This window comes from Tasmannia lanceolata, unplaced genomic scaffold, assembly GCF_043159265.1.
Source record: "Tasmannia lanceolata isolate RefF3 unplaced genomic scaffold, GAP_Taslan_0.1 ptg000006l, whole genome shotgun sequence".
NCBI classification, from domain to species: domain Eukaryota; kingdom Viridiplantae; phylum Streptophyta; class Magnoliopsida; order Canellales; family Winteraceae; genus Tasmannia; species Tasmannia lanceolata.
In genome coordinates this window covers 49,814,829-50,103,186 of record NW_027518683.1, presented here as the reverse complement: position 1 = coordinate 50,103,186, position 288,358 = coordinate 49,814,829, and the positions used below count along the sequence as shown (strand labels likewise).

At 39.0% G+C, this 288,358-nt stretch overlaps 10 protein-coding genes across 19 annotated transcripts in view; 5 read left to right on the top strand and 5 right to left on the bottom strand.

Moving 5' to 3' along the window:
* LOC143880471 (WRKY transcription factor 44-like) overlaps positions 1–2,896 on the bottom strand; it is an 8,487-nt gene extending 5,591 nt beyond the window's left edge. For 2 of the 4 annotated variants that reach the window (XM_077383508.1, XM_077383509.1), the window contains exon 1: positions 2,729–2,896. The gene's annotated coding sequence lies outside the window, so the exon portion shown is untranslated. Of the gene's footprint in view, positions 1–2,517; positions 2,659–2,728 lie in introns of those variants that run through there. The other 2 variants (XM_077383510.1, XM_077383511.1) reach the window with 1 other exon arrangement.
* Positions 2,897–7,744: 4,848 nt separating this feature from the next.
* LOC143880469 (elongator complex protein 6-like) lies at positions 7,745–16,657 on the top strand. The gene is made up of 5 exons (XM_077383507.1): positions 7,745–8,017; positions 10,553–10,625; positions 11,649–11,860; positions 11,981–12,127; positions 16,415–16,657. Exons 1-5 carry the CDS (start codon positions 7,796–7,798, stop codon positions 16,535–16,537), a joined length of 777 nt encoding a protein of 258 aa, XP_077239622.1. The 5' UTR covers positions 7,745–7,795; the 3' UTR covers positions 16,538–16,657.
* Positions 16,658–18,001: 1,344 nt separating this feature from the next.
* LOC143880468 (two-component response regulator-like PRR37) lies at positions 18,002–36,515 on the bottom strand. The gene is made up of 9 exons (XM_077383506.1): positions 36,345–36,515; positions 35,413–36,057; positions 31,797–31,958; positions 31,541–31,674; positions 31,102–31,263; positions 20,280–20,463; positions 19,754–20,210; positions 18,847–19,657; positions 18,002–18,370 (listed from the first exon to the last, which is right to left on the bottom strand). Exons 2-9 carry the CDS (start codon positions 35,759–35,761, stop codon positions 18,305–18,307), a joined length of 2,325 nt encoding a protein of 774 aa, XP_077239621.1. The 5' UTR covers positions 35,762–36,057; positions 36,345–36,515; the 3' UTR covers positions 18,002–18,304.
* Positions 36,516–46,053: 9,538 nt separating this feature from the next.
* LOC143878684 (protein TONNEAU 1b-like) lies at positions 46,054–69,662 on the bottom strand. The gene is made up of 8 exons (XM_077380941.1): positions 69,419–69,662; positions 66,250–66,382; positions 62,954–63,042; positions 62,700–62,822; positions 48,018–48,151; positions 47,876–47,901; positions 47,454–47,610; positions 46,054–46,243 (listed from the first exon to the last, which is right to left on the bottom strand). Exons 1-8 carry the CDS (start codon positions 69,503–69,505, stop codon positions 46,192–46,194), a joined length of 801 nt encoding a protein of 266 aa, XP_077237056.1. The 5' UTR covers positions 69,506–69,662; the 3' UTR covers positions 46,054–46,191.
* Positions 69,663–75,856: 6,194 nt separating this feature from the next.
* Positions 75,857–76,348, top strand: LOC143879125 (disease resistance protein RPM1-like). Its single transcript, XM_077381310.1, has one exon. It carries the CDS (start codon positions 75,857–75,859, stop codon positions 76,346–76,348), a length of 492 nt encoding a protein of 163 aa, XP_077237425.1.
* Positions 76,349–78,041: 1,693 nt separating this feature from the next.
* Positions 78,042–103,840, bottom strand: LOC143878683 (deaminated glutathione amidase, chloroplastic/cytosolic-like). Of its 2 annotated transcripts, none has more exons than XM_077380939.1 (9): positions 103,636–103,840; positions 100,384–100,520; positions 96,035–96,166; positions 83,927–83,985; positions 82,619–82,731; positions 82,081–82,173; positions 79,322–79,424; positions 78,301–78,383; positions 78,042–78,177 (listed from the first exon to the last, which is right to left on the bottom strand). In XM_077380939.1, exons 1-9 carry the CDS (start codon positions 103,816–103,818, stop codon positions 78,136–78,138), a joined length of 945 nt encoding a protein of 314 aa, XP_077237054.1. In that variant the 5' UTR covers positions 103,819–103,840; the 3' UTR covers positions 78,042–78,135. The 2 variants fall into 2 exon arrangements, with proteins under 2 accessions (XP_077237054.1, XP_077237055.1); XM_077380940.1 differs by having other exon boundaries at positions 96,035–96,163; positions 103,636–103,839.
* Positions 103,841–117,790: 13,950 nt separating this feature from the next.
* On the top strand, positions 117,791–231,943 carry LOC143880465 (DNA-directed RNA polymerase III subunit 1-like). Of its 3 annotated transcripts, XR_013251707.1 has the most exons (29): positions 117,822–117,984; positions 118,901–119,003; positions 119,141–119,270; positions 123,553–123,702; positions 123,948–124,104; positions 133,517–133,701; positions 133,849–133,961; positions 134,596–134,695; positions 135,856–136,071; positions 136,160–136,308; positions 136,391–136,532; positions 137,344–137,484; positions 150,099–150,287; positions 158,747–158,942; positions 162,639–162,732; positions 167,409–167,643; positions 170,804–170,995; positions 176,474–176,572; positions 181,139–181,342; positions 181,448–181,726; positions 197,842–197,989; positions 208,707–208,858; positions 226,529–226,684; positions 226,773–226,889; positions 227,040–227,107; positions 228,450–228,654; positions 228,764–228,966; positions 231,379–231,547; positions 231,653–231,943. XR_013251707.1 is itself a non-coding variant. In XM_077383500.1 (28 exons), exons 2-28 carry the CDS (start codon positions 118,927–118,929, stop codon positions 231,428–231,430), a joined length of 4,149 nt encoding a protein of 1,382 aa, XP_077239615.1. In that variant the 5' UTR covers positions 117,822–117,984; positions 118,901–118,926; the 3' UTR covers positions 231,431–231,943. The 3 variants fall into 3 exon arrangements, 2 of the variants coding, with proteins under 2 accessions (XP_077239616.1, XP_077239615.1); XM_077383500.1 differs by having other exon boundaries at positions 231,379–231,943; XM_077383501.1 differs by lacking the exons at positions 226,773–226,889; positions 227,040–227,107; positions 228,450–228,654; ... (1 more) ...; positions 231,379–231,547; positions 231,653–231,943 and adding an exon at positions 220,595–220,664 and having other exon boundaries at positions 117,791–117,984; positions 226,529–226,662.
* Positions 231,944–233,024: 1,081 nt separating this feature from the next.
* LOC143880467 (enoyl-[acyl-carrier-protein] reductase, mitochondrial-like) lies at positions 233,025–250,019 on the top strand. Of its 3 annotated transcripts, XM_077383504.1 has the most exons (11): positions 233,025–233,247; positions 236,714–236,811; positions 238,635–238,766; positions 238,944–239,087; positions 239,199–239,301; positions 243,256–243,355; positions 243,562–243,638; positions 243,735–243,813; positions 249,100–249,218; positions 249,452–249,546; positions 249,931–250,019. In XM_077383504.1, exons 1-10 carry the CDS (start codon positions 233,081–233,083, stop codon positions 249,543–249,545), a joined length of 1,113 nt encoding a protein of 370 aa, XP_077239619.1. In that variant the 5' UTR covers positions 233,025–233,080; the 3' UTR covers position 249,546; positions 249,931–250,019. The 3 variants fall into 3 exon arrangements, with proteins under 3 accessions (XP_077239619.1, XP_077239618.1, XP_077239620.1); XM_077383503.1 differs by lacking the exon at positions 249,931–250,019 and having other exon boundaries at positions 249,452–249,626; XM_077383505.1 differs by lacking the exons at positions 243,562–243,638; positions 243,735–243,813; positions 249,931–250,019 and having other exon boundaries at positions 249,452–249,626.
* A 1,739-nt stretch (positions 250,020–251,758) lies between these two features.
* On the bottom strand, positions 251,759–266,463 carry LOC143880466 (mitochondrial hydrolase YKR070W-like). Its single transcript, XM_077383502.1, has 12 exons — positions 266,305–266,463; positions 266,107–266,216; positions 264,899–264,934; positions 261,486–261,559; positions 258,026–258,066; positions 257,832–257,903; positions 257,449–257,650; positions 253,563–253,658; positions 253,327–253,394; positions 252,570–252,777; positions 252,348–252,431; positions 251,759–251,965 (listed from the first exon to the last, which is right to left on the bottom strand). Exons 1-12 carry the CDS (start codon positions 266,412–266,414, stop codon positions 251,909–251,911), a joined length of 1,158 nt encoding a protein of 385 aa, XP_077239617.1. The 5' UTR covers positions 266,415–266,463; the 3' UTR covers positions 251,759–251,908.
* A 12,569-nt stretch (positions 266,464–279,032) lies between these two features.
* LOC143880464 (thioredoxin-like protein AAED1, chloroplastic) overlaps positions 279,033–288,358 on the top strand; it is a 21,279-nt gene continuing 11,953 nt past the window's right edge. For both annotated transcript variants that reach the window (XM_077383498.1, XM_077383497.1), the window contains exons 1-5: positions 279,033–279,290; positions 280,254–280,395; positions 280,501–280,546; positions 282,933–282,992; positions 285,744–285,780. In XM_077383498.1, the coding sequence (XP_077239613.1) occupies positions 279,080–279,290; positions 280,254–280,395; positions 280,501–280,546; positions 282,933–282,992; positions 285,744–285,780 (496 nt within the window). In that variant the 5' untranslated portion in view covers positions 279,033–279,079. The remainder of the gene's footprint in view (positions 279,291–280,253; positions 280,396–280,500; positions 280,547–282,932; positions 282,993–285,743; positions 285,781–288,358) is intronic.

Genomic DNA, 288,358 nt, shown 5'->3' with positions numbered 1-288,358 from the left:
TTTAGCCGTCCCCGTTTCTAAATTTCGGGAGTTTGCCGTGTCCGACACTCCGTGTCCCTCTCGACAAATCATAGCTAGCCTCTAATAGACAATGTGCAAACAACCCATGCTTCTATTTTATGTATACCTTCATTGAGATTGCGTTAGGAACACAAATGATTTCATTTCCTCAGATTTGATTTGATGTAACAATCAATCATATACATTGTGCCTATGTGAGGGTTTCTACAGATAATACGATGTAGGACAATTAATAGTAAGACAAATCAATCCAGCAACTAAAGCTTATATGAGGCATGTCTTTGATCAAATCTACTACCATGTCTTTAAACAACCGATGATTTTTTTCTGTTTGGAAGTCACATGGTTCGCTTCGTAACATATTAATGCTTTTAGGTGTTGATTGAGAGGATTTTTTTTTCGTTTGATCATCTTCCTCCCCGAGGAGTTTTTCTCAGTTCTTTCCTTGTTTCTCTATATTTCTAGTTTTCTTCCTTTTCGTAGGCTGCATGTTTGTTTCTTTATATATTGCTTTCTCGCTTGAGACTTCCTCGCTCTTGTTGTTCTTCGAGTTTTTTCTTGATGATATTTCATCATTCAAAAAAGAGCATGTGAAGAATGAATTTCCTCTTGCTCAATCTTATTCTGTTTTTTGAACTGTCCACTTATGTAGCCAATAAATACTTTAGGTTGCCAAGTCTTTGAGTTCAGAACTATTCACCAATAAGTTTAAGTGGCAATATCATGATTATGTCAATCCATTCCATGATCAAGTCATTTACAATACCAATGACTTTCTACTCCACTAACTTTTATTTCCTTTGAAAGTTAGGAAACAGAGTTCATGGACCTCATTTCAAACCATATAGTGCTTTCCTAGACAAAATTATTTATTTACCACTGCATCTTCACCTAATGAACCGCTGACGTCAATAAGGTAATCAAGCTTGCTTGTGCTACTGTGCTACTAGGATAGCACCCCTGAGGTTGTCCTCTCAGTCCTTTAACAAAATTATGCTTCCCTTCTCAGCTAGCTCTCCTTGTTGTGAGCTCTTACAGGCATCAACTTGGCACCAACATAATTTCTTGCATATTGCGACGGCATTTCCACACATATTTTTATCTTTAAGTAATACAGTGAGATAGGGTCCAGCTTCATGTCCAACACACATTTTCTGTTTGGGTTATTAAGCTGGGTTGAATTTGTAACCCACTTGTTATCTCAACTTTGAAGTCCTCTTCCTGATATACCTCGGACACTGAATGGTATGAAGCTAACATCTCAACACTTGATGGGTGTTTAGAAATATCCAGGATTTTGTATCCTCGGTAATCAAAATCACCACCATGATACCAACCTTATATTTAGCCACAACATATGCCCCAGATTCTTAGCCTTAAGCATTATGGTGGGATAGATACACTTTCAAGCCTTTGTCGCCCAACCTCATGTTGATTCCAAACCTACCTTTGGACCCACCCATGTCTAGAATGTGCTAGAAGGACATCTTTTACAGAATGAAAAGCTATCACCATTAGTATTTTCTGCCCCATCTTTTAGCACTTGCCAAAGCATCCATATGACCCTTTTTTCCCCTCTAAACAACTCTATGTAGACTAGAAATATAATATTGTGTAATTTTTGTTCATATTCATATGCTGATTCTTCATGAGCATCAAAGTTTCCCAATCAGAGACAATTGATATTGACCATTTCTGAATATTGAATAATAATTTTTTTCTTCAACAGCTTTCTACATTCGGACTTCTATAAAAGCAAAAGGCCCAAAAAGTAAAGGAAATAAAAACAAAGGATAGATGATAACAAGGGCGCCGAAACCATTTGTTTGAGTTCTAAACCACAGAAACTTCTCAAACAAAGACTGTATAAGCACTCCTGAAAGATTATAAATGGTTGTGGAAACTCATAACCTTCCCCTTCAACTGTGAACAGCAAATTAGCTCAGGCATACAAGAATGGATAAAAACAATCAGTCCAAAATGGGCCCTGCAAATAGTAAGAGAACATACCCATATCCATGTAGATCACAAATTTATATTAGAGTTATAAATGGGTTGGAATCTGTAGCCAATTATCAAACACAGAGGATTTAATCGCCATCCTGTTTGCATACTAATCAATTGATAGAAAGATGTACATACAATTACAAGCAACCCTACTGCCAATGACCAGGTAAAACGGAAACGAAAAACACTTGTGAGAATTAAGGGATTAGGCAATTAAAATAAAACATAAATAGAACCTACCAAAAGAAATTAAGCATCCAACCAGAAAATATCGAATTCTCGAATGAAAAAACTGCAAGAAAACAAAGAAGAAAATCTACATATCCACCATCCAAAAGTCAATACTTCCTAAACTACAATCAAAATTCAAAAGCATCACAAATTTTGACCATCTAGCAAAACAAAACCATCATAAGAAACCCAACTTTTATTCAAAAAAGAAAAACTGTCAACAAAAAAAGAAAATTATAGAGTTCGACTTCAACCCACAAGATTGTTCCCAAGCCAGACGATCCACCTATGTCAATCTTTTATCAAACAACAACTCTTTGAGGCATTTTTCTCAAACACTTTCCCCAGAAAACTACATGGGTCTAGTAGCTAAAATTATACATACTAGGAATAGGATACATGATAAAGAGACCAAGCAATTGGATAAAAAGAAATGCTAATGTGTGCAAATGGGGTTAACAGCACTAACCTACGCATACTCATCCAAGCAGTCTCTGGTGTGTGATCATAGATGAGCAACAACAGAGACAAAAGAACTTATACACCCAAAAAAGACAAATTCATATGGATATTTCTGCAACTTTCATAGGAACAAGTGAATAAAGAAAAAGTCTCTGCAGCTGATGAGGCAGTTGGAAAGGCAAGGAGTAAAATTCAAATGTTGGAATATTTAATTCTATAGAATATCTTTCTTCTACCAATATAAAACAAAACAAAATCACTCTTACAAAAGCCAAATTTATCTAAGTAATAAAAAAGGAGGGACAAAAAAAAACCAACTCTATGGACTGTACTGTCTTTGTCTAGAAATATAATCTGGGTCCTTAGATTTGGGTTTTTCTAACTTTCACATGCTTTAAGAGGACTATTTTACCCTTGGATTTTTAAGGGGTGGTAAGAAGAAGTGTTGTAAAATCTACCATTTGTTGCCAAGGTGAATGTTAATGAGAACAAGCTTTTTGAGGTTTTTCAATTTTAGATTTGGGTATTTCTAACTTTCACATGCTTTAAGATGACTATTTTACCCTTGGATTTTAAGGGGTGGTAAGAAGATGTGAGGGTAAAATATATCATATTTTTTTGCCCAAGGTGAATATTAATAGAGATACCCTTTTCAGTTTTTTCCCTTATTTTCAAGATCAAGAGCCTTTTGAGTAAAATTTCAAGATATTGCCAATCCATGAAAAAATAATACTTCTCGAATTAGTTAGGGAGATGATATTTTCACCCCCCTTCATTACGTGCGCACCCCCTTATAACTTGATTTGAAGTGAAAAGTGGGCAAACTTTATGTCAGATCACGTTATAAGGGGGTTGTGCAAGTACTGCAGGGGTGAAAATATCATCACCCATTAGTTATTCTCCAATTTTATGTTAAAGATATTAATTTTTAAAGTTAGCTTCTAATTTCTTCTGTCAAAATTTAAAAAAAGTTATGAATTATCTATGAATAAAAGCAAGTTTTTAGATTGCGTCTTCATATACGTGCAAAATGCCACACATTATTCAATGATCTTAACCATCCATTTGTTGGGCCCGACTTAAATAGGAGTCTCGAAAATTATCTCCATTGATGATCCTAACCCTTCGATCTATAGAAATACAGCACATTATACAAACCTCTTATCAAAACAAGATTTTAATTACCTAAATTTTTCAATTTATATTTCAAACATCCATTCAAGGGCTACAATAGGAAGGATAGGGTCTTCTTATCATTAAACACTAGAGAATCGCCATTGCGATTTTTAAAAATTACATTGTAATTATGATAATTTCATTTACTATTTATATTTTTATGATAAAAAGTAAAATGCATTAAAAGGAAGGGATAAAAACATAAAGAAAAATTAAATATTTTTTTTAAATTCCTCCTTTTGTGTGCTTTTGATTATTAGGTGAGCGGAGAAAGTTTGGTAGAGGCGAAACTAACTGATGGCAACTAGAAACCGACTTTCAAAGCCTTGGACTGGTAGCTGGATAATACCACGATATACACCAGAGTTGGGTGTATGTCCTCTTTCTCTCTCTCTAAATAAACAGACAATATTTAGATGGGGTTGTGCTCCTTTCAATTATTTTCTCTTTTTTTTTATGTCTTCTCTATTTTCCTTCTTTTATCATCCCTCTAAAATGAAAATAAATAAGGTGGGGTGGGGTGGGGCTCCTTTGAATTATTTTTCTTTTTTATTTTCTCTCTACTTTCCTACATTTTCTCATCCCTCAAAAATAAAAATAAATAGACAATATTTAGATTGGGTGGGGCTCGTTTGAACTCTCCCTCTCTCTCTCTTTCTACTTTTCTCATCCCACAAAATAAATACACAATATTTAGGGGGGGGGGGGGGGCTAGGGCCGGCAACGGGTCGGGTCGGGGCCGGATGTTGGGGTCCCCTACCCCTTCCCCTTTGCGGGGAATTTCCCCCTTCCCCTCTGCGGGGATGGTGGGGAATCCCCTTCCCCTCCCCACATCCTTCGGGGACAAATCCCCGCCCCGTCCCGCCCCACTCCAACATCACCCCCTCTTTAGTCATTGATACACCGATGATGGGTGTCCCTAATCAACTTGATGCAATTTCAATATATAAAAATGTTATAAACTAACATACTTGTAGACGAAGGAGATATATTTCTTACTCTTCAGAAGATAGCAAAATCCCTTGAAGTACTGACTTGACTCTTGAGTGCCCTCGCAGCAGTCGCACCAACAGGCGTTATAAACCCAAATAGATGCCTGAGCAATGTTCAAAGGCTTGGGAATCACCAAAATGCAAAAAGTGAACTGTGTCCCTAACCTGAGCAATGTTTCTTTCGTGGGAAGAAATTAAGGAAACCCTAAGTCCCTAACCAAAATAAAAATGCAATTTATTATTTTATTATTATATTTTCGCCACCGATGTTGGCACTACGATTTTTTGATAATGGCATACACTCAGCTTGTCTTTATTATTTCAACATCTGTCAAAAGGTTATTATAGTTTCTAAAATGCTCTCAGAAGCTAATTAAAAGGAAAAGACAAGCTAAGTTTATATTTGGAGAAATCTTGTAGCCGATCCATAGAGTTTCTAGTAGTTTTTCTAAAAAAAAAACACGTAAAAATATACAAAAAAATGGCATTGATTAACGGGGCGAGCGGGGAGGGGACAACTACATCCCCTTCCCCTTCCCCTTCCCCTCCCCGCACCGGGGAATTTTTAAATTCCCCTTCCCCTATCAAATCGGGGAATCCCCGCCCCAACGGGGCGGGGCAGGGCGTATCCCCTCTTTTTCGGGTGAAATTACTAGCCCTAGGGGGGGCTCGATTATATTCTTTTTCTCTTTTTCTTTTTCCCCTCTTTTCCTCCCTTTTTTTTAATTTTCACATTCCTCGAAATAGACAATATTTAGGATGGGTACGGGTACGGGTACGGGGATTGAAAAATTCCCCGAAGTGGGGATGAGGCGGGGATGGGGATTGCTTTGGCTCCGCCCCGCAATCCCTGCACAAAATTGAATTTTTCGTATTTAAATTTAATTTATCTCTTTTAATTTGGGTAGCCGTACTTATCATAGCACAAATTTCGTTTAGTATTCCTAAATTTTACCTAATATTATTCTCAAATACATTTTTTGTGGAATTTTCTAATAAAAAAAGCCATCAAACACATTTCCCCGCAGTGTGCGATGCGGGGACGGGGATTAAATTTTCCCCGCGGGGTGGGGATGAGGAATGCAACATACGGCCCCACCCCGCCCCGTTGCCTCGTGCAAGTGGGTAATAACAAGTACTGCGATGTCATGGAAGTCGGGACACTCCGTACTTAGCTGACCGGCGTCACTACTCTCCTTCCCACTAATGTTTTGTATGGGCCTACTATCAGGCATAATTTACTTTCAGTTGCTGGCCTTGATGAGCATAGATTTAATATTCATTTTCTATCTGGCAGAGTTTCCATTGGAAAACGTGGTCGTGTTATGTTTATCGGACATCAAGTAGATGGGCTGTATCGGCTTGGGGCAAACAATTCTGCTCATAGAGCTAGTGCTTCTTCTGTGTCGTTTCGTGTGGTTGATCCTTATATTTGGCATGTGAGATTATGTCATATAAATAAAGATAAAATGGAAAGAATACCGGTAAATGAAAAGAATTTCTGTTGGCATTCTTGAAGGATCTTCAAAAACATCTAGGTACCCCGAGTGTTTGCAAGTACCTAGGCATTCTTGAAGGATCCTCAAAAACAACCACCGACGAATGAACAAGGTTCTAAATTTCAACCGAAATCCGAGATTTCGGGTTTCGGTCGATAGCGAAATAGGAATCGGGTAACCTCGAAATGTTACTTTATTACAACTGAAATTTCAAAAATTTGGCGTTTTCCTGAAATTTCGGTTTGAAATTTTAGGAAGATCCCGTTAACATGTATATTTATTCATTATTTGATATTTCCCTTAAATTTTGGTAATTGCAACCAAAATTTCAGCCAGGATAAAATATTGCTTTTAATTTTGTCGAATTTCGAACGAAATTTCAAAATTTTGGCAAAAATTTCATTTTCAATGAGGAGCGAAATGCATTCCGAAACCGAAATTTAAAACCTTGCAAATGAATGGTTTAGGTCATAGGTAAAACACACTGGTTTCTCAAAAGGGAAATGATAAATGCGCCCCTTTCCATCACTTGGGACACCCAGCTGCATTGTACACGGCAATCAGGTCACTTCATTGAGTTCACTCCTTCAAATGTGAAGTACATCAGCCCCTATGTATTTATCATTTCCTAAAGCCATTATTAAAATAGAGATTTCATATGTTGTGTGCAAGTGAAGTACAATATTTTTTCAAAAGGTATCTTGGGTCCATTTCATAGGATGATTGAAACAGTTCATTTGTTGGGCCACAACATAACGCATAATTCATCTCTATAGGATCATCCTAGCCCTCCAATTTATAAAGGTTTATATGATGTGTAGTCCCTCTACATATCGGAGTGTTAGGATCATCTTATGGAGATAATTTACAAGATACATTTCCAGATCAGAGGGTTAGGATCATCTTATGGAGATGATTTACTTGATACCATGTATTTACACTATGGTCTAAACAAATGAACCTCTATAAATTGAAGGATTAGGATTGTCCTATTGAGATGATTTATGAGTAAAGCCTATTTACATTGTGTCCCAACAAATAAACCTCTATAAATTAGAGGGTTAGGATCATCCTATCAAGATGATTTACAGCTTATTTACATTGTGGCCCCACAAATGAACAGTTTGGATCATCCAATTAAGTGACCACACTTGAAGAATACTAGACTTCACGTGCATACAACATAGGATGATTCAAACCATTCATTTCTTGGGACCCAGCTCCATAGATAGTTGGATTAGGTCCTAGGACCATCCTATGAAGTGGGCCCCGCACTACTATTTTGAAAAATACTGGACTTCACGCGCACACATGATATAAAATCTCATCAAAATAAGGCAGGGAGGATCTCACTCCCCTGCTATTTTTTGAACCCTAGAAAAGCCCTCAAACCCTCAGAACCCTAGAATGAGCGTGTCGAGAAACCTTCTAGACGAGGCCTTAGGGTTAGAAAATGGAGTCTGGTCTCGTGGTCATGTGGTTCTGGTGGAGGATTGTGTTGAGACAAACGGAGCTTTCGTGCTCCATCATCTTCTAAAACGCGCCCTCGTTCCCGAACGCACCTCCGTCGTCATATTCGTCTCTCTCGCTTACCCTTTCTTCCATTACGATCGCATCTTGAGAAAACTCGTAAGCTTCATAAATTTTCATTTCTCTGTTTCTCTAGTTTTTTGTTTAACAAACCCTAGAAAAACCCTCAAGTAAAGTTCATGAACATGCCCATTAGGGGTGGACATGGTTCGGTTCGGTTGGGTTCTGGGGCATACCCAGAACCGAACCATATATAATCGGTTCCCTAAAATTGGAACCAGAACCGAACCATATAAGTTTGGAACCGACCCGAACCAGAACCATATATAATCGGTTCGGTTCTGGGTTTACTCAACCGAACTACAAACAGCCAAACACGTATATATGGACTACAAACAGCCCTGTCAAATTATATGTGAACAGGTATATATGGACTACAAACAAGTATATATACCTGCATATCAAAGTTTTGGGCAATTCCTAATATACATTATCCAATGCATATCAAAGTTGGGATAACATTTATATATGGACTACAAACAGGCCCTATCAAATTATATATGAAGTTATGAACTACAAATTTGGGCAATTCCTAATATCCATTATCAAATTTGGGATAACATTTATATATGGACTACAAACAGGCCCTGATATCCATTATCCAATGCAAAAATCAAATTAAACCAATTCCTCATGTAAGTAAGGTCGGTTCTCAGTTCGGTTCTCGGTTCCGGGATCCCAAACCCAGAACTGAACCGAATATCCACCGGTTCCAAATTTTCCGAATCGGAACCGAACCATATATAGCTGGAACCAAACCGAACCGAACCAAATATACCGGTTCGGTTCAGTTCCCCGGTTCGAACCGGAACCATGTCCACCCCTAATGCCCATATAATTAGGAAAGAATATTTGGAAGAAGAGCATGTTTAGTGAAGACCCAAAAGTATAGAAATGATAGATTGGTTGTTATGACTTATGAGCGAGGTTTTAAATTTCGGTTTCGGTACCGATTTCGGACCCCACCGAAATCCGAAATTTCGGCGAAATCTCGTAATAATTAAAAAAGATTATTTAATTAATTTCGAAATTTTGGACTGAAATTTTGTAACATTTCTTGTTTTAAAAAAAAAAAAAATTTCTCGAAATTTCAGCCGAAATTTGGGATTTCGCGAAATTCCAGATTTCGGCAAATTTCGGTTTCGGTCTCCACCGAAATCTGATTTCGGCCGAAACTTCAAACCATGGTTATGAGTCTTATGACTAACGATGATACTTGGTGATTTTTATTTAGTTTTTGGTTTGGGCTAGTTGTGTTGGGCCATAACAAAGAGAATATGGACAATGCTTAGTGATCTTTAGTTGATTTTTGGTTTAGGGTTGATTTGGTAACATGGGATTAGAATTTAGGATACTTTAAGAAGCTAATTTAGAGAGATGTTGATGGTTCTTGAAAATCTCCAATTAGAGAAAGGGTAGTGGGTTATGTCTTTGGGCAGGATCATTTAATTTACCTGTTATATTGTTTTGGGTTTGCTTTAAAATAGAACTAGGATTTGTTGATATTGATCTAAGGGTTGAAATTGATCATAAACGACTGTTTAGGATTAAGTAGTGTTTAAAAACCTTGATTTGGACGAGAACTAGGCCAATGTGAAAAGGATCCTACTCAGGTGTGTCAATGGTTGACATGTCCAACTTCTCAATTAATTTGCACGGGTCGAAGGAGTTTTCTTAATGGTTATTCAAAGGACTTTTTGATTGACCTGGTTGGGCAAAACTTTTACTTGGATGAGAACTCGACCAAGGGAAAACCAAGTCGGAATCGAACAAGTTGATGATTGACAGGGAGTTTTTAAATAATGGGATTAAGCTATAAGAGGTTTTGGGCTCACGTATATGCTCTCTTTTATAGAACTCATGATGATTTAATAAAGAGTTAAAGAGTTTTGCTTTTGATCTTAAGGTTCAAATTTATCCAAAACCATTGTTTCTCTCTCTCTCTCTCTCTCTCTCTCTCTCTCTCTCTCTCCAGCTTTGTTTGTGAACTGAAGACTGATCAGTTGCTTGCTTGATTGTTCAATTCTCCAGCGAGTTTCTACGTTTTATAGATTCCGAGTAGATTATTTACATCATGTTCTTTTTAATTGATAATAATTAAGTTGCTTATTACTCTTGACTAAAATTTTTCTCAAAGAAGTATGGTATGATAAAGTTAGGGAAATGACACCCGCACTCCCTTGTTTGATAATGGCACTCTACACTTAATTAACCACTTTTTTGATGGGCTGTCGATTGCAGCGAGGAAATTGCAACAACCTTTAAGAGCTAATTAGAAATGTGTAAAGAGTGCAGTTCCATTATCAAAACAAGGGAGTGGGGATATTACTTCCCTCAATTTATCATGAAGGCGCAATTAATGATATGGATATTTGAGGAATACATGGTATTTACTTTTGTCTGGTTCAATATTTTCCATGAAAGTTATTATTTTTGTGACAATTTGTTGTCTGTTTTAAGATCTTTAATTCTGTGTAATGGCTCTTGCTGTGTGGGTTTCCCTACTTTTGTGGGTGCTATCCAAAAATTTGTAGTTCTCAATCAATGATTTTGTGTTGAAATTTTGTAAAACAGGGTTGCAATTTAATGGCACAGAAGGACAACAATAGATTTGTTTTTCTTGACATGCTTAAGCTGGAATGTCCAGGTGAGATGGCCAGGTAAAGAGGTTCTTGTACCATCTACCTCAGTTTTTTGTATTGCAAGTGAAATTTACTGGTGGTTTACTTTTCTTTTAGAAGTGAAAAATGAATGGTTTGGACAAATATGTTCATTGTGATTTAGAGAAAATTTTATTAGAGCTTTCTGAGTGAAAAGAAAGAAATGCTGCTTCATGGTTGGTGCTTTTGCCATATGCAAGCTGAAAACACATAACGTCCAGGCGGGTTCTGCTTTTTTTTTAATTGCTGAAATTTCATTCAGAGAAAAGGACCGAGATGGTCAAATACAAACAGGAAAGAAAAAAGCAAGAAAAATACAGGAAAAGATTAAAATACAGGGAACTAAAGAACCAAAGAAAACTCAAGGCAGTAAAAAATCGAACTGCTCAAGGGACACCAGACGGACCCCCTCTTTGGCTAGCCTATCTGCCACCAAGGTTTTAAATTTCGGTTTTGGTGTCGGTTTCGGTCACCACCGAAACGTTTCGGTTTCGGGCTGAAATTTCGGCCGAAATCATGTAAAATTATGATGATGATTTCGTTTTTTTTTTAATTTCGACCGAAATGTCTAAAATTTCGGCGATTCCAATGGAAATTTTGGCTATTTCAGTGAATATTTCATAAATTTCAGTGGGAATTATAACATTTCGGTGGACTTTTCTAAAATTTCGGAGGAAATTTTGTAAAAAAGGCTAAAAACGACATTTCAACCGAAATTTCGGAATTTTGGTGAAATTTCGCCGAAATCTTGTAAAGTAACGACTTCATGTCAATTTCGTTTCGGTCGCGGCCGAAACCGAAATAAGTCGGCTTTCGTTTCGGCCGAAATTCAAAACCATGTCTGCCACCCCATTAGCAGATCTTCTTATATGGCGAAAGGAGATACTCGAGCTCCCCATTGTGGTGTTTTTTTTTTCTTATTTTGTACTCAGATATGACTTTGATAAGTATCTGTTCTCATTATATTAATCACATGACAATAGATCATTTTTGACATGTTCCAATATCAGGGGAGGATGGAAATAACATCACTGAAGGTGGACTGATTGGATTGTATGGGAAAATTCAAAGAGCTGTAGAAGTTAATTCTTTGCCTGAATGCAATCGGGGCTTCATAACCATTATGATAGACGATGTGTCTCTTTTGGATGTGGCTGCTCATGGTTCTGTAGATTATGTCTTAGACTTCCTGCATTACTGTCGCACTTTAACTTCTGAACTGGTGAGGAAACAGATATTTAGAACTATGCTTCTTTGCCTTGTTGCCTGTTCTGAATTTCAATTGCCACGTTTTTTTTGGCCATCAGATTTTTGCAATTATTGTTATTCCTTTTTATGTTAGGATTGCTCGCTATTTATGCTGAATCATGAAGATATATATTCAAGCATGGCGGGCCCTAGACTCATTTCACAACTGGAATACCTCGCGGACATCATCATAAAAGCAGAACCTTTGGCAACAGGTTTGGCTACTGATGTGCATGGACAGGTAAGCTTGCAATGATGGGCTATATTCAATTTGTCGGTATATGAGTATTGAATATGTGAAACTGTCTTCCCATCCCAGACTTTAAACAAAATTACTAAGGATTGTGAATTTTGATACATAAGTTACATAAATATCTTCTATGTTGGGATTAATAAAGAACACTTCCATTTTTAATTTTCTTTGATTAATAAAATGCCACTAACAAATGCAAACAATTTTCTGTAGTTGTTTTAACGAAGAAAAACGAGAAAAAAACAGTTTCTTTGTAAACTTGTGGTGGCCCACACCATGCTCCAAATTCGAGGTTATACTGAAAAATGTGGTATCTTGGAAAATTTGGGGTGATTTCAATGCTGCATAATTGTAATCCCTACTGTTGAAATTTAAACTAAATGAGCGTGGAAGCCACTGGTGAAAATGTTTGGGTGGAGGACAGGACTAGGTTATCTGTGGTTGTGTTGGAGCATAGGACAATCCTCGTGAGGATGGATTCCTCAAAATTGATTTTATGACATATCATGATGCAAAAATTTTTGATGAGTGAATTCAAAACGTGGGAACTTATAGATGGAGTATGGTCCTCATTTGTGAGGGAAAAGCATTTTTGCAAAACAACGGTGCTATTTTTGATCTTTCTCGAGTGGGAGGTGAAAATTCTTACAAAAGGCAGTGATTTCTTACATATAAAGGTTATTGAGGAGTTATGATCGCATTAAAGGAGCTTTCCTTGATGTTAGAAGAAGTGGAGAGCCTTCCATCATTGGAAGCAAGTATAGAATTTGGGGTCACAGAGGGCTCTACAAGAACTTGTTATGGTATTGCTGGAGCTGCTTAGCCACCTGCTGAAGAGAAGATCAAGGAAATTCCAACAACTGTAGTGGAGGGGCAGGCATTAGTTTGTGCAACCAGTACGACTACATTCTATTCCTATTTGCTTGTCTTCCGTTCCCGAGCAATTTCTGAATATGGATAGAAACAAAGCATTAAGCTTTTAAAATTAAGTATGATGTTTAGCACTTTAGGATCCTGTAATGGTGCATGGGACAAAATCAAGCTGGTTGTTCTTGTTCCTAAATCCTGTTCCACACCTTTATCCTAAAATGGTGGAATTAGATGGGTCCTTGTATGGATTGGTGATGGAACCCTTTATCTCCTATAGAGAGAGACTCAATTTTGCTAGAGGAAGTATTTATTACGATTATGAGGGAGGGGGCATCCTATTCATCAGTGGGAGTGTTTGTCAAGGGATAAGCTCTAGAGGTGGGTTAGGGGCAAGGTTTTAAATTTCGGTTTCGGGGGGTGATTTCAGTCCTCATCGAAACTGAAATTTTAGGCCGAAATTTCGAAATTTCGGGCGAAATCCACAAAATGAAATAAAACAATATTTTATTCCATAGAAAATTTCGACCGATATTACCGAAATTTCAGAAGAGTATTATTTAACGGAAACAAATCTACTTTTTTTGGGTGAAATCCGAAATTTATGGGGAAACGAAATTTCGATCTGATTTGTATGATCCTCTAAAAGAAAAAGAAGTGCATGCACGTATTTTGGAACCACCTAGGAGTGAGTTTCTTCTTGTCCTATTAGTGTCAAAGATTCTATTGAAGCGAAATGATGGTGGCTCTAATGAAGTTGTTAGAGTCTAAAAGATTAAATAACGCCTTCTCCAACAGCTTAAGCTTTTGGAGTAACTGGTAGTTTCACAGAAGTGATGGTGCTTCTTTTGCAGAAGTAACTCCATAGGACCTCCGAGAATTAGGGTCGAAGACGACCCCCCTCCTCTCTCCTTCCTGGTCAGGGACCCCAAACCGGGACTTGACGGTGGGGGAGAGGTTAACACTAAATTGAATCCATATAGAAATAGTATCATGGACCGCGACACCGGGGCTTGACGGTGGGGGAGAGCTTAACACTAAATTGAATTCATATAGAAATAGTATCATGGAGCGTGACACCGACAAACCATTTAGCTTTAGAAGCCCACTTAGAAACTTCATCATATTTCAGTTTATAAATTTTCTGATTGGGTTAGTTTTATTATTAAATATCCAATCATTTATATCTTCCACATTTTCTATATTATTGAAGGAAACAAGGACTTGAATGATGATAACACAGACATCTGGACGCACATTTAAAAGACTAAAAATGAAACTCCATGTCTGAATCCCTCTAGGGCAGTGACTAAACAAATTGGTGGGGCACTCCATTGGGAAGCCACAATGCACACAATCTTGGGCAAGCTTTTAGGTTTAAGTTTCAATGTGTTTTGATTGTGATGCAAGAAGTGCTGTGGGAAGCAAAGGTTCTAAAAAAGAGAAAATGCTGGAAGTGGAAAATAGTAACGAAGCAATGGGTTGGTTTATCATGATTGTCGCTTTGCTGCCGTTCCTTTGGGATTAGGTGCAAAGGGGTCGGTTTTTGTGGAGGAATGTATTGCAATCATATTTTACCATTCAAAGAAAATGTAAGGAAGCAATGGGAATAGTAAAGAGGGAATGCGTGGGAAGCATCATGAAAAGTGAACATGAAGCATATGATGTAACCATCCTCGTTGGGAGGAGAAGTGTGATCAGAAGTGAACCTGAAGCATGTAACCATCTTTGTTGGGAGGAAACGAGAAGCATATGGAAAGAGATAGGGCTAGTGTAGGTTAGGGGGAAGGGTTATTGTACGTTAAGATTATTATGAGTTAAAGAATTAGATTATAGCTACAAGTTGTTGATATTTATATTTTACAATCTTGATGTTTTTCAAGCAATGAGAATAGTTTTCCATAAAAAAATTGTTTTAAGTTCTATTTGAAACCTACAATGAGTTATTTATGCTCTAATCACACTCCTTTGGCATTGCCAAAAGGAGAAAGTACTCTTTTAGGAAAAAAAACAATCACCTAAATTGGGAGCATACTCTTAGGGGCCATTTGGATACGCGGATTTTAGAATCTTGGATTTCCTCAAAATCCTGGATGGGAGATAGGAGAAAAAGGCGACTGTCCCTTTCGCTTCTCTTTAGAATCATGACGGCAACTCTATTCAAAATCCAGGGAGGGCTGGATTGGAGGTCTTATTCAGAACGAAGACGGGTGAACAGTGATGTCTCTTATTCAGAGCTGATTGGAATATATGATGCGAGCGAGTCAGAAGTGAGGGCGCTATTATTCGGCATCAAGTGGTATTCATCATATTCCTCTAAACCTCTAATTGTAGAGGGGGATTCGGCTAATGTGATCGCCTGGGCTACAGAAAAATCAAAGAGACTTGGCGGCTTAGGAACTACATTGCGGAAGTAAAGGACTTAATCCATTCAATCCGGCCAATTATCAAACACAGGAGACACTCGGCTAACGACTTGGCTAAACAGGGTGTCTCCCTGGATTCAATGAGCATTATACTTCCGGGGAATGTAATGGGGGCTGGGGATGGGTAGTTGTTTATTGTTGATGTTCTATCTCTGTTGTAATGGTCACGGGATGATTGGCCCGGGCTCCGGCTGGGACATCTTGCCCCCTGATCGGTTTTTTCTTCATTAATAAAAGTCATCTTTCGAAAAAAAAAAGAATCTTGGATTTGAAGTAAGAAATCCAGGTTTTAGAAATCTCTCCCCCATCCTGAGATTTCTAAAACCTGGAAACATGGGATGATCTCCTACTCTCTTGCTGATGGAAAGAAGGGCGAGAAATCAGAAAATAATGGCTGATCTCCTTCTCTGTCTCCCACCTACGATTTTGAGGAAATCCAAGATTCTAAAATCCATGTATCCTAACGGCCCCTTAGTTTAGAGGAAGTGTTCTCGGAGATTCACAGATGCTATCTAGGATATTCTTGTTGTGATCAAGGGCCACACCATGGGGATTTAGCTTGTTTGTTAACATTCCAATAGTGATGGTGATCAACTTACTCATTTGGGTGTTGACAGTGATGCGATTTTAATGTTCGATCATTTCTCTCCCCAAGGATTTTCATCTTGTGTATTTCATCTTGTTCATGCTAGTTTTCCTTCTTCTCTAGACCTCTCCATTCTTGTTATCTTTTGACTTTGATTAATCTTATTACCATTAAAAAACTAGAGGAAGTGTGCGAAAAGCGATCTTCCAACCCCATGCAAGCTGCTTGTAACTATGGTCTAAACTAATGTGTTAATCCTATATGAGGCTGTCCCATTTTTTGTACCGGTTCTGTGGCATCATTTCATGATATGAGTCTTTCGAAGCAGATTCTTTCTCCATTTCTTCTTGTTTCCATTGATTTTTATTTTTCTTTCTTTTTTCATATTCGCTGCAGTTGACGGTTGTGAACAGGGGAATTCTCAATGAAGATGGACATTCTAGCAACAAGATCCGTAATTTCCACTTCAAAATCAAGGAGAATACTGTTGAATACTTTTATCCTGGGACCAGGACTTAGAAGAGGCCTGAAACCAGACTCGAGAAAGCATGTATAAATTCATTCACATGTCAACTTATGGTTTATTTCTTACATATTTTAATCTGTACTTAACAAAAAATTTCTCAAGCCTTGCCAACATGTATGCACAAGGCTAGTCAATAATGAAAAAGAGCATCCATCAAGTGGGAATTTGATTTCTCGCAAAATTGGGAAAGATCTCAACTCAACTAAGCCTCTGTCCCAAACTAGTTGGGGTCGGCTGTTGAATCCCTTAGAAAAATTTCATGAAGAAGGTGAAAGGATCTACCGAGCTCAAATTGAGTAAGTCTAATCCGGACATTAGTTGGGTTCATCTACATGGATCATTTTCTTCCATTCTCTCCTAAAATTGGGATATTGAAAAAAGTGTCGTTTTATTATGTCATGATTCTTGAATAATTAAAAAATGCTCACAATTTTCTACGTGCATGCCCAATTGCACACATTTCATAAACAATTCCTCAATTTCTTATAAAGTCTTGTGAGATAATCAAAATTGCATTGACATTGAGATCACATCTGGATCTACCAAACACCTGGAGTTAATCGTCTTCCTGTCTTTTATTTAGTAAAATTATACTTACATCATAAATATACATGTAAATAGAAAAATATGTTTCATTCCCAATTTTCCTCAAATTTTCGAAATCTTCTGAAAATATTTCTTGCCGTATTATTTTATTTTCTGATCAGGACGGTGTTACTTTGTACTGTATCATGTAAGTAGCTGAAGTTTTCCCTTTTGAACCCGAAGCATCTATGGTTCATTCAAAGTGACTATTTCCAGCCATAACAAGTTCCGGGCTTTGGTAGGACAGGAGGACCAGAGGAAATCAGCTGGTTCTTTGGAATCTTAACATATCAGATCCAATCAGATCAAAGAATCTGAATGGATCAGATCCAATCAGATCTAGCTTGAAAAGCAAGAAAGCGAGTGACTAAGCAACATATTTTGACAATGAGATGCAAACCAATAGCTGTTATGGTCCTAAGTGATGGTACTAGGTAGTATGGGACAGGTTTAAAGTGCCTAGCCTAATGCATTTCATCAGCACATGAAGCTTTTGGTATATTAGTTATGTGCCCAAACATCGTTTGATACTGGAGCAGCCACCATTTCTTGTGTTCGAGTCACAAAAGGGGCGACCTATGAAGAGCACTACCTGTAAAGGGCTACTAGGTAAAAAGCCAGTGAAGTTGCCACGGAGTGGGCCACCACGGAAGGGGTGACCTGTGGAAAGGTCTACTTGGAAAAAAGGCTAGAGTGAAAGCGTCACATAGTGAGCCGCTGCCTGCCCTCAGCGGATGTGGAAGCATGGTGGAATGTTATGCTCGAGTGGGGCCTGCCTTTGTATGGGACAAGGTGGGACCTAGCCTGATAGCAGACAGGTTTAAAGGGTTAACCTATGTGTTCCATCAGCTCTGGAGCTTTTGGCATACTGGTTAGGTACCTAATAGCAGCAGCAGCAATTACAACTTTATTATAACTGAGGAAGGTTACCCGTTTCAAGGGTGACCACGTCCCTGTAGAAGTCATCGAGTCCCAACAGAAACAGAGTTACAGAGTTGAAAAGAGTCCTTAGGTTCTCCCAACATGGATTGTTCTTTCTATTCTACACAGTAATTCCCTCTCACCCATAAATTATAAATACCTACGGCAAACCTCATGTACATAAACAACACACCTGCACACCACCACAGAGGTTAGCTATCTGTGTCCCGACTCGAGTGCTCGTGCTGCATCTGTCACACAAATTGCCCACACACCCGCGGCCGCTGCTCCGCAAGCCTCTTCCTGCTTTGGTAACGCACCTGCAATCAAAAGCACAGAAAAAGCCTAATTCCATTGAATTCTTCTATAAACTGAAGAACATGGAAAGAACTAAAATAGCAATAAAAAAAGGCCCACGACGAAAACCACATAATATTCATAAGAGGAACACTAATTTTATTCGCTTATGGGTGTTGGAAATGGTCCTGCGAACAGAAGGGAGGCAAGGGATGTGGGACAAACTGGTTTCTGATACAATTGTGGTAAATGTAATTCAGTGCAGGGAGGGTTCGTCGTTCTTTGCTTTTGAAAATTGGGGGTTTATAGTAGTTGTTCCAAAGTTTAAATTCCCTGATATCTGTTTTTTTTTAAATGAAACAGAATTGATTCAGGTATCTATTCTGGGCAATTGTATCTTGAACCTTTTGGTGGGCAATTCTTGTTTAGTTTTGCTAAGTTCTCTAAACTATGGAGTGCTCCTATGAAAAAAGGAAATACACAACCGAAAGCTCTTTACCTTCTTTTCAAAGCATCTCTCCTTCCTCTTCTGCCGGAATTTGGTCAAGGCAGCCTCTCTCTGTACAAATCGGTTTTGATCCACGCCACTCCCACTCCCACTACCGCTCCCACTTCCACCACCAGGTCCAATTTTCCCAGCTGCCCCGTTATCGGTCTTCTCCATGTTCATCCCTCCAGCGTTCATGTTTTGTCCATTGCTCCCATGGTTACTGCCTGAGACACTCCCATTCAGGCTATAGTTCCCAGCATTAACTTCCATCTGCACACCAAACACAGTGGATGATCCACATGTTGGGGCAACTTCTGCCATATTCTTCAGTGATGAGTCATCTAGGTAGGGTGGTGGCACCTCCTGCTTTTGCATGCTGTGGACATGGTAGCGATGGTGGCAGTAATGGTAATGGTGGTGCTCGACTTGGACCTGATGTTGGGCCGCTGTTGGCCACCCCCCTTCAGTGTTCATGGGCACATCATCAGCCTTTTCTGGTAGTCCTTGCTGAGGTGGAAAAGCACGACCATTCTGCACGGGCTGGAAAGCAGAGGAAGGGTGCAAATAATTGGCTGTCGACGTAGATGCTGGCTTGTCCTTGAGAGCTGCTGGGTTGGTGAAGGCATTTTTAGTAGTGGACCCCATGTCATTGTTGTTGCTAGCACTGTTGGAACCTTGGTTGAGTGGAACAACATTTGAATCGGATGGAAAATTGTACACAGAATCAATTTTCAATGCTGTGGAGCTATTATCAGGTGGAACAGAACAGCTTCCGGCAAATCGTGTGGGAGCCTGTGTGGCCGCAGAAACAGTATTGTACCTGCACGGTAATGAAATTATAAGAATGAATTATTTTCCTACTTTTCAACAACATGGTGAAGGATACAGTGACAAAAGTATGGTTTCTTCTTCACACTTTGAGAAGGCTGATAGATCTGAACGCTTCAAAATGTTCCAGTCATCATGTACGGCAGTTCCACCATCTCCAACAGATCTCGGCCTCTTTAAGCAGAGATCAAGGGATGGTAATTCTTTAGAACCGTCAAAGGGCTGATCTTTGATTTCTGAGATCTTGGAGAGGTAAATTGGAGCTTCAGTGACTCCAGTTTCCATGTGAGCAATGGCACTGCCATTGGAAATTGCACCAATCAGATCAGCAGCTTGGATCCCCACTTTGTCGAATGGATTGTTGCTGTTGAGTTCCAGAACCTCATTTGACTCCTCATTATCTCTCTTGGGGTCTTGTCCATGCATTTTATCCTGCTTTGTGCCTGTTAGTTTGAAAGAAAACTTCTCTCTTGGATAAGGTTCAAGCTTCAAATCTGGATTTATAGGCATTCCAATCTCCAAGTCTTTACCCATTTCAACATTGTCTGCAAAAAAGATTTACAAACGTCAGATAGATGCTACAACGAAGAGATACCGAATTGTTATATGTATACCAATAAGCTCCTTCTGTTCTTGGCACTCCCATGTTGTAGTCTTGGGCCTCCATTCATTGCTGAATGTTTCGGGCTTTGGATGGGTAACCAAGGCACAAGTTCTATCATCAGGATTGGCTATTTGATCTGAAGGCGAAATTGTATGGGGACTGTCAACTTCAACAGCCCATTTTGTCCAGGAACTCTGCAAATGAAAACAGAAAGGCTATCAGTACCTGCAAGTAATGAGAAATGATTTTGTTCAAGGCTTTTACTTGTCAGCCCTTACACGTGCAATACAAGTTGATAGGCTTTAGATTTATAAATGTTAAAGATTTAAGAATGATAATGACTGTAAACTATTTGCATGTGCTTTGCAAGTTTAAATCTTGTGTAATTCTCCAATTTATATCTACGATATGCTGATATGGCATGGATATGGCACGGTTATAGCCCATGGATTTTATAGAGAAGTAGAAATCTTTTAGGTGAAATATGCCAAAATGATATCATATAAAAATTTTGAAACCAAAATTATTTATTTTCACAACTGCACATGATCATTGCATGGGAATATGCACCTGACACAGATGAAACCATAAGTAACACCTTTTCCATAGGTGTAGAAATATGAGTGTGTGAAGTACAACCCATTTGTGCCTACTAGTGCACATGCACAAGTCAATGGGTGTAGAAATATGAGTATATATGTAATTATGTAAAGCCATGTGGCATGTGTAAATGCATGTGCATGCATGTAGTTAAAATGGAGATGCAAAAATAGGAAAAAGGCAGTTTTACGGAAAAGAGCATGAGAGTTATTTCATTCTCATCTCCTTAATCTCTTGATAACCCTCTCATGGAACATCATACATTCACAAGATGTATAGCTGAAACCACTCTTTTCTGGGAACATAGTTTTTACTTAAATAATCTCATGTTTACATGTGGCACGACTCCGTATTCAGCTTCAACAGCTTCATTTTAAAATGGATGATTACATTTATTTTTCCTATTAATGACTCCAACAGGAGCGCAGTAACCATATGTGGACCTTCTGTTAATTAGTGGGGATTCACCTGGTCGACATCATAATATGCTTCAACATTCATGTGTGCATCCATAGCATATAAGCTGCCATGCCCAGGAGCAGAAATAAGGTACCTTAAATTTCTTCTATGTTTGTAGCTCGGGGTGCCCGCATAAACCAACTTATAGGACTTAATGCATGGGAAATGTTTAGACAAGCAGTTATAAGTTATAACATATATTACCTTGCCCAAAGCCACAGTTCTAGAAATCAGATATCCAACTAACACACAGTTCATTGCTTTAAGATCCAATCTATTTCTATTCAATCATCCATTCATCCATAACGTCATTCCATCATTTCAATGTCACAAAGGCTTACAAATTACAATATATATAAGAAAAAGAAAAAAATAGAATGTTTTAAAATCCTAAACATAGAAACCTAACCCTTTAGACTAAAATACCCTCTAATAACTTAAAGACTTGCTCCACACTTAAAATTTTCATAATACATGTATGGGGCCTATTTAAAACACCCTTAGACGTAAGTGACTTAAGTTATTTGGGGTACAAAAGACCCTACTACCCCTTATGACTTGAAGACTCATAAAGACTTTTTTTTTAAATGTTTGAATAAAAATTAATAGGGGAGTTGCGAGAATTGAACTCACGGCCTCTTGTAACTCATAAAAGACTTATTTAAAATCCTATAACTAAAAGAAAAACCCTAAAGAACTTCTAATTGACTCCACATTATATTTAGCCCTCCTTTTCTATCTTCATGAAGGATCCTTTCTATATTTTCCTATTGAAAATTTATGGTGTTTTACGGTCATACCTTCCCTTTAATGCATTTACTTTTACTAACCCGCTAGCTGCCATCTTCAAATGTCAATACCTTCCCAAAGACATACACCCAAAATCCAAAGAGACGTCTAAAGTGCCAGCTAACTACAACTAAATACTAATGACCTTAAAGAAGAAACATTACTAAGGGTGTGTTCCAGAGAGGATAAAAAGGGGATAAAACATTCGTTTACTCTTAGCGCAAAAGTGGTGGTTGTTCTAGTTCTCATAAGTTATAGAAATCAAATTACCCTCTAAAAGGTCATAATTAGCTTCCGCATCGCCCTTCGTTTACCCTAAAAGAGGGGAAGTTGCATACCCGGCTAGAGAGAGTAATTAGATAAAGACATAATTTGCGGTTCGCGGGGTAGAGGCATCGAAAAAATATGAAAAGTTGACAACGAGACTCACACCTTTGTCATTTCTCTCCCGACCCTTCTCTCCAGAAATCATAGATCGCGAGAAAACATAATTTCCGAGTTCCATGGTGGAAGGTTTGAATGACATTCTGGCCATGACAAGATGCTGGCACTGATCAAGAAATACTATTGGCCATCCATGCATAGAGATGTTGCACATTACAATGACCAATTTGCACTTTCCAGGTGTCTAAAGGCCACTCCAAGAATATCAGTGTGTACATTATACTATCAGTCCACCTCCCTCCATTCGGACGAAACTGACGCCAAAAGGAAGCCACCTCCCACAGGTTGGGTCAAACTGAACTTCGACGGGAGCTCCATAGGTAACCCAAGTAAGGCTAGAATTGGGGGTCTAATAAGGGATGAAAAGGAATCAACCATCATGTCCTACTCAGGACCGGTAGGAGAATGCGATGCAAATGAGGCAAAAGTAAGAGCCCTTCTTTTCGGTCTACGATGGGCTTTTGAACATGATTTGAGGCAAATGATTGTGGAAGGGGACTCAGCTAATGCAATTAGTTGGGCTTCGAATGCTTCAAGAGATCCTTGGCGGATTCAAGGGCTCATTGCTGAGATCTTGGACCTTATACGAATTTTGGACATAGAAGAAGATCGGCTAATGAGGCTGCGGACATCTTAGCAAAGGAAGGAGTATTTAGGGAGACCATGTTGGTCACTGTTCCTTAAATTCAACTAATGTGGCAGACTCTGTAATTGCTTTAATTTCTACATTTGTACTTGGCGTGGGACATCTTGTCCCTACCCTGATTATTAATGAAACTTGTCAATTTTCCAAAAAAAAAAAAAAAACATTATACTATCAGTCCAATGTAAGAGAAGACTAAGCATGGACTTTGTAACGGGCGAGGTGAGGATTCCAGATCCATGATTATAGATCGATTCTCCTAGATGGGACATTTCTTGCCATACCGAAATAGCCAAGATGCTTTGCATGCCCCCTCATATCTTCTTCAAGGAAGTTGTGTGCATCTATACAATGTTCTGTAGATGATCATACCTAATCAAGTTACCAAGTCCATGAATCATTTCTGGTTTACATTAAAGAAGCAACTTGATACAAAATCATAGCAAGGGGTATTGCAAGAGGTCATCTTTCTTTATGGGCTGTTGCTTAACCCCAACTTGAATTTGCATACAACAACATGATATATTATTGCATGAGGCCTTCTCTTTTTTCTTTTTCTTTTTTTTTTGAATGGTTGAACAGTAAGGTTACTCCATTGTCACTTGGTGGTCACGGGTTCGAGTCATGGAAACAGCCTGATGTAGGATCGGGAAGAGAAATAGAAGAAAGAGGAGGAAGAAGAAGAAGAATAAAAGAAGAATTTAGGGCATGTTTGGATCGCTGGAATCGGCAAATAGAATCGGTATTTGATTCCAAGTCCGATGATTCCAGCATTTGGCTGGCCTTAATCGGTGTAATGGGTATGACTCGGCAGAATTTTGGGTGGAATATCGGCCGGATTATGTTACCGCCCGATGTAGGTGGTATGCTGATTACCACGGCTAAAATACTTTATTTGGAAGAGAAAATTTCGCGTTATTTGAGAGAGAGAATCTCTCTCTCTCTAAAATACCTAGTGGGAGACTCCTGCCATCATCATCTTCCCCAACCAAGCCCTCATAGAAACCCTAGATCGTGGCCGTCTCTTCAAAACCCTAGAACTTGGAAAGAATTCTAACCACCATCAAGCCCTCAATTCTTGCTTCTTGATATTACATCGGCAAAGAGATGAAATGGGCAAATGGTTCTGTAGGGTTTCTCTTTTGCTTCTTTTCACTTGGTTGGATTCAGAAATGGGTCATTGCATGTATGGGTTTCTTAATATTTTTTTGGCAACGGTGATTTACTACTCTGAAGTTGATGAAAAAAAATCCTAGGTGAGCTCGGCAGCCATGGCGGGTGCTGATGTCGATTTAGGGCTTTCTTCTCAGCCCATTTTCTATAAAGAAATATGACGGAAAGGCGGGGGATTCGAACTAGAGGAAGTAACAGCATTAAGAATTAGCTGCAAGGCTGCCTTTCGCCGGAGTGTTGACGAATCTAACTTCTCATTCCATACCCACAACTGTTGATGAACCCAAACATGAGCCTTGGAATTGGGATTCCGTTAACAGATTGAATCGGTATTGGAATGGCTTATGATGCCAATTTCGATTCTTGATTCCAGCAATCCGGGAGCAGTAGAAGAAGAATAGGAGAAGAGGAAAAGAGAAGGAGAAGAATACACGAAGAATAGGGGAAGAAGAGAAGAGGAATTAGGGAGAAGAGAAGAGGGAAGAAGAGAACTAGAAAGAAGAAAATATTAGAGGGGAGAAATATCAATCAATTTAATAATCATCAAAGTTAAAATTCCTAATACAATGAGGCTAATATATAGGCAATGCGATGGAAATAAAATTTCATGAAAAATAAAATCGTAGAAACTAATAACATGGAAATAAAAATCCTAGAAACTAAATAATATGAAAATAAATCCTAATATCTGCATCATTCTCCCCCGCTTGAAAAGAACTTGACCTCGAGTTCTAATCCACCTGGATCAAATATGTAGAAAAGCAACTCGAGCAATAGCAGTACGAACACATCAAACTCTGTCATGTATAATGCGCGTGATAACTGTGAGAAGCGTCTGAAATGCCGATGGAATGAGAGTGAAGAAATCGCCCATGTAGAATCATAAATACGCGAACCTCTCCTGACAAGTAATGAAGCTGAAAAAATGGCAACGTACTCCTGGATCGGTGGGATCGGCATAACAGCTATGGACAGTACCAATCCATGACCAGCCTCAATAAAGATATCACCTGCTGGTATCAAATCCGGCTCAAAGGAATCAGCAACAAGATCATCTGCTAGAATCGTATCTAACATAGTGATATCAAGCGGGCAATCCTCCTGATCAATATGCGCGACAAGCACCTCTGTCTCAGCACAAATCTCAACGATCTGCTCAACCGGCTCAACGATAGGACAATCCTCATCAATATGCTCTCGATCATCCGTCTCAGGTAATGGCTCAATAGTCAGGTCACTCGCCTCTGACTCATGACGGTGCTCGGTCGACTCTGTCAAAGAATCAGCCTCACATGGCTCTACCACAATATCAACCTCGGAAGTGTGAAGCTGTCTCTCGGGATGCTCGACAATTGGTGTTAGGAGAATCTATGAATCGTCATGTTCGTCGACGTCAGCCTCATCAATCACTGGATTCTCGGGCTCTATATCGAAAATCTCTGACTCAGTATATGCCATCATGGACTCAATATCTGACATAATCATGGGCTCAACCTCTATAATAATCTCATCCACAATATCATATGTCAGACAAATAGCATCATCTGTGTCTGGCTTGTCAATAGTGTTAGCAAATTCCTTCGCTGCTTCAATTTCGACCTCTCGTGCACGACGGGCTGCGGCTACACGTTCGCGTACCAATTTCCTCTCATCCAAGTCACGCACTATCCTTTCCAAGATTGCCTGAAATTCAGCTTCTTGTGCAAGTAGAGCAGCTTCTTCTCGTTGAACGGCTTCTTCACGCATCAATCTTTGTTTATACACTGCTCGCTCACGTTTCAATCTCTGTAGATAATGATATCCAGAAATGTTCATAAATTCATAACGAACTTCTTCCCATAGACGGAATCGTGGCTTGCCTAAGTCACTGCGCTATAGCACAAATAATTGTCATTTTGACTTGGCGTCTCTGCAAACTGAATCCTTGACACAACGAATGGTTATTTCATAATTATAACCATAGTACTTATGATATGCATCAAGTGCCTCGATCCATTCTAGAAACGCGTCATCGACATCTCTATAGGGATAGTGGTGTTCATCATAACCATAGAAATATGGAACAAATGGTGGAGCCATAAGGATCGGTGTCAAAACTGAAATCAACCGTCTGATTTGTCCGTCATGTCGAAAGGAGCACAATAGTTTTTGCGGATCTGAAATCGGACTCCTAGATTGTTCGGATCAATGGTCGGATCAAAACAAACGAACGACCAAGTTGATCGAAGTAGTGATTCCGCTACCTGGTGACTGGTGAGAGTGGGTTCGATATACTCTAAAAGTTGTCACGAACAACTTTCGTGTTGATGGCGAAACCCAAATTTGAGCGGAAATGGCTCGATTGAGGAGAGAGAAAATGAAATGGAAAGATGAGAGAAAAAGTGGGACTAGAGAGGAAAGAAATTTTTTTCTTTTTCTCTGTTTTTTCTTCTTTTTTTTCTTTTTTTCTGATATTTTTGTGGGGTGTCTAAAAGCAAAAGAGGCGTTGGTAAATAGGTATTTGCTAATGGAAGGGGGTGTGCAAGGGAGAATGGGGGTGTTAATATAATCTTCTTTATATTTGAGAAAAAAAGGAATTGTAGTCTCTAAGTTATCCAACCTCCTTTACCAAAAGTAATAATTACTTTTGACTGTGGCCTACCATTATAGGTTACCAAAAGTAGTCAGGCAAGTACCTTTTCACTAAAGTAAATTCCCCTTTTTTTTGTCTTTTTGTGGAAACTTATGGTGCAAGCAAAAACTTACACAAAAGGAACCTTACGTTGTGACGGTAGGCTTTCCTTTATCATATGTTCCTTTTGAATGACGTATACAGACAATTATGCCTTACCTTCTATTTCTCCACTTGTGCTTATATGTCACTTGCCCCTTTTTTTTCCTTACCTTCCTCTTCTCACACGCAACATGCACATAATAGAAACCTTTCGGAACAGGGAGTCGTCTGCTACCTTACGATTTCCGTGTTGCAAATTTGGGCTAAAACTTAGGGATTGCACAACCTCTTCTTTCTTTCTTTTTCCAGAAATTTACGTGAATCAGAGAATGATATTGTGCGACAAGAATTAGGAGAGGAAAGGGGCGACAAAATCTGGGCGATGATGAGATGGCCCAATGATGGTTTAGGGTTTATGATAGGGATAAAATAATGGGATCAGGGGGCTGGTTTGGGTGACTGAGAATAGAGGAAAGGGATAGCTAAAATAGTAGGGTACATGGAGTTTTTGGTGGACTACAAGTTTATAGAGAAGAGGCCTCAAAAACTGGGGAAAGAACTTGAGGTTGCAGAGGCTGAGTTATTGATGCTACCTTCCGGAAATTGAAGGAACCGACTGTGGGTTGTTGTTATAGCTGGGCTGATGGTAGGAGAGGAAAGGGGCGACAAAATCTGGGCGATGATGAGATGGCCCAATGATGGTTTAGGGTTTATGATAGGGATAAAATAATGGGAACAGGGGGCTGGTTTGGGTGATTGAGAATAGAGGAAAGGGATAGCTAAAATAGTAGGGTACATGGAGTTTTTGGTGGACTACAAGTTTATTGAGAAGAGGCCTCAAAAACTAGGGAAAGAACTTGAGGTTGCAGAGGCTGAGTTATTGATGCTACCTTCCGGAAATTGAAGGAACCGACTGTGGGTTGTTGTTATAGCTGGGCTGATGGTAGGAGAGGGTTAAAGGACTGTTTTAATTTAAGTATAGAAGAATTTTGGGTGCTAAAAGTTATGGGTACAGGTTTAGGTAGAATCAGTTGAAGAAGGACTGTTCTAATTTAACTTTGATGATTATTGAATTGATTGATATTTCTCCCCTCTAATATTCTCTTCATTCTAGTTCTCTTCTTCCCTCTCCTCTTCTCCCTAATTCCTCATCTTCTTCCCTATTCTTCGTCTATTCTTCTCCTGCCCTTTTCCTCCTCTCCTATTCTTCTTCAACTTCTCCGTAAATTCTTCTCTTCTACTTCTAATCTTCTCTTATTCTTCTTCTTCTTCCTCCTCTTTCTTCTATTTCTCTTCCCTATCCTACATCAAATTGGTATCAGAGCTAAAAGATCCAAGACTCAAAGATTGCAGCCAAACAAGAATTTTGTGCAATTTCCGATTCCCCCCAGCCAAACCCCAAACCAGTTATCATCCGTACCCGAGGCTTTTAGCACAGCCACTCTACCGACCCCTGAGCTTTCCAGCCCACTTTTAAAACCCCAAGTTGCAGCCCCTTGAATCTCAGCCGCATCTTCAGTTCAAACCCAAAACCCTTTTCAGATTCGATCCACCCAACAGACCCTTCTCGATCCCATCTCCCACTCACCTCATACACCACACCCCAAACATCCTTGCTGCCCTCCTCTTGAAACCCAAATATAAACTCTATTTTCCCTCAAACCCTTGAGAAACCCTTCATAAATCCCATTAAAAGCCCAAAAAAAAAAAAAACCCTACAAACTAATAACATGGAAATAAAAATCCTAGAAACTAAATAATAAGGAAATAAATCCTAATATCTGCATCACAGCCTCTCTGCAAAGCAGGGTAAGGCTGCGTACATCTAGCCCTCCCTAGACCCCGCAATGGCGAGAGCCTCATGCACTGGGCCGCCCTTTTGAATGGTTGCAAAATTCATTCAAATAGAAGGAAGACTGAGATGGTTCGCCAAAAGGCACAATAGAGAAATAAACAGAACAAAATAAAAGAACATAAACAATGTTAGGGCTGAATGAAATCAAACCACTCTAATCTCAATTTTCTGAATTTCCCCACCCCATCCCTAGCAAACCTATCCGCTTCACTATTAGCAGATCTTCTGATATGACTGAAGAAGTCAGAAACTCAAGATCTTCCACTGGCAGCTTGCCATCATTGGTCAGCTCCACCATTTCCCGAAGACTCCCAGGGGCAAACGCCAATTCGGGGGTCTAAGGGGGGGCAAGTATGGACGAATCACATATAAGATAACGAATCTCATCAAAGAAAGGGGCAAATCTCCATGGAGGAACCGGCAATCCACGAAGCCACCTCACCACATTTTTTGAATCACCCTCCACAATCACCTTATCAAGAAGATCTTTGTCCAACCGTTTGATACCCAGATACGCTGCCCTAACCTCCGCCTCTCTAGCATCACAACTCCCAATAGGACCAGAATAGGCCCAAATAACGAAACAGAGGAGTCTCGACATAGGTCGCCAACACCAGTGGGGTCCAGATTCCCCGAGCTAGAGCCATCAAAATTAATCTTTAAAATACCACTAGGGGTCTCCCGAACCAAGGTTTTAAATTTCGATTTCGGCCACCACTGAAACCGAAATGTTTCGGTGTCGGGCCGAAATTTCGGCCGAAATTATGTAAAAATATGATCATGATTTTGTTTATTTTTAATTTTGACTGAAATGTCTAAAATTTCGGTGTCAATTTCGGCGATTTCGGTTGAAATTTTGGCTATTTCAGTGGAAATATTATAAATTTCGGTGTGCATTTTTAAAATTTGGGTGGAAATTATGTAAAAAAGTCCAAAATTGAAATTTCAACCGAAATTTCGGCCACATTTTGGTAAAAATTCCTCGAAATCTTGTAAAGAAACGACTTCATGTGAATTTCGTTTCGGTTTGTGCTAAAACCGAAATATTTCAGCCGAAACAAAACATTTCGGCCGAAATTTAAAACCATGTCCCGAACTTGGACGATCTGTAGTCGCCTTTCCACACTAACGCAAACCTCCTGCCAGCCCTCCCAAAGATCGTAGCCCGACACAAAGCGAAATAAAGGAAGGCTTTTCGACCAGGTTATAGTTAGTGCAATCACTTTAAGATAAAAACAAATTTGCCTACAACTCAAATTTGCCATCTTTCTTTCATAGGATCTTGCTTAACCCCAACTCAAATTTGCCTTCAACAACATGGTATATTGGACTACAAGAAAGCTTCCATTTAAAGTTGTTTTAGAGAAAGCTTCTAATGATAGAAATCTTTCCAAAAAAAAAAAAAAACACTTCTAATGATGGATAATCAATCATTGCCTATAGTTAGAAGTCAATAAATGAGTTTGGGACAAGACTTAGAGGCAATGGAAGCTTCAAACCTTGATAGCATGTGCTGAAAAAAGGAAATAATAACAACTGATAGAAGAACTCAAATCTACACATGATCATATGACAATATAGACGCATTAAGTTACAAGGTACCAAGTAATGACCAAAACACCCCCAAGTAATATTTTGTAATTAAGGAAAAGCCAACACAAAATGTAAGGAAAAGACGTACAAAATAGTAGAATTACACTATATGACCATGTACACGACATAATTTGGAACATAAGATTTACAATAGAAAAATTGGAGAAATAACTAAGTTAACTTTTTTATCAAGGACAAAAGCTTTATTTATAAGGAGAAAGTTCAAGATATGATATTTGGACAAATAAGAACAAGATACTTCAGAACACACGAAAATTGCCTTTCTAGAATGTTTATCAATTGTTTTAGTTTAATCATGAACTATATCTACACACTAGCAGATTAAAAATTACTTCACAAAGTCACAGTGAACGAGTTAATGAATTAAAAAACTCTACTAAATTTGGATCAAACTCATCCCTCGAACCAATGGAAGAAGTTTCCATAGGCATATACTAAACATGATTAAATAACAAAGTACAAGTGGGAATCTTAAATGACGCACCTTAGTGCCTAAACATGATTAAATAACAAAGTACAAGTGGGAATCTTAAATGACGCACCTGAGTGCCACTTCCATCATCACTTCCATCCCCGATGTTCAACCCTGTAGTCTTATTATCATCCTCACCATTGCTTCCAATATTATTGTCAGACTCATCAACATTCCTTGAGTTTATAGACTTCTGAGATTGTACGCCACTTTCACTCCCGCTACCACTAGACTGAATGAGGATGAGAAATTATGCCAAAGTAGAAGAACGAAGAAATAATGAAATGAACGAGAGAAGGTATGAGAGAAGGTATGAAAGAAGTTAAATCCGTTAGGCATGTTTCATGAAATGAACTTTGATACGTGGAAATCTATAGTGATTACAAATGCAAACCAATGTTAAGTATGTTGAAAAAGAGGCTAATTCAGAGATGCATTCCATTCAAATCAATATGTATGCAACAATAATGATTCAAGCCTAGCTAGTGGAAAACGCATATCAAACTCACACTGTGGCATCTCCTCCAAACATGCTGCCAAAGGTTTTTAAGCTCATTCTTTCGAATAGGCTTCACTAAAAAGTCAACTGCACCCTTTGACAAACATTTAAATACTATACCCATAGAATCATGAGATGACATCACTGCAACCAAAGCTTCATCAGGCGTAGTAAAAAAGTAACAATTGATAGAATGACATCATGCTAAAGAACCTGGTCATTTACATAATTATCAGAAAGTAGAGGGATATAAGAAAAATACTCACTGATCACTGGAATATTCTTGCAGGTTTTGTGGCTCATAATCTTGTATAGAAGGCCAATGCCATTTAGATAAGGCATGGCGACCTCAGTCAAAACGAGATCAACATGATTGGTCAGATCTTCTAAGATTTTCCATGCCTGTAGTCCATTCGCAGCAGCAGTAACTGCCAATGCACAATTAAAAATTAGAATTGCATAAACCATATGTGTGGTGCACGCATGTTTCCCTAAAAAAGTACGTTCCATAAACAAAGATTGTTTGCCAATATAAGCATAGATAAGGACTAAGAACACAAACATGATCCAGATTTTTCTCCTTAAAAAAACAACTTTGGGTAGACCGTAACATATCATGCATAAAAGACCATATAACTTGCATAATCTTACCATTAAAAAAAATTAAAAAAAAAACTTGCATAATCTTATCCATCATAATTCATCTATTGTTATAAATTGTTTAATGTTATTACCATGATGAACTCTTATGTTTATTTGAACTATGATGCAATTTATGCCTAAGAAGTTATTGAACTTTGCTGCCACTGATTTATTTAACATGTCTTGCTCCTTGTCTTTAAATTACTTATCTTTCTTTGAAGAATAGAATTATGGTGATTTAAATTTCCTGATTTATTATCTTGCACTGGTGGGGATTGCTGTATGACCCTACTAGTTCCACGTTATGAAACTCATGCCTATAAACATTCCAGGTTATGCAGAGTTTGATGATGCGGGAGCTAATGGGGAAGCATAGGGTCCGAGTGCGGAGTGCTAGGAGTGGCCATGTGGCCTTGACAAATGCCCCGTCTTGATTTATTTTTATTTATTAATTGTGTCAGTTACTTGGTAGAACTCTTTGGATTTTTAATGATGGTTAACTAATGATAATCCTCGATGGGAGGAATAACTTCATTAATGTGGATGTTAATTTAGTTTTGCTATTAATGGACTTTGGTTTTCGGGTTGCCTTATCTAAAAAAAATTTATCATCTCTTGTTAACGGTCTGGATTTAGGGCTTTCCGAAAATCCAGATCGTTACATATTACCAAACAATTTTAGCACGTAATACCTAATTTTGTTGGCTAGCCTGCGGTGAATGGAAATATGATCGATCGATTCCCCTGATTGGAGGCAAAAAGCATAATGATCCACTATTAGAGTCTTACGGATCCACAAATGATCAACCGTCAAGATCTTGTTGAGAATAGTTGTCCAGCTGAAAGCGCACACTGAGAGGGAAGGGATCTTCCAAATTGTCGTTATCAGCACTGAGGGAAAAAACTGACCAAAGATGAAGGTAGAAAGAACGAACCAAGAATTCTCCGTCCCTCGCCTGCATCCAGATCCTTTTATCCTTTCTATACCGGCTGATGTATATTGAACTAGAGTTTCCAAGAGAGACGTCACCCTCAATCTCTCTATCAAAAAATGTTTCTTCGGAACTCAGTCTTCCGGTCCACCCTTCCATAAGACCTCATGAAAGAATAGTTGACACTAATACCACTTTTGGAGGCAACTGCAAATAAATCACAGAACAATCCTTTTAAAGGAGCTTGTTGCACCAAGGATCATGACAAAACTGCACCCGATCTCCTTTGGAAACCCTAAAACAGATTGCCTACTAAACTATTTCTTTTAATTTTATTATATCTCTCCAAACTGTAACCCCTTTGTACTTGAAATGATCCAAGGAACATCAACCACAGAAGCTCACCGATAATGCAAACGTATACCCCCCAGAATTCTTAGGCTTGCAAAAATCTTCCCACTTTCTCAAATGAAATCTCCTCCTCTCCTCCAAGTTGGCAAAGTTAAGTTGCATATGTTCAATATGGTCACAATAATAGAAATAATAGAAGAGCCATCAACCCAAATAAATAAATAAATAGATAAAAAAAATTTTGAAAGTTTTCTTTTTTCAAATTCAAATTAATCAGTCTCTGCAAGAGAAACCGATCATTTGAACTATGCAACTGTTCATCAGATGACTAAATAAATAGATAGATAAAACTAAAAGTATGCATGTTGATGCCACAAGCAAAAAAAAACCCGGGGGGGGGGGGGGGGGGGGGTTGGGGGTGTGTGTTGGTTAGACTAGGATAATTACTCTCAAAAGAAAATCAATCAAATAACTTGATCAGACTTTTATTCATCAAATGAAGTCTTCAGTTTTTTTTTTTTTTTCAAATTGAATGCTAAAAAATGAAGAACCACATTCTCCAATACCAATACCACAAAAAGACTAAGAGGAAAATGGAAATTTTGAGGTTCAAGCTGCATTCTTAAATAGTTTTTTATCACAACCCTTATTTGACATGCATCTCTGAACAGAGTACACCTCAATACGTATAGATTGATATGATGGAAGAAAACCCAGCTCAAGTGATAAAATAGGTGTTTCTTTCAAAACTACCAATACAAATAAACTTTTGTGTCTTAGGCTATGGAGCACGGATAAGGGTACGGGGTGCAGGTATGACACGATACGGGTACGTGGATACGTGATTTTTTGTTTTTTTAAAAGGATACGGGTACGTTGGGGGTACACTAAATATAATATATTTTTATATTTTATTATATACTTATAAAAACTAAAATATTAAATAGTGAAATTTAATTGTCGTCTCCCAACTACCCAAGATTTTAAAATCCGCGTATCCAAACAGCCCCTAAATGATCTTATCTCCATGTTGAAGATGATTAACAGCGAGGATTTATAAAAATAGGATATGGGACTTTGGGCCTCCAGAGAGTGCGGGTGAGCCCAGGTGCGCCCTCATCCTCCTCCCGATGATGTTTGGGTGCGTACCCGGGCACACCCGCTCCCAATACGCACCCGACATGGGTGCGTGGGCCTCCGGAGAGTACCCATGCTTCATAGGTCTTAGGTTAATCCTCACCTGAAATCAACAATTTTACATCTATTGAACCTGCACTTCAACAGCACCATGCTCTCAAGTGAGCATATGGAACCTCCTAGTTTAAATGTATCCACTTCAACACCAAGAAAATTGTGTTCATGTAGATACCAAACAACCATTAATAATTATAAAAATAATTAGAAACAAGAAAGGAGAAGAAATGAAAACATGTACGCCTCATCATTAGGAGAACCTGTTGAAAAAGAAGCGACTTCTTCCCTATCATGTGAAATGTCTATTAAGATGGACCAAAACATTACATATTCATCTTAAAGGAAAGATGGAAACGAAAACGGCAAAAAGAAAATGAAATAAGATCCAACCAACCACTCAGCGAGTTTAATGGAATGGATGAAATTCAAACTACTGCTCAAAGATTAAGGAGTGGCAAATTAGGCTGGTACACATGTGATGTTACCAAAGTTAAGGTGTGGCAAATGAGTCTGTCTACATTGGATAAGGGACATAAGAACATGAAAAGGAGCATGCAACATTTAACAAAAGAAATCCACTTCTCATCTAAGGATATTATAAGAGTTTATGTGGCGAATAGATGGAAATATATACCAAAAAAGGCAGGAACCCTAAGCAGCCACCCACTAGATGATCATGAAGCCACCCACTAGATGATCATGAAGTAACAAAATTGCAAATAAAATGCATCTACCTCCTTATCATTTAGAACCAATTACTCACCTTCATAACTGCAATTACGAAGCAGGGCGCGGACAACGTGGCGAGTTGAATCATCGTTTTCCACAAGCAAAACTTTTAGAGATCTGAAGGGAAGAAACCTCTCCCATCGAACAAGCTGCCCTTGAGGCTGTTGCTGCAAACCCGGCTGGGTGGCCACGACGAACCCTTCACTTCCACCATTCACATCTCCGCCAATACCATTAACCCTCGACTCATCTTCCTCTGAAAGTTCACTACCTTCCCCAACAATGCTACCCCTGACTTCCTTGGGCTCATTCCGCACGTGCTGATTCAATTCTGCTGATCCTTTCTTCAGCACAATTTTAGTGCTCATTCGAACACTCCCCATTAAGCAGATTCAAAAAGACAGACGATGAGAAAGGCACTGGATCGAACGGGTAAGAACTCGCACATTCCGTTGCCTACCCAAATCCCTAAACCAACTCCTACCAATTTTCAAGTCCCAAAGTCACAGAATTCACGAGATAAAAATGTAGGTCATAGCCATACCAATACCAGATCCTCATCCGAAAAAAGAAAAAAGTAATGATCTTGGCTCACACATAGGCAATCTCAACCCATAGACAAAGAACTCAAACCCCTGCTACTCGGTCCACAGATAGACATCAGAAAACCTTCCAAACCCTACAAACAAACAATAAAAAAACAGCTTTGCAAATCCAACAACCAACAACACGGGAAGATAAATCTACAAAATCGGACAAACTGAAACATCTAGAAAGAAACAATTAAAAATAATAATTTCAGGATTTTCAATATTGAAACCCTGGAATTCAGACATAGAACGATCCAAGCATGAACATAAATTAATCATCAATAACCTTTCCAAAAACTATAAAAAAATGCAGATCATGATAGATAAATCCTTAAAAAAAATTCACAAAGAAAGAGATGAGAGTTGAAGAAATTACCTCTCCAGAAATCGCGAAAAAAAAAAAAAAAAACATGGTGATTTCTACTATTGAGAAAAGGAAAGAACAGGGGAAAGAACAGAGGACGAAAAACCGAAAGCTGTGGCCTTTTCAGATCGAGAAATTAGGGTTAGGTTTTCTCTTCTTCTTCGACTGGTCGGAAGACTGAGAAAGTGAGGTGAGATAAAAGAGTTTGCACAGTTGGGATGACGTGGAGGAAAGGGCGGTGAAGGAAGCACGGAGATGCCACGTAGGTAAGAAAATCGTCCGACGTGGACGAGATTTTAGAAGCATAAAGATCTGACGTGGACGAGATGTACAGTTTAGGAGCGAAGAGAGCGTTCCGAATGATACACCCAGATCGGGCCTCCGCCACGTGGAACTTGTTTAATGATACCCTCAACTTGTGTTTTCTCACGTGGGCCCACCTACTCTTTTAAATAAAGAAAGCTTGACACGGCGAAAGACATAAATATCCCTCCTAACGGCGATTTTAACGGAGTATGACTTTTTAAAATGACGGAAATGCCATTGGGACAGAAATAACGTGCTGACTAAGTGATATAACACTTGGCAAGCAAACATTGGTAGAAAGTAATGTATACGAAATTGACGGTGAAATATAAAAAGAGAAAAATACTATTAGTTTCGAGAAATTACGGATTTCACGTGCTTTTTAAAACAATCATCAAAAGCAGGTGATTCTTCAAGATCGGATGAGAAAAAGTCCCTAATACCCTTCTGACATTATCAGAACCAAGATGGAGTCCCCGTATGTTGGTCCTTCATGATTCACCTTTTCATTAATTTAGTATTTTCTTTGTAGAGAAAATCCCCCTGTATTTAATGCATCTCACGTCATTTATGTTGGCGCACTGTACGAGGCTTCTTTTGGCTCATCTGAATGTGTATTTGAACTTACAGAACCTTGGGTTCGTTTAAATCTTGCCCGTCGCCAATAAGCATAGACGGTTGGATCCACGACACGTGGACATCAATATGGAACGGTGGCATCTTCTAACAATATCGTCATTTCTCTGTATGGGATTCCGCCGGCGTACCCATTATTTCCGTTGGCGTACCCTTGAATTCTGCCACCGTAGACCATATTTCCGCAGGCATACCCCTTGATATTTCGGCAGCGTACTCTAGAATCTGACAGCGTACTTGATATATTTGAACGATCGGTGTTTTTTGAATCAGCGGCGTTCTCATCCAAAAGAGACATGAGAAATAATAAAATATTCAATAATGTCGCCGTTCTAAGCCAAAAGATATGTGAGAAAATAATAAAATATTCAATAACGCCGCCGTTCTAAGCCAAAAGAGATGTGAGAAACAATCAAAAGAGACGTGAGAAATAATAAAATATTCAATAACGTCGTCGTTCTCAACCAGAAAAAAATGTGTGAATAATAAAATATTCAATAACTTAGCCGTTCCCGGCCAAAAAAGAAGTGATAAATAATAAAATATTACTTTAAAAATAATGATTGAGGTTAGGTTGTGAATTTGTTAAGAAGGGCAACACACGAGGACTCTGATAATGTCGGAAGGGTATTGGGGTATTTTTTTCCACCCAATTTTGAAGAATCACCCGTGTTTGATGATTATTTTAAAAAGTAACCAAATTCTGTAATTTCTCGAAACTATTATGCCCATTCCGTACTTTTCTCATATAAAAACCTCGCACAGATTGAAGGGTCAGGATCATCCGGTAAAAAAGATCTTTTGGAGTATTTGATCTGGACGATTTTAACCCTCCAATATGCATAGCTCATCCAGTATTTTTCACAGCCTATTTTTGGTGGGGGCCAACAAATGAAAGATCTGAGTAATCCAATAATATGGGCCCCACTGATTTTTATTTTTTTCTTTTTTTTTATGCCTCGCATGTACATCCAAACACAATAAAAGCTCTTGTGGAAATTTTTTAAGCTGGTGCGCGTGAAGTCCAGTATTTTTCAAAAAGTACAGTGAGACCCACTTCATAAGATGATCTAAATTGTTCATTTGTTGGGCTGCAATGTAAGTAGGCCGTACCCCTGTAAATCATCTCCATAAGGAACCTCTAAAGATCGTGGGGTCAGGATCAGCTATGGAGATGATTTACGGGGTACGGCCTAGTTGCATTGCAGTCCAAAAAATACTGGACTTCGCATGTAAATCCCATACGTGTAGAAGAAGATAAGAGAGTATTGTCATATATGTGCTCAAGAAGACAAGAAAGAGCATTGCATCCTTCGGGGCAAAAATTGATGTTTTGACAAAATGATCAAAATAGACCTTCATTGCAGTACATTTTCAACACAATATCATTGATCTCGTGTGACCAAATGCATGATTTTGACTGAAGACTCCCTGCCAAACGAATATAGAATAAAAGATGTTCACGCATAGATAGGCTATTTTTTTATTTTTTTGGATGAGGTAGGATGTCCCCACCCCCTTCGGGAGTAGGACTAGTCCCTACGGATACACGCAACGACCCACTCACCACGGGTATCAGGTAAGTCGGGAGCTGGATTCGAACACTCATCAATAGGGAGCAAACCCATGACTTTATGCCAAAGAGCCAACACCTCGGTGGGTTATAGATAGGCTATTGAAATCCGAGAGATAATGTTTTGATAATGGCACTAACTTACCTTGCTTTATAATTTTTATTCTGTTGCTGAGAAGGAAGTATAAGGTCACATTGGACTTTAGACAACTCTGGGTGACTTGAGAAGAAACATCTTCATCAAACCAGACTTATGGCTTCCACTTCGAAAATCTGAGTTAGTCGGGAGGTCCGGGATTTAGCCTAGAGACTCCCCCCTCAAATCAACCTTATCTCAATGATAATTATTAAAATACTCATATGTCATAAAATAATCAAAATGCCTTTATCTCATGAAAATGACCAAACCAACCTTATCTCAAGGAAAATTAGAAAAAAAATATATAAAAATCCTAAAATGCCCTTATATAATGAAAAATAACCAAATGCCCTTTTCGGATTAAAATAATAAAAATATACTTATCCCATGAAAATGGGAAAATTTCTTCCGTTTGGTTGCCGAAAGTTTTTTGGTTCTTGGGATTTTTGTGGAACAAAAAACTTCCTGGGAGATTGGTGGGGAAAAAAACTCCCTGGAAGTATCCCGGTAAAATAAAAATCCCATGTTTGGTTGACCGGACTATGGTGGGAAAAAATCCCATGTTTGGTTGCTTGAATTGTTGGGAAGAAAAAAAAAATTCTTCTACAAGCTTATTTTTGGTTCCTAGGAGTTTTTTTTTTTTTTTTTCCTTCCTGGGGTTTCGTGTGGGGCTATTTTGGTTCCTGGGATTATTTTGGGCCCACCAACCAAACGTGGTTTCCTGCGGAAATTCCACAAAAGTCTCATGAATAAAAAGAATTCCGGCAACCAAACGTAACCGGATGTCCTAATCTCATAGAAAATGGCCGAAATGCTCTTATATTATAAAAATCATCACCTAGCTTATGAAAAATGGCCAAAATAGTCAGGCATAATGGGCCCACCTATATGCATGATCTAAACCATTCATCTCTTGGTCCCCTCCATAGGTAGGTCCGCGATATTTGCTTATTTGGACCACAATTGAGGCGCACAAACTTCTTAGGGTAACGGTCAAAATTTAGAAGGTAAAGCATTTTAGCACTTTAAAGTCTTCCATTTCTTCATGACTGACGCAACACTTTAATGACCCAGTGACCAGGACCAGATCACCGTACAATGGCTATGGGTTCAAGCCTCTTATAGATCACAAAAAACAAAAATCATAAAAAAATTATGAGGAATGATAGATACAAGGACGCCTTGCATAAGGAGCAAGAGAAGGGCCCTTGATTGGATCCACATCATTAAGTGCAATGGAATATACTTTTTTAACCGATTTTACAAAGGTAACTAAAGATGACGTGGATCCAATCAAGGGCCCTTCTCCGGCTCTTTATACAAGGGCACCCTTGCATCTATCATTCCTCGAAATTTAAAGAAATATTAATGTATTTCGTTTCCAACAATACGTGCCAAAATGTGGGAAAAGTCATGACTGTGATGTGGCCTTGCACTAAGAGAATCTCTTCTTTGTTATATGTAGGGAAATAATATCTGAACTCTTTGTTTCTATACCGGCACTCCTCACTTTATTAAACGCTTATTTTTTTGTTAAAATAAGGATCTGTGTTTATAAGTAGACCTCGGCCCTAATGACCTTTGCCTGTGCATTAATTTGATGGTGCGCTCCGTACTTCTAAATTCTTGAGTGTGAACCATGTTAGATCTGCCCTTGTTTTAGACCATCAAAATTATCTTTCGCATGTCTATCTTATATATTATTGCTGTCCTCTATAGTAGCAAATAAGTTTCTTCTCCTCTATTTTCACAAAAGCCATGACCAAATTTACATGCAAGCTTCAGGCAAGAGCACTGTAAGTTTCTACATTTCAGTTTTATATGTGCTACTGTCATAAAAAAGAAGAAGGATGAGACGCTGGTCTGAGGGGTAATTTCAAGATCGAAAATGTCTATAGGCTCTAGAGGAAATGGAGTGGGGATGGATGTGGCAATTCAAGTGGAGCATGGCCTGTGCTATTGTTCCTAGCTAATGGCATAGATATTTACCTTTTAATATCTATGGAAAACCCTTCAAATCCTGTTTTAACTGGCAATCTCTTTAAATCTTATTTTCCGAGTAAATGTCACAAATAAAGTCATTTTATTCTTTTATAGCAGAAATCCTCACTGTAAGTCTGGTCTGATGCATATTACTCGTGATGATTTGATGTCAAGGAGGGTCAAAACACCTCTTTGTATTCGAGTCATTTGGGCCTCGAATGTAACTGTGACTTACTCTCTAAGTATTGATCATCATTATTATAAGCATTCAGGCCCATTCCAATGCCACCCGAGTAGCTCCTGCATGCAAGGACATTTTGGCTATACATCAATAACACTACTGTATTTGTGACATTCATTCTAATTCAACAAATGCGCTTACAAGTTGGTCGCTAAGAAAACCATCTTTACCAAGGGGACTTCTTCTTCTTCCGGATTTGTATATGTCTGAAATGGCATTGTAAGCATTCGAGTCGTAATCATCATGTTCTCATGCCCATGTTTTAACTCAAGAAAGAAGTTTCATTCTTTAGTATTTTGTTGGTGATCTAAGCTTGCATCGTTTCTCAGGTTTTGTGAATTTAGCGTTTTGGTACAGTTACCCAGTTAGTAGATTTTGGGATTCATAAATGCGTTTCTTCTTGGTTCTGCATATATATATATATATATATATATATATATATATATATATATATATGAGGAAACTATTGGTGAGCTTAAGCTCACCAAACTTATGGTGAGTTAGCTTGCCCAATCACATGGGTCCCACATTTTGGGGAGTGATCCAAACCATTCATTTGCAAGGCCTTATCATAGATAGGGAGTGTACCAAAAATCAGCTCCATAGGATCATCCTAACCCCTCCATTTGTGGAGGACAAAAATGGGGCAGATTTGTGTCTGTCCATTTTTGTCCTCCACAAATGGAGGGGTTAGGATGATCCTATGGACCTGATTTTTGATACACCCCCCATCTATGTAAGGGACTTTCAAATGAATGCTTTGGATCATCCTAACAAAGTGGGCCCCCATGTGATTGGGCAAGCTAGCTCACCAACAGTTTCCTCTCTCTCTCTCTCTCTCTCTCTCTCTCTCTCTCTCTATATATATATATATATATAGTGTTGATTTGTTAGATTGGGGGTTTGTGGTTAAATCCTGCTAGACACAAGTGAAGCTTGAGCATAAAGATTGTCTAGTCCTCTGTTAGTCCCCTATCTAAAAAAAAAAAAGAAACTCATCTAAAATCTAGCACATTTGCAAATTAGAGAGGAGGAGACAAATTTTGACCTCAAAACACAGTTGCCATTGCCATTGCCATTATCTCAAATGATGTGCCTTGGTCTCTATACTGAATTTTTATTAGGTTTCCAACTTACCATTATCTCAAATGATGTGCCTTGGTCTCTATACTGAATTTTTATTAGGTTTCCAACTTATATGTCAGGAAAAGAGAGATAGACGGTGGTAAGGAGGTTTCTTAAAGCTTCTCTCTGTTATCTTCCCTCCTTTTACTTCTTTAATTCCCCAGCTATGTTTAAGCTTCATCTCATACCTTCCTTTGAGCTTACTCTTTTTCTTGAAGTCTTTCACTAGGATTCAAGTTTGTGCTTAGTCTTCGATCTCGTTATTAGTTTCATACCTCATCTCGGGTCTTGGCGATGACGGAACGTTTCTTGAGCCAACTTCTTTGCCTTTCATGTCTCTTTTCTTATCTCGTCACTTCTCGTGGGGCTTAGGAGTTTCCTCTTCTTTGTGAGCATTATTTCGGACGAGGTTCGGAGTTTCTTCTTCTTCGGGTTCACTCCTCATTTTCCTTGGGATCCTCTTCGCATTTCGGGATCCCCATCGATTTTGGGAACACTTCGTCGGGTTTAGGCGATGACAGACGGCAACCTCTTGAGCCAAAACCCCCTTTCAATCAAAAGGGATAAAAATACATAAAAATCAAATAATAAAAATCCAAAAAACATCAAAAAATACTCAAAGCGTATTTCGAAAAGCTGTTTCGAACTACGTTGGCTTGATCCCATTCCACAGGGTACGTAGGCAGCTTGGGATTCTCATCCCAAGTTCAGTCAAACTTTTCAATAAAATCATTTAAACCCTTCAAAAAAAAATCATTTCAGCATCCAAAAATATCTTTCAAGCTTTTCTCAAAAATACAAAAACCAAAATGGGCAATGATGGTGATTGCTAGGTCACTCAGAGCCTTCTTTTTATTTCATTCCCGATTTTGATCGTGGTTTGCCGGTTTTATCGGTTTTCCGACGTTTTATGTATTTCGTTAAAACAGCCTCATTTGCTCTTTTTTGTCATGATCTCATATGCTCTTTTTTGTCATCTAGGCTCTGTTCACTTTCGTTCCCGAGAAAGCAAATCCCTGAAAAGCAACATCTTTTTTCCTTGACAAGACAGCTTTCCTGAGAAAGTAAAAGCCTAGGTGGAAAATGTCAAATAATGACATGGAAATTACCAAAAATGATGTGAAAATGTCTTTTTTCTCACAAGTGTGGGAAACCAAATCCCACTATTTTGATCAGATTTGCTTTCCCGGGAAAACTAGTAGAAAAAGGTGGGCAACCAGTTTCTCGGTAAACCTTTTCCTGCGCACGTGAACAGGCGCGGAAAACCTTTTCCTACACAGTTTCCCTGGATTTCTTTTCCTAATGCCACGTCAAATTCCCGGAAAACCTTTTATTTTCCTTTCCCGTGAAAACAAGTGAACAGAGCTAGGGAAAAAAGCGACTTCTCCCAACACACCAACAAAAATGTTAGGGTGGGTCACTTCCAAGTAATAAAATTTGTGTGTTAAGTAGCAAGAAATGGCTCTTACGTGGCCCAGAAGGCTCGGCACAATCTCAATGAGTACCAAATAGGCATAGTGGGTCCTATCTCAAGTTGATCTGAAACTCCATTTGAAATGACTTGTTTTGGATAACTTATGGCCTAAAAATAATGTCAATCATGCAATGCTAATTAGGAAAGTAGCATATTTTCTACGCCAGTGACCCCATTTAGTGTATGTTTGACTAATCCCCCTTTTTTCAATGGTATGTATGTATGACTGATAGAGGGCGAGCCTTGGCGCAACGGTAAGGTTGCTCCATTGTGACCCGGTGGTCACAGGTTTGAGTCGCGGTAACAGCCTCTCTGCAATGCAGGGGTAAGGCTGCGTACATCTAGCCCTCCCCAGATCCCACAATGGCGGGAGCCTCATGCACTGGCCACCCTTTTATGTATGTATGATTGATCTTTTTACACTAGGGGGGGGGGGGGGGGGGGGGTAACCTGGGAAGAAAAAGGGTGAATATATCATTTTAGGGGCAGCTGCCGAACTTATGGCCAACCATATCATTATCAACACGCAGATTGTTTTGTTAGGTCCGGAAATCAGATACTGAGAAAGAGAAAGAAAAAAAATCTCTGACTAATATGCTCCTATCCTCTTATCTCATTTTCGGTTTCCGACTTTGGTCTTTGCTATCCCATCTCCAATTTCCTCCTTTGCTGTCTTTCAAAATAGTGATTTTAGGATTTTCTCTCCGTGTAAGGATGAAGGAAAATAAGTTACAAAAGCTACAATTACAGGCAACATGGCAAATAATCTTAAAACAATCTTATAAGAATCTTATTTTCAAATAAAAGGGAAATAAAACAAATTTTACACCCAATTATAAGTGAAAATGGTAAAAGACGCAAAATAAATTTTACACCCACTGAAAATGGTAAAAGGAGAGACTCACACACACACACATTTGCAAATAAGATTAGCGTACAAAAAAGGGCATGAAACAGATGTTACGCCCATATATTATATGGAAAATGGTAAACAGAGCTTTTTTTTTGGTATGTGCAGAGAAACAGGAAATAAAATTAACTTAAAAACAATCTTCTTTACAAATAAGGGATTTGCTAGGATCCATAAAATTAACTTAAAAACAATCTTATTTACAAATAAGGGATTTGCTAGGATCCATCGCAAAAGGAGCATGGCATGTCAGACCAGCCACCTCGTGAACGAAGACAACCACAGACTAGCCACCTCGTGAACCGACTAATGAAGACATGCTGTGTTCATTCGCGAGGTGGCTGGTCTGACATGCCACAGACCGGCCACGAAATGCCTTTTGCGATGGACAACGCTAGCAATTCCCTTTTAGATCTGTTGCTTTTAACGTAAATTATGGCATAAAACAATTTTTACACCCGTTTTTAAGTGGAAATGGTAAGAAATAGAGGAGATTTTACATGTGTGAGTGAAAGTCCAGTATTTTTCACAAAGTCTTGTAAGGCTCAATCCATATGATTATCCAAAGCGTTCATTTGTTGGAGCACAACTCTCTAGGATGATCTTAACCCTCCAATCTATAGAGAGACTGCACAGTAAAAAAACATCTATACATACGGAGGTTTAGGATCATCCTATGGATATGATTTACAGGATCCAGCCTACCTACATTGTGGCTTAACAAATGAACAGTTTGGATCATCCAACGAAGTGGGCCCTGCATGAGTTTTTTAAAAGGAGAATCTAGGGACCATCGCAGAAGGCGTTTCACGGACGAGCTGTTGCATGACAGAGCAGCCACATAGGCACAGATTTTGTCCTATTTATTTAATTCATCTGAGGTGGCTGCTTTCTCATGCAACAGCCAGTCCAAGAAATGCCTTCTGAGATGGTCCCTAGCAAATCCCTTTAAAACATAATGTACTTCAAAAGCACACATAAAGGCATATAAAATCTCAAAAGAGAGTAACATAGCTCTCTAACGTAAACTAGGCGTTCCCTCTTCACACAAATTTTATATACTTTCTCCACACTAACAAAACGTCTCTCAACTTCTACAATATCCCTGTCCTTATTAAACTATTCTTTTTCTTATTCCTTTAGATAATAGGCCCACAAATGAACAGCAATTAACAGTGATCAATGGCCAAAACCATATGTCCTTGTTCACCCAAACATTTCCACAGTAGAAAGGAGGAGGTCAAGATTTCACCATTACTAAATGAACATTTAGTTTTATGTTTGAGGTAATGCTTGTAGTGATAATTGGAAACTAAGATGCAAAGCTTGTAAACTAAGGGAAAAAACCAGAAAATTTTATCAAATCACAGAACACAATCATACATACTTGGTTTTCTCATTTTGACGATCATGAGCCGTTAAAATGGACAGAAAAAGAACAGTAAAATACAAGTACAGGTGTACAAATGTCACTAGCGACGCTCCGCCTTGCCTTCTTCCTCTGCTATTCCGTCGCCAGCATGCCTGCACTCAAAAATACCAGCACGACTTCGGTAAAATAAGATACCTATACTATATATACATCATACATATGGTGAGAGATACAGGGAGGGAGAGATACAAAATTAGTAAGGTATACAAAAAATGGAAATTCAAAGGAATTTTGATGACATATAATGAAGATTGATATCTGCAATGTTTTAATGATGGTACTCCTCTCTTTTATCTGTACTTGTATAATTAGGGGTTAGAGGTCATAATTCCTAAAAAGCTATAAACAGCAAATAAAAAAATAAGCGTTTAATAAAGTGAGGAGTGCCAGTATAGAAACAAAGAGTTCAGATATTATTTCCCTACATATAACAAAGAAGAGATTCTCTTAGTGCAACTAGCACTGAGAAAACTCAAGCCTGAACACACTCCATGGCAATCTTCTAATGGACTACCTAAGCTTTGCCAGACATCACATGAGAAAAGGTTTAAAATGGAAACTGGAGTTTTTAGTTGCTCCAAAATGTGTTTAAGGGTCATAGTTGTAGTCATGTGTGGTCAAATTGCTGAAAAGAAGAACAAGAAGCTGAGCATGATCAATGCCTGAAAAAATGGAAGAACAAGAAGCTGAGCATGATCAATGCCTGAAAAAATGGAAGAAATTTCCTTCATTTCTCAACATATTTCTGCTTGCCCAAAATCGGCAAATTTCTAGTCAGAAGTATTTTGATTGCTTAGCATCAATCAATGAAGCCAAGAGGCTTCTTATTCTAAAGAATCCAAACCCTTAAAAAAAGCATTTCGCCAAGTTCTAAGGAATATAGTAAGATCATGGCTCAGAGTTTCTGGTTGGAAGAACATAAAATACCATGCAGAAACCAGAGAGAGACAGAGAGAGAAAGAGAGGGTGCCGGGGCAGCAACCCAGAGTAGAAACCATTGAAGGGGTGCGAATGAGAGGGAACATAACACTTTCGGAATAGGTTATTGAGATAGAAAATTCTCATAATGGTGACAAAACCTCCCGCAGAAAATACTCTGGCTCCTTTTTTTAACAAATAAATCGCATTTACTAGTTCAAAAAAAAGGACAAGAAGGATGTGAACAGCTAGAGGATGCCCAAGATTCTGGGCTCAAATTTAGTGCTGGCAGAGTATTTCATCTCTCTTCTTGGTGCAGCATGATATGTTTCATTTTTAGAAATACACTAGTCAGTGATTGAAAAAGATAACACCCAAACATACCGCCAAGATGTGGTTAGATTTCGTGCTTTTCTATCCAACTGGATGTTTTCCAAAGCAGTTGAAGCTCGAACTACATCCTCTGAAAGATCATCACCATCATATCTCCAACTAGAGTCATCCTTCCTATAACCAGGCATGGACGAGCCGACTCTCCTCTCTGAAATTGTGGAAGCTTTTCAGAGAAGAAAAATAACATGAAACCAGATAAATAATGGGAGATGATAAATTCGCAACCCCTGGAGGATAATTCGCACCCCTTTACCCCTGAATTGACATCAAAAAGCATTAAAAAAAGCGTATGTGGCAGACTTTAACGCTGTTTGACGCCATTTGACTTTAAAGGGGTGCGAATTATCCTACAGGGGGTGCAAATTTATCATTGCCCAATAAATAAATGCACTAAGATCCAATTTGTCACTTACCAGATGCCTGGGAAACAGGAACAGACCTAGATATCCACAGAAAAAACATTTATATTAAGAACAAAAGAGAGGCAAAAGAACAACAGCAATAACATCAAGTCTGCAAATGATATTCATTATGCTATGAATGCTCCTCAGCTACCTTCCTAATGGAGGTAAGCCTCCGGCAACAGATGATGATGAAGGCCTACGGATGTTTCTGGACTCCGCAATGGATAAAGATTCTGCATCAGGGGTGATTATTCTCCTTCCAAGCCCTCTTGTTTGAGACAAGCTCTGTGAAAGAGGTTTCACGGTTAAGCACAACATATAAATCATGTGTAGTTACCATTCAAAAAATAATAATAGTAATAAATCATGGGAAGTGATATATCCGCCCCTTTTGATCACCAGGAACACCCCCTGTCAGTGTTTGTGGCAATCAAGGGACATTGAATTCTTCCGACATAAGTACAACAGCCCCTCTTTAGTCGTTGATACACTGACAGGGGGTGTTCCTGGTGATCAAAAGGGGCGGATATATCATTTCCCTAAATCATGTGTAGTAGTAGTAATTTAAATGCTCCAATAATTCAAACTAAATTCTGCAATTTGAGTCCAGAACATTGGTGCTACACAAGTAAGGAGATGAAGCTCATGTTTTGTATCTTTTGTGTTGTTTATTATTTTCCTTTCCTACACTTTACAAGTAATCAATGATGTAAACAATACATAAGCACACACACAAACACACACACGCGGCGTAGATATTGATATAGATATATGTGTGTGTAAAGCAGCCTCTCATGACTATAATTTGTGAGGCGATCTATGGAGAAGTTGCTTCTCTATGACTGAGAGAATTTACATTCCACCTCCTTCAAAATGTCAAGGATCTCTCTGAATAAGGATCCAAAAGCCTGAATAGTCCTAACGTAGCAGCAATCAACTGTAGATGATAGGAAGTAAAAACGTGTTCATTCTGCGCGAGAAAAGGCTGAGAATGTGGAGTTGATCGCCGGAGACCAGAGTGGGCTCAGTTGTCACCGGCCGTTGAGGTGGTTTCGTCGTCCGACGATGTCGCTAAGTAGAACATAGGTTCTGGAATTCCTGCGTCGCTGTTCGGACTCATCATCGGAGGAGGAGATGGGTTTTGCAAGGTTCTCAGAAAAGCTTCAAAGGAGGGATTGTCAGGAGTTGGGCTTCGCCTCCGGCGGGCCCTAACTGTCTCTTCTTCTTTGGGGGTTTCAATTTCCGTAGTCTCTCTGCCTTCTCCTTCCTCTCCTTCTTCCTCTTCTTCTTCTTCATCTCCTCCTTCGTATATTTCGGAGGCAGCACTTTCTGATTCAGAGGTTGATTCTCCTACCGTGTATACTTCTGGTTCATCATACTCCGTTTCGGTATCTGTCGCGTTTCCCATTTCGAACTCTTCTTATCCTTCCGTTTCCTCCGCGGACGTAGGAGGAGGGATGGGTCTGCACATTGTGTCTTAGGTCAGGTTGAGATATTTCAGCTGGTCGAATGGAGGAGTTCACGAAGAATATGCGCTCTAGTGGTTTGGAGTCGAACAGATTTCTCTCCCAATCTGATCTTGGAAATCGCAACTCTGACGGCCGGGGGTCCTCAGTTGTCCGGTGGCAGATTAAAAAAAGCCGCCGAGAGGAGAGACTGCAAAGGGTTATAGAGAGAAGAAAAGCAAGTAATCTGGGGGACTGGCGATGCTCCAAGTGCAGATTCCTAAACTTCGGACGACGTCCCGAATGTTACCGATGTAGGAAGGTGTGGTTGGGTTTTGACCGTACTATCCCAGTTGGTTTCCAACGTCAACTCCCGTCTACCTCAACCAGAACTGTAAAGAAGCTGCCTACCACGATTTTCCTGCAGAACCGTTTGGAGGGGATGCAATCTAGGGGACAGATAGAGCCCGAAGGGAGTCAGCAGGAGACGGAGGTTGTTGCGGTAGGCCCGGAGGTGATGGACAATCTGTCTCAGTGCCCGGAGGAAATATGGGCTGAATCCATTGAGTTGGGATCTAGATTCGACCTTCAACGAACTTTTTGGGGTAAAACTAGAACAGGATCAATGAAAGATTTTACGAAGTTAAAATGTTGGTTAGAAGAAGCTTCGGGAATTTCAGCCAAGTTCGAGATTTTTCCGATAGCCCAAGAGGACGTTGCTATAACGTCTTCCCCTGATGCCTCGTACGTTGACTGCAGACTTCGGTGGGCTAATGCCAAGGATTATCCTTTCGAAGAGCTACGTGAATGGAAGGATAAATTTTCCGGGAATTTCACGTCTTCATGGTGGTCGATTGTAGGGCTTCCTCCACATGCATGGGTGGTGGAAAATTTCAGGAAAATAGGTTGTCGTATTGGAAGGGTGCTAGCTACAGATGGATCATGTGATGAAGGTGATGGTTATGAGAAAGCGTTAATTCTTCTGATGACATCTTCAACCACCCTAGATTCTCTGAAATTACCAGTTTGCATCGACGAAACAGTGTACTGGGTGATGGCGTCAAGAAATGATAAACGTCCGGACGTACACAAAGTTCGACACTCAGACGAATTCAAGCGAACTTGGTCGGAAATTCTCTGTAACTCCGGTAATGGGCGGTCGGAGAAGACAATGGCGCAAGATAGTAATTCTGCGGTGGTAGGTCTAACGAGCGCACCTCCCTATATTCTATTACCCTCCTACGTGTCCTATGATGTGAGTGATAGCGTATGCAGAAATGGGAAGGGGACGGGTGTCAGGCATGTTGCGTCTGGTCTCCTCTGCCAGGATGACGTGGCGATTGGAGCGAGCTCTTCCAGACGGCGGGAAACAACCTTTACAAGTTCAACTTCCCAGGTTCTCCTATCTCCATTGATTCAACTTGAGTCTCCCTATCCGTCGGATCAGCATATAAAAAAGATGTGGGCCCCTCTATCTCAGCCTAAAGTGTTGGGCCTGTCTGAAAAATATAATATAGGGCTTTCTCCTTTTTCATCTTTTAATCGGGTTATAGCCCATATTGACGGTTCTACCGCAAAGGACAAAAGCCCATCTTCACCTCTTATCCAATTATCGGCTTTTGTTGACCACTCGCAGCTTTCGGAATCCCGTATTCTGCTTCTTGGTGAAAAGGTAGCGGCTGGAAATTCTCGTCTAGTAGTCAATTTATCTGAGGCATTTACTGGAGTGTCCTATGATGAGCTTAATATTGAAGATACTCAAGAGGGTCACGGTATACAACAGGGGGGATGTTTGGATCATTACGATTCGGAATACTCAGATCTAGATACTCTATCTTGTGCGACCACTGCTTTGATTCCAAATGCTGGTGCGGCACTTGGGGGTTCGGTCTCCGGTAAAGAAATTTGCCATAGCCAAGTTCCGGTGGACTCTCCGGAGCGAGGCCTAATCGATTTCTGCTCTAGCCGAATGACGAACGATTTTTCTCTCGCCGGTAGGAGGGAGTGTACGGTTGAGGCAGAGTATAGTGGAGGTGGTCTGGTTTCCCGAGAAGATACCGTGAAAGAAAGCCTAGCGTTAGTATTATGTGTGGAGGAAAATATTAGCCCTCTTTCCTGGGTCGATCCCAAATCCGAAATTCTGGAGATTTTTGTAAATCATATAATTTCCACCAGCAGAGTTTTGGGATTGACCTACTCTGGGCCGGAAGATCAATTGCGTTCCATGTTCAGAGTTGCGGAGCTTCGAGAAATGGATCATAGGACTTTTGAAGATCCTTCCAGTGTTGAATGTGTCAGGAAGATGTTACGGGAGCTAACCAAACTGAAATCAGATGTAAATTATGAAAAATCTCCCGCTAGTAAGAAAGTGGTTCGTAATTCGCGAATGAACAGTAGAAATTGCCCCAGGGGAAGTGCACAGCGGTCGTCCGGTTGTAAATGAAGATTTTATCTTGGAATGTAAATGGGTTGGGGTCTTTGGAAAAAAAGGCACAGGTCAAAGACATAGTAAAAAGTACTAAGCCGGTTATAGTTTGTATTCAAGAAACAAAAATAGGGGTAGCAAACAGAGCTCTGATCATGAGTTTAGGTGGCAATTCCAATTGGGATTGGCTCTCGCTGGCATCTGAAGGGGCTGCAGGAGGTATTTTAGTTATGTGGGATCAATCTAAATGGGAGATCCAAGATTCTTGGGTAGGTCAGTTTTCCGTCTCAATAGTTCTCAGTCAGGTGGGAAACAAAGATGTGGTTACTTTTTCAGGCATTTATGGCCCTACAGATAGGTCGGCGAAGCGCCAGATGTGGGAGGAACTTACCATGATTAGGAGCAAATGGGGAAATCCGTGGCGCTTAGGGGGAGATTTCAATGAAATCAGAAGGGTCGAAGAAAGATTGGGGTGTAGCAGAACTTCCCAGAATATGATTGAGTTTTCAGATTTCATTGCTGAAAATGAACGAATTGATATTCCGCTGATGGGGGCTAAATTTTCTTGGTCCAGAAACTCAAGGAAAAGTCGGTTAGATCGCTTTTTGTTCTGCCCTGGTTGGAATTCTATGTTCCCATAAGTGTGTCAGAAGGCGATTGTGCATTCCGTTTCTGATCATTGCCCGCTGTTGTTGGATCCAAGATTGGATTCATGGGGCCCCTCACCTTTCAGATTCGAGATAGCGTGGTTAGAAATTCCTAACATGGTTGAGAGGCTGGGGGGGTGGTGGGAATCATATACACTGGATGGTGCAGCTGACTAGATCATAGGGGCGAAACTCCGTTTTGTTAAAAAAAAGCTCAAAGAGTGGAATTCTCTCAGATTAGAGGCTCTCCATGAGCGTCAATTATGGCTAAAAAATCGAATTCGGGACATATCTTTGGCCGATGAGGAAAGGTTAGCTTCAGAGGATGATTTGAATGAACTGGAAAAAATAAAGGAGGAACATAGAGGCAGCCTCCTGCAGGCAGAAATCTCATGGAGGCAGAAGTCCCTAGTTAGTTGGTTAAAGGAAGGAGATAAAAATACTGCTTACTTTCATAACATGGCCAGTGCAAGGCGTCGGAATAATAGAATCGAGGTATTGGAAGTGCAGGGATCCTTATCTTGTAGCAAAGAGGCGATTACCATGGAAATTCTTGACTACTATCGGAAGTTATATTCAGCGGAAGGTATTGTTCGGCCCAGGCTGGATGAGGTGATCTTTAAATCTCTCGATGGTATTAGCATCTCGGGACTGGAAAGCCCTTTTTTGGAAGAGGAGGTGGAGAAAGGGGTATTCTCGATGAATCGTGATAAAGCTCCGGGGCCGGACGGTTTCTGCCTTGCTTTCTTTCAGGCTTGTTGGGCGTATGTAAAGGGAGATATTATGGCCTTTTTTCGAGCATTTCACGATGGGTTGGAGTTGGATCGAGGAACAGGAGCCACTTTTATTGCTCTCATTCCAAAAGATATAGGAGCAGTGAAAGTATCTGACTTTCGGCCTATTAGCTTGGTAGGTTGTCTATATAAGATCTTGTCCAAAGTTTTGGCGGACCGGCTAAAGAGGGTGCTTCCAACTATCATTTCTGAGAATCAGAGTGCTTTTGTTGGCCAGAGACAAATCTTGGATTGCTCGCTGGTGGCTAATGAAATGGTGGATTGGATGGCAAAATCAGGTGAGCAAGGTGTTATTTGTAAGCTGGACATGGAAAAAACGTATGACAGAGTGGATTGGCAATGTTTGGACTACTTTCTACAAAGAATGGGTTTCGGTGGGAAGTGGCGAGGGTGGATCAGAAGTTGCTTATCTTCAGCCTATTTTTCCATTCTTATTAATGGCTCTGCAAAAGGTTTCTTTAAATTGTCTCGAGGCTTGCGTCAAGGGGATCCTCTATCTCCCTTTTTATTTGTTATTGTTGCGGAAGCCCTCAGCATGCTGTTGATGAAAGGCCGATTGGAGAGTCTGATTTCAGGGGTTAAATGTAGCGAATCTGGGATTGAAGTCTCGCACTTGCAATTTGCGGATGACACCCTTCTCTTTTCCTCTCCCCAGGCCTCAAAGATCTTCAATCTTAAGGCAATTCTCAGGTGTTATGAATTAGTAACAGGGCTTCGATCAAATTTGTCAAAATCCAGACTTTACGCTGTTAATATAGACGAGGAAGGAGCTTCTAGTCTAGCCAATATTATGAGGTGTTCGCTGGAGAGTCTGTCTGCATCTTATTTGGGATTGCCCTTGGGAAGAGGGCGACCCCATAAAACTGCATGGGATCCCATTGTGGAACGAATCGAACGACGACTTGATACATGGAAGAGGAACTTGGTATCTAAAGGAGGCAGATTAACCTTGATTAAGGCCGTATTGGCCAATATACCGATGTACCAGTTATCATTATTTAAATGCCCTGTGTCTGTTGTCCAGCGTATTGAACAGATTCAGGGGGGATCTGAGCAGAAGCGGGTTATGGCCTTAGTAAATTGGGAATTGGTTTGCAAGCCAATTCAAGGAGGAGGCCTCGGAATTCGAAGAATCAAGCAGGTAAATCAAGCACTGATGGGAAAATGGCTGTGGAGGTTTGGTGAAGAAAAATCAAGACTATGGACTAAAGTAATATCAGGGAAGTATGGTGCTGCTCAAGGTGATTGGGTTACTATGAATAGCTTTAGCAAACCTGGGGTGACAATATAGAGGGATATCCTGTGCCTAACTCCTCTATTTGATCGAGGTGTTAGGTATAGAGTGTATTTCGGCGACAGGGTCTCTTTCTGGTCCATGAGGTGGTGTTCGAGTTCCCCTTTAAAAGTTTTATTCCCTGACCTCTTTTTAGTTGCCGCTGATAAGTCAGTTTTAGAGAAAGATTGCTATGAGCGACTCGCTGGTAAAGTTATCTGGAATCCTCTCTTTCGTCGGAATTTTTTTGATCGAGAATTGCCCTCGGTGACAAATCTATTTCAAACTCTTGATCAGATATATATAAGTTCTTCAGGGGAAGACAGAAGGTTGTGGGTATTAAACTCTTCTGGATGTTTTTCGGTCAAGTCTTTCTATAATAGTCTGTTGCCTTATGAGGAAAATGCTCTGGTAGCAAGGGTATGGAAAATAAAGGCTCCTCCTAGAGTATGTTTCTTTGGATGGTCAGCGTTAAGAAATAGAATCCCAACGGTGGACTTTCTGAGAAAGAGAAATATGCTGATTATTGATCACTGTGCTATGTGTATTTAATCAGGGGAGTCGGTAGACCATATTTTCATCCACTGTAGAGTAGCTCGGGAGGTCTGGGCGAGGATTTTAGAAAGGTTTGGTATTAATCGGGTGTTTCCATCCTCTCTTCCAGACTTGTTCGCAGGCTGGTCATGTATACCATGGGGCAAAAAAGGTAAGCGATTGTGGTGGCTTTCTCTAATGGCCTTCTTATGGGTTATATGGATCGAAAGGAACTCTCGAGTCTTTGAAGGGAAAGCTAAATCTCCTTACTTTCTATTTATTAAGGTCATTGCTTTTACTATTTCTTGGGCTCGAGCTCTACCGTTATTCCGATTCGTTTCGGCCTTCGAATTGTGGGAAGGGTGGGGAGTTGTTTGCAATAGCCAGGAGAATATTAATGTTTCCATCCAGCACTGGTGCCCTCCTCCTGAAAGGGATAGTCAAATTAAATTTCGATGGCTCAAGCTTGGGTAACCCTGGCCCAGCAGGGATTGGTGGAGTATTAAGAGACAGTGATGGTGGGGTCTTTAAGGCTTTTTCTGGTTCAATCGGCATAGCAGATTCGAACGAGGCGGAGGTAAGAGCAGCGCATCAAGGTATCCTGTATTTGGCAAGGGGCCGCTTAGAAAGTTGTATTGTGGAGGGTGATTCGCTGAATGTTATCAGATGGCTTAGGGGCCCTAGGTGTTCTCCGTGGCGTTTTCTTCATTTCTTTGACGAAATTAAAGATATCTTACAAGGGCTTCAGGTATCTTTCCAGCATGTGAGAAGATCTGCTAATGATGTGGCCGATAAGTTGGCGAAAGATGGAGTTTCGAAGCAGGATTTCGATCTTTATGATTTTCTTCCTCCCTAAATGTATCTCCCGGGATAGTTTTAGTTCCTTGGGTGTTGTTTGTTTTCTTGTATTGTTTGGGGGACTTCCTCAGTCTTCTTTTAATATATTCTGCTACCATTCCAAAAAAAAGCAGCCTCTCATATCATTGTTTTACCAGCAGTGCTTATGGTAAGAAGGTCGAGGGCGTAAGGCATGCGGCGCAGTACTATTTGGACCTACCTTTTAGTCGCGTGTCGCCTTTTGCATTAAGACTATAGTGTTATTAGTTAGTATCCTCAGATAGGCGAACCAAGATGAGATGCATGCTATGGGATTTATCAGTGAGCTGATGGATTCAACTAAGGAAAAGATTATACTTAACTATCGGAGCGACAAAAGAAACATATGAGGTGAATTCAAGGGTGACAAAAGAAACATATGAGGTGAATTCAAGGGAGAAGCGCGTTATGAGATTTATCCATGAGCTGATGGATTCAGCTAAGCAAAAGATTGTGTTTCACTATGGGGAAAACGAAGGAAATTATTTTCTTATTTGGATGAATATAGATGAGAGATGGAACACATAGTTACATCATCCTCTACATGAAACGGACTATTACTCAAATCCGCAGCCCGAATACGAAGATAACTTCTCCAATTTCAATGAGGCAAAAGGTCTATGCCTGTGATACATGGATTCTTTGCCCCTTATGCTGAATCCGTGTTGACACATTTCGACATGCGAATCTGATTCGCGTGGGACACAGCAGGATTCTTGTTGTAGTTGTGTCCCATACGAAACCTGTTTTTTTGGGCAAATCTGATATATCTTTTAAAATGTGAATCTTGTATATTTTCCCTTCAAACACGTTTCCTTCTTAACTTATTTTTTATAAATGCAGAACACATCCTCTCTTAATAAAAACCTAACGCCTCGACTTTCCACTCTTATATATATATATATATATATATATCTATATATATATATATATATATATATATATATATATATATATATATATAGAGAGAGAGAGAGAGAGAGAATAGTGTTCCCGCACAGCTGCTCAGATAGCTTATCTGAGCAGCTGCTTCAAAAACTCATGTGGCCCACATTTTTGGGGTGATCCAAAGCATTCATTTGAAAGGCCCTTCCATGGATAGGGTGTGTACCAAAAATCAGCCCTATAGGATCATCCTAACCCAATCAAAGGTGGAGGGGGAAATGGACACACTGTTTCTGACCATTTTTTCCCTCCACAAATGGCAGGGTTAGGATGATCCTAAAGGGCTCATTTTTAGTACACACCCTATCCATGCAAGGGCCTTCCAAATGAATGCTTTGGATCACCCCCAAAATGTGGGCACACATGAGTTTTTGAAGCAGCTGCTCAGATAAGCTATCTGAGCAGGAAAACTTTTCTCATATATATATATATGAGGAATGTGTTGGTGCGCTTGAGCGCTGGAATCAAATGGTGCGCTTGAGTGCAACAATCACATGGGTGCCACAATTTCTGTGAGGATCCAAACCATTCATTTGCAAGGCCCTATCATAGATAGGGTGTGTACCAAAAATCAGCTCCATTGAATCATCCTAACCCCTCCAAAAGTGGAGGGCAAAAATGGGAAGATTTGTGGTCTGTCCATTTTGACCTCCACAAATGGATGGGTTAGGATGATCCTATGGAGCTGATTTTTTGTACACACCCTATCGATGTAAGGACCTTTCAAATGAATGCTTTGGATCATCCTAATAATGTGGGCCACATGGGTTTGAGAGCTCAAGCGCACCATAAGGTTTGAGAGCTCAAGCTCACAATCCTTTTCCTCTATATATATATGAGGAAAGTGTTGGTGAGCTTAAGCTCACCAAACTTATGGTGAGCTTAAGCTCCCCAATCACATGGATCCCACATTTTCTGTGGTGATCCAAACCATTCATTTGCAAGGCCCTATCATAGATAGGGTGTGTACCAAAAATCAGCTCTATAGGATCATCCTAACCCCTCCATTTGTGGAGGACAAAAATGGGCAGATTTGTGGACAAATAATGTCTGTCCATTTTGACCTCCACAAATGGATGGGTTAGGATGATCCTATGGAGCTGATTTTTGGTACACACCCCATCTATGTAAGGGCCTTTCAAGTGAATGCTTTGGATCATCCTAACAAAGTAGGCCCCAATGTGATTGGGCACTTAAGCTCACCATAAGTTTGGTGAGCTTAAGCTCACCAACACTCTCTCTCTCTCTCTCTCTCTCTCTCTCTCTCTCTCTCTCTCTCTCTCTATAATATATATATATATATATAGTTTTTAATATTTATTTAATTTAATAAAAATTATCGAATCCACAAAGCCTACTTTTTGGGGTTTGTCGAATCTGATACCTCAAATAAGTATCAGATCCCGACACGCGAATCCAAATCCATGAAACACAAGTATCTACCAACGTATGGATGTGCTATTATACAAGGACATTGAAGAGCATATTAAAGCAGAGTAATATGACAAGGCCAAGGGAGAGATTGGCACCTGCGTGGCTATTGAAACAAGGAAGGAGTGCTCTCCAGGTATTCTTTTAGTTTTTACTACTTTAGTTGTCAATTAATTCAATGTCTTGTCTTGATTGCTTTCCCCATTATTTATTATTAAATAAAATGCCAACCAATTACCGTAACTGACTGATGGATCCGCGTTGGATCAAAGATATAGAGTCGGCAACCTTTGCTGTGCAGGTCCTAAGCCTCACATGCAATGCTTCAGGCAGTGAGAGGAGTACATTGATACGGTAATTTATTATGTTTATGTTTCTAGCTGTCAACTTGTTATTCTTGTGAACTTTTGATTTGTGACCAAAAGTTATTATTTTAAAATGGTTTTGACTATAGGTTCAAGCAAAAAAAAAGGAATACACTAGCACAAGAGAAGGAACATGTTCTGGTTTATGTTATCTACAATACAAAGCTGTGTGACAGAAGCATGAGCAAGCGGCCATTAATCTGATTTGGTAGATCAAACAGATTCTGATGACGAATGGATTGTTGAGAAAGAAGACCTAGTTCTTCCTGCTAATCCTAGTTGGTTGGATGACAGTGACATAATGCTTGATTTCACTGCTATTCAAATTATTTCACACCGGTTCAGCTGATGTGCGACTTCTACCACCATCACAATCGGTTGGAAGTAGTCTTGGATCGGTATCTCAGACTCGGGTGTCTAAGAGGAGAATGAGAGATCCTCAAAATGAGTATAGTTTTTAGGTATCGAGAGACCAAACTTCGACGGAAGCAACAGCATATGATGACATTGATCACCCTCCGTTAACCCCCTCTCTCTTCCATTGTAGGGAGTGAATCCCAGTATAGAGATAATAATCCTCCGCTTTGGCAGTGCAGTCATGTGGATTTGTCCAGACACCTAGGTTCATGGAGCAAGCTCTACCATGTATGGTTTAGAAACATGCCATTGTGGACCCTTGGCAATCACAGTGTTTAGGAAATCATCACAACTCAGGCTAAAAATTAGTGCTGTCAACTGACACAATTCGAAATGGATACATCAATCTTTGTGGCTAACTATTGTTGGTCCTGCTTAGTTGGATCTGCGGATACTGCGTTGCATGTCTGTATCAGGGACCCATTAATAATCAGAGCATCTGTCGGAGTGTCTTAGGTACTACTATTGTTTTATAAATATATTTTTCAATGTGTTTTCCACGACAATTCAGTGAACACAATCACATGACGACAAAGGAAGACGAAGGAGCACATCTACCAGCGGCTGGGTTTAAGGGGTCAACGAAAGTTAAAGGAGGTATAAACTTCATTCGTTCAATTCAATTCGAGTCATTCGATGACATTTTTTTAGTTTTGTTATGCAAGATGCTATATACCAAAAATATCATTCATGTTTAGCATGTAAGTAGAAAAGCATGAAGGGTACATGAAGGGTATTTTGCACTCTAGAAAAACATATTCAGATATGGGACAGTCCCAAGGAATCTTTTGATAGTGTCTAGGTCTCATGGGAATCAATAAGGGTTGTGTCTACGTCTCACATCGGACACTGACGGACCAACATCATCTACATCCCACACTGAGGCTGCTTTCGTAATAATGCCGGATGACAGAGGGGGCAAGATGGTCTTGGAGTATGTCCAATGGTGGCATCAACTGGCGTTTTCTTACTTCTTGCAAGGAATCAACAAGCTGTTGACATTCAAAGAGCAGCAACTCCCTGATCAAGAAAGAGTTGGGAGTCGAAGTCCTCCTCCTGAACCCACATATGGACCCATTCCCAAGCAGGGGCACCCAGATCATTGCAACATCGGAGAGGTCACCAGCCCGGGCAGAAGCAACTCCCTGATCAAGAAAGAGTTGGGAGTCGAAGTCCTCCTCCTCCTGAACCCACATATGGACCCATTCCCAAGCAGGGGCACCCAGATCATCGCTACATCGGAAAGGTCACCAGCCCGGGCAGAAGCAAACCCGGAGCCTAATCCATTCGTTGGGAAGTTGAATCATCGAAGAACTAAGATACATCCTTGACTACTTCATTACAGGCTTAAAGTGAGATGCCAAACTCCTCCTCCCATACTGTCGAATCATTCAGAGTCAGCTCCAAAAGATCTGTCGGACCGTTTAGTTCTGTTGACAGCCCTAGTAAAAATACTTAGGGCATTCATTCACATCCAATGTAAACCATTAAACACACTTTCTTTGCAAAGTTGTAAGAGCCGATCAAATTGAAATCTGGTCAATTCTGTTTCAAAATTTGAATTTTTACCGAAGTCAAAGTCAACTTTCCCTTTGAACATTTTGCTTTCCACTAGAGCTATCATGGTAGGTTGCTTTGAACTTGTTTGGACCGAAGACACGGGATTTGGACAAAAGAGACAATAACAACTAAAGATATAAGAAGCATCCAAATAGCATCTCATCCCTAAGCAGAGAATAAATATTGATGCAGAAAAAACTAAAAAAAAAGAAGAAAATGAAGAGAGTAGAAATTACAAAGAAAAAAATGGCAAAAAAAGAATGACAGAGGAATTTTGGAACAAATTATTGAGATGCTTATAAAATTGCACAGGAGAAGGACAATGACAAGAGCAATAACAACAGCAAAGATGAACAAGTAGTGGGTGGCACTCATTGCTCTAAACGTCATAAATTGTTCCATTCATGGAAGAAATACAAAGGCGAAAAATAATAGTGCAAAGGCATCATTCAAAAGAGAGAGAGAAGGGGGGGGGGCAAACGGTATACTGGTGGCCTGATTACAAAGGGAAAGAGGAAGTTGCAACAATGCCTACAAATTTTAGCAAAAAAAAGTTCAGTTTTTCTCTCGTGTTTATGTAATATTTCATACGGGTTGTATATACAAAATAAAACCAGGAAAATTTTTACACTACTCCAAATGTGCGAGGGGTTATAAAGTCCAGGCTTGTAGGGGAGGGACACTGTAGTGTAAGCGCTTCTTGTTTACTGGGTGGTGGCAAGTGATTCCTGTGTGTGTGCGCGTGCGCGCGCGCGCACGTGTTGTGGTTGTGGTGGGGTGGGGGTGGGGGGGGGGGGGGGGGGGGAGTGATTCATCTCAACCTACTGGCTTTAGAGGTATGACGCTTATATTGTACTTGGACAAAGCTGTATGCCATACTGAATTTACTTCTTTATGGAAGAAGGAACATTCAATAATCCTCAATAAAACAAAAATATCTCTAAATAAGGATAAACATCTCAAGGGAGATGGGGGGTCCCTATTAAGCCATCTAATCGTGTTGGGGGAATCACCCTCAAGCCACAGATTCTCAGGGGAGACGGAGTTACAGTGCACAGTAACACATTTTGAATTTTGCATTCAATCATCACCAATAGCCTAACAATAGAAATACAACAGCTCATTCAAACTGTCCATTTGACTCCAAATGGCATACAGCTTTGTCCAAGTCCAGTAAAAGTATCAATATCATACTTCTAAAGCCAATAGGTTGAGTTGAATCACTCACCTCTTTCATCACAACACACTCATCCCCTATGAATTACCTGCCACCACAAAGGAAACAAGAAGCGCTTACACTAAAGCGCCCCTCCTCTACAAGCCCGGACGTTATAAGTTATAACCCCACACTCCTGGACTTCAAGATGGTGACATTTTCCATCCAGAAAGACACAGATTTCCTACGACGTTGGGGTTAAGCCTCTAGCTCAATTGGTAAAGACAAGGTTCTTCAACCATAGGGTAAGAGGTTCAATTCCAGCTTAACTACCAAAAAAATAAAAAGGATGTGATACGACATGCAGTAGAAGGGAGCATAAAGGAATTGGTGTGGAACACTCCAGTGATAAAAGGGGAGCCTCCTTATGGCTTATGTGATCCAATGAAAATAATGGATAAGAATGCATGAACGTACCCATTGAATTTTTCTTCTTCTAATAGGTATGCAGTTTTTTTTTTCTTTTTTGGAATGGCGATAGGCATGCAAAAATACAAGTCCCAACCTCACATTATACATGAGAAAGTTGTCGATATCCATAATCCCTAGGGAAACACGAAATATCAATAAGATACCATATGGACCCTACTGAAAATCTAAACAAGGTAAAGTGTCGTGTTATTATATAAGAAGTTAGCTTACTTATTTTTAATCAAAATCATATGCTAATTTGTTCCACCTATACGCCAGCATACCAGCATCAGAAGATGCAGAATCAAACAAGAACAGAGAATAGGCCCCAATTTGAGATGCATTCAGAAATCACCAACATAGTTGTAAGTTTCCTAAGTTTTGCAAGTGCATGAGATAAACTACACATACCATCTCTACAAAATTCTTCTTCATGGTGTTGAAACCCAATAATGACAGAGGACATATCTAATGATAGGGAGTTAGTAACAAACCTCAAATTTTAAATATCCTTCAAGAACATCCAGAAGCAAAGGACCACTTTCCCCATTCCTGTTCAAATCATACCCATTTTTGCTACTAAAATCTCTCAGTTCAGCTTTCCAGAAGTCCTTTTGCTGCACATGGAAACCAAAATCTCAAATAAAGAAAACGAAGTGCAAAATCTCAGAATAGTTTAAATCACAAAGTTAGGTTCTCCTGAATCCAATAGCAATACGTGAAATTAGTAGAAAAATTATGTGATTACCAAATTACACTCTGGCAAATAAACTTTTTGGGTGTGACCTAGCTGGGCCCAGTCCAAGTATTCACATATTAATGCTGTTAATAACCTTCCTGCATGCAACACATGGGAATATAACCAAAGAAATATATGTTAGGAAAAGCAATCAAATACTGTCTCAGTCACATAGCTTGTATTTATTTTCAGCAACAAAATGCACAAAAGAAGTTTCCAAACATTGAAAGACTATATTTATTTTCAACAACAAAATGCACGTATGTATGCATACATTGAAAAGGAGTTTCCAAACATTGAAAGTCTATTTAACAAACATATGTAGAAAGCATTCACCTAGAAAAAAACTAATTACTGTAGACATTGTTAGTATCAGTCAAAGCTTGTGTTGAAGTATTTTCCTCGTCTCCTATAACAAACTAATTACCGGAGACATTCTTAGAAGTGGGATTGCTAGCGTCCATCGCAAAAGGCACGTCGCAGCTGGTCTGTCGCACGTCAGACCAGCCACCTCGTGGATGGAGACAAAAGCTGTTGTCTCATTCATGAGGGGGCTGTTCTGACATGCAACAGACCAGCAGTGAAATGCCCTTTGCGATGAGAAAATGGTTTCTACACACAAGTGTAGATAAGTTATCTACACATTAGTTTAAAATACAGTGGAGGCCCACATTGTTTGGGTGATCCAAACCATTCATTTGATTAGCCCTCACATAGATAGGGTGTCCACAAAAAATCAGCTCCATAGGATCATCCTAACCCTTCAAACCGTGGAGACAAAAAATGGAAAGATTTGTGAAGGTTTATACACGTCCATTTTACCTCCACAAATCGTAGGGTTGGGATGATCCTGTGGAGCTGATTTTTTGTGGACACCCTATCTATATGAGGGCCAACATGCCCTCCACTGTATTTTAAGCTAGTAAGTAGATAACTTATCTACACTTGTGTGTAGAAACCGTTCTCTCTCTCTCTCTCTCTCTCTCTCTCTCTCTCTCTCTCTCTCTCTCTCTCTCTCTCTCTCTCTCTCTCTCTATATATATATATATATATATATATATATATATATATATATGAGGATTGCCAGCATCAAGCGGCAAGTTTGCCCCTTGAAGCAACCTGGATTCTCATTGACCGCAAATGTCTACTGTAACAAACTTTCCAGTCTTGTCAACAAACCAGAAACCGCCTCCATACACAGTAAACAGAAGCTTCTAGGTGGTTATTGAATTCATCGTTTTATGTGGAGTAGGACGTGAAAAGGAGTTTTATGGGGGCCCGCGATACTTTTTGGGGCTTCAAGAGCAGGAGCCGTGTAAAAGCTTGCTATTATTCACCGATCTCTGCTGTCTATTGCGCACCATGTTGATTGTAATTTGGAATTGGTCAATCCTGTGGGCATCATAAAATCATGTGATCCTAACCGTCCAATTAGAGGAAGCCAGAAATTACAAGCTTCTCTGGCATTAAATGTAATTGTCTCTTTCCCTCCCTCCCTCCCTCTCTCTCTCTATCCATAGCAGCACGAAACTTCTCAGAGTAGGAAATCTCTGCAAAACGGTAGGTTTCTTCTATGAGAAAACGAACTTTCTAGGTTTCTTTCCAGCTCCATTCATAGGAAGGAGGAGACACACCAGCCATGTACCAGAAGTTTGGAGCGAGGATAAGCCAACAGATCAACTGACGGGTCTAAAAGGAATGCAAGTGAAATATTTGGAACAGTGGTTTACCTGTCTTGTGGTTATTATGGTAGCAAATGTGAGAGCCCCAAAATTTCAGATTTGTATCATGCAACAGTTATTTGGATAGGACACAGAGGTTCGTTTTGATCATGCCAAAGGATTTTTAACAATACATGCTGTAAATGTTGGTTCTGTATGTCTTACCTTGTTTCATGAGAAATGTGAGGAGAAGTTTTTCCTCAAAATCCTTCTCCTTTTTACTCAAAGTCTTGTGTGCTTAATCTATTACTTGACTGAACCCATGGTGAAATAATGGAAAAAGCAATTAGACACAATGCCTCTTCCCCACCATACACCGTGATTTGTGAATGTTGAATGCTCTATCGTGGGATATTAATCTGTTGGTTTTTATAAGCTGTGCATTGTAGTTTATGACTAAAATTTTATGTAAATAAGAGTTATGACTATTCTTTTTACACTCCAAGAACTCTGAACTGAAGGGAATGGCTCCATGAGAGGACTTCCTATGAGAAGCACATGACAAGGGTTTGAGAAGATCTAAAACTATTGATGTATCTACCTAGCCATGCTCAATTAGTGTTCCTCCCAACCTATTACATCTAAAGAGTAAAAAAGAACAATGCAAGCTCTTTTCTATACCTAAATTGCCTATTAATAATTCAATAATCAGACTACAATTGTTTTGATGATCAAGAAGTTTTTTCCATCTTACCATTCAAGAAAAAAAAGAAGTTTTTTCGATCTATAAACTTAGCCATCATATCGACCATATAGATGATCCATCAATTTATAACATGATAAGCACCGGCATACTCAGTTTTAAAGACTAATATTTGCTGTCAGTTATATGAAAGTTTTTTGTTAATGGTAAATGAAAATTTAAGTCATATGAAAGGTAGCAGATCTCAACAGTGTTCTTGTCTATGGGCAGAAGCAGATCTCAAAAAGTGATCAGCAATCATAATTCTAAGTGATACAAAAGAAAATCTAGCAAAGGCCTAAACAGGGATTTGGATAGATGGCCTGTCCAGGAAGAGATGCATTCATATAAGAAAGTTAGGCTAAATAAATTCTGGCAACTGAATAACAGAGAGACCACATTGCAGACAGACAAAGAACAACGTAACAACCCAACAGGATGGAATTTCCTGCTCCACCCAAACCTCAGACATCTTAGAATATGGTATCTCTTCAATATCATACAGTGTGGATTACAATAGCATTATGGTAGTGATCCCTCCCATAAATGATGCTTTGTAAGACGATGCCTAATATTTGGACATATTCAGTTACAGCCAAGTACAGATATTCATTTAATCAAGATGTGTGAAAAGAAGCTAGGCATGCCCTGCCAGACTAAATATCAGAAAAGTTTTGGTGGGGATTTGCTAGAGACCATCGCAGAAGGCACTTCGCAGATGAGCTGTTGCATTTTAGAGCAGCCACCTCAGATGAATTAAATGAATAAGACAAAATCTGCTGAAAAGTTAGCCTCTGTGGCAGCTCTCACATGCAACAGCCCATTCGCAAAATGCCTTCTGCGATGGTCCCTAGCAAATCCCAAAAAGTAATGCCTTAAGAGCAAAGAACATTAGGAGAAACCTGATGGAGAGGCATGCAGTTGCCTAGCACGATCGTTGCAGCTACCAAGTAAAGCAGGAGGCACACCATCCTCATTTTCAATTGCTCGATCCTCATCCTCTATAGCCTCAAACACACTTGCTCTAAGCTCGGCCTAAAAAGAAAGCATGGAACAGCATAAAAGTGTGTGCGAACATAATTCATCAACAAAGTTGCACATATATAAATAAAAAGAAAAGGAAACATACGAAACCAGGTTACCGATTCAAGAAAATTTTATTAGGAAAGTGTCAATCCGATGAAAAGGCAACACCAAGACAGTGAAGGAAAGCAAGTATAAAACTTGGACATGATGAACACCTCAGTGCATGAAATAGAGATGCTTACAGCAAAAGATTTTTATTAGTATAATCCACAATAGTCAATAAATACAAAAACAAATTGATATAGAGTGATACTTTGCAACCAGCATCAACTAGCTTAATCTCTTAATGAAATACCTCAGTACAGACAGCCGAATTCAAGGACTTCTGCACACACCATGCAGGGGGAACAGAAGGACGGATAGTTTATAGTAAAAAATCAACTCCAATAGTGAGTACTGGAATACAGTATGCAGAGATTATTGTTGAGGATTGGTGGTTAATCTCCTCCAAAAACCCAGATAGAACCTATAATAGCAAATGCTTAGAACAAGAACAAAATAAGACGTCACGCACTAAAGATATTGCAGAATGTCTGCAATCAAAACCAATGAAACTTAAAGTTTCAAAATAAAATTCGCTCCATGTCATCCATGTGTTTGGTGCAGAGGATAAAAATGCTGAATCCATTTTCAGAAAAGCACTAATTCTAACAACCATGATAATGGACCACACAAGAACGAACAAGAAAAATAATAATAAGAATATGTTTATTCCCTTTATAAAAGCTTGAAAGTTGATGGCCAAAACTACATAAAACCACATAATATGCATAAATATGCCTGTGAAGCTTCCGGCATAGAGAACAAGATTCTTTAGAGAGATGCAACAAAAAGTAGATTCAAGCTAGGCATTTGAGGACAAGTTCAGAAAGAGCTACAATGGACTCCATAAGTAACTATTATAGAGTATCACATCTTAACAGATCTTATTACTATTGAGTTCTCACTACTTACAACCTCTGAACTAGTACATCCAAGGCTGCACCCATATTCTTCTCCTTCAACAGCCTCTTCCTATAATACTCCAACTCCAACCAGCAGATATATACATCTTCATGAGGAACATGATATAAATACTAAAGTAACCTGGTAAACCCAACGTAAAATCCCTCAACTGTACTATAGAAAGATTGCGAAGAAAATGTACTCAGAATGATATGGTACTAGATAGCATAAATCCCAAAAAGGTTTCCCCATTTCGGAAACGACAAACAAAAAATGAAAAATAGCTACCAGCTGAAACCTTTTCAAGGTAGTGTTGTGCAAATGTCTTTCATCCCAGGATTTCGGTAATTTTCTCTATGTAGTGGAATTGATATATATATATATAGGGAAAGGTGTGCGTACTCGGTCGAGTAGATAAGCTTATCTACTCGGTCGGGTTAAAAACAGTGGGGGCCCACATTTTTGGGGTGATCCAAACCATTCATTTGAAAGGCCCTTACCTAGATAGGGTGTCCACAAAAAATCAGCCCCATAGGATCATCCTAACCCATCCAACAGTGGAGGGAAAAATGGGCAGATTTGTGGACAAGCTGTGTTTGTCCATTTTTCCCCATTTTTCCCTCCACTGTTGCATGGGTTAGGATGATCCTATGGGGCTGATTTTTTGTGGACACCCTATCTAGGTAAGGGCCTTTCAAATGAATGGTTTGGATCACCCCAAAAATGTGGGCCCCCACTGTTTTTAACCCGACCAAGTAGATAAGCTTATCTACTCGACCGAGTATGCACACCTTTCCCATATATATATATATATATATATATATATATATATATATATATATATATATATATATATATATATATATATATATGCGTATAAGGGTTACGAGTGGCAAGGTCGCTTAGTGAAGAAGAAGAGTTTGTAACAATAAAACCAAAATAGTGAAAACTCTTCTTCTGTGGACATAAGGACACAACCGAACAACATAAATCTCGTGTTTTCTTGTGTGATTGTGTTTCTTTATATTGTGTGCGACACACACGCAAGTCGAGCTGCGCGGTCAGCTCACTGAGGGTGCAGGGGCAGCGTGCACCACCGGAGTTTCTGGGGCAGCTCCCCGAAAGGAAAATTTAATTTTGGGTTTTACGCCAAAGGGTATTTCGGTAATTTTCTCTATGTAGTGGCATTGATATATAAGCTACGTATTAGGGTTACGAGTGGCAAGGTCGCTCGGTAAAGAAGAAGAGTTTGTAACCCTAAACCAAAATAGTGAAAACTCTTCTTCTGTGGACATGAGGACACAACCGAACAACGTAAATCTTGTGTTGTGATTGTGTTTCTTTGGGCCCCGCGCATTTATTAGCGGCCCAAGCAATGACATTTGAGGAATCCCCTTCCACAATCAAAGGACCGATACTGTGAGATCGGAACCATTTCAGTCCAAATAGTATGGCTCTAGCCACAACCCCAAGATTGAACTGCTTCAACTTGTTTGAAACATTGGGAATGATGCAGCTATATCCTTAAAGGCTTAAACCACATACATCGATGGCAAATGACTGAATTAGACATCACATGGTTTAGCTTTTGATGTTCTTAAGGCAACATTTGTGTGCCAAGCATTCCTCACCATTAGTGTTTATTTCACTTTTTCCCCCTTTTCTTATTTAGGGCACTCTCTACCCTTATGTTTTTGTTGCCCTTTTTTTCTAAATAAGGATATTTTTCATAACAGAGGAATTGCAACTCCCTCATTTTGCAGTAAATTACTGATAGATCTTAAAGCTCTGAAGAAAAAAAGCAAAAGGAATCCAAAATCACGCCCATATACAAACAAAAAAAAATCTCAAAATTCCCATAGACCACCCAAACGCAGACACTCGCAGAGAAATAAGCAAACAAACAATTAAACAAAAACTAATTTTCATCAGATCAACAGGTATTACTCTTAAAGATTAGTTAAGGTAGAAATGACCAAATGGGTTTTCAAAAAAGAAATGAAAATAGGGTTTCAAAAGAAAAAACAAATCTCAGCATACCCTGATCTTGGCTAAGACGCCCTTTTTCTCGAGGGTTCGAGTGACGAGAGTCTTGAGGTCCATCATCTCCCTCGTGTAATCGTCCATCTCTTTCCGATCTTCTCCACTCCAAAAACCCTAACCTAACCCTCCTCCTCTCTAATCTCTACCACTGAAAGAGGGTTTGTTCTTTTGTCTTTCCTTTTCTCTCTAACTTTTGCCAGCCAGAAAGGGTCTTAAAAATCGATTCCTTGTCGTGGATCTAATTTTAAGAGAGTGAAGTGACAAGTGCTAATATCACTGTCTCATGTGCCCCACTCTACATTTGGCAATGTCAAACCTTAAAACAATGGATTGCACAAGCTTACACCATATAAAAACTCTAATGTGGGACCAAGATCATGTCGATTCAATCTAGGCCATTTTTAATTCGACGTCCAATATCATATGCCTGAGATATGGGACCCGGGCCCAGCCACCTTATCACTTCGACTCATGATATGAGCGGTCGAGATCGCAACAACATTTTTGTAACGTTAAGGCCATGTATGACACTTAGAAACCTTTTTTCATGATAAATTAGTGTCTCCAAATGATGAGAGGGAGTGACTCAAGGTGGAAGAGGAAACAGAGACTTGCGAGGGCACAAAATGAGCTGAGGTCCTGTTCACTTGCGTTCCCTGGAAAGCAAATCCCTCGAAAACAGCCTTTTTTTTCCTTGACAAGACAGAATTATGGTGTTCACTTGCCTTCCAGTGAAAATAGAATTACACATGTGGAATTTCTGCAATAAGTCAAAAAATGACATGAAAAAGCTCATTTTCCCCCCATTTAAGGATTTTATTTCCGACCAAAAACACACGGATTTCGTTTCCATAGAAAACTAGTGCAAAAAGAAGGGGAAGCAGTTTTCCTGGAAACCTTTTCCTGTGCAAGTGAACAGTCCAGGGAAACTTTTTCCTGCACAAATTTTCGGGAAACATTTTCTTTCCCTTTCCCGAGAAAACAAGTGAACAGATCCGAGGGTGAGAAGTGGCTAAAGAATCAGGAAAAAACCAATTAAGTCATGAGAGGAGTTTTTTCTTTCCTAGGTTTTTAAGGCTTTTCTTAGCCCTCTCCTCACTCAATCCCTCTCCTATCTATCCCTCACCATTGGATAAGCTAATTTTCCTGGAAAAAAAAATCATGGTAGCCAAACGGAAGGAGAAGAAATATGGATTTGCGCCAGTGATAGTAGCATTTCTCAAGGTTCAAAAAGTAGTGTTATAACATTCATGCTCGAAAAATGACTGGTTTACCCTTTGTCTTTTAGTTTGGTAAGAGCATCTTGTGCCGGCTTGGAGGTGGGCCGGTGGAATTTCCTTAACGACTCATCAACCCGGATCTCTAATCTACATCCGCGCGTACTTGCGTGTATTACAAAAATATATATATAGTGGGGTCTACCTTGATCAAAGATCCAAACCATTCATTTTTATCACCCCTATATTGGGCCCCAAAAATCATATCCCAATTATAATCCTAGCCCTCTAATCTGTAGAAGGGAGACACATTGTAGAAACACTACAGATCTAAGAATTAAGAATATGCTTTGGAGATGATTTATGGGTCCAACCTATTTATGTTCGGGCCATCGAAATGAGATGTTTGGATCTTATAACCAGAATCTTGGTCAATCGGAATAGAATGCCGATTCCAGCTCCTAATTCCAGCAATCCCATGTTTGGATTACAAGATTTTTCTAAAAATACCACCTGTGTTCCCCTAGTAGCTTTGTGTCGCAATATACCGTGTAAAATGCATCTTCCTATACTCATTTTTTTGAACTTATATTGATGATAGTTATTTAGAAGTCCATTATCAAACTCTCAGCAGAAAGCAAGGTATAAAGTTGACTACACTATTAGTGTCACATCAGACAAAGAGCCCAGCAGGTCCCTCCCAACACTACATCAACCTAATCCCACTGAGTTTGTGAAACAACCAATTACTCCAAAAGCTTATGCTCATGGGACTAATAGCATCACATCGGACAAAGGACCGAGCAGGTACATCAGAACACTACATCAACCTAATCCCACCGAGATTCTGATACAACCAATTACTCTAAAAGCTTAAGCCATTGGAGATGGCATTATTTAATATTTTATACTTTAACGCTCCTCCTCAAGTGTGTCCCCTCTTTTTAGGGTTAGCCTACACGTGGCACATGAGGGCCTTCTTTTGCGTTGGCCTTTTAATATCAATGAGTTTTGATCCAAGGACCTTTGCTCTGATACCGTGTGAAACAACCAATTACTCCAAAAGCTTAAGCCACTGGAGATGACTCTATTTTATCTTTTATACTTTTAATGGAGATTGAAGTACCTCCCAAAGCCAAGAAAGCCGGCCTCATCCACTAAGTCGTAGCACTTGAACACGACACCAAACCAGAATAGCCGAGTTCAGGCCAGGCATAACGGCACAACTGGGGTGATAATAGCAGAGTTCTGAAACATGATTTTATTTGATTGACCAACTCATGTTTGGGTCTATTAGAACCTAGAATTTGACAACTCTAAAACCCAGAACATCATTTTATTTGATTGACCAACTCATTTTTTGGGTCTTTTAGAACCTAGAATTTGACAACTCTAAAACCCAGTCAGAGCATCAAGACGCCAGCCACTCTTTGGCAAAAAAACCTTGAAAACTGATGAAACAATGTGCCAATGAGTTCCTTGGGATAGCCATTACCTTTTGGTTAAATCGCTTTACATGGATCAGCCAACTGCACTGAAAGAAAGAAAAGAGGCAGCGAACTAAGGAATTACAGAGGTATGTTCATATGGGAAAGGAGGAAATGGGATTCTGATAACATATTTTATTTTTTAACTTATATTATCTTTTTACAAGATGGCTTATTTGGGATGTTGGTTTGTTTGAGTGAGTTAGGTGTCGTAGGAGATAAGCATTAGCAGGTTAGTCAAGGAGTCTAGGGATGTTGAGTGAGTTAGGTGTCGTAGGAGATAGGTATTAGCAGGTTAGTCAAGGAATCTAGGGATATTGAGTGAGTTAGGTGTCGTAGGAGATAAGTATTAGCAGGTTAGTCAAGAGTTTAGGGATAAGTGTTAGTTGGTTATATGTGTTTGAGTTAGAGTCCATGTTGGAAGTGAGTCTTATCTGTTAGGAGTCCATGTTAGATGGGTTTATTAAGAGTCTGATCATATGTTATTTTCTTCTTCTTTTAAAAGCTTGTAACTAGACATTTTAGAGAATAATGAGAAAAAGTTATTTGCAGTTGTCTTTCTTAGAAGACTAGGAGGCCGGTTCCTCCTCGAAGTGGACCATTGATCTATCTTTTGATTGTTAATGCTTGTTTTGAGTTTAGAACGTAACAGATTCGAACCCAAGCATTAAGCCACTCAGCCATACCAATGCCTTAAGCCACTCAGCCATGCCTCCAAGTTGTTGATTGGAATTGACTGAACGTCATGCACGTCCTTTCTGAGAGCGTGGCCAACATCATATCTTGAAAAACAAACCATCTAAAATTTGTGGTTGAATTTTGATAGGACTAGCCATAATATCAAGTTAACCTTTGGGCGCTGATATTCCACGCCCCCCCCCCCCCCCCCCGGCGGACGGCTGGCTAACGTTAAACGCAGGAAATGTCACTTTCCCACCATTTGACCTCTCTCTCTCTCTCTCTCTCTCTCCACACACAATAGGAACAGTTGGTGGGCCCAACAGAAACCGTTGGTGGATGGTGGGCCCATCTTTAAACAACGTAGGCCACGCCCATACCACCGTAGGATAATCCAAACCGTCCATTTAATGGGCCATAAACGTAAATAGGTTGCGTCCCAAAATATCATTTCCATAGGCTGATCCTAGCCCTCCGATCTAAATAGAAACTACATCTTATGCAACCTCTATAGATTGTAGGGTTGTGATCATCCTATGGAAATGATTTTTGGGGCACAACCTATTTACATTGTGGCCCATCAAATGAATGGTTTGGATTATCCTATGGTGTGGTATGGGCGGGGCCTACGTTGTTCAAAGATGGGCCCACCATTCCACCAATGGTTTCTGTTCCTGTTGTGTGTGTGTGTGGAGAGAGAGAGAGAGAGAGAGAGAGAGAGAGAGAGAGAGAGAGACGGGTCAAATGGTGGGAATACATCAGCGCCCTAACCTTTTTGTTGGGACAACAACCTTGGCAACAGTTTGACCTTTTTTCAGAGAACAAGAAAATGGATTTTGATATATTTGATATATTAGTTTAAAACTAAAATAAAACTTTATTTAAAATTATTCTTTGCTATGCTCCACACACAGTATCATACCATTCAACAAACTCCCACTAATAATGATATTGAATTCTATGAGAAAGAATTGAAAATTTTCTATGATGAGAAAGGAGTTATTCATCAATACACTTGCCTAGGCAACTCACAAGTCACAACAAAATGAGACAGCCAAAAGCAAGCATTGTCACTTGCTTGAGGTGGCCCATGCTTTTCCATTTTCATGCCAATTACCTTCCTTTGACTATTTGGGCTGAGTATATTCTCACTGCAACATAAACCTAAATACAAACATTTGCAGGTTTTTGGCTGCCTCGATCAGTAGATTATTTAGAACTTCGGAAGATGGTCAAGGTAGCTTGCTTCCAAGCCACTGCACTAGATGCGCATGTAGTCGTAGGCTATTATGCATACAACACAGAATACAACGGTCATAAGTTTGCTCCTCAGGCACGCTCTGATATTTTCATTGGTGCTGCTTTGGGGTGCAACTCGGGTCGGGTTGGGTCGGGTTAAGGCCAACTCAAACCAGATCTGAGGAACTATTTACTCAACCTGAACCTGACTACGCGACCCGTGTTCCAACCCAATGAGTTTCAATCCGACCCAACCCCGAGGAACTTTTTTTCCCAGTACCCGAGTTTTTAAGCTTTCAATATACAAATTAAAAACAAAAACAAAGAGAGATAAACAAATGTCGGTTATCACTCGGGTCGGGTTGCCCGAGCCCTCAACCCGACCCAACCAGGGTTACAAAAGCTCAACCCGAACCCGACCCCAAAGATACCCAACCCGACTTTTTTTCAGGTTGAACCCGACCCAAGTTACACCCCTAGTGCTGCTATGATAATTTCATTTGATATCCCTTTGGTCAACATGTTTATTACAAGCCTAAGAACAAGTACATGAGAAGCCTAATATGGACCCACCCACATAGCATTAGTGCGATCTAGACCCTTGTTTTAGTAGGCTCTGTGGAGAAGCCTGACTAAAGAGTCACATTTATCACAGAATGAAGGATTTAGATCCCATGTCAAAGTTTCTCACAGATCCCTTGAGTTATTGCCATTTTCAAAAGGCCACCCATGTGTATCTAATTAAAGCAATGTTTGTTTTGGATTTTGATAACCGGTTGCGAGTCCAAAACTGATTATTGTACTCGAAATTAAATCTGTTTGTTTGGACTTTGAGAACCGATTGTTGGTCCAAAACTGATTACTTGAATTACGTTTCATTTTTAACCGAATAATCATTTTTGGACTCACAAGTCACAACTCAAAATCCCAAACAAACAGGGCCTAAGGGCCCGTTTGGATGCAGAGAAGATTTTGATTTTGATTTCTCACATTTGCAGCCCTTTTTGCATTGTAATTTGGATCCGATCAAATTGTTGGATTTCCAATTCAGCATCTGACAGTGAAAAAAATCAGATTTCCAAATAAGCTGTGCAAATAAGAAATTGGAAATCCACAGATCTGACAGTTTCCTTCACCCTCTTTGCTCCTCAACCTCTCCCCTCCAATAGGAAGTACCCCTTCCCTCCCTCTCTCTCCCTTAACATGAGCTGCCGTATTCAAAACTCAATTCCAAATCCAAATCCAAATACAATATATGAGGTATCCAAACGGGCCCTAGATGCTTATTTTAGAGGAAGGAGATTCAACACCCCTATGGGTTGTCAATATCAAAACAGAAAGAAGGAATTATCATCTCCCCAGAATTTAATAAACCAGGCTTCCTGATTAAAGAGTCAATACCCTTGAAAAATTAACAACTAAGAAAAGAATAATAAAAATAGAGTATTAATATGAAGAGGCTGTCAGCAAAACAGGAATGCATTCTATTTTTTTTTTTAAAGAATTTCTGATATTAATATGAAGAGGCTTAGAGCAAAACACAAGAAAGAACAATCAGTCCATCCGGGTCAAATATGGCGTCTGGTGAAATGTTCGAAATACCCATATTCTCGAAAAAAAATTAACCTTAGATGAAGGGTACTTTTGTAATTTAGTAGAATATTAGTGGATCACATCCATGAATGGGCATTGTATGAATTGTAAAGAATTGTCGTATTACAGGCAAGACTATTAGAGTTTGGTAAATGGAGAGGAAACTATCAAGTGCAGAAAATTTCAAGGTTAAAGGTTGAGGCAGTGAAGAAGAGAAGATGATGGCTAATGCAATTACAGGGAATGTATTGGGGGCAGCCATGAGCTTTTTGCTTCAAAAATTAGCCAAGGAAGCATCAGGTGTTCATGGGGAAATGGATGAAGTCAAATGCGAGCTAGAGAGCATGCAATCCTTCATCAAGGATGCTGAAAGAAAGAAACAGTTGAAAAAAGGAGCTAAAAATTGGACAATGGAAGTGAGAGATGCGACATATAAAGTGGAGGATATCATCGATGAGTTCATGTATTGCATGGAGAAGAAACAGAGATGTCACCAATTTAGAATGGCTTTTCTCCTCAAAGCAATTCACCTCCCCGAGACCATTTTTGTAAGGCATCAATTTGTCACCCAACTACAAGCAGTCAAAAAAGAGATTATTGAAATTTCGGAGAGGAGAAAGCGATATGGTCTCGAAAAGATCGATGAAGGATCAATCTCAAATGATGATCGCGAAAGTTGTCGCTTTTTGACAAGGAAGATGATATTGCTGTAATGGAGAAAAATAAAGATTTGCTAGTCCTATGGTTGATAGCAGAAGAACCATCACTCATGTTATTTGCAATGGTAGGAATGCGTGGTTCGGGAAAGACTACCCTTGTCACTCAGGCATACAAGAGCCAAGCCGTGAAGAAACATTTTCATTGTCATGCTTGGATCTCTGTTTCTCAATCTTATCAAATCGAAGATCTTCTCAAAGCTTGATCAAAGAATTGTTCAAGGAGAACATGGAGGCTACTCCGAATGAAATTGACAAGATGGATTACAGGCTTCTAGTTGACACAAACATCAGCTATTTGCGGAGAAAACGGTATGTGGTTATACTAGATGATGTTTGGACTATGGATGCTAGGTCTCAAATAAATGTTGCATTTCCAGATGATAAATGTGGAAGTAGGATCATGCTTACAACTAGACAAGAAGATGTAGCTTTTTCTTCTTCATCCTCTTTAAGAGGAATTGGAAGCCATGTTTTCCACCTCGAGCCTCTGCGTGATGATGAGACTTTGACTTTGTTTTATAAGAAAGCCTTCTGGAACATCCAGGAAAGAAGATGTCCGAGAGAGTTGGAGCCATTAGCTCGACGCAAAGTGTTGTAGGTAGCCTCATGGCACTAAGAGAGAAGACCATGCTGGAATGGAAGAGAGTTGAAAATAGCCTCGTTCGGAACTAAGTAACAATCCAGTGTTTGAAATGGTGAAAAGCATCTTGTTGCTTAGCTTCAACGATTTGCCATACTACCTTAAACATTGTTTCCTGTATTGTACCATTTTTCCAGAGGGTCATCTAATTATTAGGAAAAGGTTAATCAGATTATGGGTTGCAAAAGGGTTTGTAGAAGAAAGGAGAGGCTTAAGATGGAAGAGATAGCAGAAGACTACCTTAAGCAACTCATTTTTCGAAGCATGTTACAAGTTGCACAGACAAATGAATATGGCCTTAGAGTTGGCCCACAAGTGCCAATGGGTTGGCGATCAAGCTTAGCTAAATCGTACGCATCTAGAGACTTTGTTTTCTGGGGAAAATCTGCCCATTAATGTGATGTAATTTTTTCCTACTAATCTGCTCATGAATTTCATAAAAAAAAGAGTATAATAGATTTATAAATGATAATTTGATATAGTTATTGTTCTCCAAAGGCCTTAATGTCCCATTTGCAAAGTTGAAGTGATATTATCTGCAAATAAGAATAAATTTCAGTGGCATTCAAAGAGGCCCTAAGCCTGTTATCGTGGAGAAATGATACTGCTTGAGTAATATTCTGATGCATGAGATAAGGGATATATATCAGTCTGTACTGATAATAAGTTTGAGACATTGTGGGAAAAATGAAGGGAAATGATATAAGCACTCCCTTATTATAATCCCCGCTATATAACACTTCTCCAGTTACCTATTAGGGGCTATTATAATCCACAAAAAGCTATCAACAGCCAATCATAAAAGTCTTTAATAAAGTGAGGAGTGCCATTATCAAAATGAGGGTGCATATCATTTCTCGAAAACCAAACCAATTTGTTAATGAAACCCCGCAGAGATAAATGAAACTCCAAAGACAAAACCATCCTGAATATTGTACTAAGAAAGAAAAATAATTCTTGAATGCCAAAGATATATCGATCCTCATAATACATCACACACACAATATATATATATATATATATATATATATATATATATATATATATATATATATATATATATATATAATTTTTGTCAGTTCACAAGCATGGAACAACTTTTATGTATCGTTCAGGCGAAAATGGTTACACTTCACAAATATCACAAAGAAGCAGATTTGAAGTAACCGTGGGACTTCCGATGCTGAAAGGGAAAAAATGCATCAGGCCCACTAAAGAAATAAAACTGTACTGAATGTAAAGCTATATAAGAGATGAAATTATATAAAAAATCTGGCAAGGATAGATTGGTATCTACAGAAGTTACCTCAGATATTGGCATCTTAGTCCGAACTGAATCGATCATTGAGAGATCAATATCTGCTACAGCAATGCCTGTTGAAAGTCGATCTGAAAGGGCAGAAGAGTCAATATATAAGGGTATTATTGTTTGTAGAATCCTAATAACTCAGGCCCTGTTTGTTTTGGATTTTGAGAACCGAATGCAAGACCAAAACTGATTATTGGAATCAAAATTAAGTTTAGGCCCTGTTCGTTTTAGATTTCGACAATCAATCGTGAGTCAAAAACCGATTTTGACAACACGATTTTGAGTCAAATAATAGGTTTTGGATTCACCCACATGGGCTCACTTTTCAGCAGATTTTTTCTTATTCAACAGCCAGCTGCGAAATGCCTCTGCGAAAGTCCCTAGCAATTCCCATAGATAGATATATGCATTAAATTTTATTTAATAAAACCCCCAAATAAAAAAATTATTTGGGGGTTTGCCGAATCTGACACTGCCGAAGAGATTTTCATATGCAAAAATGAATATGGATTTTATGCCCCTCTTCTATACATGTATTCTCCTCTCAAGGCCACATTGCCTTCTTATAGGACTTCATCCTCTGTTTATCTTCATCGGAGAGAAACATGCATAACAAGTTTTCAAAACTGAAACTGGAATGTTCTCTTCTTTTCAAAAATTAACAAGAAAAGACGCAACACCAGCAGCTGCAAAAGTAAGTAAATGTACATGTTTGCAAGGAATCACCATAAAAGAGAAATGCCTGCTGATAATGAAATAAGCGTGAAGTGAAGAGATCTAATCATCATAAAGGTAGTCTTCCCTACTTTTAATGTTGGACATGGTATAGAAGAGATAGTTTCCAGTAAATGCATCAAAACAAACATTCCATTATCTTGCAAAGGAGTTCTAGTGCATGGAAAGTCACTTCTTTTATTCCAAGGTTATTCCTTCTGTGTGTGTGTGTGTGTGTCTTGGCGGTGGTGGTGTGGGTGCTGGAGAGGATGCCGGGGGAGGGGGGGTGGAATTGGACTATCACCTGGAAGCCGAGCTACAACTGTGCCCCATGGGTCAATGACTAATGAATCACCATAGCTTTCTCTTTTCTCATTGTGTCTTCCAGTTTGGGCAGCAGCAATGACCTAATAACATAAAAATGAAATAAGTGTCAAAGCATCAGAGACATTCATCAAAACAACTTCTAGAATACCTTAAAATACAAGATAATACTAAAATCTACACTCACATATGCTATATATATATATATATATAAAGAGAGAGAGAGAGAGTACACATACATTTTTTTGAAAAGTGACATATTTCATTAATATTCAGATAGCATTCGGGACCAGCAGTCCCAGCCTGTAATACAAAATATTAAGGTGAATTGGCACGGGCATACCCGAGACCAATTCAAAATGTAACCAAAAATTACAGTAGAAACCAAGCATTCCTTTCCTCTATTCTGCAGAATGCATTCTTTACATCTTCTATAGCCATATTTTAAAACTATCCCCAGTGTCTTTTCAAGACTGCGAATAGTTAAAGTACTCCTAAACAAAACCTCTTGAAACTCCAAGCTGATCGGATCAACTGAAAACTACCAAAACTCCAGGATCTCTAGAAATCCAGATGGAAAGAGAAACTTCCAGGAAGATATAGCAAAGATAAAATATCCAGATAGGAAAGCCTAAGCGAGAGATACACATGCATACCATTTTCTTTTTCTTTTTTAATTGAAAAGATAGCAAAAACTTCATTAAACGAAAAACAAATCTACATTAGTGGCAGAGATTGCCCCCACATAAAGTGAGACTATGAAAACAATCTTTGGCTAAAACCTTCTAAATGACTAGCATCTCTGAGGACATGCAAAAAGGAAAAATCCTGGCCCCTACAAAAGTCTTATCATTTTAATTCGATGCATCATCCAAGCAATGACATTTGATGAGTGCCACTCGACCAATAAGCACCCATCAAGATCCACAAGAAAAAATTGTAAACGTGAGAAGAGTGTGAACCTCCACTGTAAGTCCTTAATGCCAATTGGGCACGAGATCGCCTTGAAAATCACCCAAGCAAGCACTCATCAAGATCCACAACAAAAAATTGCAAATCAGTGAGAAGAGCAAGATCCTCCACTTTGTTGAAGTCCTTAATGCCAATTGGGGCTGAGATTGCCCCGAGTCCTTAACAATCCACCCTCTATCATTCTAGAAAATGCCACAAGCCTTCACTACCCCTAGGGTCCCCAATGAAGATACATCAAAGTTCATGACATGAGGTGGCGGAGGTTTCCACTTAAAGACTTCCCACCCTACTGCACTTCTACCGTTATAATATTTTTCCAATTTCTAGACATGACACTGAACATTCTTCCCATTTGACCAATTAGAGATGATATTCTCAAACTATTTTTGCAAAAAAAGATGCTTTGTCCAAAAAAAAAAAAAAACATTTGGCTCCTTCAATCCAAATAATCCATGAAATTGCAAATGGAGTCATGCATTAAAGATATCAGCATATCTCACTCAGGCGCCGTCCCTCCAAGGAATATTCCTAGAAATATCGCATTTCATGCATGGGAGGGGGGGAAAGCTCCCTAAAAGGCATTTCTTCAATCTATTCAGCATCAGACAGACGGCGTCAATAGGGACAACTGATTTCTCAGAGGCATCCTTGTCCACCTCGAATTGCGGTTCTGAGATAGAATTCAGTGGCAAAAATTTTGGGTCATTGACTGCTTCCATGGAGAATTCGATGGGAGAGGGTTGGACTCAAAGAGCTCTCCCAATGGGGGTTTTAGATTCCCAAGATATTGTACTACCATTTTTTTGGATTTTGCAGGCAAGGTGAAAACCCCATCGAGGGGTTTTTCGAACTCCCAAGATAACATCCCCTTTGATGACATCTTCATGAAACCCTTCACAGTGAGTGCTCTCTCTCTCTCTCTCTCTCTCTCTCTCTCTCTCTCTCTCACACACACACACACACACAGATATTGAGGATTACAAATATTCTCGCATAGGCTTCTCTGCTCAAGCTATTCTGGAGGACATTCACCATAGATCCAAGTTATTGTCCCAATCTGACTAATCGATAGAGGAGACGTGCTGAATTATAGCCTCTTCAAGACCTTTTTTGCTTTTAAGTTTTCTCCCTTGACCATTAAACTTCAGATAAGTTTCATCCTACCTCAGCCAACCATGTAGCCCTTGATCTTTCGCACCAAAATATCTCCTCTTGGTCATTAAATTGTTTCTATTTGTTTTTAGGTTAATTAGGTTGGCCCTCTCATAAACTGAAGGGTAATTCCTCCATTTTTCTGTCCAACACATCAATTTCCTTTTTTATTAAGTATATTTTTATTGAAAGGATTCCAAAATGTTCTTTGTTCCATTATTTTTAACTGATCTTTAAAGATTTGACCTTATGGAACAAACTAGTCCCAAGGATTCCTTTGAACTCGTTGGCTTTCCATTAGTTACATATAAAAGGTTTCAAGGAGCCCATAACATGTCAATATTTTTCTATGCAGGAAAAACCAGACTTTCTCCTCTATGCAGGCAGAGGCCTCCATAGTTGGCATTCCAATGGAAGAAAACCCTAACTAGGAAAGTTGACACAAATGAGACATTACGCAATATCATCAGAATTTTATGCATCAAGTGATCAGTGCCTGTGAAAGAATACACAAGTAGCTAGATCAATTGAAAGAGAACGGAAAATAAAAGTACAGCAAGAAAATGAAACTGCAAAAAAAAATAAAAAATAATAGTTTGGTTTACGTTGTTATACATAGCATTGAGTCTCGATTGCACGAGCACGTAGAAGAATCTCCCAGTGTGCCTCCCCAGTTACCTTTGTAAACGCTGCAGGTACTAACAATACCTGCTCATGGTTTTCAAAAAGCAAATGTGAGCTGCAGAATTATAGAAACCAAGGCCATGTCTGGCACCCAGGAATTTTTTATTTTCACAATAAATCAGTGTCTCCAAGTGGTGTGAGAGGGGTAGGGTAGGTGGGAGAAGGAGAGATTTGAGCGGGAAGGAATGAGTTGAGGGCGAGTAAGTAGCTAAAAAATCAGGAAAAAGTTTATCACATTTGGAGTGGAGTTTTTTTGTTTCCTGATTTTTCAGGCTTTTATTGCCCTTTCCTCACTGAGTCTCTCTCGTATTCCGGAAAACAAATCCCTCTCCCAGCCTCCCTCAGCACATGAGAAAGCTAATTTATCAAGAAAATAAATTTATGGTAGCCAAATGTGCCCTAAACAAGAGGGGAAAAAATGTGTAAGTACCTAACAAGCATATTGAAAGGCTAAACAATTCCATCTTACCTGGGCTTGGTGTTGAAACCGCAGCTGCTGATAAAGCTCCGGAAATCTCAAATCATAGCAAACTGTTACGCCGAGACGTCCAACAGGGCTATCCATTACAGCAAGTTCATTCCCTGAAAACTGTACCAGCTTCAAAAGTTTGGAATTGAAAAGATAAAGTATCACACCCACTTAAGCCATAGAGCAATTTTACCCGGTCCAAGTAGAATTGAGGAACTTCAGTTTCTAAATATAATATTATCATGTAAAGAAATAAATTTGAATAAGAAAAAAGTGGATAGCCCTTGGGGAAAGAGGATCCAATAAATCCCTGATTACAATTTTCTATAAATACTAATGACTTTAAGCTAAAAAACAGAAGGACAACGTCTACTAAATTGAACAGAATACATACTAAGAACAAGAATCCCTAATTTGATGCCACAGTTTTATCGTATACATCAGCAGGCTTAAAAAATAGATGCCCCGAGTAAGCAAACAAGGTTACAATGACAAACATGTTCTAAACTTAAGCGTTACTAGCATTTCATGTATACTATGCGATGGAAGGCATGTGTATCTAACAATTTGCAAGGCAGCCCAAATCAATTAAAATAGAGTTCTAATTATCTGGAAGATATTACAACTAAATGTCTGATTTGGACCTATGGAAACAGCTTGAAAAAATATTTAGAAAACTAGAAGATCTGTACACAAGTTATAATCTGCACGTGGTCAACTTTGCCAACAATGTAAATTCACAATAAAATGTAAATAAATGGTTCCTCGTTGATGAAAAGAAAAGCCCAAGGACTCACATAATGGTCAAATGATCCAGAGACAAAAGAAATAAGTATCTAACTACAACTGCAAATCATAAAATACAACCCTCCCCACAATATCTTTATCACACCTAAAATAAATTGGGAATTTTAACAGCGCAAACATGGATAAGAAACAGTGACGGAAACTATGTAACAAAACGACATCGAACTACAATATCATAATAAATAAAAAATTGGGGAGTGATAAATCGACTCCCCATATTGATAAATCGACTCCCCATGTGTCTTTCTCTTTCCTCTTGGTTAGAGAGAGAAAGAGGAGATAGACACATGGGGAGTCGATTTATCCAATTGGGGAGTCGATTTATCACTGCCCTAAAAAAATATCATAATAATATCATACTCATAATAAATAAAAGCCAATTTCAGAGTTGAACAGAAAGGGAAGTGACTGCTCTACAATACCACACAGCATATATGTTTAAATAGATCAAATGTTATTGCAAAAGTAAATCATCAGATAATTATGAAAAAGACTACATACCTGCTGTTGTAAAATTACTCTCCTTGTATACCATGCCACCAGGAACATCCACATCAAACCTTCAAATGGTAGAAAGGGAAATGCTATTCAGAATTTATTCTACGTGAATCTGAATTAATGAATGCACAACAATACAGCATTTAGTAATATAAGTGTAACAGCACTGTAGCCTAAGGATAATTTCATAATTGCATAAAATTACACATATCTGGGACAGGAAAATTATTGGCACCAAACTCGTAAGATATACATAATCTCAAATTTCTAAATGGATCAAATAAATTTGAGCGTCAGCTTGCAAAATTTCATGGTAACGGAAGATACAAATGTTTAAGACTTGATGTAAAATCCGTCTTTTGTACCTGCCACTGATGAACCTGCCTAGGTTTCACAAACTAGAAGGCACCAAAGCTACTATTACATGTCGTTTAAGGGGAGTGTAAAACAACCATTTACTCCAAAAGCTTAAGCTGTTGGAGGAGGCATTATTTGATCTTTTATACTTTAACAGAAAGAAACAAAAAAAAAAAGATCTTGCAGATTGTTCAACTCTACAAAGAGTAGAGATTGTTGAATCTTTGCTTTTTATCGTTACAAACAAGTCAATGCTAGATCTTTTTTTTGGTTTGAAAGATGACATTTTCCATAAATATTGAAATAGCATTCGGGACCAATAGTCCCAGCCTGCTTTTACAAATATTAATTGGATACAAGGCATACCCGGGCTATTATAAGAAGAAAGAGGAACATTTGTCCTTCCAAAAAACAGATAGTAAACTACCCTTCCCTGAGGATCAAGACTAATTACAAATATGATACTACTTCGAAATCCTCCCTGTTCGCTCCCGCCTTAGCTAGAGTGTCAGCCACCTCATTCGCCGATCGCCTTCGGTATTCAAGTCTCGGGTTATCTACCCGCATCAAATCCAGTATTTCCGCAACAAGGTCTTGCAATCTCCAATGACCCTTTGATGTTTCAGAAGCCCAGACTACGACGTTTGAGGAATCACCTTCCACTATGAGGGGACGTTGATCGTGTTCAAAGGCCCACCGCAATCCAAAAGGTAAAGCTTTGACTTCCGTCTCATTAGAGTCACATATACCTCATGGTCCTAAATACATCATAATAAACGTCCAAGAGGAATTTCTAATGACTCCTCCAACCCCGGCCTTTCCAGGATTACCCAGGGAACAACCATCAAAGTTTAGTTTCAACCACCCCGTTGGGGGGGTCATCCATTTAGGTTTGGGCTTGGACCTGATGGTTCTGTCCCATATCACAGACCACCAGTTCCTTATCAGGTCCCCCGTCCCGTAAGGGGTTTGTTTCTTTGATTTTATCCAGGAGACTAGTTCTACTTTGATATCAGAGGCGACACAGGCAGCAGTTCTACTCTTTTCCTGAAAGATTCGTCTAGTGCGCTCCTTCCAGATGTTCCATACTATGGCGTAGGGGGTTGTTGCCCAGAGGTATCTACCCATTTCGCCGAAAGGCCCTGACCGCCAACCAAGAAGAACAGAGCTAATAGATTCAGGGCAAGCCCAATAAATCCCAAAGCTCCAAATGCTCTTATCCATAAAAAGTATGCAAATGGGCAATGCAGCATGAGATGATCCAAAGTCTCCTCATCTCGATGGCAGAGGACGCACATGCTCGCTAGGCTGAAGTGTCTTTTCTTTAAGCGGTCGCAGGTTTTGATTTTCCGGTGTATCAAAGTTCATCCAAAGGCCACCACCCTCGGTGGGGCGAGGGATTTCCAAACACGCCTCACAAAAGATTGTTGACCTGCGTTTAACAGCTTAAAGAAAGATTTGGCGGTGAAATCCCCAATAGATGTCGAGGTCCAAATTCGTTCATCCTCCTTATTTTGCGAGCAATTTGTCGATTCTATGACCAATAGGAGTCGCTGAAAATCTTGAATTTCCTCATCCTTAAGGTTCCGACGCAAACGAATGTCCCAAAATCCTCTGCCACCCTGACCCTCTCTAACTAGATAATCTGCAATTGTGGCTTCAGGGGACAAGGCAATTCTGAACAATATTGGGAACTCCACGCATAGTAGTGATTGACCACACCATAGGTCCAGCCAAAATCTTACATTAGTTCATTTTCCAACTTTGAAGCGAATTGCTTGTTCGAAGTCTTCTTTAACAGAGCAGATGGATTTCCAAGCTCCTAATCCCTTTCCTCCCAATGGCTTTTTGATGTTCCAATCCCCCCATTCGGATCCATATTTCAATCCTGTAACCCGATGCCATAGAGCCGATTTCTCAATACCATACCTCCAAAGCCATTTTCCAATTAATGATTTGTTCCGCAGTCTGATCTTACCAATACCCAGACCCCCATTCACCTTAGACTGTGTGACTTTATCCCAATTGATTAGGTGCCTCACCTTCTTTGAATTGCCATCTCCGTCCCATAAGAAGTTCCTTTGCAAGCTTTCAATTGTTAAAGCAACCTTGACATGAATTTTGAACAAAGACATGAAATATACCGGCATATTAGATAATGCCGCTTTTATTAATGTTATTCTCCCCCCCAAAAGAGATGTATTTCTTCTTCCAAGTCGCTAGTTTCCTTTCAATTCTTTCTACTACCGGGTCCCATTGGGCTGCAGATGGAACACCGAAGCCTAAGGGTAAACCCAGATAGGAAACAGGGAAAATCCCAGCAGAACACCCAATTGACGTTGCCAAGCTTTGTACCTCTGTCTGATCCAAATTGATTCCCAGAAGCATGCTTTTACTGAAGTTAATTTTGAGGCCCGAAGTAACCTCAAACCACTTGAAGATTTCCGTAACATTAGGAATGGCTTGAGGTGTGTTTTGGAGGAAGACTAGTGTATCGTCTGCAAATTGAAGATGGGTTATCTCTTCAGCTGAAGGTCCAGCTTGCAACTCCCAATCAAACCCAGTTTGTTTGCTTCTGTCAACATCAGACTAAAGGCCTCAACCACCATGATGAACAAGTACGGGGCCAATGGGTCCCCCTGACGGATACCCCTTGACGCTTTAAAGAATCCTTTCGCTAAGCCATTGATAATAATTGTGAAAGAGTTCGATGTTATAAGCGCTCTTACCCACTTCCTCCATTTTGGACCGAATCCCATCTTTTCTTGTATAAAGTCTAGCACGTCCCAGTTTACATAGTCATAGGCTTTTTCTATGTCAATCTTCAATACAAGACCCCGAGCGTCCACATCTTTTCACCGAGTCGATGAGTTTGTTAGCCATTAGGACACCATCCAAGATTTGTCTTGATTCAACAAATGCCCCCTGGAACTGTGATATGATCCCAAATATAATTTTTCACTCTTCTTGCAAGTAGCTTAGCTACAATTTTGGGGATACTATGCATAAGGCTGATTGGGCAGAAGTCCTTAATCCCAATGACCCCTTCCTTTTTGGGGATTAGAGCGATGAAAGTTGCCTTTGCCGCTTCACTAATGATACCCCTCTGCTGAAACTCCTGGAAAAATAATGTCCCCTTTCAGAGTGAGGTCCAGAAATGCTGGAAAAAAGCCATTGGGAAGCCATCCGGCCCCGGAGCCTTGTCCCCAGCCATTGAAAATATGGCATGTTCAACTTCTTCTTCTGTGAAGTTACGATCCAAATTGGCACGTTGGCCGAGTGAAATTCGTTTGAATTGAATGCCCTCCACTTTCAGACGCCACTCCACAGATCTGGAGTAGAGCCCCGAGTAAAACTCCACAATTATGGTTTTAATAAGGTTTGGGTCTTCGATTATTGCATCCCCATAATTCAAGCAGTTGATTGAGTTAACCCTCCTTCGAGAGTTGGTTGTACGGTGGAAGAACTTTGAGTTCATGTCCCCTGCCTTAAGCCACAGAGCACGTGATTTTTGTCTCCATCGAATTTCGTCCCTTCGCAGGATCGTGTCGTTTTCATCCAATAGTTTCAGGCAATCCAGTTGATCCTCCTCTGATAGAGGGCCTTCCGCCTCCCTGCTTTCGAGAGAGGCCAAACTGTTTGAAATCACCTCTCTTCTCCATGAGGTTTCTTCGTCAATAACCTTTTGCCATTCTTTGATTTTGGATTTTAGCCCCTTCAATTTTTGACACAGAGTATATCCTCTCCAGCCTCTGATCTCGATTTCTTCCCACCATAACTTGACCTTTTCCTCAAACCCTGGTACCTTCAGTAGGTCTAAGTCAAATCTGAAAGGTCGTGCCCCCTCCCCTGAGAAATTTGAGATTTCCAATATGATAGGGTTATGGTCAGATTCGTTGGAAGCGCCTTCTAAGAAATAAGAGGGAAGTGTTCCTCCCATTCTCGGGAAAGAAGAACACAATCAATTCTTGACATTACAAGACGATCCTGGTTATTAGACCAGGTATACCGCGCGCCGTTTAGTTAGATATCTAGCAATTCATGGTCCTGAATGAAGCTCGAGAAATTTCTATGCTGGTTGTAATCCTTGTAAATGTATTATTTTTTATGGAAATCGGATCGTATTGAAATCGCCACCAAGTATCCACGCGCCCTGCCATGAGTCTCGAATGTTGTTCAAGTCCTGCCAGAGTTATCTTCTCTCAGGGGCTCTAACTGGTCCATAGACAATTGTAAGCAACCACTTGTCGTTCTAGTTACAAGAGGAGAAAATTATTGAAATCGAAAATCTCCCCACCCTGACCTCCTCCCTGCGAAATCTACCTTCTCTCCAAATTACTATAATCCCCCATGTTGTACCTACCACATCCTTTGCAACTTATTCTCGCTGGTTCCTGCCCCATGTCTTATTAATGGTAACATCAGTTACCCCCATTAATTTGGACTCGATGACCGCCACCAAATCTAACCGACTCCGGGCTATGAAGTTCTTCATCGCACGGTATTTTCTATCTTCCCTTAATCCCCTAATGTTCCAGAAGCCTAACTTCATTGGGAGTGGGTATGAGTACTCCCAAGGCTTCAAAATTTCTTCAGGCAAGGAACCCTCGCCGGCCTTGGATCCGTGATGGACCCGCCTTTCCAAAGCGAGGAGGATTCCGCAAAGGTTCCTGTGCGATATGAGGATTGTTTTCAGAGAAAGGATGTTGAGGCTGATTATTGTGGCTTTCAGAGACACCGTGAGGACATTCCTCACCGAGGACGTGAGGGAGATTTTTCGTTGTCCTGTGCGAGCCCCACCTATTTTTTTCCCTTTAAAACCCTTCCTGAATGATCAGATTGCTTCAATCCTTGCGTTAGGATTCCCAGGGCTCGGCTTACTTCTTTTTTTAATCTTTGTGGAACAGAGGGCAAAGAGGTCTTTTTTCATTGAGTAGCTGTATCTCTGGAACCAGTACACATTTCCGCAATGATGTCCGGTCTTGTCACTTTCTCAACTGGGTCTGGCAAAAGCCTTTTAAATTTGAATTTTGATACCTCATTCTGAATCTCTGAGTGATGATTGAGGTCAAGATCACCTGAATCCGGACACGTGGCTGCCAAGTGGGAGCCGATACAACGGTCATCTTTCTAGCATTTGCTGGACCACCAGAATAATCAAACCAGGCATCGGCGCTTTCCCCTGCTGCAATCCGGCAAAGGCTTGCATCGGAGAGGATTCCTCCCCACTCCGTTCCAAAGTTTAATCCGTCTCCAAAGAATGAACAGGGTTGATGGTCTCTTGCCCTAGGGTCCGAACGTCCGCACTATCCTCTTTGAAGGGTTCGACCCCTATTTTAAAACAACTATCCCTGACCCAAAGATCCACAAGCATTTTTGGGATTTTTCATACTGGAGCAACGATTTTTGCCGATGCAAAACTCATACAATCCTCATGGTAGCCCTTCATATATGTTTCGAACTGTACCAAATAACATCCCCAAAGCTTTCACAGTTGAGGTGGCCCACACATGGAGTGGGATTCCCATAAATCTAACCCAAATGACTTTAGCTCCTTTCTGGTAGCCTGGAGTCCAATCTCTAAGAGAAGTTAGGTAATGGCCATAAGCTTTTTCCCCCCTTTCTTTAGATTAGCCACCATATACTCCTCTTCGAACATAAATAGGACTTCGTGAGGTGATAGAATGGATGGTTTTGGTAAATTGGGAAGATCCCAGAAACATTTAGCCCATTTCCATATGTCTTCCAAGCACCCCCCAGATTGTTTCAGTCTTCCGATCAGGCATGATTTTAAGATCTATTGTCTCTTATCGATCTCTTTCTCAGAAATCAGGACTGCCGGGATTCCATTAATCACAGTCATAGAAGTCTCCAGAATCTGGCCAGATCTTCTCCTCCTTTGACCTTTGGTGTCGAGAAACTTTAATCTGAGATTGAGGTGGTACACCTATTCGACCACTTTTTCCACCGTTACACCTTCTACAGACTATACGCCATTTAAAGTTCTGATAGTTACATACCATGCAACCCCAGTCCCTTCTGTAGAGTTGATCTAAATATCGTCCAGTGCCGCCTTGATGAGATATTCCCTTACTTCCAGCGGGAACCACCATTTCCTTCCTCCCATAAGCCATTCTGTAGAGTATCTTTTTGTCAGTGCTAGATCTTTGATTTCCCTCATTCTCCCATTTTAATTTTATTTGCCACAAGCCCTATGTGTCAAAGCACAGATCAACGGCACACCCCTAAACCAACAACTTAGATTTACCCTAATCCGTGGATTGCACTAAATAATCTAAAATCATCGGCTTCTAAACCAACAACTTAGATTTACCCTAATCCATGGATTGCACTAAATAATCTAAAAGCATCGGCTTCTAAACCAACAACTTAGATTTACCCTAGCCCAAGGATCGTGCTAAATAATATTAACTTATTAATCAAGTTTGAATATTCAACATGCAAGATTTTCCAACATCTGCAAATGTCGGGTATTCTGGCAGTGATTCAGTACCTTGACAAACTAAACTGAAATAAGGAGAGTTTGTAACCCTAAACCAAAATAATGAAAATCTTCTCCCATGGATGTAGGCACATTGTCGAACCACGTAAATCTTGTGTTCTTGAATTGTGCGATTGTGTTCCTTAAATCTTTTCTGCATATTGTGTTTTGATCCTCGTTTGAAAAGGTATTTCTCGATTTTCTACAAAATATATTTTTTGAACCAATAAAGAAAACTTTATTAAAACAGAAAGACAAACTTTCCAACAAAAGCGTAATGGGTCTAGATGTCGAGTGGGTTGGGAAGAAGTTGGCTCATTGGAAGGAATCCTACTTATCCAAATATCCTTTGAAAGAAGAACTGCATTGATCAAGGCAACACTATCCAATCTTCCAACGTATTTAATGTCCCTTTCTAGGATCCCAAATGTGGTTACTAATAAGATTGAGAAGCTTTAAAGGGAATTTTTGTGGGAAGAGAAAGATGAAGGGAAGAAGGTTAAACACCAAGCAAAGTAGGAGAATGTTTGTAAGCCAAAGGTGGAAGCAGGGCTTGAGATTGGCAATATTAGATGGAGGAATGTGGCACTTCCATGTAAATGACTTCGGCGGCTGGGAGAAGAGAGGAATGCTATTTGGAGAGCCAACATCATGGGCAAATATCGAGAGGGATGGGGGTTGGAAGGGTAGAGGCTCAGATGCATTGTGGTTGGTTTATGGCATCGATGATGTATTTGGATCCTTCATTAGGTATAGGGAGGGAAAGGGGAATGGGATCAAATTTTGGGAAGACTTGTGGGTGGGGCGTAATATGGTGTGCCATGCGTCCCCTAGAATCTATAGGTTAGTAATGAGAGAGGTGTCCGTACTATTGATTGTTGTAAGAGGTTGGAGGCGTAGGTAGTTTGGAGTTTGGTCTTTAGGAGGAACTTTAAAGGGGAAGAGATCACTGACATCATGGGTTCCTCAATGACATATTTGTATCTCGTCGTAATATGGATAGGAGGATTTGGGCCCTAGATACCAAGAGTATGTTTTTTATTAAATCTTTCTTTTATTTTTTGGTAAAAGGGGATCCCCTTCTTTTATATGGAAGCTGATTTGGAGAACGTGTCTGCTGCCCAAAGTACAAGTTTTTTGTTGACGGTTCGCACCAAAAGAACAAAACTCTTGACATTCTCAAGAGGAAAAGTGATGAAGCACCGTGAACAAAAATTGAGGAAAGGGGAGAGAAATAGACGAAAGGGGATAGAATTAGAAGAATATGGGAAGGAGAGACGAAAATAACTTGATTTGGAGAACGTGTCTGCTGCACAAAGTACAAGTTTTTTGTTGGACGGTTCGCACCAAAAGATCAAAACTCTTGACATTCTCAAGAGGAAAAATGATGCAGCACCGTGAACAAAAATTGAGGAAAGGGGAGAGAAATAGACGAAAGGGGATAGAATTAGAAGAATAGGGGAAGAAGAGACGAAAATAACCAAAAGAATAGACGAAGTTAGGGAGAGAAGAAAAGAAATCAAAAGAAAGAAGAAGAAAACTAGAATTAGAGGGAGAAGAATCTTTATTCAATATCAATAATCATCAAAAGTTCACAATAAAGCTGTAAAGAACAACCTAAAAGATAGAAACCTACTAAAATAAGAATTCCTAAAAAACTAAACTTCATAATTCTAAATAACATGGAAAATAAAAGCCTAAAAACTAAATAACATGGAAAATAAATTCCTAGAGATCCTAATAGGCAAATATGCCACTTATTTGGCCTATTATCTGCATCAAAAAGCTTCAGTTTAGCAGCTAGGTATGGTCTTTGTAGGGGAAACTGAGGAGTCATTTATATCACCTCATCCTACATTGCAAGCTTGCCTGGAGAGTGTGGTGTTATCTCCTTTATAACTTCGGCATCCAATGGGTATTTCTGGCAACATTCAAGGAGCTTGAGAGTGGTGGTGGCGTCATATTGGAGAGAAGCATGCTCTCCTCATTTGTTGTGGCTTGGGTTTTATGGAAGGAAAGGAATGGAAGAACATTTGACAATAAACAATCCACTCGGGCAAGACTGATCGGGGAAGTGAAAGGGGTCCTCTTTTCATGTGTGATACATGAAAAGAGTTCTCAAACTATTCTATTCAAGACCTCTACCAGAAATAGGATGAGGTAGTCAGAATGAGGTAAGGGAAGGAGAAGAGGAAGAGAAATAGCCCCCTCCAATCAGCACTAAACAATTCAGCTTTGATGGTGCATCTGTTGGTAACCTGGGCCCGGCGAGGTTGAAACAGCTTTTAGAAATCATGTAGGGGACATCTTATTTGCTTTCTCTGGACGTATTGGTAGAACGGATTCGAACGAAATAAAGGCAAGGGCCCTACATTTTGGCTTACGATTGTTTGGTGATACATTGGAGGGGGAGCTGCTAGTGTAGGGGAACTCGTGGAATGTCCCTTGGGCAAAGAACCATTCTCCAGAAACTTGGAGACTTTCTGTAATTATAATCAAATAAAGGACAGCTGCAATTCTTTAACTCTCCAGATAACGGTAATTCATTAACTCTCCTTTGCTCACATCACCCGAAGTGCAAATGAGAGAGCTAATCACGTTCACAAAGTGGAATGAGAAGGGACTCCATGCATGTTATACTTGTTTCATAAAACCCTCTAGAAAAGGTACTTTGATTCAGCAATAATGTAGTTGGATTTTCTAAAGCTCTTCTGTAGTAGAGACTAAATAAAAGAAACCGGGTATTTCACCCATTACAATATGTATGATGTTGTACAAGAATGCGTAGTCGATTTAGTCTCTCCAACTCACTCATTTTCATGAGTTTTCACTTGTGTGTGCTTCCTTTCCTCTCTTCATCCAGAACCTTTGCAAGGTTTGTCACAACATCAGAGCAAGGAAGATCAAGACATTAAAATTTTTGAAAGATCTAAAATCATATCCAAGCAAGACCTCCCTATTTCTCTCTTTTCCACCTCCTTTCTTTTTGCTACTTGCTTTCAGCCATACTCGTGTGGCTGTCTGCCATACACAATGCTTTCATCTACCTCGTGTGGCTGTCTGCAATAATGGAGTTGGATCTTCTTGGATCGATTATTCACTTTTTTTCTTCTTCGATACTTTCCATTAGAAAACAAGTGATCAACAGAAGAATTAGTGAGTTATTCCATTTCTCTAAAGAGTTTTGAGAACAACACAGCATTGTAAGAAACTTTCTTTAACCAATTGATTAGTAGGGAGAAATTTCCTCTTATCCATGCATTGCACGTAGTGAGTTTCCCAAGAGTCATTCCATTTCAAGTCTCTTTGACTCTTTATCAATGGCTTGAATCACCAATAGGACCCGCAAAAATGACTACACAGAATCAGAGAATTAGAAGTTACTCCAGCAAAACCAACTCTTGGGCATCACAAATAACTTCTCTGTTACCATCAAAATTCAACTTTGACAATCCAATGGGGGGTTTGAGCCACTCATCATACTTCCTACGAACCATCAAAACCTGAAAGAACCAATCCAGTCAGAAATAACGCTATAGAATGCAACTAATTAAACAATCCATCTATAAGGTGCTTCCTGATAGTTATAAATCAAGGTAATCCCTTTTAGGCACTTAAGAGGATCCATTAAAAAATCTAGAATTCCTTTATTCTGTAACAAGTATAAAGAAAAGAAGGATAAGAGGTGGCAAAGAATTCGTTAGGGTTCAATATAAACCCCACAACCTTTTTAGTAAGGGTAACACTTACCGAGCGAGAACATTAAAAAAACACTTATCAAGCAAAGAGCCTCCACACCATTTGTCTAGCCAAACATAGGTTTCAGATATATCATCTATATCTCAAGCTTTTATTTCTTTTCTTTTTTTCGAACCATTATCTGATATCTCAATCCTTCAGTAAATTTGTTGAACTCAAGCTTTCAAGGGTTCCATAAAGATGAATCCAGAGAATTCAAGCCACCATAGCGAAGCTCCTAATCCCTTTTTTTTTGGTTATTTAGAGTTAAATTGTTTGAGCATAAAGAATCCCGGGTCTGAAGCATAATCTTGACCACATTTTTTTTAAAATGAAATAAATTCTGATACCTAATATTTCTCATCCAAAACCTCCCTCCGTTCGTAGGTCTACAATTTGAGGCAAATTGTCTACGCCTCAAGTAGTGACGATGACATTGGCCATCCCAAAGCTGACACATGGAATAATAAGATACAAAAAGGAAAAATCACAGAAAAATTAGGGGACCGTCAATTGAATCTTTTTAAAATCACAAAAAAAAGGGGGACCGTCAACTGAATCTTCCCTTGAAAATCCTTTCCCAAATCCTTACAATTATAGCCTAAAAATGATAAGTCTAGCTTCGAATTATGAGGAAGCTTTGACACTGTGTTCTTGGGATGTAGAGGAGAAAAGATTATGTCACCACATCATCACACCTCACGAATGATTTGCTCTTTTATTAGTCAACAATTACAAAGGATCACATAGATGGACCTTTATAATAATATATAAAAGGCTAAAGGCCCTACAACAATATTCTACAAAAGCACTCAATAAATTGCATTGTCTTTAGTTTTTAACAAAAACATCTTCAAACAAAAAAAAAAAATCAAAAACATGTTTCTAAGTTTTACGCAAAGAGGTTCGACTCATATTTCTCCAATATGAAAATTAGTTATAAGATGAATTGTTATATCATGCTGACTTTATTTTAATCACCTTATCCCTTTACATTTATTACCTAGCGGGGATGAACATTGTTGCCTAGGGAGACAGAGCCCCACGGCCCAAAATGAAGGTTTTGTGTCTGATTCCCAACTTCATGCATGAAAAATAGTGAAAATGGAAACTTGATGTAAAAGACTTGGACTCACCGCAAATATAAGTAAAATTGAAAAAAATAAAATAAAGGACATCTGTGCGTCAATGGTCAAGGAAGAAAATGTTTCCTCATATAGGATTCATTAGAGATTGTAGCCATATATTTTCCAATTTTTTGTCCAGGATGTATGCTTCATTACGACACTAGAGTTTGCCATGGTTATTTTGAGAAAGTCCTAAAGTTTAGTAGATACAGGAAAACCAAGCACATTGTGCAGTCTAAGATCATAATATGAACCTACCAAAAACGGAACAAATATGATATCGTATTAACAGGATAGGATGACAATGAAATGAAAAAATCATCCAAGTGTTAACATGGACATGCATGGTAAGATGTCTAATTAAAAGATCAATGATGAATTTCTTACAAGTGTATCTTCCTGTATATGCTTTTGATGTTTCCAGAATCATCAACTATAACATGTGTGTTATGTAAGTGCGCATCATCTGGTCCTTTCTCTTGGAAGCCTCCAAGTGACAGCCAAATATTGGATTCTCTGCTGAATAATACTGCTACAAATCAGTAAACAGACTAATAGAAAGCCATTTCGAAACATTGAAACCTCACGTACTAAGAAAACTAGAACAGTGTTAAATGAGGTGCTACGTTAATAAAATATCAAAAAGGAGAAGGGAATGTTGCAAACCAATAAACAATAAATTATGGGAAATTATGTCCACACTCCCATATTTTCATAATGGCACTTCTCACTTTGTTAAACACTTTAATGTCCCCAGGAGCCAACGACTCCCAATAGGATCACTCTGAAGATGGAGAAACATACCTTCAAACTTGAAAGCATGCTGCCCGACGCAATAATTGCTCTAGCAATAATATTGGAAGTTTTAGAAGTAACTTCCATACGCCACTTACATCTCTCCTTCCAAATTTCTCAGCTAATAAAGGATATAATAGCCTTCAATAACAAGTCAAACATCGAGTATTTCCTCCTTTTTAAAGCCCTTCCTCCTTTTTATAGCCCAAACCATTTAAGGAGCCTTGCAGTGATTGGTTGATTTTGAATAAGAGGAACATTTAACATATTAGCAAAATGACTCGATATATCTCTTGCTAAATCACTCTCAACAAACAAATGAACAAAGCCTCTTTCGTTTGCCTCCTCACAGCGGCTACATTTTTTTTTTTGAATGGTAACAGGTTTCATTAAAAAGGGGGACACTAAGAAGGTCCACCCAGCAAATACAAAGAGAACAGAAACAAAATAATAGCATAAGTACAAACAACCAAAAGCCCCATATAAAGGGGGAAAGAAATCAAACAATTCAAGATCATGCTTTTGTACACCCTCTCTGGCCAGCTTGTTGGCAACCCCATTTGCAGATCTTCTAACATGCAAGAAAGTAAGGGATGAGCCTTGAGATCTATCTTTAATCTCATCAAAAAAACAAGCAAATCGCCAAGGGGCAACCAAAGATCCCTTGAGCCACCTTATAACGTTGAGAGAGTCTCCTTCCACTATCGTTCGCTCTAACCTATCTCTTTCCAAATAGATTGTTCCTTGGTGGACCGCCCTAGCCTCAGCTTCTCTAGAATCTGCCACCCCTATAGGCCCTAAGAAGGCCCAGATTAACTCCCCCGTGGAATCCCTTAAAACACCCCTGATACCTGCTGGCCCAGGATTACCAAAACTAGAACCATCAAAGTTTAACTTTAGCATCCCGATGTGGGGAGGCAGCAATTGTTTCACAACCGCAGGGCGGCAACCGCACTATTACACATCACTCTCCATCCCTCCCATAACTCAAAAGCCGATACAAAAATTTGTACGTAATAGGAATAAACATATCCTTAATCCTAGTATCCACAGGAATTGTTACTACAAGATTCTCCAGAGTAAGCAACTTACCTTCGTTGGCAAGTCCTTCCATATAAACTTTGGCCAAATTTTTAGCAAAAGCTTACTATGAACAACATTTCAATTAAATCTATTTGAGAAATGGCCTGACGTATTAGGAATCCAAACCAGATTTTCACTCTTGGAAGATATCTTCAATATTGTGGTTTTCATACTATCAATAAGCTCTCAAGGGAGATTATCACCCTGAATTTCAGATCTAAGCCAAAGACGTTAGAGAAAAGGTATATAAGAGGGAAACCGCCGAACCACTTATCAGTCCATAAGTAGATGTTTCCTTTCCCAAAATCAGTCTGTTGTCATCCAACCATCCCTCTTTCAACTAGAGCATGTCTCTCCATTGTTTTTAGTCACTCATTTTTGGAACCGTCAAATTAAAGTTCTCACCTTTCAAGTATCTCACCTTTAAGAATACACCACCTAATGATGTCTCTTGCCAAACTTTGTAGTTTGGCAAGAAGCTTTTGGGGGAAGTGTTGAATGTGTGCATTTGTTTTTTGGTGGTTTTTTTATCGTGGGAGATTGAAAAAGACATTGTCAGAGTGTTTTCTTCTAATTTTTTCTGCGAGTTTAATGAAGATTTCCACAAGTGTAATCAGCTTGGTTGTATCTTTGGTGATTTTCAGCAAACTAATTGTATTCCTCGACAATGTTATATCCGAAATTCATGACAATTTTACTGAATCCATAAACAGGTTAATAATCTTTTGAATTTTTGAGATTGAAGTAGTCCAAACAAGAACACGAATTTTTCCAACAAACAAATCCTTGGAAGGAAGACCATTGGCTTTCATGCCATCACAAACAAATTTAATGAACTCTAAGAAAATTGATATTTTTCTTTCCATTAGGTTAGGTGGACAAGGTCACACCTTGCCGATCTAAAGAGATATTTAATCGCTCTCTTATGATATGGGATGCCCGGCCCTCTTAACATTCTAGGATAAAATCTTCATGATGATTTAGATGATGAAAAAGATCCAAACTGATTACATTTGGGAGAATACTTAACCCTAGGGTTCTTGTCGTAGTTGCCATAGACAATAATTAGCTAATTTCTCGGAGGGTCGCAAGTTTCTAGATTTCTTAATAGAAACATCAACAGCATTAGGATATGCTGAAAGACTGCTTTGACAGCAGAGAAAATAAGGTGGTGTGGTTGCATATCTTCCGCACAAACTTTTTTGATAGAGAGCTCAATTCGATGGCGACGTTGCTAGAGACGTTGGAGGGGTGCTACATTAAGCAGTCTGGAGTCGATAAAAGGTTCTGGATCTAAAATTCTTATGATGTGTTCTCTGTCAAATCTTTTTACCATCATCTTGTGTCTTGCCTTGTGCCCTCTAGAGTAGTTAGAATTTGGACTTTCCAAGCTCCGCCCAGGGTATGTGCCTTTCGTTGGGCCTCTTTCCAAGATAGAATTCAGATGGTGGATTTTCTTCGAAAGCGGGATATGCTGATCATTGACCAATATGTGCTTTGCATAGAGGCCACGGAATCAGTCGATGGTATGTTTGTGCACTGCAAAATGACCCAAGAGGTGTGTAGTGGTATTTTGGGTAGATTTGGATTGTCCTGGGTGTTTCCAACCACCCTTATAGATCTGCTAGATTGCTGGGCGTCAGTTCCATGAAGAAAGAAAGGAAGGATTCTTTGGAATGTATCTCTTCTAACAACAATTTGGATTCTTTGGAAATAGAGAGAAATGCTCGAGTTTTCAAAGGACATGTCAACAGCGCATCTTTCCTCTACTTCAAGGTGATAGCCCCAATGATTTCTTGGGTAAAAATCCTTCCAAGCTTCAAGTTTGTGTCGGCTTATGACCTATGGAACGGATGGAAGGAGGTGTCTTTCAGTTCAGAGCAAGGTCTTGTGGTAGTGCAGGAATGGGAACCTCCTGCACCTGGCCTCTTGAAGCTCAACTTCGACGGATCTAGCATGGGGAACCAAGGACCAACAGGAATTGGGGGAGTCCTGAGGGATGAGATGTGGTCAGTGAGATAGGCGTTCACAGGCCCCATTGGAATCACTAATTCCAGTGAGGCAGAAATGTATGCAGTGCATCATGGTATTAAATTATTGGAGAAGGAAGCCATAGATAAAGTGGTGGTGGAAGCCTGGAAGGGGATTCTCTCAATGTAATTCGATGGCTTAGAGGATCACATATATGAGTTTTTATATAGTGCCCGACTTTAAGAGGCTGTTGTTGGATCAAATATCAAGGGCGGTAGTTTTGACGTACCGCCCACACGGGACTTGATGGTTGGGTACCATATAATTTCTCCACATATATACCCTTGGAGATTTGCTAGTTTCTTTGATGAGATTCAAGATTGGGTGGGAGCACTCAGGAGGTCCGCTAACGGTACAGACGATAAATTAGCCAGGGTTGGGGTTTCGAAGGAGGGTTTGGAATTATTTGAACTCCTCCCTCCTTGACTCTTTTCCCTTTTCTTCTATTCAGTTAGTAGTGGAAAGTTGGTTTTATTTTACTGGTATTTATGATTTGTCCTTTCTATCGACCATCTCACTCTTTCTTCTCTATTTTAATGAAATCTATCTACCATATAAAAAAAATCATCAACAGCATTAGGACTAGACTTTAGCTATTGACACCTTTTAGAAAATTAAAGTTAATCAAGAGATGATATCTCCTTAATATTAAGAAACGTGATAGTGTATTGCGCCTTTGAAAAGCAAGATCTCAGCACAGTTATCCTCCCCAAGAAGATCTTCAGATTCCAAATTAAAAATTGCTTTTTGAAGTGTCTCTCAAGAAAAAATATTTGTCATTGTAGCAATGAAGCATAAGAGATAAATCAAAAAATAAACAATGTTACCTCGCAAGAGAGCAATATCCTTGCATAATAGGTCCATCTAAAGCTTCTGCTATTGTAAGAGTCTCCCCATCCCTAGCCCCCAAAAAGGAGAAGTTCTCGGGCAAACATAGCAATTTCACTCCGGCAGCAGCAGCCTCCTTCACAAATCCAATTTGCATATTTCAAACAATGATATAAGAGAATTGTGAAGGAAAAAAACTAATATGAGATTTGAATCACATAGGTCTCAAGAAGTTCATCAATGACAAGTAAAGGAATTAATGCTACATTTCAGTCTTAAAAAAAAAAAAAAAAAAAAACTCACAAAAGTTGCAAAAAGTGAAATTTAAAAGAAACAACTAAATTTACAAAAGCATAAATCAACAAGTTCTTCACGTAAAAAGTAATATTAAATAGAAAACCCTTACAAAATTATCATTGCAAGACTATCTAAACTGTGAGAAAACATGTGTAGAATGCAAGGAAAAAATATCACGAAAAAATACGCCCACGAGAAAAATAAAATCATTCTAGCATAATGCATGCCATTAAAATGAGTTGCAAATTTAGATCATGACAACTTCACATGGATGGTAGTATTTGTAAATTCAAGTGTAATGGTTGCATAAAAAGATGAGTTGAAAAATATTAACAAATTTCTTAAGCTTTGAAATGATAATCAACCATTTCAAAGCAACTTGCTTATTAACTTCAAAAATGCATGCGCTTTTTTATGTGAGATAGAAAAGATCACCAAGCTTGGTATCTGATTAAAAAGTGTAGCATAATAATTTTGTTCCAAAGAATTCAGGATTTGAGCAATCCCAAGCAATATTTAAAAACATGAAACTCAGAATAAATTGCCCAAAGGAATTTTGAGTCAACTCTATCGAGTCAATTGTTGATTTGACATATGAAATTAGTGGACAAAAAACCCCAAGTGACGACCATATGAAGTGTGTTTTTTTTTTTAAAAAAAAAAACCTACCACCATATGAAGTTAAAAACTGAAGACGTATTTATTATAGTTAAAAGCATAGGTACCGGAACGAAAACTTACTAGTTTGATGGAAAGCTCGCTTCCCCAGAAACTCACTTCAAAAGCTAAATTCCTCTTGCTTCCCAAATTTAGGGGGATCGCGCTTCCCATACGCTTCCTACGAGCTTCCTTTTAATTAAGGGTATGCTTCCTATTTAGGTGATTATGTCTTCCTAAAAGAATATTTTCTCCCTTTGATAATGTTGAAGGACCGTATTTTTAAAAAAAAAAGAGTGTGTTCAACATGAACGGTCAAAAACTGTATCTCTGCAAACATTCAAATTCAATAACAAAAAATACACATAGTTGGAAATTAGGATTGAATAATTAGCATGATTTTGGGGCTACAAGAGTTCCTAAGAAAGGCCTCTTAAATGGACGGCTCAGATAATTCAAAGGTGGGACCCACTATGTTGAAGTGGGTGTACCTCATTACAATAAGGTTGTGCCCTATCAAAGCAATCCTCTTAATAAAGGAATGAGAGATAGTATCACAAAAAGGGAGTGCAGATATAATTTCCAACAAAAAAAAATAAAAAATGCAAGCGAAATTCAGACATGAGGTAATCTTGGGCGCATCACAATCGACAAAGATGAGTTCAACACCCGTAACTATAATACAGGAGGTTGTATAGTCTAATGATCATTCAGGCCCATCTATCGAGGTCCCAGTTGTAGAGGGGCAACAGTACAAAAATACAACCTACCTGAAAGCCTGAATCATTAAGGCCACTTCTTTTTTTTTTTGAATCATTAAGGCCACGTTTGGATACCCACAAGATTTAGATTTGGATTTCTCACATTTGCAGTTGAGATTTGGAACTGGAACAGATCTTTAGATTTCCAAATCAGCTACAACAGTGAAAAAAAATCCGATTTTCAAATCTGTTCTGCAAGATGTTATTTGGAAATCCATATTTGTGGCAATTACCTTCACCCTCGCTGCTCCTCGACCTTGTGGCAGCAGAAGCAGCGAGCCCTCCCTCGCTCCCTCTCTCTTACACATGAGCATGAGGATGATTGATGTATTTTGTATACAAAACTCAAATCCAAATCCAAATACAGAAACATGAGGTACCCAAACGTGGCCTAATAGACTTCAAAAATGACGGCCGAAAAATTGTTAAACCGTCCACATTCAACAGGAGAAAGTCCATTGACTAGATATTTAGGATCACCAAATGAGTGTGCTTTTGTACAATGGCCCAACTACAGAAGGCCAATGTTAGAGTCCTGAGTGGGGGCCTGCCTAGGTATGGGATTAGGTGGGACCCAGCCTAGTATCGGACAGGTTAAAAGGACTTAATCTAACGCGATCCATCATCTATAGGGCTCTTGGCATATTGGCTAGTTACCTAACATTTGGTATCAGAGCAGCAACCAAGTCAAGTGTTAAAGTCGCGGAAGGGGCGACATGTGGAGAGGACAACTGGAAATAGCTACTTGGTAAAGAGTGAAAGTTATCACAGAGTGGGCTGCCGCGGAAGGGAAGACCTGCGGAAAGGTCTACCTAGAATAAAGGCCAAAGTGAAAACGGCAGATGCAGAAGTGTAGTGTAATGCAGAATGCTATGGTCCTAAGGTAGGTCTCCTATGTATGGGACTAGGTGGGACCCAACCTAGTATGTGACGGGTTTAAGGGTTTAATCTAATGTGATCCATAAGCTCTGGGGATTTTCGCCTATTGGATAGGCACCTAACAGCCTACCATTTGGATAACCCATATCATAGAACAGTACCAACCACAATCACAATGGTGAAGGGCAACGAACCCAACTCAGTTAATCTCCATGTACCAGTACCAAGCTCTTCAGACACTTCTTTTATACTTTCACACTCCCTTTCATGTACTAGCAATTAGCATATCATCTCCCATTCACCGTATTTCATCTCTTCTGTTTCTATTACCATACTCCCCAAAAGCCAAAAGCCTTTTACGTTATCCAAAACCACAAGTTTTTCACTGCCATCTTTGGATATACACCAAAATTGTAACGCGGGTGCGATTCGGGCCTTTTTATTACAATCCAAGAAGACCCAGATTACAATTTGGGTGTAGCACCAAACACACCCTGAATCCTACCAAAAGTTTCAAAATCCGCGAACAGTGATCAAAGACTATAAACTTGAGATTGCCATTCAATAAAAAAAGAACTAAGAACTTGAGAAATTACAGAGGTACATGGAATGTTTGATGTGAAATTGGAAATGGGGGAGGTGAGGAAAATAACTCGCCTTGATAAGACGAGAGCAGGTGTTGAAATTCGCGGTAAGATCGTTGGTAGAAGTCATCTGAGCCGCTGCTACTCTCAGCTTTTCTCCTGCCATTGAGCAATTACAGGCGAAGGAGATGACTCTAGACCGGAGGGAATGCAAACGCGAAATGGAAGGAAACGTTGGGGAGAGACTAAATGCCATATACGTCTCCTTCTAAGAAGATTAAAGGATTTTAAATAGAGATTCTAAACACTCAAGACAAAAGGGAAATGATAGCAGCACAACCATTTTTTTAATAACTGCACGAACCAAGCTTGTTTTTTTTTTTTTTTAATTGACTTGTGATTTGTGAAAGCTTTTGAGGACTAAAATACCTTTGACAGCTCTTTTAGTAATAAAAGAGATGAGTTAGTCCTATATCTAAGGGAATTGCTAGCGTCAATCGCAGAAGGCATTTCGCGGCTGGTCTGTCGCATGTCATACCACCCACCTCATGAGTGGAGACAGAAGCTGTAGTCTTCATTCACTAGGTGACCGGTCTGACATGCAATAGACCAGCTGTGAAATGCCTTTTGCGATGGACCCTAGAAATATGGTTATGTTGATATCAACAAAGCTGTTCAGTTGATTTGATCCACAAAAAATCAAATATTAAAAATTTTTCATTAATTTAATCTAACTAGGATGATCTAACTGTAGTGGCTGATTCCTACAGCTAGAAGTATAGTGGGTTCATATAACTGGATGATCTAAGCCATTCATTTGTGGGTCTCCAGTGTGGATGGGCCATGCCCAAAATTCTTCTCAATAAGATGATCCAAACCCTCTGATTTGTGGAGGTCCATACTAACGGACGACTAGGATCCAATCAGTGAAATTTCCCAAGTGACGGACACACTGAATTTGGGAATCCGAGGAGGGACACCGCCATTTTAACTGTAGTTAACGAAAAAATGGTACCAGCGCATGGCCATTGGATTACTCTCGTAAGTTTTACCACGGAAGCACTAGTTGAGGAGGGACACTTCCCACTATCGTAAGTTTTGCCAAAGAAGCCTCCCTAAGGCCTCTTTGGAAAGCCATTAACTGTGTCATTCATAAAACTAATCCTTTAAACAACAAAAACTTATAAATCAAGAAAATGGTCTAGAAATAGCAAACTTAATTTAATTCTTACATACCAAATTGTCTAGAAATAATATAAGAATTGAAGAAGGGAAATCATAGAAACTTTAACATATTAAAATTGGGAAGGTATAAATGTAGAAAAAATAGCACTAGAATCTCACAAATAATTACAAATAATTATAGACATAAAGTAATAAAAAATATAAAAATAGAATGAAAAAAATACCATACAGCCCCTTGCTCCCACCATTTGAATGATCCAGTGAAGTGTTCGGACTGAAATGACATGGGTGGTTCGTCGCGTGTGATGTTACGAGAAGTCCATGTCGTATTGCATATCACTGGCGCGGTTCGTCGCGTGTGATGTTACGAGAAGCCCATGTCGTATTGCATATCAAGTGCGACAAACCGCCCATGTGACATCATAGGTATACCTTACCTATGATGTTTTTTTTTTAGATTTTGTTTTTTATATTGCAATGACATGTGTGGTTCGTTGCCGGTCACTACTTCAATCCTTTTTAGGGTTTAATATTTTTTTCATTCTTTTGTAAAACCCTAAAAAGGATTGAAGTACAAAACAACATTATAGGTAATGGATCTACCATTGAATAAAAATTTGTTTGTATCATTTATTTATGTTCCATTCTTCGAACAAAATTGCTACTATCCAATTGTTGAGATTTTAGTAGGGGCAACTCTAGTTGGGTTGGATCGGATTGAGGCCAACCCTAACCCATCATGAGATAGCATTCTGTCAATCCCAACCCGAGCCTTGGATTTATGACGGTCAACCCTAACTAAACCCGACTCCGAATCGGGTTGGGTTGGGTTGGGTCAGGTTAGGTTCAGATTCATCTAGGGCCAAAGACGGGTTTGATTGGGGTTCATCTGAAGCTAAACAGAAAAGGCAAGAAAAAAACATAACCTTGAGAAAATCATGATAAAAGTAGAGGACAGACGTCGGGTTCGGGTTGCCAAGGCCTTAATCCTAACCCAACTTGAAATTAAATTGTGTTGCCTTTTCCCAACTCCACCCGATAAAATACCAACCCAGCCCAAGCCAAAATCGGGTTGAACCTGCCCGGTTCGGGTTGAGCCCTTAGGGCTACCATTAGAAAATAGGAAGTAGTCCTTAGGGGACTACTATTGATTAGGATGGAAAAGAAAGGCTTGCATACGCACTCTCTGAGCCACCCACATGAAGTATTTTCAAACCAATATTTTGCATGAATGATATCAAATTTTCTCCATTGACACTGTTTGATGCAGATGCATTTGACGAGAATGACATGCCAAAATTTCATATGAAATTGCAGAGTAGAATAATTAAGGATGAAAGTCCAACAACTTACGAAACGTGTAACGTATTTTGAAATCCTGATAGGCTATGAAAATAGTCTTGTATCGAAAGATTTCACCCTTTTGATCATCATGCTCCGTGGGGTGAGTCGGGTGAAAGGGAAGTTCAAGTTCGGGCGGTTGTCCTAATCAACCCAGTGAGGAATTTGATGAGTTGGTCCAATCTAAGGTTTTAGACGAACAACCACATCTAGATCCGGTCGAAGAGTTTGACGAGTTGGTCGAATCAACGGTCCTAAATAAACAACCGTGTTTTGACGATTACAATGATGACGATGGTGTCATGATCACTTGGAATGAACGTGGCGAGGCGTTGAATACTCGGCATACTACGAATATTCTTATCATCGATAGTGGGAGTTGTGAGGATGTGGTGACATAAGAGATATCTATTGTGTGTTATAAAACCACAAACGAAGAAGCAAATGAAATTGGATCTGTCAGCATGAAGATCGAAGTGGGGGGTGAATGGCGAAATATTAATTTGATTTCTTCATCAATTTTTGTCGATCCATTTTTATTATATCATACATTGAAGTCTACAATCAGTGTTTATGAATTCAAGCTCGTTCATGATCTGGAAAGTTTATCTTTTCCTCTTAAAGATCACGCGGAAGAGTTTGATGCTCTAGAGTTTCAAATGTTTAGAAATTTTCAACACTTCAAAACTCGAGGGCGGGTTTTTCTGAATCAAGGGACGGAAATTAGTCAGAACTTGCGCTCGAAGATTCAAATCCGAGGACGGATTTTCTCCAACCCGGGGAGTCTGATGCATATGCATTTGACGAGAATGATATGCCAAAATTTCAGCCTATGGTGAAATTTCATACGAAATTACAGAGTAGAATACTGACTTACCTATATGAAGTTGTTTCCTTATTTTTATCCTTATATTTAGATAATCTGGATGAGAAGTCTAGAATTATAGGATTTCGTAAGTATTGTTTTTAATAGGTGGGTTAGTATTTGCTTTTTATAGGAGTCTTTATTAAAGGATGTCTAGTCATTGTATATATTATCTGATTGAGAGGAATGAAGGGACTTTTTTTTGTTTTACGGAAAATACAGTATGTTATGTTAACAGAAGCTTGACTTCTTCTTTAACCAGTCTCTTTGTAACGGGTTTTGGCAAAAATCTTAATTTTGCGATTGGGTTTCCTTCTTCGTGGGTTCCATTACTGTTGAATGATTTCGGTTGATTGACCGTAGCTAGCAAAATGTGATTATGCAAAAAAGGGGGACGGTAAAAATCGAGTTCAATACAATATTGGTTTAAAAAGAAAACGTAGACAAAAAATGGAAACACAAAAAAATATGGGAAATGATATCCCCACCCCCCCCCACCCCCCTTAAATGGATCAAATCCCCCACTTTGACCGTTTAGGTGAGAATGGTTCACTGCTTGAGGATAAATTCACCCCCTCTAACGTTTTTCTTTCATTTAAAACTTAACGAAAAACATTAGGGGGGGGTATTTTATCCGTCAGAGGGGGGATATCATTCCCCAAAAATATGTTAATTTTGTCATTTACAAAATAAAGTGGGGGAAAAGTTGGAAAGATGGCCAAAAAAACATTAAATACATCTAAAACTTGTTTTTAAACGTGTTTAAAACGTTTTCCACGAAAAAGGACTTTTTTTCACTGGAAAAGTTTTAAGGAAAAACTGCAAGAACCCCTAGATCAAAACATATCTACAAGAACCCCCAAATTATGTCATAATTACCAACGGTACAAGTTTGTGCCTTAAATAGCTTTTAATTTTCTCCTTCCCCCATTTTACCCTTCATTACATTACCTTTATAAATCCCTAAAAGCTCTCCTTCACCAAAGGCAACATTAAATCCTTTGAAAATCTCCTTCTCCCTAAAAAAGGCCACATCTATCTCTAATTGACGGGGTATGAAAAACAGCAGCTAATTAGCTGTTGACACGTGGCCCCAGGATGGCCCACCGCAAATCCAGCGTCGGCCCAGAGGTAATCCGGTAATTACCGAAGAGTAGGTAAACCTAAACCCACACGGGGGCCGACACCTGTCCTGGGGTAGGTAATCCAACCACCCCAGGCCTCTCTCTTTAAAAGGCCTCTTAAGGCTCGGAGTAATGGTAATAACTTCTCAACTAACACTCTTAAAAACTCGCTCTGCACTCCTGCTCGTACTGACTTGAGTGTCGAAGGGCCTGTCCGGAGTAACGACTCCGGGTTGGTCTTCTGACCTCTTTCGCTCTTGTGCAGGGCTCAGCTCCTTCACTTCGGCTCCTCGGGTCCTCCAGCTCAGCTCTTACGTCACTGTCGTATCTGTTACCGATTTTAGGCCTAACAGATTGGTGCCATCCGTGGGACCACGAACTAAAAGCTGTATGAATCCCCTATACAAAATGGCAGGGCGGAAGAGCGCTCGGATATCAACTACACGAACTACCCGAGCCGTACTACCTCGCAGGACCCAGAGCGAGCGAATCGCCTCGCAGGTGGTGGCTCTCTTTGCTACAGCAGGGCAGAGCCCAGCACATTCGGAACATCTCAATCACACGCCCACTCCGGATCAAGTTCAAGCTCTCTTTCTATAGATGATGGCTCTTGTCGGTTAATACCAACAATTGATCCAAGCGCCTCCCCAACATCCTCCGGAAGCTCCACGACCTGTACAGGAAAGGTCGAATGCCCACAGGGGAGAGCCAGCGCACCCCAACAGAGACCGGACCCACCAGTCCACGAGGCAAGTCCATCACTCCAGAACCAGGCATGCCCATACAGAGCCTCACCACCACCGGAGGTCATGGTCCCGCTCCGCGCGAAAGCACCGAGCTCAGGAAGACCACGCACCGCAAGAGAAATCCCGGCCTCATCGAAGGAGTCCGGAAAGTCAGTCCGGCTCTGCGGCGAGCCCATCGATGAAGAAAAACAAGTCGTCGGGCCGAGCAGACCGAAGAGCTGATCCGGTGCTACGGAGAATAGAAGAAATAGACCACCGTATAGAAGAGCTAGCAAAGGATCAAGGCCGGCCTGCTGCGAGGGCGTTCTCACGCAGAACGCCGTTCACCGACGATGTTATGAACGCGCCGGCGCCCAAGGGGTTTAAAATGCCGACCGTCCCGCAATATGACGGGACGACTGACCCTGTGGACCATTTGGAAACGTTCAGAACAATGATGCTCCTCCACGACGCATCAGATGGCTTCCTCTGTAGAGCCTTCCCGACCACACTAACTGGTGCGGCCCGGGACTGGTACACAAGGATCAAGCTAAACTCCATCGGCAACTTTGAATCCGCCATTTCATGAGCAGCCGGAGCCCAATGAAAACAACAGCATCCCTGATGGCCTTGCGACAGGAGGATAACGAACCTCTGAAAACATTCGTCAGTCGCTTCAACAGAGAGACTCTCCAAGTGCCGAATTTGGATCTATTAGCAGCCATGAATGCGCTCCTCGCAGGCGCCAAATCCAACGATTTCCGCCGATCAATTGCTCGCCAGAACCCGCACTCACTGGCAGATCTTATGGCAGGGGCCGAGGAATATATATCCGTGGAGGAGACTCTAGCGGCCTTAGACTCAAACCGGAGGAGAACCTCCGAAGAAAAGAACCCTACCAAGCAGCATAGGGATGATAAGGCCCCCAGAAGAGAGAGGTCCCCCTAGAGGAGGGAAGAAAACTTTACCCCTCTCAACACCTCCTGGAGACACATACTGGCCACAATCAGAGGAGAAGAATTCGTAAGGTGGCCGACCATAATGATCTCAAAGGGAAATAAGAGAGACAAGTCGACGTATTGTCGGTTCCACAGGGACCACGGGCACGACACAGACGAGTGCTGGCAACTCAAGGAAGAAATCGAGCTGCTGATTGGTCGGGGATACTTGAAAAAGTCTGTCAAAGATGACGGCCACAGAAGAGAGCGCAGGAAGAAGAGTCTCTAGGGCCAGAGCCCTCGACAGTCACAGCCGCCCCCTGCGCGGGATCAATCTCCCCCGCCATCCAGTCCACGACCAGAGGCACGCCGTTCCCAGCCAAAGGGGGTCATCAACACGATTATCGGCGGACCGGCCGCTGGGGGCACATTATCCGCCGCTCGAAAAGCCTACGCACGCCGAGTCAATGCCGTTCACACGTGCGGCAAAAAGATGAAGACGGAGAATGAAATCGCCTTTTCAGATGCAGATCTCGACAACTTGAGACTACCTCACGACGACGCACTGGTCATAACCATGCTCGTCACAAACTGGGAGCTGAAGAAAATCCTTGTCGACAACGGAAGTTCAGCCGATATCCTATACTATCATGCTTTTAAGCAAATGATGTTAGGAGACGACCGGCTGAGGCCAGCAAACTCTGACCTGTTCGGTTTCTCGGGAGAGGTCGTGAAAGTGGAAGGACAGATTGAACTCCCAGTCCTTGTCGGAGAGCCGCCCTGTCAAGCTTTCACAATGGTCAACTTCCTGGTAGTGAGGGCCACTTCTGTCTATAAAGCTATCCTGGGACGACCCGACCAGAACCTCATCCGCGTCGTAGCCTCAGCATATCACCAGAAGATGAAGTTTATAACACCAAACGGCGTGGGTGAGGTCAGAGGAGATCAACCACAGTCCAGGGAGTGCTATGCCATGGCACTCAAAAGGCAAAGATGCATCGGAATCGTTGCCGATTGAGCTACTTGATCTGAGAGACGAAGCTCAGGTGACTAAACCTGCCAAAGACCTCAGAAAATACTATCAATAGCGTGCCGCCCGACACAAAAGCGGATGCCATTGTAGTTACGCTTGTGTGGATAATGAAAATAGACTACCGCTTCTTTGCAAAGTTCCGAGTTCCTCAGATCATGCCGCTGCTTGGTTCGCCCCAGCTCGTCTCCACAAAGACCGGAAGAGCACTCCTGGTCGGGAACGGGCCCGCGCAAAAAAACCAAACCGTCTCATAAACCCAGTTCGCTAAAACTTGGGTACTCGCTGCTTGGTTCGCCCCGGCTCGTCTCCACAAAGACCAGGAGCGCACTCCTGGTCGGGAACGGGCCCGCGCAGAAAAACCAAACCGTCTTAGAAACCCAGTTCACTAAAACTTGGGTACTCGCTGCTTGGTTCGCCCCGGCTCGTCTCCACAAAGACCGGGAGCGCACTCCTGGTCGGGAATGGGCCCGCGCAGAAAAACCAAACCATCTTAGAAACCCAGTTCACTAAAACTTGGGTACTCGCTGCTTGGTTCGCCCCGGCTCGTCTCCACAAAGACCGGAAGCGCACTCCTGGTCCGGAACGGGCCCGCGCAGAAAAACCAAACCTTCTCAGAAACCCAGTTCACTAAAACTTGAGTACTCGCTGCTTGGTTCGTCCCAGCCCGTCTCCACGAAGGCCGGGAGCGCACTCCTGGTCAGGAACGGGCCCGGACAGAAAAACCAAATCTACTTGGAAACCCAGTTCACTAAAACTTGAGTACTCACTGCTTGGTTCGTCCCAGCCCGTCTCCACGAAGGCCAGGAGCGCACTCCTGGATAGGAACGGGCCCGGATAGAAAAACCAAATCTACTTGGAAACCCAGTTCACTAAAACTTGGGTACCCGTTGCTTGGTTCGTCCCAGCCCGCCTCCACGAAGGCCGGGAGCGCACTCCCGGTCAGGAACGTGCCCGAACAGGAAGACCAAACCTACCCGGAAATCCAGCTCCCTAAGACTTGGGTAATAGCTGTCTAGTTCACCTCAGTTCACAAAGACCCGGGTCAATTGAAGCTCAAATGTCTGCCCGGAGTATTTTTGGCCCATAGTGTTAAAACCACGCAGTATTAGACAGAGGCAGACATAAGCGGACAATGGACAGCAAGATGTAATTTCTATTCATGAAGAAGTAGGGCCTCGAAGGGCCATTACAAACTCAAAGGGCTATTACAAAAAGTAGGGCCTCCAGGGTCCATTATAAAAAGAATCAGGAAGCCATGCCCAAGAGAGGAAAGAGGGGGAGCTCAAGACACCCTGTGACTGCCACCTCGTGATGAAGGTGCCCCCGGGACCTCTGCGGCAACGGTAGTGCCCTGCTCGTCGTCGCCAGTCGCCAGCGGATCGGGGAGGACAAGGCCCGTCAAGATAACAGCCGGGTTGGATTCCTTGACCTGCTCAAGACAATCAAAGAATCCAATCTTGTAGGATTCGCTAGACAAACTAATAAGTTCGTCCTCTTTCTTCTGCACGGCCTTCTCGACGGCCGCTATCTGCCTCTCCCGAGCTCTTTCCCTCTGTGCGTTGAGGGATTCGGCGGCCTTCTGCTTCTGGGTGGCCATATCATCTTTGAGCCGCTGTATCTCCGCGTCCTTCTCCCCGATGGACCTTTGGAGTTCGGCCGCCTCTTGCATCAGTTGGCCGCTCTCCTCCTCGGACTTGGTGATTGCCTCAGAGAACTTCTGGCTCTTCTCACGAAAGTCATTATAATACAGTTCGATCTGATAGAGTGAAGAAAAGATGGCCTCGTCGGCCGCAGCTGGAGGTTCGTTTAGAACCTGGAGCTTGTCCCTATTCAGGAGACCCTTGGTGACAATCTCCATGGCTACCCGGCTCTCACCCAGGCCGGTGTCGCTCCTCTGAACGGCCCAGTTGGGCCGAAAAACATTATCCCCAGACTTTGCCGGGGGTGACGGGCTCCGGTGGATGCTCCCCCCGACTTAGAAGACCCTGCTCCTCGGCCGTAAGCGCCGACCAGCTTCACTGAGGGCTTGCCCTTGGGGGGGCGTGTCTTGGGTTGGAGCAGGACTCGAGATCTCTGTGGCCTTCCTTTTCTGGCCTTGCTGGGCCCTTCCAAAGGCTCCTTGCCTCACCTTCTCCAACTTGGACTGTTTCTGCATCTCTGAAAGTCAACATGGATGAACCAAACCAGTCAGTACAAAAAAAGAGGAAAGAAAAAATAAAGCAAGACTAGCCACATACGTGCCGGGGTCGTAGTACTAATGCCCAGCCCGACTAGAACCACTTCCCCAGAGAATTCCGCACAATGAATCAGGCCCTCCCGGTGCAACTCCTCACAGACTAGGGCGAACGTTCCCATATCCTCGCCCTCGATGAGCGGCTTGCGGCTCAGTGCAAGCGTGTCTGGGGTGTCCCATTTTAGAGGAACCGACCACGGCTCAATAGGCTCCCTATCCTCGACATAGAAGAACCTGTTCTTCCATAGATGTATGGAGGATGGAATGCCAGTGATCATTTTCACCTCTGGGCGCTGGCTAATGTAAATCCAACCCCCGTCGTTATGCCTCTTCAGGTGTGCACACATACGGAACAAAGGCACAGACAAACTTCTTTGAAGCCGGCCCTGGACAAGGTATACAAACCCAATCAGCGTCCTCCATGAGTTCAGCGCGACCTGAGCCGGAGCCAACCCGTAATATTGAAGGACCGGGGCGAAGAATGGGTGCAGAGGGAACCTGAGCCCGGCCCTTAACGACTCGTCGTATATACAGACGTCGGAACTGTCGCTGCAAGCCCTATCTCCCTTTATCGCGGCCCTAAGCCCAAACCTTTGGGGAATACAATACCTATCCCTAACGTCCCCCAGCCTGGACTCATTAAGGATATTCTCCTCATAAAGAGTCTGGACGTTGTACTGGGGATTGGCGTCCATCCGGGCCCTAGCTACGACCTCAACGGCCCGGCCCGGGAGGAATGTTGTGAACGCCTCGGCGCGTCGCTACCAACGCTTGCCTCTGCTTGGAAGTAACTATCCGTTGGGGGCGGAGTATTATTCAGGTCCAAAATCACCTCGTCCCCACTATCTATGACCTCTACGCTAACATCAGGACTCGCCATATAGGGGCCGGGAACCCTGGTCGGAATAGGTAGAGTCCTCTCCGACGAGCTAGATGTTGAACTACTGGAGGACCCAGACTCCCCCGAATCAGACCCTGAACCGGACTCGAGACTTGAGGCACTACTGGACATAAAGAACGCGGAAATAAACGAATAAAAGACGCGGTCAAGAAGATTACCGGTCCGAACAGAGAGCTCCTAATGCGCGGACGGTCACGACCACGAGCTACCCGAGCCGAACAGGCAGAGCAAAAAGCAGAAAGGCGAGAGTAAAAAGTAAAAAGTAAGAAATGAAGGGTAAAAACCTCTTCTTATAGCCTCTAGGCTTGAGGCGGTTCGCATTCGCGAACCGGATAATGCCACGTGTCTTTCATTAATGACGGACACACACTTCGAGGCAAAGGGCGTGAGTAAATACGCGCGTATCTCCAAGGGGCTAAGGGACATCCGTAAGGTGCTCATGTACGTGATGACTTTTAAAACGATTGTGCCCGTCAAGAAAATCTGCCCGAATATGGCGCATTCGCTAAACAACAAAAATCTGCCCGGCCCAAGCCGGACAGAATATGGCGCATTCGCTAAATGACAAAATCTGCCCGGCCCAAGCCGGATAGAATATGACGCATTCACTACGCGACAAAAATCTGCCCGGCCCAAGCCGGCCAGAATATGGCACATCCGCTAAACGACAAAAATCTGCCCGGCCCAAGTCGGACAAAATATGGCGCATTCACTACGCGACAAAAATCTGCCAGGCTTGGCGCATTCGCTCAACGACAAAAATTTGCCTGGCCCAAGCCAGACAGAATATGACGCGTCCGCTAGATAACAAAAATCAGTCCGGAAATGCCGGACAGGATTTGGCCGGATAGATTTTTCGGACAGATTCCGCAGGCCGAACAGAAGGCTTAGCCGGACAGATTTTCCGGATAGATTTCGCAGGACGGACAGATTTTCCTGACAGACTCCCAGGCCGGACGGACGGCTTAGCCGGACAGATTTTTCGGACAGACTCCCAGGCCGGACGGACGGCTTGGCCGGACAGACGGCTTAGCCAGACAGATTTTCCGGACAGACTCCCAGGCCGGACAGATGGCATAGCCGGACAGACTCCCAGGCCGGACAGACGGCTTAGCCGGACAGAATTTTCCGGACAGATTTCCCAGGCCGGACAGATGGCTTAGCCGGACAGACTTTCCATCAAGCCATCCCGAACACCGGCTCATCCTACTGTTTAAGAATACAACTCCTCACACTTCCCCAAATCACCACAATGACTTGGAGAACTGGGGGGGGCAACTGATGGGGTATGAAAAACAACAGCTAATTAGCTGTCGACACGTGGCCCAGGATGGCCCACCGCAAATCCAGCGTCGGCCCAGGGGTAATCCGGTAATTACCGAAGAGTAGGTAAACCTAAACCCACACGGGGGCCGACACCTGTCCTGGGGTAGGTAATCCACCCACCCCAGGCCTCTCTCTATAAAAGGCCTCTTAAGGCTCGGAGTAATGGTAATAACTTCTCAACTAACACTCTTAAAAACTCGCTCTGCACTCCTGCTTGTACTGACTTAAGTGTCGAAGGGCCTGTTCGGAGTAACGACTCCGGGTTGGTCTTCTGACCTCGTTCGCTCTTGTGCAGGGCTCAGCTCCTTCACTTCGGCTCCTCGGGTCCTCCAGCTCAGCTCTTACGTCACCGCCGTATCTGTTACCGATTTTAGGCCTAACACTAATAATATTTTGTATGGTGTGAGTCGGTATGGCTATTTTTCTAAAAGTATTGTACATGCATTTGATGGTCACACCGTAGGATGATCCATATCACCCATTTGATGGGCACACCCTTGGATGATCCAAGCTGTCGATTTGATCTGCCACAACTTAAATTGACTGTGGCTCAAAAATCATTTTCATAGGTTGATCCCAACCCTCTAATCTATATAGGTTTCCATAACACGCAGTTCCTCTATAGATCAGAGAGTTGGGGATGATCCCATGGAAATGATTTTTGGGCCACAACCTATTTATGTTACGTCCCATCAAATCCACGGTTTGGATCATCCAACGGTGTGCTCATTAAATGGGCTGTTTGGATCATCCTTGTGCCCATCAAATGGTTACTTTTTGAAAAATAACCAACCCGGATTGCACCATATAAAATCTAGATGTTGCCTTTATAAGAGAGATATATTTAGAAGATTTAACGTTGCCTGTGTTGTTGAAGTGAGAGATTTTAGGGATTTCTAACTTATCTTCAACTGAGGGTAAAAATTATGAAAATTTTGGGGGATTCCAGTAGATACGTATTTATCTAGGGGGATTTCTAGTAAGGCTCTCATATGCCAATTAAAACGTAAAAGACCATTGGAGTTCATGCAATTATGAAAAAGGGATAATTACATTTACACCCCCTCTAGTTTCTGACATATCCACTTCCACCCTATAGTTTAAAACGTGACAAATACACCCCTGTAGTTTCAATTTGTTTAAGGTTTGCCCCCTCAGCTGAAGGTTCATCCATAGATAGAAGGGTTAGGATGATCCAATGGAGCTGATTTTTTGGGCACACCATATCTATGTCAGGACCCATCAAATGAACGCTTTGGATCGTCCAAATAATGTGGGCCCATACCCGAATCCAAATACTACCAAAAAATCATCCAAATAATGTGGGCCCACATTGTTTGGATGATCCAAAGCGTTCATTTGATGGGTCCTGACATAGATAGGGTGTGCCCAAAAAATCAGCTCCATGGGATCATCCTAACCCTTCAATCTATGGACGAACCTTCAGCTGAGGAGGCCTACCTTAAACAAATTGAAACTACATGGGTGTATTTGTCACGTTTTAAACTATAGGGGTGGAAGTGGATGTGTCAGAAACTAGAGGGGGTGTAAATGTAATTTTCCCTATGAAAATTAGTAGTGCCTGTATTTTAGGGTCTCATCTAATGTTTACCCACTAGGAAAACCCGGGTAGAAAGACTAGGGTTGCAACTTGGGTCGGGTTACCAGCCCGCATCAGCCCTGCCGGAAAAAAGCATGGGTCGGGTTCAAAGTGGGCGGGTAAGTTGTTGGGCCGGGTTTACTTTTCCAAAGCCCGAGTGATTCTCGGGTTGGGCCGGTTGTAAAGGTGGAAAACCCGGCCCGCCCGAAAACCCGCATTTATTCATTTTTTAATATTATAAGTTATAAATAATAACATTGATATGGGTAATTTAGTAATTCTCATTTCTCATCTTACCAGGATAGTAAGAGTGTAAGACACGAACGAAAGAAGGTCTATTTATCGCATTTATGCCTCAATTGCCTATTGCTCTGATGGCCATTGAAGTCATAAGAAGGTTTATTTCTTGTATAAAATAATCTCTGTAGTTCTTTAATTTGTTTACAGTGGCATCTTTACTCATATTTGATTGTCCATCTTATTCATGCTTTCCATTCATGTACATCAGTACATGTTTAAAGGATACGTATCAGTATATCACCACCACAAAAATAATTTTATGTCATTCTCTATAGGCAAACAGGGGCCATGACTGCATTCTTTTTTTATCGAACCTTAGAACCTGTGTTCTGCATAAATATTTAGTGAGTAGTGTTTAAAAGCTTACAGATCAGTCTGGCCACTAACGAGTTCATTGAGAATTAGAAAATGTTTAAATCATACTTTGTCTAATTATATAACTTATCAGCATGTTTCAATCAACATGTTAAAATTAGGTTTAAAGTGGGTTTATAGTAAATTAGGACAATTTGGAATAAAAAGAAGGGCATTGCATGAAGTTGGAGGCGGCAATGCGGAAAAACCCGACCCGACCTGAGAAATTATCTCGGGTAGGGCCGGGTTTAAGAATCACGAGTTTTCCCCAAAAAAAAAAAAAAAAAACCGGCCCGACCCGACCCGAGGTTGTTTCTTGGGTAGGGTAGGGTTCTAGAAAACCCCACCCGCCCGACCCGAGTTGCAACCCTAAGAAAAACTCCCGCCCTTCACAATTCCGTTTTAAAGAGGCAGAATTAGGGTCTCTCTCGCTTCGTACTCATCTCTCATTCATCGATTTCAGGGAAGCTCCAATCCTTAGCCGCAAATCTGAACAGGTATATCGTTTTTTGTAATCTTCTGTAAACCGTAAGTCTAATATGTGTATTTTTAGTGTTTTTTACGGAATTAGGGTTTCAATATCTGTAAACTCTGTTAGTTTAGGGTTTATTAAAGTAGATGTTCGAAAACTTCATCCAAACCCTAACCTAAACCATGGCATGATCCCTCTGTTGAATTGAGGACAAATCAAGTGACGTTCTTGAGATTTTCTATACTAAGAATTTTGTATTCCTCGTGACTAATTTACTCATAAATTCTTACAACTTTGTATGTGTGTCCTTTTGACTCCATCTTACTCTGTTCTCACTCTGATTACTGATTTTATTCGTTTTGGAGTTCATGCCATTTAACATCGTTTTTTTTTTTGTTATCACTGCATAGTGCTATTTAGGCAGTCTATAGAACAAACATAACAGGTATCTGTAGAAAATAATGAACAGTTCATGTTTGGTAGCTACTGTGGAATTGGGACCTTTATGTTCTCATCTCTAAGATTACTTTATGTTGTGTAGACCGTCACACTTCTGTTGCTTGTTTAGATTTTACATCTCATAATAACGCCTACCTTAGCCTTACATCATCGACACTATCATCATGTCATTCTTTTCTCCTACAAGGTAACATATTTTATGTCCTTTGGACAGTGTCATCTACAACCATATCCTTTATCTAATGTCTTTCTCCAAAGAAAAAAATAAAATAAAAATCTAACCTTTGCACATGTCACCAGTACTTGTTATATTAACCAGTACATGTTTAATGGCCTGTAAGCTCCATCTCAGAAACTCACTTGCCTATAGAAACTCATTTGGATTGGGTTCTCAATTTCACGATCTCCTGATTTTATCTCCAGCCAAGAGTTTTGATTATTCTAACCAATTCATCTAATCCCTCTTTGTTTTTATCCTTTAGGGTTTTTTCTGCAATCTATTTCAGAGATGGAAGCCACTGCCGATGGTGATAAAATTAGATTCACTAAGCAACCTTTCGTCGAGGACGTCGGACCTCAGAAAATGTGAGAAGTCGTGTTTCAAATTTTAAGTTAATCTGTTCCTAGATATCTGGAACTCGCTTCATTTGTATTTTTTTTCTGTACATACTTGAATTACGATTATTCTCTTTTGAGGTATACATTTTTTTGTTTTCTTGCAGAAAAAGCATTCAGTTTTCAATGTCGTCTGGAACGGAAATTCGCAATTCTGCAGAGCTACAAGTGTATCATAGCCGGTTATATGACCCGAATCGAAAACCAATTGAAAATGGTCTACTGGATCCTCGACTGGTACACTGTTTCCCTTTGTTTTGTATTGTATTGTATTGTCTAAGATGGTCTACTGTGTCTAGGTGTTTACGTTACGAAATACTTTGTGCTTGTCAGAGAAATCGAATCAGTATTGTTTACTAATTACTCTATTATCTCAATTTTTTGTTGTGATGGACATATTGAGATTTTTATTGTTATTTAATCTCATTCTCTTTCATTTTTACTTTTGCGTACATCACATGTGCTCATAGAACTGTCTAAAACCCTCCCAGCCAATTTGGACACGTATTTTTATGGTAAGGTTTCATGAATGCATACTTACCATATTAGTTCAAAAAAATCCACAAAGTATACTGTGCAATGATGATATGACTTTGGTATTTGGCAATGGAATATTTAGTTCAAATCGTGGTACTTGGACAGTTGTACTAGAGTCTGTATGGACTTCTGAAAATTGTTCTTTATGTGATTGAGGAAACACATGGATTTTTGTCTGGGTACATACCAGTATACCACGCGTCTCATGCTAGGCCACACATTCATAGTATGTTCACATATGCATATAGTGTATACACATGCAAGGGATCTTAAACCAATTCGAAGCTAGCTGGTTTGATCAGTCAGCCCTAATGAAGTTTTAATCAAAATACATTATGTACTTATGAGCACGCTGATATACATCTTAGTTTCATATACACAATATACTCAAGTATAGGTGCTGTTATGAACTCTTTTTTTGTTGTTGCATTGATGAACTTTTTGTTGCCGTGGAACACGAGGCACTAAACGGGCATAATGGCAATGCACTTGGGGCTCATGACAGTATTATTTATTAAGTTGTGGATATAATTGCATTTTTTCATTTGCTTTCATGTATAATGATATTAAATTTCATTGTGTTTAGGGTGACAAGTGAATTTGTTATAACTAATTATAATTATATTTGCAATTACTTTTGTAGTACTTGATGATTAAGCATACCAAAAGCTCTATTGGTGATTTTCCATGTGGGGTTGCCTTTTTGTATTGGCTTCAATTGATTTTTGCATTATATATAGGGATTTGCTAGCGACTTTTGCAGAAAGGTATTTCGCGGCTGGCTGTTGCATGTGAGAGCAGCCACACAGGCTCACTTTTCAGCAGATTTTGTCGTATTCATTTTAATTCATCCGAGGTGGCCATAGTTTTAAAACCCCTCTGCGTCCAAATCGACACCCCCGCCTTTCAAAACACACACACACACTCGACTACCTTGGCCGCGTTGCACTGCATCCGCATTTTGCCCTACAGAGGCAATAAAAGCTCCTTTGACTCTCCTGAGTTATGACCGCGTCATCCGAGTACTTGACCACGTCATGCCAAGTCGACTAGGTTTTTCTCTGGCCGCATGATGTGCCACATCTGCATTTTTAAACACTCAGGTGGCTGCTCTCACATGCAATAACCAACTGCGAAATGCCATTCTGCAAAAGTCATTGGCAAATCTCTTATTTATGATACGCTCATGTTTGAAAAGAAAGAAGCTACCGAAAGATCCATAGAGGATTTGAAGGCTTGCTGAAAAGTTAAATTCTTCTCTCTTTTCAAGGTTTAAGTGCTTCTTCTTAATTAAGAGTATGCTTCCAAATTAGCTGATAAATTTTTTTTTTTCTAAATTAGTGCTTGTTTGATTTTGATAATGCTGAAGAAAGAAGCATAGTTACAAAAAGCTCAGTAGGTGATTTTGCATGTGGCATCGTGTCTCTGCAGTCTGCTCCCCTTTTTTTATTGGTTTTGGTTGGTTTTTGCATTATTTATAATACTGACATGTTAAAAAAAAGGAAGCTATCTAAAGCTCCCTAGAAGGGTTGAAAGTTAAATTCTTCTCTCTGCCAAGGTTTAGATGCTTCCAAATTATCTCATTATTTTTTTCTCAATTATTGTTTGTTTTATTTTCAAAACTCCCAGGCAGTTCATTTTTTTTCTTAAAGTAATGCCAAAGTAGTTCATTTTTTTGAGTGGCATCAAAGTAGTTGTTTAAAACTAGAAATACTCCTATATACACTTTAAAGGAGTGCATTTAAAAATTTAATAATATCCTCGAAAGGTGTGCATTTAAAACTTAAAGAATTCACTCTAAAGGAGTGTGTTTAAAACTTAAAGAACTCATTTTTAAGTTTGGAATAAATCATATATAATTTTCTTCAAAAAGTTATCTAATTCGTAAGGGTAATTTTGGAACAGAGTTTAACAGTAAAACCCAAATGCCTAAATAGTCATACTTGCAATACTAAAACAAAACCTAAATCCTAAAACTTTAAGCCCTTCAGTGCGGGGAGAGCAGTTTGGTAGCTTGCAAGGCTCATCACTTTGAGGTCACGGGGCAAATATGAAATCCATGGAAAATTGCAATCCCCACTACTTAATAGTGCACCTATACAACTTCATCGACGCTATTTTTCGACGTTAATAATTCCAATCCATTCTAGTCAGTATTTTCAAAATTTTTCGTTCCAAAATGAAAACAGAACAAAATCTTAAGTGAGATTTCGGGCTGAATTGCAAAAATTTCGGTCCATTAGGATTTATTCTTCACTCTCGCGTCACTTCTTCTATCATATTCTACACTGAAGGGCAGCCTCTCTGCCTTCCATAAAAGTGGTGATTCGAAAGACTTACCGTATTAAGGTTTAGTTGTCTTATTTACGGCATCTATCTTATTTTGGGACTTTCTTTCATTTGAAAAGAATTTTCACCTGCCGTGGTGTCTTTTTCAAACGCCAATAAGGAACATCTATGGTCTGTAAGTTATTACTTGTAGGATTTAAAAGGATCTCATTGCTGAGATCAAGCTGAGATTTGGCCACCAGTATAGAGAAGGCAACTAAGTAGCGGATTCTCTTGCTAATTTCACGTGTGTTATGAAATGTGATCAAGGCTTTAAGGAAAGATCGACCTTCCATGCAAAGCGCACAACCTCCTCCTATGTACTTATTACTTGTTACTTAAACCAAGGACTATGGCCTAAAGGACTTGTTCTATAACCCAATCCTCTGTCTGCTCTTTTGGCTAAGTCTGTTGGTTTTCGAATTCTGAACCTTGAATCTTATTTAATACTCAACTCAACTCAACTAAGCCTTTGTCCCAAACTAGTTGGGGTCGGCTAATGAATCCTTTAGAAAATTTTCATGAAGAAGGTGAAAGGATCTACCCGGCTCAAATTGACTAAGTGTACTCCTGACACTAGTTGCGTTCGTCTACATGGATCATTTTCTTCCATTCTATCCTATCCAAGGTCATGTTCTCTGTTATGTTCCTAGCCCACAAGTCTTTCCTCATTGTTTCTACCCAAGTTGTTTTTGGTTTGCCCCTACCTATTTTTACTCCTACCTATTTTTACTCCATCAACTTGGCACGAGTCACTTGTTCTCACTGGAGCATCCAAAGGCCTACGTTGGATATGCCCAAACCATCTTAAGTGGTGCTCTCTCATCTTTTCCTCATTTGGTGCTACCCCCACCTTTTTACGGATGTCTTCATTTTTAATTCGATCTAACCTTGCGTGGCCGCACATCCATCCTAAGCATTTGCATCTCTGCCACACTCATCTTATGCACATGCTGCTTCTTGGTGGCTCAACATTCCGAGCCATACAACATGGTTGGCCTCACATCTGTCTTATAAAACTTTCCCTTCAACTTGGTAGGTATTTTACGATTGCACAAAATTCCTGAAGCATGCTTCCACTTAAACCAAACTGCTCTTATTCTGTGGTTAAATCCTCTTCAATCTCTTATTTAATGAAAGTTAAAATCTTAATAAAATATATACAGCAAAAGGCGGCTCAGTTTTAGATCATTCTGTGATGCCACTTTCCTTTCTCTTTGCGGTCTGCATATATGTTTGAGGGGACTTAAGTCCTTACATTTTCTGTAGTGTTATTTGTTTGTAGTTTAAGTGCATATCCAGTCTCCTATGAGATGTGATATATGGTATCATAAAATTAACTCTAAAAATTTGCTTGTAGTCATTTAAAAAAAAAATAAAAAAAATTGCTCGTAGTTTTAGTGAATATCCTTCGGCCATTCTATGATATGTGATGTATGGTAAGAAGATTTCTATTCGAGAAATGGTTTAAATTTTTTGAGGTTCAATCCCAGCTTTACCTACCAAGAAAAAATTGCTTTTAAAAGCTACATTGCTTTTGATATATACTCATGATTATGTCAGATTTTCTGGTGTATCTTTGAATCTGTGGTTGTGTTTTACTTTTATCAATCTCTATAATTTTGTTAAGACAATGCCCACGTTTTGCTTTCAGGGACCAGCGAGCAAGCATGGTTTTTGTGCTACATGCCATGGGAGTTTCAATGACTGTCCCGGGCACTTTGGATATCTGAAGCTTGCATTGCCAGTATTTAATGTTGGGTACTTTAGTACCATTTTAAACATTTTGAAGTGCATTTGCAAGGTATTGGAATTATGTTCTTTCCTTTTTTGAATGACATGAATCATGTACTTGAATATTCTCTTTTGGCGACTTTTCATGCAGTTTCTGCAAGTTCAAGTTAATTTGGGGATAAATCTGTTTTAGCATTGTTGGATAGTTTTTGAGTGGTTATGGAAATTGTTGCACTGAGCTAAATTTATAACTTGTGACTGGTTCCTCTATATTGTCTATTTTAGTAATGACCCTATTTGATTAATGTCTTATAGTCTTGTGCTCGGGTACTTCTTTTGGAGGAAGAACGGGTGGAATTTTTAAAGAAGATGAGAAATCCCAAAGCAGAGATGTTGCAGAAGAATGCTTTAGTGAAGAAAATAATAGCAAGGTGTAAAGCAGACAAGTGCTCCCGGTGTGGATGCATAAATGGTTTGAGTTCCAAAAACCTACCGCTTTTAAGTTTCAATGGATATATTGAATGTATAGTCCCTTTTTTTGAATGGTATTGAATGTCTAGTCCTTAATTAATTATATCATGAAATTGTATACTTTGTTGCTTTATACACACATATATCTTTGTGTGTGTATAGAATTTGTGTGCTTTGTATGTGGAGTGAAATCTGCATGAAGAAAATCAATAACGACATGATGTATTTTGTCATTTTTTGAAAACTCACCGAATGTGGTGGTAAATAGTAGCCATAACTTTTTTTCTATCTTTTAAGATATTAAAAAAAAGAAGAACGAAACAATGTTGGTTCCGGTCGGCCCACGACAACAATGCAACCACAGCCAGCGTACCCCTAAGTTCTCCCTTTCCTGTTAAAATGCATATCTCCCTTGACGTCAAACACCCTTCTCTCTTTAGTACCCAACACATCATCAAAATCATGCACATGGCTGATATTGACCTATCCCACCAATACCTACACACGAAGCCCATCAAGAAATTGCCCACCAAAGGCCAGTACCTCTGTACCAACAAGGGCCAGCAATTGGAACTATCGAGGGCTTTCCCACTCAACGTAATCTTATGTTCTCCTCTAGCTTCTTACACAGCTTCCCATTCCCTTTTCGACCCAAGGCACAAATGTAAGTGATCCAAGGTGCTATTACAAGGTCATAACTTCAAGTCTAAATGGGCAATCTTTGAACCACTCCCTATTGTGATCATCATCGACATTGTCAGCATCCGTAATACCACATTTTTTTTTGACTGGAACCCGACTATCCGTATTACCACATTGAACCCTAGATTTTTTTCCTTCAATAAACGTCAACCAACTTTACGAAATCAGAAGGGACATTATTGGTTTTTTCTTTCATGCTCTTCGTCACTTGCGAGCCTTCTTCAATGAGTTTCTCGTTATAGAAAATAAGAGGGAGGGAATCAGCATGTAACTTGGTGAAACTCCCTTGGAATTAGATGTGGTTTGGGGCTTTTCCCCTAAAGTGGAAGTCCATGTTACATGGCATTGATCTTCCCACAAGTTTTCTTCTTGTGTAACATCATGAAGGTCGGAACATGAGCAGGTTTCAGCAGCCGGTGTCGGACTGTCGGCTCGAGCTGGGCTCTCAGTTCAGATTAGCCAAGTATTCGTTTGTCATCTAAAATGTTTTGATACTACCAATGACTGGAGGCTGTCGAAGGCTTTTATACATGAAGAAAGTATGGTTCAGAGTAACAATCTGTAATACTTGGCCCCCACCAAGAGTCGTGAAAGTTAATAATTTTGATTAAATCTTGGCCATGAATCCTTCGATCAAAGATCAACGGTCTAGATATGTGATTTGGAGCCTTTCAGATCATTGGATCGATTACCGGATCCCTCAGACCGTTGATTAAGCTCGGATGGATGACATATTGTGCCACTTGAGCATCTAAATCCTATGATCTTCACGAGATCAAGAGATTTGGGGAAATCGATGGCTCTTAGTGTATTTTCGTCACTTTTTTTATAACCCCGCCTTTTTTGTTAAGTGCAGTGCATGTTGGCTATTTTATCCCTTTCCATCATTATTTAATTGGTTTATGATATCTTTTGATATCCCTAAATTAATTACTATTTATTATAAGAGTTAGCAAATCTTATCTGAATTACCTACTTAATGCAAGTGGACCCACAAGAATTAAAATATAATAAAAGACTAACATTGACTTAGCCTAATAGGACAAATCCCGTCATAAGGCCCTATCTTAATGGAAAAAGACCCATAATTTCGCCCAATTGAGTGATCTTGGGCCTGTTGTGTAGATAATAGAAAAACCCATCTAACGAAGCCTACATCATGTCGAACGAACAAGATTTGATGTCCTAAAAGTGAGTTATAAATAAAGTGACGAAAATACACTAAGAGCCATCATTTCCCCAAATCTCTTGATCTCTTGAAGATCAATAGGACAAATCCCGTCATAAGGCCCCATCTTAATGGAAAAAGACCCATAACTTCGCCAAATCGCGTGATCTTGGGTCCGTTGGGTAGATAATCGAAAAACCCATCTAACGAAGCCTAAATCACGTCGAGCGAACAAGATTTGCTGTCCCAAAAGTGAGTTATAAATAAAGTGACGAAAATACACTAAGAGCCGTCAATTTTCACAAATCTCTTGAAGATCGAAGGATTTAGATACTCAAGTGGCATGATATGTCATCCATCCGAGCTTGATCGACAGTCTGAGGGATCCGGTAATCGACGCAACGATTCGATAGGCTTCAAATCACAGATCTAGACCATTGATCTTTGATTGAAGGATCTATGGCCAAGATTTAATCAAATTTAATACTGCCCCGTCATATGTTAACTTACGGGAATTTGGAGAGTCGAATTTCGGGGACGAAATTCCTTTCAACGCTATTGTTGTTACTTTTATTTTGCGAGCAGCTAGAGGATCTTGCTCGCACCCTGTTTCCCCTACAGATTTTGTAGGAGAGAAAGAATGAGCGTTCGCAAATGAAGAGATTTAGAATAAAAAAGGGTGTGCAAGAGCGAGGTAGAGTAGTTGGTGTGGCCGTGTGGCCTTGGCGGGCCTTAATTTTATTTTATTTCAGTTGTTGGTCAAATTATTTGATGTCCTTAAAAATTTGTTAGAGTTTTAATTTCAAAGGAATGGACTTGATTCTAAATCAATTTTATTTGAGTTTTTCAATATATGTTAGTTACTTTTTGTTTTTTATCTTGTGGTAGCGATTCAGACTTTTGGATATAAAAAAAATTGAGTCCAAAAATCCGGGTCGTTACACAATGTGTAAACATGTTCGATGTTAATGAATTTTCCATATGGATGAGGAGTTGCTACCGTGGATGTGATCGTTTTGACAAAGGAATTGGAGTAGGTGATGGTGGTGGCATTTTCTTGCGGATGGTCTCTACTACCTTGACGGTGATTTTGCACCTACTGTACTGAGTATTTCGGTTGATTCATTCATGTGGCATTGCCGTCTTGGTCACCCTCCAGCTGATCGTCTACAGTGTTCTTCAGTTGTGTCTGGTCCGGGTAGTCAGTTTCAGTGTGAGTCTTGTCAGTTTGGAAAACATCATCGTGTTTCCTACAAGTCCCTTTCATTTAGTCGTGTCCTACGTCCGTTTGAGCTCGTTCATTCTGACGGGGGTCCATGTAGGACTCCTTTATTTGGGTATCGGTATTTTCTTATATTTGTGGATGATTAATCAAGGATGACTTGGTTATATGTAATAAAAGATCGTTATGAAGTTTTCAATATATTTCGCTCTTTTTATGCTGAAATCTCTAATCAGTACTCCTGTTCTATTAAATGTTTGCGCACAGATAATGCACATGAATATTTTTCTGTTTCTAATGGTTTTAAGGACTTTTTATCTTCTCGTGGTATTATTCACCAGTCATCTTTTGCCTATACCTCTCAGCAAAATGGTGTTGCAGAGAGGAAAATTCGATATCTTGTGGACATAGCTAAGACTCTTCTTTATCGGATGCGTGTTCCCAAATCATATTGGGCCAAAGCCGTTCTCACATCCTGTTTTCTGGCGAACCTTCTTCCATCATCCTTTCTCGAGAATCGGTCGCCTTTCTTTGTCTTACATCCCTCTGGGAATCCATTTCCCTTACTTCCTCAAGTGTTTGGGTGTACGTGCTTTGTTCATGATCTTACTCACTGACTAGATAAATTGGAACCTCGAGCGATCAAATATTTTTTCTGGGCTATTCTCGCACTCAAAAGGGCTATCGGTGTTATAGTCTTAGCTTCATCGTACTTATGTGTCTGCTAATGTTTCTTTTTTTTTGAGGATAAACCTTATTATACTAGAACTATTTCTACCGAGGTTCCAGACCCTGAGGTTCCATTACTTATCCCAGTCCCTATCTCAGTACTGATTTCATCACCTGCCGTTCACCCCAAACATCTGCAGGTTTATTCTCGTCATAATCAGCAACCTGCCGGTCAAGATGCCAATTCATGTCCTCCGCCCCCCTCACAGCTCGCTGGACCTCATGCTGCTTCTGAGGCAAGTGATTCTTCTGTTGAAGCTCCGATTGCATCTCGTACCACTCTTCATCTCATCTATGAAGTGGTTTCTTATGCTCATGTGTCGCCTTCTTACAGTTCCTTTTTGTCATCTCTATCTTCCGTTTCTATTTCTCACCATGTTGTCGAAGCTTTGGCTAATCCAAGTTGGCGAGCAACTATGGAGGCAGAGATGGGTGTTATGGAGGAGAATCACACATGACAGTTGGTCCCTCTTCCACCAGGAGCTCAGGTGGTTGGCTGTAAGTAGGTATTCACAGTGAAATATCTACCAGATGGGACTGTAGAAAGACTAAAGGCTTGATTGGTTGCAAAGGGATATACATAGGCATATGGCATCGATTACACAGACACATTCTCTCGTGTGGCAAAGATTCCTTCTATCAGAGTTTTGATATCTCTTGCAGTCAACAGCTCGTGGCCTCTTTATCAGTTAGATGTCAAGAATGCCTTCTTGCATAGTGATCTGCAGGAAGAGGTATATATGGAGCAACTTCCTGGAATATGTTGCTCAGGGGAAAATGAAGAATTCTGTTTGCAAGTTACAAAAGGCGATATGTGGTCTTAAGCAATCTCCTCGTGCTTGGTTTGGCAGATTTAATGAGGCAGTGATACTTTTTGGAATGAAACAGTGTGCTGTAGATCATTCAGTGTTCAGCTCTAGGGCAAAGATGGCAGGATCTTTCTGATTGTTTATGTCGATGATATTATCAGTATAGGGAGTGACATTGTAGGGATACAAAGGCTGAAGGACTTTCTTCAGAAGGAATTCAGCACCAAAGATCTTGGTCGTCTGAGATACTTTTTGTGGACTGAGGTAGCATATTCTCGTGGAGGGCTAGTCAGTATATGAGTGCACCACGGGCATCTCATTGGTCGGAAGTTATTCAGATAGTGAAATATCTGAAGAAAGCTCCTGGTAAAGGACTCCTCTTCAAAAACCATAATCACACGAGGATTGAGGGATATTCAGATGCCCTGCAGACAGAGGTCTACAAATGGCTGTTGTACGTTTGTTGGAGGTAACTTAGTGTCTTGGAAAAGCAAGAAGTAGGAAATTGTATGAAGGTCAAGTGCAAAAGCTGAGTACAGATCTATGGCCTATACAGGTTGCGAGTTGATCTGGTTGAGGTCATTCATGTCAGAGATTGGGCTACCCTACTCGTCACTTGCGTCGCTCCACTGTGACAACAAGTCCGCGATTCATATAGTCATAAATCCGGTCTTCCACGAGCGGACAAAACACATAGAGGTGGATTGCCACTTTATTCGTCATCGGATTCAAGAAAGGGAGATTTGCACAGTATTTACAAGATCAAATGATCAACTAGCTGACATGTTTACAAAACCATTAAGTAGAGCTAGATTGAGTGATTTATGCAACAAGCTGGGAATGTATGATATACATACTCCAGCTTGAGGGGGAGTGTTGAATATATGTGCGCACCCCTGTTTAGGGGTATTTGTGTCTCGCCATATGTATCCACGCATATATTAATATATGATGTGAGTGTGAGACATCATGGTTCTCTCATTTACTTCTTCTCTCTAAACTCTTTTCTCTACTCTCATCTTCATCTTCAATGTAGCGTATAACACACACACACACACACACACACACACACACACACACACACACACACATATATATATATATATATATAGTCAAGTGCTTTTCGTGATTGACTTGTCATGCACTATCGTCAAAACAGGGCTGTATTATATTTAGAGACAGCGTTTGCTTTGTAATGAAAACTGTCTTGTGCTCAGAATGACTTCTGGAGAAGTGGTCTTTTTAGCATATTATTTATGTTTGACCATTAACCTTTTCTGCACTTGCCTTGCCAAGTAATACACACATGTAGAAATCTATCTATCTATCTATCTATCCATCCTCCCTCCCTCCCTCCCTCCCTTCCTTCCTGGAGCTACACTATATTTAGAGAGCTTTTTGTCGAAAATTGTATTGATTCAAATCCATTAGTAGGTCTTTTTGGCTTATTATTTATTTAGCATTCTGTTGCAAGAATACCTTCCTTCCTCCCTCCCTCGAGAGCTTTTTGTCGAAAATTGTATTGATTCAAATCCAATAGTAGGTCTTTTTGGCTTATTATTTATTCAGCGTTCTGTTGCAAGAATACCTCCCTCCCTCCCCTTCCTAGAGCTACACTATATTTAGAGAGTATTTGCTTTTTGTCGAAAATTGTATTGATTCAAATCCAATAGTAGGTCTTTTTGGCTTATTATTTATTTAGCATTATGTTGCAAGAATACCTTCCTTCCTTCCTTGCTTTCTTTCTTTCTTTCTTTCTTAAGAGTTTGTTCTGTATTGACTTCTCATGCACTATCAAAGCAGAGCTAGACTATATTTAGAGAGTATTTGCTTTTTGTCGAAAATTGTATTGATTCAAATCCAATAGTAGGTCTTTTTGGCTTATTATTTATTCAGCATTCTGTTGCAAGAATATGCTTTTGTGACTTTGTACCTCTTCTGCAGTTGCCTTACCAAGTAATTAAACTTTCCAAAAACAGAGTTTTTCTCTGCTAGCTACTACCTGTCCTCATGCCATGTGGACCTTAGTGTCAATGTCTGCGGCTCCCTCTTCTTGTGACCCAGGGGGTTCCACAACGTATTTAGGATTCTGATGGCCCTTATGGTTAATAACTTAATATTACATACATCACAGTTTTTAACATGAGGGTCGAGGGGAAGGTTTATTATTGTGGAATTAGTTGTCATTTACTACATGCACATATTAGATTTTTGTTGAATATCCTGCTTACTTGTTGTTAACCTTGCTCGTGTAATCAATCCTTATGCTTTATTCCATATACTTGCTGGTTGACATGAAATGAATAGCTTATGATTTGCCATGTGAACAAATTATGTGAAATTATAAAACAATCTAAAATTATTGAAACCTTCCAAAAAATGTCCAATCGTTAATATTAAATGATGGGGTCCAATTTTGATTAAGAATCAGACATTGAATCAGCGGCGAGGTGGCGACGTGGCGACGAAGAGCAGGAAATAAACTATTTTATTGGCTGAAGCTTCCATGCACCGCAACTTTTTGAATTAGGAGTCAGAGAGTAGAAAATTAAATTATATTAGGAACTCATCTTGACGGTCCACTTCTTGCCCCTGATTTATGTAATTCAGGTACTACTCCAACCTATCAATTTTCATCTCTGCATCTCTTGTTTCTGAGTCTTTTTTTTTCCACCGCTGATCTTGATCTTCATATTGCCTTGAAGTAGAGAAGTCAAGTTCACAATCCTTCTATTCCTCTTGTCAATTTGTTTCCAATGGAGAATTCATCTTCTTTATGTCAATGTTTCTCATTGCCTTTTTCACGTAAAGTTTCTATGAGTGTCATTGAAGCTCTTTCTTTGCGTGGGTGGAGGAAAGCTATGGAGGATTTGCAAGCTCTTGGATTGCTGTTATTAACGATTATCAGATATTATTAATTATTGGGTTGCTGCCATTAAAAAAATAAATAAAATTAATTATTGGGTTGCTGTATGCAAGGGTTATGCTTGCCTCCATAGTCCCCTGATGTTTGTCCTGCCCGTCCTATTGGTTGGATCAAACTTCATTTTGATGGTTGCAGAAAAGTCATTATTGTGAACCATGCTGACTGCTGGGTCCTGCTAATCTGTATTTACCACAAAGGAAATAGCAATGCTGATTTTTGAGTGTCCTTCTTTTAGATACTGGTGTTAAGCTAGGCATGCCATCTATCTACGGGAGTGTTGTAATGTATTGTATTCTGTCTGTGTATATTAATTGTATGTAAATATATTTAAATAGCGTATTTCCTTTTACTTCTTTGTTTCACTCCACTAAGGTATTTAAGTTGTTTTTAATGAGCTTCTCTTTATATATAGCAAAGGAGCTCATTACTCCTTAAGCTTTCACCATAAACTCTCTATTTTCCTTCCTCTCTTTTCTCTCTTCTACTTCTTTATTTGCTTGATTGCCTTGATTCCATCTAGCATCACTTTGGGACTTGATTTTTAGGAGTATCTCTAAAGAAAGTAAGTTTGATTTTCACCTTCTACTTGTTAGGTATTAAATTTTTTTATGCTACCCTTCTAGACCCAATAAAATGTTTTGGACCTTTAAGGCTTTAACAATCCAGTTAATTTCTCAGTGAGGTTTTTATTATATTCTTTTCTATACATTGATGTATTGGGATCTTTGTCTAGTTGTGTATGGGGTGCTGGATACCCTGCAACACCGGTGAAATGCTCAAGAAATAAGAAATTTATCTTGCACGTAGATGCATCTTAAGAGAAGGAGATTTTGGATCATCAATTCCACTATCGCAAATTTGCCCACATGATTTGGGCTCACATACTGTTTTTTTGCAATAATTTAGGTGCTCTTGAATTTGATTATGGGGTTATTTTTGTGATGGTCAAAAGGCCCATGTCGTGAAAATGGGCTGATCCTTTGACAAAATAACTGCATAAACTATCCTATGGTGTCTTTGGAATGCGTGAAACAAAACCACACTAGGTATTGCGTCTAATTCAACTGGTTCACTGATTTTGCATATCGGCCATCCATCCCCAAGTGGACACTACAAAAGGAAAGAATTTGGGGCTATTTGATTGGGGATTTTTATGGAATTTGAGATTGACCACATTAGTCATAATTGATTGCAGAGGATCATTCCAGATGAATAATATCAACCGCATCAGATTTAACTTTGATGGAAGTTCTTAATGAAATTGAAGGCCAACTTGTTGTGGTGGGTCACGGTGTTGAGTTATCTAGGGAGATCCAATTGGTGCAGAAGATTCTAATGTGGTGGGGATCGGCACTTCTCACTCGCCTATGTATCTTTAAAAGAGAACCTAGCAAGAAACTTGGTGGTGTAGTAATGAAGGCGACTCATTTAATGTGGTTGCATTGGCGAAGGGGAACATGGAAGGTAGCTAATGCTTCAAAATATTATTCTGCTTAGTTGTAAATTTATTCCCTGCATTATATGCACTCCCAGAAGTACAAATGATATAACTTATAAATTGGCGAGGGAAGAATTGGCCTGTTGGAACTTCATATGGGGGATTCTTTTCCACTGCTGTAGTAAGTTGTGCTTTGTTGTATGTGTTTTAATTTTTACATTGTGAGCACCTCTTTTATAGTGCATAGTCATGTTTGTAGCTACATTGGCATGGAGCCATCTTGACACTGGGCCCGTATTATACCCATCAATATGCTCTTGAGAATTTTTTGAATTGGAGGCTCACTTGTATGTATTGGCCGTCATTCCCTTCCCACCTTTTAAGCATTCATATACTGACATAAGTAAATTTCATTGTAGGTTTTGTTAAAAAGGCGGCAATTATTTTGGCTATTGTTCACGATTCTTCAAAAGTTCTTGATGGAAGTTGGGATGAATGCACTTCTGCAATGTCTCACACAAAAGAGTCAAAGGCAAACCTCCATATGGATAATGTTCTTAACCCTGTCAGAGTTCTTGCCCTTTTCGAAAGAATGCTGGATGAGGTAGTTGCTTGTAAATGATTGAAATTCATGGAACTTATGACTGCAATAAGTTCTATTTCTTGATTTTGAAAAAATTGTTATGTATTCTTTAGAGCTTCCCGTGTCTCTTGCCTTGTTCTTTGATTTTCTTTTTTCTTTGTAGTACAGGATTGTGAATTGCTTCATCTTTATGATCGGCCTGAAAAACTCATCCACACAGACATTCCAGTACCGCCTGTGGCAATTCGTCCTTCTGTTTTTATGGATTCTGGATCAATGAGGTTGCCACGGACTTAATGAATGCATTTTATAATTATAATGCCTTATATTTTGTTTATATGATCTCACTATTCATAGCAACATGGATTTTACCTCAGTAATGTCAATGCTAGCTGTAACAATGGTTTTAAATTTCGACCGAAATCTGAAATTTCGGATTTCGGTGGAGACCGACACCAAAATCACACTTACCCGAAATGGTATTTTATTTCGGCCGAAATTTCGTTTCCCCCGAAATTTCACCCAAAAAACCTGTTTTCTTTTTTTTTTTAATTTTTTTAATACTTTACCGAAATTTTATATCAAATAAAATACTGTTTTTCTTGTTTCGCCAGATTTCGGCTGAAGGTCCGAAACCCGCATCAAAACCGATATTTAAAACCTTGGCTGTAACCATTGTTTTAAATTTCGGTCGATTTCCAAGATAGGACCGAAATATGAAAATTTCGGATTTCGGTTTGGATTTTGGCTGAAATTTGGTCATTTTGACCAAAATTGTAAAAATTTCCGTCGAAATGACCGAAATTTGAAAAAAAAATTCGGTTTCGGTAGGGACTGAAACTGAAACCAACATCGAATTTTAAATCCATGGCTGTAACAATGCGTGACGATATTTCCATTTCCTTCTATTTGCAGTAACGAGGATGACATTACTTCTAGATTAGCTAAAATAGTTCACGCAAACTCACGTGTTCGAGAGGATTTGCAAGGCGGTATCTCCCCATCCAAGTGCTTGGTAAGATCATGGTTTTGTCATGAATTTTTCAGTGTTTGCCTTCTGCTTGGAACTTTGTTTTGTTGTTTTGATTGTAGTTTATAACTCTTTAAAACATTATGATATGTTGATGTCTCTTGATTCTGATGACTATTTCCAAAATTATTTTTCTGTTATTTTTTTGGTAGATAAATTTCTTTAGCAGACCAAAACCTCTTATCTAACAGGACTTGATCCCATGGACTCCCTCACTAGCGGTTTGCTCCTTACCAGTTGGCTACAGAGGGGATTGGTTAATATCCAATTATCCATCACTTTCTAGTATGCATGGCGGATGGGATTTTATTTTGTCCTTGTGTAATGTGAAGGACCATTTCTCATTTCCTTATTGTTCTATTGATGGAATAAGCTCATCAGTATATAACAGGATGCAACCATCTAGAGCTGTACAAAATATAGTGGGCTTCAAACTTGTGTGCTCGGTTGACTGCTTGACAAGTACAAGCTGCACCATATCGCCCAAAGAATTGTGTGAACCATTTGTTTGTCTGACATGGATCGGGGATATGAAGTCTAATGAATAATTAGAAGGTCCTCCATTGGGATGGGGTACATAGTAAGTCTTATTATTGATTGCCTTTGAGGTACTTATAACTAATAAATGATGGTTGAAAGACAAACAGGAAAATATATCACAAATGTTCCAAATGGATCTTTCCCTATTCGGAGTCATTGGGGCATCCCAAAAATCCTGTTGGAGTTGCTATGCTTTTGTCGTTAAGATTCAGTCCAGCCTATAACACAAGGAGAAGTCTCAGCCTAGAAAAGGAGAAATAAAACGGTCAAACTTGACTCTTATTGTGATGTTGTGATGTCAATGATACAAGACTTTGCTATTATCAGGAGGGAAGAAAGAAGAAAGGGAAGGGGACACCTGCTTACCTTGTGATTGCCGGGAAAGCTCCATATACAAATCGTCCCAAATTACTATAGGACTTCCTCCTTAGGGAAAACTGTTGCATCTTCATCTTTGTGACTTTGATGTGTTTCTAGATGGGAAATGTTTTTTGCATTGGGCTACAGTTGTTTAAAATGTATGCCAGTTCTGATATCCATTTAAGCTTTAGGTTGTCTTCTCTCAGTGTTGTGACTTTTGGCATTTTCTCGCTGTTTTTTTTCAGGAAGATTGGCATTTGCTTCAATACGAAGTATATCTGTATATAAATAGTGAGGTTCGCGGTGTTCCATCGAGTATGCAGCAGGCAAAGCCATTGCGTGGGTTTGTTCAACGCCTCAAAGGGAAGCAAGGACGCTTTCGTGGGAATTTATCTGGCAAACGTGTTGAATTTACTGGAAGAACTGTTATTTCTCCTGATCCCAATCTGAAAATTACAGAGGTTAACCTGTTTGATGGCTTCAAAACAACCTTTCTTTTGTTAATCCTATATTTATTTTCTTTGATATCAAGGTTTTTGCATTTTCTAGGTTGCGATTCCCATATTAATGGCTCGGATCTTAACGTATCCTGAACGAGTCTCACGTTACAATATAGAGAAACTGAGGCAGTGTGTCCGCAATGGCGCTGGAAAGTACCCTGGCGCTAATTTTCTCTTACTCCCTGATGGCAGTAGAGTGTAATTCCTACCGTACTGTCATTCCTTGCTGTCAATTTTACCTTTTATATTATAGTACTGACTTGCCTGATTTTTCCTGTAGTAATTTGAAGCATCAGAGCAGATACCGTCATGCCGATGAACTGAAATCTGATTATATTGTAGAACGACATTTAGAAGATGGAGACATTGTTCTTTTTAACAGACAGCCGAGTTTACACCGAATGTCTATCATGTCTCATAGGGTAATTCGAATCGATTTTTTTAAAATGTTAGTGGATGCTTTTAGTTTATTTTTTTGGGAAAAATACAGATACACCCCCCTCAACTATGGCCAAATTCCACTTCTAACCCCGTCGTATCGAAGGTGCCAAAGACACCGCCTCAACTTTCTGACATTTTTAAGTAGACCCCCTCTGTTGACAGTCCGTTAGCTTAATCTGATGGAATGACTAAAACTAACCATGGTTAATATTTTGAGGACAGAAATACCCTCGTCATTGGTTTTAAGCCATTTGCAGAGGGATTAGGGTTACACTATTTCCCACTGCCGCCGTCGCCACCTCGGCCACCGTCGCTGTCGCCATCTTCGGCCACCGCCGTCACCTTCACCACAGACAATGAAATCCCACTCCATGGCTACATCAAACCCCATATTTCAAGAAAAAAACACTGATAAAAACAAAATAAAAAAGATCTAAGATAATAGGGTTTCTGTGCAAAGCATGATAATGATGTGAATGAAGACAAATAAAACCCCTACATCGAGGGTTTGTGCTGATAAATAAACAAGGGTTTGAATCAAACCCTAAGCTTCAGTTTTCAGCTATGAAAACCCTAATTTTTAGTTGGGGAAGACGAGGTCATTATGTCATTTCCTCCTCGCCGTCCACTCCGTCATGTTAAAAAAACCCACGGATAGTTTAGGGGGTGTCTTTGGTAACTTCGAAACCACGGGGTTAGAAGTGGAATTTGGCCATAGTTGAGGGGCTGTGTCTGTATTTTTCCCTATTATTTTCCTTAACTGGTTGTATTTTTTCATTTTCCTGTATGTAGGCGAGGATAATGCCTTGGAAAACGCTGAGATTCAATGAGTCTGTTTGCAATCCATATAATGCCGATTTTGATGGGGATGAGATGAATTTACATGTTCCTCAAACAGAAGAAGCCCGCACAGAAGCTCTGATGCTGATGGGGGTAGACATAACTCCCCTTTTCAGTTTCGTTCCTATTGTTTAATTATAGACTGGATTTAATCAACTTCTATCTCCTAGTCTACTTAAAATTTCATTTCTTTTTAATCATTGTTTAGTTCCTTGTTGAGGTACTCTGAAGTCACTTGATGTTGTCTAGAACTTGGCAGCGAGTTCCACGTTTAGATTCTTCTCATTCATTGTTCTTTCTTTATGCAGTTTGTTGGTAATGTCTGGCCATTATGGCTCTTGAGTTGATTGAAGCTTTGGTCGGTTACTATCCATAATTAATTTTGGATCCGGCATAGAGTTCTTTGGTCTATGATATTGTGGGTGCACATGGTATAATTCATTGATGCTCGCATTTATTGGCTTGTAGATAGACCAACAATTAAAATATTATTACATTATAAGGAGTAATTTGTGGTATTTCCTGCTGTGGTTTGGCATAGAAGCTATAGAGTTTCTACTCGATTCACACTTACTGCTCCCTATTTATCAAATCCGCAGTTTGCTGGATGGAGCATGCTGACTTGTGTACGAGTTTACGAACTGGACCAACACATATAATGTTTAATATTTAGTTAGGGACTTTATATATATATATATATATATATATATATATATATATATATATATATATATATATATATATGAGTTAAGTGAAGCTACACATACGTGTAGCTAACTTAGCTACACCGACGGCTTAAAATACAGTGGGCCCACATTGTTTGGGTGATCCAAACCATTCATTTGATAAGCCCTCACATTGATAGGTTGTGCCCAAAAAATCAGCTCCATTGGATGATCCCAACCCTTCAAACTGTGGAGGCAAAAATGGACAGATTTGTGAAGGTTTTTACACGTCCATTTTTGCCTCCACAAATCATAGGGTTGGGATTATCCTATGGAGCTGATTTTTTGGGCACACCCTATCTATGTGAAGGCCCATCAAATGAATGGTTTGCATCACCCAAACAATGTGGGGCCCACTGTATTTTAAGCCGTCGGTGTAGCTAAGTTAGCTACACGTATGTGTAGCTACACTTCTCTCTCTCTCTCTCTCTCTATATATATATATATATATATATATATATATATATATATATATGAGAAAAGGGTTGCTGCTCTCGAGCGCAGCTAGGCTTAGCTGCGCTAGCACAGAAACAGGGGGGTGGGGCCATTGGGGGGGGTGATCCTAAGCATTCATTTGGAAGGCCCCATCATGGATGGGGGGCCTACCAAAACTCAGCTCCATTGAATCACCAATGGGTGTCCATTTGTGGGGCCAAAAATGGACAGATGCTGTTTGTCCACAAATCTGTCCATTTTTGGCCCCACAAATGGACCCCCTAAGGTGATCCAATAGAGCTAATTTTTGGTGGACACCCTACCCATGAAAGGGCCCATCAAATGAATGCTTTGGATCCCACCCAAAATGTGGCCCCACCCTGTTTCTGTGCTCAAGCGCAGCTAAGCTTAGAGCGCAGCAAATGCATGCTCTCTCTCTCTCTCTATATATATATATCTCTCTCTCTCTCTCTATATATATATATATATATATATATATAGAGAGAGAGAGAGAGAGAGAGAGAGAGAGAGAGAGAGAGAGAGAGAGAGAGAGAAGGGTTGCTGCGCTCGAGCACAGAAACAGGGGCGTGGGGCCATTGGAGGGGTGATCCTAACCATTCATTTGGAAGGCCCCATCATGGATGGCGGGCCTACCAAAAATCAGCTCCATTGGATCACCAATGGGTGTCCATTTGTGGGGCAAAAAATGGACAGATACTGTTTGTCGGTTTGTCCACAAATCTGTCCATTTTGGCCCCACAAATGGACACCCTAAGGCGATCCAATGGAGCTGATTTTTGGTGGACACCCTACCCATGAAAGGGCCCATCAAATGAATGCTTTGGATCCCACCCAAAATGTCGCCCCACCCTGTTTCTGTGCTCGAGCGCAGCAACTCTATCCTCATATATATATATATATATAATATGTATGGGGAAAGTGACTATGAGCGACCGCTCATTTAAGGTTATATGCGCAGTAGCGCTTTAAGATTATACACCGTCGATTGGTTTTGATCCTGGCCATTCACCGATTTTAAACATTTGATGGGTCGAATGTAACGAATGAAACAACTCAACAGAACTTCTCGACAGAAACCCTAGAATCGCCCAAAACCTCTTCTCCCCTTCTCTGTCGACAGTGAAAATCCACCATCTCTGCGCGGATTTCCATTGACGGCCACTCTCCTCTCGACAGAAACCCTCATCTCTCGCCGACGAAAACCCTAACAAGCCCTCTCTCTCTCGCCGACGGTGAAAATCCGCCATCTCCGGTCGGATTTTTCCCCTCCACAGAACCGGACGTCGTTCTCCCCTCCCCTCTCTTCCTTCGACGGTTTTTCCTCCCCAGGTAAGTTCTAGGTTTCATTTTTTTTGTTATATGCACATGATATCAGCACAACCATGCTTTGTGGTTATATGCATGGTCGTAGCTTGTTTTTTCCTTTTTAATTGGCTTGTAAGAGTTTTTTGGGAATTGTAATAACTTTTTGACAGCTCTTGAAATACTAGAAGGCAAGCTAGGACCGTGTATATAACAAAACATGGTTGTGTTGTTATCATGTCCTCATATATATAAAATATGATACGATACAATATGACATAATATAATATTGTTAGAGATCTACATGATGATGGTTGAGAGAAAGAGGGGAGAAGAAGTATGAGAGAGAGAGAGAGAGAGAGAGAGAGAGAGAGAGAGAGAGAGAGAGAAATTATGGAGGGAGAAAAAAGAGACGTCAATGAGAGGGAAAGAATACGTTCTAAAAAGCTCTCTCTCCCCAATACACATATTATATTAATATGTATATGGAAAAGACCAAGATGCCCTTGCTTGGGCGTCAGTACATTTAACACTCCCCCTCAAGCTGGAATGTATATATCATACATTCCAAACTTGTTACAAAAATCTTTCAATTTGGCACATCCCAATGGTTTGGTAAACATATATGCAAGTTGATCTGCGGATCGGGTAAACGTTGTGCAAATCTCATCACTCTAAATTCGATGACGAATGAAGTGACAATCAACTTCAATATGCTTGGTTCGTTCATGAAACACTGGATTCGTTGCAATATGAATTGCCGATCTATTGTCACAATACAACTTCGCTGGAGATGTCAATGTGAACCCAATCTCTGATAAGAATGAGCGAAGCCATATTAGCTCTCCACTGGTATATGACATAGCTCTATACTCAGCTTCTGCACTTGACTTGGATACAACATCTTGCTTTTTACATCTCCACGACACCAGATTACCTCCGAAAAATGTGCAATATCCTGTCATTGATCTCCTGTCAGCAGGAGATCCTGCCCAATCTGCATCATTGAATCCTTCTACCTTTTCATGTCCATATTTTCTAAAGCACAGATCCTTGCTTGGCGTACCCTTTAAATATTTGATGATCTGAATGACAGCGGCCCAGTGGGAGGTACGTGGAGCACTCATAAAGCGTCTAACCATACCAACTGCAAATGATATGTCTGGACGGGTGACGGTCAAATAGATTAGTTTCCCAGCCAATCTTCTATATCGACCAGGATCATTCAACAACTCTCCTTGATCAGGAAGAAGTTTAACATTTGGATCCATAGGGATAGCCGCAGGTTTCACCCCCATTGAGCCTGTCTCCTCTAAAATGTCCAATACATATTTTCTTTGTGACAATGAGAGACCACGACGAGAGTGAGCAACCTCAATACCAAGAAAATATCTGAGCTGACCCAAATCTTTAGTAGAAATTCACCCTGGCGGAAGGACTTCAGATTGTGTATGCCAGATTTGTCATCTCCTGTAATTACAATGTCATCAACATAGACTATTAGGAGGACATATCCAGAACTAGATTTGTAATTGAACACAGAATGATCAACAGCACACTGCTTCAACCCAAAACGCAAAACCGCAGCACTAAATCATCCAAACCAAGCCCTGGGCGACTGCTTAAGTCCATAAATCGCCTTCTGAAGACGGCATACCGATGAGAACATCTCCCCCTGAGCAACATACCCAGGAGGTTGCTCCATATAAACTTCTTCAGATAGATCGCTGTGAAGAAATGCATTTTTTACATCAAGTTGATACAGAGGCTAACCACGATTTACTGCTAGAGAGATCAATACACGAACTGATGGAATCTTAGCCGCTGGGGAAAACGTCTCGTGATAATCGACACCGAACGTTTGAGTGTATCCTTTAGTGACAAGGCGGGCTTTGAGACGCTCAATAGACCCATCTGGAAGGTACTTAATGGCAAATACCCAGTGACACCCAACAATCTGTGCACCAGGAGGAAGGGGAACTAGCCGCCACGTTTTATTTGAGTGAAGGGCACCCATCTCAGCATCCATAGTAGCCCTCCATCCCGGATGATTCAAGGCATCTGTGACAGACTTAGGCAAACTAATCGAAGACATGTTAGAAACAAAGGACTGAAAGGAATGTGAGAGATGAGCATAAGAAACAAAATTAGATATAGGATGAGCAACACTACGAGATCTAGTACGGGATGCAATTGGTGAATCAGATGGTGGAGAACAAGTACCTGAAGGCTGACAATCCGACTGCGGAAGAGGATCAGTAGGCGGAGATGGCGCTTCTTCAATCATAGAATGAACAACCTGGCGAGGTCCCCGAGTATAAGTTTGCAGTTCAGAACCCTTAGAAGCCACAGAAGGTCCTGTTGGCATATCAGGAACAGCCACAGGGGCTGGTATGGGAGGGCCCATCAGAATAGGAATATGCAGGTTAGTGTTGTCAGCAGGTAATGGAGAGCCTGTGGAAGACAAATAAGGCTGCTCCTCAAAGAATGTGATATCCGCAGAGACATATGTATTCCTAAGGCGAGGATTATAACATTTATAGCTTTTTTGCGTACGAGAGTAACTTAAGAAGAGGCACTTTTCAGCTCTAGGTTCCAACTTGTCAAGTCCTGGAGACAGATTATGAACAAAGCATGTACATCCAAAGACACGGGGCACTAATGGAAATGGGTCACCGAGAGGATACAAGACTGAAAAAGGCGTGTTCCCAGATAAAGTTGAAGAAGGAAGACGATTACCTAGGAAGCATGCCGTGAGGACTGTATCACCCCAATGAATTTTAGGGACTTTCATCTGAAACATAAGTGTACGAGTCATATCCAGTAAAAAACGAAGTTTTTTTTCAGCCACACCATTTTGTTGTGATGTGTGAGCACATGATGACTGATGAATAATACCACGGGAGGAAAGAAAATCATGAAAGCCATTAGATACAGAGAAACATTCCTTAGCATTATCAGTACGTAAACAATTAATAGAACATTTAAACTGGTTGATTACTTCAAAATAAAAGTGACGAAATGCATTAAACACTTGAGATCTATCTTTAAGTAAAAACAACCACGTGGCTCTCGAATAATCATCAACAAAGATAATAAAATATTTGTGTTCATTTAATGACTTAGTTCTAGCTGGACCCCAAACATCAGAATGAATAAGTTCAAATGGACGAGACACTCTACTACTAAGACGAGAAGGGAAGGACACACGATGGTGTTTCCCTAACTCACACGACTCTCAATGAAAAGATGGAACAGGCTCCGAAACAAAAGAAGATTTCCTAAGCGTATCTACAGGAGGATGTCCCCGACGACAATGCCATTGATAGGCATCCACAGAGGAACGAAGAGCTACACTAGCACCGGCTTGATCAAGGTAGTAAAAACCGTCAATCTCACGGCCCACCCCAATCCTCGTCCCAGTCTTCATGTCCTGAAAAACGCAATAAGAAGAAAAAAAAGAAACAGTACAATTCAGTGATTTTGTTAATTGGCGAACAGATAACAAATTAACAGGAAAGGACGGAACATAAAGAACGGAAGACAATTGAAGACTTGTCGAGATGGAGACTGCACCCATCCCAGAAACAAGGGATGTAGTCCCATCTGCCAATGTAACAGTACGAGGACCCATAGAAGGGAGAGGTTGGAGAGAAGAAAGAATTGTAGGAGTACCAGTCATATGGTGGGATGCTCCTGAATCAATGAGCCATGTCCTAGAAGAAGAACCAGGTAGAAAACAGGAGGGACTACCTTTATGGGCAAACTGACTACTGGCTCTTTTCCTTTTTCCCGAAGACGAAGAAGCTCCTCATATTCCGTACAAGGGATCACAAGGGACTCAGATGTAGATAGAGCCACAGAAGAAGAAATACCATCAAAAGCAGCAGCAGAGGCATTCGCAGGCCTGTATGGACGACGCTCAGGATGTAAATTGTAGCAATAATCAACAGTATGGCCATCCAACCGACAGTGAGTGCAATGACGACCCCCACGACCACGGCTGCCACCATCTCTGCCTTCCCCTGACCCACGACCACCACCACGGTTACGGCCACGGCCACGACCACGCCAACCACCATCACGCCCGCGTCCAAAGCGACCACCACCATGGCCACGATCACCCCCACCATATGAAACATGAGCAGATCCATCCACTAGAGGTTCACCTGACTGAGGTACCTGCATACGCTGGACACGGGAGAAGGCCTCTGCGAGTGTGGGAAGCGAACCAGAACTAACAAGCTGCTGACGGATCTGGAGATAGTCAGGGCCCAAAGAATCAAGAAATCGAACTACCCGCATCTCTTCCTGACGCTTTTTCAGAACCTCAGGATCAATAGTAAAGGGCAACAATAAGTCAAGCTCCTGACAGAGTGCTAGGTAATCACTGTAGTGGTATCCTACAGGTTTGTCTCCTCGCTCAAGTCTAAACCAATCTGAAAAATGCTCACAGATACGAGTCAGATTATCCACTCCTAAATACATTGTAGCCACATGCTCCCAGATTTCCTTTGAAGACTGCAGATACATCATAGACGAAGCAATATGGGGTTCCATACAACCCCATAAAAAAGAGCGAACCATGGCATCATCCTCACACCACTGATCATATGTCGAGTCAGTACGAATCGGAGGAGAGCGCTCCAAAAAACTGATTTTTCTACGGCCAGTAGATAAGTGTAGACTGCCATCTTCCGCGGGGGGTAATTTGTCCCATACAGTTTTATTGAAGTCATCTGAAGGAGAGGCTCAACATGGGAATAGCTAGACGGAGCAGTATACGACGAAGAACGACCCTCAGCAACCTTGAGAGTCGTAAGTTGCTGAGCGGAGGGTTCCATAGGATCCATAACAGCAGCTGACAAACAGAACAACCAACAAGGATACTCCAATCACCACCGAAAAATAAATTAATCGAAAACCTCCACAAGGCACTCAACAACCTATTGCAATGCCACAATAGCCCCAACAACAGACACAACGAGGCAACAATACTTCAGCCAACAAACACAAGAAGACGATCACCAACAATAACCACCACAGCACCCCCACGACGAAACGACCAAAGAGAGGCTACAACACACGTGGCCAACCCATCCACAAATAAATCACCACAATTGTGCCAACACAACCACCGACAATACAAGCAACATATGAACCATCTAACCTCATCAAACCACTACTAACAACAACTATGGTGCTGATTTAGATCATGGATAACGGAGCGAGCCACAAATACCACAAACCACAAGTTTCATAATAAAGAGATAAGATATGATTTAGATCATGCGTAAAGGGGATGTTAGGATAGGAATCAGCAACGAGAAAGAAAGACAAGAAGGAATTGGTGTAGGGTTTGGAGAAAAAGAACCGAAGGTGCTGATTTTTGAATAGGACAAAAAACTAGGGTTTTGTGAATAAGACAAAAAAATAAAAAATTTTGGGGAAATGATTGAGCGAAAATGAAGAGGATGGCGTATGGGATTTTTGGTTAAAGTTTGGGTTGGAAACTCTAAACAGTTAGGGCTGAAATAAAAAAAACCCAATGAAAAATTGAAAAAAAAGGAGGCACGAAGAAGAATAAGGATCTTTATTGTTGATGTGGATCTCTCATACCAATCGCTTTGATACCATGTTAGAGATCTACATGATGATGGTTGAGAGATAGAAAGAGGGGAGAAGAAGTATGAGAGAGAGAGAGAGAGAGAGTAAGAGACAGAGAGAAATTATGGAGGGAGAAAAAAGAGACGCCAATGAGAGAGAGAGAGAGAGAGAGAGAGAGAGAGAGAGAGAGAGAGAGAGAGAGAGAATATGTTCTAAAAAGCTCTCTCTCCCCAATACACATATTATATTAATATGTATATGGAAAAGACCAAGATGCCCTTGCTTGGGCGTCAGTACATTTAACAAATATAATAAACTTCTTTGCAGCGATCTGCCTTTAAACGGAGCAGCTTACTACCAAGTCATGCTCTTGCTTTGAATTTGTAAATTTTTCCGTGGAGAGTTGAACGTGACAATTTGTGGATACTTTATTCAGATCAATGAAGTTCAATCTACATACAAGGCTACTATTTTGTAGTTTATACACGTATACAATTTACTTCGTGACTGACATGATGAAATGAATTTCCAAGTGGTATTGTGACATGTAAACATCTAATATCTGTTGTATTTGCAAGTCCAGGGCAGCAGTTGCCGCAATTCACCCATCTAGTGGCATTTATATCTCCTTCCAACTCAACTGGTTTAGAAAAAGAATCCTTTACGGCACGGTTCCCCAAATAAAGTGATCATGCTTCAGGATTGTCGGATCCTCAAAACCAATGGGACCTAATAAACCTACCTTGAAGTCATTGACATTGTCTTTATTAAGGCCTGCTCGTTAAAACTAGGTTGCCAAGGGAGCCAGGGTTTTTAATTTTGGTTTTGATTTCGGTCACTAATAGAAACAGATACGTTTTGGTTTGGTTGAATATTTCGATGAGAATTCTATAAAATCATGGAAATGTATGGAAACACGTACAAATGGTAGAATTTGAAGACAAAACATTTCCTCATCAAAGAAACTGTTCGAAGTTCACACACTCCGACCATTTCATTTTCTTCAAACACTTCTTTCAAAGGTTTTCTCTCTCCTGTTGCTCCTCTGATTGCCCCTTCATTGTTGAGATACTCAATTTGGTGATATAGATCTTTTTCTTAAAGGAGGGAATTCGGGGATTGAAACTGTTAAGTTTGGTGCAAACGATATCAATTTTTTTTCTTCGATTGGTTGTGTTTGACAAGGGATGGTTTGAACTTTGAAGGGCAGAAGGTTGATCAGAGTGGCAAGGTTCTAAATATCTAAATTGGGCAGCTTAACTGCTTGCACCCAAACCAATACGCATAGACCAGCCAAGTTGTCTAGTATGATATGTATTTGCCATTCTTCAAAACCTTTTTCTCTAAAGCTACATTTGTCTCATATTTTATCTGGAGATGAATGAAATCACATGCATATCTTTCTATCGGTGGCAATCAAGAAAGTAGCAGACATTATGACTATTTTGGATTCAACCAAGATTTAAACTGACCATGTCAGTAGGAATATCGGCCGTACACCTTTGAATAAAACATTCGCATTCACTCATTGTCCGTAGAAATTTCACGACTTGTTTTGTTTCTACCACGATTTTGTGTTTACTTTTACTTTTGATGGTTTTCTGCATCATTTTTCCAACTGAAAACTATGAATTGATAGTTTTAAGTGTGATTTACTAGATTTCTAGTGTGCTCTGTTTGCTTGTCTGTCAATGTTTCTTGCCACTAATAGAATTCAAAGTGTAGAAAGAATTCTTTTGTGTAAAATAACATACAATATAAATATATGTATGGAAAAACTGTTTGTGAGCTTGAGCTCATATAGCTTATATGAGCTAGAGTGCCACAAAATCATGGTTCTCACATTTTTTGGGGTGATCCAAAGCATTCATTTGTAAGGACTTTACATAGATAGGGTGTGTACCAAACTCAGGTCCATAGGATCATTCTAACCCATCCAAAAGTGGGGGGGAAAATGGACAAACACTGGTTGTCGACAAATCTGCCCATTTTGCCCTCCACTTTTGGAGGGGTTAGGATGATCCAAAGGACCTGATTTTGGTACACTATGTTGGGGCCTTGCAAATGAATGGTTTGGATCACCACAAAAAAGTGGGACCCATGTGTTTGGGCACTCAAACTCATATAAGCTTATATGAGCTCAAGCTCACGAATATATATATATATATATATATATATATATATATATATATATATATATATATATATATATATATATATATATATATAGAGGAATAAGATTGTGCGCTCGACCGCACCAAGCTTAGGTGCGGTCGAGGGCCCAAAACTCATGTGGGCCCACATTGTTAGGATGATCCAAAGCATTTATTTGCAAGGCCCTTACATAGATAGGGTGTGTACAAAAAATCAGCTCTATAGGATCATCCTAACCCATCCAAAAGTGGAGGGCAAAATGGACAGACACCGTTTGCCACAAATCTGCCCATTTTTGCCCTCCACTTTTGGATGGGTTAGGATGATCCAATGGAGCTGATTTTTTGAACACGCCCTATCTATGATGGGGCCTTGCAAATGAATGGTTTTGATCACCACAAAAAATGTGGGACCCATGTGTTTGGGCCCTCGACCGCATATAACCTTATATGCGGTCGACCGCACACTCCTTTTCCTCATATATATATATATATATATATATATATATATATATATATATATGAGCAATGATAGATGCAAGGGCCCTCTTTATGCAAGGGCTAGAGAATGGCCCTTGAATAGATCCACGTCATCAAGTGCAACTGAATTCAGTTTCTCAACTGACTTTAAAAATGACGTGGATCTATTCAAGCGCCCTTCTCCGGCCCTTGCATAAAGATAGCTCTTGCATCTATCATTCCTCATATATATATATATATATAAACACACACACACACACCAAAGGTTTAGAAGACCTCTGTCCTATCCATTAGACAATGGATGCACATCTCTTTTTCAATCATTTCAATTGTTATTACTTATTACGATTCATTTGATGGACTTAGTAGAACATAAAATCGTAGGACACACACACACACACTATATATATATATATATATATATATATATATATATATGAGGAAAGTGTTTCTAGTCCGACCGACTAGAGATCATTCTCTAGTCCGCCGACCAAAAACACATGGGTCCCACATATTTGGGTGATGCAAAGCATTCATTTGATGGGGTGTCCACATTTCCTCTATATATATATATATATATATATATATATATATATATATATATATATATATGAGAGAACATTTCCTACACACTTGTGTAGGTAAGTTACCTACACACTAGCTTAAAATACAGTGGGGGCCCACATTGTTTGGGTGATCCAAACAATTCATTTGAATGGTCCTCACATAGATAGGGTGTCCACAAAAAATCAGATCCATAGGATCATCCCAACCGTACGATTATGGAGGTAAAATGGACGTGTATAAACCTTCACAAATTAGTCCATTTTTTGCCTCCATAGTTTGAATGGTTAGGATGATCCTATGGATCTGATTTTTTGTGGACACCCTATCTATGTGAGGATCATTCAAATGAATGGTTTGGATCACCCAAACAATGTGGGCCCCCACTGTATTTTAAGCTAGTGTGTAGGTAACTTACCTACACAAGTGTGTAGGAAATGTTCTCTCTCTCTCTCTCTCTCTCCATATATATATATATATATATATATATATATAGGTAAAACACTAACACAACTACATTAGTGGCAGTATGGCACAAAACCTGGTACCGGTAGTGTAATAGATAGTAGGTACTGCGTACATGTGTACTTGCACTGTTAGTTTGTTATGCAAAAGCATTACAATACTACAATATACTGGGTATTAGGTGCAAACAGAAAAATCCTAAGTTTTGATGATTCCGGCTTTGATCCTTCATTTTTGCATTTTAAATCGAAATTTCGATGGTTGATTCTAGTAGACTTTGACGAGATTTGGCCTCAGAACCATAAATTCCTTTATACAACACCTTACTAAAATGTCAAAATATAGAAAAAGGGGTTTGGTTTCAATTCAACACAAAAATAAACCCCACATAATTAATGTGTGTTCAGAGAGCCATATCCGAGCTGTATCAAGTTGATACGGTAACGAGTTACGTGCTATTTTTTCATAGCGACGGATACAATGGGCCGTATTGTATTGGATCCCCTAAATCCAGTACGTATTGGACGATAAGCAATATATCATCTGAATTTTTAACCATGGATGCAGCATCGGCACTTAAAGTGAAGCATTTTTTTCATGGGAGTTGTTCCTGTGATTATTTATCATGGATGCTTAAAGAAGCATTTTTTTCATGGAAGTTGTTCCTAAGATTATTATAATGGACGCTTAAAGTGAATCATTTTTTTCATGGAAGTTGTTCCCAATATTATTTATCTTGAACTACTGAATCTGTTTATGTTGGGGCGTTGGTCTTCTAATCAGATTTAGTAATTTACCATACATTTTATACCTCCCGTGTAATTTCTTGGGTATTTAGTGGTAAGGCTTGTAAAGTATTTTTGTAAGTCGGCATTTATTTCTCAAGTTATGTTACCCTTACTTTCTGAGCTTTTGGAAACGGTTATGGTTTGAAATTCTCTTTATTGTTCAACAGGTGCAGAATAACTTGTGTACACCGAAAAATGGGGAAATTTTGGTTGCTTCTACTCAAGACTTCCTAACATCTTCCTTTCTCATCACAAGGAAGGATACATTTTATGATCGTGATACTTTCTGTCTCATGTGCTCGTTTATGGGAGATGTGATGGAGCACATAGATTTGCCAACACCAGCTTTAATTAAGGTAATGTACTATTCAAGGCTATGAAATGATGACTTTGTTTTGTTCTTGTAGTGTATTTCTTGAACATGCATTAAACGTTATCCTGAAAAAGATGTAACAGCTATATAAAGTTTGAGTTTGTTTTTGTTTTCTTCTATCTCCATATGTATCATTGACATCTAATTATACAATGCTTCTCATTGTTAATGAATGCCTAGATATTGTTATTTGTTTAGCTAAATAATCTATTATCACTTTTTAGTTCCTATGGTTTTCTTTTTTGAGGAAATGTCCACAGTATTGTTAATCAGCTATTTGCTTTTACAAAATCACTTTTGTATGGGTGTCGAGAATGAAGTCGTTTTAGACCTTCCCAATTTACAGTGTGCAGGTTGTCTATGTCCATCATCTTTTGCCCTATCCAGACATGCCTTTGGAGGACATGCTCTATTAGCTAGGTTTATTCTATTTTATTCTTTTATTTTTTTTGTCTCGCAGGACCAACTCAACCTGCCAAAATCACCATAATTTTTTTTACAGACTTAACACCATAAACATGTCATTCACCATTCTTATTTCAAACAGAACCAGTATTAACAACAAATAATTAAAACTATGAATACTCCGAAACTCAACATAACTCAAAGTCCTAAAAACAAAACAGAATTAAACTCCACTAGCAATAAAGAAAAGACTCAGGGAAATCGACGGATATCGTCGCCTCCCACTTCAATTATTCTTCGACCCACTCTTTGGACTCAAGCTTCCTCATCTACGAACGCTTCCTCTTCCACGTTCTCCATACATGGAGGGGAAAAATGGGTTACACAGCAATTTGTGATAGAGACAATACCGGTATTGGATACCAATCAAGACAACAGATTGAAATAAATGTGTATAGGTTAGAATCAATAAAAACAAGGATAGATAATAGAAATAAATGCTAAGTAGAATTATGCGGAACAGTAAATCCATAAAACACACAAGAATCAAGTAAGGATAGTTAAAACTATAAGAATGGAATAGGGATCGAGCTATATTAACATAAATCAATCTAAAATTTATTTACTACCTTTCGGCTTTATCATTATTGAAATATCTTTTAACCGAAGACACTCCAGCTTGTTGTCTTTACCCGCACGGTCTATTCCGCGTAGACGCTTTCCGATATATCATACCGCCTAGAGACTTATAGTCATCATAGGATTCCAACATCAACGAGGAAGTTGCTCGACCCTTCCAAGTTGTATATTTATTTATTTATCTTTTCTTATTATCCGGGGATGGCTCTACGGCCTCCAATCACCCTTCTCCATTTTCGTCTTCATTTCTTCTTTCTTTATTTTATTCTTTGACTTCTTAATCTTTCCATATACTTAAATGAGGGTGGTTATTAGGTTCATTTCTTATTGAGCATTGCAATTTCTAAATGACATATGCTTGAACAGTTAAAACAAGTTTAATGAAAAGCAAATAACAACAGTACTAGGAAATAACTAATAACTAACACCATACACAAATCTCCATCACCATTGAATTCATTGAATAACCAGGTCTAGCTGTCAGTTGCCTTTGTTTTACGAAGCTGAGGATTTGGAAGCTGCCCCGCTGGTGAAATGAAAGGTACTGATCCTGGGGTCAAATTTATGAATAGAACAACATCAATCCCTATTTGTCCTCAGTTTTCCAATTACGCATTTTGCCCCAAATATGAGCACATTTTTATAGTTTTAAATCTCACACGAAATGTCCCAAAATCTGAATTGTTTCGCGCCCCCAAAGTAGGACACACAAACCCCTAGATCTGGACTGTTTCGTGTCCCAAAATGAGGCATATAAACAGCCTTAGATCTGGACTGTTTAGTATCCCAGAATGAGGCACAAAACCCCAACGAATCATTTTACCAATGGCTTTGTACAAGCACTGACTATGTAAGATCACATACAAACAATTCATTTTTCTCTTCTTGTCATATGGTATTGTTGCAACCTATATTTGTATATAAAAAAAAATCATTATTTCCTAAGTACTAAAGTTATAACATTCTGTCCAAAAGTCATTTCCCCCCCTCTATTACAAGGTACTGATGTACCTTGTGATTATAAGTGGAAAGCATGATACTTCTCACGAACAGATAATGTAGAATGACCTATAGGAGCAATATTTTTCTCTCTTTAATAGTAGATACAGATGTATAATATTTTTACAAGGGCAATCACTTTATTTCCCATGTACTGATGGTATTTGCCATTCAAAAAAATATTACTTGTTCAAACAGAAAAAGAACTGGAGACAATTAAAAGGAAGAGGTAGGGCAAACGGTACCTCTATCAGACCCAATAGATGAGGAACTATCAACAAGTGTAATAGATGAATGAGGGACACGCATTTAAAAGATTTACCAGTTGCATGGTCTGAGGTTCTTCAACCAATGACCCTGGGAGATGACCTCTGTGAAATAAAAATAGTAGAATTAGATGAGTTGGCCATAGTAGCCATGGATGTAGAGGGACAACTTATTGATCGAGGAGAGGTCTTCACACATCTCGTGAAAGAAAAACTAAATGACTGTTGGAACAATTTGTCTGTTTTTTGGTAGTACTACCTAGAAGCATTTCATCATCTTTTGATATATAAGAAACTTGATTGGTCAATGTGGCTTTGCAAGCTCATCCCAACTGCTGTTTTTTTATTATACACACACACACACACACACACACACACACACACACACACACACACACATATATATATATGATTTGTGGACACGGACACGAGTGTCACGTGTCGACACAGACATGGCAAACCCCCAAAATTTAGAAACGGGGACACTGCTAAATAGAAAGTATATATGATGCAACTACAAATATTAGTTAAAGAAGAGCTAAAAAAGAGTTTATAATAAGAGAAGAGTTAATAATAAAATAGGTAAACGAATGTCACACTTGACTTGGCAGAAAAATTTGTCCACACACCCACATTAAGTCTAATACTTGTAGCTATACATTTAAAAGTGTCCAAAGGAGTGTCAACATGGGTGGACACGTGTGTTGTGTCGGACATGGCAAGACACGTGTGTCGGCAATATATAGATTCCTTGTTCACTCATGTAATATCGTGTTCACTTTATGAATTGTGGTTATATGTCCACAATGAACACACTTTTTGACTCTACAACCTCTGCAACATCCTAAATTGCAGCCTCAACGACCTTTACCAAAAGCACCACCTCATCCTCTGCCACAGTCTCCTCTGACATTGAACTCATTAGGGCAGATTGTTCACAACACTACCACTGGTGGCTGAAACACTCTAATACGTCGAAGTTAGAAATACATGTAAGATAAGGAAGCTCCTTACTAGCTAAAATATGAACACAGAGGGAGTAATGTTTGGGTTGATAACTGGGAGAAATTTGGCTGCTCTAAACTCCTCTAATTGTCTCTTCAGCAATACTAAATCAATGGGTAGGGGCTGATATACATTCAGCTCTTCCCAAAAACCCTTCAAAATACTACAATACTAAGAAGGGGACTTATTCCTATTCTGTAATGTGAATTTATTCTCGAATAATTCATAATCACGAGAAATTATTATCATAAGATGAGTGCGGCTCCTTAAGTGTTTTTCAACCTTTCTTTAACCATGTCTAGAAACATCATGTTTGTAGGCATCTGTAATGTGAATTTATTCTTGAATAATTCATAATAAGGAGAAATTATAATCATAAGATGAGTGCGGCTCCGTTTGGTTGCCAGTAAAATTATTTTTTCTAGGAAGTTTTTAGTAAAATTGTCGTCCCATCCCATGTTTGGTTGCCTTTTAGCACTAGAATTTTTTTAATCCCACTCTTGTAATGATTGCTTCTGTGGTGACATGGACTCCTTGTCCCCTCTTTTTCTTTCCTAGGGAATGATGTCCTCTCTCTTTCACTCTCTTCCCTCTCTCTCCTCCCTTCTCATATTTAGTAATGACACCCCAAAATTTTGGCAGGAATTTTAGGAATTGTAGGAAAAAAAAACCTAGCAAATTCCGTTGACGTCACTGTTGGGATTAAAAGCTTCGTAGGATAAAAAATTTACTGGCAACCAAACGGAGCATGTGTTTTACAACCTTTCTTTAACCATGTCTAGAAACATCATGTTTAACCTGATAATTCTCGCTTAGCCAGTCTTTATATCCACTGTCGAGTTCATCTGAAGCTTCCTCGGTCAAGAACTTTGACTCATAGTTTTAACCACACCACCCCCCCGTGGACTCCCCCGAGTTGATTCCCTTTTACCTTGGCTGTCTTCAGCGTTTTGGCAACGAGTTTTGCCCTACGGAGTCAATAAAAACCAAGGTTGCCAGAGTGGGAATCGAAAGCGGGAATCGAAGGCTCTGGGGATGGTTGGAAGTGGAAATCGTGAAGTCGCTGGAGAGTCACCGGGGAGTTGCCGGGGAATTGTCGGGGAATTGCTGGGGAGTTGGGCATCGCTAGAGAATCGCCGGGAAATCGCGTTTCACATAACATTAAACCGCAGTTCCCAAAAGTAGGAATCGGGTTTTCGGGGAATCATAAACCGCGATTCCCAAAAGTGAGAATCGGGTTTCCGACAAATCTGAACCGGAATTCCCAGTTTTTGGGGATTCGAGAAGATTCCCGTTTCGGATTCGAGAACCCGGGAATCGAGGTTCCCCACTCCCAGTGACGAATCCTGCTTCCTTGATAAAAACTCCTTTGAATCTCCCGAATTATGACAACGTCATCCGAGTACTCGGCCGTGTAAACCGATTACTAGACCGCGTCAACCGATTACTAGACCGCGTCATGCCGATTCAACTAGGTTTTTCTTCGGCCGCGTTCTGCGTTGCAGCCGTGTTTTTAAACACTGCTTTAACTTGCTCCTTCACCCGGTGCTACCTTTGAGGACTTAGCCCACACGATATAATTTGGCCCATTAAACTTCACAAACATGAGTTGCAATCTTGGCATCTCTATAATGTTGGGTAGGCACGGTTTACTTTCACTTATTAGTACTATTTTCAGACAGGGCAGCAACTGATCCAAACAAATATGGCGGCCCATAGATCACAAAAGTAGGGCAACTCACTCAAAATCCCCTAAAAAGATCAACAACTCATGGAGCAATAAGTGCTCCCTCAGCAAGGACTTCAAATAATCAAAACCACACACCTTTAAATCCACGAATAGGGCAGTGTATTCACATGAACACTGCAGCTAGAGGTCCATACAAACAAGGTAGCAAGTGGATTATCTACGTAGAGCATCACAAATCAGAACCTTCAAACTCTAGTATGAAAGCATATAAGCGACTTGAGCAAGATATAGGGCAAACAAATTCCCAGCTTCAATGCATATGAGCAGCACACAGCATATGGGCCACACAAACACCATGAAAACTCCATGAATAGGGCAACAACCCTTGCGTAAGGAAGCAGACAGTCATCTTAGGCACTATTCTTCCTTGATATAGCACTGAAAGAGGAATAACTTAAATAGCAAACACCTAGGCGCAAAAACACAAAGAACGCCGTAGGGTTTTGTGCCCAACAAGAGAACAACCTAGATCTTGTGGTTCGATCAGCACAAGACAGACCTAGCCACCTAGGGTTTCCAATATATGCATCTAGAAAAGAAAAAAAGAGTGCAAGAAAGTTCATGAGTCAGACCAGTGCTCTCATACCATGTTAATTAATCAAAGTAGGATGAGGAGAGAAGAAAAAAGAGAAAGAAAGAGAGAAGTCGTGGATGTTGGTTTGACTTGAAAGTCACATTCCATAACCTATTCGTTTATGTTATATGTAGAAGGGGAAACCCACCGTACTGCAAAACTGCTAGTGTAAGTTAAAAGGAAAGAAAATGACAAATATACCCCCTCACTTAAGAGACTAGCACCTATGCTAGAAATAATAATAAAAACCTTCAACAACTATGAAGTGAGGAAGTTGCTGAAGAAATTTGTTATATGACTTTTTACTTTTATTTTCTCGTTAGAATGTAATCAGCATCTCTAGATCTATGGTGATTTCCCTTATTCATCTTTGGAGGATAAGGGTCGTCTTGAAACCCTTCAAGAGAAGAGGTTAGAGGGGACATTTTCAGCCTTCAAAAGAGATGGATTGTAGGTCACCTTTCCTCAAGAATTACAGATAGCACAGAAGCATATATCATGGAATTTAGGTCCATCAGTTTTGGTGGATGTGTTTATAGGTTCATCTCTAAGGTTTTGTTAATGAGGATTAAAAAAAGTGATGGGCTTATTGGTGGCTCCCATTCAAAGTGGTTTTGTGGTTGTGAGGCACATTTTAGATGATATAGTAAGTGATCATTAACTTGGTTTTTTTTGTGGAGAGAGACAGAGATGGGTTCTTTACATTGTATTTTACGTATTCTGCTGGCATTCATTGAGACTACTCTTGGCAATTATTTCTAGTAGTCTCTTCACATGTGGGAGGAAAAAGATCAAAGGTTTGAAAGAAATTTCCTTTGGAAGACGATCTCCCATTTGAAAAGTGTCATCTTGTTAATTGGCTCAAAGTTTGTTTCCCTTTGGTATAAGTGCGTGAGTCAAAACCCTGATTTCTTGGCTAAATGGTGGTGGAGGCTAGACGAACTTTGGGCTAGAATAATTGTTTCCAAATACCAAAACCTGGCAAATAGAACTGATCAGTGTAATTTAACATGTAGGGGTCACATATTTTTACTTCTTGGAAACTAGTTGTAAGTCCTTTAATGGAATCAAGTTCAATGTTGGTGACGGACCAATAGCTGTTCTGGCTTTGATAAATAGTCTGGGAATTCTATATTTTCTGAATATTGTTGTAATCACTTTAGAAAGACTTTAATCCAAAGTGCGTTCTTTGGATATGTCAAAATTGTTGGGGTCTCACTCATTACTGTTCCATATCCTAACGGGGGAGGACCTTGAATGCGTCTTCTTATGGAAAGACTCACGGACCTTTTATATTTTTCTCTTAGACATGTAAAGTCATTCGTTCAAGATATCAGTTATCCATCCATTTGGGATTCATCTCTTCCCTGGCTGTTGCTTTTTTGCGGTTAAGTAACTAAAGCTAAACCATATAATTTAAAATCAACAAACAGAAAGCTATTTAGTTGGAAATCATAATTTTCTGCTAGTACTAAAAGTTTTGAAAATTGGAATATTTGGTACTGAAAATTGGAAAACGACAATAAACGGGAAATGAGAGGAAAAACAGGAAAATACATGATTTGTTTTTAGATTATGTAACCCTTACTAGCAGTTTCGAAATGAACTGCAGTATAAACACTGAAAACTAAAACAAAACTGAAAAGTAGTAAGAATAGAAAAAATGACTAGAAATATGTGATTATGGTCACATTTTGCCCAATACAGAATGATATGCATTAGAAAAATGTTTACAAAAATTAAAACATACGTTCTAATTGAGGGAAAAAAACATTCAAACACATTCGTCTTCATCTTTGTGTCTTCTTTGCTTTCCTTTTCTTCCCTTAACAAGATCTGTTTCTCTCGCTCCTTTGCTAACAGCCGCGAGGGAAGGCATTGATTTTTAGTTATTTCTTCATATAACTTTTGAAGATTTGCTAGAAATAGTCATTTTGGTACTGATAAATTATGCAGGAAAAACATAAAACCGGATCAGGGCAAAATTGAAAATTAAATTGTTTAAAAAAAATACTGTATTTGTAGTAGGAACTTGCGAAAAACTTCATTTGTTGTTTTAGCAATTTCTTAACATATTTAAAGAAGAAATGTAAGTACTAAAAAAAGAAAGAAAATCTGGAAATATGTTTTTTCCTCGATCTTGCTCAATGTGATTATATTTTTTGGAAACATCTTTTGTTGTAAAAAATGTTACAACTGTGAGTTAAATCGAAGGCAGAGAAAAATTTATAATATAATTTTTTTTTTTGAAAGATAAAAAATATAGAAGTGAGCTTTTTCTTTCTATGCTGATTGTGGTGTGATTTCTCTATTGTTCAGCGATTTTTGTTCAAGTTGTTGACTTTTAAAAGTGGGGAAGTGATATATTCGCTCCCTTTTCATACTTGGACAGCCCCCTGTAGTGTATTTATGACTACTCTTCTATGCTACATTGGGGTGGCCGGGAGATGAAAAATGGGCGTATATATTATTTCCTTAAAAGTATCTTTAAACTGTTTTGGTTTCTCTGGCAACATGGTTTCCCCTAAATATGTCTTGGTATCAAGTATTTGTATGGAACCCCTTTCTTTATAATATGCCTCCTTTTGTCTTTATATGCATGAAATTGATACGTGGGATCACTATCAAAGTTATAAAAATAGTATCAGTGGTGTTCTTATGAAGAATAGGGTTGCTCCTATCAGCTTCCCTTACACTATATCTTGTCAATACTGTTAGGTGTTTTAGTTTGCTATAAGTTTAGCTTTTTGGTCTTGGTTGTTTGTTATCACCCTAACTTTTGTTTACATTTGGTGCTTTTTCAGCCAATGGAGCTTTGGACTGGGAAACAAATTTTTAGTGTTCTAATACGGCCTCAAGCTCACATGAGGGTGTATGTGAATCTTACTGTTGTGGAGAAAAATTATAGCAAGTCTAGAGAAACAATGTGCCCGAAAGATGGATATGTATATTTCCGTAATAGTGAACTTATATGCGGGCAGCTCGGAAAAGCTACTTTAGGTTAGTATCATTTAATAATATTTAATATTTGTTGTTTCCCAAATTCCTTCTCGGGTTTCCTATTAAGATATGTTGGTACTTACCATCTTTATTCATTAACTTCTTTCCACTAAAAAAGAAGAAAAATAAACTCTGTCTTATGTGCAAGGTTTTAAATCTCGGTTTCGGTTTCGGTACGAAATTTCGGACGAAATCTTGTAAAAATTTCACCGAAATTTCCGAAACGTTTCACCGAAATTTCCGAAATTTCACCGAAATTTTGTACTTCACCGAAACATTTCACCGAAATTTCCGAAATTTAGAAACGAAACGTTTCGGCCGAAATTTCCGAAACATTTCGGCGAAGTTTGGTACTTTTCCGACTCACAGTGAATTTCGTTTCGGCGAAGTTTAAAACCATGCTTATGTGTATTGGTTTGCCTTGTTGCCTAAACACCGAAATATGTAATATCAGTTATCCTTTGTCGTGTCAAATGTGGCATCATATTACTTCTATGTTACTTTTCAGGCATCATATAAATTGATGTCTAAAATCACATAAAGCAATGGAAACATATGCAAATGATAGAACTTAAAGATAAAACTTCAAGAGATATTAGAATAAGCACAAATACACACTTAGAAACCATCACATAAGAAGATAACCATCCATAATGGTTTAAAAACATCGAACACCTAGGGCCATGCTGTTTGATAATTTAGTACATACCAAATTTCACACATATTTCATATAAATATTTATACACAATACTTGCACCACATTTCGCTTGCAATTCATATCGATATAATTATGTAATACATATTGATATAGTATACCGCTATCACACAAACTATTATGCTTTATGTATTATGGTCATTTTAGTTTCAGTTTCGGTAGGAAAATATTTCAGTCGTTTCGTGTTGGTTTTGATGGAAATTTAAAACCAAAACAATGCTTTTTGGGTACACTATGCTAATAAACCATGATAGGGTCCCTACAGGTCTTATTTTTAGGTGATGTTTAGTGTTTGAATGCAAATACACCCTGCAAAATTGCCGGGTGCAAAAGTGGCGGGACTTTTTTTTATATTGTCTATGTTGTTATGTAATACACATTATGTAATATATATATATATATATATATATATATGAATGTATTGACAAAAACAGAGATTCATATTTGATAATTAGAGTTGGATTTGCCCCTTGTACACACGAAACTTGATGGTGATCTGCTCCATTGATCTAAGGGGCTGTCACTGGTTTAGCCTGTTCCTCTTGTCCCAATGTGATGGGGTGATCCTACTGCTTTAATCATCGCCTTCATGCAAGGTGTTATTTTATATATGAATGTATATGAATGTATTGACAAAAACAGAGATTCATATTTGATAATTAGAGTTGGATTTGCCCCTTGTACACACGAAACTTGATGGTGATCTGCTCCATTGATCTAAGGGGCTGTCACTGGTTTAGCCTGTTCCTCTTGTCCCAATGTGATGGGGTGATCCTACTGCTTTAATCATCTCCTTCATGCAAAGTGTTATTTTAGGATTTTTAAAGATTGTGTTGAGGAAATATTAAAAAAAAAAGATTGTGTTGAGGAGTTGATATATGGCTTCATCCTGTCATGATGTGGGAACTACTTTGAAGGAGCTGCTCCCCATAAACCATTCTTGTTTGGTCCCCAATGAAGTCAATGTCAAAATACCTCAGGCCTCATCCAACCCAGCAGGTGGGGTCAATTGGTTTATGGGCAGAACCCTTGCTGTATGACTGTTTGTTACTGGGGGATCTCTTCTACGTGCACGGACTTGCTGTGTTGTTGCTCTGAAACAATTGGAACACTTGTGTATTGTATTTTCACAATCCTAATTTCATTTCCCATTTGTAGTATTTTTCATTCTGTTTCTTGCTTCCCATATAATGTTGAAGGTGATTTGTTTTAATAAACAACAACACTAGCAGAACTTGAGCAATTATTATTGTATTTGATGTTTATATCAACTTTTTCCTCTTATTTATTGATCTTTGTCATGTTTTCTTGTTATCCTGGGATTTTACAACTAGTGTTTTACTATTTCTTATTTTTTGACTTTATTTTCTCTTTACTGTTTCTTATGTTGTAAGTTGTATAATATTTACTGAATGTTTGTTGTAAGCATAGTTGTTAAACTCTTACGAGTCAACTCTCGAGTCGAGTTGTTGGGCTTTTGCGTCAAGTTACATGAGTGACTCGCATCCGTTGAAGACTCTTACGAGTCATTTGGCGACTCTTACGAGTCGTTGCGAGTCGAGTAAAAAAAAATAAGACTCTTACGAGTCAAGTCGAGTCGCTGGGCCTGAACTTTCTTGTTTCGCTGGGCATAGCATTCCCCAATGCCACCTTATCACGTTGAGCGAATCTCTTCTACCGCCACCTTATTCAAATCTTCATTCTCAAGATACCTTATTCCTCGGTAGATAGCATGCACTTCAGCTTCATTAGAGTCCCAATGGGATCCGCAAAAGCTCATTTCATAGCTCCAAATTCATCCCTCAAGACTCCCCAATTCCGACAGGACCAGGGTTCCCCATGCTAGACTCCCAGTCTTGGACAATCTTGGGTTCTTGGCTTGAACCACCACAAATCTCCTTCCAACCATACCATAAATCATTGGTGGATACAAATCTAAACCAAGGAAGGGTTTTCACGCATGTTTAAGTTTCAACCAGAACTTTATTATTTTTGTGCATGCAAGTTACAAGCATATCATTATTTATATTTTTAGCTTAGTGCTTTATCTATGTGCTATTGTGTTATATTTTTAACATGCTTCACCTTTTGATATATAATTATATTTTTTCAACTAATTTTTTGTTCTTATCAAAAACTTTTACGAGTCACGAGTCATAAAATTAAGAAATCGAGTCACGAGCAAGGTTACCTGGAACGCGGTTCGTTCTGGTAAGCGGTATGAGAATGGGTATGGGGTACGATGGTAGCCCGGTACGCGGTACGATGAGGGTAGGCTAAGTTGGTTGGCTATTTTAGCTCGCGGGTCGATTTGGAGTGCAAATCTGGGTCGCTCTGGTACTCTCTCTCTCTCTCTCTCTATATATATATATATATCATTTCATATATTTTTACAAGAAAATCATTCTATAGTCCATACTACATACATTTAATAAACAAAACCAAAAACCTCATGTATGCCATTCATATATATTCAAAATGAAAATGCCTGTTCCAATCCAATCCATAATATATAAAATTTGAAGATCTCCAAATATTACTAAATTAAGTACCAACATATATTGCATTCTCAATCTTAAATGTAAGTAAACACAAAATAACCACGCGGTTCTGAAATAAGAAAATAAAAATATGAACAAACTAATTAACTATTGTGCAACTCTCTTTTCCTAGTCCACCTAAGTGTTCCCTCTCTACCTTTCGCGCGGGTCGCCCGGGTCACCATTTTTGGTGATCTTGGTCCCAAACGACCCACGTTTCGGGTCAGCGACCCCGGATCGCGGGTCGGAGGGTGGGATGGCGATCCCGGTAAATTTGGTCACGAGTCGAGTCACGGGTTGACAACTATGGTTGTAAGTTGTGTACTGCATGATACTGTAGTCTCTTTTAAACCTCACTCTGTTTTGAGGTAATAACTCCATTATAGATTTGGCTGTCCTAACGCTCCATGTGTACATTTTGGTGTTTTTTATTTACTTCAGGAAATGGTAATAAGGATGGTCTATATTCTGTTCTTCTTAGAGACTATAATGCACATGCCGCTGCTGCTTGTATGAACCGTCTGGCAAAGTTGAGGTATTTCTCGCATAAAATATTGGTTTTCTAAATTGTCTTTTGTATGAGTTCTCATATCTGGCAAAATGACAAAAATATTCTCTGAACTTACTGTATTGAGCACTCCATGTTGATGCGTGGTTATATGTATGCAAATGCACGCATGTCTTGATGAAAATATGCATTTGTAGAAGCACACACTTGGAAATAGTTGGTTGGTTTGTTGATTCTACTCTTTTTACCTGATTTTTTACGCATTGACTGTGAACTCTCAATTTAAATATATAGATAATCTCCAAGAGTCTCACCATTCATATACTTTCAAATTAATTATGTCGTTATTATGGAGTACGTGCACTTGTTATGCCCATATAACTTTTTTGATTTTTACTACCCTGGTCATAATCGGGTTGCATTGTTTGATCCGACCATATTTATTTCTCATGCAGAAGGCTTTAAATTGTTGCATGAGTTTTTTTTCTTGGATGATATTGAGGTGTAAGTTGCGTAACTCTCTCTCTCTCTCTCTCTTCTCTTTAGTTGGTTGTTTGAACCGCATGTGTAGATATTCAATCCATCTGGTAGTCAATATGGTACATGAGTAGATATTTATTCCATGACTCCCAACTTCCTACATTGCCTGCTCTAGATACTTTGTACTAGGGGTGGACATGGTTCCGGTTCGAACCGAGGAACCGAACCGAACCGGCACATATGGTTTGGTTCGGTTTGGTTCCATTTCTATATGGTTCGGTTCCGGTTCCGAAATCCGGGAACCGGAGCAAATTCGGTTCGGTTCTGGGTTCTGGGATTCCGGAACCGAAAACCGAACCGAGAACCGACCCTCACCTTAAGTCCTTAAGTTCCATACCTCCTCATTTGATAAAATCACCCCACACCCATTTTAATTCACCCCCCTATAAGTTTTAATTCATGCAGGGGATGGAAATATCATTTCCACGAGATTTTATAGGGTGTGGGGTGTGGCCCTAAAATCTAGTATTTTCAAAAAAGTAATGTACGGCCCACTTCATAGGAATATCCAAACCGTTCATTTGTTGGCCCACTTCATAGGAATATCCAAACCGTTCATTTTCTGCTTTTTCATGCCTTAATCAAATGTAAAATGACGACCAAAAACAATAAATATCACCCAGGCTGTTACTAGCCCACTACTATTACTGTTACTATGGTTTGCGCCTTGTCGCATGACACATGTAGATGTTTAGCAGAATGGACATCTACTAAACACTAAACAGGGGTTACAGCCCATTGGTGAAGGTTGGGTAAACCCATAACCGAACTGAACCGAACCGATTATATATGGTTCTGGTTCGGTTCGGTTCCATACATATATGGTTCGGTTCTGGTTCCAATTTCAGGGAACCGATTATATATGGTTCGGTTCTGGGTTTAGCCCAAAACCGAACCGAACCGAACCATGTCCACCCCTACTTTGTACACTTGCTAAGTTAATACAAAATCAAATAGCAAACATTATTGGAAATATTGGTCTCTTTTCATTTGTTACTTTCTACAATTCATCCAGTCTTTCTCTCCGTTTGTTTTTGTGGAAGATGACACAATGATTTTATTGCGACTAAAATAAAACCGAAATAAATGGAAGGGGTTGCGAGTCTCGCTACAAGAGCAAAAATGAAAAATAAGAAAACAACCAAAATGAGGAATGCGAAAAGTGACATAATGTTCTAATCAAGGGGTAACACATTTTTCTATTAACTCTTTCTCTAGCTAATAGATCTGCAGGACTGCTGGGACTTGAAAGGATGTACACATAGATGGGAACAAAACTCTGTTCAAGTTTCAGAATTCTAAGGTGAAATTCGCCAATCTCTAGGTCCTGCTTTTAAAAAAATAAAAATAAAAAATCACCTTCTACCCACAGAGAGCTGGGGAGATCTCCTCGTTAAAACTAAGAAGACCCCTAAGAATAGCATGAACATCTACCTCTTAGGAATCTGGTTCACTGATGGGTTCATAGTAAGCTTTAGTGTCATTTACTATCATTCTTAAAGGCTCCACTAACGCCGGAAGGACTTTAGGTCCTAGTTTGTGTGTTTAACTAACATTGAAACCAACCATTCAAAAAAATAAAATAAAATAAACGTGGAAACAAAACTTACGCAATTTAGAGGATGTAGATGTCTTCTAGCCCCGCTTTTTTTTATTGAACATGTGAATTCAGTATACAAAAATAAGAGATATAATGTAATAAACAAAGGGAATAGACAAATACAAAAGAAATAAAAAAGAACAAATACATGAAAGAGCTAACCGAGGTCTGGAGCCAAAAAGGAAAAAGTAAATGGACTAGGCAAAATGCCACAAATGCCCGATCTAAAGAAGAAACTATATATCCCATTCCAGTCCAAACCATCACTTCATTACACGATGAAGTTTTGCTAATTTGTCTACTTCAGTGTTTCCTTCTCTCAAGTAGTGGTAAGGCATCGTGAGCGTGCAGCCAGGTGTCTCAAGGCAGTCTCGATGAGCCGTTGGGATGGCGAAGAAATAAGGGTGCAACTTTGCCTTTGTCGCATTCTGCCAACGACAACTCCAAGGTTTATTATCCATCATTGGTTGGAATAGTAGTTGGGTAAATATACCCCCAAAACAAACACTAGCCAAGATTTTAATACTAACATTGCTGAAAAACTCTCCTTTTACAAACTCATTATATCTCTTTGTTGTCAAATACTTTCTCCTGCCAGTTTCCTTCAAAACTAGATTTTTAGGTTCAGGAAGGGGAATCCAGTCTTCTTTTGGTGTGATTGACAAGAAAAACAATGGATAAAAGAATAATTCTGGGAAGTTAATTCCGATGATGAAAACAATTTGTAAAATGCATAATGCAGGCGTGGGTTGTGTCTCATTATGACGAAGAGGGTTGAGTCTGAGTATGACGAAGAGGAAGTTGATCATTTTTTGATTGTTTTTTCATGGTGCCCATGAAGCGTTCGATTATTTCTAGAATTGACTTAGTGATGGATGCTTAGTTCCTTACTTCCTTTAGCTTTTTGTTACTTACATAAAATTTTGTACTTGATTTTGAATGGTTCATTAATAGTGATTTCCATTTGATGATTTTTCTAATTTTAATTTAATTCTTATGTTTACAAGTAGCAATGTGAATCTGATTTAAATTTATTTCTTTGAGTTAATATGATCATTTGAACCTATATCACTTGTTAGATTTATCCGTATTATTTATAGGGCAGTTGAAAATAAAATCACTAAAGCAGTAAAGTAATAATCCTTGAGTTATTAATAATCACCTATTTGAATGCCTTGTGCCTCAGGCATTCTTGGGCCCTTGCTGCCACCTGAGGTTCGCCAACCCTCTCTTAAAAGTACTGTTCAAAAGATAAATAAGATTCTATTCCAATAGTTTCCGTGTCCGGCTTCATGTGTCATCTTTTCTTGGTCTAAGTGGCATCTCTAACTGTGTCGTCTGTATGCCTTCACTTTCATATTTTTCTACTGCAATGTATTAACTTGATTCCTAAGTTATTTCCATGATATGGGAGCTAAGGTAAACTTTTGGACCATGATCACCGGTAATTTTTATTATATTTTGTTCAGATGATACATTAATATGCAGAAAGATACAAAAGAAAAAAGAGCCTCAGGAATGTGCCCCAAACAGAGAGACAAAAAAAAATGAAGAAGAAACTTGAACAGAGGATTTTGAGTTATTCTTTATTTTTCATGTTCCACCTTATTTTTATGTGTGGCTTTGACTGTTGTTATGTGCACAAAATAAACTTGAACACAGAGAATTTTAAGTTATTCTTTATTTTTCAGTTGCCACCTTATTTTATGTGTGCCTTTGACAGTTGTTATGTGCATATTTTTTATGAAGAAACTTGAACACAGATAATTTTGAGTAATTCTTTATTTTTCAGTTGCCACCTTATTTTTATGTGTGGCCTTGACAGTTGTTCTGTGCATATTTTTTATTCTAATATTCTGTTGTTTCTCTTTGTGACTTTGATTTATTCGTTGGATATGAACATTTGCCTATATTTGGTGGATGAGAATTATTTCATTATTTTGACTTTCGTAATTGTTAGACTCTCTTTTGTTTCTTTGTTTTTATGATTTTAGTGCGTCTTATTGATTATCGAATTCTCTCTTGGAAAATTTATAAGCACGTTATTTTATATAGTATACGAGACTTGGATGATGTTTAGCAATTTTGGTTCTGCTTACCATTATGTTTCAATAGATATTGTTTTCCCGGTTGCCAGTATGATTCGTATGTCCTAGCATTCTGCAAAGATGAAAGTTGTAGTGTTTTGGTCAGGTTAGGGCTTCTTTTTTTTGGGGGCACACTTTTTTAGAACAGGGCAATACATGACCAGACAGTTTGTGAATATGATAACTTTAGCTGTGACTTCGTTGAGAGCATAAACTTATCCAATTTGCTTTAATGGGTGTCAGTTGATTGCTCCGCTCTGTTTTTTGTGGGCAACCAAATATGCCAGACTTCCAATTATGCTCTAACTATGTGTGAACCATCATGTGTGATACGCCCAAGAAAACACTTCCATTTTTCTCGTAACTGGTTGTATTATCCAGTAGGATTATTTGATTATTGACCTTTCATTTGAGACTATTAAAAGTTAAGCCTATTACTCCATTGTGTGATCCATTAATTTTTAATGCTTTTGCAGTGCCAGATGGATTGGAGATCATGGGTTTTCAATTGGGATTGAAGATGTCCAACCAGGAGAACATCTTAATCACCAGAAAAAAACAACGATTGAGAAAGGATATGAAGAATGTGATAATTTGATCCTCTCTTACAACAAAGGAACGCTGGCACTGCAATCCGGTTGCAATGCGGCTCAAACATTGGAATCTAGAATAACTGGGGTGTTGAATAAAGTTCGAGACACAGCTGCAAATGTATTGACACCTGGTTTTTTGTTTTTAACATTTATTTTTTGCTTTTTTTTTTAAATTGGTATTTGGTTGAATTTTCTTGTTATTGATATATATCCAAGAAAGATTGGACCTTCGTATGTTGTCTGGCATCTTAATCCTTTTATTTTATTTATATAAAATATCCACCTAGAATTATTTGTAGAACTCCACATCTTGGCCAGCATTATGTTAAGGTTGAAGTGATTCTATTATGTATGCATTGATCACAATTTGCTTCTCTGGGGAAGATTTGTTATTTTGTTTTTGAAAATTGACATATTTCATTGATATTAAGATAGAAATCGGGACCAGTAGTCCCATCCTGCTTTACAAAATATTAAGGTGGGCTGGACTGACATGCCGGCACTAGTCCAAGAGATAAACAAAGCATCACCCATGTATCTTCAATATTCAACCACCATCCAGGTCTTCCCAACATTCACTTCTTTTACCCAAAAACCCAAAACTAAAGCTCCCCAAGAAGGCCCATCCATATAAACTGTTACCCTAAAAATCCTATTCTACTTCCTTGCCATCTTTACATTTTCTCCATCCAGTCAAAAATTAATTTCCAGTTCCCAAAAAACCATCTATCAAGATCCCCTTTTAAAACAAAATAGCCAAACTAACTCTGGCACAAGACTATCACACACAGTCGCTCAGCTCCACCAATAGAATCCCAATGTCTAATTCTAATTCCATATCTTCTGAAAAATAATCTGAGGTGAACTACGGATAGGGGACCTCTTCTACCGGATTCATCCGGATTGCTATCAGTTCAGATATTTTGCGAATGCAGAGGGTTTGCTTCGCCTCCCATTCAAACTGTCTCAAGTTATTCACGTACTCCAAACAACCTCGGAAGAAAGGAAATTTGTAGACTGTTATACATATATCCTTTAAATAGTAAGTACCTGCTACCGGGAAAAATTCTTCGGCAATCAACCTATAGTCCTCCTGAAACTGCTTCCATTGCCGTTTAATAATTCCTTTAACTTGTTCAGGGATGGTGGGAGCTCCCGCCGAGGCTTTTACCCTATTGTATTTCAAATTACGGGCCCACCGACGATGTTGATACCACTCAGAACAATCCAAAAATTCTCTCCTTAATCTCTTGTAAGTTCGAGATTCCGAAGGAGAAGAGGAGGCAACCATTTTCCTAAAACTTGATAAAGATCGTACTACTTTTTCTGAGGAAAACCAAGAGCCCAGTTAAACTCGTCTTCGTTATCATCATATACTAAAATAAACCGCCCATAACTCCATATCCTTGAGCCCACAACCAATTCTCGAAAAAAGTAGTTACTTCGAGACTAGATTACTTCCCTAAGAAGGCTCATCATAAATTGGACAAAAAGAGCCGTCACCACCCTATAATTAGATCTCTTATGCCATGTTGCCAAAACACCTCTACATACCCATAATCGTCTGCTCATTTTTCTTCTTGAAGAAACCCTATGCTTCTCGATCCTGCCACTATAAGCCACCGCCCTTTACTTAATACGGCAGTGATATGACTTATTCTTTACCACAGACGCTCTTCCCTAGAAATCTGTATTGCGTAAGTTGGAATGCAACACTTTTCTACCTTTAATAATCTTTAACCTTGAGGTTACATTTGGAGAGAAGAAAAGGCCTTTCTCCAAGCCTGATGACCCATTAGGTGATGTAGAGCCTGACACTTCCGAATCAGCCAAAATTTTGGAGAGGAGAATGAAAAGTCTTGGCCCAAGAAGTAGCTCAAAAAGCTTCCCATGATTTTATGTGCTTTTAATTTTCGGAGTTTTTTAATATTCTGACTTTGACATCCCCTCTGCTGGCCTTTCATGACTATAGAAGTATCCATGCTGCTTTCCCCGGGCTTGTCCTTGACTAGAGGGTTGGTGAAACCACCTTGTTTAGGCAGTTGGTTTTGAAATTTGAATTTCAACGGTAACCCAAAGGATTCACCCTGGTCAGAGCCACCCGGTTGACTCGACTGAGTTAGAGCCGCTTCTGAGTCCTTTTGCCGGATCGCTCCACCATCAACCATCTTTACATTATCTGTATCCTTGCCCAAGCTCTTCTTCACGGCAGACACCCCAGTCCGATGGTTATGAGACAAAGGGTTCGAATCCAATGGATCAAACAGGGAAGAAGAAGCCTTATTCAGTGGATCCAATCGCTTAGGAGGACGAAGACCTACGCCAATTTTGAAGTTAATTTCCTGGACCCGAATGTGAACGAAAGGCTCAATCTCATCCGATTTTGAGCAAAGGACCAACGCTGAGGCAAGATTCATTCCTTCTAGATTAACTCTTAATACTTTTCCAAAAATCCGGCCTAAAGCTTCAACCGTTGATAGCGCCCATACATGAAGAGGGATTCCTGTAAAATCGATCCAGACCGTCTTTTCCTCCTGATGAATAACTGGGCTCCAAGCAGAGAGGGAGGAAAGAAAGTTTCCGCAAGCTTTGGCTTCCATCTCCAAGATCTTGGTAGCCATAGCTACAATGGTAAACATAAATAAAATCATATTTGGACCAAAAAGGCCCGGTCTAGGGAGAGATGGAGTTTTCCAATGACTTTTAGCACGGTTCCAAATATCCATCAGGTTCCAGGTAACCCCTTTTGGCCTGCCAACCAAGTAGGATTTGTGAAGGGTGCTACGATCCTCCACCTCCTTGCCAAAAATAGATAGGGTTGGAATCCGTCCGATTGAACTAGATATAATATCCCCAGAATCCGGCCAAACCCTATCGGATCTTTCCTCCGAAGACTTTTGCCAGATTTTGCCTTTTCCTTTTCCTAACTTGCATAGCCTACATTTGCTTCGCCATCTGAAGTTAAGATAACCACAGTCAGTGCATATCCAATCTCCCTTCATCTTCCCTTCGGGTTCCTTTATTGTAGGTTTTTTTTTGCACCTGTTTGCGCTTTTCGATCTCGGTATCTAGCACGCTAGGTTTCGATCTCGGGATCTAGCGCGTGGCGAATTGCGCCTCTGGACCCGATCCCCACTAGGTTTCATCTTCCCTTGAGGATTTGTTATTTGTTACTCAGTATTCTCTTAGAATTTAAAATCAAACTCTGTTTATCAGTGGTCAGATGCTTTTTGATTAAAACAACTTACGTAGCATTGAATTTATTTTCTCTATTTCAGGTTTGCATGGATACACTGCACTGGAGAAACAGCCCTTTGATAATGTCATGTTGTGGCTCCAAAGGTTCTCCAATTAATATTAGTCAGATGGTTGCATGTGTTGGTCAGCAATCGGTTGGTGGTCGTCGTGCCCCTGATGGATTTATAAATCGAACTCTTCCTCACTTTCACAGAAATTCAAAAACACCTGCTGTAAGTTCAGTATTACTCATTATTTCTGTTGTTATCCTTAGATTAAAACTCGAAGAGTCCTCAAGAGACTTTGTAATGTCTTATACTATTTTGTTATCATTTTATTGTCATTATAATGGCCATGCGTTGAAACCTTAGATTCAACTCGAAGAGTGATGCAGGGGCGTATAATGACGCTCAAATATCAACATTGGGCTGTTAAAGAATCAAGAGGTGGGTAATTGGTTAAGAAGTTGTTAAAGGTTATAGGAATGATTTTGGGTTGTCTCGGATGAAGAACGGTGCGTGAAGGGTTAAGATAGGAAAGAACAGTCAACAAGAAGTGAAGGTCTGGGTGTCTAGAATTTAGGAATATGGCAAGAGGCTATTTTGGGTAGCAAGGTAGATAGGTGAATTGGGTTATTGTAATGTGAATACTGTGAGGGAAAGGAGGACTCAGTGGGTGAAAGAATCTGGACGCCAAGCAAGTGGTTCAAAATTGGGATTAAAGTAAGGGAGAAGGAGATGGGTTTCACAGCTGATTTGGGATTTAGGTATCAAATAGCAGAGGGTTAAGGGATCAAACAAGAATTGGGTGCCCCTGCATCAGAGTCCTTTAATGGACTTTGTAATGTCTTCTACCATTTTCTTATCATTTTATTGTTATTATCATTGTTGCCTTTGCGGAAGCCAAAGCGGGGCAGCGAGGGCTATCTGAAAAGGAGGTTGTGGGAATCGTGAATGGTTAGAGAATCGACAAAAAAGCGTAGAGGGAAGGACTTGGGAAGCGAAACAAGAAGCTAAAAAAAGTGAAAAGTTATTGAAAATATAAAAATGAAATAATTGCAAAAACTTAATGACAATTGGAAATAAGTTTTGATAATCTATTTTTCAATGTTTGTAAAGTTTAATAATATGTAAGTTCAAGTTTCCAAGTAATATAAGCAAACCAAATCTAACCACCATAAACAAATCAAAATTCCAATAAACATCAACCATCATATTGCAAAATTTTCTTTGAGTCTAAAATGGGAAGTTAAATGATTGATCACTTAAATGATTAAAGAACTGATAACGTAAATGAAGAAACTGACTAACGCCACTTTTCGTGTCGAGTAGATAAGCTTATCTACTCGGTCGGCTAAAAACAATGGGGCCCACATTTTTTGGGTGGTCCAAACCATTCATTTGAAAGGTCCTTACCTAGATAGGGTGTCCACAAAAAATCAGCTTCATAGGATCATCCTAACCCATCCAACAGTGGAGGGAAAAATGGGCAGATTTGTTGACAAACTGTGCCTGTCCATTTTTTCCTATTTTTCCCTCCACATTTGGATGGGTTAGGACTGATTTTTTGTTGGATCACCCAAACAATGTGGGCCCCCACTGTTTTTAGCTCGACCGAGTAGATAAGCTTATCTACTCTACTCGACCGAGTACGCTCACTTTTCTGTATATATATATATATATATATATATATATATATATATATATATATATATATATATATATATATAAAGGAAAGTGTCTCTAGTCTCTCCCCTAGATAAGCTTATCTACTCCTCCCTTTAAAAAAACACAGTGGGCCCACGCTATTTGGATGATCCAAAGCATTCATTTGATAGGTCCTAACATAGATAGGGTGTGCCTAAAAAAATCAGCACCAAAGGATCATCCTAGAACTTCGTTTTGTGGTGCCTTGTGGTACCCAGAATGGACACATATAAACGTCCACGTTTATATGCGTCCATTTTGGACACGGTGTGCCCAACAAAATGAAGTTCTAGGATGATTTTTTGGTGCTGATTTTTTGGGCACACCCTATCTATGGTAGGACCTATCAAATGAATGCTTTGGATCATCCAAACAGCGTGGGCCCACTGTGTTTTTTTAAAGGGAGGAGTAGATAAGCTTATCTAGGGGAGAGACTAGAGACACTTTCCTCATATATATATATATTAACATTTCATATACACTAGAATGAAGTGTGATAAATCGATAAGTTTTCACTGAAATGTACAATTAGTCACTTAAAGAAAGTAATTAACTGAAATCACTTAATCTATATAGTAACTAGTATATAAATACATAACTTTATTATGCATCTACAATACACACACATTAAAATAATGTATCTAACTTCTCTCATATATTAATTATGGAGAATAACTGACATTGATTAAATTAAAATGCTAAATTAACCATTTAAAACTTCAATACTTTAATGGTCATTTTAGTATATATATATGATTATTATCTATAATCAACTTATTTCTTATTTTTCTTGTGTTTCTTGATTCGTTTCTTCCCTCTCTTCTTGTGATCAACCAATTAAGAACAATTTAATCAATATTAAAAAAATAAAAAAATAAAAAATAGAGAATATGATAAATAAAAGAAAACTTTAAATGCATACCTATTCCTAGTTTCTTACAATTAAATAATTAAGGGTCTCCATAAATTAATGGTTATGATTTAATACAAACTTAAAATTGAAAAATGATAAAAATTTTTAAAAAATAGAAAATTTGGAAACGTGCTTCCCTCAAATTGGAAACACGCTTCCCCAATTTTTGGGAAGCGTCGCATTTTCCGCTTCCGGAAAGCGATTCCTCGGAAGTGCACTTCCCAACTTCCGGGGGCGTTTTCTGTAACCCTGTTTATTATATATTTTTAGTGTAACATGTCATTTTTGTTTGAATGGAAGATAGTGTTAATTAGAGGGCAAAGGGGAGACCGAGGAGGTCAACCCAAAAGATACAAGAGAAGAACAAATAACCAAAGAAAATACAAAAGACACAAAAACAAGGGAGTAGAGCGGTCAAGGGGGAAGAAAGTCAAACGTCTCCAACCCCGGCCTTTCGGCTCCCTCTCGAGCTAATCTATCAGCAACACTATTGGCGGATCTTCTGACATGGATGAACGAAATCGACGACCCTTCCACACGATCTAGAATTTCGTCGTAATACTGAGCAAACTACCAAGGAGCAACCAAAGAGCCTCTAAGCCATCGAATGACATTGAGGGTGTCCCCCTCAATGTCATTAATTTCATTATTTATCGTAGGACGTTAATTCCATTATTTATTGTTACATTGAGTGTAACACGTCATTAATTCCATTATTTATTTTAGGACGATGATTCAGAATTTTTTGGTGATATTTGACAACATTACTTAATAACCAAGTCTCAAAGTTACATGAAGAGAGAAGAGGAAAACAAATACACACACCCATGGAATTGGAGAAAGTGGCAATTGATCACCCGTGATTTTGTTTTTGAATGGCAGAATGATATTATTGAAAATATGGGAGGACCCAAGACCAAGATGGTCAATTCAAAGAGAGAATAGAGCAGAAAAGAAATCAAAAGACAAAAAAAAACATATGAATAGAGTCTAGGAGGGAGATAATCATATACCTCATGACCCTCCTTGCTAACCCCACACACACACACACACACACACGCCCGCCTGCCTGCCCGCACCCACGCACCCACGCACGCACGCACACACACAAGTGAACGGGGCACATGTCCAAGGGTACGAGTGAGAATTCCTAAGCCATCGAATAACATTCAATGTGTCTTCTTCAACCGCCACTTGGTCCAACAGCTCCCTTCTGCAGGCTTTTTAAAATTAAACTTCGATTACAAGAATGCACCTTTATGTATAGTACATCCAGTAAGAGTAACATCCTATTTAATTATATCCGCATAAGATTTGCATGCATACACTTGTTTACAAGAGGCATTTCCATGTGACTTATATACGCGATAATGGTGTACGTACATATATACACGTCATTGTCATCTATGTTCCACACTCCCCCTCAAATTAATGCAATGGGTTATGAAGCTTCAATTTGCCCATCATGTTTTTTGACACGGGTCATTATTTTCGTGAGAAATGTTTTCACGCTTATGTGATGGGAAACATATGCTAATGCTATTCATCTTATGAGATAGCGTTGTCATATATAATGACAATTGACCTCAATATGCTTCGTACGTTCATGAAAACTGGATTTGTTTTAACCTGGTTCGTGCTTTGAGGCTACCACAAGCCTTTCTTTCCCATATAAATGCTAAGGTTTTGAATTTTTGTTTTAGTTTTGGTCCTCATAGGAGCAGAAACGTTTCGGTTGGAAATTTCGGTGAAATCCTTGTAAAATCATGGGAAGATATGCAAATGATAGACTTTAAAGATGAAACTTCAGATTGTGCTAGAATAGGCACAAATACATACATGAAAACCATCACATAAGCAAGGAAACCATCCATAATGGTTTAAAAACATCGAACACCTAGTGACATGCAGTGTCGCAGAACACCTAGTGACATGCACTGTCGCACGTGTATGATAATTTATCATGTATCAAATTTCACATGTAATTCATATAAATATTTATACATAATATATGAACCATATTTTACATGAAGTTCATATAAATATAATTTTGCAATACACGATGATATAGTATACCGCTATCTCGTTTACGCCTCCTTTAGATGCTACACTTCTTGTCTGTTAACATGGCAAGTTCAAGTTATGGACTATGATAGCTGAACACTTGTGTAAGACCAATATTTATGGTGTGCAGATGTCTTGTATTCTGACGTTATACAGGACCTTGGCAGGACTAATGTGTTTGACACAAACACGAGTTTCCGGGGAAGCACCTTGGAAGGAATATTTAATTTTAGTTTTGGGCCAAAGTGTATTTCTATAATTTTCTCTTTGCAGTGGCATTGATATATAAGTGACATATTAGGATTTCGAGAAGATATGTTTTCTTTGTGTTTTCTTGGCGAAGAAGAGTTTGTACATTCCTATCCAAGGTCATGTTCTCTGTTATGTTCCTAGCTATCAAGTCTTTCCTCACTGTTTCTACCCAAGTTGTTTTCGGTCTGTCCCTACCTCTTTTTACTCCATCAATTTGGCACAAGTCGCCTCTTCTCACCGGAGCATCCAAAGGCCTACGTTGGATATGTCCAATCCATCTTAAGCGGTGCTTTCTCATCTTCTCCTCATTTGGAGCCACGCCCACCTTTTTACGAATGTCTTCATTTTTAATTCTACCTATCCTTGTGTGGCCGCACATCCATCTAAGCATTAGCATCTCCGCTACACTCATCTTATGCACATGTTTCTTTTAGAAGGGTATAGAATTTCTCATATAAATTTTCTTTTGTTTATTTTTCTCATTTTTTAGTAAAGTGAAAACCATCTGTTTTAGTTCACGACTAATATTTACACATAATTTGGTGATGTAGGTGCAAACCATTTCCTTTATGTGTGTGAGTGATGTTTGCACATAATTTGTTATTTCATTTATTTTTTCCCCTTTGTAGTAAAGTGCAAATTTAATGATTCTCGTTTTTTTTTGCATGCGTAGTCGTTCATCTTGCTCTATTCTCTCAAGCAATAATATATCATTACTGGTTTCTTCACTTGCTTCGGGTTAAAGGTTTTGACTGGAATTTTTTTCCTTTTTGCAGGCTAAAGGTTTTGTGGCTAACTCATTCTACTCTGGATTGACACCAACTGAGTTTTTGTTTCATACAATGGGGGGGCGTGAAGGTCTTGTAGATACAGCTGTATGTATGAGTAGTACGCTTGCTTTTTTCCCCCCATCAGTATATATTTATGATCATTGAGATCTATATGTTATTGGTCACAATCCTTTCTTCATATGACCAGGTTGTCATCAAGGTTTTAAAATTCGGTTTCAGTCGCCAGGAAAACGAAAATGTTTCGGTTTCAGTTGGAAATTTTGGTGGAAATCCAGTAAAATCAAGGAAACATATAGAAACATATGCAAATGATGGAATATTTTTTTTTGAATGATGAGAAGTGGGAATATGCTACCTCTATATCCAGAATATACTGAAGACGTCTTAGGCCTTTGATGCAAAATTTCGTCTTAAGGAACGCTTTAAGTCGTTGAATTCCTGTCTTATCATCCCCAGTAAGCACAATGTCATACACACACAATAAAAAAGATATACCCATAAACAAAATAGGCGCTGAATACAGAGTGGTCGACTGCACACTGCCTCATACCAATCCGCATAATGGCCTCGCGGAATCTACCAAACCATGCGCGTGGAGACTGCTTCAGCCCATATAATGCCTTACGTAGATGACATACAGAACCAATCTCCCCATTAGCAACAAACCCATGAGGTTGCTCCGTACAGACCTCTTCACAGAGGTTACCTTGTAAGAAGGCACTCTTCACACCCAACTGTTAGAGTGGTCAACTACGGTTAACTACCGAGGAGATAAACACACGAACAGAGGGTATCTTGGTCACTGGAGAGAAGGTCTCCATATAGTCCACACCAAATGTCCGGATATAGTCCTTAGTAACCAAACGGGCTTTCAAATGATCCACAATACTGTCTGGCAAATACTTCACAAAAAACACCCAACGATAGCAAAAAACTTGGGCACCCTTAGGTAGTAGAACTAGCTCCCATATACAGTTGGAGTGAAGGGCTTCCATCTCAGCCTCCATAGCAGAGCGCCAACCTGGATGAGTTAGTGCCTCTGTAACAGACTTATGGAGTGCAGGAGATGATAAAGATGAAAGAAAACTCATGTAAGATGGAGAAACACGATCATAGGACAGGAAATGAGAGATAGGATGAGTAGAAGAACGTGAGTGAGTCCACTTTTGTTTTTTGCCATTCGTAAAAAAGAGAGAGAGAGAACGTGAGCGACTTCTAGAAGCAATAGGGGACTCAACAGAAACACAGATGAGCTCATTACATTGCCTGAGGTGGATCTGCCAAATTGAGGAGGTTGTGGATCGGGGTGAGATGATGCTGAGGTAGAAGCAATATGATCAGCGAGCACAAACTGGAAGGGACCACAAGAACAAGTTCAATATCATAGTGAGAAAAATCCGAGGTATCCTCAAACATCGTGACATCAGCAGAGACAAAGGACTGCCATAATATAGGACTGTAACACTTCTACCCTTTATGTTTGCGAGAGTATCCAAGAAAACACATTTTTCAAAACAGGCATCTAACTTATCCAAGCCAAGAGCCAACTTATGAACAAGGCAAACACACCCAAAGACTGGTGGAGTTAATGGAAAGGGGTCACCCGATGGGTGAAGAACCGAAAAGGGGGAACGGCCATCCAACATCGAGGAGGGAAGCCGGTTACCAAGGAAGCAAGCCGTAAGTACCGCATCACTCACGCCAATAAAGCTTAGGAACCTTCCTATAAATACCTTATCTTCCACTCAGCGACCCCATTTTCTGCGAAGTATATGCACGTGAAGATCAGTGAATAATTCCATGGAGCTCTAGAAATTATTGAAAACCAGAGCAGAAGAAAAATATTCTCTGGCATTGTCAGAACGCAAACATCCAATGGAGCATTTATATTGATTACATGTCTCATAGTATGAAGTGTGAAAAGCAGAGAAAACCTCAGAATGATCTTTCATTAAAAATAACCATGTCATACGCGGGTAATCATCAACAAATATAACAAAATATTTAAAACCAAATAAAGAAGAGGTTTAACCAAGACCCCAAACATCAAAATGAACTAACTCAAAAGGACGTGAAACACGACTAAATAGACGTGATGGGAACGACACATGATGGTGTTTGCCCAACTCACAGGACTCACAACAAAACAATGTAGCATGATCAAGACAAGGCCATGTCGGCGCAACTTATCGACGGAGGGATGTCTCAATAGGCAATGCCACATAAAGATGTCCACTGAGCTAAGTAAAGCAACAATGGTCCTTGGCTGATCTAGGTAATAAAGACTGTTCACCCCACATCCCGAACCAATCGTCCTCCCAGTGCTCAGATTCTGAAAATAGACAAGGAGTAAAGCACACGGAACAATTCAGATTTTTGGTTAACTAGTTAACAGAAAGTAAATTAAATGGAAAGGTTGGAACACATAATACATAGGATAAAGAACGGCCAAATGTCATGGAGGTTACTCCTACTCCTGAGACAGGAGAGATAGTCTCATCAGTTGAAGGAATTGAAGGAGGAGATAAAAGAGAAGATTGGAAGGAAGAGAGAATACCCGAGTTACCGTTCATATGATTGGAAGGCTCTGAATCAATGAGCCATGATCCAAAGGTTGAAAGAAAACAGGATGAGTTGCTACCTTGCTGAGCCAAGATGGCAGCAGGCTGCTTCCCTTTGTCCTTATATCATAAGAAGTCGTCATCATAATCTGCTTTAGAAACAACTATGGAGTCGGCATGCTCAATAGTATCAATGGAGGAACACTGCCATCCGACGCAGCAATGGAAGCCTGGCCCGCAGACCGAGAAGGACGTAAATGAGGATGCAGGTCATGTGTGACCCTCAAGATAAAAGTGATACAAAAATGTGTGCCAAGGCCATCAGAGCCACGTCCTCCACACTGCAGATGTAGAAGTTCCGAGTAAACATCACAAATCATCGTCAGGTTGTTCACACTGAAATAGAAGGTTTCAGCACGTTTCCAAATTTCTGTGGAAGTGCGAAGATTCATCATGGGACCAACAATCTTCGGTTCAATGCTATTCCACAAAAGGGTCTTGATAAGGGCAATCCTCCTATCTCCACTTCCTGTACGATTTGTCGTCAACAGGGGGCATCCCGTTCAATATACTCGACTTCGCTCCTATCCAGAAGAAAAGTTCTATTGCCATGCGCCACGGAGGATAATTGGTTCCATCCAGCTTGATGGATGTTATATGAATCATAGGGATCTCCATCAAAGAGGAACCACTAGGTGTAGCCATTAGGAAATGATGTGCCGAGAAGGAGAGATATCAATACACAACTACAAGACAAGGACAGAACAACCAGTAGAGAAAGAAAAATCACTAGGGCGTCAGGGAGGCAGCCCAACACAACATCACAGAGCTCCGGAACAAAAAAAGATCCGAGCACACAAGCAACAAACTTGGTGAAGAGGAAGTAACCAACAACATGGTACTAGAGGGCCACAGGAACAAGGATTATGTGTAGGGAAATCAGATTAGACCATCATATTTTTTTTCTTTTTGGTGTGTGTGTTTTGGCCGGGGGGGGGGGGGGGGGGGGTGGAGGGGCGCAACAATGGAACCTAAAAAATAGGGTTTCGGTATAGGGAGGAGGGCGGCAATGGGAAATACCCAAATTGTGTTTGTTTCCCTTTTTTTATGTGAGTGGAATTGGCGGGGTGGGGGGTGTAAGGGAGGTAGGAGGGGGCGAAATTGCGTGGGCTAGAGCTAGGGCGGCAAAATGGGTGGAGAAGGTGGGGGCGACGGCAAAAGGAGTGGAGAAGGTGGGGGCGACAATAAGGGCAGCAACTAGGGTTAGGGTTGGGGGAGGGGAAAGCGAAAGGTTTTTTTTTGTTTGTTTTTGTTGCTTCACCACTCCGAAAGCAGAACCCTTGGCTCAGATACCATGTTCGATGTAACCTAGTTTCCATGGAAGAAGAAGTGCGAGAGAGGAAGAGTTAGGGAGAAAGTGAGTCTGTCAATTAGACCTCTCACATAATATATATGTGTGTACACACACACACACACACACACACACACTAGGGTTACATATGTAAAGACTAAAATACCCTTAGAACACTAATTATCAGCTTTTTTTCGTTTTCCGGAGAACTATCATCTAGACGTCAAAAGTCTTACATGAATATCTTTTCCTTCTCAGGTTATTGAAGCAAACAACTAAAAAAATGTTTCTATGGAAATTGTGGAAAGGAAAAAATTCCAAGAAAATTTTTTCTGCCGGAAAATCTTCTCTTAACCAAAATTGCCCTTCAGGTTTCTAATAGTCTAATTTTGTGTTAGATATTCTTGATTTCTTAGGGAAGTGGAATTTTGAATTTATATACAATTATATTACGATGTTGGTTAATTCATGGAAACTATTGTGAATAGATTTTTTTTTTCAAGCCTCGTGCAGTACATCTCTTTTTCTAGTTTCAATCTGAAAAGAATGACTTCATTGGTTTTGTTATGGTGCCAAGAAATACGGATCATGTTTTTGTATGTTGTGATATTGAAAAATCACATCATGGTTTGGTCATTTCTTCAGCTGGCTTTTCTTGTGTTCCTAGGGATTTTATGGATTAATAATGAATTTGTTCTGGGCTTAATATTTGATTTTGTATTATTGTGATTTTTGTAGGTGAAAACGGCTGAAACTGGGTACATGTCTCGTAGATTGATGAAGGCCTTGGAGGACCTCTCAATTCATTATGACGAGACAGTTCGTAATGCTAGTGGTGGAATAGTTCAATTTCATTATGGAGATGATGGCATGGATCCAGCAAAAATGGAAGGAAAGAGTGGGACACCTTTAAATTTGGATCGGCTGTTCATGAAGATACAGGTTAGTGCGCGTTTCTGATACTGCAGAATGTTGAAAATGCAAAGGAGAATTATTCAACATGTTAATTGACGGAGTTCTTTGTTTTTTTTTTTTTTTTTTTGGCAGGCTACCTGTCCAACTACTAATGCATCTATCTCTTTGAGTCCTTCAGAAATTTCACAGTATGCAAATGACAGGCTCTCAAAACATGATGCCACCCCCGAAGGAGGATGCTCTTCTGCCTTTAAACAGATGTTATTGGATTTTATCCATGAAAAGATCGCTACATTAAGGAACATCAGGAGGATTCTTCAAATTGATGATAATTATGGTGGGGATAGTGATGGTGATATGCTACAAACAATTGCTGCAAATATATTCAGCATTTCTTCTCGACAACTTCAGGTAAAACTAGCATTATATCGCCCACTCAGACATAGACATTCATGTTTTTTTTTTTTTTTAATTTATTTCCCTTTCTGTCATTGCTAGATGGTCATTTCCTTATAGCAGGAGAGGCTATCATGGCTTGGCTTTACCTGCATTTTGCATTAGACCAATGGCTTGGCTATCATGGCTTGGCTTTACCTGTCCGTTGAGGTAGCTCCACATGCTAGTATTTTTTTGTAATCTTCGGCACCAAATAGGTTTCTTGGAATAGTGATGCATTCTGATTTCATGGATTTTCTATTCAAGATCATTTAAATTTTTTTGCTTTTTTCCCCACCTCTCGAACCTTCGGCCACTTACAAAGGATTTGATGTCTTCTCCCGATTGGACTAAGGAAAGATGGGGAGATTTTTTAACCTTATTGCTATTGAATCCAAATCAATTGGAGCATCACATTCCCTATGCTTCCACAATCTTCACTAAAATTCAAAATTAAGAAAATCCTTCAAATCTTCATCATAGTTGAACACACACTTGTACTAAAGGGGCCTTTTAATGAAGATGCAACTAGGGACTATATTAAATCGAGCATGTAGAGGAAAAGAAACTAACAAGCAAATAGGATAACATGATAATAGATTATCGAAGAAAAGAATGAAGCTAAATAAAAAAATACAACTCATCTCAACTCAACTAAGCCTTTGTCCCAAACTAGTTGGGGTCTGCTAGCTCAAAATTGAGTAAGTCTACTCCTGACACTAGTTGGGTTCGTCTACATAGATCATTTTCTTCCATTATATCCTATCCAAGGTCATGTTCTCTGTTATGTTCCTAGCCCTCAAGTCTTTCCTCACTATTTCTACCCAAGTTGTTTTTGGTTTGCCCCTACCTTTTTTTACTCCATCAACTTGGCACAAGTCACTTCTTCTCACTTGAGCATCCAAAGGCCTACGTTGGATATGCCCAAACCAACTTAAGCGGTGCTCTCTCATCTTCTCCTCAATTGGTGCCACCCCTACCTTTTTACGGATGTCTTCATTTTAAATTCATCTATAACCTTGTGTGGTCGCACATCCATCTTCTTCTTTTTTTGAATGATAGAAGCTTCTCATTAATAAAAAAGGGGAATTGAGGAGCTCCACCCAAATACAGAAAAGAGAAAAATGAACAAAAATAAAGATAGAAAAACAAAGAGGCAACCCTCCTATGGGGGCAAGAAATCAAACATTTGTAGGTCCTGACTATTTCCTCCCTCCCTGGCTAGATTGTCTGCAATCCCATTTGCTGATCTTCTAACATGACAAACCTGATCTCATCAAACAGATGAGCAAACAGATGAGCAAACCTCCATGGGGGAACCAAAGAGCCCTCGAGCCACCGTATGACATTAAGTGAATCACCCTCTACTATCAATCGGTCCAGGCTATTTCTATCCACAGGTCCGCACATCCATCTAAGCATTCGCATCTCTACGACACTCATCTTATGCACATGCTGCTTCTTGGTAGCCTAACATTCTGAGCCGTACAACATGGGCCTGACAACTGTCTTATAAAACTTTCCCTTCAACTTGGTAGGTATTTTACGATCGCACAAAACTTCTGAGGCATGCTTCCACTTCAACTAACCTGCTCTTATTTTGTAGTTAAAATCCTCTTCAATCTCTCCTTATGTAGGAGTGAACCAAGACAACGAAAGATATCCCTCTTAGGTACCTCCTGTCCAGTCATATTTACTACATCGTCTCCCCGCCTCCTTACATTACTAAAGTTGCCCTCCATATACTCTGTCTTAGGCAGCCCTGCTCAGTCTAAAACCTTTGGATTCCAAAGTAGTTCTCCATAACTCTAACTTAGCATTAACTCTCGCTTTGATTTCGTCAATTAATACTATGTCATCTATGTCATCTGCAAATAACATACACCACGACACCTCGTCATAGATACCCTCGGTAAGTTCATCCATAACTAGAGTAAAAAGATAAGGGCTTAGAGCCGATCCTTGGTGCAGTCCTATTGTAACTGGAAACTCACTAGACGTGGCATCCGTAGTTCTGACACTAGTTACTGCTCCATCGTACATATCCTCAATCATATAACATATTTAGTAGGCACTTTTTTCCTTTCAAGGACCCACCACATAACACTCTTGGGAACGCTATTATACGCTTTCTCCAAATCAATGAAAATCATATGAAGGTCCTTTAAATAATTAAAAAAATAAACCATATAAATAAATAAAGAAACCATATATATATATAAATTCCTCAAAGAACTAATATATAAAAAAGTAAACCATATAAATTTCATAAATATATCTAGAAAATACTTAAATTCCTCAAAGAACTAATGTATAAGACTCTAAAGATCCCTAGATTATACGCTAATCCTAGCTCTTCGTTATGCCCCATATACCCTTGGAAGATCGGAGAAAAATTATCCCTCATGTGTATCTGCATCAATGTGAATAACTCTCAGTTACTGGCTTTATAATTCTTCCTTGATTATACGGCCTATTTGGTTGGAGGTTCCATGGGAAATATGGCTAGTGAAGGTAGTGTCAACCTGTCAGAATCCTAACGGCGTTTGTTACTTCCGCTTCAGCTATCACACCATCGCATCTCTTCCCTTTCCATGTGTTCTAATTCTTTGATGAACTGTTTGTCACTGCTTTAAACACACTCTCCTTTCCTTGTCTCTCTTTATCTCCCCGTCTCTCTCTCTTCCTCCTCCTCCTCTCTCTCTCTCTCTCTCTCTCTCTCTCTCTCTCTCTCTCTCTCTCTCTCCCATAAAGGCATTTTAGTCATTTTAAAAAGGGAGGTTTAGAAAGTCCCCTTGCACATGCGTCATACTCACATAGTAATACTTATATAGGTAGGGACGGTCGTTGCACTACTCTCTTTTTAGACTCTCTTTTCATTGGATGTTGTAGTTCTCAACAAGCTGTCAACAACGAATCAGAGAATTTAAAATAAACAAATGGTTGTTAATTAATACGAGGGAGTGTGGATATCATCCCCTATGTGTGTGTGTGTGTGTGTGTAGGGACATGATGTTAACTATCCCACCCTTTTACGAGAGGCCCCATATCTGTTTTTTTATTACTAGTGAAAGATTGTTTCTTCATGAATCGTAGCACTCTCAACCCTATCTTTCATGTTGCTCCTCTTCTCTTTGCCATCATTGCCCCTAAAGCCAACTTTGATTTCTCGTTCTTTTGCAAAGTCTACCACTAACTTGGTCTTTTTGCATGATGCATTTTTTATGTTTGTGCCGCATCATTGTGCATGTAGTAGACCTACATAGATAAATAAAAATATTTGCATTACTTCTACCATCAGAGCCACGACCTTCGATTGCAAATCTAGAGGCATATTTGATACTTAATGATGAATGCTTGGTTGGTGGCTAGTGCGAGTATAACCAACAATGAAGGAGACCATGTGGTGGGGATGATGTTGGTGCAACAATTTGTTGCTTGCTTCCCTCATACTAGGAATGATTCCAAAACATACCAAAACCAAATTGACCCAGATGGCTTATAGGGATCTCCTGATAGTAATCCTGAAATGTAAACCAAACCATATCTTCCTTTTCCCATTCTCCCTGTTTGGCTCTCTTCTCATCATCTCCCGTTCGCTCTCTCCTCATCCATGTCCACTGCATGCATCTCTTCTTCTTTCTCCGTGTCTCCCTCTACCTTAATCTTGCCGGGCCCCCAAACAAATTGGACACAAAATGCTCCAGTTGAAAACATGAACGTAGTGTCGCTTGGTTCACATTTTGAGAGGTGGCTGTTATGGAATCATATTGAAGAAATCAGCTCTAACGTCATTAATCCATGGGTAGTGGGAGGATATTGCAACACTATTTTGAGGTTGGATTAAAAGCTAGGATGAAGACTTGCTAACATTAGAGCAATTAATGATTTTCATGATGTGATTGATGCAGCTGGTTTAGTGGATGTTTGGTATGAAGCTAAAAGTAATTACCAACATGGAGACGGAAATGTAAGAGCCAGACTTGATAGGGTACTTGTTAACAGCCAATGGATCAATAGCATTCATTGCACCAAGGTGAGTCACTAATCTTGTAATTTTTCAGACCGTGTCCTTTTTTGATCTCTCAATGAATCTAATCAGTTAAACAAAAGACTTTTTAGATCTCAAAAAAAGAAAAAAGAAAAGAAGATGTGGACTTTAAATGAGCATTTCGTGGGTCATGTTAAAGACCAATGTCATTCCCCAACCTTTGGTACTCAATCAAATCCAGCTCTTAAGCCGAAAAGGTTAAAGGATAGCTTGAGGGAGTGGATCGGAGGTTCTTTTGGGGATGTTTAACTAAATGTGAGAGCTGCGGAAGATTTTACTGCTCTGGTTGAAAATCAGTATGATATGGATCGTTCTCAAGAAAATGAGTCTAATCTGATGAAGGCTAGACAGAGGTTTGAGCAAGCTCTCCTCATGGATGAAGTTTTCTCAAGACAAAATCAAGAAAAAAGTGGTTGTAGGAAGGAGACAAAATACTAAATTCTTTAGTACTTCCACAAACAACAGAGGAAGGTACAACAACATTAGAAAGATTTGGATTAATAATAATTGGGCAGATGACCTGACTATCATATAAGGTATTGTTTATGACTACTTTAAGTCCTTATGGACAGAAGAGGGAGCTATTGTTGATGATGAGATTCAGGAGGTAATTCCTACTGTGACTAGTGAAGAAGATAATGCTTAATACACTGGACGAGGATAAGTGAGATGGGATGTTTTAAGTTTACCAGTGGATTCCACTCCAGGTCCAGATGTATTTGATGGTTCATTCTTTAGACACAAGTAGGAACTAACCAAAGATGACCTCGTCAAAGCAACCAAAGAATTTTTCATAGGAGGTATGATACCTAGATTTTACACATACATTTGTTTCCTTTATTCCTAAAGTGGACAGCCCAAAGACTTTGGATTATTGTCCTATTAGTTTATGTAACTGTTCTAAGAAAATTATATCCAAGCTGATTGTGAATCGCATTGCAACCTGATGAGCACATTTATGTGTGAATTGTTGGTGTATAAATCATGCATTTTCTATATTTAAAGCGGTACTACTAAGGTAGTTTATCTGTTTTTTATGTTTCAGGGTTATTCTTGAAGTTATACGAAGAATGGAGCTAAGAAGATATAAAAATGAAGAATTTTCCATCATTTACATTGCAACCCTTCAATTGAGTGGCTCAGATTCTCCTATGCATAGATTTCAGAATTTTAACCCATCTAGGCCGAGAACCAAAAGTTGAACGGTTGGAATAATTTTTGGGCACTTTTTGGATGATTGAGATCAGCCCATGGAAATAGTTGGGGGCTACGATCGATTTACATCAAAATGCACAATTTGGATGGCTCGGATTGTGCATTAGAAATGATTTAGAGGGCGCAACCCAATGATCCACCAAATGAACAGTTTAGATCATCCAAATTGAGTAGTTTGGATCATTCAATAGAAATGATTTGTGGACGTAAACAATTTACATTTTGGACCATAAATTGGATGGTCTGGATTACCTATGGAGATCATTTGGAACGGCACAACCATCTTTACTTTACAGCCCATTATTTGGACCCACTATTTGGACGGTTTGGATCTTTCCATGATGCCCACTATTTTTTTTTAGCTTGAATTACACTATGGTGATGGACCTATAATAACTTATTGTATGGTGTAGTTCTAACATGGTGGTGTCAATATCAAGTTACGTAATGTTGAAATCACTTATGTGGGTCCACCATGATGGTCGGCTATATATAAGGTTCATACAAGATGGCTGAAATAAATCTTGGTAAGTGGGGTCCACTGGCTTATGTAGCATGAATTGTTGCTCAAGGAGGAGATGAACCAATAAGGAAACACTTTTAAAATTATATGGTTGGCAACTTTTGAAAAGGGAAAACCAACGATTTTTAATTCTAATTGAATTAGCAAATCGTCTTGGGGTGAATCCAAAAAGGAAAGTCGGTTACACATGTGGGACCACCTTAGGGCTGCTTTTGCATGGATTATAAAAGGGCATGCATATACATGCAATAGAAGTGAAAAAAAAGAACGAAAAGAAAGTGCTGATATGGAAACTTTGAAAGGGTTGGCAAGCAAGAACCGACCATAAACATTTTGGTATCTTGCCAATTTTCGTTACCATGCATCTCTCTCTCTCTCTCTCTCTCTCTCTCTCTCTTTGGCTATATTGTTTTATGTAATATAAAGTGGGACCCACTTGGGTTTTAGAAAGTTTTTCAAACAACCAAATACGTCCAGCATGATTTCCTCGGTTTTTCATGTTTTAGCTTTAAAAAATATATAGTTTCTAATTATTCTCTTACCATACACGTGGGACCCACTTGGAATTATAAATGCATGCAAACGTGGGACCCAATTAGAATTGCACTCACAAGTTATTTTGTTTTATACACAGTGGCCACTCTCACGTTTTGGGTTGAATCAAAATAGAAATTTCTATTTGCATGAAATGCATAGACATGCAACCATGTGGGTCCCACTTGCATTTGCTAAAATTCATTCCTTATACACACACACACACACACACACACATATATATATATATATATATATATGGTTTCTAATATATGCATACTCATACTTTTTTTACTTGTAGCAAAACAACGCACGCATAGAGAATAAGTTGCTGAAATTACAAACAAATGGTGGAAGTTAAAAACTTGCCCAAGACAGGTGGTAGTTGCCAAAAATACAAGAAACTTGTCAAGTTTGTGACTTTTGTTGGGTGTTGAAAATAGAAGTGTGTTCTCTCTATATATTGAAGTGAAGGCTCTCTTCTTTCACACTCCTTACATACTCTACTCTCTCTCACATTCTCTTTACAGTCTCTCTTGTTTTCTTTCAAGTTCTTTTTCTTTTTCTCTCAACCAAGGACCAATCCACCATCATTCAAGGCTCAAGGTGACATATAGGCATTGAAGAAGGGAGATTCAACCATTGCTTGAGGAGAAGAAAAAGAATAAGTTTTTTTGTTTTATTATTTAGTTCCAATTTCAATTCATGTACTTCTGCTTTTAATTTCAATTAAAGAAGAGTTCTCTTTGTTCTTTTTCCTTTCAAGTTACTTAATGGCAATTCCAATTCCCCTCTCTATTTTCTTTGTTTCTTTTTCTTTCGCCCTGGATAACTACACCGATCTACTTAGGGTTTAGATGAAGTCAAGGGGAAGGAGAAAGATGATTAATTGAAATCAATGGTATAAAATAACAATCATATATAGGGGTTTATATTTGTTGGATCCCAATCACTCATGCCATTGGCTTTCCCCTTTCGTATGAGTAATTGCCGATAAACAAATATAATTTCTTATATAATCTATAAAATTGGGTAGTATGTTTGGTCAATCACTCATGGGCAATGACATCTATTGATCTTATTTCTCATTGACCGGATTTATCAAATACACTATCCAATGCAAAAATTGGTTTAATTGATTATCCAATCCAAACCCATGTTGGATTCTAACTCTAAGTAATATTTTAGTCAAATTAAAGTCTCAATTAGATTTCAAATTATTTTTCCAATAGAATTTCAATTCACTTTAGAGTAGTTTTTGAATCCAATTTTCCAATTAATATAGGCTTTAGATTTTGGTTTTCTAATTAGGTTAGTTTTTAATAGAAATCCTTTATTAGTTCACTTTTCCTAAATATAAGGGTTAAATTGGTAATCATTTCTTTATTGTTTTCGATCCTTGTCTATTTAGTTTATAAATTTAAATATATTGTTGGATCCGAGGTTGTAGTCCACGGAAATCCTGAGTCTATTCCAGGCAACAATATATCATAAGTTTATTTTCCAAATAGTATAAGGGTAGAAATCACAATAAGCTCTTCCCTGAGTACGACCCGTATTTACACGATCCATGCACTTGTGGTTATATTTAATAAGACAGTCAAGTTTTTGGCGTCGTTGCCGGGGAAGAGTACGGTTACTTTAATTCTTATATTATTCGAAGTGATTTTTATTTTTATTTTATTTTTAATTAGTTGTTTGTTTACTTTGATATTTTGCTACTTCTTTTTCTAACTTGGCTCTTTTCTGTTTATGAGTGCAGGTTGGGTGCGGAACTCAGACAACCGATTGGAGAGAGCAATCCAATCAGAAACGGAGGAGAACATCCAACCCAATCCTATAGCCATGGCGAAAGAAGAAGTGCCCAAGACCTTTCGCGACCGTTTCTATGCGGCCCAAGCAGCGCAACCCTCATGCATTAGATTGCCAGTTGCTCAGGGCAATAATTTTGAACTTAAGTCGCATTTTATTTCCATGCTCCCCCTTTTCACGGGCTCCCATATGAGGATGCCTATTTATTTTTATGTGAGTTTGAGGAGGTTTGTGCTTTGATTAAACTGCAACTTTCCGATGATGCGGTAAAGTTGCGGTTCATCACCTTCTCACTCAAGGAGGGAGCCAAAAAATGGCTCTATGGTTTGCCCACAAACTCAATCACTACTTGGGAGGGGTTCACGGTTGCGTTCCTTAAGAAGTTTTTCCCTTTACATAAAACAAACAACCAAAGGAACGATATTTTAGAATTAAGCAAAAACCATTAGAGTCATTTTCTAAATTTATGGAGAGATTCAAAGATCTACTCCAAGAATGCCCTCATCATGGTCTTGAATTGTGGCATTTGTGTGCCAAATAGTATATGAGGGCATTGATTTCCAAACCAAACAACTTTTAGAGTCCATGTGCTCTACAGGGTTCACATCTTTTACAGATGAGAACCTTGCTTGAAGTTTCTTGCTTGATTTGGTTGAGAAAACACGTGAGTGGGAATCCACTCAAGAAAGCGAGAGAGCCACCTCAAGTAAGGGGTTCCTTATTGAGGGTGCCGTGGTTCCAAGCGAGAGAGCCGCCATGTCATGGATGAATGCCAAAATGTTTCAAAGTTTGGTAATTCTAATGAAAATGTGAGTGCTATGTTTTCCAATGATCCATATAGTAGTACTGAAAATCGGGGATGGTGAAATCATCCCAATTTCTCTTGGAACCAAGGGGGCTATCAAGGTGGGCCAACCAATAAGGAACCCCTTACTTGAGGTGGCTCTCTCGCTTTCTTGAGTGGATACCCACTTACGTGTTTTCTCAGCCAAATCAAGCAAGAAACTCCAAGCAAGGTTTTCATCTGTAAAAGATGTGAACCCTGTAGAGCACATGGACTCTAAAAGTTTTTTGGTTTGGAAATCAATGCCTTCATATACTATTTGGCATAAGTGCCACAAATCAAGACCATGATGAGGGCACTCTTGGAGTAGATCTTTGAATCTCTCCATAAATTTAGAAAACAACTTTAATGGTTTTTGCTTAAATTGTAAAATATCGTTCCTTGGCTTGTTTGTTTTATGTAAAGGGAAAAACTTCTTAAGGAAGGCAACCGTGAACCCCTCCCAAGTGGTGATTGAGTTTGTGGGCAAACCATAGAGCCATTTTTTGGCTCCCTCATTGAGTGAGAAGGTGATGAACCGCAACTTTACTGCATCATCGGAAAGTTGTTGCAGTTTAATCAAAGCACAAACCTTCTCAAACTCACGTAAAAATAAATAGGCATCCTCAGATGGGAGCCCGTGAAAATGGGGGAGCATGAAAATAAAATGCGACTTAAGCTAAAAATTATTGCCCTGAGCAGCTGGCAATCTAATGCATGAGGGTTGCGCTGCTAGGGCCTGATAGAAATGGTCGCGAAGGGTCTTGGACGGTTCTTCTTTCGCCATGGCTATAGGATTGGGTTGGATGTTCTCCTCCGTTTCTGATTGGATTGGCCGAGTTCCGCACCCAACCTGCACTTATAAACAGAAAAGAGCCAAGTTAGAAAAAGAAGTAGCAAAAAACCAAAGTAAACAGACAACTAATTAAAAATAAAAGAAAAATAAAAATCACTTCGAATAATATAAGAATTAAAGTAACTGTACTCTTCCCCGGCAACGACGCCAAAAACTTGACTGTCTTATTAAATATAACCGCAAGTGCACGGATCGTGTAAATACGGGTCGTACTCAGGGAAGAGCTTATTGTGATTTCTACCCTTAACTATTTGGAAAATAAACTTATGATATATTGTTGACTGGAATAGACTCAGGATTTCCGTGGACTACAACCTCGGATCCAATAATATATTTAAATTTATAAACTAAATAGACAAGGATCGAAAACAATAAGAAATGATTACCAATTTAACCCTTATATTTAGGCAAAGTGAACTAATAAAGGATTTCTATTAATAATCTAACCTAATTAGAAAACCAAAATCTAAAGCCTATATTAATTGGAAAATTGGATTGAAAAACTACTCTAAAGTGAATTGAAATTCTATTGGAAAAATAATTTGAAATCTAATTGAGACTTTAATTTGATTAAAATATTACTTAGAATTAGAATCCAACATGGGTTTGGATTGGATAATCAATTAAACCAATTTTTGCATTGGATAGTGTATTTGATAAATCCGGTCAATGAGAAATAAGATCAATAGATGTCATTGCCCATGAGTGATTGATCAAACATACTACCCAATTTTATAGATTATATAAGAAATTATATTTGTTTATCGGCAATTACTCATACGAAAGGGGAAAGCCAATGGCATGAGTGATTGGGATCCAACAAATATAAACCCCTATATATGATTGTTATTTTATACCATTGATTTCAATTAATCATCTTTCTCCTTCCCCTTGACTTCATCTAAACCCTAAGTAGATCGGTGTAGTTATCCAGGGCGAAAGGAAAAGAAACAAAGAAAATAGAGAGGGGAATTGGAATTGCCATTAAGTAACTTGAAAGGAAAAAGAACAAAGAGAACTCTTCTTTAATTGAAATTAAAAGCAGAAGTACATGAATTGAAATTGAAACTAAGTAATAAAACAATGAAACTTATTCATTTTCTTCTCCTCAAGCAATGGTTGAATCTCCCTTCTTCAATGCCTATATGTCACCTTGAGCCTTGAATGATGGTGGATTGGTCCTTGGTTGAGAGAAAAAGAAAAGGAACTTGAAAGAAAACAAGAGAGAACAAGAGTGTAAAGAGAATGTGAAAGAGAGTAGAGAGTATGTAAGGAGAGTGAAAGAAGAGAGCCTTCACTTCAATATATAGAGAGAACACACTTCTATTTTCAACACAAAAAAAAAGTCACAAACTTGGCAAGTTTCTTGTATTTTTGGCAACTACCACCTGTCTTGGGAATTTTTTAACTTCCACCATTTGTTTGTAATTTCAGCAAGCTTCATAATTTTACAAACTTTGCTCCCTTTGTTGGAAAGCTGGGCCACTTTTGTTGACTCTCTCTTTTATACGTTTGTGTGTTGTTTTGCTACAAGACAAAAAAGTATGATCATGCATATATTAGAAACCATATATATATATATATATATATATATATGTATATATAAGGAATGAATTTTAGCAAATGCAAGTGGGACCCACATGGTTGCATCTATATGCATTACATGTAAATAGAAGTTTCTATTTTGATTCAACCTAAAACGTGAGAGTGGCCACTGTGTCTAAAACAAAATAGCTTGTGAGTGCAATTCTAATTGGGTCCCACGTTTGCATGCATTTGTAATTCCAATTGGGTTCCACCTGTATGGTAAGAGAATAATTAGAAACTATATATATTTTAAAGCTAAAACGTGAAAAACCAAGGAAAACATGCTAGACGTATTTGGTTGTTTGAAAAACTTTCTAAAACCCAAGTGGGTCCCAATTTCTATTACATAAAACAATATAACCAAAGAGAGAGAGAGAGAGAGAGAGAGAGAGAGAGAGAGAGAGAGAGAGAGAGAGAGAGAGATGCATGCTAACGAAAATTGGCAAGATACCGAAACGTTTATGGTCAGTTCTTGCTTGCCAACCCTTTCCAAGTTTCCATATCAGCCCTTTCTTTTCTTTCTTTCTTTTTTCACTTTCTATTGCATGTATATGCATGCCTTTTTATATTCCATGCAAAAGCAGCCCTAAGGTGGTCCCACGTGTGTAACCGACTTTCCTTTTTGGATTCTCCCCAAGACGATCTGCAAATTCAATTAGAATTAAAAATCATTGGCTTTCCCTTTTCAAAAGTTGCCAACCATATAATTTTAAGAGTGTTTCCTTATTGCTTCATCTCCTCCTTGAGCAACAATTCATGCTACATAAGCTAGTGGACCCCACTTACCAAGATTTATTTCAGCCATCTTGTATGAACCTTATATATGGCCGACTATCATGGTGGACCCACATAAGTGATTTCAACACTACGTAACTTGATATTGACACCACCGTGTTAGAACTACACCATGCAATAAGTTATTGTGGGTTCATCACCATAGTGTAATTTAATCTAAAAAAAAACTAGTGGGCATCATGGAATGATCCAAACCGTCTAAATAATGGGTCCAAATAATGGGCTGTAAAGTAAATATGGTTGTGCCCTTCCAAATTATCTTCATAGGTAATCCATACCATCCAATTTATGGTCTAAAATGTAAATTGTTTACGCACTAAAAGATCCTTGAGCAATATCATGTTATTCTTAAACAATTATGAAAGCGCATCAACACAACTCATAGACAAGGAGAAAAACTTCTTTTCTTGCTCAGAGAAGATTTTGAGGTCAAGCGAAAATATCATTAAAGTAGTCACTCGTTTCAACTATAAAAACTTCCTATTATCTATCTTGGAGGTACACTTTACAAAGGTAGATTGAGTGTTGAATCCTCTCAAGGAGGTGAATTCATTCTTCTGAATCGTATTCTCTCATCCATGCCGATTTATTTATTATTGGTTATGAATCCTCTTGTGTCTGTTACTAAAAGGATCGAAACATTATGGCCAATTTCTAGCGGGGCACTACGGAGTACAGAATAAGGAAACAAACACCATTGGATGGCTTGGGATAGGCTGTGCAAGAAAAAAGAAGAGGGTGAAATCGATACAAAAGCTTAGAAATGGTAGTTTCCTATCGGTTAAAATCTATTTATTGACCGTACATGAAATCATCATTATGGATCGAGTTTATGACTGCTCGTTATCTTAGAAATGGTAGTCTCCTATCGTCCGTCCCTAAATATGGAGACTCTGAGATATGGAAGGAAATCATCAGCACAAAAGAGGTCTGATTTTCCAATGTTAAATGGAATTGGTAATGGTAATATCTATTTCTTGATAGATAGATGGATTAGCAACATGCCTCCGCTGGAATATGTATATAACTCTTCCTCAATTGACTTTAATATGCTGGTTAAAGAGGCTGTGGACACTGATGGTAAATGGAACATAAACACTTTTGCTAATTACTTGCCTTCTGGTTTTGTGGAAGCCATTAAGAAGGTAAATGGCATCATTTGAAGTAGAGAAAATCAACTAGTTTGGACGCCAAGCAAATTTGGTTGCTTCACTACAAAATTAAGATTGAAGTGATTAGAGTTCACGATGGTGGTAAAACTTTGGACAAGTTTGTATAGAATGATTTTCCTACCAAAATAAGATGTTTCTTATGGAGGCTATACAATACAGTAATTTTAGTTGACAGCAGCATCAAAAACAGATTCGTCCGCCTTGCATCTAGGTCTAACTACTGCAGCAACACTCGAGAGGAAAATTTTGTCCATCTGTTTATTGATAGTAGGATGGCTAATGAAATATGGGATTTTTTCCCAAGAAGTTTGATATCCCGTTAATTCAATATCAAAGTATTCTTGGGAGGTTTATTTGTTGGTATAAATAATCCATGAGAGAGTGCCAAATCCTATATTGCAAATTTATTAAAATTATTCCCGCTATCCTCATGGTTTTAAAGTTCCACCGAAACCGAGAAGAAACGACCGAAATGTTTACGTTTCCATCCCCACCAAAATGAAAATTCAACGGTTTCATTCCACTTCGAAATTCGACCGAAATGATAAGGGACAAAAAAAAGGAAAGATGTTATGATTTACCGTGTTTCTGTGGGTCCAACTTGTTGTTGACTTCAATTGTCCATCTATTAGGTCTTAGTTTGATCTCTAGTCGTCCAAAACTAAGCCAATATGACAATCCATATATCCAATTACATGTTTTTTGGTTGTCGAATTTGAATGGTCATGATTCACTTATAGGCAACAGTCAACATTAATGGCCAAAGATGGATATTATTGGATGATAAAATTGCTCAATCGACACGATCTTTGGTCTTTGGAAATCCAATGTAGGGCCTGTTAAGATGGGCGATCCAAATAAACCAAATCACAATGGCTCGTGTATGAAAGCATTCCTCTTCTAAATAGTTGACCTTTTCATTTTCTAATGAAGCAATTCAAGCTTTTTCTTGAAGATTTTATTGGTTTAGTTTTGTTCCTGAAAAGTTAAAATGTAAATCATGTAAAATAATACATAGATAGAATATATCTATATGCATGTGTTGGTGTGTTTTGCTTCTATATCGTTATAGTTTATTATGTTTGCTGCTGTCTACCAATGTTTTATTGATGTAGATACAATACATTTATTCCCTTAGTACTAATTAGGGAATAGACTCAATTTGGAACGGAAATCTTAACTCGATTGGGTCCTACTCTGTCACATCTGTGGATCTTATTTACTGTGTTTATGTCACGGTCCCATTAAAAACCAAATTGTCCATCAGAGTGTCCTAGGTCCTTTTGTTTTATAAAATTAAAAGTTTGTATAAAGCATTATATCAATTGGCATGATTTTGAACCATTCAAGTGCTAAATTTTCTTCAAATAAATAGGATCAAGAATCATTCAAACATAACATTCGATGATACAAAAAATTGACTAGGGACTGATGACAAAGAGTTGCGATTCGACATATATAATCATAAATAGAGACGGTGACGACCAATTCAGAGATATAGAGCAAGACTAGCACACAGAGAAGATGGGGGAGGAGAGCAGCGGCGGCAACAGACAATTGACAAATGCAATGATGACCTGCAAATGGGTTTCACAGTTTTAAGGTTCAATATGATGAGAGAGGAGATGGAATTGTTCGTTCGATTTTCATTCAAATGCAATATTTTCCCTTTTGCTGTGTAAATGTTTCGTACCAAAAATACTCCTCATGTTTAGCCTTCAAGTTAAAAACCATGGACGGTATTTTTGTAAATCGCAAAATATAACTCGGTCTGTACACCTCCAAAGGACATTTTTAGCATTGTCTAGGACCCATCGGATTAAAAAATGGCCTTGCGGTACAGTCCAACGGATCCACTTTGTATATGTCTCAGTCCCACCAGCCTAGGCATTTGTATCCATCAGACCGTGCAGGTCCGTTGGCTTCTGGTCCATCGACAGTCCTAGTGCTAGTGTTTGTTATATTATATAAGCGATTTGCCAGGCAATTTCACAGAAAACCATTTCGCGGCTCACTTTTGCAGGAGAGAACAGCCACACTGGCTCACTTTTTAGCAGACTGTCTTATTCGTTTAATGCATCTGATTCTCTCCTGCAAAAGTGAGCCGCGAAATGGCTTTCCTCGAAATTGCCCAGTAAATCCTTGTATAGTGAAATGTTTTAATTTTCTAGTATTTTTTTTATTTTTTTTTATGTTTCGACTTTTTTTGTCCCCATGAAAAGGAGGAATAGAGGCTCAGCATCAAAAGATTTCATGTATTTTAGCAATTTTGAAGAAGTTAAGGGTATGCTTATTGGCACACCACAGACATCTCTTGGTATATGCACTAATACCAATAGAAATTTGAACAAACGACCAATAAGGTGTAATTTGTGCCATTAAATGTGATGGGTATTTAATAGGATCAACAAATATAATGAATCAATGTATGGTGACAATAGAAGAAGCATAAGGTTTTTAATATCTATTTCAATTATATTTATATGATAGGCCTCACATTTTTTATCTTCTATTTCATAAATATCTTGCAGATAGGCATCTCATTGGTACTGCATTGGCAACTTGTTAGTTGGCCCTTTTCTTACCTAATTATTATTTTTTTGCTAGCCTCTCATTTTTTTATCTTCTAGATCATAAACTTTTGTGACATGTTCTACCGGCTTTAAGATAGTTTGTGCCTCTTTTCATTTAAAACCAAATTATTTTCATTTTCTATATTGTAGGTTTTCTTGGAAGCCTGCATATCTCGTTACCATTTAAAAAGAATAGAAGCTGGAACTGCAATTGGAGCCATTGGAGCTCAAAGTATAGGAGAACCTGGGACACAAATGACATTGAAAACCTTCCACTTTGCTGGAGTTGCTAGCATGAGTATCCTCTATTGGATAGTTTTTATTTTATTATTTACCAAACCCTGCTAATTCTCAAACACGGTAAAGCTCGGACATGATTTTGTCTATATTGCTCTCATAAACATGGTAGAACTCCCTTATTCTTTTTTTTTTCACTGCAAACATCAGTTGCATTCATCCATAACTGGTTCCACATCTCTTATTTTTAATCCTTTTTGAATTACATGTTGTATGCCATGCTAGTTGCCTTGCTAAGAAGGAAATAATATGTTACTTTGCTATAAAGGATTATGATTGAGGGAATAAAGTGGATGTCCCAATTCTGCTGTTGTTTTTTCTTAATTTTCTTAATTACATGTTGTATTCCACATTTCCACTCTAGTTGCCTTGCTAAGAAGGAAAGAATACGCTACTTTGCTATATAGGATTATGATGTAGGGAATAAAGTGGATGTCCCAATTCTGCTGTTTTTTTTCTTCTTGTTAACTTACCAACTTCTCCAAAAGCTTAAGCTGTCGGAGAAAGGCGTTATTTATCTTTTCTACTTTAACACTCCCCCGCACGTGTGGCTCACCTGGCAAACACGTTGCACATGTGGTCCCACTTTGGGCCGACCATCACATGTGAATTTTTGCTATCCGGGAGGTTTGAACTCAAGACCTTTGGCTCTGATACCATGTTAACTTACCAACTTCTCTAAAAGCTTAAGCTGTTGGAGAAAGGCGTTATTTATCTTTTCTACTTTAACACTTCTTAATTTTGAATGAATATATTAAGAATAGGACCAATTCTGCTGTTGTTGTTGTTTTTTTTCTTAATTTTGAATGAATATATTAAGAATAGGAGAAAAGCCAACTGTGGTGATCAGAATACAAAAGCAAAAGAAGAGAAATCAAAATACGAAGTGGGAATCTAGTCAAGGAAGGAGAAAATAGAAAATTTGTAGGCTTTGTCTATGTGCCCCTGCCCTAGCGAGTCTATCTGTCTTGCTATTTTCCGATTTCCTTGCACGACCGAAGAAGGTACTATGATCCACCACTTGATCCATAATCTCCTCAATGAATTGCACGAACCTCCAAGGATGAGGATGAGATCCATCTCGCCACCTTGTGACATTAAGGGAATCTCCCTCCACGATTAGGCTATCCAAATCACTATTCTCAATCAAGTTGAAACCATGGAGTACAACCCTTACTTGTGCTTCATTGGAGTCAGTGATCCCTATTGGACCTGAAAAGGCCAATTTTATCATCCTCAGTCCGGCCTTAGTAATCCTCCAACGCCTGTCGTTGGTCTTGAGTTTGTTGGATCCGTCAAAGTTTAGCTTTAAATATCTCTCCAGCATCGCCAAAGATTAGAGTGATGTGAATCTAAATCTTGGAAGGATTTTCACCTCGGATATTGTTAGCGCAATCACCTTGATATACATGAAAAGGGGACCTTTTGCCATAGCCCTAAACATTCTGGCATTTCTTTCCTTCCAAATTATTACCCACATGGTAGCCAACAAGATCACTCTATAATATTCTCCCCTTCTCCTGCCACACTCTAGGAGGTCCTCCACAAAGTTACCGGGATCGCCCTCCGACCCGCGATCCGAGGTCGCCGACCCGAAACGTGGGTCGTTTGCGACCCGGATCAACAAAAATGGCGACTCGCGCGAAAGGGAGAGATGCATAGAGAGAGGGAGCACTTCGATAGACTAGGAAAAGAGAGTTGCACAATAGTTTATTAGTTTGTTCATATCTTTATATTCTTATTTCAGAACAGGGTAGTTATTTTCTGTTTGCTTCACTTAAGATCGAGAATGCAATATGTGTTGGTACTTAATTTAGTGATATTTGGAGATCTTCAAATTTTTTATATTATGGATTGGATTGGAACTGGAATTTTCATTTTGAATATATATAAATGGCATACATGAGGTTTTTGGTTTTGTTTATCAATTGTATGTAGTATGGACTATAAATGATATTTTGTAAAAATATATGAAATTATATATATAGAGTACCAAAGCGACCCAAATTTTCATGCTAAATCGACCCGCGAACTAAAATAGCCAACTAACTTAGCTTACCCTCATCGTACCGCGTACCGCATACCGCATCGTACCCCGTACACGTTCCCGTACCACATACCGGAACGAACCGTGTTCTAGGTAACCTTGGTCCTCCACTTCCAGTGGGAAAACCCATGAAATGCTGAATCTTGATAAGATATGGCCCTAAATCTCCCTCTTTGTCCTGCAATGTACGAATAACTAATCTACTCAGGCAAAGGGCGAAATGGTCTACTGTTAAGATTCTACGGCTTCTCAATGGTTCACCTTGAAAATCTTATCAAGAAAGGCTATCCATCCAAATGCTCGGCATGGTTGTAGAACTAATTTACAATAAACACCCTAGAGGAACACCGGATCTAAACCCTTTTGTCCTGTCTACCCCTTTTGATGTAGCATAAGCTTAGAAGCATGAAGTGGGAACGGGCAAGCGTGAGTGCCTAGAAGAGTCTAAGGTTGGGAGCACCATGAGAGAGTTTATGCAATATTTTCTTTATATGTCTTTTAAAATTCAAGTGCATCAAAAAATAGAAATTTCTAACCATCTTCATATATATCTTTCAAAATTTAAGTACATCAAAAGGTTGTAATTTCTAACCATCTTCATTTTTGTGCCCTCTTTCCCTATGTATTATGAAGACGTCTTTGTGCTTGCTCCAATGAATTACTTTGAGAAATTGTAGTAGTTTGATGCAAGGAAGTTGGTGATGGTGGCACTGATCATGGTTTTAAATTTCAGTCTCGGTATGCGTTTCGCCCCTCCCCGAAACTGAAATTTCGGCCGAAATCTGGTAATTAAAAAAAAAGTCATATGTTATTCACTCCAAAATTTCGGCCAAAGTTACCAAAATTTTGGCCAAAATTACTGAAATTTGGAATTTCTTCAAATTTAGGATTTTGCCAAATTTCAGTCCGAAATTTCAGACGAAATTTAAAACCAAGGGACTGATGATGGAGTAATAGGAACATGTGGTGTGGACAGAATGACATCATCACTATTCCTACCTCTAAGAGCATGCATCCGACAATTACATAAATTGAGCCGGCATTTTGATCTCTTTGTCAAAAAAGTTACTTCTGAAAATGTTGCTCCAATTTACTCGCCCCTCCACTTGCTCAAGGCAATCTCTTACAAAGTCTTCCTTATTTTGAGCAACTGCTTAATGGTCAGGAAACACCTCCTTTAACAATGGCTCGTGGAACCATTTCTCTTGCTAAAATTTTATCCTGCCTACTTTATATACTTTGTATCTAACCCCTCGTTAAATTTGTATTTTTCGTAGGATATCCCTCCTACAGATCACCTCTGCAAATCCATATCTATCATCTAAAATCCAATTGCCAGGAAGCAGTCCATATTTGCTGTCAGTTATCTTTGTCCGTAACTGGTTTCTCTCCTTTCCATATCTCCAAAGCCAAGCATCGCAGTGTTAAACTCCTTTAAGTTTTCCTATTCCAACTCCCATTCTTTAATGGTTTTGCACACCTCTTCACACCTTACTTGTGACTCCTTGTCGTCTGATCCTCCCCATAAGAATCTCCTTTGGATTTGCTTACCAATTCTGCTGTTGTTGAATCAATGAATTCAAGTTCATCTATCTAATTTGCTAAATTACATCTCAAAGAGAATTTGACCAAAGTAAATTGATCAAATATATAAATTTGATGCACTTAAACAAGAACACAATATCAAATTAAGCTATTCAAAAGGAAAAACACAATACAAATTAATCAAAGCTTGAACTACTTACATACTTATTGCTGTCTCAAATCAACTAGAGAATACTGCAGCTGTTCCCAGCCTTTTATTACAGTGAATCTCAACCCTTAGAACACCTAAATGAAACCCTACTTGTATTCTAGAACAGTCCCATTGATTAAAAGAGGAGTAACTGCTGCTACCATAGAGAAAGCAAGGGAAGTGTATGCTAGATTCTATAAGGATCAGTACTTTCTAAAATATAAACCCATATAAATCCTACTTCAAACAAACCATTATACCTTTTAAATAATCCTTGGAAGTCTGATTTGAGAACAGGTCAATTTCAAGAATCTGTCTAAACCCAGTCCATCTTAATTTCTAAACTTGGCTCTCTTGAAACACAAATCACCGGAAGTCGTGAAAGTATGAAGTGATCCATCTTTTAATCTATATTTGCAATCACCTTGGGGACTGAACCTGCCATTGATGTAGTTTTGTGTAATCAATTGGTGCATTAGAGGCCCAATTTTTACCATTCAAAAAAAAATAAAAAAAATAGAGGCCAATTTTGAAGCCCTTTTGGAATTTTCATGACACTCCTTGGGTTGGAATCACCAAATTTGTTGTAGGCTTCAATGTTCCTCCCCAATTCTTATTTCAAGAACCATTTTATCGATCATAAACCTCCGTCCAGTTCTAAAAGTTCTTGGCAATAAAGTTCTCCTCTCCTGGGATTGGGCTTATAGCTCAATGGTTGAGGCTTTGTATCTCAACCTTGTGGTTGCAGCTTTGATCCCAGCTTACCTGCCAAAAAAAAAGTTCACATCTTCTCTTTGTTTTACATCCGCAAATCATTCTTCCATATTGTTTGCAATTGGAACTTACAACTTTGACATAATCTTTTAGCTTGGAATCATCCTCATAATATCTGTATAAATCGGCACCATCATAAGTTATGAAATATCAAAGCCCTAAGATATGTTCATGGTTGGCCACTTCTTTTGTCCATCGATCAATGGGTGGTTGGCTCCATTGGTCATTCTCGGCTTTCATTTCAAGCCCCTTTCTATCTCGGCATGACCGAGGTCTGCTGTAGAGCCCCAAGAGTTGAAATGGAAGAAGGAAAAGACATAAAGGGGGTAAATACATAATTTTGGGGAAAAGAAAGAATCATATTAGTCTCACTAATCAGCCCCTAATCTTCCCTTATACACCTAATTACAAAAATGCTTCTTGGATTAGATTAAAGGAAAATAAATTCCAAAAGACAGCACTACCCCTATGCAAATTATGCAACCTACTCTCAAGTCTCAACCACCTTTCAGAAACTCGAGCTTGTGGGAGAACTCGGCCATGGTATAAGTGAGTCAACTCCTGCTAGTCAATGATTGGCGTGGTGAACTTTTCATTCGCTTGGATGAGAAAGGCATTTTGATTGATTTGGTGGGGCAAAATGTAGGCTCCGACTAGAACTCAACCACAGCAAAAGGGGGTCGACTCGGGCGAATCAATGATTGACTTGGGGAGTTTTTAAACAATGTTTTCGATACTTCCCTTCAAGATGGTGCATACATACACGCATCACCAGCTTAGAATGACAACCAAACAATTATCTCTTGCCCATTGCCTTGGTAGGTGTATTTGCAGCTTAATCATCTAACTTGATTAAAGGAGTGCCAATCTCTTTGCATCTCACCTCCTTTACAAGGACTTAATCCACCTCACTATGTCTAATCCTTTATGAAGTAAAGTAATATGGGTTACTGCCCATTTATTACAATACAATTTCATTAGTGTTCTTGTAGAGACTCCTTACCTTTTAGAAGAAATTTTAACCAATTCATTTCACTGGTGGCATGTGTTGTGGCTCGATTCTCTGGTTTTGCACTTGACCTTGACTCAAGAAACTGCTGCTTGCTTTTCCATGTCAAAATCTCCCCACCAATAAGAGTTCAATAACCCTGAGTTGATCGTCTATCTATTTAAGTACCTTCCTGATTTGCGTCACAACATATTTCTGTCTGATTGCCATATTTTTGCATATAGGACACCTAGCAGGATCAGATTTTGTGCCTCAAGATCTTGTCAGGTGCTTCAAGATGAGTTGTTTTGGGTTCATGTGAGAATTGACTAAATATATTTATTGCATAGGCTATGTTAAGCCGAGTGTTGAGTTATATTAGTTTCGTTGGACATCTTTGTTAAATATGCAGTTCCTCCAATACATCCCCATTCTTCTCGTTAAAATGTTGATTTTGTTTCATTGGATTGTCTACTAGCTTTTCTCTTAATTTTCCTATTTTCTTCAAGAGATACAAAACATACTTGTGCTTATAGATAATACACCCCTTTTTTAAACAAATCAACTCAATTCCAAGAAAAGATTTCAAGGGTCTCAAGTCTTTAATATTGTCACGCTCTCGACCCCGGGGTACGTGACAAGCACCGTGCACTTACTAGGAGAACTCAGCAAGTGTACAAGGCCTCTGAACTCGTAACCGAGCTAGATAAGCATGGCAATGATCATAACATCCATAATCGACTAAAAATGGATGTAAATAAAAGGAAAATCTCAAATACATATACGTACATACATGTGTGTGCGCGCGCGTGCAACTAGGAAAATAAAAACAGATATCCCATACGTACTCTGAAGTAGGGTCTCAAATAGAAGTCCAAAAATAAGTTCCTTTAGCTGATGCACTAATACTTAGCTGAAAAAATGCAACAGTCGTACATAAGCAAAAGCTTGTAAGCAATATAGTATACTAGCAGTGTAATACTATATGCTATTGGTTTCAATAATAAATTCTGAGTTATTCAACCCCATAATATTTAATAGAGTATAATCATGTCCGAGCAGAAACAATAATAAGTCACAATCAGAATCAGAGTACTTGTCATGTCAAATGCGTATGCCCATATATGCAACATACGCTATGCTCGGAATCATCTCAGCCCAAGAGTGTCGAGGGAGTAACTCAACCCAGGGCCACAAAAGGAGGATGAATATTATATGTATATCAGCGTATCACTACCACTGGCGGGTTGATGTTTATACCAGCGTATAACTATCCACTGGTGGGTTGATGTGTATACTAGCGTATAACTACCCATTGGTGGGTTATCCAGCGTATCATTGCCCACTGACGGGTTGATGTCTGTCCAGAAATCAAATACCCAATATTAGAATATTAGAATATCACCGAGCTACACAGAGCTATCAACCAACATCAGATCATCAAGATCTCATAAAGGTACACATAGTTATCAATTTGGCACTCATGCCCATGGCTATTAGCAATCATTATTGCTCAATACTATGCTCGAAAGAGCATTTTACTTTTTATTATTTCACCACTATACATATAAGTATATCCCCACATATATAAATACATATATGTATATTTCGAGTGTCCACGTGTGAGTATATATATATATATCGAGAGAGAGAGAGAGAGAGAGAGAGAGAGAGAGAGAGAGAGAGAGAGAGAGAGAGAGAGAGAGAGAGAGAGAGAGAGGGTTCCTGTGCTCGAGCGCAGATAAGCTTATCTGCGCTCGAGTGCAGAAACAGGGGTGGGCCACATTGGGGGTGGGGGGGATCCAAAGCATTCATTTGATGGGCCCTTTCATGGACAGGGTGTCCACCAAAAATCAGCTCCATTGGATCACCATAGGGTGTCCATTTGTGGGGCAAAAAATGGGCAGATTTGTGGACAAATAGTATCTGTCCATTTTTGGATCCACAAATGGACACCCTAAGATGGTTCAATGGAGCTGATTTTTTGTACACCCCAATCCATGATGGGGCTTGTCAAATGAATGCTTAGAATCACCCCCCCCCCAATGTGGCCCCACCCCGCTTTCAGCACTCGAGCGCAGGAACCCTTTTCTCATATATATATATATCCAAATTAGGTCATCGCCAAAATCAGAAGTGCAATGCTATGCAGGATGCTCATGTATGTCATATGGATATGCTCAAGAATCCAGCATCAGAATCATCTCAAGCCCAAGAGTGCCAGGGAGTAACTCCACCCAAGGCTAGAAAAGGAGGAGGAATATCCTATCTATACCGGCGTATCAGTACCCACTGGCGGGTGGATGTATACCGGCGTATCAGTACCCATTGGCGGGTTGATGTCTATACCAGCATATAACTACCCACCGGTGGGTTGATGTGTATACCGTTATATACCTACGCACTTGTGGGTTAACCAGTGTATCCCTACCCATTGGAGGGTTATGCATGCAGTGTGCTCATAATCATGATGCATGTCAGAGATATAGATACAGGAACCTGTACAGAGTCAGAATCAAAAATATATTTTAGAACCAGATAGCAAATCGGAAATAATTGCTTTTACTTCTTGCCTTTAGTCACAGGTCATAGCTTATAGCTTATTAGAATAGTTGGAAACTTGTGACGTCATCTCATTAACAGGCAGTGTTTAAAAACTCATTGACTCGACTCGGAACTCGCCCAAGTCGGCTCCCTTTTACCTTGCCCGCGTTCTGCATTGTACCGCATCCGCATTCCGTGTTATGCCCTATAGAGTCAATAAAAACTCCTTTGACTCTCCCGAGTTATGACTGCGTCAAACTCGTTTTTGGCCGCGTTTGCGACGAGTCGACAAGGATTTTTCTTGGCCGTGTTCCGCGCCACATCCGCATTTTTAAACACTGTTAACAGGTACTTTATTCCCCCCCCCCCCCCCCCCCCCCCACACACACACACACACACACACAGAGAGATATATATATATATATATATATAGGAGTATTCTAAGAATATCAGAAGTGTCTATTCATATATATGTGTGTACACTCATATATACATGCATTTTCAGTCAATTAATGATTCGGAAATCAATTTTAATCATTAGATTTGCATAACATCTAATGTAACAAGGAAAGCTACTCCATCACTGACTAGAAAACACTTTCTCTTTTCCTTTCTTTCTGTTCTTCACTTTGCAATTCTACATAATAGGGTCCAGGTAATCAATAAATATTTAAGTACTTTACACAAGAAACATGCAAACTTGAGGAGTAACTCATTTCCCCCTCCCAAGAACAAATAAATAAAAAGTAAAACTTTCTGGACCCTCGATCGAACGGCCTTGCCCTGTTGACCGGGTCCCTACACTAATACACAGAAGATCTGTGGTTGACCGCTCACAAAACACATGCACTCATTAAGGGAACCCATTTTCCCTAGACAAAAAAATAATCAACCTTCCATATCTTTTTCTACAAAAAAAAAATCTCAAAATATTCCCAACATTAAAGTTGGTCTATTTACCAAGACCTACAACTTTCATGCTGGTCACTCTGGCGAATTCTTTTCGGAGACGACCGGAAAAATCACATTTTTTACTCGGATTAATGAAAGAGGGTTTCAAGTTCAACTGAAAACTTAAACTTGTTCAATTTATCATTTCTAGAAATTTTCATGTTCAGTCCTCCTGCGAATTCTCGCCGGAGGTGACCGGAAAGCATGAAAATCACCATTTTAAACCATTTTTTTAGCTAAAACTTAAAAAGCTCATCTGAAAACTTAAACTTGTTCAATTTATCATTTCTAGAAATTTTCATGTTCAGTCCTCCTGTGAATTCTCGCCGGAGGTGACCGGAAGCATGAAAATCACCATTTTAAACCATCTTTTTAGCTGAAACTTAAAATTAACATAACTTACTCAATACTTTACCAAAATTTGTAAAATTTATATGAATTTGGATCTACAGAAAAAGTTTTACAATTTTCATGTTGAGCTTTCCGGCCAATTCTCGCCAGAAAAGTTCAGAACATCAAAGTTCAGTTATAAACATAAAAGAAATCTAATTTTTAAAAACTAATTTCTTCTTTACCTTGGATTTTTTCTTCCACATTTTCTTTTCCATCTTAATTCTTTCAACTGAATCCTGCCAAGACCTTTGGTTTTCAGCAAAGATTTGCTCACAAATCTCCAAGCTTCTCTTCTTCCCCTTTCTTTCTCTATTTTCTCTCTTTTCTTTACATTTTCTTTATTTTTTTAATTCTAATATTAATTTGACTTTGATTGTGTTTGACATCTGGATTTCCAGATGTCAATTCCTCTCTCTCTCTCTCTCTCTCTCTCTCTCTCTGCTGAAGTATTTCATTTAAATTTATTTAATTATATATACAAATTTCCAATTTTGTCCCTGAGGGCAAAGTATTTATTACATTTTTGTCTTTTCTGTTAATTTCACTATTTCACACTTATTTATTTATGATAATGACACTCACATCATTTACTGAATTTACCAAAATATCCTTTGAAATTTTATCATTTAAAAAGTTTTAAATTGTTTACACTAATCATGATTAAAATTCTTAATTTCTTTTGTTAATGGAAACTCAAGTGTAGGGTATTTCTAATACCAAAGCACCTTTCCAAATAGTGCATTTCTGAATTGGTTTGGAATTGTCATATGTAACAATGCTATCACCAACATAGATTATAAGATTTGTAGTTCCTTTTCAATGTATTCCCAAACGTAGTATGATCTTGACAATCCTCTTAAATCCAATGCGTAGCATTTCTTGACTGCACCTTGTAGACCGTGCGATTGCTTGAGAACAAAAATAGCTATTTTGAGTTTGTAAACTTTCTTTGTTCTTCTTTAGGCGAAAAATCTGGAGGACGAGTTATGTACTCTTCCTCTTGGAGATCTTTGTGAAGAAAAGCATTCACAAAAAGTTGGTAAGAGACACGACACATGTAGACACGCAGACACATATACACACATGCACACACATAGACATACACACATACAACACCAACTTCATAGTTTTAGTACATTGAATTGAATGATGGCTATCCCACCAACTTCAGGTAACTTGTCATTTCATATTGAATTGAATGATCTGCAAGAAGGTAAATCCATAGCTTTAGTACATTTGGCAATAACGGGGTAAATTTTCAATTTAATTCCTTAAGTGGATTTCAGACATTACTCAAGGGGTTCCTCGCATCAAAGAAATAATCAACGCTGCCAAAAATATCAGTACGCCTATTATTACTGCCAAGCTTGTCTATGATAATGATGAAAAGTCTGCACGAATAGTGAAATGTCGTATAGAAAAAACTGTTCTGGGTGAGGTATGTCTTTTATTTTTTATCAAGGCTGTTGCTTCTATGTTGACACTGTTTTGTTTGGTTTACATGTATATAGTACTAAGTAAAATGTGAAGCTAATCGCCTGATCTCCATCTATAGAAATTGCCTCTCAAGATTATGTTTTTGCCCGAATATCTAAATGTTAAGCTAGAAACTTGATATTATACGTTATTTTACAATCAATCATTTCAAAAATGGGCCAACTTGGAATCTCTTTTTTGTTAATTCATTCAGTTTGCTGGTTATTATTTTAGTCTTAATAGCAGGGGATTTGCTAGCGTCCATCCCAGAAGGCATTTCGCGGACGGTCTGTTGCATGTGAGAGCTGCCAACAAGGCTCAGTTTTAAGAAGATTTTGTCTCATTCATATGGTGGCTGCTCTCACATGCAACATACCATATGTGAAATGCCTTCTGCGATGGACGCTAGCAAATCCCTAATAGCAGTATCAATGTACACTGTTAGCTTGACAACATGCTAGCTTGTACCACTCTGAAAATGATTAGGATCTGTTCTTCTAAGGTTGGGTATGAAAATAAAATTTTGAGTTCCAAAGGCCTATCAAGATGTTGCTGAAAATCCATATTTTGAAATCTCAATGGATATTTGAGAATATTGACTCCTTATTTAGCCCATAATTGTTCTTTTACAACTTTTACCTTGTAAAAAGTGGAACATGAAACAAGGTAAAGATTTTCGGGGGAGTTAATGGGGTGGCTTGAAATTGTATAATGCCACAAGTTTTAGTGCATTGTGTGAGCTAAACTGTGCAAGGAGAATTTGATGTAACATTTGCAAATCTATGGCATTTGAAAGGCCATATCTAAATACAAAAGACAACACGTTTTGAGATATGAACGCTTTTTGTCTTGACTTATTGGGTTTTGAGAAATCAGTGGAATAATTTTTTTTGAACGGTAATGGATAATTCATTAAAAAGCCGAGAACCGAGAGGGTCCCCAAAGATTACAAGAGAGGAAGAGGGCCAATCAACACAACAATCACAGAAAAATAAAAATAACTAAGGGGAAGAAAGTCGAAGAGCTCAACTCTCTCCCTAGCGACTCCTTCTCTAGCCAATTTGCCAGCTTCTCCATACATTGGCTGCCTTATATCATTGAAGGAAATTGAAGTGTGACCAATTCGATCCTGGATCTCATCAAAGAGAGCAACAAACCTCCAAGGGACCGTATGTGGGCCTCTTAGCCATCTGATAACATTGAGAGAATTCCCTTCTAGCACCACCCTACTGAAATCTTCATTTTGAAGCAACTTAATACCATGGTGGATGGCTCGAACCTCCGCCCCATTGGAGTTTGCTACTCCTATGGGGCCACTAAAAGCCCAAATCACTGCTCCCTCCTTATTCCTCAACAAACCTCCAATACCTAAGGGACCCGGCTTCCCCAAACTTGAAACGTCAAAGTTCAATTTGAGAATTCCTTGTGAAGGCGGGGACCACTTTTGAATTACTTTGGGGTCATAGCTAGAAGCACATCAAATCTCTTTCCAACCGTACCGCAAATCGTAGGCGGAACGAATCTAAAGCATTCTAAAGTTTTGACCCACAATATAGTTGAGGCTATCACCTTGTTGATCAAGAATTGGGCTCCCTGGATGAATCCCTTGAATATCCTAGCATTTCTTTCCTTCCATAGCACCCAAATAATAGCTAAAAATGAAACAGGCCATAAAATTTTACCTTTCCTCTTCCACGGAGCCGATGCCCAACTTTCAAAAAGTTCCAGGAAAGTTGCTGGGAGTACCCATGCAATCCCAAATTTTCTCAATAATCTACCACAAACTTCTGTTGCCACTTTACAGTTAACTAATAAGCGGTCCACCATCTCCCCTGGCTCATGCTTAGTGCGCAATAATTAATGAGCATCATATTTCTCTCTCTGAGAAAGTCAATAGTCTGTATTCTTTCGAGAATTGCCGTTCAACCAAACAGACATACTCTCGGCGGAGCTTGAATGTTCCAAACTTTGGCTGTTTGGAGGTAACAAGGCAAGGTAGAAGATGGTGATAAAAGGATTTAATTGAGAATTCCCCATCTGAGTTCCAGATTCGAATTGTTTTATCTTCTCCATCTAGCTTGATGTAACATCTTTCTGAAGTCCGCAGAAACCTACCCAACACTTCCAATTCCCTATAAAAAAAGTTCCTTCTAAAAGTCGGACGCCAAACCACCGTACTCTCTACTTTGCTAAAACAATCTTTTACCTTCGCCTCCTTATTCGATGCTATGGCAAACAACTGTGGAAATGACTCCTTTAGCGGTATATTAGTGCACCACTTGTCCCACCAAAATTTGACTCTGTTCACCTGCATATACTATGAATCTCACCCCTTCCAAAAACTTTGCTTTAAAACGCATCACATCCCGCCAAATTGTCCTCCTTGGCATTTTGAATTTATCCTTTGTTTCCCAATGACCAGCACATGATCCATATTTGAGTTCAATCACTTTAGCCCACAAATTGTGACCTTCCTTTCCAAATCTCCATAACCACTTCTCTAACAGGCACTGTTTAGTTTCCTTTATGTGTCTGATTCCAAGACCACACTCTTTAATGGGTTTACATACCTCCTTCGAGCTTACCAAGGGAATACATTTTTTATCGTTTTCCCCTCCCCATGGGAAATGTTTTTGAATTTTTTCTATTCTCAAAATGATACTCATAGGTCATTTGAAGACTGATAGTTTATAAATGGGGATATTGGCCAAAATTGACTTAATCAAGGTGAGTCTTCTCCCTTTAGAGACCAAGTTCCTCTTCCAAGTTTCCAACCTCTTCTTCACTCTATCACCTATTGGTTCCCAACCTTCTTTTTTTGGTTTACCAACTCTCAAAGGCAATCCAAGATAAGTCGACGAAAGAGAGTCAACCGAACATCCCATTACACCTGCCAAACCCCTTAAAGACTCATCCGAAACATTAATTCCAAAAATTCTAGATTTATGGAAATTGGTTCTTTGGCCTGTAATCATTTCATAGCATCTAATGATGGCTTTTAGATTCACCACTTTGAAGAGATCCTGAGAACAGAATAGCAAATTGTCATCGGCAAATTGTAGATGGGAAACCTCAAGGTGTCCCTCACCCACTTCAAAGCCCTTGATTAGACCTCATTCTTTTCCTTTGTCTGTAAGGCTGCGTTTGGATTGCTGGAATCCTCAAGATGGGAAACCTCAAGGTGTCCCTCACCCACCTGCCAAACCCCTTAAGGACTCATCCGAAACATTAATTCCAAAAATTCTAGATTTATGGAAATTGGTTCTTTGGCCTGTAATCATTTCATAGCATCTAATGATGGCTTTTAGATTCACCACTTTGAAGAGATTCTGAGAACAGAATAGCAAATTGTCATCGGCAAATTGTAGATGGGAAACCTCAAGGTGTCCCTCACCCACTTCAAAGACCTTGATTAGACCTCATTCTTTTCCTTTGTCTAATAGTCTACTAAGGCTGCGCTTGGATTGCTGGAATCAGGAAATGGAATAGACATTCTGATGCAGATATTAGGATTTATTTCCTCATTATTTAGTTTCTAATATTTTATTTCCATGTCATTAGTTTCTAGGATTTTATTTTCCATGTTATTTTTAGGAATTCTTATTTTAGTAGGTTTCTATCTTTTAGGTTGTTTATTTGCCTATATGTAGGCTTCTTTACAGTTTATTGTTAACTTTGATTGATATTGAATAAAGATTCTTCTCTCTCTAATTCTGGTTTTCTTCTTCTCTCTTCTGATTTCTTCTCCTCTCCCTAAATTTGTCTATTCTTCTCTTCTCCTTCTACTTCTCCCTAAATTCGTCTTTTCTTCAGGTTATTTTCGTCTCTTCTTCCCCTATTCTTCTAATTCTATCCCCTTTCGTCTATTTCTCTCCTCTTTCCTCAATTTCTCTTCACGGTGCTGCATCAATTTGGTATCAGAGCCATAGATCCAAGAGTTCTAGCAATTTTTTCCAAGTCTTCTCAGTCCAAAGATTCTCATGTTTCGCAAAGAAAATCTGTGAAGAAGGTGTTTTTCGTGCTGCTGAGTTGACTCACCCAGTCAACTCAGTTCTCTTCAACCTCTTGAAACCCTAACCTTCATCTCTTTAACCCAAAACCGAACCTAACCCTTACTTCATCTCCCAGCCACCACCCTTGTTGTTCAAACCGATAATCCAAACCCATCTCAACCTAACACCCTTCACAAACCTGATTTTCAGCCACTTGAACAATCCCCAACAATCAGTTGCTACAAAACCCCATCTTCGTAAAAAAAAAAACCAGTTTAAACCCCTGCTGTTCCACCTTTCCCGTATCCGAACCCTTGCTGTTTGCAAACTTCCTTCCACCGACCACCATCAACCCCTAACTCCCTTCTTTAAAACTGAAACCAGTCCCCTTTAACCACCACCTCCAACACTTGAAAGCCTAACACGACACCCTAGTGATTAGGCTTGGGATTCCAGCCCCACATCAGCCCCATGCACTTTCCTATTGATTTCACCCAATCCCCCCTAAAACCAGTCACCTGCTGCCACACAAAAACAGCCACCCATCACCTCTTTCCATCATACAAACAACCCCAGTTGCAGCGGACCAGCAACACAGAAAAATACTTCTATCTGCCTTCCTTCAACCCAACAATTCCGGAGCAGGAGCAGGAATTTGATGCTGGCAGTACCCATCTTCTCCGGTGAAAATTTTCAGCAATCGTGAGTAGGAGGGACACCTAGATTTCGTGAGGCACAAGGAAACTCAAGGAATTTCCAGTTTTGAAGAAAAAGGGTTGAATTTCCAATTTCCTATACTTCTATCTGCCAATACGTGTCATTCATCAAGAAAAAGGGAAAGGCAAGTTACCTTATCGAAATAGTTAGTAAAAGAATAACAGGTAACTATTGATAGAGTAGTCATCCGGTGGATTATTGCTTGCACAACAAGTTATCACTTACAACTTGTAACTTAAGTTGTTTTGACATAGAAACCTCCCATTGCAGGTAACAAGAAAGACTTCTATATTCACACCCTCCTTATTCTCCCTTAGGACAATCCCCTTATAAAATAGTATTTACCTTATCTACCCCCATTTTTACCTTTCGGCACCCACCCCCAAAAAATAAAAAATTAAAAAAAAATCAGCTCTTTGTTTCTCTCTCCTCTCTCCTCTCTCCATTAGTTTTTCTCTCTCCTTGTTTGGGCTACTTCTGCTCAAAATTGGATTTCGACCTCAACGCGAAAGTTGTTAGTGACAACTTTTAGAGCGCATCCGGCCTATTTTCAGCAGCAGACAGCAGTCTTCAGTACAGTTTCAGGAGTCATCTCAGCCGTTGATCGCGCCTTTTCTTCTGATCATCACCGTTCTGTTATCCGATTTGAGATCCGAGACAGGCTTTGTGCTTCTTTCGACATACCAGATAGATCAGACAGTTGATTTCAGTTTTCGCCATAGATCCCTATGGCTCCGCTAGCTGCTCCATATTATGATAGATATGACCCTCGATATTCTTCTGCACCACAGGTTCCATATTTCTATATTTTTTATGACTGCACCTATGCTTATGGAGATGTCGAGAATGCATGTTTAGACTGGATCCATGCATTTAAGGCATACCATAGGTACTGTGGTAATGATCATCAAATAACAATTCGCAAAGTCACAGATACAGTGTGCCGCGAAGCCAAGTCGAATTGGAATTTCTTCATTAATGAGCGTCGTGAGTTTTGAAAGCCTCCATTTCGTCGATGGGAGGATGTTCGTTTTGAGTTTACATACCACTATCAAAATCAACAAAGATTGAAACGTGAGCGAGCAGCATATCACCAAAGATTGATGCGTGAAGAAGCCGCTCAACGAAAAGAAGAAGCTCGCCGTGAACGACTAGCAGCAGCACGTCGTGCACGAGACGCTGAAATTGAAAACCGATATTTTGAGTGTCGTATGTGCGAGTTATATTTGCAGAGCCACTTCATTACTTCATCCGTCCCACTTAACGTTGCTGATATTCTTACGGAGCTTGATGCTAGTATTGATGAGATTCTTGATGTTGAGCCTGTGATTCCATCAGATTCAGACTCTGAGATGGACGATCCAGAGGTAGAGACTCAGTTGATTGCGGATATCGACATCGTTGTGCATGATGCTTCTGAGATGTCTGCCGCACCGATTGCCGATCTTCTAGAGAGTGAGCTTCACTCTTCTGAGGCAGATATTGTGGCAGATCCAAGTGAGGCTGATCCATTGCCTGAGTCTGAGCCGAGTGACCTGACTGTTGAGACATTACTTGAGATGGATGTTCGAGAGCATATTGTTGAAGATTGCACTATTTTTGAGCCGGTTGAGCAGATTTTCGAGATTTGTACTGACACAGAGGCGTTTGTTACGCAGATTGATCAGGAGGATTGCCCGCCTGATATCATTGAGCCGGATTTGATGCCAGATACGATTTTAGCTGATGATTTTATTGCTGATTCCATTGAGCAGGATTTGATACCAGCAGGTGATATCTTTATTGAGGCTAGTCATGGATTGGTACTGCCCTAGCTGTTATGCCGATCCAAGAAGAGTACGTTGCCATCTTTCCAGTTTATTTGATTGTCAAGCGAGGTTTGCGTCTTTATGATTTAGCATGGATGATTTCTTCTATATTACTACACTCACGTTCCTACTACTTTCACAATCATCACGAGCGTTGTACAACATTCCAGAGTTCGGAGGATTGTGACTCATGTTACTTGACTATGTCGTCTACATATTTGATCCAAGCGGATTAGAACTCGAGGGCGAGTTCTTTTTCAAGCGGGGGAGAATGATGCAGATATTAAGATTTATTTCCGCATTATTTAGTTTCTAATATTTTATTTCCATGTTATTAGTTTCTAGGATTTTATTTTCCATGTTATTTTTAGGAATTCTTATTTTAGTAGGTTTCTATCTTTTAGGTTGTTTATTTGCCTATATATAGGCTTCTTTACAGTTTATTGTTAACTTTGATTGATATTGAATAAAGATTATTCTCCCTCTAATTCTAGTTTTCTTCTTCCATTTTCTGATTTCTTCTCCTCTCCCTAAATTCGTCTATTCTTCTCTTCTTCTACTTCTCCCTAAATTCGTCTCTTCTTCAAGTTATTTTCGTCTCTTCCCCTATTCTTCTAATTCTATCCCCTTTCGTCTATTTCTCTCTCCTTTCCTCAATTTCTCTTCACGGTGCTGCATCACATTCCATTCCATTTCGATACCAATTCCCATTGTAAACGGAATTCTAATCCCATTCTAATGTTTGGATGAACATTAGGAGATTTCATATACGGAATCACTCAAGATCCTCTTCTTCCTCAAAGAATCAAATAATCAGGAGAGGAGGAAGAAATGATGCACATGGACCAGTTCAACTCAAACAAGAGGAAATCATAATTTTTTTGAAATATCCCTAAAAACCCTACAAAGATGAATGAATTATGCGAACCACACAATGAAATTCTTTGAAGCCCAACTATTTGTGACGATTGAATTTATCAGAAAGAGGTCTCCCTTTTTTTCCAGAAATCGACATAAAGGGGCGAAAAGTTGCATCCTTCTCTGCCTAGTGTCTGATTCAGATGCATGTACTCTCTTCTTAAATTTGTCTCTGTTGATAATCAAAGGTTTCTTGCAAAAAAAAAAAAGGGGTTTCTTTTCTTTTTTTTTGAAATGGCAATATATTGAAAAAAGGGAACCGAGGAGGTCTACCAGAGATACAAAGAGGAAAAGCAAAGAAGACAACAAAATACAGTGGAAAATACAGTACAAACTTCTCACGGGGGAAGGAAGTCGAACCACTCCAGCCCCTCTTTATGAACGCCAGATCTAGCGAGGGAATCCGCCTCGCCATTTGCTTCGTGTCAAACATGCTTACAAACCATAGACGATTCTGAAATGAGATCAGAAATTTCCTCAAAGTAACTCAAAAATCTCTACATGGGGTTTCTTGCATAGAAAAAATGGAGAGGGTTCGAAAATTGGAAGCTGGGGTTTGGGCTCTCTGATAGGGTTCTGAACTCGAGCAAAGAATAATTAACTTTTGAACTGTAGAAATGAAAATTCAATAAATTGGGATTCTTGCATACAAATATTTCGTTCTTGCTCTAATCAATCGCCCATTTAGACGAGAGATTTGCAGCAAATATGACGATCCTCGTGATGGATTAACCTGAAATTCCACTGACTCGCAAAGATTGGGCTTGATTTCTCAGATATGCAAAAATGAGAGAGAGAGAGAGAGAGAGAGAGAGAGATTTTCTCCTTCAAAATCATGGAGAAAATTTTTCTCTACGATTTTCTCAGTGAAAATGGGTTTTGTACGATGTGGGAATCAGAATACCACCTACCTCGGGCGGTAACGCTATTCGACCGAGATTCCGCTCGAGATTCTGCTCAGTGATTCCCTTTACACCGAGTAAGCCAAGCCAAACACCAGAATGAGTCGTGACGGAATCAATCACAGATTCTTCTTTCCGATTCCAGCAATCCAAACACACCCTAAGTGTTTCTGCTATTAGAACAAAGAGGGAAGGAGAGAGTGGGTCGCCTTGTCTTAACCCTCTGGACAACTTGAAAAATCCTTTTGGGGAACCATTTACCATAACTGAAAACCATGCCGAAGATATGCATGTCCTCATCCAAGACCTCCATTTCAAACCGAAACCCATACGCCCAGGGAAATAATCAAGGCAGTTCCATTCCACCCTATCATAGGCTTTTTCCATGTCCAACTTGCACACTATTCCTTCCTTACCCATCTTAAGCGTGTTCGCAACAAATTTCACATGCATGAAAAAGATAATCACACACATAAAATGCATTTGGATGAACTTTCCCTCTTGCGAGAAGAGGTTTTATTAATTTTGGTAGGGATCATACACTTTCGGCTTTATTGGCCGTTAATTACATTTCTTGAAGAAAGAAAATACCTCTGATTATCCATCAAGAGGTTCTCTATCTAAAATTCTAAATACAACTTTTAGTAAATTATCCTCCAGAAAGATCTGATTTTTGTTAACAGATCATTTCGAATGGAATTTCTTTGTCCTGAGGACTTTCTTCATCTTCCCAAACTTTGTCCATCTTCCTTTTGAGGAGCCATCATCTTTATCATCCTTCTCCTGGAGGAGAAACGTCTTCTCCCTTTAGGGAGTCTCCTGGAAGATATCCTAAAGGGACTTTAGAGAGTCTCTGGAAAGAGACTCTAAAGAGATTTTCTTTTTTCTCCCGAAGGAGAAAGGTCTTCTTTCTTTTGGGGAAACCGTCGTCTTTATCTTTTGGGAGGAAATCATTGTCTTTATCATCTTTATCCCGGAAGAGAAAGTTCTCCCTTTAGGGAGTCTCTGGGAAGAGATCCTAAAGGGACCTTTAGAGAGTCTCTTGAAAGAGATTCTAAAAGGATTTTTTTCTTTCTCCCGAAAGGGAAATGTCTTCTTTCTTTTGGAGAAGAACCGCCGTCTTTTTCATCTTTCTCCCAGAAGAAAAAGGTCTTCTCCCTTTAGGGAGTCTCTAGGAAGAGATCCTAAAGGGACCTTCAGAAAGTCTCTGGAAGAGATTCTAAAGGGACTTTCTTCATCCTTCTCATTAAAGGGAAAGGTCTTCTTCCCTGGAGAAAATCTGCAAAAGAAAGAAAGAAGAAAAAAAGAAAACAGTTAGCCAGTCATCTTTCTCACCTTTCTTTCTTCTGTCTCTTCTTTTTCTCCTTTCGCGTAGCTCTCTCTCCCAAAAGATCTGATCCCCCCTCTTTCCATAGCTTTTTCTCTCTAGGATTGGATTAGGATCCTTTCTCAAAAGGACCTTTTTTCCATTTATAGAGATTCCTTCGACTAGTTGGTTACTGCCAACTCTTCCCTTATCCTCAATTTCACGATCTTCACTTTCTCTTTTTGGAGCCGTTGTGAATGCCACCTCACCCATATCTTTTGGTTCTATGATTTCAACTTACCCCTTTTATGGGAAGTTATGTAACCTCTTTTTTAATGTGGGTGATTCTCGCGAAAGTTTCAACTTTAGTGAATTTACGGATTCTCTTTTTCATTAAAATACTTTAACTTCATGTTTATTCTTTTATTTTTATTTTTTTGGATTAATATGACGTGTAGCCACCTTTTTTATCTCTCCTACTTTCTTAAGGGATTTTACCTTTATTTCTTTTTGTAAGATTTCGAGTTGAACATAGCATTATACTCAATTATCTCATTCGCAATCAGAGAGCAATCGACAATTTGCCTCTCAGAAATGAAAGCACACTGAGCAAGTGATACAATTTTTGGCAACACCTTCTTTATTCTTTCTGCCAAAGCCTTGGCCAGGACTTTATACAACCAACCAACCAAACTAATAGGCCTGAAATCTGAAACCTTTGATCCACCCTTGACTTTCGGCTCTTACGAGTCGTTCGAGTCAACTCTCGAGTCGAGTCGAGTCGTCGGGCTTTCGAGTCGAGTCGCCCATGCGAGTCGCCTCTGTCGAAAACTCTTTCGAGTCGCTCCGAGTCGAGTAAAAAAACTATGACTCTTACAAGTCGAATCGAGTTGTTGGGCCTGGGCTTTCTTTCTTTGATGGTTGAAAACTTGGAAGTAGGAACTTAAAATTTAATTATTTTTGTAAGTTACAAGCATGTAGTTATTTACTAGTAAAATGGTGGGCTCCACGCCATCAAAACATGAGATGTAAAATGGCGGGCTCCAGTCAAATGCATAGGTTTGGGTAGGGACGGTGGACACCACCTTGTCAATAACATTAGGGGTAAAATGGTGGGGCCCACTTTCTGCATTGGTTTGGGTAGAGACAATGGGCCCCACCAATCCTAGGCATGGTCATTAAATATTGGACCCCACCCCATCATAGCATGAGATGTAAAATAATTAGTCCAAACCATTCAAACAAAAGTTGGTCCTACGGTGTATGCATGGGTTTGGATAGAGTTGATGGGCTCATCGGATCAAGCGTAAAATAGTGGACCCTACTCATGCTATTCTTGGGTATAGAATATGGGCTCCACCCCACCCCATCAAAAGATCAAAACATGATGTAGGGGAAAATACTTTCCAGGAAAAACTTTTTCTGGAAAAGGTGAATGACATTTGGAAAGTTACGTGCTTAGTATATATTATGGATGGATGGATGGATGGATAGATGGATATTTTTGGCTTAGTGCATCATCTATGTGCAACTGGGTTATAGTTTTTTTACATGTTTCATCTTTTGAGATATAATGATATTTTGTTCAACTATATTTCTACTCTTTTCAAAAACTCTTACGAGTCACGAGTAGAGTCGAGTCACGAGTCATAAAATTAAGAAATCGAGTCACGAGTTGAGTCACGGGTTGACAACTATGACTAAGGTAATAAAAGTGGAATAATACAACGATTTATTCTTATGATCAAGAATTTCTTGATGATAAATTCTATTCCCTCATGGTATGGATTGTAAATCTGCTTTCAATTCTTAGAAGTTGTTGAAGTTATTTTATTCCTGTTCCTAGAATCTTCCTCTTTATCTTTTTTGTTTCTGTGAATTTTTCATTTTATGAGTCCTCTGTTTTAATATTATGTGGACAAGTTGTTGTAATGCTCCATCCTTTTGTAGAGTAAAAGGAAGTAGAAGCAAGTCGTGTTGTTCTTTGTATTATCTACAAATGTGTTACCATTGAGATTTCTTAGGCAGCTGAGGAGTTTAACATGTTCTTCGCAGAAGAGGAGAGTGCAACCTATAACTATCGAACCAACAACTGAACGTCAACTAGTCACCTCTTCAAATCCAGGTGGCAGTTTGACCCATGTTTGTATTCCTTAAGAACTTGATACTTCTTCTCAGGCCTTTCATTCTTGTCAGAGCCTTAATTACCTATTACCGTATTTAAAGAAAATGCTCATAAATGGGTAATTTTCTGTCCTATAACTATTTTCCTCGTTAATATTTATCATGCTTTCTCTTTGAGTATCCCTCATTGATTTTACTACTTGACAAACGATGGCCCCATCCAAAGCGATGGGAAACTCTGCTCGAGGAGATGAAACCCTGGAAAAGAAAAGAAAATAACACATGGTATATTGTCAAGTTACCTGAATGAAAGAAAGTGGTCAGATGGAAATGGGTGTTATACTGTGAAACAGTTGAGCTAGATAAAGTCATTTAGTAGCTAAGGGCTCAGGCATACGGTGTGGGCTAACAGTAGACATTTCTTTGATATCCATGTTGAACTCAGCGTGATTGGTAATCCTTTTAGTTGCTAACATATGTTAAGCCTTCATATCAAATGCAAGTGAAAAAAATGCATTTCTTTACAAAGATCTTCAAGTGGAAATATTCATGAAAACTCCTGGATTTCATAGTAGGAAATGCTATTTCGGTTAAAAAGGCTTTATTTGAATTGATATAGACAAGGGCCTGGTTTGATAGGTTCGTCAATGCAATGTTAGAGATTGGATTAAAGAAGCTACAATAATCACAAGATGTTTTTGGAAAAAGATAAAGAGATAGCAGTTCATATTGTTTATATTGGTCTTATTATGGTCATGGGTGATTATCGTAAAGCTATTCAAGAGCTTAAGGATAATTTGAGCGAGGTCTTTGACATAAAGGACTTGGACTTGCTAAAATATTTCCTTGTGGTTGAGGTAGCTCGTATAGAAAAGGGGAATATATATATATATATATATATATATATATATATATATATATATAGAGAGAGAGAGAGAGAGAGAGAGAGAGAGCTTAGCTGCTAACGTTAGCAGAAACATGGTCGGGCCCACATTGTTGGGGGGATCCAAAGCATTCATTTGGAAGGCCCTTTCAAGGATAGGGTGTCCACCAAAAACCAGCTCCATTGGATCATCTTAGGGTGTCCGTTTGTGGGGTGAAAAAATGGGCAGATTAGAGGACAAACAATATCTGTCAATTTTCACCCCCACAAATGGACATCCTATGATGAACCAATGAAGCTGATTTTTGGTACACAACCAATCCATGATGGGGCCTTTCAAATGAATGCTTAGGATCACGCCAACAATGTGGCCCCACCCTTGTTTTCTGCTAATGTTAGCAGCTAAGCTAGCTGCTAACGTTAGCAGAAACACTTTCCTCATATATATATATATATATATATATATATATATATATATATATATATATATATATATATAGAGAGAGAGAGAGAGAGAGAGAGAGAGAGAGAGAGAGAGAGAGAGAGGAAATGAAGTATGTGCAGCTGCACAGATAAGCTATCTGTGCATGGCTGCACAAACCATAGTGGGGGCCACATTTTTTGGGGGATCCAAAGCATTCATTTGGAAGGCCCTTCCATGGATAGGGTGTGTACCAAAAATCAGCCCTATAGGATCATCCTAACCCAATCAAAGTTGGAGGGGGAAATGGACAGACACTGTTTCTGCCCATTTTTTCCCTCCACAAATGGCAGGGTTAAGATGATCCTAAAGGACTAATTTTTGGTACACAACCTATCCATGGAAGGGCCTTCCAAATGAATGCTTTGGATCCCCCAAAAAATGTGCCCCCCCACTATGGTTTGTGCAGCCATGCACAGATAGCTTATTGTTGTAAGAAACAAAGAAACTGAGTTAAGAGCCTATAAATACTTCTATTGAACAAAATAGTATCTCCTTGCTCCAAAAGATAAAAAGATTGAGGATGCTAGGATGTATTGGCATTGGTCGGTAAGTTGATATATCTCTCGATTACCCAAAGTGACTTTGCCTTTGCAATGTGTTAGCCAATTTATGCATGCGTTTAGCCTGTAAATACTTCGATGGAGTAAAATCGTATCTCCTTGCCCTAGAAGATAAAAAGATACAGGATGTTAGGATAAAGGTTTTAAATGTAATTTCGGCGAAATTTTGGCCGAAATTCGCGACAAAAAAAATGAATTACATATTTATTTTGAAATTTCGGAAAATTAGTAAAATTTTGAAAACAAATTATTTTTCCTGAAATTGAAACCGAAATATCCGAAATTTCGGCTCATTTTTCCATAATTGAAACCGAAATTTCAGAAATTTTGGTCGATATTTCCGAAATTTCGGTATTTTGGCTGAAATTTCTAACCATGTTTAGGATGTATTAGGCATTGGTGGGTACGTTGATATATCTCTCGATTACCCAAACTGATTTTGCCTTTCTACTAAGTGTTAGCCATTTTTTACTTGTGTGTTCTACCTTATTTAGAAGTTATTTACAAGATTTGAATCTATGTTAAGTCATCACAAGAGATGGATAGCTAATGCCTAATAGTCATCCCTATGGAATGGTTTCTTATAGTTATATGCAAACATTGAACGATTGAGATCTGAAGCTTTCTATGATGCAGATTGTGCAACCTTACTGCATTTGGGTCTCGTACTAGAGTGGGAGGGAATCTCTTAACATGGAAGATTTAAAAGTAATCTATAGTTGCAAGATTTAGTGTTGACATGTAATCTAGGGCTATGCCACACGGAACATGTAAGTTGATTTGGTAAACTCTTTAGTTGAAAGTGGAGTTGTCATTAGCTTTCATGTGAATCTCTCTCAGATAATTAAGCAGCTAGTGACATCTCAAGTCCAATATTTCATGAGCAATGAAACAAATTGAAGCCGATTGTTCCTTCATTAGGGAGAACTTGACAGCCAAAGAAATCTAAACTCTTTATGTCAAATCGAAGGATCAACGTCTAGATGCCCTTACCAAGGCAAAAGGGAGGAGAACTTCATGAGACACTTAGCAAGCTAGGCATGAATGGTATTTATATGCCAACTTGAGGGACACTGTTGAGACATATATCTTTCTTCATTTTGTTCCTTATATATGTTTTTTCATTGTTACGTTTAGGTGATATATTTGAAATCGTATATTAGCATGACTTTAGGGAAAGTAGGGGTTATGAGAGAAAATTATTCTCACTTGTATTTTACGTCTAATACTTTCCATGTATTTTTCGAGTTTTAAATATGACAAGACATAGTAGCTGTAGTTTTATGGTCTGAAGGTTACTAGAACAATCCATCTCCCTGACAACTGCCGCCAGTTGCTGTCCTTTGTCTACTAAAATGCATACTATAACTAGAAAAAGGATATTCTAAAATTCATAATCTTGGTGGGACTACTAAATTAGATGATTGAACAAGGCTTGTTGGAAGGCTGATTTATTTGGTGTCAGCACATTGTTGAAGGATCAGGGTGATATATTTGAACGCCTTCATAAGTACTGTCGCCTTGTTTGAAGGCTAATTGATGCATATTGTAGGCCCTATAAGCGGCATATGTGCCTATTGGGGCTTTTACGGATTTATTTTTATGTTATTTAGTTTCTAGGACATTTATTTCCATGTTATTTATAGTTAGGGATTTTGTTTTCATGAAATTCTATTTCTATTGCCTATATATAGGCCACATGTATTAGGGATTTTAACTTTTGATAAATTGAATTGAGAATACAGATTTCTCCCCTATCTCTTGATGTAGGACCGGGAAAGAGAAATAGAAGAAATGGGAGAAAAAGAGAAGAAGAAGAGAATAGAAGGAGAAGAATAGAAGAAGAGAATAGAAGGAGAAGAATAGAAGAAGAGTAGGGGAAGAAGAGAATAGAAGAAGAATAGGGGAAGAGAAGAAAAAATTAGGAGAGAAGAGAAGAATAGAGGAATTTTAGGGAGAAGAAGAGAAGAACCGGGGAAGAGAGGAGAAGAAACATGTAGAGGGGAGAAGCCAATCAATCTTTATTCAATAATCATCAAAGTTATGATTCCTAATACAATGAGGCCTATATATAGGCAATGTCACTAAAATTCCATGGAAAATAAAATCCTTAAAAATAACATGGCAAATAAAATCGTAGAAACTAAATAACATGGTAAACTAAAACATGTAAATAAATACTAATGGGCAAATATGCCACTTATTTGGCTTACTATCTGCATCATTCTCCCCCGCTTGAAAAGAACTCGACCTCGAGTTCTAGTCCGCCTGGATCAAATACGTAGACGACCCACTCAAGTAGTAGTAGTCGTAATCTGTTGGAAGAACTCGTGATGTCGAATTCTCGCGATAATTGTGAGAGTAGCCTGATATGCTGGCGGAGCAATATGGAAGAAATCGCCCATGTAGAATCATAAATACACGAACATTTCCTGAGAATCAATGAAGCTGGGAAAATGGCAACATACTCCTCCTGGATCTGTGGGATCGGCATAACAGCGATGGGCAGTACCAATCCATGACCAGCCTCAATAAGATATCACCTGCTGGTATCAAAACGGCTCAATGGAATCAGCAACAAAACCATCTGCTAGAACTGTATCAGGCTCATTGATGTCAGGTTGACAATCCTTCTGAAGATCATCATCTCTCTTCTCCTCCTCTTTCCCTACTTCTCTTCTTCCCCTTCTCTTTTTCTTGCTTCCCTCTTTCTCCTCTCTTCCCCTCTCTTCCCCTCTTTCACCTCAACTCTTCATCTTCTTTTTTCTCCTATTTCTCCTCTTATTCCTCTATTTCTCCTCTTATTCCTCTATTTCTCTTTTCCTTCTACTCTTCTACTCCTATTCTCTTATTCTTCTCTTTCTCCTCTTCTCCCATTCTTCTTCTCTTCCTCTTCTTCTTCTCTTTTATCCTCTTTCTTATATTTCCCTCCTCATAGGATCACATCAGTTTGGTATTCCATACGCTTTCATGATTTTACCGAGTTTTCAAAAACCAAAATGTTCCAATTTTTGTAGCAATTGAAATCGAAATTTAAATCCTTACATTATCTGTCTTGAATCTTTCGACTAAGTTAATAACCCATTTATAGGGTAGATTGTGAATAGTATCTGAGCAAGTTATGGGGTATTTTGTGCACTTAGCGAGTTGATGTGGATGCACTCTCTCCAAACTGAGATGAGATTTGGGGTTTGTATTCCAATGAAACTCCATTGTGACAATCAAGACATTGCTTCTAATCTAGTTTTTAATGAAAGGACAGAGTACATCGAAGTTGATTGTCATTTTGTTCAGGTCCATGTGACATCCAAGATCTCTGCCACTCCATTTATTAGATCTACCTTCCAATTAACCGATATCCTCAGAAAAGCGACAGTTCAAGCAATCTTTCATGATGTATAAGGCAAGTCGGGCATGCGTGACATCTACAACCAGCTTGAAAGGAGCGTCGGAGGATTATTGGGGGAGAGCCAGAAAAGGAATGAGCCATTGGAGTTGATAAAGATAACAACCTCTAAAGATGGCAGTCGAACCTCACCATCTCTCTAAAGATGGAATAGATCCTAATCTTATCTCTCTAGAGATGGCAACATGGTTGGTCCTCCTCATATATATGATTGATTGCATCTGTGGTAAATTGATTGTAATTATCTCCAAGTCATTTTTTGTATCTTTGGATGCTAAATCCTACGAAATAGACAACTCATCTACTATGTACACCCTTTATAATGAAGAGCTCATATACTCTAGTCTGTCAATGTGAGACATTCATTTCATATTGAGCATAAACATCTTTATCTTCAACTTAGGTTTGATGCCAAGTTTGGTCCCTTTAAACACACACACACACACACACACACACACACACACACACACAGAGATAGACACACAAACACATGTGCGTGTGATGTGTTGATGATTATCACTATGCTATGTAGGTTGCTGAAAGTATCAAGATTGTGTTGACATCCAGAGAAGCATTTATAATTGTGACGCTGGACATGAGAAGGATTCAAGCATTGCAGATGGAGCTTTCTGCAGATACTGTAAAAAAATCGATTTTGCAACATCCAAAAACAAAATTAAAAGAACAGGTGAGAAAATCCTGCTATGGTAATTTAGTTCCTACTTAATGTTTGTGTTTATGCATGATAGCATCTAACGGGTATGACCATCTTGCAGCATCTTGTGATCCTGGGCCTGGAAAAGTTGAAAATTTTTCCTCCTGAAGCTGATAGAAATAATCTTCACTTTGGGTTACATTCTCTTCAATCCATGCTTCCAAAGGTTATTGTGAAGGTTAGACACTTACAGCTTTGTCATCTGATTGTTGTTGAAGATTATCTTTTTAAAGAAGGTGGCCCTTAATAGAGGTTGCCAAATTTATCAGTGAGTGTTGTAGTAATGCTATGTTTAATTTTGTTAACTTATTATTATGTTTTAATGTAGGGCATCCCAACTGTCGAGCGTGCAGTTATTAACGACAATAAGAAGAAGTACGAGCTGCTTGTAGAAGGGTTAGTTTATTATATTTCTGCATTCAGTTTCTTTTCATACTTAATCTAGTTGAAATATTGAATGTGTTCATCATACTCTCCATATAACTTGCATAATGCAAGGAATATCGGACTTGTGAATGAAGTTGAAACTAACAAAATATGAAGCTAGAGATCGGAAATGTGTTTGTCCGAGCTAATGTAACGCTGTCCTAATCGTGACAACAATGGTATGGGACACAGAACTGATCAATGTAGGACTTATCACCACTTACGCATAGGAAAGAATTCAGTCCCAGCTGCTACTCACATTTATACGAGTAGCAAATATGCTGCAAAATTTGTATAAAAAAAGGGTACAAACTCATTTGGGACTTTTAATATTTGTTAATTTTTAACGCTTAAGTACCATCATGCATATAATCTTGATATTACATAGACAACACTCTTGCGTACATGCACAAACTGCTGACAACCAAGTGGCCTTTTCCTAACACCTTTTTTTAAAGACTTTTCTTTCCTGATATTTTCATTCTGGTATTTTTCCATAGTCCATCTTTTCATATTATTAGTCTACTCATTACTCGCAACATTTGAGTGGAATCTGTTGCAAGCATCCCTGGAGAAAAATACATATTGCTCAATAATGTAAATGTGACTAAATGCAAAGCTCTAGCCAATTGTTGCAGAGCAATAAAACGATTTTTGCTCACTATCATATTGCGCACTTGGCTTGGTGCATTGTGAAAGCTTCCAGGAAAACAAATTTAGCGTAAGCCATCAATCATAAGATGCATGACAAGGTAGTTGGATGTTATGCACATTCATATCAAGCATGCCATCTAGTCATGTAGGACATCAACAGAATGGTGCGCCCTTCTCCTATTTCCTGACTAACATACTGAATAGGTGGCTTCAGGATTATGTCTTATAATAAACTGTTCTTTGGATGAAATAAATTGGAAACTTTTGGGATAGTTGCATGTTTCTTCATTGTGAAATTGTAGTGTTTCCTATTGTGGCTTCTCTATTTTATTTTTTATTTTTTTTGAAAGGTAACGATATTATTAACGAGGAAATTGCTACTGCCCATCTCAAAAGGCATTTCACGGTTGGTCTGTCTCACGTTAGACCAGCCACCTCGTGCATGGAGACAAAAGCTATTGTCTTCATTCACGAGGTGGCTGGTCTGACATGCAACAGACCAGCCGTGAAATGCTTTCTGCGATGGACCCTAGCAAATCCCTATTAACGATATTATGGCTTCTCCATTTAGAATTTAATATAATAATGGTGCTAAATATAAATAGAAAAATCTGGTGTCCCAATTTACAAATTGTACCGTATACAATGCACATTGCAGTATGAACCTTCTAGCAGTCATGGGCATTCCTGGTGTTGATGGAAGAAACACAACAAGTAATCATGTCATGGAAGTCCTGAATACTCTAGGAATTGAAGCCGCAAGACAGTGTATCATCGATGAAATAAAGTTCACCATGGCAAGTCATGGAATGAGCATTGACATACGCCATATGATGCTTTTGGCAGATGTAATGACATATAAGGTAATCATTTGCTTGTAGTTTTCAAGTATATTATGCATATGAAATGTTTCAAACTGGTGTTCATGTGTTGGCATGGTCCGTGTTTTGTGTTAATGTTTTTTGTTAACAGGGTGAAGTACTCGGAATCACGAGATACGGCATTGCTAAGATGAAGGACAGTGTTTTAATGTTAGCTTCATTTGAGAAAACAGCGGATCACCTTTTCAATGCTTCAGTTAGCGGGAGAGATGACCAGATTGAGGGAGTGAGTGAGTGCATCATCATGGGCATTCCAATGCAGATAGGTACCGGAATCTTCAAAATTAAACAAAGGTATATTCATGATACATCTCAAAACTCATTTTGAACCAGTATATGTTTTTGCCAACTCTTTTCCTTATTGAGTATGTCGAAAAATTGGATAAAAGGATTAAATCCTTGATTCTAAAACAGTTTCGTATATTGATATAGGATTTGCATCTTTGACTTTTCTATTGCCAAATCTGACTATCCATTGTAACATATAGTTGAGTTATTTTTTTTGACAAGCGACAGATTTATATATATTAATATATGAAAGCAAAATTACATAAGATAGGGACCAGCTGTCCCTTGCCTATTTACAGTTGGCAAAGATACCAACAACCAAAAACAAAACCATTTTAACACGAACAGGGACCAAACAGAAACTCCCCTTAAGTTGAGCACTTCTTTAATTCCAGGAGAAGCCCAAAATCTCAGAGGCGAAAACCTCCTCGTCTAAGCTCAAGGTCGAGCGCTCCTCATCAGATGGTTCTTTCTCTCCTATCGCTTTCTTCCTAATAATCATAGCCTCTAATTTTTTGACACCTACCTCCTTATATTCCTCCCACCAAAGATGTCTTGTGGTCTTTTCATGCTCCATCATCTTGATGAAGAAAAGGTGCTTGTGCATAGGGAGTGAGTTTCTTTCACATTTCGTAAACCAGTCAAAGTAAAAAACACCTCCGACCTCCTACTTGCAGCCTCTTTAAATAGCTTCCATTGCCTTTCTAAGAAATCCCTGATAACTTCTCTATGAGTAGGCGAATTCTTGGAAGCTAGCCCCTCTATATAAACCATCTCTTTTATCTGGTTTAAGGATTCCTCCAAATCAGATAAATCCACCATCCGTTTTCTCCTTTGGCCGCAGGTCAAGAGGCTTGAAGAAGCAGGGCCAGAGGAGGACGAATTGATTTGTTTTTCCATTTTTTGATAGAGATGCCTGAGTCCAGAAATATTAAAGGGAGACTAAAGGCCAAGAAAGTCTAGTTGTATGTTAAACCGCCTCGGGGCAGATACTTTGTAAAAGCCAAGTATCCGAATTAAATGAGGCGTGCAAAGATCTCCCGCTGTCATTCATGAGCATTAATTGCGCCAAGGAGGTCATTTCCAATCCCCCTTTACAAGTAAAATCCGCGGCCTCCCAAAATATGATAAGTTCTCAAGAAATGAATACTTTATTCATATGCCAGATATTTCTTGGGTGGTCTGACCGAAGCAGATATTTCAATCATTCCTCTAGTAGCCTTCAATGCTTTAGAACCCGTATCAGATCAAAGATATTGTCTTCTCCGGATTTAAGCCCCCAAACTCGCACCAGCACTTGGGGGAACCCCTCATCCACAAGCGACACAAGAATTTGGTAACGAGGGGATTTCTGCAACCAAATTGTCAAATTTTAAAATTTCAGCCACTCCTGATACAATTTTCAGCTGAAGGGCTAGCTTGTGGAAAATCACTTGAGTTATAAACCTCAGGTGTCCTAGCTCCCAACATATACTGACCTGAATGGCGTTTTGGCAGCTTTCCCACCCACCCAAGCTGGCTATCCCATGTATGTGCATAGAATTCTTTAATTCGGTGCATTGTGCGTAGATTGCACAGTTTGGGATTGGGGCTTACTCGTGCCATAGTCACAGGATAAGTCTAGTGGAGGCAACATTGCCTAGTTTTTTTGAGATGGATATGTAGGTGTTGTCAAGTTTTGTCAAGGTATGTTACGCACCGGCGTGCATTAGCACTTCTCACAGGCACAAGGTGGCCCCTATACTCAATTTCTTCTGGTATCTTTGCCTAATTCATGAATTGAAGAAAATTGGCCCTTTTAACTCAGGCGTAAGCCATCGGTTCAAATCTGATAAAGCCCTTTTTCATGAAGCTCCGGTCTTGGTCTTCATTTTTCAGCAGAGTATAGAAATAGAGATATTTTTTTATGGGAAATGATAAATGCGCCCCTTTTCATTACTTGGGACACCCAGGTGCCAGTGTACGATGGCAATCAGGTCCCTTCAATTCTTCCCATGTGATGTACAGCTGTCTCTTTGCAGTCATAGATAAAGTGCACCTGGGTGTCCCAATGAAAAGGGGCGCATTTATCATTTTTTTTTTATTTTATTTGTAAGAAAAAAAACGTTACAGTATTCTATAATGGTATTCTATTAGAATTTTTTAATTTGTGAAACAAGGATTGTCATTTTCCCCATCTCTTTCACAACAACAAAAATCTCATTACTAAGAATGGGATTAATGATCATTTTCCCTATCGCTTTCACAATAACAAAATTCTCATTACTTAGAATGGGATTAATGATTATGAAATAATTGATAAGAAAGATCTTTTTTATTTCAGGATTCATCAAGAAATCTACCATCCAATCAAAAAAAAATTAAGTTTTTTGTCTTGTCTTCAGCATTTGGGAACTAATTGTAATTTCTCATTGGCAGAGATGAGTACATTCCAAAATTCAAATATGGGCCAGATCCAATTATATCTTGAGGCAACAGTGGTTGGCATTTTATCTTGATGCTCTTATCATCGTCACAGGCTTGCTTCTGAAGCTATGCAATACTAGTTTTGAAAATCTAGTATCCGATTACTTTGCGGCGCCTTCTGGTAACACATCTGAACTCTATGTACAGTAACCACATTACCCACTATATATTGAACTTGAGGCTTTGTCAGACTAATGAATCCATTCCTGTTTGTGTGTTCCCACAGTGCTGCTAGCCCTGTCCAGTTTTGTGGATATAGGATTGCAATTGTGGGTCATTTTGTTCGAAGTTTAATAGTAATTAGAGACCAGTTATCTGAAGAGAGTGTAATCAAAGCCGAGTTTTTTGTTTTTTTTTTTGTGGTCAATTTAGGAATGTACATGAAGGGTAAATCAAACATTCCTTCTTTATCCTGAAAGAGGTAGCACTGGTACATTTCTGCTAGAAATATCTGAATCCTTTGTATAGCAATTGCCTTCCCTTTTGGTACATTGATATTCAGTGGGTCTATTCCTGATCTTGGTTCCCATGGGAATGGTAACATTATCTAGTTTTATTCAGTTAGAAATCTTGCTCTGTATCAGTTCCATGGCAGACATCACATATTTATTAATGAAATGCTTAATTAAGGGTGCCCTTGTGAAAACCTTACTGCAAGGGCACCTCATTGGATACACCTCACCCAACCACATTTATCATTCCTTTAATTTTGCACGTATAAATGCGATTGGGTGATGTGGATCCAATGGGGAACCCTTGTGGCTGAGTTTTTTGTGAGTACACCCTTCAGTTTAGCATTTTAAAAAACCCTTTTGTGCCAAACAGGTGATATATAAAAGTAAAGGAATTCTAAACTGAGGGGCCTCCTTGCATAAAAATAACACCCTTTTTTGGTGGATGCAATGATAAGAAGACTAGCGAACAGTCACTTGTACTATCAAATGTAAAAAGGCAGTTTAGGGAATTTTATGAGCTTTGATATGGTAAAACATGAATAATGTTCTTTTAGGAAGTTAGTAAAAGTGAATTTCTTCACAACATTTTCCAAATGACTACTTTTTTTTTCTTTGGGATAAATGGGAATTTCCAGTTGACACAAAATTAACTCGTAATTGTGAATTTCCAATTTAGCAGAAAATTAACTACTAATTTCTTCATATATTATATTAAAAAATGCTGTGAGAAATTCAAAAAATATTTAAAGTGAAATTGAAGTGGGAATCAAACCCTAACCCTAACCCTTTTACATGAAGCAAGATCCAAAGGCTAGGATCGCAGACTATTGTGGGGCCAATGAGATTGGGTCACACTTTAATGCCCCCTCCATACGATGATCCAAACCGTCCATTTGTTGATCCACAACTTAAATAAGTTATTCCCCAAAAATCATTTACATACCATGATCCTAACCCTCCGATCTATTGAATTTCCAATCCTAACCCTCCGATCTATTGAATTTCCATAATGGTCAGTTCCTCAATGGATCGGAGGGCTAGGATCATCCTATGGAAATGATTTTTGGGGGCACATTCTATTTACGTTTTGCCCCAATTAATGGACGGTTTCGATCATCCTATGGTATCTATATAATTTCTCATTTTGAGAGAAGGGATAATAAAAAATCATTCAAACCCTAATCACTCCTTGGCAGAGAATGGGGTGTGTGAGGTTAACCCTAAAATTATTCCACTCTCCATCTCTCCGCCGCTATAGAACTCCGGGCAATCCAACGGTCAGCATTCGCGCATTCGCCTCTAATCTATCTCCACCGTCCAAAGCCGTCGTCTACGAGCACCACGGTCCACCAGACCAGGTTACCAGGTTCCACTCTTCTCAATTCAATCTAGGGTTTCATCTTTCGTACTCCTAATTTCTACCTATTTCTATATATAAGTTCATATCTTTTAAGATTTGGATTTTAGAGGTAGGCTTTACTTTCTCATCATGCATTCTTCAAAATTGTATGTTTTTTCTGTCATTGCAGAGAAAATAATGCGCTAAAATGTTTATATATCCAAGCATAAAGAAATGTATGCACAGTGAAATCTTTTAAACCATAACACCCAATACCCAAATCAAAGACAAATGTAAAAAATAGAGAAGTAAAACGAAATGGGGTAGGCTCTTATATGTTATTTGTTGTAATTGTGTTTTCCATTGCATTCAGTAAAGGGGTCCATGGAGTTTTCATGGACTTATTACTAGGGTTACGAGTTGTGTCGGGCGGGTCAGGTATTTCTGGTTTGGAAATGCTTCTCCTATGAAGAGATATCTTTGATACAACTAATGGTTTTCACTTTGGAGTTGGGAGGAATGAAGGTGGTTGAAGAAGTGAAAAGTGGAGAGGCGTCGGTCGTCGTCGAGTGCATTGGGTCATTGGGTGAGAGAGGAGTGTTAGGCTTTCGTCTTTTACGTGTTGGCGAAGAAGTGGGAAATTTTTATGTTATGAAGCTCTAGTTGGGTTGGGTTTTCGGGTTTTTTTTTTTTCTTAAAAATCAATCCGAGCCGAGATTGGGTCGGGCTTTTCAATTTGAAATCCGACCCAACTCAAGACTCATAATTTCTGAACTCGACCCTGGGGTATTTTCGGGTATGGTAAAATGGTAAAACGTGACCCAAGTTGCATCCTTCCTTATTTCATAATAGAAAAATCACTCAGTAAGAGAGAAGTGAATCAGAAGAAAAATACTGCAAACATAGATGTAGAGAAGTGAATTGGAAGAAAAATGCTTCGAAAATAGAAGTAGCATAACAATGGAGACACTTAGATGTTCTTCAATGGGGTCATATAGGGTCCGTTCCAGTTAGGATAAGAGGGGATATCTGAGGTGGTTAAGCCTTGAAGTGATTTCCTTTATTCCAATGTTAAGCATAAACTAAGGCTCGTATTCCATTTCCAGTATTCGAGTGACCACATGTCGCAGTGGTAAATGTATGACTTTTCTCAATTGTGCTTATGTCACAAAACATATTATAGGGATAAGATGATCTTTCCGATGAGATTTTTCTGTCAGTCTATGGTAAAGATCACTAAATGAATGATTTTGATCATCGAAATAAGTGGGATCCACTACGTGGTTTATTTCATAGTATTATTTATGACCAAGATAATGTTTTTATCGAAATACCAAAAAAAAATTTTAAAAAAAAGAAAATTTGAGAAAAATCCTAGAAATTGGAAAAAGTGTTGGCTGATTGATAAAACAAGAAGAATCCACTCGCAAGATCAAAGCTAGAAGAATCCAACTTGTTCGATTTTCGACCCATTAGTCTGGTGGGAAGTGTTTACAAGATTTTGGACAAAGTGTTGGTTAATAGGTTTTGTGGCACTTGGAGGAACTATTTCGAAAGCTCAAAGTGTGTTCACTTCATTCATTGCAGACAAATTCTCGATGGAGATTTACTCGCAAATGAATTTATAGATTTTACCATCGGAATGGGAAACGAGGAGTTCTATGTGAAATTTATATTGAAAAAGTGTATGATAGAGTGGAGTGGAGCTACCTACATTTTCTCATGGGAAGAATGGGATTCGAAATTAAGTGGCATGGCTGGATGAGAAGCTGCAAATGGCCGGCGTGGTGCTCAGTTCTGGTTAATAGTTCACCTAAATGGTTCTTCAGGACATCCGGAGGATTATGTCAGAGCGACCCCTATCTCCCTTCCCTATTTACTATCATGGAGGATTATCTTGATAGAATAATGAAAATGGCCAAATCCAGAGGACTGATTGAAGGGTTTAATGTCAGTCAAAATCGGGTGACAATCACACACCTTTAATATGTTAATGATACTCTTCCCTTCAATACCCCTGACATCTACAATTTTGAAAACCTAAAGGCTCTCCTCATATGGTACAAGGATATTACTGGTCTATGGATTAGGTTTTTTAAATCTGAGGTTATGGGAATCCATATAAAATGACTCAGAAGTCACAAAATTTGCTAAGATCTTTGGTTGTAGGTCTAGAACAATCCCTAATTCTTATTTGGGTCTTTTGTTGTGCATTGATAGTTCCTCAAAGAGTTTTTGGGATCCGGTTATCGAGATATTGTCCCTTTGGAAAAAGCCTTTTGTCCTTAGAATTAATCCCTTCTTTTTTGAATGGTAGGGGGTAGAATTACTCTTGTTAAGGCCGTTTTGCTAAATCTTCCCATTTGCTTCACGTCATTATTCCTATACCCCATGTCAGTGATTAATAGGATTGATGAACTCCAACGAAAATTTCTATAAAACGACAAAGGATAACATTAAATATCATTTACTCATTTGAGAAGAGGTATGTAAGTCGGAAAAAAAATTGTGGACTTTGGCATCAAAAGGTTGAGATTGATGAATAAGGCTTTGCTAGGGGAATGAGTGTGGAGGTTTGGAGAAGATAGAGATTGTCTCTGGAGAATGGACATTGAAGCTAAGTATGGATCTATTTTTTGGGGGATAGTCTCCTGTATGATAAGCGTAAAGCCTTTAGTATCTCGGTCTGCCATGATATTAAGAAGGCTAAATCCCTTTTTCAAGTAGGCGTCCACTTTAGACTTGGTAGTGGGGTGAAGATCAGATTTTGGGTGATGAGGGGTGTGGACATAGACCTCTGAAATTGGATTTCTTTATGCTCTTCAATGTGGCTTCCGATCAAAGGATTAGTGTGGTCGATTTTTTTTGCAAGCAGAATGGGGTGATGGATTGGAAATTTAAGTTTCGAAGAAATTTTTTCCGATTTGAAGGTTGACTCATTTGTGTATTTCCTGAAACAATTAATTTGATTTATGTAGAGAGAGCTGGTGTTGATAAGATAATTTGATGATGGTCTTAGATGGGTAAATTTTTCGGTTCATCCCTTATATAACCAGTTGATTCAACATACAAGTCTTTTGCCCTTGTTGAAAACTAAGAGATCTCTAATCTTTCAAAACATGATCAAACACGATATACAGCTAATGGAGAGATAAGATGTAAGAAACACAAACACAAAGTAAGAAGACATAAGATTTACATAGTTCGGTAGTGTGCCTCCGTCCACGGGATAATAGATTTTCACTATTTCGGTTAGAGGTACAAACGTTGTTTTCTTTTCTCTCGGCTAAGAAACGCACACACACCTCACACTCTGTAACCCTAATATGCACTAGATATATAGTCTTGTGGTAGTTAGGTTGTCTACTTTGCTTGCAAAGCCTTTGTCTTTTCATTTTTCATTTGTAGAATTTTAATTGCACATAATAAAGAAAGAAAGAAAGAATAAATCCAACTTTGATTCTTGTAATGTGGGTCTTTGCTTCACTTGCAGGGTGATTGATCTTCCTCCAGTTGAACTTAGAGGAAATGATGTGTGTGTCAAAATGCTTGCAGCTCCAATCAATCCTTCTGATATCAATAGAATTGAAGGTTGTTATGCTTTATATTTTATTTTTTCAAAAGCTGTTTTTTGTTATATGGCCTTCTCCTTTTGTTTATTATTTAGTTAAAAATGGTGAGAGGAAAACTTTTTCCTATGGACAAAGAAGAACAAACTTATTTTATTATATTCTCAAATATCAGTGTGTGTGTGTGTGTGTGTGTGTGTGTGTGTGTGTTACCTAATTCATATATGTTACATTATATATGGCAAGCATATCATTCATTCTTTATTGTTGAAGTCTCTACCAATGGTTTCCTAGCAAATCCCCTTGCCGACAGACAAGCTGGATAGTATTTCTTTTATTTCTAGTCTGATTAATGATTGAGTTCACAACTACCTCCAACTTTGGTTCCTAGATCGCCAGTGTCAATCTTTCTGTACAGCGCAATCTAGCAACCAATCAGACACTAACAATATGATGTAGGTTCATCAAGGGCCTCCCAAACAGTGATTGACGGATTGATTGGCCAAGGAAATTGTTGTGTATGCCAACCACAATTGTACAAAACTAGACCTAGATAATGTTGCAGGTGAAGGACCTTGATGAAGAGGAAAGGATTGCATGTGGAGTGATCTGATTTGCAACGTCCTAGAATTAGAAGCCCATTGCTAAGATCAGTCGGAGGAATAACATTCACAGGTTCAAGTCTTTCCATTGGTGTCACCTTAGAAGCACGAAGTGGGTGTGGAGGTGGAGGCGGGGGCGAGGAAGTGTGAGGGTCTAGAAGAGTCTAAGTTTGGGAGCGACATGGGAGCGTATATGTAATATTTTCTTTATATATCTTTCAAATTCAAGTACATCAAAAAATAATAGTTTGTAACCATTTTCATATGTATCTTTCAAAATTTAAGTACATAATAAAAACTGTAATTTCTAACCATCTTCATTTCCGTGCACTCGTTCCTCGTGCCTTTTGAAGATCCACAAGCCTTCGTGCTTGCTCCAATGAAGTACTTTGAAGAGTTGGAGGGGTTTGATGCAAGAAAGTTGGTGATGGTGGGACTTATGTAGTAATAGAAACAGGCTGGGAGCGGAAGCAGGCTTGGAGCATCATGGGAGAGGTTCCCGTCTTTTGGGGTGGCGCTCCCTGGAAGCTCCTTCCTAAGGAGCGCCGAATCGAGGTTCCGAGGTGGGAGCGGCACCCCGAGGGAAGATTCCTGCTTCTAAGGGTGCCACCTGACTCAGATGATTTAATCCCAGTGATTTCTCATTTCTGAATTCTAGTGCTCAACAATGATTGTTGGCAAACTGCAAAACCTGACTTTTCTCCTATTCAATAAAGCACAAAGCCATGCGGATTGGTATGCGAGAACAAGATAAATCCTTCCATTACTGGTGTAAAATGAAGTGTATTGTGTGCCACTGACGAGCTGATTTTATCTCATTCTCTTTTGGAAAATAGAATCACCTTTCTTTAGAAAAAAGAGCATTATAATACATATTGCTTTCTATTGCATTTAATCTAGCTGAATGGACGGTTTATAGTTCTATGCTATTTGTTACTACTTGAGTACTTGCTAATACTGCAGATTTCAGAGGCATTATATTATTTTTTTTCAAAGGTAACAAATAATTGCTTGGTTGGTTTAATCTAAACTGCATTATGTTTTTTTTCAGAAGCATTATATATTTATATAGGCTTTTCTATTTCATTTAATCTAGCTGTTTGGTTGGTTTATAGTTCCATGTTATTTGTTTACTAATTGCTAATACTGAAGATTTACATAAGCATTAAATAGGCTTCCTTACAGTAGCTAAATTGTCATTTTGGTTACTTGATTTCTGCTTCTTTACATATATGTATCTTAGGTGTATATCCTGTAAGGCCTTCGGTGCCCGCAATTGGAGGATACGAAGGGGTTGGGGAAATACAAGCTTTGGGTTCTGCAGTTAAGGATCTTTCGATCGGTGATTGGGTCATTCCATCCCCTCCATCTTTTGGTATTTCCTAACTATTTAGGCATTTAGGATTGTGAATGTTTTCTTGTAGGTATTCCGGTGACCGGAATGTAGGTTTCCAATGTTTTTATAGTATTTCTGGTACTCAAAAGTCATCTCGTGGCGTTTGTCTTGTTCTACCTGATCTTCTTAGACAATGATGAAGTATACACTGCTTAGGAACATGGCAAACATGTATTGTGAAAGAGGAGAGTGTGTGGCACAAAGTTAATAAGGATGTCCCTATGGAGTATGCTGCTACAGTCACTGTAAATCCTTTGACCGCTTTGCGAATGCTCGAAGACTTTGTTAAGTTGAATCCTGGTAAGTGCCGGCTTATCTAATTTTGTCGTATCAGATTGTCATTTTCTTGCATTTAGCTTTTTATATCCCTTCCCATTTGTTTCCTCTGACTAATGGTTTGGAAATGAGTAGGAGATGCTATTGTGCAAAATGGTGCTACAAGTATTGTAGGGCAGTGTATTATTCAGCTGGCACGAATCCGGGGCATCCGTAGCATAAACATTATCAGAGACAGGTGCAAATTGGCATTCTTTTAAGTTCCAATCCTATAGACTTCATGATAATTCTCTTCCGGCAATTTCGTCAATTTGAATAAATTTGGCAATGGGTTCTCTCTTTTGTTTTGTATGTGGTAGCTTCTTCTAATCCATTACTGAATCTCGATGGCGAATATTGAAATATTAGAAGAAAAATCCCAATTATTATTTTTAGTTAAACTTGTGAGAACTTGAATCTGAAACATCTCAATTATTAATGCCTCTTTCTGTTCATGTTGTTAGAAGGAACATTGCCAAATCCAGTCTAAAAACCCTGATCCTGATCCAATCTAGGGGTGAGTAACCTTTGATCCATCAAATTGTGTTGAGGAAATAATCTGAAATCACAGTGTCACGCAGGGCATCTCATCTGGGAGATTATTCTTGTTTCATAGAGAAATGACCTTCATGCTGTTGTAGTTATAATTCTGGCCCTGAATAAATGAGTTTACATCACTGGCCCGTAGGAAAAACTGCCTCCAAATTTTGGTGGCCTGGGTTCCCATCACAGACATAAAAAATTAAAATTCACTAGATGGGCACATTTAATATTCTATCCCACTCTGGAACAGAAGTCCCCACAGGTACCATTCCCATCTTAGACAATTCATTTGAACTTCAACTTTTAGTTTGACCTCCATGGAAGATCCTAAAATTATGCTCCCTCCATATCCCTCATAATGTCGGAGAAAAGAGTGTTTTACTAGCACTTGGCCAGCTCAATTTCTTTGTATCCCATCTGTAGGAGAAACTTAGACAGTTTAAGCAACCTGACAAGCATCCAACTTTTCATAGGCATGGACTGAGGGTAACGGCCGCCTTGGGAAATTGTGACAAGGTAACATTTCTAGGCTGATTAGAGAAAGTTTTCAAAAAGTGAGTGCTATTATCAAAACAAGATGTTGGGAAGACAGTCGATGACTTTGAATTGTTTTTTTTTTTGAAAGATGACTTTATTGCTGATAATGACTTTGAATTGTTTGACGTGCATGTTTTGGGAAGTTTGAGTTTGAACTTTTTGAGGTGCTGCAGGTGGAGGTTCCACCTGTCTGATCAATAGAGTTTGGACTTTTTGAGGTGTTGCAGGTTCCACATGACTGATCTGTAGGCCTTGCTCTCTTACTGATCTGTATCGTCCATTTTATAGCTCAGATTAATAAAATGGATGGCTCAGATAAATTAAATGGACAGAGATTAACCAATTGCCCAGCAACATGAACTAAAAATTTAAAATTGTGTTCAAAGCTTTTTGTCTTTTCTAGACAGTACTTTTTCCATCTGAGAACTGAACTGTGACTAAGACTATTTAGTTTACTATTCATCTTATTTGTATCTGGCATTGAACCAGCCAAGGAAAAACTCGTCCTTTTTTATCTTCTAGCTTTTTTGTTTTTACTAAACAGTACTATGACTAGCTGACAAGTACTATGACCAAGACCCTTCAGCATACTTTTATTCTAACGGTTGACACCAAGGAAAAACTCAGTTATTTCTATCTTCCACATCAAAAGCACTAATATTTTGACTCTAAAGAAGCTACTGGAAAAGTGGTCGATGTGAAATATCAGAAAATCTTATAAACATGTCGAAACTCATGTCGACACGTGTCCATGGCCGTGTCCGTGTTGACACGCATTTGTGTTAAAAACCCGAAGTGTCCACGAATCATACCATTTAGATAATGATGTTGAAGCACAAAATATGACATAAACATCAGGATGTAGAGTTATAAAATATAGAAGAGTGTATCTAGTTACACAAATACACATCAAAAGTCAAAACTATATAATTAGCATTTAAATAATACCATAGAATTGGAAATTGATAAGGGATAGGCCCTTAATGCATTGTACACTTGTGTTTAACATGTCATATGTTTTAGAAAATGGAATGTCTTGGTTAAATTGATCCAACTAATTGGTTTCTCCAGCTCATAGGCACATGCATAAACCATGTTTCTCAAAGTGCTCATCTTTCCATAGAATGTCATTTTAAGATATATTTGCATGGCTTTCACTTCTTATATTTGTGAATTGCTTTAGTTTTGTAGCATGTATGTGCACGTATATATATGTTGTATAAACTGAACATGCCAAAAAATATTTAGGGTTTTTTGCAAAAACCACTTTCAAAAACTCACCTAGGGGTATATTTTACAAAAGACCACCTGCTGTTAGTTTTTTTACGAAAACTAGCAGCTGCATTTGGCTGGAAAAAATACAAAATACACCAACCATTTTCTGTTTTTCATCTTACCAAAAATGGATTTTAGGTCCCACTATCTTTTAGAAACCTTAACTAAAGAAACTGAGAAGATACTCATTATAAACTTTGGTTGTTTCTTGGTTGGAATTAAGATTTAATCATTTTGTTTTTCAATGTTCCTTTTTGCAGTAGTTGCAACATAAATTTTAAGTTGAAAAATTAATTTAGTAAAAGAAAAAAGAAAAATTCACAAGAACAGTGGAAAAAACTAAAGCAAAACATAAGTACATATTTTATTTTTTATGACTGATATGCTATTGCTAACATCCATCTTAAATCAACATAATGTAAGTACCATCCACATAACACCCCCCAACCCCATGCGGGGACCCCCAATTCCATTGGGGATGATTGACCCAAAGGCATTTTACTAGAAAGGCTAAACTGAAAAAAAAAAATGCATAAACTAAAAGGAACTGACTGGAAGAAACCAAAACAATTGCAACAGTCCAGAATGGACTGGAACTGGTTGATTCCAATGCAAGTGTGTTTAGTTTCCTTACCGAATGCGGTAGAATAAATCGGAGTTGACAACTCTGGTTCCATGCTAGCTTAAATCTGGCATGAGTTTCTCGTTTCAGACCAGATAAGGGAGACTTCTTCCTATCAATCCAATATATCAGATTTACATCTGATTTAGCATTGCTAGGGGACAGCTTTCCAATATAATGAGCATACCCTTTTTAGTTTTTACCTTTTATTGCCCTTCAAAATTATGTAACTTGGATAATTTTAATGGGTGACTACTGGAGGACTTGGTATAAGATTGCCTGGTGTGAGTTAGAAGAATATACGAATTACTGAGTGGACTTCGCCTCTGCCTAACTCTTTAGAATCAAATTCCAATGGCAACTCTAGGGGTAATCCGACCTGGTGAGCATAGGCGATGTGATTAGAGATGACCAGTGCTCCATTATCAAAGCTTTCTCCATCTCTATTGTGGTGGTGGATTCAAATGAAGGAGAAATTAGAGCTTTGCTGGAAGGATTGACGGTTTTCAGTGCCTCAGAATTTCATACCATGGGTGCACCAATTTGGTATCCGAGCCTAGGGTTTGCATTAGCTTCTAACAAATGGCTCATTTGGCAAATATTTTATCGCAGATAAGAGACATCTGTAGACGGATTACAATATCCTTTTGTCATATCTCCAGGTCGGCCACTGGAATAGTCTGTGGATTGGCTAGAGAGGGGCTGGATGGGGAATTATTATGGGTGGGAGATAACATTCTTGAGATGTAGCTTGTGTTCTTTGCTTGTCCTTTTTTTTCTTTCTTTGTCTTGTTCTGGGATCAACTTGTCCCCTCCTTTTCTTTATTTAATAACATTGCTTGTTATCTCTCAGAAAAAAGTAAGGAAAACCCTGCAAAACATGATATTCTCTATCTCTCTCAATATATTAAGACACATGCAGAAATGAAAACAAAACATATAAACATTCATATTTCAATACTAAAACAGATGAAGGTTACGGATTTCGCCTTGATTGCTATGCATACAAGTGTGACTACCAACCGTAGTGTGCGCGTGTGCGTGCGTGCTATGCAGAAATGAGCATTTACTAGTGTTAGTTTCTTTGTTATGTAACCTACAGCTTTCCCAGCAAAAGGATTAGTTGTCTTTTTGCAAGGACTGACATTTTGCTGACCATTTCCTGAGTTTTTGTAGGGTCGGGTCAGAAGACGTTAAACAAAAACTCAAGAAACTTGGTGCAGATGAGGTGTTTACTGAAAGTCAGCTGGAAGTGAAGAATGTTAAGGGTCTGCTGGTACCAATATCTTTTAACTTCCCTAATAAATAATTATTACTTTTAAAGAGAGGATTGTTTTCTGCTTGATTTCCATGTGGAAATTATATGTCGTTTCTTCAGTTGCTCTTTCAGGTTTTGTTTGTTCTGGTTGGTTTATTTAGCAAGTATATATTTATTTACCTACTTATTTATTTGACATTTTTGAATTCAACGAACATGCTTAGGGTGATCTACCCGAACCTGCACTAGGATTCAACTGTGTCGGGGGCAATCCTGCTTCTTTAGTCCTAAAGTTTTTAAGGTGGAGCATTCTTGCTGAAATCTTAAAGAAAAAAACGAGCATTAATTCCTCATGCAAGTTTTCTCTTTTTGACCTACTTAAATCTTTCCTCTCCAGCCAGGGAGGGTCTATGGTAACTTACGGTGGTATGTCAAAGAAACCTATCACAGCATCTACTTCATCTTTCATATTTAAGGTAAGGTCTAAAAATGCTTCTTTTTTCCTTTTTCACTTTTTAAATTGTTGTTCACATTAGCATCATTCATGGCATCTCCATGTCATTCATTGTTGCATGGATTCGGATTCGCGTGTTGGGATCCGACACGGATTCGAGGTGTCGGGATCGGCAAACCCCCAAAAGAAGGATTCGGATTCGGTAATTTTTAAATAAAATAAAATTTCCAAAATTTAAAATTTATATATATATATATATATGAGAGAGAGAGAACATTTCCTACACACTTGTGTAGGTAAGTTACCTACACACTAGCTTAAAATACATACGGGGCCCACATTGTTTGGGTGATCCAAACCATTCATTTGAATGGTCCTCACATTGATAGGGTGTCCACAAAAAATCAGATCCATAGGATCATCCCAACCATTCAAACTATGGAGGCAAAAAATGGACTAATTTGTGAAGGTTTATACACGTCCATTTTACCTCCACAAATCGTAGGGTTGGGATGATCCTATGGATCTGATTTTTTGTGGACACCCTATCTCTGTGAGGACCATTCAAATGAATTGTTTGGATCACCCAAACAATGTGGGCCCCCTATGTATAGGTAACTTACCTACACAAATGTGTAGGAAATGTTTTCTCTCTCTCTCTCTCTCTCTCTCTCTCTCTCTCTATATATATATATATATATATATATATATATATATATATATATATATATGCTCACAATCATTTTCCTCTATATAAGCTATATGAGCTTCAAGCTCACAATCATTTTCCTCTCTCTCTCTCTCTCTCTCTCTCTCTCTCTCTCTCTCTCTCTCTCTCTATATATATATATATATATATATATATATATAGAGAGAGAGAGAGAGAGGAAAAGTGTTGCTACTCGGTCTTGTAGCTAAGCTTATCTACTCGGTCTTGTAGCTAAGCTTATCTACTTGGTTGGGTTAAATGCAGTGGGGGCCCACATTGTTTGGGTGATCCAAACCATTCATTTGAAAGCCCCTTACCTAGATAGGGTCTCCACAAAAAATCAGACCCATAGGATCATCCTAACCCATCCAACAGTGGAGGGAAAAATGGGCAGTTTGTGTCCATTTTTTTTTCCATTTTTACCTCCACTATTGGATGGGTTAGGAACTTAGGATGATCCTATGGGTCTGATTTTTTTGTGGACACCCTATCTAGGTAAGGGGCTTTCAAATGAATGGTTTGGATCACCCAAATAATGTGGGCCCCCACTGTATTTAACCCGACCGAGTAGATAAGCTTAGCTACAAGACCGAGTAGCAACACTTTTCCGTATATATATATATATATATATATATATATATATATATATATATATATATATATAGGGGAAAGTGATTGTGAGCGGCCCCTCATATGAGGTGACCGCTAAAAACATGGTGGGCCCACACTTTTGGGGTGATCCAAACCGGTCATTTGATAGGCCCTGACGTAGATAGGGGGTGCTCAAAAAATCAGCTCCGTAGGATCATCCCAACCCTACTGTGGAGGTGAAAGAGGGGAAAATGGACGGGTAAGTGGGCAAATTTATGGCCGCCCATTTTCCCCTCTTTCACGTCCACAGTTCGAAGGGTTAGGATGATCATATGGAGCTGATTTTTTGGGCACCCCCTATCTTGGTCAGGGTCTATCAAATGAGTGGTTCGGATCACCCAAAAAATGTGGGCCCACCATGTTTTTAGCGGTCACTTCATATAAGCTTATATGAGGGGCCGCTCACAATCACTTTCCCCATATATATCTATATCTATATAGTAGAAGAGAAAATAAGAGAATTTTTTGTAGAATTACACATCACTCTTTTTGACTTTTTTTAACAAAGGCACCCATTCAACACACATATTTTCAATCCTACCCCTTCCTTTATGCTTTTTAACAAAGGCACCCATTAAAGCCAAATAATTTCAATCCTACCCCCCTCCTTTATGCTTTTTTAATAAAAAATCTATAGGGTGATCTTAACCATCCGATTTAAGTGGAACAACATATTATGGAAACCTCTATAGATTGGAGGGCTAGGATTAGGGGTGTAAACGAGCCGAGCTTGGCCAGGCTCAGCTCGGGCTCGGGCTCGAACCAGGCTCGCGAGCCTTACCGAGCTCGGGTTATATTAAGTTCACACCCCTCATCTTCCCTGGACAGCCCTATCTAGTGTAATTTGAATACTTTTTTTACACTATGGGGGGTGGTCCAAGTAACAAATGGGGTTCCAAAAATGAAGTGACATATTTTACCTCCCCTTTCACTCCCTGGATAACCCTTTTAGTGTATAACTGTATATATAATATATATATTTAAATATATTAAATTCTTAACGAGCCGAGCCGAGCCTGGCCTAAATCGGGCTCGGCTCGTTAAGCTTAACGAGCCTGGCAAGCCGGCTCGGCTCGGCTCGTTAAGGATTCGAGCCGAGCTCAAGCGAGCTTCCGAGCCCGAGCCAAAATTGACACCCTTAGCTAGGATCAGCCTATGGAAATGATTTTTGGGGCACAACCTATTTATGTTGTGTTCCATCACATGGACGGTTTGGATCAACCCGTGATGTGGTCCGTACAGTTCTTTGTCTGTCCGTGCATCGCACGGGATTTTTTACTAGTATATATATATATATATATATATATATATATATATATATATATATATGAGGAAACTGTTGGTGCGCTTAAGCTCACCAAGCTTATGGTGTGCTTAAGCGCCCAATCACATGGGTCCCACATTTTCTGTGGTGATCCAAACCATTCATTTGCAAGGTCCTTACATAGATGGGGGGTGTACCAAAAATCAGCTCCATAGAATCATCCTAAGCCATCCTTTTGGAGAATCATCCTAACCCATCCACAAATCTGCCCAGTTTTGTCCTCCACAAATGGAGGGGTTAGGATGATCCTATGGAGCTGATTTTTGGTACACCCCCTATCTACGATAGAACCTTACAAATGAATGGTTTGGATCACCACAGAAAATGTGGGACCCATGTGATTGGGCGCTTAAGTGAAGCTACACATACGTGTAGCTAACTTAGCTACACCGACAGCTTAAAATACAGTGGGCCCACATTATTTGGGTGATCCAAACCATTCATTTGATAGGACCTCACATTGATAGGGTGTGCCCAAAAATCAGCTCCATTGGATGATCTCATCCCTTCAAACTGTGGAGGCAAAAATGGACAGATTTGTAAAGGTTTTTACACGTCCATTTTTGCCTCCACAAATCGTAGGGTTGGGATGATCCTATGGAGCTGATTTTTTGGGCACACCCTATCTATGTGAGGGCCCATCAAATGAATAGTTTGCATCACTCAAACAATGTGGGGCCCACTGTATTTTAAGCCGTCGGTGTAGCTAAGTTAGCTACACGTATGTGTAGCTACACTTTTCTCATATATATATATATATATATATATATATGTGTGTGTGTGTGTGTGTGTGTGTGTGTGTGTGTGTGTGTGAAAATTTTGAGGGTAGAGGGTTGTGGCGAGTTTTGTATTAAGAGAGTTGGAGGAGGAAGGGGGTTGATGTTCGAAGGTCGAGGCGCTAGGGTTTTATTAAAAGAGTATGGGTTGTTCTTTCATATAAATAAAGTTAAGAAGAAAATATGTTTAAAGCGAAAATACACAAGATTCACATTTCAAAAGAGACAACGATGAATCGGATTCGCCCGGAAAAAAGGGATTACTACGGGACACGGCTACGACAAGAATCTGGGTGTGTCCCACGTGAATCCATGTCCGATTAGGATGCGGAGACGTGTCGACACGGATTCGGCATAGGAGGGCAGAGAATCCATGCAACATAGATGTCATTGTAGCATCATGGATGTGTAATGCCCGGGTATCAAAACTTTCAGTCTTTCTTGAAGTTACATGCGACTAGTGAAATCATTTTTCCATTCTTCAAATGTAGTAAATATTGTATCAGTGTGCATTTTTAGTTTTTTCTTTTCTTGTTTCAGTGATAATGGAATGGGAATTTTATTAAGAAATCAAAAGGTACAATAAGAGAGAGGGAGTGAAATGAACCCAAGAAAAAAAGTCAGTGTGCTAAGTGGGTAAGGTTTACCCAATTCAATGTTCTGCCACCTGATACCTTCCCTAGCTAGAGAATCTGTCATACCATTAGCATTCCTCATAATAAGGTTAAATGAATGCCATAATTCCTGCTTGAATTGTATTTTGTAACTTGCCGTTAAAAAAATTCCGATTATGCAACTAAGGGCTGAAATTTTGGGCAAATTAACATGTTATAGAAATGCTATTACCACCATCCATCCATTGGTTTCCCCCTATAGCTACCCTGGTACGATACGAAAGCTCACTTGACCAAAGGTTTATTTTTCATGCTATTTTCTTAGACAAGATCTGTGGAGCAATATTAGGGAGACTTGAGATCTTTGTAAGTGGTGTGCGAGGTGATTGTATATTGCATATTTCATAGTTGAAATATGCCTCTAACCTCATTCCTTTGCTTAAGAGGTTTGAACCACTTTATTATATGATGAACTCATCAATAAAGGCTCTCTCACTCCCGCTTTGTATTCTTCTTTCCATTTGGGAAGAGCCAAACGTTTGGCCACCATACATGATATTTACTCCTTTTAGTTCTTAAACAAGATCTATCGAATAAAGTTATGAGATTCTAGAATTTTCTATGGGCATTTGTGGTATTGAATTGGGCCTCTAAATCCCCTCTCCTTGAGATGTATGCATCTGCTTTGTATATTAATAATATCTTATGTCTTAAGTGGTCCAAGGCTCCAAACTACGCACATGGTGTAATCACCAAATTCGATCAATTTTGTAAGCTTGGTAGATTTACGGTTTGTTGGAGTGAGACATGTCTATACACCTAGTGCCCCTGATGATCGTGTTCTCTATCAAACTACTGCCGTTTTCTTTCCCTTGTTTGGTGTCATGATTCTTCTTCGAGAAAGAAAAGCTTTTTCTTCTTCTATATCTCAACGGTTCAAAAATGATACTCTTAGTGCTGCTCGCTGACTACAAAAGAATCCTAATTAGCTGTCTTCTCCATTGTAGATTTGGAGAAAATTTTAGAGTGCCTTAACCCCTTAAAGAGTAGTTTTATGTCAAAGGCTCTGTTTGCTTTAGTCTGAGGTTTAAGTCATAATCCAAGGGCATCCACACTCTAGAAGGGATAACTTAGAAAACATTAACCATGTGCATTTATAATCAGTAAAATCTTTTCATGCCTGTCCCACTACACACAACTTTCTGTGACTCCATTTTTACTAATTCTATTGTAGGATCTTTCCTTGCGGGGGTTCTGGCTGCAGAAGTGGATGAGTTCTGAGAGAGCAAAAGAGTGCAGACTGATGATCGATTACCTCATGGGCCTAATTCGTGATGGGAAGTTGAAATATGAGTATGTTTTCTTTAATATTACTGTTTAGTATGTAACTTATGTTCCAAGTTTATGAACAGATTCTTAATGTGGTTTGCGACTATATTCCTTTTTACCTACCTAACTTTAGCTAATTACTTTAGTTCTACTTTCAGTGCTATTCATCTAATCGATGAGTGTCTTCAATTGATAGTTGTTTTTTAACGTCAATGATTGTAGAATGTCAATGGATAATTTCGAGCACATTTATGCAGGTTGGAGCTGGTTCCCTTCCAAGATTTCAATGTGGCTCTGGATAAGGCACTAGGGAAACTAGGAAGCCACCCCAAACAGGTTCTTAAGTTTTAATGTATGTATCATTTGAAAGAGCTTCTAAAATATGCATTAACCAAACTTCCATGCAGTTTATAATTATATTTTTCATCTAAATCCTTTTTTCAAACAAGTGATCGAGTTCTATCGGTAATTATTTTACGATAGAACTCGATCACTTGTTTATGCAATGTGTAAATTTTTTATGGCCTAATCTTGATTGCGGAGATCAGGTCCATGAATATTCCTGCTGACCTTGATCCCACCCTCATCGACGATTTTAGACCTTTGATCGAGCGTGATGAAAAAAGACGTCCTCAAGATGATTTTAAGCCATTAGTTTCTTCTTCTTCTTTTTTAATGATAAGCCATTAATTTCTTAATGCCTTAATCTTGAGAATGAGACCTCCATTTACACTAGGTTGCCCTGTGACGGCTCATTGGATAGTCACCAAGCGCTGCTAGAGTACAATGGATTATATGGTCATTTTTCCTTCTCAATTGTCAACTTTTTAGGAAGGTAATAACCTTTGACAGCTTTTAAAAAAATAAAAGACAACAAGAGTTAGTGCAATTATACAAACATGGTTGTGCTGATATCATTTCTAATTTATCATACTGAGCTATGTTATAAATTGGGCGATGATGAATTAGCATCCCTGTAAAGGAGGTTATGCGGCAGACTGTTTTTTAACATCAATTCACGTTAAAGGGGTGCGAATTATCATACTGGGGTTGTGAATTTATCATTGCTCTATAAATTTGTTAAAGTAAACGCATAATGGGAAATGATATATTCGCCCCTTTTTACTTGGGCCAGCCACTCTAGAGTAAAAGAGTAGTCATAATTCATAAATACACCAGTGGGGGCTGTCCCAAGTAAAAAAAGTGAGGTGAATATATCGCTTCACCCTTTTAACCTGTACTAAAACAAACTAGGTCTTGCAAAAGACAACTATAGGCCCTACTGTCCTTAGAACTCTTTTGAACAAAAACCCAATATCCCAGTAGAATATAGCCAGTCAATGACAAAAGTTATATGATATCTGCCCCAAATCTCCAGAGGAAAGAAGAAAAGTGTGGGCTTTAGCCTTGTTCAATGAAGAAAAGTGTGGGCTTTAACCCAGTTTAGCTTCCCCCTTGTTCAATGATCGTAACAATTTATTCCTATAAAATGAGCAGATGGTTCAAAACAAGTAGGTAACAACACATTATCACAAAACTGGGTTAGAATCATCAGATGTTGAAGATTTCTGCATCAGATTCAGAACCAAGAAAATGAATTGCTTGGATCCCCAAAGCTGATGGATCAAAGTTCTTTTATAAGAATCTATTTTGCTAGAAAATGGATATCTTACTAACAGGTCACATGTATTTAGTTGAGTTCACTATGTAGATGGTAACATTGGTATCGCACATGCACAGAGGTGTAACTGAGACCCTTGAACTTGTAGCCGACCAACAGTCTCGGTCTCATGCTGAACGGATCCCATCTGTAATATCAAGCAAGGTTTTAAATTTTGGTTTCGGGGGTAATTTCAGTCCTCACTGAAACCGAAATTTTGGCCGAAATTCAGTAAAGGACTAAAGGCGCTCGAAATGTCGGTTTCTTTGGCCGAAATTTGGGTAATTTCGGCTGAAATTTTATAAAGCAATAAAAATTAATATTTTATCAAAAATTTTGCCGCCGAAATTTGTTAAATTTCGTCAATTTTGGTTTTGGAATGCTTCGGTCGTGGCTGAAATTTAAAACCTTGATATCAAGACCTCCAAAACTTAATGATAGAATTTTTTTTGGCCATATCCTGAACAAGGCTTGATGGATCAAAGGGCTAGGATCATCAGATCAAGCTGAGATCAAAGGGAAATGGGTTTGTGCTTGCTGACCATGTCGATAGACCCAATCATCTCCACATGGCACACGTGTGCCCAGTAGAGGTGGTAAAATTGGCCGAGCCAAACCAAAACCGAACTAAAAATTCGGTTTTGGTTTGGTTTAACCAAACCGATTCAAATTTCGGTTCGGTTTCGGTTCAGTAGAACCAAACCAATTCAAATTTCAGTTCGGTTTGGGGGTCAAACCAAACCGAAACCGTTGCCACCCCCTAGTGCCGAGGAAATGGCTGTTGGGAAAAAGACTAGCAGACACCACCAGTCTCTCTCGGCCTTGTTCGTTTAGGATTTTGAGAATTGATTTTGAGTCCAAAAGTTTTAGTTTTTCCAGTTCCAAGAAGTTGCAAAGAGTTGGATCCATCAACAAGATTTTATTGGATTTCCTGGCATGTTGTTTCTCCAATTTTCTGTACAAATCACCTTTTCATTCCATGGTATGTTCTTCCCTTATTCAACACAGAAAGAGTGAGCCATAAATAACAAATAAAAAAAGAATGTTATAGGCTTTACACACACTCCTTTCTCAAAATATAATCCACTGCCTCATCCACAGTGTCAACTACCTGTAAACAAGAAGAGAATCAAGCAAAGTTAAGAAAAGGAGATGGCCATTTGGATCTAGGAAAAAAATCCTGGTCAATTAGGATTACAATTTCCCTAGAAAACGGCATTCAACAGCTATTTAGAGAAGTGGTAAATGAAGAGAGTGAGTCTTTACTAGAACAAGGGAGTGCAGATATCATTTCCTTCAAGGAAACATGAAGTTTTTGGAGGGGTAAAACAGTAGATGGACATCAGAAGGAAAATGTGAGGACATATTTTAGACAAAAAAAAATAAAAAAATGGGGATGTCTCTAGAATTGGAATGATAGTTAGCATATATTTTGGTGGAATGGGAAAAACCTTGACTTTTAAAGATATACTGGAATGCATTATTTGACGTACCAGATCTGCTGGAAATTGTGCATGATTTTCTCTTCCCCTGAAAACTCCTGTCCTCGTTAAAATAGAAAACCAGGGATGTCCTGCCTGAGAGAAAACACTGGGAGCTTCATTTCTTCATATTAGTTGAAGATGGAAAAAAAAAATGATAGATTTATGGATAATGGTATCAAAGGTTCAATATGCAAGAAATAGGTTGAAAACAAGAGCTCTTCAGAGACAAACCTGCTGGGCACCTTTGATATCAACTGCTGGGTTATCTCCAACCATATAAATGGTTTTGAATGAATGATTTTCAGGGAGGCCATTCTTCATAGTACCGTCATCAACATAACTGGCTGACTTTAGTTGTTTCAGTATAGCTTCTGCATTGTTGAACACAAATGGATTTGGTTTTCCAAAAGTTGTATACTTCAGAGGATTATAGTGAATTCTGCATATTTTAGTCCAAACGAGTGAGGACGGGGCACAATTCTAGTTCTTCTCAAACAAGAAAATGAAAATTCACATGGAATGCTGTTCATGCTAGGGGTGCAACTCGAGTCGGGTTGAGGCCAACCCTAGCCCAACCCAAGTTAGCATTCCCTCGATCGTAACCCGGCCCAACCTGAGCCTCCGGTCGAGGATGGTCAACCCTAACCCAACCCGCCTCTAAATCTCTCAACCCTAACCCAATCCATCTTAGCTGAAATCGGGTCGAGTTGGGTTCGGGTTCACCTAGGGCAAAACAGAAAAATACAAGAAAAAAATAACCCAAAGAAAATCATGATAAAATTAGAGGATGGATGTCGGGTTCGGTCAGGTCAGGTTGCCAAGGCCTCAACCCTAACCCAACCCGAAATTAAATCGGGTTGGCTTTTTCCAATCCAACCCGAGCCAAAATGGGTTAAAACCGCCGGGTTCTGGTTGAGCCCGACCCAAGTTGCACCCCTAGTTCATGTCCCATCTTGAAGGGCATTTCAAATGCATTTTCACCACTTACCTGTTGAAGACAGATTCTAGAGCAATCCTGAAAGCGCCCATACCAAGACGTTCAGAAGGAAATGCGGCCTGGATTGAAATATGCATGCAATGCATGCTTGTTCAGCACATATTAACCTTACAAAAACCAGCAGCAAAGAAGAGATGATGCTGTACACAAACACGACATTTCTAGTGTCCACAGTTTTGCAAAGACGCAAAAGTGTCATTAAAAATGGAAGTAGCATCTTCGCCGACCTGGTATTCGAGATCATCAGCTGCAAAATACAAAGGAGGTTGATGTCCATTCTCCTTGGCAGGGATACCACCAGATCTTAATACGTCGCAAAGAACCTAAACCGTCCATTGATTATTTCAAATATTTTTCCATGAAAATAAGTAGTGCGACATATGCCAGAAGGTGATTAATCTAAAGTCCAATCCACTTTAAATGTTAGAAAAATCAGATGCCTCACAACCCAACAGCACCATGCAGGGTAAGAAGTTCAATATGATAATAGGGATGCATATTCACAGTTGCGTATAAAAGGGTAATTAAATCATCTCAAACAGAACCAAAGTAGTAGTCATTATCATTATCCCTGTTACTTTACAATGTGTTTATCCAATCTTTTTAAGCTTAATCCTAATTAAATAAAAAAGAAAGAAATCTAATGGTGGATCAGTTCAGCTGATACAAAATTATACATAAGTTCTATATTACTAAAGACCAAGAGCAACCCAACTGCTCTGAAATCAGAACTGACAATTTTGATAAAGTTAAAATCAATGGTGAAGAAAAACCCTCAATTAATGTTTCAATTGGCATAAATAATTGTAGGAGCAATTAATCGTTCATGTGAAAGAGATCAAGGCATCTTGTTCTAAAGGAACTGCTCAACAGCTTCCAAAGCTTTGAAACTAATACATAATACAAATAATGAGATCCAAAGAAAGTAAATAGTTCCCAAAGATAATTTCTTGAACAAAAATAAGCGTACTGAATTTACACATTTACATACAGGTCAGCCTGGTGTGAGTATTCATGGTCCATTGGAGATAATAAAAACAGTAGAAACTATTTTGTTACGAGGTACAAACTCAGATGTTATGGTCATTTGTAAATGGCTATGAGGAGAAAGTCTTCCTCTAAAGTCATATAGAATGGGGATTTGCAAATGTGATGTGATCCGACCGTTGGATCTCTACTTTCATCGCATATCACATTGCTTTTAATATTATTATTGAGGACTATTGGACTTATTTAGTTCTATTTGCTGGACCTAGGTGTAGGGGATGTCCACATCATCTAGGGCCCACCCTTGCACACTATTTTTTCCCTTTTCCTATTTGTTTATGCTAACTTACCATCTTCTCCAAAAGCTTAAGCTGTTGGAGAAAGGCGTTATTTATCTTTTATACTTTAACACTCCCCCGCACGTGTGGCCTACTTGGCAAACACGTGGCACATGTGGTCCCACTTTGGGCCGACCATCGCATGTGGATTTTTGCTATCCGGGAGGTTTGAACTCGAGACCTTTGGCTCTGATACCATGTTAACTTACCAACTTCTCCAAAAGCTTAAGCTGTTGGAGAAAGGCGTTATTTATCTTTTATACTTTAACAGTTTAGTTAGCTTTTCCTCTTATGCCCTTGTGCTACTAATATTTACTTGTGTTTAGGGCATGGGAGTCTTTTCAACTTCATTCAAGTAAGCTAGCAAGGGGCCCATCAAGAAGAAGTATAAAGAGAACACAAGGGGGAGAAGTGCTCTAGATTTGATGATTTGAGAAAATACAAAACCAAAAAGGAGCCACAGCCTCCCTCTCTCTCCCTGACGCCATGGACGTCCTTCTCTCTCCCCCCCCCCCCCCCCCCCCCGCCCCGCATACAAGGTAGGTCTCTCCACTCCCTAGCTTTCTTCTCCTATCTCTCTCCCTTTCCCCCTTCTATTCTCTCATCTCTGCTCTCTCTATCACTCTCGTTCTTCTCTCTGATCTTACTCTCTCTTCTCTCTTCTCTTTCTCTCCCTCACGCCCCCTCATCTCTCTCTCTCTCTCTCTCTCTCTCTCTCTCTCTCTCTCTCTCTCTCTCATCACGCCCGTCTCCATCTTCCCAGGTATCCCTTTTATTATCACTCTATTCTTTCCACACCCTCCTCCATCATCACAAATATCCCTTTCATTATCTCTCTGTTCTTCTCACGCCCTTCTCTATTGTCCCAGATTTCCCTTTCATTATCTCGTCTTCCCCCTCATATTTCTCTTCTTTCTCTCACCTCCCCTTTCTTGATCCATCTTTCTCTTCGGACTCCCTCTTTGCTTCTTTCGGCTCCTTCTCTCATTCCCTCGAACTCTCAATAATCTCCTCTCTTCACTTCTCTCTCAATTTTCTCTTCTCCACTTCCCTTTTCCCCTTCAGATTCATTGTTTTGGAGGACGAGACTGCTGCCCGGAGTTTCAAAGCACGCCCATGGGTCTCTCCCCCACTCTCTTGGGCCTCTTTTTAGCACGGATTTGAGGTGGAAAGGCTGCTGCATTTTCCCAGTGAGATTTTTCCATTATTTTCAGCCCTTTTTTAGCCTTTTAGCATCCGTAGCCCGTAGGAACCTTGTACTTTTTTACCTTATATCATCTTAGGATTTTTACCCTAGTTTAGTAGACTTTTACCTTATATCATCTTAGGATTTTTTTTTTGTTTAGTAGATTTGGGCCCTAGATATCTATTTTATTATGTGGACAGCAATAAATCAGTTATTTAATTCAATTATTTGAACCACATGTCCTTCTCTTTTTTGTGTTATTTAAATCATTATATGCAATATTGCTTTTTATAGCCTTTTCACATTGATGTTCTATCTTTAAGGATAGCATAAATTGGTTTCTTTGCTGAAATTAGTCATTTCTGTTTGTTTATTTGCTTTCTGGGACATGCTATGGTTATATGAATTCTGAAGCTTGATTCCCATAAGCTCCTAAAATCCTGGTGTATTTCGCGAACCCTCCCGGTTTGCACCAAAATGTCTCGCCTTGAGGCGTATGACTAAAATGCTTATGAGAAAACCTGCATAAAGCAAAGCCAAAAAGAACTATAGGGGCAATTCAATTCGTTAATACGATTATTTTCCTGAAATTCTACTCCGAACAAGTAAATATGTTGGTTGCAGCTTTGGAGCGGTGATCAAAGCATTTTTGCGGCCGTACTTTCCGTAGTTGATTCCAGATTTTCAAGGAAAATCTTGGTTATGTGTGGAAGGTGACTTGGCGAAGACAGTCGCTTGGGCTCCCAGCAGTTGTCACATATTATTAAGAACCCTAGTAACGACTATCCCTATCCTTCACTCATATTTTGTGGAGCGCAATGAATTGGATTGCGGTTTAGCTAGGGATGGTGTGAGTAGGCCCAGTAGGGATACTCTTGAATATTGACATGGTGATGGGCTACCCTGTAATAGCTTTTGGGTGAAACCATTTTGAGTATTTTTTCCGATGTTTCAGTGAGGCGCCATCCCATCATCTCCTGTTCTTTTCCTCTATCCGAATATAATCTATTTATACATGTAGCAGTCAATTTTTATTAGTATGCATAGCATTAAACCACATGGTGACTGTCATTTAATCCTTCCACTGCATAGTCAATGGTATCTAAACCCATTAGGGGCCGTTTGGAGGATTTTAGAATCTTGGATTTCCTCAAAATCGTCGATGGAAGAAGAGAGAAGGAGACCAGCCGTCGGTTTCTGATTTCTCACCCTTCTTTCCGTCAGCAAGAGAGTAGGAGATCATCCCAGGTTTCCAGGTTTTAGAAATCTCAGGATGGGGGAGATTTCTAAAACTTGGATTTCTTACTTGAAAACTCAAGATTCTAAAGAGAAGCGAAACGGACGGTCTCTTTCTTCTCTTGTCTCCCATCCAGGATTTTGAGGAAATCCAGGATTCTAAAATCCGCGTATCCAAATGGTCCCTTAAGATATCTGTAAATCCAGGAATTTGAGACTTCAATTATGGTCTATCAAATGCCATATTGAGTATCAATGCAGTTATATGATAATTTACTTTCTGCAAACAAAAATGAAGTTTTGGAATACGTGCTGAGGAATTGTAGCTAAGGTTTGACAACCAGATGAAAAGGTTAAAAGGAAAACCTGAATATCCCTGCCCCAGTCAACAGGATCACTAACAACAAATGCTGCATGAACTTTGTCTGAAGAAACATTGTATCTTGGATGCATCTCCTTGGAGGTGCTCTTCCTATCAAATGTTTGCTTGGTCACCCAAGTCTTATACGGAGATAAGGGATCGATGTCATTGAAGTAGGATGCATATTCATCTATGGAAAGAATTTTTCTGCAATCAAAATCAAAATCACAAGCTAGATAAGTCAGACCAACACATATCAAATGTAAAAGTTATTCAATAGTTGGGGCAGAAACTAATTTTTATAAATCAGGGAAAAAGTTCGCCATGGAAAAATCTAGTTACTGAAAATCGGGAATACTCAAACCGAGACTATAGGATAAGCCCTTACTTAAAGCCGTACTCAGACATAACCACATCAGGTTCCCCTTTTCCAACAGCGATGATAAGTTCATTTTCAAACCTGCAAAAGGAAAACATCCATATACGAAATAAGATAATGAATCAATGGATAGAGAAAAGTGATGCTCCTAAGCCATTCAGAAAGTAAATATAGTCCAGTGGAAAAAACTAAGATGTGTATACCTATTCACAAGCTCTTTGAAAGGTGAATGTCCCTGTACAACCTGCATTACAATCACAGTCAATGGAAAGGGCTTTTCCACGGATGTGTTAAGTACTCTGACAACAGCCACTTGAAGGATAAAAACAAGGAAAGGTCATCCATAATACATTTACAACAAATTTTCAGAAAATAAAAGGTTTATTATCAGAGACCAATTTAATGAGAAGTGGAGAAATGTCTTGGTCCTTGATTTGGTGCAACCCAATATCTGGGCACGTACTGTACTCACGTCAGCCCCAAAATCAACACACACATTCAATATTTGTTTTATATCTTCAATTTCTGTCCATGCATCCCCAAGTTCATCTATTTTCCTCTCTTATTACAGAGCTGCTAACTTCATCAAGTTAATCATGAAGTTTCTGCTGCATTTAATTTAATATCATTGTGATTATTCACTCCTGCATTCACTAAATTAGTATCAATCAAGCAGGTGCAGTGTAACAGTACATCTTACTAGTAATATGCATAAATGTGACGCTGCATTTGAACACAGTCATTCCAACATGCCCCCATCCATTTGGAAACTAAAAAAAGCACTCATCATCACACTCGCTCAGATTTGAGATGATTTAGATCTTTCATCGAAACTTTTGAGCCTTTTGTGTTCAATTACCCATCTACCCTATGAAGAATAACCTAGTTTTCACCTTTCTGCAAACCTGATGCAGAGCACATAGGGAAGAAACTAGTTCTCATAGCTCCGATACTAAATGATGCAAAACTAGAAGGAGACCTAATATCCAATATTTGACTGTATGAAATTCCAATCAAATTCAATTGATCTCGGGTTTGGGTGCATTTTCACTTATATGAGCAGATATAGCCATTGAATTTAAGGTCAAGATAGTTAACTGCAGTCCAAGACAAAAATTACTCAGGTCCATACGTTGAATTTAAGGTCAAGTTGATCAATAAAGTGGATGCTAACTTGTGATTAGCCAATATTATTGGTAACGTTAAGGACTGTGCGAGTAATCTTGATATCTTTTTACCTCAGTAAAGCAAATGAGAGTGTGATAAACTAGCAATAGAAGGTGTTCCAAGGCATGAGAAATGTACATGGCAATCCTTGCCCCTAGCATAATTTATAACTTTTTCAGTTGATGAATTAAGTGTTCAAAGAGAAAAAAAAAGGAACAGAGAGATCATTTCTAGCCCCTGGTCATGGATCTAGAAGAGAACAGGGAGAAAAATGACAGGATTCTCTACCCAATTTGCCTGATTGGTTAAAAACCATTAGGTCTGTTCAAAACAACGTGTTTCGGCTAGAACAAGAGGAGTGTCTCAATGTGGTAGAAACGGCAGGACTTCACCAATAGATAAGTTCTGGTATATGGAGCTTGCTAGAGAGTTCTCTCCTACTAAATGGGGGTTTCCCAGCTCAAACTGAGCTTCGTGTCGAGAGAATATAAATCTTTCCCAAAGGAGGACAGAAAGTCACTACATTTTGTCAAGATCCCTGGATCAAAGAAAGATGAATCATCTTGCCCTTTTTCCTTTTGTGAAACTACAACAAAAATTTATTAAGGAAAGAAAGACAAAAGACACAACTACAAAGGAGACCGAGATTGCACCTCAAAAAAAGAATCTCTATGATAAAGGCTCTACAAAGAGAGCTAACTCTCAATCTTTTGTCAATGCAGTAAAACTACAATTTTTATGTCAATGGCGACGCCACCTTTCTCATTAGTGGGATTGATCTTGGATCATGGACCCCTTATTGTTGTCTAGATGAATGGTACACATTATTCACTTACGAATTTTAGTTTCAAGAATATGGCTGTCTGGAATATTCTTTTTGGAAATGTAATCAGATTTTGTTAAAAACAAAGCAGAAAACAATAAATGGCAGAACAATGTCATTAAAAAAAAGGTAAACAGCAGAAAATTTTCCTTCTATTTTTATCAGACTACCTCAGTAATGGGGTTCTCCACTCATTAATAAAATTTCATTGCTGGAAAAAAAAAACAGCAGAGAAATTACACATGGAGCAGAGATTCCTCCCCCCCACCCCCACCCACGCACCCACACACACCCCACGCCCGCAAACCCCAACCATAAAAAAAAAAAAAAAAAAAAAAAAAAAAAAAAAAAAAAAAACCACCACCAAAGAAGTTCTGCAATTCCATTTGCACTTCGGATTATGCAGATTACAAAAATCAAAAGTTTAGTTTCAAGAATACCGCTCAGTCAGCGACAATACTGAATGGATGTTTAGATACAGGTGGAACACTAACAATATCAAAGACGTCGCATGGATTTTGAGCTCAATAGATGTTTAATCTTTCTCATTTCAACTAGAATGTTGTTAAATTATTAGAGGCATTAGTATCTAATCTGAATCTCGTGACCACCTGATCATTGAAAAGATTATCTCCATCCAACATAACCCTCAACTAAACCCAAAAGGGGTTTGCATTGGTTAATTACAAGTTGACTGATTTGACAAAGGACCATGTGTTGACTAAACCTAAGTAACCCAATATAAATAAATAATAAGAATACCAAATAGCATTGGTGCGGGTGAAAGAAGCTAAAAAGAATAAAATAATCCAGAAAAGGCAAACTTGCTATTAAGAAGCATACATGCATTTGACAACTAGCCTTAATTAGTCAAAGAAATATTTGGTGTACTCTTAATCTTTCCACCGGAAACTGATGGGTTACTTTCTCTTTATAAGAGAAACTAGATATGGGACTTATTTTCTACAAGAGAAAATGAAGATAAGCATAATAAGACGACAATAAAATCATATACTGGCCGCTTCTTGGAGAGGGCTTAGGGTGTTCTAGGAAGATCTTATTGTGTTTCTTTGGGTGGAAGGAAACTTGAAAAAATAGTCATGGCTTGGACTCCTAAAAGGTGCCTTCGGTCGTGGAGGTTGGCAAACTTTAGTGAGCAGATTAAAGACTTGCGTGAATTTCTTCCCTTGTCCTTCATATCCCACGCAGCGCTAACGAAACCAAGGATAGCTTGGCTAAGATGAATTGGATAGAGAACTAGTTGCGGCACTAATCTACCACTATTCCAGTGAACGTGTTGCATTTTGTTTTCCTTTAGTTTCCCTTCTTGCCCCTTATCTTGTTCCCTTCCTCTTGTTTTAATAAAGTTCAGGCATCTTCCAGAAAAGAAAAAAGAATAGAATACCATATATTAACCAAGATATTCAAGAATCAAGACTATGGATTCATTTATTAATCAATGCAAATGATACAATGATGTATGCACTGCATCCGATTTATTAATGAATGTATGCTTTAAAGGCTTGAAATATGCATGCATGTTGCATGAACATGTATATATGTACATATGTGAGTTTACACATATATCTATGCAGCCATACATGTATGTATCTATGTACGTGCCATATACACTGCACAAGAGAATATAATAAGCATGCACTGAAACACAGTACCTGCAGAGGTAAAATGTGAACTCCCAAGAGTTTACTTAGTTCATAGGCTCTTTTGGATTCTGGGATGCCACCTCCTATTTATATAGAATGATACATTAATCTATAGAAGTAGCAGCCCCTTTTGTGTAGGGGACATGCATAAATAAGACGTAAAAGCTCTTGAGGTGAAAATAACCATAAGATCTGTATAAACTCCATAAAATCATAAAAGATGAAGCACAACACTGATTTGACTGAAATTCAACCACGACATAAATCAATTTAAAAAGCAATCAATATTTAGAATCCTTAAGGATGAATAATACAAGTAAAAGCAATAACTCACAATGCTTCCAAGTTATTACAGCGAACATATTGCACTGTTAATCACTTAATTCTAAGATGAAGAAGAATGAAATGTAAAATGTTAGAATAATGCCTGTGTTGAACATCAGTCAAATATATGAATAATCCTTCCGTTATCCAATATCGCTAACATGAAGACTGGTTGATGTATCCAAACAATTAATTTTATTAATCAAAAGGAAAGAAAACTATAACAAAATAAACCGAAAAAAAAAAAAAAAAAGGTGCGTACGGGGCTATGAAAAAGATGAAATTAGGTAAGGCTATGGGGCCTGACGGTATTCCTATCGAGACTTGGAGATGCTTGGGTGATGTGGGTTTGGTTTGGTTAACTAAATTAATTAACAATATTTTGAAGACTAAGAAGATGCCTGATGAGTGGAGGAAGAGTATATTAGTAACTGTTTATAAGAATAAAGGGGATGTCCAGAGTTGAACCAATTACCGAGGAGGCAAGGAATTAAGCTAATGAGTCACACCATGAAGCTTTGGGAGAGAGTAATTGAGCATAGACTAAGAAAAGAGACTAAGGTGTAAGAGAATCAGTTTGGCTTCATCCCTGGAAGATCGACTATGGAAGCTATCTTCTTGATTGGGAGGTTAATGGAGAGATTTAGAGAAAATAAAAAGGACCTTCATATGGTTTTCATTGACTTGGAGAAAACATATGATAGGGTTCCCAGGTGTGTTATGTGTTGGGTCCTTGAAAGGAAAAAAGTGCCTACTCAATATGCTGATATGATTACGGATATGTATGATGGAGCAGTAACTAGTGTCAGACTACGGATGGCATGTCTAGTGAGTTTCCAATTACAATATAACTGCACCAAGGATGAGCTCTAAGCCCTTATCTTTTTACCCTAGTTATGGATGAACTTACGGAGGGTATCCAAGACGAGGTGACGTGGTGTATGTTATTTGCAGATGACATAGTATTAATTGACGAAACCAAAGCAGGAGTTAATGCTAAGTTTGTGTTATGGAGAACTTCTTTGGAATCCAAAGGTTTTAGACTGAGCAAGACTAAGACAGAGTATATGGAGTGCAACTTTAGTAATGTAAGGAGGCAGGGTGAGGATATAGTAAATATGACTGGACAAGAGGTACCTAAGAGGGATGTCTTTCGCTATCTTGGTTCAATCCTATATAAGGAAGGAGAAATTGAAGAGGATGTTAACCACAGAATAAGAGCAAGGTTGGTTGAAGTGGAAGCATGCTTCAGGAGTTCTGTGCGATTGTAAAATACCTACCAAGTTGAAGGGAAAGTTTTATAAGACAGCTCTGAGGCCAGCCATGCTGTACGGCTCAGAATGTTGGACCACCAAGAAGCAGCATGTGCATAAGATGAGTGTGGCGGAGATGCGAATGCTTAGATGGATGTGCGGCCGCACAATTGAGGTGGAGTTGGCACCAATTGAGGAGCAGGTGAGAGATACAGCTTAAGATGGCTTGCGCATATCCAACGTAGGCCTTGGGATGCTCCAGTGAGAAGAAGTGACTCGTGCCAAGTTGATGGAGTAATAATTATAAAGACCAAGCATGGTGCGATGTGGTTATCATAGTTGTCTGTGAGTTTCTATTTGGTAGACCATGATAATTTGATCATCATGAGACAAAACATACATATTCCTTAATTTATAATAATTTGAAAGTCATACTTAGCACCATCAAAAGAATTTGGACCTATAACAAAACCAATGAGGGTACCAATTTTGTGCCAGGTTCACAACTGCCATGGAAGAATCAAAGTTGTCTTTGTATTGATAAGCAAGGGTGAGATAGAGCATACTGCTGTACCTAAGATATGCCAATCCCTAGTTGATGAGTTTAGTGATGTTTTACCAAGATATTTGCTAGTCAAATTGCCACAATGCGAGAAATTCCGCACCATATACTTTGCTGCCTGTAGCAATTCTTCTGACCAAGCATATATGACCGTGCACACTACCGGATGAGCCCTACGGAGCATCAAGAGATCAAGAGCAGTGTTTAAAAACGCGGATGCGGCGCAGAACGCAGCCGAAGAAAATCCTAGTCGACTCGGCAGGACGTGGTCGAGTACTCGGTTGATGCTGATGAGTACTCAGTTGACACAGTTATAATTCGAGAGAGTCAAAGGAGTTTTTATTGACTCTGTTGGGCAAAATGCGGAACAGCGTTGTTAACTATGATCAAGAGGCATGTGGATGAGCTCTTAGACAAAGGGTGTATCTAAGAAAACTTGAACCGTCGACTGTTCATAGTCTCACCTCCATCGAGAAGGCAACGGTCATGAAGATGCTCTTGCTAATGTTGGTGTTACTTGTACAGCATTGTTAACTTGGCCCAATACAGAATTTGTAGATTTTTCTTTGTGTAAGTTGCATGTGGAAAATTCTTGTGAAGGGATAATTTGTCTATTTGTCTCTATTTATTTTCTAAATTTCCTAAACACATTAGGGAAGAAATTTTGGGTGGGTTTGGTTTCTAGAACTTTTAGGAGATGATGATTATTATTATTCTATTTGAATGCATTTAAAGGAACTTAGAAGTACCCAGGAGAGAAAATTTTAAGGCCAGTTTGATTTTCTTTCTATTTCTATTTTTAGATCCAATAGGGTCTAGGATAGTTTGTTATAAGTGAGTTTAAGGGCTGAGATTAGTTTTAGAGTTCAATAACGTAGATCTTGAAGGAAGTCTAGGGCTGGGATAGTTCGCCCACTTTCCATGTCTTATGTTCAACATGCCTTGAGTATGATGTATAAAAGTGCTTCCTGTTAATGAAAACAATGGAATCTTTTGAATCGCGCTACGACATCTATAGCAGAAGTGTTTTACAATAGAGTAGAACTCGTTGTGGCACATGGATTGATAACATAATGCATCACTCAATTTTGAAAGTTTGTAAAAGAAATTCGTAAACATATAGGTCCACTGAACATGCAAAAGGATTTCATAGAAGTACTTTGAATATTAGAGAAACAATCAAGAATTAATGTCATTTTCTTTATGAAGTTAATCTTGATGGAACAGAAATGAATAATGACTATTCAAATCAAAAACAAAAATGAATAATGCACATGGCTCACCGTTAGTTAAGAACAGAAATGGAATCTTCAAAGTGCCTGCCAAGAAGGAATATTTTGGTGAGCGGATGAAAAGACAAAAAGTAGGTGAATTTCAAGATACACTGATATCATCATTTAACAAGACATGAGAAGCAATAATATCATCCAAAAAAATGGAAGAATAAGGCATGCATGCTTTATGGAATCATACAGAGATAAGTACACTATAGAATGTCAAAGGTACGGATTACGCTTCCAATGCAGATAAAGGTTAAACTTAAATACGAAATCGAAAAATTAAATCCATCTAGTTTATTTGAATCATGTCACATGAACAGACATCCATAAAGAGCGAAAGTTGAAAAGAGAGATCAATGGGACTGATAACAATCATTGGGCATTTCATTAAGATACAACCTATTAGAAGTTGAGCAAAGACCATATATGTTACAGGGCATCCTTAGCTTCCCTACCTTCATGGATGGGTTCAAGGCTTGGGATGGTGCCAATGGCACTGAGATACTCAAATTACTCAAACATATCCATGAAGATATGTTATGATTTATGAACAAGTCATTCTTTTATATGAGTTTTTACATAGTGAACTAGCGAACATGCGAATGTAGCAAAAAATACAGTGGCACGAACATATTTGGGTGATCTAAACCACTCATTTGTTGGGCCCCAATACAACATACGCCGAGCCCCAAAAATCTTCTCAATAGGATGATCCTAACCCTATGATTTGTAGAGGTTTAAAATGGACGGCATGGTATAGAAACCTCCACATATCGGAGGGTTAGAATCGATCTCATAGAGAAGATTTTTGGGGCATGGCCCATCAACGTCAGGGACCAGCAAATGAGTGGTTAAGATCACCCAATATGTGAGCCTCACTGTATTTTTTTCTGCTACAATCTGTTCTCTTCTTTTCATACCCAAGTATCAATATTGCTTGTTGTGAGGCTTCCTCATATGTTGGCATGATGAAGAGTTTTACACAGTATCAGTTCTCTTACTTAAAAATGCAGCATTTGCAAGAGAACAAAGCTAAAAAGTCCAATTTGGAACACAGGATCAATATTTAAAAAAAAAAACAAAAACAAAAAAACTAAAGTTAAATTTCAAGAACCACCTCAAAACAATGCAGCAAACGCCAATCAAGACATGAAATAGAAATCTAGAAGTGAATTCAAAAAAGGTTATAATAAAAGTCAGAAAAACCGTACCGCAATCGCTATACAACCTTTTCAATGCGGCGGGAGACTCTCCAATAGGTGTGCGGCCTCTAAGAATTACCCCATCGATGTCGAAGGCGATACCAAAAGAGGGAGAAGCCCTACAAAAAATATGAGAATTCAAAAAAATTAGGGTTTTTTGAGAGGGAGAAGTAGAGAATCAACGGGAAGTGATTTATGCAAAGAGACCTTTCTGGTGGTGGTAGATTCGAAAATGCGCGGGAAATTTCAGCACGGAATGGCTGTAATTGGGCTCTGATTTTGCTGTGTGAAACCCTAAATACGGAGAGAATCCTCATCACTCGTTAGGGGAGAAATGCCATGGAAATACTTTCTATGTTTCAGTGGGAGCTGTCTTTTGAAGTGAGGGGAATGATATTGCCACCCCTTTTGTTTGTCTTTTTATAGAAATGAGGGCACCTGCATTCTACTTCCACCCCTTCTTTTTTGTCTTTTCCTACAAACGACTACATTGAGTCATTGACACACCTTTTGACTTCTTCACTTTTTAAGGAAAAGACAAACAAAGAGGGTGGAAATTTATTTTCTCAAATAGACCACCTTTTACCAAGTGGGGCCCAGTTTTGGTCTATCCAGGCCGTCTATATTAGCCTACATAGATCTTCAATGATGCCCAGTTATATAACTCAAATTAATTGTGTACCTATTAATGTATTATTTTGTCGCCCATTCATCAGCTTCGGATCCATGGTTAGGATCGTCTAATCAGCATGTTTTTCGACACTTTGGAGATCTAAGATGGGGCCGACTTGATAGACAGTCAAGATTAACGAAAGTTTAGGGCCCACTTTATGCAGTCTTTTAGCGTGGGATATTCGCCCATTAGTCCCTCCCTAGCTAAATAAATGGTAAAAGATCCTAAAGAATTGTGTGTTATTCAAATGAGGAAAGTGTTCCCGAGCTCTAGCTCAAAAACACATGTGGACCCACATTTTTTGGGGCATCCAAAGCATTCATTTGGAAGGGCCTTCCATGGATAGGGTGTGTACCAAAAATCAGATTGATAAGATCATCCTAACCTAATCAAAGGTGGAGGGGAAAATGGTGTCCATGTTTCTGCCCATTTTTTCCCTCCACAAATGGCAGGGTTAGGATGATCCTATAGGGCTGATTTTTGGGACACAGTCTATCCATGGAAGGGCCTTCCAAATGAATGCTTTGGATCACCCCAAAAATGTGGGGCCACATGTGTTTTTGAGCTCTTGCTCAGATAAGCTTATCTAAGCTAGAGCTCATGAACACTTTCCTCTATTCAAATAGCACTGTTTTTAGAAAATTATTGCCAAAAAGTCCCCAAAACAAACAAACTTGATTTTTTAAAATTTATAAAATAACAAAAATACCCTAACTTCTCAAAGTTTTAATTACTCTCCCAGTATGTACGTCAAAACTCTCCCTTAACACCCAACCTGATGCAATCCAAAACCTTGAGATCGAAGCTATCTATTTGTGCCTGATGCCTAGTGTAATGAGACTAGTACTGCTAAACTACGTAGTCAACGGAACTTGCCTACTAACTCACAGGAAGGCAAATTCCAACGATCTTGTACGGGATTACACCCCCGAAAATACCCCATAGGGTGAAGCTCTCGAAATTACTAAGTAGAGCTAGGGCTGCAAATGAACCGAGCCGGCTCACGAACATGTTTGGGTTCGACTCGTTAAAACATCGGCTCGGGCTCGTTCGTTTACTAAACGAGCCGAACCCGAGTCCAAAAATTAGGCTCGCAAAATAAACGAGCCGAACTTGAGCTTTGAATAGTTCAGCTCGGAAAAGCTAGCGAGCTTTTTAGGCTCGGTTCATAAACGAGCCGAGCCGAGCTTTAAAGCTTGGATTATGTTTACTTTATATATATAAAATAAAAGAATGTGGGTTGTTTATCACAAATGAAAGTTTAGCTGAGTGGTTAAGGCACTGGATTTAGAGGGGGCTAGGGTTCAAATCCCACAGATGTATGTTTTTATCATTCTTGAGACGAGCCGAGCCCGAGCCGAGCTTTCTCAAATATTTCACGAGACGAGCCCGAACACCCCAAAGCTCGACCCGGCTCGGCTCGTCTCAAAAATGATAAAAATATACATCTGTGGGATTTGAACCGAAGCCCCCTCTAGATCCAGCACCTTAACCACTCGGCCAAACTTTCATTTGTGATAAATAACCCACATTCTTTTATTTTATATATAAAAAGCAAACATAATCCAAGCATTAAAGCTCGGCTCGGCTCGTTTATGAACCGGGCCTAAAAAGCTTGCGAGCTTTTCCGAGCCGAACTATACTAAACTCAAGTTCGACTCGTATATTTGGCGAGCCTAATTTTCGGGCTCGAGTTTGGCTCATTTAGTAAACGAACGAGCCCGAGCCAAGCTTTTAACGAGCCGAACCCAAACATGTTCGCGAGCCGGCTCGGTTCATTTGCAGCCCTACCTATACACACACACACACACACACATACTAGTAAAAAACCCTGTGTGATGCACGGGCCAACAAAGAACTGTACATACCACATCATAGGTTGATCCAAACCGTCAATGTGATGGAACACAATATCAATAGGTTGTGCCCGTAAAATCATTTCCATAGGCTGATCCTAGCCCTCCAAGCTATAGAGGTTTTCATAATCTGTTGTTCGTCTGAAGGTGCTCAGAATTTGTAAATATTTTTACAGGTGTGCGAAATTCGTAATATTCTAAAAAAATTAATAAGGAAAAGTAATTTTTTCGTAATTGTCATATTTTGATACCTCTTCTTTGTAGTTTTTTCCGTAATTGTCATATCCAGGTACCCGTTGTCCGTAATTTCCCTCCCAAACTTTACTGTGTAATGATTATTATCTCTAGCTTCTTTCTTTAGGTATTATTGCTAGCAACCTTTAAAGAAATAGTATTTCCGTGCAGTCTTTCATCACATCTAATAAGACAAATCTCTGAATACATACAGTTGCAAAGGATGGGCGAGACATAGCGTTTGGAGAAGGTGGCTAGCGAACATTCATACCTTTTTTACCCTCATATCGATAGGATGTACAGATATGTGGGGAGGGCTACAAACGGTAAAAATCATCACATCCGTGCAGTTTTTCATCACATCTAATAAGACAAATCTCTGAATACATACAATTGCAAATGATGGGCGAGACATAGCGTTTGGAGAAGGTGGCTAGCGAACATTCGTACCTTTTTTACCCTCGCATCGATAGGATGTACAGATATGTGGGGAGGGCTAAAAACGGTAAAAATATCACATCAGCGTGTTAAATGGACAAAATTCTCTCATTTTCTCTTCTGCTATATATATATATATATAGAGAGAGAGAGAGAGAGAGAGAGAGGAAAATGATTGTGAGCTTGAAGCTCATATAGCTTATATGAGCTTGAGGGCCCAAACACATGGGTCCCACATTTTTTGTGATGATCCAAACCATTCATTTACAAGACCTCATCATAGATAGGGTGTATACAAAAAATCAGCTCCATTGGATCACCCTAACCCCTCCAAAAGCGGAGGGAAAAAATGGGCAGATTTGTGGCAAACGGTGTCTGTCCATTTTGCCCTCCACTTTTGGATGGGTTAGGATGATCCTATGGAGCTGATTTTTTGTACACATCCTATCTATATAAGGGCCTTTCAAATGAATGGTTTGGATCATCCTAACAATGTGGGGCCACATGTGTTTAGGCCTCAAGCTCATATAAGTTATATGAGCTTCAAGCTCACAATCATATTCCTCATATATATAAGGAAACGGTTCCTACACATATGTGTAGAGAGTTCTCTACACACTAGCTTAAAATACAGTGGGGGGCCACATTGTTTGGGTGATCCAAGCCATCCATTTTAAAGGCCCTCATATAGATAGGATATCTACAAAAAATCAGATCCATAGGATCATCCCAACCCTACGATTTGTGGAGGTAAAATGGATGTCTTTAAACCTTCACAAATTAGTTCATTTTTTGCCTCCAAAGTTCGAATGGTTAGATGATCCTATGGATCTAATTTTTTGTGGACACCCTATCTATTAGAGGGCCTTAAAAATGAATGGTTTGGATCACCCAAATAATGTGGCCCCCACTGTATTTTAAGCTAGTGTGTAGATAACTTATCTACACATGTGTGTAGGAACCGTTTTCTCTCTCTCTCTCTCTCTCTCTCTCTCTCTATATATATATATATATATATATATATATATATATATATATATACTAGTATATATATATATACTAGTAAAAAACCCCGGGCCGACAAAGAACTATACGGACCACATCACAGGTTGATCCAAACCGTCCATGTGATGGAACACAACATAAATAGGTTGTGCCCCAAAAATCATTTTCATAGGCTGATCCTAGCCCTCCAATCTATAGAGGTTTCCATAACATGTTGTTCCTCTTAAATCGGATGGTTAAGATCACCCTATAGATTTTTTATTAAAAAAGCATAAAGGAAGGGGGTTAGGATTGAAAGTATTTGGCTTTAATGGTTGCCTTTCTTAAAAAAGCATAAAGGAGGGGGTAGGATTGAAAATATGTGTGTTGAATGGGTGCCTTTGTTTAAAAAAGTCAAAAAGAGTGATGTGTAATTCTACAAAAAATTATCTTATTTTCTCTTCTACTATATATATTTAATAAAAAATCTATAGGGTGATCTTAACCATCCGATTTAAGAGGAATAGAGGATCTAGAAGCAGTAGCTACAACATAGCTAGCAGAATCATGGGACAGGATAGCTAGCACAATCATCAGAATAACAAGATAATCCGATTAAAAGGTAACATTATTAATATAGACCATAGAAGAAAATGGTGTTACAATGGGAAAAAAGTAATAACATTTGATTAAAACACATGCAACAATATTCTTTTAGAATGTGATAAAGAACAGAGTCATAACACAACTGAATCTGCATATTAGTGAAACAGCCATCAAACAGTCCTACCTTGAAAAAAAAAAAGCAAAAAAAAAAAAAAGGCTAAAAACATTCAATCTATTCACCATGTTTCTTTCCAGTCGTCTCGACATTCCAAGGCAGAAAATCAGTTAAAATTTTAAAAAAGTAATAACTCTAGCTTCTCGAAATTTTTATCAAGCAATGAGAAGTGGATCATCCATATTCTTGAACATAGAAGTAGAAGTATTGATTATCCGGGTGGTGACTGCCTCAGTAAGTATATGATTCCCTAACCTTTCACCTGCAAAAGCAAAAGAGCAAATAGTGAAGATCCAACATGGATAGAACTTAAAAAGTGAAAAAAAGAAAACATGGACCACGGCGCAGTTTAAAGTCTCTTAACTTACCATAGGACTGGGCTTGTCTTGAGATCTCTGAGGCACTGACTCAACCCTCCTCCGCCTTTCAAGTGATCTTTGAACTCTCTCCCTTGACAAATAGTTCAGCTACAACAGTCAAAAGCATTGCAAGTTAATGTGTCTCAAATAATAGATAGTTGATGACATATGATTTTCACAATGGTTTGTGTAATCCGCACTCTTAAAATCAGGAACAATTACTTTATCTTGAAGCTGCATTAAAAAATGTCAGTTCAATCAAAGAGCTAGTGGCAGAAAATGATAATTGTTAAATACTTATATCGCATGAGTAAAATACCAAGACAATTGGATATGTAACAGACATTGAGCACGGCAAGATCTAGCAAGGCAGAAGTTACCAAAGTAACATTGATAAACTCAGTAGCCTGGTAGCATCATGTCATAGGCAAACATACAAAAGTTCATGGAGAAAGAGATATTCTTTCGCATTAAAAGAAACTAAAGCAGAAATTCTAATGTCAGAATGCGTGTATGGGATCTGTCTGAGAAGTTTGGGCATGGACAAACATATATACTAATGGCATGATCGGAAATTATGACATCAATTACAGAAAATATGAAATGAGGCAGACATGATAAGTGATCCTTACTCACCACCACAATTAGTTGCAATGCTCCTAAAACATAGGCTGGCCAATATGCAGAATCACAAGCATAAAATGACCTATTGTCAAATGTTTCAATTGGTCCCCAAATTTAACAGAGATAGCAGCAGCTGCTGTATTAAAAATTTAAGCATGCAACTGAATATAGGTTGATGGGTTTAAAGCTCATGTAATACCAACATATAGTGTCCAATAAATAAAGCAAAATCTAGGGCAGATGAATCAATAACTTTTTTTCTAACTTGTCTTTATCCAATTGAAAATAAACGTCAATTCATAAGAATATGAGGCCTATAGATATGGGCACGAACATACATTTATGCAAACATGTGCTCAGGTTCCAAAAGTTAGCACAGAGGATGACCAAGATGGACCAACGATCTGAAAGATGCAATTTTGTTTTAGTAATATATAACACATGAATCTCAACGTACCTGAAATGAAAAAAGATTGTATATTCATTTAGGCTCCGTTCTTTTCAACGTAAAAATGGAAGTAAATTTTGTTTTACGTTCATTTTTACAACATAAAACAAAATTTTCCTCCATTTTTATGTTGAAAGAAACAGAGACTCAGTGATAAAATTTGGTTTAGCATACAGAAAATATGAATTTTTAATTCTCATCAAACACAATATGGTTACCTGAAATTGTGGAGGGAAATATGATTTGAGGCTGCCATACTTCTCAAGAACACTAAGAATAGCATATATTGGATTGCTAACATTCTTCAAAATCTTTTCTACCTATGCCTTTTCTTCTCCTCCCAAAGCAGATCCCAAGTAGTTGGGTGGGTCAATCCAAATGTTTCTACATATCGTTGTGAGAAACAAAATTGAATTAGTAACAATAAGAAAGAAAAGCCAGAAAATAAACTAAATAAATCCAAGTAGAAGAAGATAGCATTTAAAAGGCCAAAATATTCAAATTCCATTTATCGATTTTTCTCTCCTACCACTACTTTTCAACTTTTTTTCTTAATCCATCTTAGGAATACAATTAATATACAGATTTAATGTTGATAATATTACCAATTAATTTGAAAAACTAAACCCCACTAACACAGCCAAAAAGAAAAAAAAAGGAAAGGAAAAACGGAAAGGAAGAGAAATGGAATTCTAAGATGGATGGGAATTATATTACGATAATATATCGTGAAAATCATTCTAACTATGCCCTAATAACCAAAACCAAAGTATTTACCTGGCCCATAAACAGCGTATGAATTTGATCTCCGAGATGTGCTCTGTCTAGGCAATTCCTGTCTTGGTAGCAATAAGAAAAGAGAAAACAATATTAAGAAAATTATTAATGTCAAATGTACTTTGTTCTTGCTATGTACTACTATAATTAAGCAAAGGAAATAATTACAGCAAAAACAAAAAACAATGTAAAAGAAAGTAACTAACCAAAAGAGAAAAGGGAAACAGGGAGGCCCCATGTGCATTTCTACCAAGAGGAGGCACCAAAACGATTCCTGCATGTATAGGAGCATTAGAGGGAAAAAATAAAGAAAAGAAAGAGAAATAGGACAAAGCGTATGCGATTGTAGGATCAAAATGAATTGCTAGCTTTTCAAGAAGGGAATTGACAACCAACGACCTGCATGATAAATGAAGATGTTCAATATAAATGTTACCTACAGTAAATAATATAATAATAAAACATATGCCACTTAATCATTAAAAAAACATATGCCACTTAATTTAGACAGATGAATGGAATGATGGAAGCATAGAAGGAAGAAAAGAGTAATTACAGCAATTTAACATACAGATGATGGTTAAAAAAACTCTAGGTGTAGAAATGTGAAACACAAAAACAGCATATATCAAAAATACCGGAAAATATAAATGGTAGTACATTTTGGACTCAAATTTCCACATATCAGAGTGGAACAAAGGAAGAAAAAAGAGATGCATTTATCATCAACTGCTATAAACTAATACGTTTTGGACTGATAATCGGTAGTAATAATCTAAAAAGAACAGGGCCTAATAGACTAAATTAAAATGGGATTAAAACAAACCTAAAGCTTTTTATAGCCAAGAAATAAGGTTTAGAGGAGCTATGAAACTCACCATTCCAGGCAAGAAGTTGAAGCGGTTGAAGAACACCGTCATGCTGATTTCTGGGGGAGAATGGTTGGCCGATATTTCCAAGGAAAGCTTCAGACCCTAAGCTAAGCCCCGTCTCAGATTGTTCGAGCACAGAGGGAAACGAAACAGAACTGAAAACCCTTGATTTCCTGAAACTTACTGCAATTGATAACCCTAAGCTAAGCCCCGTCTCAGATTGTTGACGTGAATGAGTTTAATACGTTTAGGGTTTTGATTTGAGGTGAGAGGATGCTATGGTGTTTATGGTTATCATCTGAGGTTAGAGAAAGAGAGTTGTATAAAAATATCTCCGACGACCGAGAGAGGAATGGAGGACATCTGTATAAAAATATCTCTGAAGTAGGTGAAAAAGGGGGAAGATTATTTGGGGGGAAATAAGAAAATGTCGTTTTTACCCTCCCATAGCTAGTATATGCAGATATGTGGGAGGGCAAAAAAGCGTAAATACCTTGCACACTGGCGTGTTAAATTGACAGATTTTTAAAATAATTCAAAAAATTCTCTAATTTCTCTTATGCTATATAGTATACTAGTAAAAAACCCCGTGCGATGCACGGCCCGGCAAAAAACTGTACGAACCACGTCATAGGTTGATCCAAACCGTCTATGTGATGGAACACAACATAAATAAGTTGTGCCCCAAAAATCATTTCAATAGGCTGATCCTAGCCGTCCAATCTATAGAGGTTTCCATAATTCCCCTTAAATCGGATGGTTAAGATCACCCTATAGATTTTTTATTAAAAAACCATAAAGGAGGGGGGTAAGATTGAAATTATGTGGCTTTAATGGGTGTGTGCGATGCACGAGCCGACAAAGAACTGTACGGACCACGTCATAGGTTGATCCAAACCGTCCATGTGATGGAACACAACATAAATAGGTTGTGCCCCAAAAATCATTTTCGTAGGCTGATCCTAGCCCTCCAATCTATAGATGTTTCCTGTTTCCATAATTCCTCTTAAATCGGATGGTTAAGATCACCCTATAGATTTTTTATTAAAAAACCATAAAGGAGGGGGTTAAGACTGAAATTATATGGCTTTAATGGGTGCCTTTGCTAAAAGCATAAAGGAGGGGGTAGGATTGAAAATATGTGAGTTGAATGGGTGCATTTGTTAAAAAAAGTCAAAAAAAGTGATGTGTAATTCTCATAGAATTTTCAAAAAAATCAAAAAATTCTCTTCTTTTCCATCCAGCTTATTATAGTATATATATATAGAGGAAACTGTTGGTGAACTTAAGCTCACCAAACTTATGGTGAGCTAGCTTGGCCAATCACATGGGGTCCCACATTTTGGGGAGTGATCAAACCATTCATTTGCAAGGCCTTATTATAGATAGGGGGTGTACCAAAAATCAGCTCCATAGGATCATCCTAACCCCTCCATTTGTGGAAGACAAAAATGGGGCAAATTTGTGTCTGTCCATTTTTATCCTCCACAAATGGAGGGGTTAGGATGATCCTTTGGAGCTGATTTTTGGTACACCCCCCATCTATGAGTTTGGTGAGCTTAAGTTCACCAACAGTTTCCTCATATATATATATATATATATATATATATATATATATATATATATATATATATATATATGAGAAAAGGGTTCCTAAGGGTGCCCTCATATAGCTTATATGAGGTGGCTCTTTAAAAACATAGGGGCCCCACATTGTTAGGATGATCCGAAGCATTCATTTGAAAGGCCACATCATAGATATGGTGTGTACAAAAAATCAGCTCCATTGGACCATCCTAACCCATCCAAAAGTGGAGGGCAAAATGGATAGACACATTTTGTCCACAAATCTGCCCATTTTTGCCCCCACTTTTGGAGGGGTTAGGATGATCCAATGGAGCTGATTTTTTGTACACACCCTATCTATGATGTGGCCTTTCAAATGAATGCTTCAGATCATCCTAACAATGTGGGGCCCCTATATTTTTAAAGAGCCACCGCAGCTAAGCTTAGCTGAGGGCACCCGCAGGAACTGCAAGCTATATATATATATATGAGAGAGAGAACATTTCCTATTCACTTTAGTTTGTGGCGTAGCCAATGGGCTTCACAATTTATTAGACATGGGTGGGATATTGGAGGAAACTAAGAAAGAAGAGAAAAGGGCCATGAATTGTTGGAGGAAAGGTAAGTTCTCAATCCCGGGCAAGAAAAAACATTTATGATTAAAAACTTTTCTTAAAAAATTTGTTCTTTTCTTGATTAAGAGTAAATAAACAGGAGGAAATTTTAGAAATATTGTCTTTGTCCATGTGCCAAAATATATAAACATCTGATTCAAAGTTTGTGATTGACAACAAGCTACAATTAATGGGAGGGAAATTAATTATGGTGTATGTGCATACATGCATGTAACGGGGCAGAAAAGTTGGATGTTATGGGATATAATAAAATGGGTGGTGCCGGGATGTACACCAAAAACTTGAAGAAAACCCTCGATCAGGTTTGAAAACCAAGTGGCATGGATGGGTTGGGTTTCATTAGAGAGGAAAAACCCGACTCTATGTTATTTTTGTTTTTATCATAATTTAAGGGAAATGATATCAGCACCGCAATGTTTTAATAAGACGCGCGAAGCATCTTGTTGCTTAGTGAAATTATTTCCCTATTTTATAATATAAAATAAAATCTTATGAGTTATGATGACTTTCCCTTTCTTCCTCCAGCGTACAACTTTCCCATAAACGATCCCTTCACCGAACTGGAGCAATTGTCCCTATTTACAACTTTCTCTCTATCTTGTTGTTGAACGATCCGTCGCCGAACTGGAGTAACTGTCCTCCAAAGAAGACGATTCTGTTGTACGTACGTGATTTCGATCACTGCCTCATTGTTATGGAGCTGCCTGAAGGGAGTCTACGAGAGATGAAATGAAATATCAAGACCCTCAAGGTTGATCAACATCTCAAAAAATAGATGTAGGGGAACATGTGTAATGGAGACCTTTGATATGAGTGTAGACCTACATGAATGGCCCACATTCTAGAAATCTTGACACCATTTTAATTGCAGATATTTGTTGTATTTAAGGAAGGAATAACCTCATTTTTCAAAGAAAATTAGCAAAAGTAAGATGGCTCCTCTTATTCTACGATAATCCAAGCACCAGCACCACGAGTCAACTCGGAACCGGTCGATTCCTGAGCTATTCGTTCTACCGTCAACCTCTCGATTGGCGTTTGCCTGCTACTACTGGAGCAAGTAAGAGAACCTAAAGTGAATGAACTTAAAGAACCAAAGGTTTTTGCCGAAATAAATTATTATTTTATCCCCCTTAAATTTCTGCCAAAATCACCGAAATTTTGGTAATTTCGGCTGAAATTTCGGGAAGATATTAAATAGAGAATAAATTTCAGATTTTTTGGCAATATGAAATTTCGACCGAAATTTCAGGAAAACAAAATTTCGATCGAAATAATGTAACATTAGCATGTATTTCGATTTCGGTTGACGGACGGTCGAAAATTATAACTTTGGTTGTAACCCAAAAATCACCGACAAATTAACCGAACTGCTCCTGGCGCTACCGTTTCGGTCCAGCCCCAGGCTTGACCTCACTACCAATTATCAAAGGGATTATCAACTCATTCTGCCAATCAATCCAAATACATCATCGACCCATTACCCGATATCCAGGTGCAGCAAGAAAAAGTGTAGATAGTCGTTGAACGTCTGTAGACTAACGAGTAACGATGCAGTATATAATTCTCTACCGATTGAAAGAATTAGGATCATTTTATAGAGATAATTTTTGGGGAAAGCCTGATTTACGTCAGCGCCCAGTAAATGAACCGTTTGGATCTTTTGAACAAAGTGAGCCCAAGTGATTTTTTGAATTATAATATGTGTATGGATGTATTTTTTGAAAAATCACTTGGGCTCACTCTATTCAAATATCCAAACCGTTCGTTTGCTGGGTCCCAACGTAAATCAGCCTTCCCCAAAAATCATTTACATAGTATGATCCTAACTCTTTCAATCCATAGAGAATTATATATGGCATCTTAATGGACAGTTTGGATCATACTGTGATTTAAGCCGCATAGTACTTTTTGAAAAATTATGGACTATACGGGCTTACACCATATAAAAGCTCTTGAAATATATGCTACCAGTATTCAGTACAACTATTGCTTTTTAGATATGAGGAATGATAGATGCAAGGGCCCTCTTTATGCAAGGGCTAAAGAAGGCCCTGGAATACATCCACGTCATTAAGTACAACCGATTTCAGTTTCTTAACCAAATTAAAAAATGATGCGGATCCATTCGAGAGCCCTTCTTCAGCCCTTGCATAAAGAGGGCCCTTGCATCTATCATTCCTGTTTAGGTATATACCTTAATCTAACTCAATTTGGGATCACAAAATCTCCATCTAAGGTAAGATCTAAGCCCACCGTAATTCAAGGTCTTTGCCCAGATGAAACCAAATGTACCGTTTATCATCACCATGTTGAGCTCATCTTTCAACGATCTTGACCATTCACCAACTGGACCCCACAGACAGATGGCATAGTCTAAAAATCCACACTGATCCGACAATCCTGATCGTTAGATCACCATCCATAAAACTTACTGTAAAATACCGAAAGATATTCACACAAATCAGTAAAAAAAAAAAATCCAATGATCGAACCGTTAAAAACCATCCAATCAGTGCTACGAAAGTTAACTGTCGGACGGACCTATTTCCATCCAGCACACTTTACCAGAAAAATAAAATAAAATAGAAAACTACGGTCACCGTGGCTCGTCCGTCGCGGGCTGATAACTTCGCATTTTCTAGTGCCACGTGTCCCACCTCAAACCGCTAAGTCGCTAACTCCTAGACTTAAACCGTTGCAGTTCATAAACTCGAACCCACAAAATCTCTCTCATGGCAACGGCGGTCCGTACAAATCCTCTCCCGAGCGCCGCTTTTGATTGGTCGAACAAGAATCACTTTCTCCATCCAACCACTCTCTTAAGAAAACCCTTCTCCAAATCAACTCCACTTTTCTCCGTAGATTCTAACCGGACGAATCAACGGTCGAGATTTCCCCTAGGTCAAAACAAGAAGCCGGTGTCTGCAATCTCAGGCTCCCCTGGTAAGAGACCCTTTCTTTCCCCCTTTTTCTTGAATTCCGCATTTCGAAGATTTCTGCATCTGTTTGAAACAGTCCAATAATCGGTTGGGGAATCCACAATCGGTTGTCATAATCTAAAACAAAGAGGCCCTTAATAGATTCGAGTTACCGATTGTTTGAAACAGTGAAACAAGAATTTTTCAATAATCTCTCTATGAATTTTTGTGATTAGAAAATGTTTGATTTTGGAAAGGGAATTGATGTCCACTCCGCACTCCCTTGTTTTGAAAATGGGGCATTCCTCTGTCTGCTTACACTTTTCTCAGCTCTAACTAGCTTATAATTCCTAAAAAGCTATCAACAACCAATCAAAGAAGCTTTCAATAAGATGGGAAAGGAAAAGTATTTTTAAAAGTATCTACTTTTTTTAACACACTAAAAAGATAACTTGAAGTACTAATTCTATTCCATTTGACTCATGGGAACCTTCAATTTATGATATTATCTATCTAAACTAACCATAGTCATATCATTTCTTTCTAAATTGTGGAAAGAAATCGGTTAGAAATGTTTTTCTTGAAATCCAAATGGGACCTTAGTATAGCTTTCTATACGGCATAGGCAGATTCGGATAATTCCTTGTGTCACTCTTTTGGGGAAGATTAATCTGATTGAGTTATATGATGGCATAATATGAGGACCAAAATGTTAGAAGTTGTCACTAAGGATGTGAAACCTATCTTTCTTGGGCTTCTTTTGGAAAGTTAAATAATGGCATACTTACCTTCTAATTTATATATATCATTCCACATATTTTTATTTGACGAGATTCTTAAATTTAATTGGGTTATCATTCCACATTTTTTTATTTGATAAGATTCTTGAATTTTTTTTCTGAATGGTAGGATTCTTTTATGTTTTGTGCCGAAGTTTTCATTTTCGATGTTCTCTTGCATAAGTTTTGTACCATGTTGATGCAAGCAGGAAGTGCAGCTATTCAGATGTCTGAAGATATTGCAAGGTTGTTGGAAAGTGTTGAAGTGTTTGATTTGAATGGAAAAGCAATTCCAATATCTGATTTGTGGAAGGATAGGAAAGCTGTAGTTGCATTTGCACGTCATTTTGGGTGATATTCAGTAACCTAATTTCACTTCCATTTTAAGTATTTTTCTATGAAGATGCTTCCAATAGTAGAAATAACATGTTTCTTTTCTTTTCTTGGTAACTGCAGATGCGTTCTTTGTCGTAAACGAGCTGATTTACTTGCTTCTAAAAAGGTAAAAAGCATACCCTTCAAAATGCCATTGAAAGGTTTTTAATTCTATGTATAGGGGTTGCTTTTAAGTCATTTTTTTTTGTTGTTACACTTTCAAATATACTTTGTAAATATCGGAAACAGGAAGACCTTCTTCGAGGTTTGTTCAGAATCTTGTTTTGAGTTTTTCCAATTTATGGATTGACACTTTCCCATTTTCTTTATTTCTTAATATATGTGCATGCATTAACACATGTATGTAAAATAGTTTGCGTTGAGAGTTCTATCCAGGGGCGGAGCTACGTGTAGCATAAGGGGCGCAGCTGCCCCTGTTGAGTTGGGCCAAACTCCTTAATAGGCCCAACTCAATTGGGCATGGCCTTATGTATAATGCCCCCCTTATGTATATATAACCTGCTCCAGTGCTCCCCCCCCCCCCCCCCCCCCCCCCCCTGCTCGCCCCTTAATGAATATATACTGGCTCCGCCAGTGGTTCTATCATCTTATTTTTCAAGGATATTTTGGGCTATATGTGTCCCTTCATCTGTTTATTTATTTATTTATATATTAAGGGTTCAAACCCCAAACTTGACTAGGACTTAACTCTGGAAGTGTGAGGAATTTCTCTGTATTTCGGGGTGTATAGGATTTAGAATTCATCAAAGTCCCATCTCAAGGGCACATTTATTATTCTTGTAAGATTATGATGTCTCTTAAATATGAATATTTTGAATCATGTTAGTTATTAATAGAGAAGTATTGGTGGGATGCTCATGGAGAGCGTCAGTACTAAGACAATCACTCCCTTGGTGCCACCTGTTCGGTCAAGGGTCTGACCAAACATGCGATGCACAAGGAGTATCTGTCTCATCCTTAATGCTCTTATGCGCGCCCTCTAATTATTTTGTTTATTAATAAATGTAGAAGCCTACTTCTATCATTATATATTTTGATGCAAGTAACGGATTGGTAATTAAATTACAACCCCAAACTCGTGGTGATCCATGGTTAATTAAGTTAATTTGTTAGAAGATCAAGATCTGTCCCTAAAAGTTCATGAATATCAGAAATCAATAATTTAGGCCTTCCCTTAGATTTAATTCAACGACTTCCGCACCTGATCTATTTATACAAAAAATGATTCGAAGAGTCTTCTCTAAAATCCGGGTCTGCATAATAAATGACAGATCTCCAAATTTTAGAACATACGGAACTACTACCGGGAAGGCGCATGACTGTGAGGGATGATAACTCTGTAAACAGGTAGTCTAAGCAAAAGGCTTAGAACACAACAAGCTGCCAATGAGCACTATTTCCAAAAGGGTGGGTTCAGACACCATACAGTGAAAGAACCCAATAACAAAGTAGATCTCTATCAACTATTCCTGGAAAGGCATATGATTGCAAGGGATGACAACTTTGTAAACAGAAGGAGTCTAAGGAAAAGACCAAGAACACAGCAAGCAACCAAAGAGCACTATGTCCAAAAGGGTAAGTTCAGCATCATACACAGTAAAAGAACCCAATGCCAAGTAGATCTCTATCAACCATTCCTGAGAAGGCACATGACTACAAGGGATGACAGATGACAACTCTGTAAACAGAGTCTAAGGAAAAGGCCTAGAAAAAGACAAGCAGCCGAATAGCTTCAAAAAGTTTAGGGTTCAGACACCGGACGCAGTGAAAGAGCCCAATACCAAAGTAGATCTCTATCTCAGGAAGGTTCAGAACACCGTAGATGGACAAAAAATTCAAGCCAAGAAGAGAAATACTAAGTGATTTGATCCCCACCTCTTCACACACCTCATTGTTTTTCCCAATAAATCTGCCCCCCCCCCCCCCTTCTCTGGTTACTCCATTTTTTTGCAACCTCTCATTACTCCACTTTTATACAACCACTATTTATTCTCTCTTCTGTATAGTTTAATATTCTTGATGAAAGATGAGCACATGCACACCATGCCACCTCTGTCCATCTATTTCTCCATCTCTTGCTCTCTCTCATTACTCCATCTTTTTATCCAACATGTGATTGTTAAAAATTTTTAATTCAATTTTATTGACTTTATTAGGTTTGTAAAGAATACAATCATAGTTTATAAAATAGTGTTGTCCCTATTCATCAAATGGGCCAGGTCTATCGAATGAGTACAATAGCAAATGATTTATTTGCTTTCCTCTAAAATGTATATGCTGAGGTCACATCTCCAAGCGTAGATACAGTGAACCAGTTAAATGGTCGATTTTTATTATTTCAATGCACTTCATCCATGTTTCACCCATGTACTAGTCTTTGGTTTTCCAATTACATATTTTTCTTGAGTAGCAAAAGGTAACTATTTTGCTTGTTCTCTGAAAGCTATTTTCGTTAACTTCGATCACAACATAATCTTATTGTTCATTTATAGGCGAGAATGGATGCAGCTGGTGTGGCATTAGTTTTAATTGGACCTGGCAGCGTTGATCAGGTATGCCATTGTAGAAGTCCTAAATACGAGTCAATAATTTGAATATTGTAATGCATAAAAAAAAAACCTTAAGGTACAATCTCTTTGTATCAATTTGACCATTAACATAGCAGGGAAAGAAACGAACATAAATTCTCATGCAAGGTTTTTCCGTGGTGATTGAAATGTACTGCTTGGGCTGTGTTAGATTGTATGTGTTGACATTGTATTGGATTGAAAAGGTGGTGCTTATGTGTGTGCTTATTTCCTAGTACGTATAATGTGAATGGGGGTATCTTGAGAACTTTGGTTTGGGGTGAAAAATTCACCCCCTTTCTTTCCCATTTCCGCCCCATTTACCCAACTTTATGGTAATAATCTCTCTCTCTCTCTCTCTCTCTCTCTCTCTCTCTGTAAAAGGATATGCCATAGCTCACCTTCTTTTCTTGGTATCCACCATATCTCTCTCCCCTTGACTGGCATGCTGTTCCTTTCCTTTCCTCCCCGATGAGAACATCGCGATCTTTTACCGAATCTTCTCCTGTACTTATAGTTTTAGCTTCTTTTTTCTTTTTTCTTTTTCTTTTTATTTGTCAGTTGTATTGGGATGCGAATTTCCTGCCTTTGGTTCTAGAAATGCATGCTAGCTAGTTAAGTACAAGAAAAAAGAAAGTGCATTGGATTTTCGGGGAGGTTTGTTGTCAGCTAAGAGACCGTGTTTTGGGGGATTGTGAGGAATGAAGAGAAGGTGGTAGAAGATGAATTGGATTTTTACTCTTTTGCTTGAATTGAAGAAGAATGATAGTGGGGTTGGGAATTTGTTGTTAATGTCTGGGGTAAAAGTTTTCAGGATTTGTTGTGAAACGATGAAGAGGATGAAGGTGGCTTGAAATGGGGAATTAGTGGGAGTGAGATTGAGTGTCTTTGAAACAGGGTGTTTTGTTGTTGGATGAGATGAGAGATTGAGTTGATTTCGATTGTCTTGTTGCAGAGGGAAAGATTGATGGAAGGCTTCATGTGTAACGATCAGCTATCGTGGCAGAGATGGCACGATCTTGATGGTGAACAACGGCTAGGCTGTTGATCGGCATCGGTTTTCTGGCAGCGATATCTGCTGGAAAAACTCTCGAGTTGCAGATGGTGTTGCAAGAAAGATGCTGGAGGCAAGTGGCAGCAACGGTGGGATTGCAAACGGAAACAGTGGCAAGTTGCATCTGAAAATGGTGGTCGCTGATCGGGGTATATTTGTGCCAATGGCGACTGACATTCTGCCATAGTGACCTAGCGGAAGGTCGAGGCCTGCAGAGAGGAATAGAGGGATGACACAGCTGGAGTTTCAGAAATGAATGAGAAAGAGCTATTGTTTGTGGGCGGGAAAATGGTGCTGAAAGGATTGGTTTGCCCATTAACGGTAGCTGCTCTGGGCTGGTGTTTCTATTGGTCATAGATTGCTTACTGTGAGGAAAAAATTGGTTGTTCCCAACAGATTTACCGGCTGTGAAGCAATTTACCTGTTGCAAGCTTCATAACTGGCAAAAGGGGTCCGGGGAAGGAAAACAAGGAGGTGAATTTATCATTCTCCTAAATAAAAATGCTTATAGTCTAAATAAAATTCTAATAAAAGAAAATAAAACATGTCCAATAGTCCAATAGGAAAAAAAATAAATCTAACGGCTGCTAAGATGACTGAATCACATCATTAATAGCTCACACCGACTGCATAGTAACTCCAAAAACAGGGCAGCACTGCATGCCTTTTTCAAATAGGGCAGGATCCACCTATCTAGGTCATAGTTCTTCCTTGATTTAATATCGAAAGAGGGAACTCTTAAGTAGCAGACACCCATGCACAGAGGCAAAGAGAACCTCATGGGGATAGGGTTTCTATGCACAGTCAATGGGAAAAACCTAGATCTTGTGGTCCTATCATCATAGGACAGATCAAGAGTTTCCAATAGATGAAACTAGAAGGAAAACGAAAATACAAAGAGGAGGGAAAAGGAATTTGCGGATCAGATCAGTGCTCTGATAACATGTTAATGTAAATAGGATGAATGAAAGGGCTTGAAGAAAGAATCCAAGCCAAGGAGAAAGAGAAAAGAAAGAAGGGAAGTAGAAAAGAATTCATAGGGTTTCTAGTGTATTCCCTATGAACCCCATAAACTTCATTTATATTTTAATGCGAATCAAAATAATTATGATTTTGCCACTCTATGTTTGGTCCCATTTTAAATGCATAAGTAATGGAAATAAAAATCTATCTCCCATATGTTAACAAAGATCAAATGCGTCCTTTGTATATCCTATATAACTTGGAGGCAAACGAAGTCACATATTCCTTAACTAGGGAATGTTTATTGGGCCAACCTCTGACCTCTTGTAAATTTGATCATTTTTTGTTATTTATAGAGTTCTTTTTTATCTGTAAAAAGCAAAAAAAATCCATGTAATGCATTGTGTTTGCCTCCTAATAGACGTATTATTGGTAGATTTGTTTGTATACATTTTAAGAAAGGACCAGAACCATGTGCCTCTTGAATTAATTCACATTCTTGGTCTTTCATGATTTATTGAGTGTATTGGGCATCATAAGTGACATTATAAAATACAATATCTTTTGCCTTTGATATTTTTTGAAGACTATGATTTTTCTTATAGTTAAGATAATATAATGTTCATCCCACTGCATTGTGTATACATTTTCTACTTGGCATCGGTTTCTTTCTTAAGTAGATCAATTTATGTCCTTACTATCTTGCAATGTTGGTTTAGGCGAAGGCATTTTCCATGCAGACAAATTTCAAGGGAGGTATGCTTTTTGAAGAACATGAGTATCATCAGAAGTGTCATATTTGATGATCATAAGATTCAATGTTTATTCCCTCAAATGAGGTAAAATTTTAAAATCCTTTGAAATGGGTAGTCAGATTCCTTTATCTGTAAATTCTGTATCATTCAATTAATTTATATTTTATTGAAGGAAAAGAGTTCTAGTCATAGGATCAAGATAAGATGAATGCTTTTCTATGTTGCATGACTGCATCTTTGTAGAAAATACCTCTAACTGATAGGCAAGCTTGGTTCTGTAGTTCCACATAATCGTGGAAAAAGTCATGTAACATCACATAATGTAAAGCATCATGTATTGTAACTTAATCTAAACCCCACACACCTAGGATCCCCTTGCAGGAGTACCACTTGAATATGCGTCTACTTTGAAGTTATTGAACTTAGACTAACTTCATATGCAAGTTCATGCATATTTATCATTTAAGCTTCCATCAAGCATATGGCGTGCTTGTAAGCAATATTCAATAAAGAACACTTTTTCAGATATCTCATCACAACTATTCCATTAAAACCGAGAAAAAAAATTCCCACCTCAGTCTTGGGGATTACCCCTTTCTTAATAAGATTCTGCACCATTCAAAAAAAAATAAAAAAATCAGAAAAAGATTAACCACATAAGCAAAAGAATATTTTAAGAACAATATGAGTGAGCAGTTATGTATGTTGAAATAGGGTTGCTCTTTATCATATATTTTGTATGATGGGCATTTTAGGTAATATCATGTAAACTCAGGTTAATAAAAGAGAGATTATGTGATTGAGAAGCAAAAGAATGAGGCACCATATCCTGAGAACGATGTGAGTGAACAGTTCTGTATACTGAAATAGAATAGTTCATCATTATTTTGTATCATTGTATGAAGGGTATTTTATTCATTATCACGTAAACTCACTGAAGTTAATAAAGGAGGATGCACCACAAATTGTGTAAGAGAGGAGGCAATACAAATTGTGTAGCTCCAATCCCCACAAAACTCTCATCTTTCTTCTTCTCCTTCTCCTTCTCCATCATCTTCTCATCTTCTTCCTCTTACTTTCCTTTAAAAATGTAGGAGATTCTACATGGTATTCGAGCGGATCTGGATCCAAGGGAACCCGATCTCTAGATCTTTCAATCACTCGACTCCAAGGAAGCTTCAAGACAAAACATTGTGAAGTGAGGGATTTAGATCGCATCTCAACCAATCTAAAATTGGTGGCCACATAGGCTCAGTTTTCAGCAGATTTTGTCTTATTCATTTAATTCACCTGAGGTGGCTGCTCTCACATGCAACAGCCCAGCAGCAAATGTGTTCTGCTATGGTCCCTAGCAAATCCCTTATATAATTGCATGTGAAATGTGGCATATGTATATGGGCGGATCTGGGGGTCATGGGGGGCAATTGCCCCCCTTAAAATTCCGAATTTTTCTAAGTCGATAGGTTAGTTACCGATTTTTTTAATAGTTGCCCCCCTTGAAGTTAGGGTTGCCACCTTGATTTTGTTGATTTTTCCTGAGTCGATAGGTTTGTTTGCAATTTTTTGTAAAGTTGCCTATCTAAAATTCAGGAATTTTTCCTCCATAATGTTAGCATTATCGTGTAAAGTTCCCATATTATAGCGATTTTGAGTAAGTCCCTCCCAACGAGCCATCTCTCTCTCTCTCTCTCTCTCTCTCTCTCTCTCTCATTAAAAATATAAATAAGTGGCTGAGATAATGTCAACTTAGGTAGATATGTAATTATGAGATTTTATATATTTCGTGCAAATATTTTCAAAAAGTACTGCAGGCCCACTTCATTGGATGATCCAAACTGCTCATTTGTTGGGCCACAACATAAATAGGATGCATCACATAAATCATCTCCATAGGATGATCCTAACCCTCCAATCTATAATGGAATCACCAGCTCAATCAGATGGTTAGGATCACCCTATGGCGATGATTTACACGGTGCAGAGCATGAGAGTGGGACCCACCCCATCGAAATATGATGGGTAAATTGTCGGCTCTACCTTAACCATGGGTTAGGGGGAGAAGGTGGGCCCCACCTATCAAAACATGAAGTGCAAAATGGTGGACCTCAAAATGCTACAATGACCATTTTCTGCCCCGCCTAAAGCATATTCCTGGCTCCGCCCCTGGTATTATGTATAAATATTTAAATGAATTAGTGGTACATCATATTAGTATCTGTTACATAATTACATGAATTATGTGTGAAATGTGGTGTATGTATTATTTATAAATTGTGGTGTATGTATTATGTATAAATATTTATATGAATTACATGTCGGGTCCGATTGGATCGGCAGACGATAGTGAAGCGGAAGTAAGGGCGGTCAGCTTATCAAGGCATAAAAAGGTTAAGGAGAGAGCTCTTGGAGAAGACGATTATGGAAGGTGACTCAATGAATGTCATTCGATGGTTGAAAGGCGTGGTGGTCCCTCCATGGCGATTTGCTCACTTTTTTTATGAGATCCAAGACAAAATTGGGGGCTCATCTATTACATTCAAGCATATCCGGAGGTCGGCAAATAATATGGTAGATGGCCT

What these genes read in the sequence shown, in the direction of transcription:
- LOC143880468 (XM_077383506.1), bottom strand. Translation starts at nt 35,761, where the DNA reads ATGGGGAGTGTTCGAATGAGCACTAAAATTGTGCTGAAGAAAGGATCA. An exon ending in TTTGGAGGAGATGCCACAGT is followed by an intron (nt 31,264 to 31,540) that starts GTGAGTTTGATA and finishes ATCCTCATTCAG; the next exon opens with TCTAGTGGTAGCGGGAGTGA. An exon ending in GATCTATCAGCCTTCTCAAA is followed by an intron (nt 19,658 to 19,753) that starts GTGTGAAGAAGA and finishes ATTACCGTGCAG; the next exon opens with GTACAATACTGTTTCTGCGG.
- LOC143879125 (XM_077381310.1), top strand. Translation starts at nt 75,857, where the DNA reads ATGGCTAATGCAATTACAGGGAATGTATTGGGGGCAGCCATGAGCTTT.
- LOC143878683 (XM_077380939.1), bottom strand. Translation starts at nt 103,818, where the DNA reads ATGGCATTTAGTCTCTCCCCAACGTTTCCTTCCATTTCGCGTTTGCAT. An exon ending in CCTGCTCTCGTCTTATCAAG is followed by an intron (nt 100,521 to 103,635) that starts GCGAGTTATTTT and finishes GGATTTGTGAAG; the next exon opens with GAGGCTGCTGCTGCCGGAGT. An exon ending in CTAAGATGCCAATATCTGAG is followed by an intron (nt 78,178 to 78,300) that starts GTAACTTCTGTA and finishes TTTCCCTTTCAG; the next exon opens with CATCGGAAGTCCCACGGTTA.
- LOC143880466 (XM_077383502.1), bottom strand. Translation starts at nt 266,414, where the DNA reads ATGAGGATTCTCTCCGTATTTAGGGTTTCACACAGCAAAATCAGAGCC. An exon ending in ATTTCTGTTCTTAACTAACG is followed by an intron (nt 261,560 to 264,898) that starts GTGAGCCATGTG and finishes CTATATAAATAG; the next exon opens with GAGGTGGCATCCCAGAATCC. An exon ending in ATATCAAAGGTGCCCAGCAG is followed by an intron (nt 252,432 to 252,569) that starts GTTTGTCTCTGA and finishes GTTTTCTCTCAG; the next exon opens with GCAGGACATCCCTGGTTTTC.
- LOC143878684 (XM_077380941.1), bottom strand. Translation starts at nt 69,505, where the DNA reads ATGGACGATTACACGAGGGAGATGATGGACCTCAAGACTCTCGTCACT. An exon ending in ATTTGCCAGAGTGTAATTTG is followed by an intron (nt 62,823 to 62,953) that starts GTAATCACATAA and finishes TTCCATGTGCAG; the next exon opens with CAAAAGGACTTCTGGAAAGC. An exon ending in TCCTGTTTCCCAGGCATCTG is followed by an intron (nt 47,611 to 47,875) that starts GTAAGTGACAAA and finishes CCACAATTTCAG; the next exon opens with AGAGGAGAGTCGGCTCGTCC.
- LOC143880469 (XM_077383507.1), top strand. Translation starts at nt 7,796, where the DNA reads ATGAGCGTGTCGAGAAACCTTCTAGACGAGGCCTTAGGGTTAGAAAAT. An exon ending in GCTTAAGCTGGAATGTCCAG is followed by an intron (nt 10,626 to 11,648) that starts GTGAGATGGCCA and finishes TTCCAATATCAG; the next exon opens with GGGAGGATGGAAATAACATC. An exon ending in GCACTTTAACTTCTGAACTG is followed by an intron (nt 11,861 to 11,980) that starts GTGAGGAAACAG and finishes TTTTTATGTTAG; the next exon opens with GATTGCTCGCTATTTATGCT.
- LOC143880467 (XM_077383504.1), top strand. Translation starts at nt 233,081, where the DNA reads ATGGGGTGTGTGAGGTTAACCCTAAAATTATTCCACTCTCCATCTCTC. An exon ending in CCACCAGACCAGGTTACCAG is followed by an intron (nt 233,248 to 236,713) that starts GTTCCACTCTTC and finishes CTTCACTTGCAG; the next exon opens with GGTGATTGATCTTCCTCCAG. An exon ending in TGATATCAATAGAATTGAAG is followed by an intron (nt 236,812 to 238,634) that starts GTTGTTATGCTT and finishes TATGTATCTTAG; the next exon opens with GTGTATATCCTGTAAGGCCT.
- LOC143880465 (XM_077383500.1), top strand. Translation starts at nt 118,927, where the DNA reads ATGGAAGCCACTGCCGATGGTGATAAAATTAGATTCACTAAGCAACCT. An exon ending in CAACACCAGCTTTAATTAAG is followed by an intron (nt 150,288 to 158,746) that starts GTAATGTACTAT and finishes GTGCTTTTTCAG; the next exon opens with CCAATGGAGCTTTGGACTGG. An exon ending in TTTCTTCTCGACAACTTCAG is followed by an intron (nt 181,727 to 197,841) that starts GTAAAACTAGCA and finishes TCTATATTGTAG; the next exon opens with GTTTTCTTGGAAGCCTGCAT.